Raw genomic sequence first — 287256 nt, 5'->3', positions numbered from 1 at the left:
TCACCGTCAGCTGGTGCTGCGAGTGCACTACCTGCTTCTGGAGGTGGAAGATGACACTGATGCGAGATATGCCCCTTCTTTCCGCATCTCCAGCAGTGCAGATCTTCGGTCTTGTCGCCCGACTTTGGGTTGAACTTGTGGAGGAATGGCTTCTCTCTTGTTCCTGCGTCTTTCTTGTCGTTGCTTCCTTCTTTTTCCAGTTGTCGCAGCGAGTCGAGTGTTGCTGCTCTGTCAACTAATTCTGTCACGGAGGAGTAGAGGTGAGAAGCAAGCGGGATTGACCACTTTGTATCCTTGATGTCGCCGATGATCATCGATATGCGTTCCTCGGGGGTCAGGGGATGTGGAGACTTCTCGAGGAGGGCATCCTTCTCGAAAATGTACTGGACCAGTGTCTCGTTCCTCCTTAGCGTCCTCTTTGCCTGTAGCTCGATGAAGTCCTTCATCGAAAGTCGTCGTCGAAATCGTTCAATGAGAACTCGTTTCCACTCTTCCCACTCGTGGTGGTGTTTTCCGTTCGTCTTTTGCCAGTTGGCTGCGAGGCCTGAGAGTCGAGACGTAGCGTTCAGGAGCGTCAGTGCGGGGGTCCATAACGCTTGAGCTGCGATCCGTTCCACATCTTGGGTCCATTGTTTAGCGACGTCTAACGGATCACCGGTAAATTTGGGGATCGCATTCGCGGTATCCGCCGTTGATGTAATTTGTACCGGCTGTCTTTGGCTTTCGGCCAGCTGTTGTACTGTTAGAGCGAGTTGAGCGACGATGTTCGTCAGACTTTGGATGTCCGTCGGTTTCATTTTTTTTTTTTTTGGCGGATACGTCGGCTAGGCTTAATGTGGTTGACGACGAGCAGAAAAGGTGTCACGTACTTGCAGTTTCACGAAGTCATCGGACGTCTTGGCGAGTGTTTGCGGGGTCGTTTGTCGAGTCTTCGATGTCCGGGCACTAAGTCCTTCTTGCGAGCGGGAGCTTGAAGGATTAGCGTTGCTGTCCGCCGTAACGGTTGCGGCGATTCTGGCGGGAAAATGCGCTTCGACGGCGGCTGGCGAAGATGCGACGATGTGGAGCGTTCGCTCACTTTGCGATGGCGACTTGCGTGATTTTCGGGAGGCGGGTTACTTCGGCGCTTCGTTGTTCTGGTTTTGTTGAGGTGCCTTACATTTTTTTCGCAGTTTTCGCCGAATTGTTTTGCGACGAACAAAGGCTCGCTATGTCGACTGCTCCATGTTGGGTATAACAACTATTTATTTATCAAAATGTACAGCAGGTGGCAGTAGTATAAATATTTGTTCTATGCAACGATAGATGGCGACACTTGCTCACAGTAGTGCTATTATGATAACATAAGTTAATACCTTCGGACACAGCTTCGCCTGCGTGGCTCACACGATCAAAGGCTTTTGACAAGTCAATTTGTGTCAAAGCAACTTGTGTGTTACTGTCAGAGGCACACTCAAGAACCGAGCGCGCAACGTGGATATTGGTTTGAATATTTCTTCCTTTTATACCACATGTTTGGTGCTCACCAATAAGGTCTTCGATTGCTAGCTGGAGTCTGTCATTCAATATTTTAGCAAAGATCTTGTAATCTACGTTGCGAAGTGATATTGGCCTATAATTTTCAACTTTTTTCCTCTGTTCCAAGTCTTCCGCCTTTGGTATTAGGACAGTATGGCAGTCGTAAAAGGATGGAGGAAGCGTCTTCCATTGGTAGGAGTCATGAAAAACGTCAAGTAACACTTGACTGAGTTTGTCTCGGTATTTCTTGTAAAACTCTCCGCTAAGCCCATCGGGTCCTGGTGTTTTGCCATTTTGTAGAGTCGATTGCGGCCTTGACTTCATCTAAAGTTATAGGACCTTCTATGGTATTTTTATTGTTTTCACTAAGTGCAGGCATCAATGATAACAAGTTATCTACATCCTTTGCATTGCCTGTGTGAATAGCCTTGCCAAAAATGCTTAAGTAGTAGTTTTCAAATGCTTTAACAATCAAGGTTGGCTCCTTGATAGTTATGCCTTCTTGATCTATTTCTAATATTTCTTTCGATAGGGCATATCGCCTCTCATCATCCAGGGATCGTTTGGTAGGTTGCTCGCCAAGCAAAAACTTTTTCGTGCGAGAACGTATGACAGCTCCACGATATCTTTCTGCCTCGAATTTTTGAAGCTGTGCTTTGGTGACATTGATATCGTCATTGTAAAAACCGGGATTGATGCTTTCCATCTCATGGAATAACGAAAGAGTTTTATAGAGTTCGCGCTGTTCCTGTTTGTTTTCGTAAGATATTGCTGTAGAGCGTTCAATTGCCAAGTTTTTTACCTCTTGCTTAAAACCGTCCCATATTGCAAAAATATGCATATTACTATTTTTAAGGCTTTCTGACAGAATTAATGAAACTCCTTTTGAAAACTTCTCATCCTTCAAAAGCTTCACATTAAGTTTCCATAGTTCCCATTTAGGCCGAAAAACACGGAGAGTTTTGGTTCCGAAGCTAACAGAAACTAAACAATGGTCAGAAAAGAACACCGGTTTAACGCTATAGTTCTTCATTAGATTAGATGCATCGCCTGACACATATATTCTATCAAGACAAGCGTGTGAAACACCTTGAAAGTGGGTGAAGCGTATTGATTGGTCTTTCCGACATGCCACATATACAAGGTTGCGCTCCTGGAGTATGTCAATGAGTAACGCAGAGCTTTTGTCATACCGTGTCTGCTGTAGCGCACGGGCTTCTGCGCTACAGACACAATTAAAATCTCCCATTAGTACAACTGTTTTGTCGGTGTTCAGAAAATGTGCTAGAAACTGGAAGTAAGAAGTCCTTCCATTCACCGTATTAGGAGCATATATACAAATAAAACGCCAGTTGATCTGTCTTAAAGAAAGGTCACATAAAATGAGACGCCCTTCCTGATCTCTGGTCAAGGAAACAGACGAATAGCCAAGCTTTTTACGAAGAAACAGAAAACAACCGGCAGAAAGGCCTACTGCCTGACTCACACATATTTCGAAGTCCTTCCGAAAAGGCTCTAAAGCCTCTGCCACGTCTCCATCTGATGACAATTTCGTTTCTTGTATTGCGGCTATGTCAACATGCTCGTGATTCAAGAGCCTTAGAAGTTGGTACTGTTTCCTTTTAGACCTTAAGCCCCTCACATTTAACGTTAAAAAATGCAAAGGCAGGGCGGATTTTATGAGGGGCATTAGCGTGAGCTAAAGCCCCTCATGACCATCTTCAAGCGTCTTATGGCTACTTTGTTTTCGATACGGCTGGTGTCTGGTTCCTACCTGTTTTCTATCTTTTCTCGATTTTGCGACAGCCCCTTCATCAGCTACAACAGTGTCAGACTGATAGCCGAGTCCTTCTGAAAGATCTTGCGGCTTCAGCGCGTCTGCATCCAACCCGATGGTCGTTGGTGCTACCTCAAAGGTGGTGGTGGTGTCGTCTCCACTTGCTGTAGCATCCTCCCCGACGACCGTGGTTGTGGACGAGTTGTCGTCATCATCGTCAGGTGGGGGGGGGGGGGGGGGGGGGGATGGTTCAGGGAGGAGTTCTGGATCGTTTTCCGTGGTTTGGGGGACGGTCAATGCTGCTGGTAGGTCACCTTCGGCTTGGCTCTTAAAAGCTTCTGCGGGTGGTGTGTGCCCGGAAGCATCGACAACCTCCGAGACATCCATCAGGAGCTCAGACCGTTCCTCTTCGTCCTGGGATATCGTTCCGCGAAGCTTGCTTGCATACGTTGTGACGCAGTCGTCTGCGGTGTGTCCGTAGCGTTTACATTCCGAGCAGCGCGGTGTTCTGCACTGTCGGCGGACGTGTCCTACCCTGTTGCACCTGAGGCACAAGGGTGGTCTTCCTGGAATAAGGATGAGCGATTGACATCCATACACTTTAAGTAGGAATGGAATTCTCTCCGTGGTGATTCCTTCATGCGGGGTGATGTTAACTTCCCTGTTGAGGGTGTCCATGTGCTCCATGCCGGGGCACCGCCACTTCTCTCGGCTGATGTTGCGGACTGTGCCGTAAGGCGCCAGAGCTTCGATGATACGCCTATCTGCGAGGTAGTCCGGAAGCCAAATAAGCTTGATCTTTAGGTCCCGGCTGTCTGGGTCAAGGAGAAGGCATTTCTCGCCTTTCACGACCAACTCACCACGACTGCAAAGCTTCTCTTTGGCGAGGGCGTTGACGCAGGTCACCATCCACACATGGCTCATCTGAAATTGTCCGGTGGCTTTGACATCTTTCAGGTCGATAACATCTTTGATGGCGTCTCGAAAGTCCGGGGCCGTGTATGGCCTAGCAGTCAGATCGGCGTGGAGAAATACAGAGTTGAGGACGATGTTGCCGGTTGGCTGACGTGGAAGTATGACCTTATATTCGTTAGAGACGACATCCGAAGACTTAGAAATAACTCGGCCAGTGGCCGATGCGGTGTTTCCACCAGAGAGCATTTTTCCACGGCCGTTCGCAACGGCGTCTTCTTCTTCCTCCTGCTATGCCTCCGCTTTGGAAACTCGATTTGACTATTCGGTTTATACGAGATGCTTCGGCTACAAATGCAGTTAAGTCGTCAGCGTGTTATGCAAAGCACTCGTACATCACTCGCCGTACTTCAGTTCTACTCACCTGCCATGTAGAGTACTTTCGCGTCGTAGAGCGATCCTTTTGTTCGCGCGTCACCGACCCAGTAGACCTGGTACACCTTGTCGTCTTCAACTACACCGCTAAAGTCCCTTACATCGTCGGAACTCACAACAGGCTGGGTCTTGTCGAGTAGAAATTCTACTAAAACATATGACATTGTAGAGCCCGGGCAGGATCGACAGGTTAAAGCAAGCGGGCAAACAAAACGAGTCTACAGCGATCGTTCATGAAAGCTCGGCGACGTCTCTATGGGCGAAGCGAAGTCGGCGAAGTGTCGTGTTCGGCGCTTCGGCGGGCTTCTGACCAAGGTTGTCGGTCCGCTGCGTGTCATATTTCTAACGTCAGCGGTTTTATGGGCTCACGTCCTGAAATCGTTTTCTCGTGCATAGATTACTTTTTGTATTCATAGATTTGACGAAATAGTGGTATCCGAACGAACTTTACGTCCTTTGACCGTACGTCTGTCTGCACGTCAAAGCTTTTTGACGTACAGTCAGAGACAATCGAGAGAGAGAGAGAGTAAACTTTATTGTGGGAATGGAGCTTTCCATATCCCAGCCCTAGTCCGGGCCTATGCGGTCGGGGCAGTCTCCGTCCCATCCAGCACATTGCGAATGTGGTGGACAAGGGGGGGCCACCACAGCCTCTGAAGTTCTGAAGGGGGAGAAGTCCATTCCTCCCAGCTGCTTGGCGTACGTTCAGGGGGTAGGTGAGAGAGAAATTGCTGTCGGCTTTGGTGGGATCCAATGCATTCCCAGAGTGTATGCTGGTTGGATGGGTATCCTCCGCAGTGAGGGCAGGAGGGGTAGCCTGGCATTTTGTGTATGTAGTGGATATAGTTTTGGGTGAGGATGGAATTTGTCTGTGCTCTACGAATAAGGGTTGCTTCTTCTCTTGTGTGAGTTCGTGAGGGTGATGGGAGGAGAGTGGAGGCCTTGCGTCTTTCCTTTAGAATTTGTTGCCTGGCTTTGTGAAGTATTTTTCTTTCTTGTTTGGGGTCGTATTCCTGATCACAGGGCCAGGCGAGAGGGCTATGCTGATTTGGTGCGCGGGTAAGCTGATGTGCTTGCATGTTTCCTCTTGATGCCTGGTGTCCTGGGACCCATTGAATTCTAATTTGGAGTAGTGGGTACTTGTGCATGTGATGTTGCAGCCGGTTCTGTATTGACGTGGGGAGTTTATTATTTAGAAACGCCCTGCATGCGTCCTGGCTGTCTGTTCTTATGATAATTTTATCGTTGTTTTTGGTGAATTCGGTGATGGCAGCAGATATGGCTAGTAGTTCAGCGAGCCTTGGGGATGGGATGTCTTGATATCTTCGCGTTAAGGTTTCCTCGATGTTCCATACAGCTATAAGGCCATGTCCTGCGTTGCAGCTTGCATCTGTATAGTATGTCTTGGTGCTAGTATCTTCTTCGTCCTTCTTCTCTAGGCGCTGGACTCTGTCGTTTCTTCTGTCTGCATTGCGTTTTGTATGCATATTCTTGGGGATTGGGTCTACATGGATCCTAGGTATTTGTTCCCATGGGGGAGTTTCCAGTGGGATAGGAGGAAGGTTTGTTGTTTCATAGTTTAGTTTTGTAAGTATTCTTCTGCCTTGAAGCGATGTTTCTAGTCTTTGTTTTTGTCCTAGTTTGTGCATATCAACTCTGTCGTCTAATGAATTGAAGAGCCCCGCATCTTTTATTTTGTAGGTGGCTGTAAAGCAGGGGACGCCCAATGCTAGCTTAGAGGCTTTGCGCAGAGTTGTTTCGAGTTTTTTCTGTTGTGTTTTGGTGAGGCTGATATATGGTAAGTGGTACATGACTCTAGAGTATATTAGTGCTTCTATGACTTTCCTTAATTCATGCTCTTTCATACCTCGCTTCTGTCTTGTGATCCTGCGAATCATGCCAAGAATTGGTTCTATTTGTGCTGAGTTTATTTAAGGTGATGTTATGTTTACCGTCTTCTTGTAGATAGTATCCTAGCACTTTTATGTGTTTTTTTCTTGGCAATGGTTCGTTTTTTATTGTTAAGCTTATCATTTCTATATATTCTGAGGTTCTAATTGCGGGGGATCGAATTATTACTACATATTCAGATTTCTCTGCAGAGCATGTAAGTCCGATGGAGGCCGCGTACCTTTGCACTGTGTCTATACCCCTTTGCATCGCTTCTTCTTGTTCTCCTGCAGATCCTTTAGTCGTCCAGAGGGTAATGTCGTCTGCGTATATGCTATGTTCGAGGTCATCTATGACGTTAAGTTGTTTCGGTAGGTTTTTCATTGCTATGTTGAAGAGGGATGGTGATAGAATGGATCCCTGGGGTGTCCCTCTGTCTATCGGGTGGCTGTCTGAGGTGTAGTCGTCCAGTCTTATTTTAACTGTTCGGTCAGAGAGAAAATTTTTCACGTAGTTGTACATCTTGTGTCCGGGGTTTATTTCTTTTAGGTTCTTCAATATAGCCGCGTGTGATATTTGGTCGAACGCCTTGCTCATGTCGATTCCCGCGACTATTCTAAGTTTTACCGTACTCGGGTGATCGAGTATTTGTTGTTTGATCCTGATTATCATATCTTGCGTGCTTACGTGTTTTCTAAATCCTATCATTGAGACAATCGATGTACAGTCAGAATCGCCACCAAGACATCCTGATGGCATTTCGCGGCGGCCGACTGCCACCAGGAAACCATCAGAAAGCCGACAAGCGGAGTCTGACTGGAGTTTGACTGTAGGTCAGAGTAACTTGTTGGCCAATCAGACATGCTTGACGTACAGTCAGGCACAGTCAGCGGTCCACTAGAAAACATTGACTGCCAAACAGCGTTACATTGGTGGATTTTTCCTTCGGGCACAATATGGCCAAGTGTCGTTACTCTGAAGCGTAGCTTATTTAGTGGCACTAGCCACTACCTTTTGACACCTGCCTCTTCCTCATTGTCCCGCTTGTGCCAGTAAATTAGCTACGGTTCAGAGTAACGACACTTGGCCATATTGTGGCTTAAAATCATGGTGGCCAGTTATCTGAAGCTTTATCAAACATCACAGGAAACGCTTTTCCGTCCCTCACAAATGTTTAAACAACCCGCGACAGAGAATTGCAATATTGCATCAGCTTCCTAGCACCGCATCTAATGCTGAGGAAGTCGTACTTTTGGATCATGATGATCGGATGTTGCGTTCGCTCTGAGCAAGACCCAAAATGGCGGCGCCCAAAACAATTTTGGGGAACGGAGTGCCGATACCTTAGAGCTCATTTAGTGACTCTAGGCATGAAGTGAACACAGGTTTATTCTCTTCTTCTTCGTCTTTATTGTTTATTGATTTCAATCATATCGAATAATGAACACATTATATCACGCTACGCTTGTGTAATTATTTGTATTAGATTTATTAACCTGACCCAGTACTTAAACCATTCATTTATCGATAGTAAATCTTCCAATATATTTTTAAATGTGAAGGTAAAAAGACACGGAGATTGATGATGATACAGACGCCAACGCCGCCCTCGGAAATTTTTTTAACATTAAAAATCAGCAGTTTGTCTGCCATCCGCCAAATAGCGCAACAAAACACCCAAACAGTTTTTAATTGTTTTTAAAATTAGCTAAGCTCTACACCTATTAAAAAACCAAAGCAAGATCATTCTGAGAATCTAATACATCGCAATGTATATCTATTCCAAACAATAAATGTTATTAGATGCCAATAAATCTGTTTGGTGTCCAAAAAATATATGCGTCAAAAACAAGAAAGTTTGAAGGGCTCCTGGAGCGTTATGACTTTGAAAATGAAAAAAAGCCATCGTCCACCTCTTGGGCAACCATTGTAGATCTAAATGGTATAAAAGATTTTATCGTAGTTTAATTATTTCCTCAGCGGCATTTGAAGTACCATGACTCGAAGCACAAAAAAGTGCTACGTTTGATATAAAATATCTAAACAAAAATATTTTACAAAACGTGAAATTTTTTTCTGCATATTACCAAATATAAGCACTACATCTGTAGCTAATTTCATTGTCCTAGCTCTTGTCATTAAAAAAATATTTGTGCTGAAAAATGTCAATTTTAGGGCAATATTCGGAGGGATGAAAAAAACAAAGTAGTGCAAATACCAAAAAAGGGTATCGTTACGTTCTGCTCCGACATCATCTTAACAAAACTGCTATATTGGAACCGTGTTATCTTTAATGGATCATTCATAAAACATGAACTAGCGGAGCAAGTTAGGGTCCGCGCCATCATATTCGCAACGCTACAAATGCGCATGAACAGTAAACACCAACACACACATAATATCAAATGAAAGAGGATTAAGTTGCTTTTCGAATGACATCAATCCCACAAAACAGTATTTAAAAGGAGATGAGTAATGACCTGCCAAAAAGTACCTAAACTGCCACATTCAGTGGGACCATGGCCTTAAAGGGGCCCTGCAATCATATTTAAGCAACTACCTTTTTTGCGGTTTCCACGTCTCTTGGGGTATGGGCAAGCCAGCGGGCACGGAGAGAGTAACTAAATATCAGTGCGTCATATTTTAACCGGGCGGCGCGGAAACCACCTCCACCGACGAGGGCGATCCGCGGTACCGAAAGCGCGCAAAATGTGACGTGTTTGGTCCTAGGCTTACTACTGGTCAGAGCCGCTAAAAGCTTTTTCGTAGTCGAAATACAAAATATAAGTGGCACGAACCGTTTCAGTTATTTATAAAAGAAGTATTGTTCAGTATTTTAGATCAGAAAAGAAACAAATGCAGTTTATAAAGTACGGAAAAAAGAAAAGACCCGTCGACATACCCGCCACCAAGCGGCGGAAAAAACTGCGCATACTAGAAAGAATTAGTGGGATGAGGCTACGACGAACGGCCAGCGTAGAAAAGCCCCGGACGTACGCGGCGGCGCTGCGGTCGTATACCGGCTCAACGATCCGACCGGTTCCGAGCGTTCCGAAGGCCTTCGGCGCGGGCCCTGCTGGCGATTTGGCCATTTGGCGGCACGGCAGCGCGAAGTGGCTCCCGTTCTGAACTGATCTTTAACCCGTGTTTGCTGTCGTTTGTGGCCAATGAAGTGTTATGCCGAAATAGTCTTTAATCGCGCAACAAATGCAATGCGAGCCGCCCCGGCCGCCCTCTTCATAGAGCCTATCCAACATATGCTTTAGTGGCGCCCTCTCGAGCCGTTGACCCGGAGTGCGGCAACCGTGAACGCTCGATGAGCTCACTACCCCTCCTCTAGTTCACGGCCACTCAAGCCAGGACCTACAACCACCATACTACAACCTACAACGCATCGAGTTATTATAATGTACGCTAGAGGCTCAAGTGGCGCTAGTGTGCTGACGCAAATTGAAGAAGACAGCAACAGCAACCAGTCGAAAATTGACTTCCGGTAATGCATTTCTATGGGAAAAAGTGAGTGCATTTTATCTCTGCGCTCGATCATAAGAGCAAATATCCCGAATAATTCGTACGTACTAGGTAGCTTGGAACATTTCTCAGTCAGGCCGACGAAAGAATTGGTCAGTTACGGTGTTTTTCTTTCGAATTCATCGCATTAAAGACGGTGCTAAAACAGCTTCGTACGGTAGTGTTGACGATTGGGCTAGTTGGTCATTCATATTAGCGGAAAACAAACAGCGCAAGGACAAGGACAGAGTAGAAGGCGGTAGACACACACAGCGCTGACTTACAACTGAGCTTTATTGGCACTGACAACATGTATAAATACACAATTTGCCCTGCCCAAAAGCCAAGAAAAGAAACACAAGAGGAGGACTACACGTGTTCCTAGAGTCATCTGCAGGCGCCGTTGCTCTCCGATCTGAGTAGAAAAATACACTCCTTTTCCGTCAAGGCAAGTGACGGGGCACTAACACACTCAGAGCCCGATTGTCCAATGGCGCGGGCTTCTATAATCTCACGTGTCAGTTTATCTTTTTGTTCACTGATGACCGTGCATCGTTCAAAAAACGGAGTACATCCGCAATCGCGGCAATGCACCCCAAGGTGCCCCGACACAACCTGAGACACATTATATCGATGCTCTCTTAAACGCTCATTAAGACAACGTCCCGTCTGCCCTATGTATCTCCGGCCACAGGACAGGGGAATAGAGTAGACAACACCCGCAACGCATGCAACAAACTGGCTTTGGTGTTTCTTGGCGCACACCTGTCTCTCTATTACATGAGAGTTCACTCTTTTGCACATCATAGATAGCTTGTCTGGAGCCGAAAAGACCACGTGAACACCAGCTCGGCGTCCCACTTTTTTCAGATTATGGGATATTTTGTGTAGGTACGGTAGTACTGTGATGTTCCTGTTTTTCCTGTTAACTTGTTCAGCATTCTCAATCCGTCTTCTCTTTAGTAGAGTTTCTGCGACTGCCGTTAAGAGGCGCAACGGGTAGCCCGCGGCCGTGAGCCTCGCTACTTGATTCTTAAAGCTATCCTTGACTAAGTGAAAGCATGATTTATTAAGGGCGTTTTTAAAGCAAATGTTGATGATTCCCCTTTTTACCAGTTTAGAGTGGGCAGACGAAAACGACAGGAGGGGTTTATTACTCCTTGGCTCATAAAGCCAGCAGGTGTGTGTGGGGAGACACTGCAGCCTAAGGTCTAAAAATCTTATGGAACCGTTTACTGGTAATTCATGCGTGATAACCAGTGGTTCCAAGCATTTACTAAAAGTGGCCAAAACCTCAGAAATTTCGCCAGCAAAGTGGTCTGAGTCACAGTCAACAAGCACTAAGTAGTCATCTACAAACCTAAAACCTTTTCGTTTCGTACCTTCGTACGTGTATTTATGTGCACTGTCGGACACTGTTAGCGCGAACGCGGCGTCGGCGATTTCCAGCATAGGGGATATATACATGCCAAACGAACGAAGGACATCTGGAAAATCAAGAGCGGCGGCAGGAACTACGCAGTAACACTGGATCAGTAACTCGCAGTGCATGTACGATCAAAATAAATTGAAGGCCACGTAATCTATTCCGATTTTAAATAAGTAAGTACTGCTTATTCTTTCTGCCCTGAGCAAAGCTGCTTGTTCTACGCTCAAAATATCACCCGAGAGCAAGTGCCCGATAAAAGCTGCCCGGCAGAGAAAACAGTACGAAGAGACACCTTTCATAGCCCACGGACTTTATTCTCTACGTTTTGAAGGTTTTTATCCGCTCATGCACGACGGGAGCATTTTCATATGGTGACAGGACTGGCATATTATGTATAGACAAGCGTCACCGGAATGCTGGCGAGCCTTGAACACACTCTATAATCGTTTCGATTGTCATTTTGCTTTGAATCGTCGCTTGCTTTTACACACCCACTGCGGAACACACGTTTGGGACTGAAATGTAGCGAAGTTAAATATCGTTCACTGATGCAGAAAAATGCGCTAACTAAAGCAATCACACTTTTACAGTGTTAATCAAGGTACATACTATTCGGTACGACCCAAATAACCAAAATGTTCCGTGTTATTTTCTGGCGAAGAGACAAACTGCAGGCGCATTTTCCCACAGGAATGCACCGGAGCACCGCAAAAGAAGACTGGTTGCTGTCTGCTTCAATTTGCGTCACGGAAGTCGCGTAGACACTAGCGCCAGTTGAACCTCTAGCGTACAAGAGAAGGAGGTTATTTTTTGCTTGTTTTTGTAATTCTAATTCGCCCATAACTTTTAAAATAAAGCGAAATTTGAGAAAAGAAAAGTTTGATTAAGTTACTACGTTCAGTGCGCTCATGTTCGGTGCAAATCTGGATCGCGCTTCCCCGCTTGTTCGCTGCAGCGCAAGTGAAGCCACCGGACTTCACTCGCTTGGGATACGATTTGCCGTTTTTGCTAGGCCTCATTCACACAGCCGTCGTTTCTCCCATCCCGTCACCGTCGCGAGGGGCGTTCCCGTCAGGGGAGAGGATTTTCGGCCAAGGTTTTCGACGGAAAGCTGTGCCGCGCCGGGTGCCGGGCGACGTAGGGAACTGCTCTACGGCACCGGCGTCCCGACATCCCGGCGGGTGACGGAGTCCCGCCCCCATCAAAAACCGACCAATCACAAAATAGAAAAGTTTCGCTAAGTTTGGAAGATTTTTCACCGTTCGGCTGCCAACAGTCAGCCAACGCTTGTGTTTGTTTGTTTTTGTTGTTCCTTTTCGGCGGGAATTGTTAATAGCAGACGGAAAAATGGCAGCCCTCAATGCCGAGCACGGTGATGCCGAGCGAGCCGAGCGACCTTTTGACGCCGAAGCACTCCTCGAGTTGGTGAGGGAACATAGATTTCTCTTTGATCATAGCCAACCTGATTTTAAAGACACACAGATGAAAGAAAATCGATGGAAGATAATCGAGGAGCAACTGGGAATGAAAGGTGAGCGACCCGAAGTCCGTGCGCGCGCAGTGGACTGAATGCTTATTTTCAGAGGGCACAGCGGCTACGAAATTCGCCAACCTAAAGGACCGCTGGCGGCGGCTGAAAAACAAGCTGGACGCCGCGAAGAAGTCTGGCGCGGGGGCGTCAGATGTTCCCAAGATTTCCTGGCGTTATTTCGCCATCATACACAGCATGATGGCGACCGAGCGGCTAGGAACGTGAGTACAATCGTTGGTCAAATATATCTTAACGAAGTCCTCCAGGTGGGGCACTGTTTGCGGCAAGTCGAGGCTTGATCATAATTTGCAGTCTACTGCAATTAGGGACATCAGGGCCCCTCCCAATAGAAGTGTAAAACTCGAGAATCTGCGCGTTACCTCGTATTACCTCGCGATGGAGTGAAACAGGTGCTTATCCTGGGCACAGGAAGCTGTATCGGTTGCAGGCCGTCTTAATTTAAAGCGAAATGAAAAGGCCACGTCGGTTACTATGTGTTGACATTGTGGCAACCTCTTGCTTTCATTCTTTTCAGTACAGCTTCCAATTTGATCCTGGAGCCTGCATCACCGGCTGACACGCAAGTGATATTCTGACCATAAATATGAGACGGAACAGAGAATTCTGCTATTGAATCCGAGAATGCGGTGTGATGTCAAACAAACTCGTTTTCAGGACCCCATCTCCACAAAGTGTTGAGGCCGAGACAGCCGGATGCTCCTTCTGGTAAACTTGGCTTGCTCATATACTACAGATAGCTTGCAGTGGCCTAATTTGGTCTTCCTTCTTGGTGGCGGAGCATAGCCCTTTACTGTAGTAATTCTACAAACAGGAAGCAAGCTTTGCAAGTGAGCAGAAACGAATGAGCCTAGCTTCCACTGCATTAGCGAGTCTTACATCAAGGAGGGCAAATATGATGTCACATGCTAGCTGTATATATATAACTAGGGTTTGGAGTCCTCTATATTTGCCGATAAATGGCCGCTGATTTTAATTTTTTGGATCGGTATAACCGGAAGGTGCCGGTTTTTATTTTGTATTCTGATCTATACAACTGCTGGGCACCTACCGTTTTGCAAACACTTGGGATTTCCACCTACTCTGGGTGACCTTATTGTAAGTGTTAGTCTTCAAAACAGCAAATAATGGTTTCTGAGGCAGTCCCTTATTTGGGCTCTCAATTAATTTTTTTATGTAGCTGGAATGAATGAAAGAGTGCTCATAAAATTGTAATTAAAGGACTCTGTGTCTAGTATGTGCTGTATTTCTGATGTTGTATCTTTGAGTGTTCTCTTATACCCCGCACCTGTTAAAGCCCCATACTTGGGGTGGACAGTATTCATAAATAATAAATAAATATATTTTTCAGGCACGACACCCTCGATCTGGACGGCAACCCTGACAGGTATAGACAAACAGCGATGTTCCAAATGCAGTAGTGTTGTCCGAACATACTTATTAGAGAGTTGGTGACACAAAAGAATGTTACACTGATAGACATTTCATTTATAGATGGATAGAAATGGATGGAAGTGGAGAATGATGTTGCTACTGCGCGCTTGAGGGATCGCACCGGCCTTCACCTCTTCTTCTCCTCCTCGACCTTCTTTTCTTCGGCTCCTTCGTCTTCGTAATAGTATCTTTGTATAATCATCTCATCGCGATTGGAAAGAGGAAGATGGGAGAAAGGGAGGGATGTGGGCGAGGGCTTAGATATCTACAGGTATTCCTAGGGAATACAAAGCTAATAAGGGGAGCCTAGTGTACGCTTGCAATCTGGGCAAGCAAGGCTGAGGTGAGTTCACTCATAGAACTTGAGTCTTGTGGAGCTGATTAATAGTTTAGTTTGGAGCAGTGAGAGCCCGGCACAGTCTCGCACGGTATGGGAACACAGTGCCTGGACCTCTAAATGCAGCGCAATTTATTGAGATGTAGATCTTTTACAGGCTCTATAATTAATGTATTTTCATAGTCATTTTAAATGCATGCCCCTAACGACATCATGAAGAGTGAAACATCTTGCCTTCTACAAAGTGGTACCACTATACTTCGTTTCACCTTATGGTGTACCGCAGCGAAGGCTAGAAGCGCGAGCCTATAGCGTTAACAGCTGCCCCTATTGCACGAGAGCTTGTGCCGCCGAGATGTGCCCTGGAGGAAGGAGCTCGCGCTTGTAGCCTTCTGCGCGGTACATCATAAGGTGAAACAGAGTATAGTATCTTGCTGCATTTTTCCATGTCTGAAAAAAGTGATCTTAAGAAGGGAGAACACATTGACAATATAGGGCCTACTGTGTTTCCTTTTATTAATGGGAAAGTTTTCTTTTCATCAGCATTGCATGTACAGAGGAAGTGGAGACAGAGGAGCCAGCTGTTGAGCTAGAGAGCCGCCCAGCTGAACCGCCGGCGCCTACAAAGCAGGCAGGAGGGAGACCTTCCGGCGGGCCGCCAAAACCAAAGAGGTACCGAGACCCTTTAGACGCTTTATAAAAAACATCATTCTATTCTGAATTTCTGCACTAAATCGCAGTGCGACCTATTGATAAACTGATTTTTGTGGGGCGTTTAAAGTGGTCCAAACTCTTGACGCATGTGGTATGTGAATTCAAACTGAAGTTGTTGCGCCACCTCTATAACATGCTCACCCTGTTGGCTCCTTTATGGTTTGAAATGTAACAATGCTGCATCGTGACCATATTACCATAACCATTTGCAATACAGCTGGCATGAACAAGCAATCTCCAGCTGTTAACAACCTTCGTACAGAAGTTAAAAATGATTATCAAAGCATCTACTTTGGTGGGAAGTTCCCATTTGAGGCATCAACACAACCAGTACAATTTTCTGCTTGTGAATATAGTGCTTGAGTGACATGTAAAGGCCGGTTCAAACCAAAAAGGATTTTCCTTGTTGTCTCTGTCCCTGTATCGGAGTAAGGACGATTCTGCAAGAAACCATGGCGTCGCTCTGGCGTTTGTCTTACTTTCGGCATAGGGAAAGGGACGAAATGTTTCCTTTTCGGTTTGAACACCTACACACAAAGGGACGAAATGTTTCCTTTTCGGTTTGAACACCTACACACAAAGGGACGATATGTGTTTTTTTTTTGTTTGAACACCTACACAGTAGGTGTTCCTTTTTGGTTTTAACACCTACTGTGTAGGTGTTGAAACGAAAAAAGACACATTTCGTCCCTTTCCCTATGGAGGAAGTGGGACAAACGCCGGAGTGACGTCACGGCGTCTCGCAGAATCGTCCTTATTCCGGTACGGGGATAGGGACAACAAGAAAAATCCTTTTTGGTTTCAACCAGCCTTAGAAGGGTGTCGAAGGTTGTGTATCATGAGACGGGAGTACATAAACTTTCACAAAGGACTGTGGCATATATATTGCTCAATTTTTCTTAGGAAGAAGACTGCCACACCACCATCTGATGACCTTGGTGAGGTTAAAGAAGCTTATATTGAAGCAATGCGGACAGTGGCACGGCCGAACCCTCCGCACAGGTGCAACTTGTTTTTTGATTTTGTTGCCGAGACCGCAAAGTCTCTCAGTGCTAAGGAACAAGATGAGCTGATGCATAAGTGCCACATAGCCCTTCTTGAAGTTCGGTATGAAGAAAACAATTAACTTCCGAGTGTTAAAGGGCCACTGCAGTGCAAAGAGACATTTTCTAAATATCCCAAATAGGACATGCATGTCGCATTATGCATTCTCCACCTGTTCACTTGTGGGTGCCCGCTGAAAATGGCCTTTATTTGGAGGGGAATGTCACACTGAAAGTAATAGTCTCTCTAACAATATATGTTGTTTGGGGGACTAGTACAACATACAACAAAAGTTTGTTAACCAACCTGCGAGGCATCTGCTGCCCTTCCAGCTAATGGAAGGCTGCCAAAAGGGCAGCCTCAGTGTCACATTCTTCTCAAATAGTGTCCACTTTTCAGCTGGTCAGGCAAACAGACAAAACAGATGCCAAATAAAATGAGTTCCGGGACATAAATCTATGTCTAATCAATTATTTTTCTGTGGAGACTGCATTCTGTGACACGGATGGCCAGGTTTACTTTACACTGGAGTCCACTCTCCAGACTAAACGGATGCTGAACTGAAATTTGGTTTGATAAGGCAAGGCAGGAGCGATAGGCGAGATGCTATAAACCCCGAAACATCACTCGTACAGCGATGTGTCCAGCGGATGGTCGTACCTTTCGAAACAAGAGGCACGATTGAAGGAGCCCCACGAGGCCGATGAACCATGTCACACCGCGATTCTCATTCCCGCTCTTCTTTGCATTCTCCCATCTTTATCATTGTTCATTATCAACTGTTCTGGGGGAAGCGCGACGTCACATTCTTCACTCAAATGCGCCCTTCTTTTCCAAAAGTACAGTCGTCCGCTCGAGATATTGCTGTATGAGTGATGTTTTGGGGCTTGTAGCATCCTGTTGAGCACTTCTGCTGCCTTATTTCGTGAAATCCAAATTTTGGTTCAGCATTCCTTTAATGTAACGGCAGTCTTTTCACCCTTTACCACATGATATTTTTTTATTTCTATAACAAATATTTCTTCATGTATGTGTCAGACCTATAGATCTTCCTTCATATATTTTTCGGACATTCCTTTGGGAGTGGGAGACTTTCTCCCAAATTACGTCTTTTTCTTTGTGTGGTAGAAACAATGCGTGCTAAAAATTGGCTTTCATAATGTGTGAGGTGCATTCAAGGGTTTGCAAACAAGTCTGAATTTCTAAATTAAGTCACATGCACAGAACTTGGTGCATATGTGATTACATTTGATTGTAAGCAAGCTTGAAACCAAAACCATGGGCTGCCCTCCGAAAACACAGTGGATAAATGGTGCCGTCATCCGCCATCATCGTTTCGAAGATGACATACGTGCAATATTTGCAGCCACACAAGGATCGGGTAAAAGTTGCTGCTGCTGTCATGTTTTATGCATACTTAATTGGTATCTGCCATGAATCACTGATGATGTGGTAAAGGGGTAACACAACAGGACAGACAGCTGTTTGTTCTGAACATGAGTGGGCTTTTGTGTTTGGTGTACTTTTTATGTTCGTACCTGTTTCATGATAATATGGCAAAGGGCAAAAGCCAAGGCCCCGTCGAGCCAATCTGAGCGAAGCATCTGGCGGCTCTGCACAGGTTAAGTGCACTGCCATGATGTGCTGTCACATGCTATGCTCCGGCAGGCCTGCTGGGAACCTACCTTTGGCCTTTCACCAAGTTACGCTGAAATTGAGTATAGTTCTGTGATACTGTTGTAGTCAAGATCAAGGATGTTGTCTTCCTTGACAATTTTCCATGAAGACTGTTTAATCTATATATTTTTGTGGGTCTGTGCAATGTCATGATGCTGCTACATGTTTATGCCTTTGGTATTCCAACAACAGCAAAGGCACAGCAATATATTATAGTCAAGATATGATCTACACTTTTTATTATGCAATCAGGTAGAAGGCATGGTTACACTTAACAAACAGAAGCAGCAAACTACACAAATAAAGTGTTAAGACCTCAAATTGTGTTTGAGTCAGTGTTTCCAACTCCAAAGCTTTGAACTTTGCAAATTTGAACGTCTATCATAACATATCTAAGACTGTATGACCAACCTCATGGCTACAGAGATAAAATTAATACACCTGTTCGGGAAGTATTCTGAAGAACGGTGCATGCAACGCTGATTGCACAGCAGTCACTGAAACTGAAAGGAAATCATAAAGTTATTACGAAAAAGGAATCACAAAGACAATGTTGCGCTTTTGTTGACAAGATACTAAAACGGGAAATACAGACACATTGGGAAATGTTTACCTGGAATAATAGACAGTTTCAGGAATTCAATGCCATCCAGCAGATTAGACAGCAGTGTAAATTTATACATGCTATCCGCTTCGTACAAAGTGCACTGCCCCGAGTGTGCCGTGGTTACGTCGAGGTTCAAATGAGTCACCGTGACATACATGTTATGTATGCTGTGTGTCAATTATTGAATTGGCTGCCATGCAGCATAGGAAGCACGTATGTAGCGGTGACTACCATTCAAATCTTGACATAAAATATCTAACATAAGGAAAACATATTAGGGGGGTTCTGGGCGACAAAGCTGTACGCACATTACCTTGAAACCTTTTTTAGTGCAAGGGCTTGTTGCAGAAAAGACCATCATCCATAACACAGCTAGGGACAAAAAAGTTAAACAGCTGAAGCTGAAGTGGATGGTGAAGCTGTTTTGGTTTTTTGTCCTGAACTTCTCCTGGGTGTGCTTCTATGGATATACTCTAATTGCCAGTCCACCTTTCCAGGCCCCATAAAATAATCTCTGAAGCTTGTGCGAACATGTTCTGCGACGCTGCATGGTTTGTTCGACCCCAACTGCGAAGCTTGAGAAAATATTGCTTCAGTGCCACTTTCTTTTCGCCATTCTCCGTTAAGGATGTCCCCATTCCCTGATTCGGAATCTACAAATTGGGGAGGACAGTACTTGTTTCGATCTTCGCTCTGGGTCATGAGAAAGTTGTGAAGGGCTATAGAGGCCAGGACATATCTGTTAACGTTTTCATTGTTCGCTTTGAACCGCCGCCTTAGGATGCGCCACCGGCTTGTGAGAATACCAAAAGCATTTTCAATTACGCGCCTTGCACGAGAAAGCCTGTAGTTGAATATTTTGTCTGCATCGGTTTTGATTGAACGCTTCGGGTATGGCCGTATCAGATAGGGCTTCAGAGGGAAAGCCTCATCCCCAAGAATGACATGGGGAGTAACATTTCCTCCTGGAAGCGCCACTGGTTCGGGAACCCCCAACTGGTTAGATTCTAGAGCACCAGAGAGCTGGCACCTCCTAAATACGCCACCGTCACTTTCCCCACCGCAGCGACCAACATCAACATACAGAAACTTGTAGCCCGAATCACACATAGCTAGCAGGATCTTGCTAAATCCTCCTTTGTAATTAAAGTTTTCAGACCCCGAGTTGCTCGGAGCATCCACTGTGACGTGCTTGCCGTCGATACTGCCTGAAAACAGAAAGGCGAGTGAAATTTGCCCTCAGCATGATGCAGCGAGGCTGATGTAGGAGAGTAGACCATAAGCTTTTTGCTGTGCCACTTGGCGACGAATGATGTTCATGCTGCGGTTTTGCCTGTGCAGACTGCAATGCTTTTACACACCTGGTAGCTGGCATGCACAGGAATACTGTAAGCTTTTCACACGGCCACTGGGGGAGGACAGATGTTCATGCTGGGGCTTTGTCTGTGCAGACAGCAATTCCTTTCTCACACGTCCTCAACTGGTTGCTGGCGTGCACCTCTTGGTTGATCTCTCGCATGCTTTGTGCAATATACCTTGGTTGGAATATGCTGAAGACATGCAGCACTCTGCTATTTCTTGGCCACTGCAACTTATTGGATGGCAAAGCATAATTAATTGCAAAATGTTAACAAACTGTGCCAGTAGCAGTATAAATACTGCAAAAGGTTGCACGAGTGCCCACTACATTTGCATTCAGAGCATGCATGCCATGTAAACATGCAGCAGAATGTTTTGGAGTATAGTCATATTGCATTAATATGGGCCCCGTTGATATGAACTCCCCGCAATATGGACGAAATTTTTGGCAACCGGTCTCTCGCCATGCAATACTGCCCCTATAATTTAGAAACCCGCAGTTCAGACTATGGACAGCTATTTTGGGGACGAAATAGGTTAATACAGGCATTTTGTCTCGTTATTATAAACACTGGCCCACGAAGCAAAAAAAAAAAAAGAAAAAGATTTGTGACTCACTATTGTCTGTTGTTCCTTGCCTGTCTCGTTATTTTTAATGCGGGTCCACAAACAACAGAAAAAAAAAAAGTTAACTGCAAAGGCCAGTATGGGTACCTGGAATTCACTATTGTCCCTTATTTGTTGACCGTCTCTTTATTTCTGATGCGGGTCCACAATCCCAACCGAGAAAAAGCTTAGTAAATCACAGAGGTTACAGTGTGTATGCGGAACTCATTATTGTCCCTTGACCGTCTTGAGATAAGACGTGGGCAACTAAAGGTGGTAGGGTTTTTTCCAGTTTTTAAGCCGAAAGGTATGTTGCCCCCTGCCGGGATGAGATCTGTGATCAGTCACATTCGTGGGCATAAAAGGCAAGGCCGTGCGCTTCTCTGGTCAGTCACATTATGGACGATTTTTTGGGGAAGCAAACACGTGCATATTAATGAGACATCACTGTACCACTTACCAATGCAATTTGGCATATTCCAACGTTGTAGGAAGCCCCTGGCAATTTCGTTCCATTCTGCGGGTGTTCTTGGGCATTTTACATACTCGTCCTTTAGGTTTTCCCAAATTGCCTGGGCCGTCTCCGAGATTATTTCAGATATGGTTGATCTCGCCACGTTAAATGCATAGGACAGGCTCCGCTGGCTATCACCGCTGGCGAGAAATCTGCAATAGGCCAACCATATAACCGTATTGGTTACTGCAACTAGCTAACTCAGTAGTGAGCAAGCCCTTTATTAGTGTGTAGTGTCACAGATTGTGTGTGAGCATTGAGGCAGAAAGAATGTGCATAGTTTCATGTACATGCTCACTGATCATAAATGTAACTCGCGCTGCTTTTTAAGAACCGGGAAGCCCAGTCACAAGTCCGACTCGTGCTTTGGTTTTGCGACCTGATAGCAGCACTGCTAGTGCTGCTCTGTCTCCTTTGTGCGGTTTGTTTTCATTGTAAGGATGTAAAAAGCAACGTGGCCTCAAAACACAGATACGCTAGAGATGATCCAGAAATACTGAGACTATAGCTCTAATGTCATAAGTCTTCTACTATCTCTGGCAACGAGTCATGCCGCCTTTCCTATGACAAGATGACAAACAGTGCAAGTGTGTTCCGGACAGCCACAATAAAATTGGCGGGTCTAAAACCTAATGTTTTTTTTTGTTTTTTTTTTTTCAATGATACTATATTGCGAAGAGTTGTTAAAAAATGACGGACAGCGCAAGGTGAGTTCCGGACCGTAACAGCAAAATTTGTGGTCCTCCAACCTCGTGAATTTTTCCAAACAAACTGTTTTGTGAAGAGTTGATATAAAATCGGTCAGATTAACACGAATCAGGATTAAGGCCAACAAACAACACATGGGGACTGAGAAAACATTACTAAACTGCTCAATCATCAAGGAGCATACTGGGGTTTTAGATACACGCACAGCACGTGCTGTAATCCGCAGTTGCTATGTTCCAGAGCAAGCATATCAAATGAATGGATTGTTCTACAAGCCTTTGCCGCCACCTTACTTTTGGTGTGTACTTCGAACTACACTCCCCGCAGGCTATTTTGTGTTTTTTTTTTTTTCTTCTTCTTCTTCTTCCTCCACGAAAATATATCTACCTTATCGTGATTTCCAGTCGAATTTTCGCTGGAATGCACTCTCTCCAGTTTGTGTCTTGCCTTTCGATTGAGCTTTCAACCAGGGTCAGGAGTCGATCAAAGGTTGACGGCAACATCCTCATGTAGCTGCAAATGTATGGCGATAAGGTTCGTACACCAAAGCTCAAGACACAGTACTTACTCAAAGAAATACTGCGGATCTGATTCTCGCAGCAAAGGAATCAGCGTTCCTGAGTGGCCGGACTTGCGATGCCGGCACATCTTCCGCATCCACACACTCCTCGGCCGCCTTGCCCTCCTCGCGCGCTCTGCTCTTCGTTTTCGGAATAGGTACATCAGCAGAAGTGTGCTGAGGAACACAAACGATGATCCGTGGTGTGCGTGGCTCGCCATGGCTCCTCGTTTGCGCGCGTTCGCGCGCCTCGATTGTAGATATCAACATAGGCCGGCGTTGGGTCGACCCGGTCGACGCAACGCTAAACGTTGCGTCGACCCAAAACGTCATATCCGGTTTTTTACAACGCATGGGTCGCAAAACTTTTACGTACTATATCGCTAATAAACTGTTTTAATGTCAATATATTATTAAGTCATCAAGAACCCATTAGTTGTTCAACAAAATAATATTTTTACTCTGATGTCATATCCGGCTTTAGATTAATTTAAAATACAAATGGGTCGCTTGTGTTATATACTTGCACTTGTTTGAAATTTGTTTTAATTATTATTTATTAGAATAGTAAGGCAAACCCATGCCATCCATGACATGGACCAAAAATCGCTGCCACCTCGCGCACCGGTTCAAGAGTACGCACACATGTTTACAAATGGCGGAACTGTGGTAAGTCAGCTGGCGGGGCTATTCGGTTATTTAGAGAATTTCATGTAGTTCTTTACAAATTAGTGTATCAGGGAGCCCATGTATGCATCTTGATGATGTAGCCTAGCCTGCATAACCTTCGCGATCCTAACTATCGCTGCTCACCAGAGCAGCACTGACCGCAGCGCGTCCTCCCCGCACACCGAAAACCGCTGAGCCACAAGCATGCAGGATTACGCTCGACGCTCACGCGATGCCAGAAAATCACTGAAGGTGGAAGCCTCGCCGGCCTCGCGCCGAAAGCAGTGTGTTCCCCATGCCTGCGAGCGAGCTTAGAAACACAAATACGAGAATATTGTCTTGAGCAGCGTTTACACTGCACGAGAGCGCTTGCACAGCAGGCCACCTCGGGGTGTAGAGGTTTTCGTTGCTTTGGCCTCTCCTTCCGTCGTCCTTGCATACCTCACGACGATAACAATGTCTTGCCTAAACCTACCAGTGGTATGATCTGGGGAGAACAGACACCTTTACCGAAGCCCAATTACACGAGTATCCCAGCGGTTTCTGGGAAGAAAAGGCAGGGGGACGATCCCCTGCCTCCTTATTTATGAGTGAGTGCCGAGTTACTTCTGTGTTATGTTTTTTTAAAGGGAGAATACGTAAGTGTAAAATGCTTGGTGTTGATTTTCCGAAGCAAATGTAGCTGTGATGGATGCCTCGGGAAGAACTAAAGATTAATTTGAACCACTTCACTTCGATTTTCTTTTCGCATGCCTGAAAGACCTCTATTACACAGTATGTAAAGCTACTGATAGACTAAGCTGCACATTTTGCCTCTTTAGTTCCCTATCTAATGATGCTGGCCTTGAAAGTGAACTTATGTAAGCATTGACAATGTTTTTATCTGTGTTGTACCCTGGAACCCAGCATGCTTACACTGAGCATACAAATAAAAAATAATAATTGGAACGGCAGCTATTATACTGTTGGCAACAACTGTAATCAGCCTTACTGTGATGAATCGTCAGCTGACAAAGAGGGTGTGTTTTCCAAAGTTCCTGCGACGCTAAGTGATTACTGGTGTATTTAGTTTAGTTGCAGGTGTGTTTATGGGGTATTAGAAAACAGTTTTTAGAGTAGCGATAGGATAGGCTTACTTGTTGGATCTTCTTCGTTGATGGTGTTGCATGCTAAAGGCAAGAGGCACACCATATTGGGGTTGGACCTCCAGGTTTATAGCCCTACTGTAAAGCATTTTTGGTCTTATACTAGTGGTTTTATGGGTAGAAAAAAGCAGTTTTTAAAGTAGCGATAAGATAGTCGGGTTAAAGCAGGCTTTTTAGGCAGGGTCGCGAGACCGAACTAGGGATGCCGCGAACTTTTTTCGAATCGAAGTTTCGATGATTGAATCAAGCGGTTCGAAAGGTTCGAAAGATTTCGATTTTTCGAATTGTCTATATCGTAAAATTCGACGGAGGTCGAATTTTCGAACTTGTTAAGCTAAGAAGTTCGACGCTTTTCGAACCGTCGAACTTATTACGCTAAAAAATTCGATCTTTTTCGAACTTTCGAACTTATTGCGCTGCAAGGTTTGATGCTTGTCGAACTTTCGAACTTGACTGACCAAAAAATTCGATAAATTTCGAACTTTCGAACTTATTTATCAAGAGAATTCGAAAAGTTTCGAACTTTCGAATTCTGAAAAGTCAGAAGTTCGACGAACTTCGAACTTTTAGGGTAAAAGTTCGACGTCCGTCGAACTTCGAAAGACCGGCGTACGGTTTCATTTGATTTCAAGTAGTGGGGTACATTCGTAATTTTTTTTTCTCGAACTTTTACACGCGGTGCTGCGCTCCTTACGAAAGAGAATGTCGTTTATTTCAATGTTCTGGCATGCTTAGGTTTAAAGAAATAAATCCCTGAAGGGGCGAGGAAGGACGACGGGTTTTTGACGATTTTTCGTTTGTGCCAGATTTGAAGCACGCTGCAGCCGGAGCTATTTATGGTAGATATGTTATACTTTTTTAAGAATGATCTATGTATAGCCTAGGTAAGTGCCGTCTTAAGATGTGATTATTGTTATTCAACGTGAGTTTCGAAGAAATGTCCAAACATGTATCTGCATGCAATTATAAACTAAACTTGATATTTATTTTCGTCTAAGTTGTTTGAGGTATCGCATTTAAATTAACACCACAGACAGTACATATCATTGCCATCTGCAGAATACAAAATAATATATTTATTGTTTTTTCACGTTAAGGAATAAATTAACTCATGGGAGAAGATTTCTAATAGTGCTCAAGTTCAGCACGTCATTAAAACTTTTTTTTTTTCGCTTCACGTTCCTGGGACGTGTTTCTTTTAGCCTTTACACATTTTGGTAAAAGAAACTTGTTTCGAAGTTCTAAACCTCTGAATATGCAAGAATAGAACACTTCCGACGAATTCTTGATAGTTTTTTTTTCTCCTGCTTTTTATTTCCGCATTTATTCTTTTTTTTTTTTTTTTTTTTTTTTTACTATCGGCACAGGTGTTTAGGTCGAAAAGACAGCTTTGAACTTCCGAACCACTAAGCATGTGACGAGCAGTGCCTTCTGACAACGAGTTTCTAACAATAACCATCTACGCAACCTTTTATACAGTGAAGAGCGACAGTAGCTATACATATGCATAAATAATTTCAGATTAAAATAAGCTCGACCACGCCCTCTTTCCCCGTATTGTTTTCTTTAACAGTCCGAAATACCTGCAAGGGAGAGAAAAAGGCTAAAGCCCCCCCCCCCCCCCCCCCCCCCCCCCCCCCGCTACCCTCTTTCCCCCCGTTTCTCCTCTTCCGACGCCACTTGTATGGTAGAACGCTCCTCGACCTCGAGTTGTGTCGGCTTTTGTGCTTTTTGCGAGGCGATTCCTCCGTCCCAGAAAATAAACCTCCAGGACAATTATAAACTTCACCGGATCGAATTACTACCAGCGTGCAAGGGGTGGCGAGGTAGTTTGCCAGGTCGCTTCAAGGTTTTTCTGAGCCTCAACCTCCTGCTCGCCCCTGGCCGTTTCGAACTGGATGAGTCTCGTAAAACAGTGTGTTCGTGTGATCACTACAGCGTGACGCAGGTTAAAGACCCCCCCCCCCCCCCCCCCCCCCCGGGGCTGGCGGTCACAATTCTGCACTGGCAAATATTCTAGCACGTCCGGGACACTCGTGGTCTCATTTAATTGCCTGACCAACTTCGCAGAATCTAGATATCACACTTTAACTTTTCTAAACTTGATTTTGTGGAAACCAGTGCGTCGTGAAAACGTTATTTGAAACTGAAACTGTGGAAAAACTTGAAAATCGGACTTCGAACTTTGAAAACTTAGATTAAAAAAAAATTCAAAATCTTCAGTTTTTTTGTTTTTTTTTTTAATTTAGCGTTAAAAGATAATCGAAACCGTCGAACTTTTCGAACTTTATGCAAAAAGAAATTCGAAATCTTCGAATTGTTCGAACTTCATGTCTATAAAAAATCGAAGCGTTCGAAGTTTTCGAATTTTTTTTACAAAGAATATCGAAATCTTCGAATTTATCGAACCTCAAGTAAAAAAAATATTCGAAATATTCAAATTCGAAATTTTAGAAACCGTGAAAGCTTCGAAATTTTCGAATTCGAAACTCCGCTGTGTTCAAAAGTTGCGAATTTTTCGAAATCGAACCTCGGTCGGTACGAAAATATCGAAATTTTTCGATATCGAACCTCAGTTCGCTTCGCAAATATCGAAACCTTTCGAAATCGAACCTAGGGTGGTTCGCGACATCCCTAGACCGAACCACCTGCACATTTGAAACTTTTGGCTGGCTAGTTGGTTGTGTGGACAGAGGCGTACGCAGGCTTTCTCGGGTTTGAGTTTTGGTGGGATATTTGTCGTGGGGTCGCGCTGTGTGTCGGTAGACAATGGTGAATACGCGACGGAAGAAGGATGCACAGCCTAAAGTAAAAGAAGGACCCGATGTAGAATGTGAGGAGCGTGGCCGTTGGTGCTGCATGATGGAGACGGAGTTCAAAACTATAGCAGAAGCCGAGGAGAGCAGCTTTACCTGCCGGAGTTGCGAGAAGGTAGAACTTGGTTTTAGGAGAAGGGAATGGGTGGATGCGGTTCAGGAGTTGAAGCGGGAGATAAAGGTAGAGCGGGAGAAGCGGGTACAGCCCGAGGCACAGGTGGGAAATTTGATTAAGAGGGCCGAAGCGGATGTGGAGGAGATGACCAGGAAACGGGGAAGTAAGGTAGAGAGCGTGGCGGGAGAGCTGAGGCGAGAGCGGGAACAGCGAGCCGAACTTGAGCGTCAGGTGGAGGAGCTTAGACAGGGGAAGAGTGGAAGGCGAAGTTGGAGGAGCATAAGAAGAAGTGTGAGGAAAAGGTGCAGCAACTGACAGGAATAGTTAATAAGAAAAAGGGGGAGGTGGCAGAGAAGATGGCGGTGGGGGCGGCAGACATAGGGGGCCAGTTAAATAGTGACGAGGTGTTTGACTGTGTAGGAAAGGAGCCTGCACGGCTGTATAGCGCTGCAGTACAGCAGGGTTCGAGGAAGGCAGCCGAAGTTGAGGCAGAGAAAGCACAGATAACTGGAGGGGATGAAGACAGCAAGTAGGGGGTTAAGAGTGTGCTTGTGGTATACTCCGTTTCAAACATCGCGTGCAACGCTGGGAAAGCTACTGAAGTAGTGCGCATGAAAAAACACACAAAATTGTGTTACTCCGCGAGATTCGTGGACGAGCGGTACAAGGCGCTGCTCTGGCGATGCCGGCGATGCCGACATCTCGGTGGCGGTGGTTCGAATCCACTTAGGGCGCAAAGGTTTTTTTTTTTTTTTTTTTTCCTCGACCGATTTTTTGTGCAAGATTGTGCGTATTGCGGGAGTGCATATTTCAATTCCTCTTTTCTTGTTGATTTTTATTTATAAGAAGGTAGACTAGGGGCTGGTGTTCCGCTCGAACTTGCGCCGGCCTCGTCAAAACGGAAGAACGGTCGAGATCCAGGGCGTCTCTATTTAAAGCCGTTTATTTACATGGTAGCGTGAAAATCAGAGAGTACCTTGAGAGTGGGGTGGACGGTCCTTTATATAACGAATATTGTGATTAGGGGACCGCACTGCCATTGTTCAGACGGCTTGGCATTCCCTCACGTGATGTGACTTCATGGAAGTTTCCTTCAGAGTCAGAATACTCGCCGGTGTATGAAAGAAGTCATCCAGACGGCAGTATCTCGGTGCTCTGGTGCCGGCGCCCACATGAACCGGGAGTGATTCACAATAGACGCGTACACAACACACGGCACTCGAGATCAGGATCTAGTGTTGTTTCCTTTTCGAGGAAAGCAGGGGCCTCGGAATACAGGCACGGGCGTGTGCGTCGTTTACTTAGCCGACCAAGGTTAAGGTGCCTCAGGCAGACGGAGCCGACCATGGTTACGGTCCCGCAGGCAGAAGAACCCAGACACTTCGGAATGCAATCACGGGCACCGCCTGCTGCAAGGTCCCGCAAGCAGACGGAGCCGTAGGCACGATTCATCACCGACACAGTTCCTTCTTGAGGCTTGTTTCACTTTGAAGCCATAAGGCCGATTTCAACACCAGAAATAACAGGTGGCAGTTCACAACACTGTCCGCGTGCTCGGAACTTTCACGTTGCGAGGTCTTCGCTTCGGGGACGCCACCTTGCCAGATACTCCGGTGTCGTTACTGACCGTCTCCAGGACCTCACGGACCGACGTCTCCGGGAAACACGTTCTTGAACTCGCGTACACGTTGGCGATCACCTGCTTGCACTTTTGCGAGATCTTCACACAACGAATCTTCGAAAATATCCGAGCAGGAAAGGAAAGCTTCCCGCGTAAGACGCTATCTTCACGAAACCGGCGAGGCAGGGGCAGCCGCACAACCCGAAAACCCGAAGCGAGTGCGAGTGCCGCACGAACGAAAACGGAAAATAATTTGGAGTAGTTTACATTATCTTTTCCTTTTTATTGAAAAAGAATTGGTGTTCCCTCGAAATCATAACGCCACTATTAGTTACTAGCTCCAAAAATGTACACTTTTCGACTTTTTTTTTTTTTTTTTTTTTCAGGGGCCGCACTATTTTGTGGAGCGAACGTAGTCGCGGTCGGCTGTGCAAACCGGCGCGCTAGCTTTGAGTACATTGCACGCTATGTTTGAAACGGAGTATACACGTTTGCAAGTCCGGTCTCAGGGCGCCGCCATCTTCCTCAGTGGGGTGCGCTCTCGGGAGCGGCCATAATCCGATTACGACGCCTTAGCAAGGCATCGTAATCGGATTATGACTGGTCCAAGCGCACCCCAGACAGGCAAGATGGCAGCGCCCTGAAGCCGGACTTGCAAACGTGTATAGGAGACTCAAACATAACAAGGGTTAGGGAGGGGCTGCTGGACAGGGTGAAAGGGGATGGGAGGGTAAATGTAGTGGCTCAGTCAGGAAAGTGCATGATAGACGCTATGGCCAAAGCGAAGGAGGAGGTGTGGGAAAACGGGGGGGAGAGAACCTAGTGGGTAGTACACGCAGGACTAAATGACGTGTTAAAGGGTCGGAGCCAGAACCTCGCCAGGCAGATAGAGTTGGGGTTACGTAAGCTGAGGGAGGTCTCCGAGACTGTGCATGTGCAAATATGCACCGTCCCAGAGGTCTGGGGACAGTCTTTGCAGATAGAGAAGCGGGTGGCGGAAGCTAACCGAGTGATAAGGGGGATGAGCCGACGATTTGGGTACGGAGTAATGGAAGTAAACAGGGTGGTGTACGAGGCTCGCTCCGACCCTTTTACATGGGGCATCCACTACAGAGGAATCACTGTGAGCACGGTAGGTGATAGGATTGGACGTCACATCATACATTTTTTGGGGTGTCCCAGATCCCCGAGGGTGACAGTGTGAATAAGGGCCAAAATGTAGAGGCAGGGGGGAGGGTTTCAGAGGGTGAAAGGAAGCCTCGCAGGACTAGGAAAAAGAAACAGCTTAACATAGGGTTCATAAACATGCAGGGGGGCAGGAACAGAATAAAATGGGAGGAGATTGAAAAGCAATTAGAGAGCGAAAACTTTGCAGTGTATGGATTAGCAGAAACATATCTGAGGGTTATGGAAGAACCACCATACATACCGGGATACCATTGGATGGGATACAACCGGGCCAATGGGGAATGCAAGGGAGGGGGATTAGGGGTGTTCGTTAAGGGTCAGGAATGGGAAAGAGAATGAGAGGGTTGAAGGGAACACATGTGGGTCAAAGGCAATATTGGGGGTTTGGACACAATCCTGGGTTTTGTTTATCTAAAAACAGGGAGTGATGCAGGGGAGGAAAATGCAGAACACTTGACATGTATATCAGGAGACGTTAAGGAAATCGGCACTAACAAGTTAATAATTATCTTGGGGGACATGAATGCACATATCAAAGACTTTGCTGGATATACAGATACAACAGGAAGGATGTTAGAGGAGTTCTGCCAAGCTTTTGATCTGGTATTGTTTAATGCTCAGGTAAAATGTGATGGAAAAATAACATGGGAAAGAAAGAACTCTCACTCGACTATTGACTACTGTTTAAAGGAGCACTGACACATCAACATTTTTTTTTATTCGAAACGATTGAAAACGATGCCGGGACATTACCCTCAAAATCTGAAATTTGGGAATGCAGTATTTATGAAGTAAAAAAACAATTACCAAATGCCGAATTCGAAGTTCCCGCGCGATTGGCGCCGGTGTCTTGACGTCAAATATTGCGGAGTCCTGAGAGTCCACTTTCTTTCACCACTCCCTGCTGTTGCCATGGCGACCCAAAACGAGGAGGAAAGGAGCGAGCGCCGGCGTTGCGGCGGACCCACTGGGCGGACCGGTTTTGAGCGGTGTCGCCTGTTTTCCGTTGGAGGATACAAATCCAGGAGACGGCACCGCAACAAACTCCCGATTTTTGGTATTTCAAAAAGAAGGGCCGTCGTGTGTTCGCAATTGCGTTAAAAAACATGTTTTAGGATTGCCGTCATTAAATGTTATAAAAATGTCGCCTACAAAGCTTCTAAATTTCATGATTCTTGACGTCACGAATCAAAAGAAGCGAGGAGGCGAGAGGTGGGAGAATGAAACGCCAAAAATAAAAAGGCGCGCGCGTGCGTAAGGAAATTTTTTTTTCGCGATGCGTTTTTTTTTTTTGCGTGTCTGTGACTGCAACTTGCATCGTTTTAGACAATAAAAATTAGTACGACCTTTGGGGTGTCAGTGCCCCTTTAATGTCGCATAAGATATACAACAGATTACGAGGCACGGAAACGGATGAGGAAGGCACAAAACGTCTGGGGAGCAACCATAAAAGAATCAAGATCAGATTTGGCACAGCAAAACCAGAAATGCAAAATCAGAAACAAGAGGGTAGGAATAACTTAATTGATAAACAACTACAGGAGGTATCTAAGTGAATCGAGAACATAGTATGCAAGCTACCGGAAAGAGAATGGACATATGAAGACTTAATTAGTGTTTTCAAAAGAGAGTGAGAGAAATATTGAATCAAACGAGGAGGAAGAAAACTAAAATGCAAGCTCAAAAGCTGGTGGGATAAAGAGGTTAAAGCAGCAATATCGAGACGCCAGGCGGCATCTAAAGAACACAGATGGGCAAAGAAAAAGGGGGCCACACTAGCCGAAGTAGCATCAAAATGGGAAGAATTTCAGGAAAGAAAGCGGGAGGCATCAGCATTAACACAGGCCAAAATTGGGAGGGCAGGGGTCCAGTGGATGATAGATAAACCAGAAGTATAGGAATGCGGCAAAAAGGTTCTGGGAACACATCAGTGCGCGGGGAAAAAAGACCGACAGGTACCAGCAGACTTTAACCACACAGGAGGGACAAAGGTAGAGGGGGAAGAGGCAAGACAATACATTAGACATACAATCGAAGCAGCATTTTCAGAGTTAGAATCAGATCAGGCCGTAGGGAATGGTAGTGTCTACACAACAGAAGAGGAGGATCATAGTGAAGAAGAGGAAATGGCCTCTGGGGAGTGGGAAAAGCAGAAGGAAAGGTTTCAGCTGGAACTGCGACAGGTCCAGACGGCATACCAATCAGATTGATAAAAGTTCTAGGCAAAACAAGCAAATTGAAACTAAGGCAGGTGATTGACCAGATACTTATGGGAGGGGAGGTACCCAGTGACTGGAAATTGAGCAGGATGAATTATTATATAAGGGCAAGGGAGACAAAGACAGTATCAAATCATACCGACCAATCACAGTAACTTCCGTAATATACAGGCTAGGTATGCAAATCGTAACAAGAAGAATGGGCAGAGAGAAATCAGATTCTAGGGGAGCTTCAAAACTGTTTCAGGAAAGATAGACGACTAGATGATAATTTATTCATAATCACTCAGTGCATAGAGATAGCAGTGACAAGTCAAAGGCCATTATGGGTAGCATTTTTAGACATCAAAGGGGCATATGACAATGTGAATCAGGAAAAACTTTGGAACCAACTGAAGGGATATGGACTAGAGGGAACCGTGGTTAAGTTTGTAGAACGGGGTGGTTATAACATGGGAAGCCGAAACTACAAGACCAGCAGCAATAAAAAGAGGTTTTAGACAAGGCTGTCCATTGTCTCCCCTGCTCTTTATGATATGCCTCAGTGAAATGGAAAAAAGTTTAGAACGGTGCAACCTAGGTTTTGACCTGACTTACATGGAGGAAGGACATGAAGTAAATCAAGTATTGCCAGGGTTAATGTATGCAGACAACATTGTACTCGTATCAGAAAGTCTTGAGATATTACAGGAACTGATTAGGATTTGCAGCAGGGAAGGGGAAATTTAGGACTAAAATTTAGTAGGGACAAGTCTGGTACAATAGTTTTCAACGACGAGAAGGGGGGCCCCTGGAGATACAGGACACATTGATAGATCACGTAGAAAAGTACAAATATCTGGGAGTATGGTTAAGTGAAGGAAGACGGTATCTAAAAGACCATGAAGATATTGTAATAAAGAAGGGGAAACAAGATTCTGCTATCATGAAACAGAGGGCACTATGGAACTATTATAGATATGAAGTCGTTAGGGGTGTATGGAAGGGAGTCATGGTGCCAGGACTGTCATTTGGGAATGCAGTATTGTGTATGAGGTCAGCAATCCAGGCACGCATAGAGATACAGCAAAGGAGTGTGGGCAGGTTGGCATTGGGGGCACATGGGAATACACCAAATGAGGGAATACAGGGGGATATGGGTTGGGCATCTTTCGAGAGTAGAGAAGCAATCAGTAAAGTAAAAATTTGAACAAAGACTAGCTGAAATTGAGGGTACACGGTGGGCAGCGAAAGTGTACAAGTATCTATATATGAAAAGTCTAAACACTAAGTGGACAAACCGAACCCGCAAGCTGAGATTTAAATATATTCAGCGAGATGGAGCTGATCAGAGCATATCAGTAGAAAAGGGAGTAAAGGAAACAGAGAGGTAATTGTGGGAAGAGAGAATGCAGGGGAAATCAGCTTTCGCAATATACAGGGCACAAAAACAAGAAATAAAGAAGGAACAGCTGTATAATAATTCAGTTGGGAGCTCTTTGTTGTTTGTAGCTAGAAGAGGGGTGCTACGAACGAAAACGTATAGGGCTAGATTTCAGCAAGTGGACACTCTGTGCGACGTATGCAACCACGAAAGGGAAACTATAGAACATGTAATTTTAAGGTGCACGGGGCTTCGTCCCACCCTCTTGGGGGGATGACTACGGATTTGGAGGGGGCACTGTGTTTTCCGGACATGGGTGGACGAATGGGTAGGGAAAGAATTGCGGTAACTAACAGGAGATTAGAAGATTGGTGGAAAAGATCTAAAGAAGGATAAAAAAATAGATAAAAATAAGCAATAAATTCATTTTATAAGGGGGGGGGGGGTCTGTTATAACAAAATTAATACAAAAAGAAAAAAAAGAAGGGATGACGAAATGTTAGGCTAGGTGGCGCAAGCTGCCACCCGTTACAAAGGGTATAGCCATTACCATCCATCCATCCAGGGAGGAACGTGGTTGTTTATTTCTTTATTCTGTATTACCCTGTCAAGGTATTACAGTTGGAAAAGTACAAGTTTGAAAAAACAAAGAAAATACTTCTTTTACCTGAACCAGGAGACTTGAAATGCAAATTTGCAGGAATAATTTTTTCGTGGCACCAAACAGACGATAACCACTGGGGGACCAGTCAGGCCATACACATGCACGACCAACTGTCCGACTGGGCCTACGACATGCCAGAAAGATAGTCAAACCTCGTCAGGCGCCAACCACTCGCTGCATCGTGTGCATTCACCCGAGTTTGTGATTGCCAGTGTCTGATCGGGTTCAGCAGTCTTTTTGGCACGTCAAACAACCAGTCGGATGTTGGGTCGTGTATGGTCTGGCCGGGACCCCAGTGTTTATGACATAAAATGTGGCATTTCGCAGTCATTAATATGCGGGAAGCAGCTGTCCAGGCGTAAATGTAAAACATTTCCCCTCAAAAAAAAAAAATCAATGCTTTTTTTTTTATATAGTAAAGGACTTTGGACAATTGATATGACTGCAATATGCAAAAGTTCGACAAATGACGAGAACAAAACTTTCAGCCTTTCCACTGTGGTGAAGGAGGAGGACCAGCGGAGCTGTACAATGGAAAGTAACGGCCGACTGCAAGTTGGCAAGCCAAAGTGGAAAGGCTGCCGCCATCTATGAGTGACGGCGGCTACCAGATACGTGGCCTACCGCCGTCGCTCATAGATGGCGGTAGGTGTCCGGAGTTCGGTGTCTTCATTTCTTTGTGGGGGACACGATCCTGGGGAAACTAGACGATAACAGCTCCGCTGTAAAAGTGGTTCCAGCAGGGCATAGAGAAGCTGCCACACAAGTGATGCAAGGGCATTCGGCTCCTGTGGGAGTCTGTCAAGGTGGACATGCATGCCTACATCTAGGTGACCGGTATCTGCATCAGAAAACAAAATGGTGAATCCAAATAGTATGCTTCTGGTAATTGGCTTTAGATCATGTGGCCACTTATTCTCTCTGCGAGTTGGGGTGAACGCTGCTCGTTTTTCTGAAACATTTTCCGCACCTGCCATTACATGAAGAGAAAAAAAGTTGGACTGGGCTTCGATTAAAAATATTAACCCGGTTGACACCCTTCATTCAATTAATTAATTGGTCTCGTTAATAACTCAAAACTACATATATATATATATATATATATATATTTTTTTTTGCCTTTGCTGAATATGTGACAAACGGTGCAATATACAATTTTAATTATAAATCAACGTCGATATGCAGTTCAGTACAGTTCAAAGACACTCACACTCGCAGATTATTACTTCAGCTGCATGAGGCAAGGAAGTTTGTTGATATTCTCTTTGATTATTCACAATAGTCTCTGCTGCGCTAAACGGGCACTCGCATGGCATTGAAGTGAACGGGACACGTGTAAACTTCTGCACTTGTCTGGATTTATAAGTCTCGCCTTTACAGTTTACTTTAGGTTAAAGTTTCACTGAAAATATGCCCTTCATAAAGGTGTACTCATCCACATCTGCATGGTGAAAACATTTAACCGGTTAAAAAAGGGAAATCTGACAATAATTCGCAGTTGGGGTGCAACTCTGTACACTGAAGCCACCTGAGCAGGTTTCATCATAGGCCAGCATGCTATCTCAATGTCACCAGGGCAGTAAGTAAACAGGAACTGAAGACAGACTCAGATATGCAAAAAAAAGAGTAGTCGAGAAGATTTTGACGAGCGTGTTGGAACAGATGTAACAGTAAGAAAGCACAAAACGAACAGAGGGAGGAAAACAGACCTGTACAAGCTTTCAGTTTGCAACAAGATATATTTGTTGCCAGCGAACTCTGCACCAACAAACGTCGGTGGGGAAGGGAGGAAGGAGCGAGAGGGAGAAGAAAAGGAAAGGGGGAGAAGGGTGCACGAGGGGAGAGAAGGAGAAGGGAAGATAGCATTTTTGCATACGGAACATTGTAAAATCGGTACACTGGTTTTACGAGGCAGAACATGTACTAATCTCTGCAATGGAAATAAAAATATTGCACCACAATATCATGACAACTGTGCAAAGCCAAAGTGACTGTTTATTTTGTCTTCTACGTCCACAGCCATTTTTTTTTTACTAAAGGGTCTTGACAACCGAGGTCTTCCTGCATCTTGCACATGTTCTCAGTACACTACAGCTTAAAATGCTGCAGTCTACCAACAAAAATTGTATTCATGCTACCAATCAATCATGGTTTTATTGCGTGTTTCCAGGCAACTCTTAGACCTAAATAGGGGTGCACTCACCCCATCCAATAAAAAAAAAAAACATTGTCACATCCTAATTAGCATCCATAAGACTTCTTTTTTTTTTACATTGGAAAAGGAGCAGAGAAGTCAAGGTATGTATTGTCACATTTATTATATGCCTGCTGAATCCTAGACAAAGGAGTTTCACAATGCAAATTACAAGAATGAAAAGGTGCCCTAAGCCTGGTTTGATATTAAGGAACATTGAATAAAATCTTACTACGGTAAAATACCGGGCAAGCGCCCACTCAAAATTTAGAGATAAACGCGAAAAAATGGGGGATGGGCGCTTGTCCGGTCATCAATTTTACATATAAATGTATGGTGCATATTTTTTTCTATCTTAGAAATTTGGATATGGGTGCTTTATATGGAACGGGCGGAAGCTCGGTATTCTATGGTAAGTAGAAATAAGAGAATTACAGCATTAACCAATTTGTAAAGAAACACCATATCACAAAGTAGTCACCCTATGGAAAGAGGCGAAAGTTTCCAAAAGATGTGAATAACCATAATAAAATTGTTGTCCAATATGGCAATCATACATAGGCCTGACAAATCGTCACTGGACATATTCCAACTTAAAGGGGCCCTGCAATCATATTTAAGTATCTACCTTTTTTGCGGTTGCCACGTCTCTTGGGGTTCAGACAAGCCAGCGGGCACGGAGATATTAGGGAGTTTTCGTAGACCGCGCTGCCCCTTCCGCTAAGCGTTCCGCAACGAAGAAGTTGCTACTGCGCCTGCGCGCCGATGGCCTTCACTGTGGAGTTCCCGCTATCGTAGCGGGTTGCGGAGGGCCTTGCGGGACGGTGAAAACGATCTACGAAAACCCCCTATTAACTAAATATCAGTGCGTCATATTTTAACCGGACGACGCAAAAACCTCCTCCATCTACGGGCGCGACCCGCAGTGCCGAAAGCGCTCGATATGTGACGACATCAAGACGTTTTTGGTTCTGGCCTTACTACTGGTCAGAGCTGCTAAAAGCTTTTTTACTAGTCGAAATACAAAATATAAGTGGTGCAGACCGTTTCAATTATTTATGAAAGTAGTTTTTGCTCAGTATTTTAGATCAGAAAAGAAACTAATGCAGTTTATAAAGTATGGAAACAAGAAATGACCCGTCGACATACCCACCACCCAGCGTTGGAAAAGGCGGCACATACTAGAAAGGGGTAGTGGGACGAGGCACCAACGAGCGGCGAGGGTAGAAACTTCCCGGATGTATGCGGCAGCGCTGCGGTCGCATGGGCTCGAAGATTTGACCGGGTGTGAGCGTTCCGTGGGCCTTCGGTGAGCAGGTGTGGCTTGCGGTTTGGCCGTTTGGTAGCGCGAAGTGGCTCCCGTCCTGAGCTGATCTTTACCCCGTGTTTGCTGTCATTTGTGGCCAATGGAGTGTCATGCTGAATTAGTGTTTAATCGCGCAGCAAATGCAATGCGAGCCGCCCTGGCCGCTCGCTTCATCCAGCCAATCCAGCATGTGCTTTAGTGGCGCCCTCTCGAGCCGTCGACACGGAGCGCAGCAGCCGTGCGCGCCCGCTAAGTTCACTACCCCTCCTCTAGTTCACGGCCACTCAAGCCAGGACTAAGGACGTCATGAAGGAGGTTATTTTTTGCATGTTTTTGTAATTTTAACTTGCCTATAACTTTTAAAATAAAGCAAAATTCGAGAAAAGTTTTATTAAGTAACTACGTTCAGTGCGCTCAGGTTCAGTGCAAATTAAAAACCAGTTAAAAAGTTGTTGCAGTGCCCCTTTAAGCATTTGACTTACACTTATTGAATTCAAAACAATTTATGCTAATTCTATCTTTGGCCAAACTAACAAGCAAAAAAGCTGAATTGTCGTGTGATGTGAAATTACGCCCAACAGACTTAGGGAATCATCGAAGATTTTTTCAATGTGAGCAATGAAAAACGGGCAGGAATTAGCGAACATTCTAAGATCACTTTTGCTGCAGGGGCCGCAAAAGCAGGGGTCACAAAAGGCCCCGCTGGGCCTTCTGTGGCCCCCGCCGCTTCCTGTTTGGGCTAACCCCTGGGCAAGCCCTAGTCTACTGTGCCTCGGCACGCTTCGCCTCTTGGCTGCTAACCATGGGTGCTGTTCCACTTTCTTAGGCATTGAGCCGTCTTAGCCTCAATCAAGACGTATGTGCTCGGTCATCTAAAATTGCTATACTACCTCCTTGATTTAGGAAGCTCTTTGACCAAGTCGCACCTGCCTCTCCGAGGCAGGTTTTTCTTTTTTGAATGTGGTAAGTTTTTTCGTTTATATTTTCACTCCAAACTTGCACCACCTATACTCCGTCTCACCTTATGTTGTACCCCAGAGAAGGCAAGAAGCGTGAGCTCACAGCGTTGGGAGCTGCTCTTAACGCACGAGAGCTTGTGCCGCCGAGATGTGCCCTAGAGCAAGGAGCTCGCGCTTGTAGCCTTTCCTGCGGTACATCATAAGGTGAAACAAAGGCCGTGTTCCAAAATTTACTCGATCTTACTCCAGGGTAAGGGTTTCGTACCCTTGGCGTTCTAAAACCTACCGGCGTCCAGCGTTTTTCAATCTGTGCTGTCACGTGATACGATCTGCCAGAGTAACTCGAATCCATTTTGGTAAGATTTGAAACAGCCCCAGTCTCGGTTTTTTTCTTCTTAAATTATGTCAAAGAAGTAAATGGTGAGCGACAAGGTTACCACAGATGACTTTTTGCCAAAGTCAAGTGGAAGAGAAGTACTGTTTTGCGATATTTTCTTATATTATTTATGATCAACATGCCACATCTGCTTTCGCAAATTTATATTTTTTTTCTTGAGCAACGTGACCTAGTGGTTTCATTCAGTAGCAATAAACCTAGTCATTACAATACACTGTTGCTGCGTTACACGTGATCATGATGAAGTGACTTAATGCCCCTCTGTAGCAAATCGCAGCACACAACGTTGGGAAACTTATTTTTTCGGACAGTCTAAAATAGGTTAGACGCATCGGGGTTTATACTGTACACTCAGACCATATTCTAACGGGCTGACTGCTACTATTTTAATTACCTTTTTCTCCTAAGCACTTTTCCGCTGCGGTGCTCTAAGTCGCACTTGTTAACATAGTCAAACCTGAGACACACAAGGAGGAAGGCGGCGCGTTAAAAGGACACGCACATATACACACACCGTCTCTGCCCTTCTGTGGACGTTACGAGCGGGGTGCAGCAAAGATCTGTGGGCAAAACCACGAGAAATAGGGTGTGCGAATAGTGGTTCAAAGCTCATAGTGCTGCGTAGTTCCTAACCTTCACAGTACGAAGGAAACACACGAGATACCAGTTCTGTTTGCCGTGTTGAAGCTATGAATTACGCTGCGCTATTCGGTGCTAACTTCACAAGTACTCGCGCCTCACGACGAAGTCTTCGAACGAGATGGTTGCTGCATGCCGGCAGCATTTTCAAATCATGATAGCGGTGATGAAACCGACCTGCCTGTCCCACAATGTCCCGCTCTCGCTGATCCCGCCGAGGCTGTGCTAGAGTGACATTGTAACACCGGTAAGCACCACTTTGAAACGTTGCATCGACTATCCCGCGACTCAGTTTCGGCCATCTTGAAATCGCTTCAAGCAACAAACACAACCAACGCCTCCTAGCAACGCATAGTTGCTTCAGACTACCGCTAGAGCTCAAGTGGGCGCTGGAAGTGTCAGCGTGCCACGCCCGCCACGCTATCAAGGCGAACGTAGCGGCGTAGCCAGCGTAGCTTCCCCAGGGTCAGGAAACCAAACAAATTAGTTGTTAGTTGTTTATAGTGGACGAGTTTAGCCTGCCAGAACATGGCGACATTGTAACCCACTGTAGATAAGCAATTTAGCCAGTGCAGTACGTTTGCTAGCCTGGGGTCTTTAACGTATACGTGCACCACGCAGTAGTGATACACGACCGCAAGCCGGTACGATGCTCATCCCTCTCGAAACGGGCAGGGGTGGGGATTGAACCAAGCATCCCTGGGTTCTGCAGCGCGAGCTTTCGTTCCACGTGCTTCGAGCTGGTGTGCGCTAGCCCACTCGGTCTGAGATCCCCCCTCCCCGGGGGCACACCATGCCCTGACCGTTCCCCGACTGCGCCAGCAAGGGAAAACAAAGGAACGGAAAAACACAAACCTTCAAACAAAGCTGTCAAAGCTACTTGCGCGAGCAAGTGACTGAGACGTGCAACAAACGTAGCAACACTCTACTTGCGCGAGCAAATAGAGTGTTGCTACGGCGCCTCCTTTGCACAAGAGCGCGTGCAAATAAGACGCAAGACGAAGCCACGTGGCCACATATACTTCTTGCAACAGTGCTATACTCTGTTTCATACTTAGCGTGCAACACTGTCAAAGCTACTAGAGCGAGCGCGTGGCTTCATCTATGGTTTTGTTTGCGCGAGAACACGTGCAAATGATCAACGAGGTCAAGCCCCATGCTCGCGCCAGTAGCTTTGAGAGCGTTGCACACTAAAGGCCTGTTCACACATGTAGCGGAGCGCTACAAGCGTAGCGCTGACCTCGCGCTAAGCGCGTGCTGACGGGAGCGTTCACCAGCTTTGTATCGCGCCGTCAATACTGTTGTTCATGGCAGACAATAAGCAGCAGACGACACGTGAGAAGCGCTACATTAGCGCTTCGCTGCATCTGTGAACCGGCCTTAAGTATGAAACAGAGTATAGCAGGGCGGGACTGCAGCGTCTCCTTTGAGCTACGTTGTCAAAGCTAGCTTAGCTTCAACAGTGCTCCAACTCCATCACAGATAGTTGCGCGAACGCATGCGAATGAAATGTAATAGACAAAGCCACGTGCTCTCGCAGCAGTGCGGGGCTGCTGCACATTGAAGCTACGCTAGCTTTGACAATATACCTCAAGAACAGATAACATAGAACCAAAAAGTTTATGCCACAAGTGTATGAGGCTAGTTCAGCCTGTCGAGTGACCCGATCAGCTCATCCGAATTATTTTGTTTACACAAGAAATCGCGCACAAAAGACACTTTTCAAAACCACACTCGCACCCGCGCTGATTTGTCAGCACTGGAGATGTTATCTACAAATTCACAACCCAGCAAACACGTGTTTGTTGCCTTGGTAAGCATGGACACGAACAGGGAGAATGGCACCACCTCAGCACGTGCATGTTCGCCGCGTTGGAAAGTGCAAAGTACCTGCCATGGGCGCGACGCTAAAATGGGGATGGCGCGTCCCTTGATCGCATACCGGGGCAACGAATACGCACATACTATAGTGTAAAGCTGCGCGTTGGGTGATACAGCGTGACAGCCCAATTCCGATTCAGGCAAGGACAGGTCCGCTGTACCGTATAAACGAAAGGATGCATCAGGAGAGGGTGCTGACGCTGAAGGTTTTAGTTTGCCTGTGACAGGTTAGCGGTACTATGAACATAGTATCTACAATATTATATACATTATAAATATAGAAATATTCTAAACAAATATATTACATGTGCATGCCAAACGGTGTGCGAACTGCAAGGAAAAGAAATGTGCACGGTGTATACAAAATGATAAAAAATTAGTGATCTGTTATCTAAATCTAAAGTTGTCAAAACTCAAAACAATTTGGGGCCAAAGGATTATGGTCACTATACTATACTCCGTCTCACAAATGTCTGCAGTAAAAACGGCACACGCGTGTGACCATAGCTCAGCAGAATCTCGTGCGTCAAAGACACTTCAAAACCACGCGCTCGTGATCGCAAAGATCAGCACTGCAGATCTTTTTGGGATTAAGTACAGGCTGTGTAGTCTGTAAATACATCTGACCGCCGCCGTCATGTACCTATATACATTACGTATTTTACTACAACACTGTAATGTACCAATTCTTTCATGATGAAGCACGTGCCAAATTACTCCAGCATCAAGTAGCATGGCAACGTATACGGTACACACGCTGGACGCACTCGCCTTATCAGTATAGGCAGTATAGGGTATTCACTGGACGCCATGTTTGAGGGCGATATCTAGAGCGCATGCTCAGAAAGAGCTCACATTAATAGGCTGATAAGACCGGCAGTCTTGATGGTGCGGAGTGCACGTATCAAAATAACCGTGGAAGCTCGCCGTCAGCACGCGCTCAGCAGTCGCGCACATAGCTGTGGCCGCCAGTGATTACTCCCCATAACACGTTCCAGGTAGTAAATAATCATAATAAAACGTTGATGAGTTCTTGTCCAAAGTGCCATTTGTATTAGGTTTCTGCTTTAGCTGAAGTGTGTGTGATTCGTCACGGCCTTGCATATCTTCACCTAATCTCAAATGTTTTATCGAAAAAAAAAAAAAAGAAAAAAAAAGTTGCTTTTACGCAAGACAGGGTAAGGGGTAGAATGGGAGGAGAGGGAGTGGAATTCGGGGCGCCTTGGCACGGCCCAAAAGTGGTGTATGGCCGTGTGAAAACCATATAAATGCATTCCATCAAAGTATAGCAAACAACAAATATTGTTTTCATTGGAGACTCCTGTTTTTCCCCGAAGAACTATTTAGACAATTTTCCTGTTTTGAAAAATGAGTCACGCAAGCGTAGTTTAAATTTTTGTTACAGACGAAAGCTTATGTAATACTGCAAGATCGATTATATTTACCGGAGAGGTGCACCTTTAGCCCATGGCCCCGCGTATAACCCGCAAAAAATTGTTGGCACTGCGTTGTGATATTGTGTAATATATATATACATATATATATATATATATATATATATATATATATATATATATATATATATATATATATGTCTATGTACGTGTGCTGCATTGTATAGTAGAATTTGTGCCAACTTCCGCACATAACAAAAGCAAATATTTCTTAATTGACTGAAATTCATGTCATCTTCACGTTTCTAGAAAGCGTGGAAGGGTTGTAAGTTCTCTTTAGACGCGTTGGTTTTCGGTTAAAATGAGTGCATACTGTTGACATAGAGCATGTCATACGCTACGAGTGATCCCAGTCAATCCAGCTGCGGCCCATCGTAAGGTCAAACGGAGTAGACTAATTTTGGGACGACGGACATGTCGCTTTGTTCAGCTAGCCGGCGATTGGACAAGAGTCAGAAATGGGCATATATATATATAAAGTTGATGCAGCCGTTAGCCACTCCGGTCTCAATAAGTTAAGGCCGCGCGGAGGGTAACAACAACATACCCTACAACTACAACAAAAAAATTATATACAAGATTACCTAAATAATTGGTGAATTTGGGCCTATCTTAAAAACACGGACGAGAAATATTTTCTAACTGGTTAGTTTAAATCGTTTGTTCTATATGAATGCATATTTCAGCTCGAAAAATATACGAGGGCCCTTTTTCGACACCCGAAGTATACTTAACAATTACCGCGATATCGGATGATTGATGCACTGAAAATAAAATCCGACATGAAATTTCAGTTTTTTGTGCCCTTTTTTCAGCGTTTGGATTCTGCAAGAATGATAAAGTTAGAAACAAAAGCGTCTTATGCATTATCCACACCAGCGATTACGTCGAGTCTGCATTATTTAAAACGAAGAAAAACGTTCCATGGTTCCCTTGGGCGTACTTTCCCCGTCGCGCCGGAGAGAAGCCCGACTACGCGGTGCACGGCCGCTGTATGGGAGCTTTCTGATTTTCCTAAATACTAAACTCACCAACTCATGCAAGAAACATAAAAAAAGAAAAAAAAAAAGAATTGCAGTTACACGCACTTTTTTTTTTTTTTTTTTTATTTAACAGCGGGATTGGGACAATAACGGAGGAGCCCCTCTCCCTGCTACTTTCCCGCAGTGCTTGCCTGCTAAGGGAGAAGCTCCCTTGTAATTATGCAGGCACGTAGGGTTGGCAATCGGGTCAGCTGAACACGAAGGAAATGACTGGACAAATGGACCGCTGTTTGTCCAGTTCTTTCCTTTGTGTCCCGTTTTTCCGTGTTCAGATGACCCGATTGCCAACAGTATGTACCAACTAAAACCCATAGCACGAGGGGTGTCCGGTTTTATTTTCCTCCCCGACTTAGGTCAGTGTTAATTTTATTAAGGGCGACAAGTGTGTAAAATCAGCGAAATATAATTACCTAATTAAGCAACGAAGTAGGAAACGGTGCAAAACTGCATAACTAAATTTGGAAAATGTTTTGATCGCTTTAGCCTTTGCACACTATCAAAGAGGCAGCATTGTGAGAACTTGTATCTTGCCTAGTATACTTGCCGATAGAGAAATAAAGGCTGAATTAACACTGGTGGAAAGAGATATTTAAAAAAAAAAAGGAAAAGTGCAATATTTGTATTAAATTTTTTTAAAACTCGATATTGAGTTGGCCATTTCACACCTTTTCTATTTTCATCCTTGTTTTCCTTTTAAGCACCTAATAGCCTTGGCATGTGCTATGAAGCCTAAGCTATATGTATTTTGATTTTTTTAAACATACATCTGCTAATAAAAGAAGCTGCAGGTACTCTAACCAACTGTGTTTATATAGCCCAACGTTTTGTGGCCTGCTTGTTCACGGGCAACTTATTTGGCTGGGAGTTTGTATTTCTACCCTCCTTGTCGCTGCCATTTAAATCATTCTCCTCGTTTTGTTGCACCCTAAAGCCCGTGGATATAACTGCTTGGGATGGTACCGATCGACCTGTTCTGGTTGTTCTTTGTATGCTGAATAAGCTACAACTATAAAAAGTTGTTTTTTCAGTTCCTCTCGAACCTGGAAAAAATTACTCTTGAGTCATGGCATATTCAGCATACAAAGGACCCGAACCTTCCCAAGCAGTTATATTCACGGGCTTCTAAGTGTCACAAAAAGAAGAGATTTAAAGGCAGCGACAAGGAGAAGAGAAAGACAAACTCCCAGCCAAATAAGTCACCCGTGAACAAGTAGGCCGCGATATGTTGGGCTAGTTGAACACAGCTAGTTAGCGTACCTGCAGCCAGGGCCGTACCCAGAAAAAAATTTCGGGGGGGGGGGGGGGGGGGGGGGGTTTCGGGGACAACGGCGGCCATTTTGAAAGTGTCTATTGTCTTATTTTCGCCTATGAATCATGTGCACCGGTGGTATATAATGGAGAGTTGCAGCAAACCGGAGAACCGGTCCCGGTTTGGTATCCGGTAGCCGACCGGCGCCACTGCGCGTGCGCAGAGGTGGAGATTAAAATCGGCTGGCTGCAAGTGCACCGACCAGGGCCGTACCCAGAAAAAAATTTCGGGGGGGGGGGGGGGGGGGGGTTTCGGGGACAACGGCGGCCATTTTGAAAGTGTCTATTGTCTTATTTTCGCCTATGAATCATGTGCACCGGTAGTATATAATGGAGAGTTGCAGCAAACCGGAGAACCGGTCCCGATTTGGTATCCGGTAGCCGACCGGCGCCACTGCGCGTGCGCAGAGGTGGAGATTAAAATCGGCTGGCTGCAAGTGCACCGACCAGGGCCGTACCCAGAAAAAATTTCGGGGGGGGTCAGAACCCCCTATCCCCCCCCCTGGTTACGGCCCTGCCTGCAGCTTTTTATTAATACTCACCTAGCCAGGCACAATTTTGCCAAAATGTTTACTTTTCAAACATACATCTGTTGAACATAACTATTGTTATTATACTGGAACATGAAAACCTTAGTCCTCCCAGTCCCATGAGACAAATAACTGAAGAATGTCGCCCTACAACATACTCACTTTGCGCGGGACGTAGCAGCCACTGTGCCAATTCCATGCGCAGAACAAAAGCCGCCGGGCAAAATTAGATTTTTCACAGCATATTCGTCCCATGGAGTTCAGCCCCTATGGGTCATAATGCATATGCAAGTAAAAAAGTTTCCTTGTAAATAAAAATAGGCTATCCCCCTTCGACTTAAAACTGACCTCCTAAATTCTCAGGTACACAAGGGAGTCGGAGGAGGTTCACAAAACAATACATGTAGTTTACAGGCGTGAGCCCTCACAATTTTCCAGGCCAGCGGCAGCTGCCAGACTGTCAAATTTTACTTTGGGAATAGTACATACTTTATGGCATGAAGGATCATAGATGGATGGATGGATGGGATCTTTCAAAGTAAATAATTCTCATTACCTACAAAAACAAAAATACTGTCACACCTTCAACAGTTTATTTACACAAACACACTGCACCATTCCAACTTTTATTCAAGTGGTGACTAGCAGGCAGGACCAATGCTTTGGTTCAGAGATGACGATGAACTGGGTGACAGAAACTTTGTGCTACAAGTCACAACTGAAGCAGCTTATTCAGAGTGGTGCCCAGGACGCCAATGGTGGGGTTCAAGCTGGGCTGCAAGACAAAAGAATTGTCACAGTACAAGCACCGTAACCATCAATTTTAGACCACGTGGAACAGACATACACCACTTCAGTGCACTAAGGAGTGTGTTACTACTTTTAAAAACAAGAACTCTTGGATAATGATCCCCTAAACAAAGCGAATCGACAGCAAGGAGCTTTACAAGTTAGTTTGAACATTCAACAAGTAATCAAAATTGTTGAGAGTAAAAACATTTGAATATAGGTCATCCTTAATTTTGAAGTGGAAGGAAAGGAAATTCTTACAAATATTTAACTCGTCGCATCATTTGTAACCCAGGTTTAAACTCATGTGTTGATCATGCTGGCAACGTCATCTTATGAACATTAAGAATAGCAACTGCATGCTTTCGTACCGAGCGAAAGCATTAAGTATTGCACAAAATAGCACATTAGTTCACATAAAAATAGTGCTCGAAGCATTTTTGATCATAATCACAAACCACTGTTGTAGATTTTTTTGTATTAGAAATGTCACTGAAAACCTGTACATTTTTGTTATAAATATTCACTCTACTATAAAAAGGTAAACTGGCACTGCAATTGACCCTTTAGCAGTGGTATGCCAGAGTAGTTTATAACATTACTAGTCAGGAAACAGTGCTTTTCACTAATACATTTTGCTTCACATATACTATCTTGCAGATATTAGACACAAAGGCGCACAAGCTGAAGTTGACACAAAAATAACGTAAAACTACCTCATGTAAAAAAAAAAAAAACATGGATTATTGACGTCTTTCACGATTGCAGCCAGTGCATTGATAGTAGGGGACATATAGATGTGTTTTTGGATTTCGCCAAGCATTTGATTGATTGTCCCATCATCTAGCTGTTATGTAAAATTGCAGGTATCATTAAAGGGGCCCTGCAATCATATTTAAGCATCTACCTTTTTTGCGGTTTCCACATCTCTTGGTGTTCGGGCAAGCCAGCGGGCATGGAGAGAATAACTAAATATCAATGCGTAATATTTTAACCGGACGACGTGGACACCTTCTCTACCTACAAAGGCGACCCGCGGTGCTGAAAGTGTTGTGTTTGGTCTTGGCCTTAATACTGTTCAGAGCCGCTAAAAGCTTCTTTTTAAAAGTGCAAGCTCATAGTGTTGGCAGCCACTCTTAATTAAGTCACGAGAGCTTGTGCCGCCGAGATGTGCTTCAGAGCAAAGAGCTCGTGCTTGTAGCCTTTCCTGCGGTACATCATAAGGTGAAACAGAGTATAGCGGTGAGCGTAGAAAGGTCTCGAATGTACCCGGCGCCGCTGCGGTCGAGGATCCGACCGGTTCCGAAGGCCTTCGGAGCAGGTTTGGAAGTATGGCGGCGTGAAGTGGCTGCTGTACTGAACTTATCTTTATCCCGTGTTTGCTGTCGTTCGTGGCCTATGAAGTGTCATACCAAATTAGTGTTTAATCTCGCAGCAAATGCAATGCGAGCCGCCCTGGCTGCCCGCTTCATACAGCCTATCCAGAACATGCTTTAGTGGTGTCCTCTCGAGCCGTTGACGCGGAGTGCAGCAGCAGTGAGCGCTCGCTGAGCTCACTACCTTTCCTCTAGTTCACGGCCACTCAAGCGACCAAGGACGTCATGAAGGAGGTGTTTTATTGCTTGTTTTTGTAATTTGAATTTGCCTATAACTTTTAGAATAAAGCGAGATTCAAATAAAAGAAAAGTTTCATTAAGTTACTACGTTCAGTGCGCTCAGGTTCGGTGCGAATTTAAAACTTTCAGCCTTTCCACTCTGATGAAGAAGGAAAGTCAGCGGCCGCCCATTACAAACTGCTGTATGAGGGGGAGGGGAGACCCCAGCAAAATGGAAGATTTCGGGGAGGGGGGAACCCAGGCCCCATGGGCCCCCTTCCCCCTGGCTACGTGCCTGGTGTATCACTACTGGGTGGTGCACGTTACCCCAAGCTAGCGGTTGTTCTGCACTCGCTAAATTGCTCATCTACAGCTGGGAGACTAGTCGCCCTTTGAGGCATACCAGGTTCTAGGCTGTATAAACATACACACAACCGAATTTCGGATCTTGATGATGCAAGTCCGTTCCCGGCTGAGCTGAGCCCTCCTCATTCAACGCTTGTTGTTATTGCTGTCGTTTCTTCCTTCTAAAGGCTATGGTTAGGGTTCCGCATTTTCTGTGTTTTTTTCTTCTCGAAATCGGGGGTATTTTATTTCGGGGTTTAATGTTTTCCTGCAGATTCCGTGGTTTTTGTTTAAATTGGTTATGACTACACCAATTCACATAAAAAACAGTGAATCTGTAAAGAAAATGGAACACCCCCCCCCCCCCCCCCCCCCCAAAAAAAAAAAAAAAAAAAATTCCCCCAATTTCTAGAAAAAACAACAACAACAACACCGAAAACGCAGAACCCCAGTTATGGAGTATCATTTCACATGCACGGAAATTCAGCAAAGCGATTATTATTAAGTTGGATGCTTCCATAATCTTACTGTTGTGGTTTGTATACGACAGCTGGTCCCATATATTTTTGGTATCTCACACAAACCATAGGTTTCATAAAGCATTGAATGTTGATTGGAGCTGTGGTTTGATTAAAAATTAATCCTACTGATCGCTACCGTTTAATACACAAATCAATTGATAAATTTGTCAGTCGATTTTTCACCGGTCATTATGCATGAAAGACAATAAAAACTACACCTTGTTTAGTATTTTTAGTATGTCAGAAATGGCATATTGCATTCCCATTTTAAACTTCACGTTGTGACGCCTACAGAAATATAAACATGGGAAGCCTTTTAATGTGCAGTAATTTTTAAGTTATTATTTAAACAGTATAATCACCCTCTATGACAATCACATGCATGCTGAAGTGGTTTACCGTGCAAGCCTGTGTCATAAAAGAAATAAAATGTCAGAAATATAGACCATTCCTTTTAGTGCTCTCTGGGCGGCACCACTTTGTTCGACAGCGGTGCCCTCTCCATACATCCGGAAAATTCAGCGGGTTTGGTGGGGTAAAACGAGAGAGGGCACGTACCCGACTCCACTAGCAGACGACAAATCGGGAGGTTGTTATTCTCCATCTTTGGGCTGTACCGGTGGGCTGTACAGAATATCGAACTCTCGCTCGTGGCTGCCGTTGTGGAGTGGTCCGCGTTGTTAGAATAGTTATGGCTGCTCCAAAATCAGCCTATAGCTCTCTGTTGTTCTATTTCAATAAGTGATCAACTAGCATATCTTTTTTTCCGTTACTTAAATAGCAGTTGAGTCAGCCGGCAGTACTACCCTCAGCTACTGCGTTTATTGCGGCACGAGAGCATGTTTCTATTTATTATTTCGGACCTCACTCATGGTCGCTAAAGGCCTACACCAGTACGAACTTTGAATAGTAAAAAAGGTACAGCCACCGGATTCACTTTTCGCCGTAGAGACGGGCAAATCTGACACAGTTTTCACTATTTCTTTTTATTTGCACGCAGGTAACGCAGTTGGACCCTGTTAGTCTTTTTATCTAGCATAGTATTACGTGAGATCTGGCATACCAAAATCTGCGCATCTGCGCTTGAAATTCCCAAAATGACGCGATTTTAAACAGAGTTTGTACGCCAGCCGGATGCTAGGTACAGCCCACTCGGCGGAGCAGATGACAGAGGGCGAGAGGGGGAGGGCATTTTTTTCTCTCTATTACCCTCTTTGCTATGACCCTAATGGAACGGTCTATAGACAAACACGCTGTTTACAAACAAGCCCGCCTTTGCCCACACCAGGTGTGGGCACTGCGCGTGCGCAGAAACCGAATTTGGGAGGAGTAAGGCGTTACGCATGCGCCGCCGACAGCGCCACCGCAGCTGCATGACGTCAGGGCCGCGTGTTGGTCTATAGAGTAGGCATTTTTCACTTTTTCATGACTTCCTTTAGCACAGTGGTCGGCAACCAGCGGCCGATCCGGCCCGCGAGGCAGTATCATGCGGCCCCTAGCCCCCCAGCGTCCGTCCCCCCCCCCCCCCCCCCCCCCCACACACACACACACAACGCGGTCAGCTAAAAAAGAAGAAAAAAAATATAAAGTTGTCTGATTCGCTGCCCGCCTTCACGAATGGCTGACGAGAGCCTTTACAATGTTTTGCGACTCGCAGTTAGTAGCTCGAATATGGATGTCCGTAGTTTGTCGAGCGCAGTTCAACACCAGAAGTCTCACTGAGAGGAGTCTCTAGGTTTTTGTGGAAACGTTGTATCTCATGTCGTGTGTCGTGAAATAAAGAAACTGTTCATTTTCGATTTATGTACGTCAACGTGAGTTCGTGCAAGTTTTTTCTTTAAATTTAAACTCCCCCCCCCCCCCCTTCCCATCCCCACTGCTTGCCGCCCGGCCCGTTCCACCTTAGCTTTACGGCGACTCGGCCCGCTGCGCCGAAAGCTTGCCGATCACTGCTTTAGCACAAGATTCCAATTAAACAGCAAAACAAAATATCACAATTAAAGCATCACTCGAATAATCTGAAGGTTAATCAATGTACTGCCCAGTCCCAATATGCGTTAGGTGAGGGCAGAGGGTGATCGCAAAGTCTCGCGAGTCCCTAGCCCTCATCAGTAAAAGACTGTCGCTGCGGCCGATGTCGGTGACGTCGTGGTGCGGGTCATTTGATGGAGTTGCAGTGTCTACTATGTTTAAATAGAAGATTATTCAGTCAGAAATTTATAATATTGGCTTTTTGACATCCACAACCCTCACCGAGAAAATTGAAGCGGGTGAACCCACACTACCGAGAAAAGCATCTAATAGCACGCACGCTACTGCCTTGCTTGGTTACACCCGTTTGTTCGTATCGCGGCAGATATATTAGAATAGTTTGTTTCACTTGCTTCAGTTGTCCTCCCAACGATCAGTGTCCGGATCGTTAACTAGAAGAGGCACTCTCTCCTTATCGCAACGTAGTAAAATTGTTCCGACTCCGAAAAGCTTACCCACACCAAGGCACAGAAAAGGGCAACAGGCTGCAGCAGAACTCAATAGCACGGTAATTTCTGATACAGCACTAGCTTCTCTTCATGCTAAATATTTATATTAATGAAAAAGCTCAAAATTGCAAAAACAAAAATGCATAGAACCTGCCATTTCACAGTCCACAGTACCCATAATATGTTATCCGGGTCACAATTAGTTATTTTGTTAAATTCCCACGCTCGTGAACCGATAGAACTATTTTAAAAGAAAGAAATTTTTAACATACATAGTGCAGTTTACCCAAAGACAGGCATCTGTCGTAGTGAGCCATGCTTCCCAACGTCTGCCTAGGGCAGACGACTCATCCACACACATGGTTATTTATACTTAAGCCGCACGCTGGTAAGACAATTCAATCTTTACTGACGCACCGAACGGTACCGCACCACTTTCCGCTAAAACTGTTTTCCCACCGATACTGTGCAACAAAATAAATGCAAGAATTTACACCGTTTCGCACGCGAACATGGAGAGCCTATGGGACAGCAATGCTTCCATCCCCGCTTTGATAATGATGATAGCACGACAGCAGCGCCACCTCTAGGTCGATCCCGAGGCCAATAGCTTACTACTGCATGTGAGCAGGCTCACGGGAGATCCTTGCTGCACAGGCTTCGAGCTGGATGTGCGTATACTTCCAAACGGCTTCACATGTACGACTGCAAGTCAGACCCATACTGTCCATCTTGCAGTGACCCTGAAGACACAGCGCACGCTCTTCTATGCCCAAGCCACGACCAGCATCGGAAGCTTCTGATTCAGCGGTATGCGACGGCTGGCCTCTCCCACTCCAATCTTGAAGACCTTCTAAATCCAAACGGGACTCAAGGAGTAGCCGAGAAGGCCTTTTGTGCTCTCCTAGCTTATCTGCGCGAAAGTGGACTTGCAAGCCGGCTCTAGCGTATTTACGCACTAATCAATTGTGCCAGATCTGATTCCTCCACAAAGTATGGATGCCCGTTTAAACGGGGCTATTCAGAGTCACGCTACTCGTCTGTCAGCTAACGATTCAACGCCCCGTTCAAACGCCTCAATCATTCTTTCTTTCTCTCCCTCTTTCCTCTCTATTCCTCCCATTCCCCCAAAGCTAGGCAGCGACTTGCCCCTGTACGGAGGCCCACATTTCTCCTAGCTCCCCCCCTTCCCGACACCCCGCAATAAACAAACAAACAAGCTCACGGGAGAAAGCTAGATGATTAAATGCATTTTAACGGAAAAATAAAACATTAAACATGTTTGCACGTTGCCGGTTTCCTAAAGACAATACTTGGCACGCTGCGAGGGAGCATGCTGTTCGGCGGGGGGATGGTTGGTTGCACGAGAATACTGACGTCCCTTGTTCGGCGCACTTCAAAGATGACTGCTTTGACACAAGCGGTCAAGCGAGAAGACTTCGACCGGGTAGCATTCCAACTATGTTTGTTTTCTCTCGTTTCCGTAAAGCCGACCCGCATGTAAACAATTTAGCGTGCGACGAGACGAGTGACGGAGATTTCTCACGGTTGCCCATTGCATCGCTCGGTTTTCGGGATTTCTAGAAAACGTTGCTCACCGTCTTGGTCGCTTCGCCGTCGCTTCCATGCGGTTTGCCTCGTCGTGTGACTGACGGAGCGACAGTGAAGCGGGTCGCCGTTGCTCGCCAAGGCGCTTACATGTGGTTTATACTCAATTAATTTACAAGCACACAACGTTGAACCATTGGTGCCTCGATTTTAAGTATAAACTGCATGCAAGCGATTTGGCGAGCAATGAGACAAGCGATGGTGACCCGCTTCGCTGTCGCTGAGTCAGTCGTGTGACGAGGCGAACCGCACGGAAAAGACGAAGCAAGCGACCAGGACGGTGAGCGACGTTTTCTAGAAACCCAAAAACCGAGTAACACGACAAGCGACCGTAAGAAATCTCCGTCGCTCGCCGCTGACTCTTGTCGTCGCCACCGCTCGTCTCGTCGCAAGCTAAATCGCTTACATGCTGGTCATCTTTACAGAAACAAGTGTGCACATGCAGCGGGAAGCACGACTGGATAGCCTTACTCCGTCAGTTGAAATTTGCATATGTCGCAATGGTGTAGACTGCCCTTTATTAGCGAGAAAAACGCCAGAACGGGATGAACTTATATGGTCTCTGAAATCATAATCTTTTATCGTCGATCCATTCGCTGTCCTATTCCATTTCATAAATACGAAAATACAAGAGCTGTGTTGAAATATAGATATCAAATGATTAAACAAAAGCCCGAAATATCGAAAAGACACACAATTTCAATGTCGAAAAGACACACAATTTCAACACGGAACGTGAAAGAACACGAAAACAAAGCTCCGGTAGTAGCCTGTGCAGCACACAACGCGGGGGAACGGTGAGAAACTGAAGGTCGGCTATGGCGGCAGGGTCACGTGACGTCAATATGCCGGCGCCCATGAAATGTCGCCTGAAAGGGTCTATAGCTATGCTTTTCTTGTCTTATAAAGCACCATTGTAACAATCGCGCAACTTTCTGAAGTGCTTTTCTAAAGTGCTGTTAATGTTATTGACCCACGACTAGTTAGCTCCACATACTGTGAACAACTTTATTTTTGCGGCCTCAATATTTCGTAAATTTGGAGAATATTTCATGCGCAGAACATTTTGCGAGGAGTGGTGAGCTATATATTCTTTACCATATATTGGTGGGATGCGTTTTTTGCAGAAATTTTTAAGTCAAGAAATTTGCGAACAATTAAGTTGTTTACAGCAGTCGGGTACGCTTATTTGCCTCCCAAGCCTTTGTAGGGCCTGACAAGTCAATCCCCTTCACCGTGCTATGGTGTACTAGAATCTAGTACATTATAACTAGGGTTCTGCGTTTTCGGTTTCTATTTTTCCAAAATTCGGCGTACTTTTTTCGGTGTTTATTTTAAAATTAAATTTTCGGTGTTTTTCGGCGTATATTTATGCCCACAAAAGTTTATCGGCTTTTTTCGGTGAATATAAAATAAACACCAACGGACACCGGATCGGATGATCCTTGTAGCTCTGATACTTGTGATCACTCAAAGAATAACGGCATAGGTACATTGAAAAAAAAAAAATGGACACTTTATTTAGCAAATGTGTGCAGCTCTAAAAGAAACAAGGAAAAACCTGAGAAGCACGAACAAATCAGATATAAAGCCTATGCCCGAAAAACATAGAACTTCACCTTCTGTACATCAGGATTACGTTATCTTATAATAGTACATTCAGATGTACGTTCCCAGGTTCTCCTCGTTGATCCGCAGTCTTTCTTTCCTGTTGCTATTCCCTGAGCTTCGAGAATGCCCTCTCAACACTAATACTGGACACTGGCAGGCTGAGAGGAAGCGCTGCCTGAGCCAAACTCGGTTAATCAACCAATTGTGACCGCCAAAAGAGAGACGGTGCGACTTTGTGAAGCTCAACACAGCATGCAGAGCTTGCATCAGGTCAGTCTTCCTTAAAACGAGTTTGAAAACACGCTCGTACATGGCAAAGTTATGGGGCATTTCGGACCTCACGTTCCGATCGATGATGCGCACATTAAACCAAAACGTCGTGATGGCATCCGTGTATCCCATACATTCGGACAAGTTTCAAAGGACACTGTTGTTCCACGTTTTCGCCACGGCTCTGCGGTACGACTGGAATGTCAAAGTGACATTTTCCGGTTAAAACTGAATTTTAGAAAATTGATTCGACATACTTTTATCGGTTTTAATAAAAAAATGCCGAACCTAAAAACTGACCTTTTTCGGTTAAAACCGAATTTCCGAAAATGGACTCGGCGTACTTTTATCGGTTTTTATCGGTTTAAACCGAAAACTCCGAACCCTAATTATAACCGTGCAAATTCACGCCGCTCTTCCATCAAGATTCAATTTCTCGGAAGAAAACCGAAAAAAAACTCGTCCCCTCCCCCGGCTGGTGCCGATGCCGTCATCTGAATGCAACACAGCGCTTTGGCATTGCCACTGGGAATCGCACAGAGCCCTTGCTTCAAGCAAAATGGCAGCCTTGTTCCCACCTAGTCTAGCAACACATGCATTTTGTACTCTCGAACCGGAAAACAGGAAAAGGTCCATTCTCTACAGTGCTTACTGGTAACACCCACATTTGCAAAATCGTCCACTGACAGTGAGAGTACTTCCCCTATTTCAACAACTATAGCATCAATGTGTATTTTTGCAACAGGTCTACATTCTGTTTCACATCACGTCTTACCGCAGCGGATGCTCCAAGCCGCCTCAGCCAACCCAGCTCTGCGAACGTAGCACTTGATATGCTCTACACGTCACCCTCTTCAAGGTCAAGTAAAGGCCTGGTCACACATACAGCGGAGCGTTAAGTTAGCGCTACGTGAGTGCTCCAAAGAGCGCTCATGTGGTGCTTCCTTGCGCGTGACTTAGTTCTACACTCTAAGAAAAAAGTTGGCCTCAAGGGACTAACGGCAGCATTTGGTCCTCTGAACTTCCAGTTGCTCCCCGTAAGGACCATCTGGTTCAAGCTAGGTACCGCGCGCAAAAGCTGGGGACTAACAGCGCTCGACTGGAACTAACCGATAGGCCTGCGCGAGCAAAAGCATCCATTAGTTCCCCTCAGACAGGGTGCATCTGTAGGATTTAGTCCCCGAAGGCAAACGGAATGTTCGCCAGGAGGACGAATCATATTTCGCTCGTCTTGGGGATCGGCGAGACTCTGCCCAGCACGGCTGAAAGTGATGACAAAACTCGGACGAAACTAGCGAATTTGTTTAATGTGCCACGAACGTTCAGACATTACATGGTAGAGCTTCGCGCGTAGTTCGAATGCGAGTTAACGAAAGTGTTGACTCTACTTCACCCAACCATCTCGTCAAAAATAATCTCTTGACATTTCACAAGTCCCATTCACTTAACTTGCCTTCGCGCAAAAAAAATGAGCATTAATCCAAACGCAACACCTCCGAATACTAGCACTTTTTTTTTCTTAAATGAAACTTAAGAGTTCGTAGAAGACGCGCTTTCAACACCGGAGTCTCGCAGTCAGAATAAATGGTCACTTCACTCGCTAAAACTGAGTTACTAAGAACAGGTCGGGCCTCGTCTCTGCGTCTCCCCGTAACTAACCTTTCTTGGTAGTCCAATGTTGAACTCAAAATCCGCACTGACACACTTGATGCACGGCACGTTCCACTTAAACAGCACATTCAGGGGCAGTATCCAGACGCCTTCATGCCATCGTCGTCGATGTTTCACATAACATTCCAGATGAACAACGGAGAACGAACCGCGCCCGGACGTCATTCATGACAACACCCTGCTAATACAAAACAAATGCGAAAAAAAAGGCCCCCGAGAAAATTGAAGAGAGAGAGAGAGGGAGAGAAAACAAAAAAAGAAAAGCGTGCTTGCTTGTACGTCACTTGACCGGCGTGTTGAAAATGGCGAACATAATCCCTGGAGAAGGCGAACCTTCGACCTTCTCCCGTCCTTCGGGCATTGGTGTCGTGTCACGTGTGTCGTGTGTAGTGAAAGGGGGAAGAGAGATTTTCGGGGAAAAGAGATTTCCCTTCCCCTTCCCAGCAACCCCCTCCCCCGCATTCCTCGCTCCCGCAGGGGGCAGGGCAGATGGGCCAGAGAGGGTCCGTCGGGCAATAGGGAAGGGGTCTTTGTTTGAAAAGAACCTGTTTTAGTATAGCCTTCGTCAGGACTTAGAAGCTGGTCGTCTCCGATCATTGTGAAATCCGGTTTGGAATCGCGGTGCTGCAACGCTGCACTTGATCTGTTCTGAAGTCACAAGACAAGGGAACTCGATTAAGGTATGTCAAAGTACTTCTGTTTATGGTATATTCACTAACTGCGGCGTCAGAAAGTGTTTTAGTTTGAGCGCGGTCTCTAGCTTCCAAAGCACGCGCCATGCTCTATTCTTTTTGGCACTATGGTTGCTTATTTTGTTACGCAGCACAGAGACCTGATATTCAATCGTATCGAGCAAAACTCCAGTTCTACCGATCGCTTATTTTTTGTGTTTTGCAGACCCTGGCAGGATCGTTTTACCATAAAGGCCTCTTTACATATGCAGCTGAGAGCTACAAGCATAGCGCTGACCTAGCGCTAAACGCGTGCTGACGGGAGCTTTCACCAGCTGTGTATCGCACCGTCAAAACTGTTGCTCATGGCAGACGAAAAGCAGCTCACGACACGTGAGCAGCTCTACTTCAGCGCTTCGCTGCGTGTGAGAACCGGCCTTAATGGAGACATTCATTCGGTTGTACAGACTTTCGCGTTGATGGCGGGAGCTCGTTCCGTCACTTTGAAGCATAGTTTGGGCACGCACACGCTGGGTCTGTAATTCGCAGCGAACGGTCTACTAAAAATATAATATTGCGCTGGTCTGCTGTCAACAGATCGCATGTTAGATGTGAACCATTGTAGCACTTTTGTAGCCTATTTGTTATTTTAATATGTGTGTGTTATATCTCATACTTTTGCTGAGCGATCGGGTATTTCATGCTGCCCCTGTTGCTAATAATCCAAATTCCTCGCAAACAGGCAAGAAGCTGCAGGTGCCCCAATAAACGGTGCTTGGACCACGACCGGTTTGAACAGCCGTCCCAGTGTTCAAGCCATCGTCGACGCAAGTGCACTCTTCGGAATCTGGCCTTATCGTGAAGTCTACCGCTCAGGAATTTTGACTTTAGTCATCCTTGAATGCGATGTGTATTTACGAGGCAATAAAGCTACGTTTAACCTGAACTGGACGATTTCGTTTTGGTGATTTGTGGCTGGGGACCAAATGCAAAGGATAAACCTTTAGTCCCAGGGGTCTAAATCCAACGGCGCAACGTTTAGACCCAGGGGTTCAAGTGCAAGGGCCTAACGGTTGGTCCTCGGGGTTCATTTGAAACGGTGTAACAGTTAGTCCTTGGGGTCGAAGTGCAAGGGCCTAACAGTTCGTCCTCGGGGTTCAATTGAAACGGTGTAACAATTGGTCCCAGGAGACCTAGTGCAAGGGCCTAACAGTTGGTCCTCGAGGTGCAATTGAAACGGTGTAACAGTTAGTCCTAACGGTGCTAGTGCGAAAGACTAATAAGGGGGGCGCAACTGTTACTCCCCTTACCGTTAGTCCCCGAGGGGACTAATGGTTGTGGCAACGCACTTGCTCCCTTCGGGGACTAAGTCGCGCTCCCTTTTTTCTTAGAGTGTAATATAGAGCGCAATCAGCGCTTTAGTAGCGCTTTAGTAGCGCTCCTTGTACGACCGTTATTGCTGCAGATTAGCACGTGTACTGATGTTCAGGTTCCTGTGGTTGGGTGTGCAACAGTACCATGACGGGCATGTGGGATGCTGAAATAGAAAGGCGACAAATGCCCTTACATACGCAATTAGTGCATATGTGTGTGGACGACTTAACGCCCAGAAGAGCCTTCTGAGTGCACGAAATCTTTCGCCACCGAGATATTGACGGGTATCCGGTGAACCTCGTTCCCAGGCCGAGGGACCGGGACACAGAGCTCTTTAGAAGGTGATTATTTTTTAACTGCGTGTCTCTGAAACCAGGATCACGCATGTTGAATAGAAAGTGATAAGGTCGTACCCAATCAATTAGTTGCTCAGAGTCCATGACTCTGAATCGCTTGCCCAACCCTTTGCCTGGAGAGCGGCTCTTTTACTTCCTCTTCTTTCAATGCCAAAGGAAAAATAACAACGGAATCGCCGTGCATGCGTTGCTTCGCAGCAGCAAGCACGGCACAAGGAGCGCACTTACACTGCGCTGCTTCCAGCGCTCATGAAGCGCTAACTGAGCGCTCCGCTGTATGTGTGGATCAGCCTTAACACTCACAGGGCCTTGGATTGGCTCCGATGGCTCGTAGGTGGTGTAAAGCCTTTCTATCCTGGGAAAAGCGGCACCATTCATTGTTGTGGAAATGCTCGAGACTTGTGCCGGGCACCACCTTCTGGGAAGAACATGGCGGCTGAAATTTAGCTCAGTGCTGCGCTGTGCTGCCATGATCTTCCCAAGGGCTGCACGTAGCACGTACCTCGTGCATCGGCGCACCTTGCGCTACTTTTGAAACATAAAGGGGCTTTAAGGTGGTGCAGTTGGCAACGGTTGCCCCGTGGCCGCTGTTGCAAGAGCAAACTGTGGTTCGAGCACAAAATTATGAAGGTAGGCTTGTTAGTCATTAGATTAAGGGCTTGGGGAAAGTGATCTATGTGACTTCGCCCATTACCTGGCCCACCCTTCTGTTGGGGCTTTCGTAGAGATGGCACAAAGAGTATGTTAAGCAAAATAGCTGTCAACATAAGAAAGATATAATAACAATGTCAGCATGCAGAGCATGTTATGGTCTTAACTGGACAAGAGGCTAAACCTATGAGCATACCACTGCAAATATTTCATGTTGATCTATATAGCACACAAACTGCCTCTGCTTGCCAAACGTTTACCCCTGCATCCTTATTTTCAGAACGAGGCTGGTGTGCTGCAGTAATCAAATGACAGATGAAGAAATAAACTTCACCATATCGACTGACCTCACTGAAGTGAGCGCCGCTATCCTTCAGCATCCCGCTCCACTCCCGGCTGTTCGATGAAACCATGGCCTGCCTTGTGGCTCCTGCAGAAAGTGTTGGTCTCCCGGTCATCCTTGTTCTTTCCCGCAGAACCTCGGCACGTCCACCGCGGGCTGCTCTGGCTCGGGAGGATGACCGTCAATCCAGCAGTCATGACGAACAGACGCTTAATCGCCGCAAAAAGAACGAATCGACTAAATCTCGACAGCCACGTCTGGTTTCAATAGGAAAATGCCGAAGGTCTTTCCACAAGAAACCCCAGTTGCCCCAGTCACGGAACCCCCAGATATCAAAGCACGTGGTACACCCAGTTTTGGGCTAAATACACAGGCAATCGGAATCTCGCGACAGAAATACATACGTAAAAAAATCAACAAGACACCAAGAAGGGCAAATCAACGCTCCGAAACGGGGATTCACGACAAATGGAGGTGGACTTGCGAAGGTTGCAGGAACACGAGGAGCCGAAAAGGGAAACAACGGTCAAAACGCGGGAAACGAAGGGATTCTCCCGCTTCTCATCAAATGTAACACGTGACATTGCATATAATAATTATCTCAGAGTGCATTTAATATATCTAATATAATTTCATTTCTACTAATTTAAAATTTATATAAATAAACTTAACAAAATAATTCACTCAATTTATATAGACACGTGACTTTTTCTTAATAGCCACTCAGAATTCTGGGTCTACCTAACGCTAGGCGTTGCGTAGACCGGGTCGACGCAGACACTGCCATCAACATAAACAAATCTGTCCTGTTGCCAGCCGTCACCATTGAAGTGTGCCAGATCCCTCAATTTACGAAAAAATAAACGTACGCACTAATGTTCAGGCACAATTATCTCTTTATTTTGTACTTTAAGTTGAATAAATAAGCGTATACACTGCCGTTTAACAGATTTAAAAGAACTATTAGAATAAAATGAACAGAATTCTCCCTGTCTCATAATTAGTCGTCGCAATCCGATCCAATCCAATCCTGCCGTCGCGGCCGTCGTCCGTCGTCGCTTTGCTTGCGCGGCCTGTCCGGACACGCTGCCGTCGCGTCCCCGCCCCGGCGTGCTCCCCTTGACGGTGACGGGACGGGAGAGGCGCCGGCTGTGTGAATGAGGCCTAGGGCCTCATTCACACAGCCGGCGCTGCGGTTTTCCAGCGTGCTGTGGACACGTTTTCTACTCGTTCGTCGTCATTCGCCGAAGAAGTTTTTTGAAGACTCTGTGTGTTGTTGAGACTTGCCGTTGTGAACACGTGGAAAATTTTACGAAAGTGCAGTGTCGCAGGAAAAAGGCACAACGCGTCGAAAGGAAGGGCTGGCGGCGTGTTCAAAGCTTCCTTGGCACGCCGAAGTGCCGTGTCTCTGTGCCTTCGCACGCTTGGATACCGACCAAGAACGGACGCCGTGTGTATGTGTCTAGCGAGTGCAATGTGCGGGAAGCTGTTCGTGCCTCTGGATCAGCGTCTTTTCCCCTCGCGGTTTAGCAACGAGCTTAATCCAGCGTCCACTAGCGACGGAAGATGGGGGGAAGGTACGTCTTTTTTTCGTCCTTAGACGATTTTTCACAATACCGTGCACAACAGCTCCTCATCACTGATCAGTGCTGGCTTATCAACCTACTTAATTGCACTTGACGTTTGAGCGCGGCTCGCCTAATTGTAATTGGTCAGCAGATTGCACACGACCATATCGGCCGCGCTTCAAAGATTTTCATTCTCGCCGTCTTGTACTTTTGCTTTCGAAAACCCCCCTGGCTCCACTCCCACGGAATCTATTAGAGTAGATTTGGGACATAGCCATGGTTAATATTGTACATAAGAACACGTACAGATCTCTCCCTTTTATTGATAGCAACTCACCGGAACAGCTGGACGATCCAGAACTCCGTGGCCGATATATATAAATGATCTAAAGGCTTCTACGCGCGACACACGTTCAGAACTTTGGCGCGGCGTCAATTCTCGACCGGTGTCCAAGCGTGTGAAGGCACAAAGATGCATCACTCGGCGTGCCAAGGAAGCTTTGATCACGCCGCGACACCGGCGACACTTGTTTTCGACGAGTTGTACCTTTTGATACGGCTTCACGCACATTGCACTCGCAAAACACATCCACACGGCGTCGATTCTTGGTCGGTATCCAAGCGTGCGAAGGCAAAGAGACACGGCACTTCGGCGTGCCAAGGAAGGTTTGAACACGCCGCCAGCCCTTCCTTTCGACGCGTTGTGCCTTTTTCCTGCGACACTGCACTTTCGTAAAATTTTCCACGTGTTCACAACGGCAAGTCTCAACAATACACAGAGTCTTCAAAAAACTTCTTCGGCGAATGACGACGAACGAGTAGAAAACGTGTCCACAGCACGCTGGAAAACCGCAGCAAAGGCTAGCAAAAACGGCAAATCGTATCCCAAGCGAGTGAAGTCCGGTGGCTTCACTTGCGAGAGCGGCAAGCGCGATCCAGCAATTGTCATTGAGATCAGTGGTGCAAATTAATTAAGCCTAGAAAAATGCAACCCAATCGAAAGCCATCCATCGGTTCGCTGGGTTCGCGCGCCGTTTTTGCTCCGAGGCCACCGAGGCGGCGAGGCTATCTCCGTACTGTTAAGTGGAGTTTTGCTAAGTACACTACACAGCATGGAAATGCAAGGTAATCATTCATATTCAATCATTTCTGTTCAATGCAATGCTATTTTTAATCATAGTTTAATACGTCCTAGAACTTATCGCCGTATTCTTAAGCGCTACTCGACTTGAGGGGACCTCCGCTCGAAACTCCACTCGACTTGAGAAATACTCCAAAATTTACTCGAGATCTGGAATCTGCGTTGGAGCTACCTTGAAGCGGCACTCGAGAGTTCAGTCATGGCGGACGACGCGTCGTTCGCGGATTTCGTTGACTTGGTCCTGCGCGTGGATGAGCTCCTTTATGACGGCCGAGACGACAACGAACCAGTCGACGTGCCTAGACGTGGTTGCAGGGACAGGCTCAACCCACTCGAACATTTCAACGACCGCGAATTCCTGAAGCGGTACCGCTTTGGCAAGTCGACCGTGGTAAGCCTCCTCGAGTCCCTGCCGCTGGCGGCGAGCGGTCTGCCGCTCTCTCCGATGCTGCAGCTCCTCATTGCTCTGAGGTTTTATGGAGCCGGAACTTTCCAACTGCGGGGGACCTTGGGAACGTCTCGCAACCGACGGTTTGCCGGGTCATCGAGCGAGTGTCGCGGGTCCTGGCTGCATCTCTCTTCCCCCGCCTGGTCCAATTCCCCGAGAGCGCAGCGGACTTCGATCAAAGGATGCTGGAGTTTTACCAGATCGGAAACTTCCCAGGCGTCAGTGGGTGCATTGACTGCACCCACGTCAAAATAAAGGGACCTGGCGGTCCCGATGGCGAGGTCTTCAGGAACCGGAAGGGGTTCTTCTCCATCAACGTGCAGGTAAGTTCACCAACAACGAAGGAATGAAGAAAAAAATAACGACACATTGAGGTGCGGTGTTGCATGTGAGAACTCTGAGGTATTTTGACCGATATGGACCAGAACTTGTGAACAAATCTGTATTCTTCAAGAGTAAAGCTATACGCGCTCCAAAGTGCACTTCGGACGGAAATGGCTCTACGTATTAAAACTTGTGTTTGGGCGAGTTAGTTCATACTGATTTAAAAGGTTAAAAAGCACAACAAAACAAAGACAATAACGACACAAAGACGACAGGACGAGTTAGCGCCCGTCCTGTCGTCTTTGTGTCCTTATTGTCCGTGTTTTGTTGCGCTTTTTAACCTTTTAAATCGTCTATACGCACTCCGCGCAGAGCTCATGCCGCTCGGGCCACCCTTTTCGAACGGCGCGTGTATCACTGGGGAGCTCGTTAACACAGCCCCCCGCCTGCGTTCACGCCGCTTTGCGGCGACAGTATGTGGCTGCTAACTACAAAACTTAACCAGTACACGCCGCTTCGCGGCGTCCAGCCGGCAACTCGAGCCCCGCTGTCCCCGATCACACCTTCGGAAAGGGAGTCCCATACCATTTAGTTCTGCGAAGTTTCGTCGACAACTATCGTGTTTTTTTTAGTGTTCATCGCAAGAAAGAAATGTCGTAAATATCGCCAAATGCCTCGACAAAACAAAATGTGCAAGAAAAAAAAAAAAAAAAAAAAGTAGGCCCACGGTGGATCGAATCTGCGTCCCCTTGTGTATAAAGTGGACACCTTAACCCCTATGCTATGCCATATCACTCAGAAAACACATTGTGGCCATTTGTTTTATACGAGTTTAGCGGAGTGCGTATAGCCATTTCCGTCCGAAGTGCACTCCGGAGTGCGTATAGCTTTACTCATTCTTCAAAACATTGTTGTTGTTTTTTTTTTTGGGGGGGGGGGGGGGGGGGGGTTATAGCGAGTTCGTTTTACGGCACTCGTGTCCATGCATGCCCACTCGCGGCGAAAAGCGAGTTCGTTTCGGTTGGCACTCCACGAGTGGTTGCACTCTCCAAGTTCGTTTCGGCGCTGGCACCCCACGCATGCATGCACTCGCTGCACCGAAAAAATCGAGAGTGTGCCAAAATGCAATCCCGTCATGCCTCGCTCCGGCGAGGATTGGGAGTAGGGAGCAGACGACGAGGGTTCGTCGTCTGCTCGATGTGTCGCAGAACCAAAAAGAAAAAAGAGTAGATTTTCTGATAGAAATCACGTCCCGTGGGCAATGGAATCAAACGCGAGCTTGAATTGTGAGCGTCTGCTATTCCATGAAGGAAGCAATTGACAAACCCTGCTTTATTTGGAGGTTTTAAGTCGCTCTGTTGCCGTACAAACGCTGATATATACCAGTGTGTAAAGAAATGCTCAGAACAAACGCATCAGCAGCCCCCGAGATGTTCATTACCATCCGTGTGCGGGTGAAAAATCGAACATTTCTCGACAAAACTCCCCCAGCAGAAACCTTTGACTGCCCAATAAGCGTTAGAGAAAGCTAAACAGAGTGACTTTACCCGAGGCTTGGGCAACATCATCATGTTTAACATTTACCTACGTCAGCTAACTTGCCCCATTATATTTTGTTCGAGAAAGCTCTCGTTCTGGACGCCCTCACCAAGGCTAATATCTGATCCACCTGTAATGACGATCGAAATCGAAAGCCCCACGAAAAGTTTTGCTGGATATTCCAACAGTCTAGTTTTAAGCCGTAGCCTTTCAGTATTTTACGCATAATACCATGCTCAAACGGATCAAGCTTCTGCTCGGACAGCATCATCAGTTTTCTTCAATGTAAATGGTTACAGAATCGAAAGATCGCAACCAGCTGCTTTGTAGACAGCTGGTTGCGGAAATTTACGCCGTCTGTAACTATCTCTACGAGAGCTGAGTGGTTTGAAGTCATCGCAAATATAAACTACAGGTTGCAGCGACCAACGTTTGTAGATAAACGTTGGTAGCGACTGCACTCTCCCACCCATCACTCCGAACAGAAAGGCACTAGTTTCGGTTTGAGGTCGGTACCTTCCCTACAACATAGATGGCGGCAGCATCAGTCTTCTGCACTCGGTGCGTTTGGCGAGTTCGTTTGAGTCCAGTTCTCCGTGCAACACTCTGCGAGTGCGATGCATTCTGGGAGAGAACTCGAACGGTGCCAGGGCGTGTGAAACAAACTCGCGATTAGTTTTGCACAATACTTCACCCTCAAATTTCCTTCTATGGTACTTTGCGAAAAAGCTTGGAATGAAGCTACCTTTAAGCTTATTTAGATCATGAAATTGCCATATTTCTCTAGCATGTTTTCTTTCAAAACCTTGCGCAGGCACTTCATATGCTAACCAAAGTAGAAATTTCATCTTGAGCACTTTTGTTTCCACGTGATGGCAACCCGCTCATCAGTGCTGTTTCTTTCTGTCCACAGGCGATCACAGGACCCCAGCTGCAATTTTTTTATTTTGTCGCTAGCTGGCCAGGCTCCGTGCCCGACAGTCGGATCTTCGACAACAGCCGTGCACGGGTCCTTTACGAGCACCGGCGTATTCCTGGCCTGCTCCTCGGGGATGCGGCCTATGCCTGCATGTCGTTTCTTCTGACCCCTCTCACCAGCCCAGGGGCAGCCAACAGCCCAGAGGGCAGGTATGTACTTGTCTGTTGGAAGAAATAATTGCAAAGCCCTAGTTGCAGTGTGCCGTTTGGCTACTACTATTTCTGCAATTCTCTTTCATAGCCAGATTTGTTTTACCATTGGGCTTTTGCATTGCAAATCAAATGGTGCTGTCCACTTACTGTGGACATATTCTTTTCAAGGGTGGTTAGGTTGTGGGTATATAAGGCATTGAGGAAATAAATGCAGTAGCTGAGTTTGAGACATTTTTTTTTCCTGTCTTTCTTTTTCGACGTAGTTTCCCTGATTTTGCCACAGTCTCGGGTTTTCTACATCATGATCAACATCCACCAGCTCGCCTGCGCACTCACAGTTTTTTTCATATAACATACCACGGTTTTGTCTCCTTTTCTCGAGAATGTTCGTTGCTAATCAAGGTTGGTCGGTGTCAGTTGCTCCTGTGTCGCTAGTTGCAGTACGGCCAAAGAGTTTGGTAATGTAGACTATAATGCAGAAAACACCCACCAAAATCACATTGTATGTTCAGCAGTAGACACTAACTAGTAATAGAAAATGCCAAAGATGTAGCTAGCACAGACGGGCCGTACTGTACAGGGTACCTGAACCACACCGATGAGTAGCGACGATTAAAAGCGAATGTGTAAAGCTCTCAATATTGAAGGACGTTATCTGGTTGCAGAGGAAAACTGTATATCCACAACCAACACCACCAATGCTCTTTCACGTAGGTACCAAGCAGCGCATCTCAAAACAAGAAACTCGGTGGAGCGGGCATTCGATGCGTTCAAGAGGCGCTTTCCGTGCCTAGATATGAGGCTGCAGTATAAGGGGGAAAGGTCAGCCACCGTAATCACTGCATGTGCTGCTCTGCATAACCTGGCTTGCCTACGGAAAGAGCCATGCCCACCCGCTCCACCTCCTCCACCAGTCCCTCGTCGACGCCAGAAGCCCCACATCTTGCCTTCCCCTCCCGAGCCAGCCGACACCGTCAACGGCTCGCGGACACGCACACGCATCATAGCGCGGTGTTTCCAGTGAGGGCATTTCTTTAGAAAATGACGATAGATCACAATCATCACATTTGCTATTTGATATTCAGTGTATTTTCTTAGTTCGATTTCATATTAGTTTTACTACCTGACTCGGGCAGCAGATGTTTACTTTTTGCGCAGGTTGTTTATTTCGGTAATAAATGAATGCTCCCATGTTTGAAATCGTATCTTGCTGTTGCAGTGAATATTATCACGTATGATGCATGCAATAGATCCTGGGTTATTAGAGAGGACGCTGTAATAGCTTAGCAGTTTCTCGGGGAAGCCCTCGACTATTTTGCGCTTCACACCTTCACTCTACTCGAAAACCGGTATGCAAAGCTCCCGCTGGCTGCTCACTCGTCGGGCGAGACAGGTTAGAAAAATGGCTTCCGGTTATTTGGGCTGCACGGCGTCGCCTGTTGCCGAACCAGCCAGGCCTTGTACCTTCAGGGCACCATGCCCGGTAGTTTTTGACGGGCTGCTGAGCCAATGTTTCAGAAAGCAGCTCTGCCTGGCGAAACATTCCAGAAATAGGGTAGTTGTGCTCCTGCTGGTGACCAAACATCTGAAACGGTTAAAGGAAAAATTTTAGCGCCAAGAATGTCGGAGGCCATGCCCCAAGTAGCAGTGTGGGGTGTCTAGCTACCAGGAAAGCTGGGAATTGCCAGGGGAATTTTAATTACCGGGAAAAATTGGGCAATTGTCAGGGATATTGTCAAAAACTAGCCCAGTCAGGGAGCCGGAAATGCCATCGAGTGCCCTGAGCAAAGACTTGAGGACTTGGGGGCAGAAAAATGGGCAATAAATTCTGCTTAGAGCGGAGCACGGGCTCTGCTCATCCGATGTAGAGTGTGCTACTTTATGCAAAGAGAAGGGCCGACACATCCAGTTCAAGTTTTGGACTGGATTGAGAGCACGACACTAGGCTAGATCTAGTTAGAGCTACTAGATTTAGTAGCAAATGGGAAAGCCGCACGCCCCAATCCAAGCTTGTGAGGGTAAAAGCGTTAAAAACAACGGACGAATAAAAGAAACGAACAACACAGAGCGCTCTGTGTTCTTTTCTTTTACTCGTCCGTTGTTTTTAGCGCTTTTGCCCTCACAAACATGGATCACCAACTAGCCCAAGTGCATACCCTTCTACCCAATCCAAGCCTTAAGTCGAATTTGTGTATCTGGCGGCCGTGTGGCCATGTTGCCATTCAGTTATTGACATGTGCGGTTGAGAGTCGTGTTTCATCGTATTTCCAGAAGTGGCCTCTTCACTGACAATGTCGGCGGCAAGAAAGTGCTTGTTTAGTCTGAACTGGATGAACCCGGATATTTCGGAATATGCAAGTTGGATTAAGCCCATGCAAAATTATCCTCACAGTGCTTATTGCTCAATGCCTTGTGTTGTAATGGTCTTATATACTTAACTGCCTCTATAGTGGTCAAGGATTTCACCTGAAATTGTAAGGGAAAACCTGAAAAAGTTGGGGAATTTCAAAATAATAATTTGCTAGACACCCTCACCTTGGAGAGTGAATGAGGTCCATCTGAACTCCATGACAGTTGTGGCGGACGTGATTGCTAATGACATTTAATACATGAAAATTTCATTAAACAACATGCAGCAATGATAGGAGTAAAATATGAATGACATGAATTGTAACGAAAGAAATGTGGCAAAATGTGAAACATCACAATATTGAGCACATTTTGTCCCTTTATTAAACAAAGTTGACTCAAACAATTGCAATTAGGCAAAAAGATAACAATTGGCACTTGTCTACACAAACTAGTTATTTAAGAATGTCAATACATAAAGAGATCAATTTGTACTATTCAGACATACAAAAATGAACACTCGCGATTGGCTTACAATCTAAATTATCAAAACGCTTCACAGAACGCTTTTCTCTTATTTTGCCCTCTTGGGTGAATAGTAAAATAAAAGAGGGACTCACTGAAACAACAAAATTGCCCTGCATGAAACAAACATTGATCTGAAAATAACCAAGGACTGTTTAACCATCAGAAAGTGTAAGCAGTCATACTACACTGGTTAAATTTCTCAAATGGATGGATGGATACTGGCTGTACCCTTTGTAACGGGCAGTAGCTTGGATCAAATTTACCCCCCTCAATATAAAAAAATAAAATTATTAAGATACCCACCTTGTTTTTCCCTCCACTTCCCTGCAACTATCGCCCGAGCTGGTATAGTAATTACCTAAAAAAACTTTGGGGGATTGGGCAAAAAAAAAAGGTTAACGGCCTTCTCGTGAGCCATGCTGCCATGCATTGCCAGAGCAAACTTATGCTACCCAGACACATTTTCTTTCTCTTTAATGCCAAGGATAATAAAACATTACGTACAGACACATTTCGTGGTAGTACATTCCAATTAGAAACAAAACACTCGTGCCTAAAAGCGGGTTCCACTTGTGGCTGGCAGCTGCTGCTCCTTTATCATCTTCTCGAGCTGTAGCAGCTCTAGTTCCAGCATATGTCGCTGATGTGCAAGTGGATGCCGAAGCATCTGCTGCACACGTTGCGCCTTTTTTCGTTGCTCCTCCTTCTGGAGGGCGACGACACGGGCCTCGCTCTCGGGAGCTCGCTCCAACGCCGGCCCTGCTTGTACGAGCCACACCTGGCGCCTCGGGACAAGGGCCAGTCGTGGCCCTTGCCGGTGTTGCAGCACTCGCAGCTCCAACGCTGCTTTCTTCTGGGAGTGACAAAGCACGCAAAGTGTGGTGGCTTCTGGGCACGAACAACACATTGGTGCCGCGAGCACTGGAGAAAGAGCGAGTGCATAGAAGAGGTACAAGCTGTCATATTTGGGCCTTTCGCAGAAATGTTCTAAGCTAGGTGTTGGCAAACTACAAAGCACGTGCGATGCTCTGCACTACTCCTAGAGTTGGTTTACAGTTGCATTATTATATACTTTTTGGTCCTCTGGATCACTTCTCATTTTAGTGATTTGACGAGAGGAGACTCGGACCCAATTCGCGTCTCCAGCTCGACGCTCGCCCTCCCGCGGCGGAAACGGGAAGCACTCTAGTGAGGGTCCCCCGATTCTCCTGCTCAGCGGGCGTGGCGGAACTGCTCACAATCATGGCTCGCAAAATGTTGTTTCCGAATGCAAACAACACTCCTCACAGTCCCAACCATACATGGGTAAATTACTTTCAAAATGTAATTTAATTACAATTACAATTACTTGGCTTCCAAAGTAGTTTAACTACAATTACAATTACTACTACGCGAAAGTAGTTCATTGCAATTACAAATTACTTTTTAAAAGTAATGCAATTACTTTACAATTACTTATTTCTGGGAGTTACCCACTTTGGGCCATATAACTGTAAACGAGTTATATGGCCGCTGTATAAATGCCACGCATTGTACTTTCCTTTTATGAAATTTGTTAAATAGATTATAGAACTTAATAGTTTGGAGTCATGAACTCCTGCATTCTTATATTCTCAAAAACTAAAAATAAATGGCGACAAAATTCACAGGTGCGATGTGAATCTCCTTAGAGCTCATGCAAACGGTATCCAAGTCAAACCAACAAAAAATAAACTTAAAATAATACAAGGAAACAAATATGCGGCAGTACGGTATCATAAAACTCACTTAAAAATACCTAATAAGAGAAACTTGTAAACGACGTCAAACATTTAAAGAATACGACAACCTACGAAAACATTTCAGCCACGATGATTCGCTGCCTCTCCCTGTCTGTGGACTTGTAACATGCCGGATGTGGGTAACCGTAGCACGCGAACTGTGGTCGCTTTCACAAAATTAGTTTCACAATAGCAGCAACTCTTTCGCCACGCGTCGATCACCAACACAAAATCGGTCTACCTGTTTGTAAAACCACTACTTTTTATAATTCATTCATCCCCAAAACAACAATCACGTGGAACCACCTTCCATCGTCAGTTGTGTCTGTAACAGATGCCACTATGTTTAAGCGTTGTTTAACCACTTTTCTAAGTTAAAATTTCTTATGTTCGTGTTTCTATTCTTCGGTTGTCATTTTGTTTTTTAGTGATTTTACTTTGTAACCCACTCCCCTCTGTAATGCCCTCGGGCCCTGAGGGTACAATAAATAAATAAATAAATAAACTCTATTGCCAGGGATTCTGGATTAATTCACTGCACGCTAACACCCAAAAAGCCCCTGATATAGATAATAAATTTAGGATTCTCATACAGCTAATCATTAGGATAGCAATGATTGTATCGATGTTATGCGTCTCGTAAAGAAGACCGATATGAATTTAGCATGGCAAGAACAACCTCGAAAACTTCATAATGCACTGTAAACGACTTTATTTGTGTGAATTTCGCGATTCGCCTCCAATTCGCGAAAAATAAGTCCCGCGAGCAATTCCGGAAAATGCAAACCCATTTGAATCTATAGTGCTACCCCACCGCGTCGCGAAAATTAGAATCCGCGAATTATTCCAGAACTGCGGCCTCTTGGACGCCTCAATTTCATGATTTACTTGAGCGTGTTTCAGCTGGAAGATATAGACGAGCCATTATTATTATTTTTTTTATAACTAAGTATTATTGAAAGTGACAAAAAAGTTGCTAACCTGCAAATGTTTCCGCAAATTGGAGGTCGCCTTTCGGTTTGTTGAATTTGTTTTCAGAGACGGTGCGGAGAGTTTTGCACCTCACGATTATATTTTTTACATTGCTGCTAATCTGTTTAAGGAATTTTTCGTAACAAGGCCCCGGCAGCCTTTCCTTTTCCATTGTAGATAAGACTGTTGCAGGTTCTCAATGCAAAGCAGCACTGCGCGCCTCGGAACGGCTCCACAGGCCAGGACGAGAGGACAACGCGTGGAGGGTCATGATAGAGGTGTAAAAACAAAGTGCAAATCAAACCCTCTATAAAAAAAAAAAAAAAAAGTTTTCAACGAACAACAACTGTAAAAACAAGCTCCCTACAGTCTAAAGCCGCAGTTTGTAAGTTTTGGAATCTCGTCCAATCAGGCTGACGAACGGTTGAAAGGGTTAGGTGGAGCGAACACTAAATAATGAAGATTTATACAAAAAGGCAGACGAGGATTGAGAGAAGGAAGAGCATTGTAGCAACAACAGTTGGAAGTAAGGCAGGGTGCGTCGTGTTAATGAGACCTGCTGCTTCTTTGCTTCTTCGCCTCGATGTTAGAGTAGCACGACTTACTGTTAGTGGTACCAGCATACGAGATAGAAGAGAAGGACGTAAAAAACTCATAAAGAGAATAATTTCATGAACAAAAAAGTCCCCAAACTTGACTGAAATATGTAAGTGAATATGCTAGCGGCAAAGACGCGTAAGGAGAGCCTCGAACCTCCCCGCCTCGACCGGATGATGTGATCGGAGCCAACCAGCTCGACTGCGACCCCCGATGCCCCCGTGTGGGAATGAGAAATAAGAAAGACCCCTAGAAACAGGAGCAACAGGAAGCGAACGAGACGAAGTGTCAGATTCAACTACGACAGGAACAAAAACGGATGCGAATGTAGCCCTCATTTATCAAATTATTTCTCAAATTCTTCATTAAATCGTTTTACAGTCTACAAAATCCTTCATTCCGTTCTATCCCAGCGTCTCTTTCCCATCCCTCATTTCCCTTTTTTTTTTTTTTTGAGCAGGTTGGGAGACACTCTCTCCCTTGTCGCTTTGGCAGTGCTGTCGTCTCCGTGGCCAGGGGGGAAAAGCGCCGCCGCCGCAAAATCTTGCGAAAGTAATTGTAATTGTGCCTGAAATTTAGCAATTACTGACACTAGAAAGTAATTAAATTACAATTACAATTCCTTTTAGCCAAAAGTAATTATTGCAATTACAAATTACCAGGAAAAGTAATTAAATTACAGTAATTTAATTACTGTAATTGAATTACTACCCAAGTATGGTCCCAACGTATAGTGCTGCAGCCGGTATGGGATTGTACCTTACTGGAGAGTTTTAGTATTGCGCATAGAAGCAAACGCAAGTGGTGTGCATTTGCATTAGAGTTGCGTGCCCCACGTTGTGCGTGCGCCTCATCGCCATGCGCCATCCAAGACCGCAATTTCGGGCTCCGCGCATGCGCAGTGTGGAACGCGCAAAGCTAATGCAAACACACAGGGCTTGAGTTTGCTCGTATACGCAATATTAAAACTTACTACTGTTTGACCGGCTTCCAACGCCAACGAAACGTGCTGCAGTGAGCAGACGTGCAAGCAGGTAGGCGTTCCTTCGAACTGGAAAGGCTGAGATTGGCAAAAAGATGGCGAGCAAATACAGAAGTAAATAAATGTAATGAAAAAACTAGTAATTAAAAAAAATCTTTTTTTTTTACTTTTGGGCATTTGGTTTGGAAGTATATTGGCGGCGACTTTGGAAGTTTCGCCGATTGTCAACAGTCACGACTTTGATAGCACAATATACTTTACCCACAGTTAATGTAATTTTGCATAGATTTCTCACATTACCTAGAATGTTTTAATTGATTTTAGACTATTTTTATTTTATTGGTAATTAAAATGCAGCAATTAGAACCAGTGATGATAATAGACCCTTTCCGAAATTCAGTCTGGCCACTTTGATCACTATCATCATCATCTGAAAAATGGCATATGCGCCATACCAATGGCGGCTTTCTATTTACTGATGAAGGAACATGTTGAAGATACTCCTAAGCTGAGGATTCGAGGCCTATACACTCTAGACGTTAGCACGTTGAGAAACCGGAATTGAATGCAAGCGCTGCGTAAGTGTTCATTTCTCTAATTCGAGCCCAGTGAACCTGTTAGTGGCACAAAATCGACTTCGAAACCCCTTGACTTATAGAACTTTATCAAGGCGTCTGTCTGGGTTGGCGCTTCGTTCCGACTGGTTGCATCATTGTAAGAATCGACACTGGAAGAGATTATCCAGAAAAACCTATATAGCGAAAAGTTTATTCTAGTCTGCCGTTGACATGCAAAAGTGACGATGCCCGATAAAATACTGCAGGCTACGGGTTAATTGCCGTCATTCGTATGGCAAAAGTTAAACCGCCATTTCAGCCACCAGATGGCACTGAATTTTGGAAAGGGAGTCTTCATTGTCATATTTCTTCGCACGTTTAAAATTAGACCATAAGCAACAAATTATATTAGAGCTTGAAGAATTACTTATTTAAATATGTGAATTTTAATCTTATTAATATTAATACAAACCGCGGCAATGTATGCCCCCAATTAACGCCAAGATCAAGAGAATACGCTATTTAACCATAATAGCCTTTCCAGAAAGGTATAATTCTGTTTTCTTTTTAGCATATGAAAAACTCTGACATACTTATCAAGATTGACAAACAGTCAAACACTGGATGTAATATGAAGTCCTACGCGTCACGCGGTGCTATAAAAACACACTCACACTTCAGCTGTCTGACTCGGATTCCATCTTTGAATTTCTTCTAGTGAGAACAGCGCTTATTAGTTTATTCGTTTGGTGGACATATTGTAAAAATTATAATTATTCTAGTTCTCGTGCTGGGATAATTGTCATTATTTTAAATGACAATTATCTGAGCGAGAAAAAAGCATCGAGAACGCACAGATATCAGCACTGATTTTTTCAACAACTACAAATATCAGCCTGAATAAAACAGTATGTCACAAAATAAAGTTTCCGCAAACAACTTTTCCAAGTAAATAATTACGATGCGAGACACATGTTGAGCCATGAAAGAATCCGAAATTACGACCTATATCAAGAAATTAAATCCAAAATAGGGGTAACTTTCGGTTTCGCTCCAGAATTAAAACGTGCATCCTTCCGTAAATAATACGCTAAACACCGTTCTTGTTTTCAGGTTAAAGGGGCCCTGCAATCATATTTAAGCGTCCACCTTTTTTGTGGTTTCCACGTCTCTTGGGGTTCGGGCAAGCCAGCGGGCACGGAGAGAGTAACTAAATATCAGTGCGTCATATATTAACCGGACGACGCGGAAACCTCCTCCATCGACGAGGGCGACCCGCGGTACCGAAAGCGCGCAAAATCTGACGTCTTTGGTCCTGGGCTTACTGCTGGTCAGAGCCGCTAAAAGCTTCTTTTTAGTCGAAATACAAAATATAAGTGGCGCAAACCGTTTCAATTATTTATAAAATTAGTGTTTGTTCAGTATTTTAGATAAAAAAAGAAACGAATGCAGTTCGTAAAGTACAGGAACAAGAAATGACCCGTCGACATATCCGCCACCAAGCAGTGGAAAAGGCGGCGCATAATAGAAAGGAGTAGTGGGATCAGGCGCCGACACGGAAAGGTCACGGATGTACGCGGCGGCGCTGCGGTCGTTTGGGCAGGAGGATCCGACCGGCTCCGAGCGTTCCGAAGGCCTTCGGCGAGAAGCTTTGTTTTGCGGTTTGGTCGTTTCGCGGTATGGCAGCGCAAAGCAGCTCCCATTCTGAACTGATCTTTACCCCGTGTTTGCTGTCGTTTGTGGCCAATGAAGTGTCATGCCGAATTAGTATTTAATCACGCAGCAAATGCAATGAGAGCCGCTCTGGCTGCCCGCTGCATACAGCCTATCCAGAACACGCTTCAATGGCGCCCTCTCGCGCCGTCGACCCAGAGTGCAGCAGCCGTGAGCGCTCGATAAGCTCACCACCCCTCTCCTAGTCCACGGCCACTCTCAAGCAAACAAAGACGTCATGACTCATGAGGGAGGTTATTTTTTGCTTGTTTTTGTAATTTGAATTTGCCTATAACTTTTGAAATAAAGGGAATTTCGAAAAAAGAAAAGTTTCACTAAGTTACTACGTTCAGTGCGCTCAGGTTCGGTGCAAATTAAAAATTAGTAAAAAAGGCATTGCAGAGCCCCTTTAAAGAGGTGACCTGCGCTCATAAAACATTAGCTTCCTCGTATTACCAGAAATAATTTATGTCGCTCAGTGAAGCCAGCACACTAGACAGGCTCAACAGCGGCACGCATATCTGACCCTCGCTAAACCCGCCGTCTTGGAAAATGAGTGGCGCCACCTATAGTTAGTTGGAGTCGCGAATAGCATGTTTTATCCGGTTGGTTAATGACGAACCTTGCCATATCAAACGACGTGACTGATAAAATAAAATTGCTATTTGATAAATAATGTGAAACCTCAAAGAAAGAGTAGCAACCAGCGTCCGCTGAGACGGCCGTTATGGCAATACACTTTGTCGTGAGACGGGCACGTAGCCAGGATTTGGTTTCAAGGAAGGTCCCAGCAAAATGGAATATTGTGCTGGGACCTCCTCTGGCTACATAGCCAGGGGGGGGGGGGGGGGGGGGGGAGGCACGTACAGGCACATAGCCAGGGCCCCCCCCCCCCCCCCCCCCCCCCCCCTGGCTACGTGCCTGTTGTGAGATTTGCACAAGTTTGTTGCTAACTCAAAGGGATCCTGCAGTCAAATCTTCGAGAAAACCAAGGAGGGTTTAATGAGCAGGAGGGGTCGTCCCTATGTCCAATGCACGGAGCAAGTGTAACGGAAGTAGGCGCAGCCACAAACTCTTCTCAATCAATGGGGAGCTTGTCAATGGGTGCCGCCATTGATTTTTGGGGCAAACAATCCTCCGTTACCATGGCATTTCCGTGGCAACCCGCTTTGTTTGCCCCAAAAATCAATGGCGGCGTCCGCTGAATCTGTGTCGAACAGGCCAGATTTGGAGCCCAACACTTGCCTGACCAGTAGGAAGTCGGCGTGTAATGGACGCTCTCGCCACCGCGCCTGGAGCGTCGTCAGTTGTCGTACGCACAAACCCTGCTTCCAGAGGGTGTTGGTTTCACTTTGCCGTGATGAGAATGCGAGTTCGCCTTGAAACATCTTTTGGTGCGCCGATCGAATTGAAAGCCAGCCGCAATAGCGAGCAGTCGAAGCAGACCGCAGGCACGGAGCAGACGTAGCCTAAGCCTAACGCAGTCGACCGAGCGGCAAGCAGACGCTGGGAGCTTGGTTAGGTTTAGTTTGGATGAGAGCACGTCGGTGCGCAAGGCAGTCTGGGATCGGGTTCTTTTTCCGGCATCGCTGGCCATGACATCATGCCGGGTTCTGCCCTATTTATACGTCCTGGGAGAACAATCTCTATGCCATTGGTTTTAAACCTGCCTTCGACAGAAAGTGTAAAACCTTTATGCTTCTCCTAACGAGTTACTGAATTTTAAACTAGCTGGAGCAGCTCTGCAAGAAACTATCATTTTCGTTGGCAACACTGACAATAGCGGAGGCTCTGAAGCCACGTAATGCGAAGGAAGTTCCTTCTATCTTTTCATTACCCGTACGAGCAGTGCGAGCGCCACGACATGGTTCGTCGTTGCTGTGTTAGGCCTGCTAGACGTTTTTCACGAATGGGTGGCGACTTATATTGCGCAGTTATCATTTTTCACACTTTCGCACGAGGTCTCCGGCGGCGAATGAAATCAGTTGTAGTAGTGTGTCGGGAGTACTGGATTTCCTCAAAGGGGTACACTCCCACCTGTACAGCGAGCATTTCAGGGGATGAAGCTACGACCTCAGATCGTGGCTTGCCGAAGAATATACCTTCAAAAACCTTTTTGAAAATTAAAATGTTCCTGACGGCGAGGTGCTGCACAATGCTTTCTGGATACTAGTTAACCACCAAGTTTCAGTTCCGACTGGCAGCTTCAGTTTATGGCATCCCGTCACAACCGAATGCACCGCTTGCATTTTCGATTCTGCTACTTTTCAAAAATTTAAGATGCCGTACATGTTGCCGACGAATGAAGGTGGGCTTGAGCACCTTTTTCCTGCTTCCAGGCACGATAAATTGTGTACGGAGGCAGGTATGATGGCTCTCGTCTCGGAGCACAAAGTTTGGAGGGGGGGGGGGGGGAAGGGGAAGGGAAGAGAAGGGGAAGAAAAAAAGCCACAATGGTGCATTTTGACAAAGTTCCGGCCCCCCAACGAACAACATTTGTGTCCAAAGAAACACAGAAAGGGGAGGACGTTCTCTAAAGGAAATAGCGGGCCCAGCTAAAAATACCCATTGGTTCCAATTGGCTTTTCCAATTGGTACCAATTGCCAAAACCAGTTAGGTTTTGGGACTCCCAATTGGAAGAATACCAATTGGTACCAATTGGAACGAAAACCATTTGGGTTTTGGGACTCCCAATTGGAAGAATACCAATTGGTACCAATTGGAATGAAAACCATTTGGGTTTTGGGACTCCCAATTGGAAGAATACCAATTGGTTCCAGTTGGAAGAATACCAATTGGAACGAAAACCATTTGGGTTTTGGGACTTCCAATTGGTAAGATACCAATTGGTATTTTTCCAATTGGAACCACTACCTGTTATGTTCCGAGACTTCTTTTTGGAAAGTATCCATCAATTCCCATCTGTATGTTTTCACATTTTATTATGCAAATATGCTCTTTGAAAACATTTGTTCTCCGGATGGTCTGCAGACACTGTAAATAGTCACAAACTGGATTTTAATCTATTAACATCTGAGCTGCATTCTTCTTGCTTGAAATTCTGAAATAAACAGAAGAACAAGGAGTACATAGCAGGAATGTCAATCAGTATGATGACATGGGTCAAGCATGAAAGCATAGAAATCAATGGAAGCTAGATAATAAGGCTTCAGTTAGTATGGCCTTCTGAATCATGATAGTGATCCAAGGCTTGTCGAAAATTTTAACAGGATAAACGGCTCACAAGTCTAACACGCCTGGCAGCAGAGAGTTGTGTGTTGTCCGTTCAATTCGTTAGCTTTCTGCCATCTTGAGTTTCTACATCAAAATTAGTCCCTTTTTACATACCTAGTGAGAGAAATTTACTATGTCGTTATCAGCTTAGAGGGGATCCAAAGCTTTGCAGTCCGTCAAAGTCGGGGATTTCACATGCAAACCAATGATGGGCATCTGGCAGTTCCAGCGGAAGTCTGAGGATTCATTTGGACCACCTTAGTATCTTCTGACATGCAACCAAAAGCTCGGTCACATGGAGCCTTCTTTGCAATAAGCATTAATCAAATTGCGGGAACCTCGGCCGGGATTCGGACCCGCCACCTGGGCATCCGTAGGCCGGCGCTTTGCCTTGGAGCCACAGAGGCAGCTTAAGGCTTTGCAGTGTGACCATTCTTTTCAACAATTTTGACTGTAAAGAACTAATCATTCTGTGAACACTGGATCTTGGAAAGGATACAATTGTCATTATTTGAATGTGTGAGGCTACACATGCCTTTGATTGCAATGTGAGCAGAGCTAGCTTTATTCTCACAGCTGTCCAAATTCAAAGGAATATTCGTGACGGCATGCTAGCTGCATTCTGCACAATGGAAGCATTCAATAATTTACAAATATTGCAAGCAACACGTGGCAATAAAAAGGGTGTTAAGAGCAACCTAAAGAAAAACAGCAAATATATGGAAGGCTCAATTACTAAATGAGGAAATAGTGAGACACTAGAAACTGTTTGCTACAAAGGAAAGCGTTTTACAATGCGATGTGTGCACCGCATGGCAAACTTTTTCCCTAGCGCGGACGTGCGGCAACAGTTCCAAACATAAAAGCAGGTAGAACAAGCAAAGTTGGCTATAAGAACACTTTAGCAAAGAAGGTTGACCGTGAAAATATTCAGAACTTGCTTCAGGAGTCAGGACAAAGAGAAAAATCGCGCTCACCACAGCTGCCACGGGACGGAGTTGGTGGTTAACCCCAGAGCCGTATATGTAGAGAGTTTGGCCATTCGTTGGGAAGTATAGGAGACAAATGAAGCGGCACCATTGGCCGAAAGCGGGCTGGGCGTGTTCCAGGGCGTCTTCAGAAATTCGAATGTGACCAACCAGAAGCCGGAAATAATACCCTGGCGGTGGTCGCGAGAAACAAACCTGATAACTGCATTGGAGTAACTCTCGATGGCTGAAAATATGGTACACGTGATGTTTCAATCACACTCATCTAAAATGATGGTGGAAGAGTGCGACTAGCGGAAAGACAGACATAATCCTTACGCCAAATGCCGAGCGCCGGGAATCTGCCGTCAGAGCGGTCACACTCTGTCCGCGCAAAACAGAGTTGAGCGGCGCATTCGTTTCTTACATCTTTCTGCATGATCATGATGAAACAGTGCACGTGCACCCTATTTTCAACCACAAAGAGTTACTACACTTCACTCTTACGCACTTATTAGACCTTCGATGATCGATCGGCTCAGAACTGTTTCTCGCTACCACCGCTAGGGGATTCTTTTCGGCTTCTGGTTGGTCGAGAGAGCATGCCAAGCCCTCTTTCCGAGTCTGCCGCACGCCCTGACTCTGCCCGCGCCTCCCATTGACCAAACTCTCTACATATACGGCTCTGGTTAACCCCACCTTGTTGCGGTTCCCCCAGGCTTTTCTTGGACACATTAATTAAAACCAGTGTTGCCAGATGGTCCCAATAAAAAACCGCCAAACGGCTGGGAGGTATAGCCCAAATATAGCCAAATCTATAAAATAAATATAGCCCAAAATAGCCAAGACTAAAAACAACGATTTTTGAGCCTTTTATTGACAATTTTTCATACGCGCAAAAAACAACACGTTAAATTCTCTTTTCCAACCCTCAGATGCGCCACTTTTTGTGTACATTAGGTCCCCTGATATATATATATATATAAACAAAAAGCTTAAGAAGGATGAAAAGTTTAGAAAACATACATGGATATTGTGAAGCCCGTTAGATACAATCATACAGTAAAAGAACAGAATGTAGAAGCAGAACAGTCGGAACTGGGAGTTTCAAACTAGCACCCCCTATATCTAAGGTATAGGGGGTGCTATACCTTAGACAATAACCCACCCGTCTATTTTTCTTTGTGTAGAATATGAGCGTCCCCCGTTCCGGTTCAAGCTATTTTTGATTTTGTTCCTTTTCTTAAAGTTGGCGATGCCTAAGAATTTTCGCAATGGGCACCAAAGCTGCGTTTGGAGAGTCCAGTCTACGTCCGGGTAGAAGACGCGCTACCGGACCTGTAAAAACAGTGCAATTTGTTTGTTTGATTTGCTTCACAGCGCTGTGGGGAGACCGCTTGAACTCTGCTAGCACTGCTTCTCTCCGCATTGTGAAAACCCCGAAGTTTGTAGAAGTTTGAAGCCATTCTCCTTCCTTTCTCTCCTCTCAACTCGCCAAAAGAGAAACAATGTTTTCTCCGAAACTGACTAGAAGTTCGAAAATTAACTAGTCGAACCTCAAAGTTCGACGTCGAACCTGAGGTTCGACAAGAGTTCGCCGCACCCTTAGAAATAGCCCAAAAATAGCCACATAGCCAAAGGCGAAATTTTGACGCCAACTAGAAAAAAATGTAGCCCAATTTGGCTATATATAGCCCAATCTGGCAACACTGATTAAAACAAGAAATGTCAAATGTTGGTAAACTTGATGAAAATATCACATTTTCACATCCTCCTACTCGCATCCCACACATGTGCTCCCAGAAAAACAAACACCTACTGGTGTCACTAGCGATGGGGCGTTCCAACTTTCAAACCGAAACTAAAAGTAAAACTAAAAACAAAAAGCACTGTTAAAACAAAAAGCCATCAGATTAATAATAAATAAATATATATATATATATATATACACGCAAAGAAAGGACAAAAAAAAAAAACGAATAATGAGGTGGCCAGTGACCTGATTTTTTTGTTGGCGTTCCCCACACCCTTGAAAAAAATTCCACATTTTATCAGTTTATTTTTGATTCAGAAGAGTAAGCTCCTAATCCTTCAGTGCAAAATTATTCTAGAGCTCCAATCTCCAAGAATCCAATTGGAATAACTGTCCCAATTGGTTGCTTATTACCAATTAAAAAAATGCATTCCAATTGAAATGGCCAATTGGTCATTTAATACCAATTGGAATATATATTTCCAATTGGAGTGAGCAATTGGAAAAATGCATTCCAATTGAAATGGCCAATTGGTCATTTAATACCAATTGGAATATATATTTCCAATTGGAGTGAGCAATTGGAAAAATGCATTCCGATTGGAATGGCCAATTGGTTGTTTAATACCAATTGGAAAATATATTGCCAATTGAAGGAACCAATTGGAAAAATGCATTCCAATTGGAATGGCCAAATGGTTGATTAATACCAACTGGAATATATATTTCCAATTGGAGTGTCCAATTGGGAGAATGTGTTCCAATTGGAATGGCTAATTGGTTGATTTATACCAACTGGTATATATATTTCCAAATGGTGTGACCAATTGGGAAAATGCATTCCAATTGGAGTGGCCAATTGGTTTTCTTCATACCAATTGGTTCCCACTGATACCAATTGGTACCAATTGAAATTCCAATTGGACTCAATGGGTATTTTTAACTGGGCTGCAACACAAAGAACAGCAATGACATCTGAACCTGTCCAGCACTGATGCCACATAACCGAAATTTGGTCATTTCAAGCCTGAAGTGCTTGGATTATTTTCTTGGCACGTCAAATCAACTAAAAACGAGCCATGACCTCACTGTGTGTGCCAGCCATTAATAAAATAAATCACCAAAAAAATTGCCCTTCCTGGTTCAGAAAATAAACTGCAGAAGGTTCCTCGTGTCAACACATCTCTTACCCAAATTTTAAACTGATTGCGAGAGAAATTTTTGCATACACCGAGATAAGCTGGAACGGAGATTGTGCCGGACAGTCAAAACGGCAGCCCCTAAGCCTTTCGGGCAAGCTTTGTGGCCACTGGAGATCCAGGTCTCAACAGGACGGTTACCAATGTTGCCAAAAATGCGAGCTGCCTTAACAATCATCTTTGCAAAGCTGTGGAAATTCATTGCCAGGAAGCTGATCTTTCAATCCGTGCAACTCGCGCATAGTAGCTGCTCAAAACTCAAAGTCATTTTCGAATAATATCCCGACAAAAGACAATGACGCACCTTGCGAATAGCATCGCAGAAAACTTGTTGCATCATGGTACAGCCTACTAGACCATATAATTGTGAATTAAATGGTCTGGTAGGCTGTACCGCTGCCACAAGAATGAGGGATGGGCTCATCGGCCAGCTTGTCCGTGGCCCACCTCCTGTAGCAGAAACAAAAAGACTTTGAAGCTGACAAGTGTGGAAAATGTGCAAGATGAACAATATAAGCCACGTCGCAAATCTTTAGAACACCTCTGCGACATAAAAAGGATATGAAAACTACCTGGGTACCTTTTTATGGGCAACCAAAGGTTGGTACATGGCACATTCATGCCGGCACTTGGACTCACTGCCACCAAGGCGTCTCCTGGCGAGATGACGATGCTTGCATAGAAAATCGGACATGTTAATCGTGAACACAATCGCAAAGTGGGCGACATTTCGTTTTAAGGTCACAACCGTGCATATGACGTGCTGTCACAAGATGAAAACCTGGACTAGTTAACACAGCCTTCAATTAAGAAAATATACGCGAGACAACTACTGTAGAAGCCGAGGTTAAAAAGAGCTAGGTGTGGTTCTATGTAGTGTACGCCTTGTACTACTGTTTTATTTGTGCGCTGCTTTTCCCGTTCATCTTTTCTTAACCATTTTTGCTCGGATGATCCGTCAGCCTGAATGGCAAAGTGCCGTTAATCTTGCCGCCCACAAAGACAGCAGGAGCGCACCTGTGGACACTGCGGGTAACGAGAGGTGCGGCTCAGTGGTGTTGCCAGGTCCCCATGGCGTGGGCAATAGGGGACAACGCTGGTCATGTATCACTACTGCGTGATGCACGTTGAAGATTCCAGGGTAGCGGTTGTACCGCAGTAACTAAATTTCTCATCTACAGCTGAAACACCAGACGCCCATTGAGGCTGACTAACTTCTGGGTGTATAAACATGCACAATGCTTTTTTTTATTGGTGGGCTTGGTTGATTTGGACAAGTTATGGGACATGCCATTTTTACAGCACCAGAAAGAGTCTAAATGTGCTGCATCAGGATCCCACACACACCAAAGGCTTTGGGACATGTCTCGCATTTGAAAGACCTCTCTCCTATGTGCAGTTGAATGTGCTGCATCAGATTCTCCCATTGACCAAATGCTCAAGACATTGTTTGCATTTGTATAGTGTCATCCGTGTTTCTTTAGCTTGTGGTGGGTAAGATGAAAGATCTGAATGAACGCTTTCGGACATTGTTCGCATTTGTAACGTCTCACTCCTGTATGTTTTTTCATATGGGAGGTCAGGTCCCCATGCATGCTAAAGGCTTAAGGACATTGCTCACATATGTAGTGTCTCTCACCTGTGTGCACTTGAATATGTCACATCAGGTTCTTGCTCTTACTACAGGCTTGGAAGCATTGCTTTTATATGTATTCCCATGTGGTAGGTCAGAGTCTAACTCAAACCAAAGGATTCGGGGCGTAGTTTGCATTTGTAAGGTCTCTCGCCCATATGCGTCTGCATGTGGCGGGTCAAGTTTCCACGCTTATTGGAGGCATAAGAACACTGCTCGCATTTGTAGAGCCCCTCGTGTGTGTGTGTCTGCATGTGGCGGGTCAAGTTTCCACGCTGATTGAAGGCATGGGAACACTGCTCGCATTTGTAGAGCCCCTTGTGTGTGTGTGTCTGCATGTGGCGGCCAAGAGAAGAGATCCGAGTAAATGCCTTGGGACAATGCGTGCATTTGTGAGGTCTCTCTCCCGTATGTGTTCGCATGTGGAAGGTCAGACTCTCACGTGTACGGAAGGATTGGTGGCATAGCTTGCATTCGTAAGGTCTCTCGCCCGTATGCATCCGCATGTGGCGGGTCAGGTTCCCACGCACACTAAAAAATTTGGGGCATAGTTCGCATTTGTAAGGTCTCTCGCCTGTGTGTGTTTGAATGTGAGTGATACAGTCTATGTTTTGGAAGAATGCCTCTGGACAGCTGGTGCACCCGAACGGCTTCTTCCAAGCGAGGGCAGGGGGGCATTTCTGGCTTTCGGAAGGTTCTTCACCTGTGTACGTTTGACTGCGATTGATCGCTTGACCATTTCCCCGGAATGCCGCTGGACACTGGGAACACTCTAACGTACGTCCTTTCTTGTTCGTGAATCTCGCTATGGCATGTCAAGTCTCCCATTTCGGAGGACTTTGGACACTGCTGGCACTCAAGTTGTTCATCACCACAGACAACCAGGTGCTTGAGGATTCCACGCTGATCACCAGTGAGATGAGTGCAGAAACAGCAGCTGAAGAAGATGTCTGTCGTGGTTTCTGGTAGGCAGCTGATCTTCTTCGAGCAGGTGCCTCCATCACCTGCGCAAATAGACATTTCCATGTGTACTATGAAAGACAAAGGAAAAACACAATTACAACAGAGGTGGCTATAAATGTCCCATACACATTTACACATTCATGAGTAGTTTGTGCAAATCTCCATCAGAAAACTGGTTCGACACATCTTGGTGCCGTAGCTTACTTCAGGGGCTCTAGATTTCTCCAGCTGTACCAGGCAGTGGCACTTTCTGTTGCAGCATTTTCCATAGCGTCCGGTATGTTCATGCAGCATGGGGCATGCAAAATAATGTTAAGGAACATTATTTTTCTTGTTCTTCCGTTCCTTCTTTCACTGACCATTTCTTATATTTTTATTTGTCTCTTTCTCTTTTAAATGTATGTACTTCTTCTTTGTCTTTCTCTCACAGTATTAAATGCCAGTTGTAAGTCGCACTCTATCCTGTCTCTACGTTCTTGCTCCCTTGTCTTTGCACTAATTTTACAAAAAGAAGATGAAGCTTGACATCCTTGAGGCAGTTATGAGACTGAAGTTTGGGCTCTGGCTGCAAGAAAAAAAAGCTTCCTGTACATGTGACATACCCATCCGACACCTTTGAAAATTGAACCTCCATTACTCTCTCACTATGGCAGCATAGATTCACAATTTGACTAGGGGTGTACAGAGCCTCATTATTTAACTCGTTATGACATGTCTTCTTTCAGAAACAGTAGCTACAAATTTGGTGCAAAATTAAATAAAAAGGCTATTTCTGAGTTGTGTTTTGGCCGCTTTAATCAACCGCCCAATGGCAACATTGAAAAGAGATCACAACACACTTCCGCCCAGCGACTCCCTTGCCGAGGGGAGGGGGGTGATATTTTTAGGGGTTTTTTGCCCAATCCCCAAAAAGTCATCCTGGCGATATCCCACACTGCCTGAAGGGCAAGAGAAATCATGTTTGTCGGTTTATACTTTGGCCATGTGGTGCAAGCTACTGTCTGTTACAAAGGGTACAGCCACAGTTGTACAGAGTTTGGCCATTCATTGGAAAGTATAGGAGGCGAATGAGGATGCGCCATTGGCCAAAAGCGGGCTGGGCGGGTTCCAAGGCATCTTCGCAGATTCGAACGTGGCCAGCCAGAAGTCGCGTATAATACCCTGGCAATGGCTGCGAGAAACAAAATTATTAAGTGCGTCGGAGAAACTCTCAGTGACTGAAAATATGGCACAGATGATCGTTCGATCGCGGTCATGCAAAATCAAAATCTAGGAGAACGATCGACGTGATGTGTATGCCAGGCACCGAGAGCCGGGAATATGCCGTCTGAGCCACGTCCGAGAAAAACAGTTTGAGCGGCACATTTGATCCTTACATCTTCTTGCATGATTATAATCGAAACATCATGTGCACTATGTTTTCAACCATAAAGTGCCGTTCACACACTTGCAACCGAGCACGACCGAGGGAGACAAGAGGCTTAAAAATTGGTCTAGTCTCTCTTGGTTGTACTCGGTTGAAAGTTTGCAAAGAGCGCTTAATAGTTACTAACTCTTACGCACTTATTAAAAGTGTTTCTCAATAACACCACTAGGGGATTCTTTTCGGCTTCTGGTTGGCCAAGAGAGCATGCCAAGCCACCTATCTGTGTCTGGTGCACGCCCTGGCTCTGCCAGCTCATCCCATTGACCAAACTCTCTATATACGGCTCTGGGTACAGCCAATAACATCCATCCATTCATATATTAATATAATAATTCATATATATAATAATAATAATATATAACATAATCCTTTGAATTTCCGTCCTATCTCCTTAACAAGCATCCCATGCAAAATACTTGAGCACGTAATATATTCCAATCTTATTAACTTTCTAGACTCGAACTCTTTTTCACCCAGCACAGCATGGTTTTCGAAAATTCTATTCATGTGAAACACAACTCTTAACTTTTACCCATGACCTACACGTCGTTCTCGACCGGGGTTCCGGGACAGATTGCATATTCCTTGACTTCTCCAAAGCCTTCGATAAAGTACCCCATGTACTCCTTCTCCATAAACTTCGTAACTTAAACATAGATAACAACATACTCAATTGGATAGAATCGTTTTTAACAAATCGTTTTCAATTTGTTTGCGCCAACGGAACTAACTCATCATTATCAAGTGTTAACTCTGGTGTTCCTCAAGGTTCTGTGCTCGGTCCACTACTATTTCTTAGTTATATTAACGATCTTCCTATGCATGTTTCCTCTTCCATCAGCCTGTACGCTGACGACTGTGTCATTTATAAAGAAATTATTAACGATTCTGACATTTCTGTTCTTCAAACTGATATAAACAACGTCACACAATGGTGCTCAGAATGGCATATGGAACTCAACACATCTAAATGTAGATCTATGAGAGTGTCCAGGCATAATAACACTTGTCCATCCTACAACATCATTAACTCCCCCCTACTTTCTGTTACTTCCTATAAATATCTTGGTGTGCATCTAACCAATGACCTTTCCCGGAATTTACATGTCGAATATGTCACTAATAGCGCTAATCGCTTACTAGGTTACCTAAAAAAAAAACATTTCGCTTACTCCTGTTTCATTAAAGCTTCTAATCTATAAGACTTTAGTCCGTACTAAACTGGGATATGCAGCCTCTATCTGGGACCCCGGTATCACCCTTTCATCCGCTGTTGAGTCCATACAAAACAGTTCCGCTCGTTTCATTCTCTCGAACTATCATCGCACATCCAGCGTCACATCTATGAAAGCATCCCTTTCCTTGCCTAACCTCTCTCTTCGCAGGAAAATATCCCGGCTTTGTCTTTTTCAGAAGATTTTTCACTCTAATCCAATACTTCGTCAAACATTATTCTTAGAACCATCTTACATTTCGCTACGAACGAATCACCATCTAAAAGTGGGCGTCCCCCAGTGTAACACCTCATCTTTCAATGCCTCCTTTCTCCCTCAGACCTCAATAGATTGGAATCGCCTTCCTGCACTCATAGTCTCGATAACTGATGCTACTGATTTTAAAATTGCCATTACTAATTTTTTTGATGTTCAATAACTTTTGTTTTATGCCTTGCCTTATGTATCGTTATACTCATATGTTTCCGTTCAAAAAAAACCCCCACTCCTCTCTGTAATGCCTTCGGGCCCTGAGAGAACAATAAATGAAATGAAATTAAATATATAGTTCACATGAACGTCACAGCTGGGACTTATGGGATATGTCAGCGCCATTACCAAGTACTGGCATGGTTTTGGGATCGGCGCCGGCAACGTTGGCCGCTACTGCGTTGGCTGCGTCGCTACGGCGCTTGTGGGCACACGGTGCATGTTTTTTATTCTAATGTGCGGTCGTGCTCGCAGTGGCGCAGTCATGCCGATGTTCGGCTGCCAAAGCAGAAGCAAATCCTCTGCACAGCAGAGTAACACAGAGCCAAATGTAGGGCTGCACCGTTTCATAATGCAACAATGTGAGCGTACAAAGCTGCTCTTTGAGAAACGCCGAAGCCTCTGGCTTGCTCGCGAACAGAGGAAGTGTCCGTATCTGCGGCCGTCACTTCATTACCGGTGAGAAATAAGTTGCTCAACCGTACGTGGATTGCTGGAAGCTTCTGTTCACACACTGTGTGCATTGCCATAGCGGCAGAGGCAGTGTTTGGTGTCTGGTAGTGTCACTCTGCAGGGATGTGCTTTTACCTTTCTCGCAGCGTTTCTGTAATTGTGTAGTGTTTTTAGCATATGTGTGTCGATGGTGCAACGGTGGCGCCGAGTTTACCCAGCTAAGATGCTGCAAATTTTAATGCGGCAAGTACGGGCACATCTCTTCGTTTAGGGGCAGACCTGTGGCTCCTTGGCTTTCATAAAGGCACTTGTTTTATAGCCTGTCAATCCACTTCGCTCAGCACAACGATACGCTTCAATGGGAGCCGCATCGCTGTCAGGCTCTTCACCTATCCACTCCTGAAATAGTTATGGGCATCAAGGCCCTTAAAGGCCTTCATCTGTTAAAGCAAAACATAAAAAAAATGTAGGTAAAACAGCGCAGTACGACAAAGACTAGAAGGAAGGAACAAACAGGACGGGACGGGCGCTGACTCGCAAAGACCCCTTTCGGAATAGAGCGCCACCTGTTGCACGCAACTGCAACTAGGTCCGCCGCCATCACGCAGGGGTCCCGCCAGAACCGCCTGCATCTTACCGCCTACAACGGTGCTGCTTACACGTTGAGTCCCAGTCTGCACGCGCCGCTTCAATATGGCATCGCATTGCGGCGTACCTTTGTGTACGCAGGATGGATACGTTGACGGAGACGGAAAAAAATCTACGTGTCAGACAAGTTCTAACGTGTTCAAAAAGAAAAACCGAGCCCTCGTGTTGTTTACAAAACTTTCGCGGGTTAGACAAGAAAACGCTCTTATCATCCGTAAGCGGAAGCATCGCGAACGATTATATGTTGTAGTAGTGTGGCCGTCTGTCGAGTCCCGTCTAACTAGAGAGGTACGGCCGCGGTTCAGTGCGCGGCTCGCATGCGCGAGCGGCTCCTTCCTTCAGTGCTTCTTCACTGAAACCGAGGCCGTTTTAGGTACTTGTTCGGCGTGTAGATGCATGATTACTTCTTCCGCAAGTTCGTTTTCTTTACTCACGCCGGTAAAGAGTTTTCCAGAAAACAGATGTCGGGTGGAGTGGGTGTACAGACTAAATGCAGTGTACACCGAATCTGAAGATTACTCGAACCCGCCTTGAGATCGTGGGAACTTTTGGAGTGGTGGCCTGAACAGAGTGCCAAGGCCGTACCGCTAGACGTTTAGGGACGTTACGCTATTAATCAGTTTGGAAATTGGTGAGAATGCAGCCAAAGAGTTGGTGTTTAGAGCATGTTCAACCATTGTTATTCTGTTCAACGGTTTTTATTCCTGAACACATTGTATGTTGTTCTTGGGTCTTCCTCTTGCTTCGGTAGCAGGAACCCTTGATGAAGAAACTTCCTGCATTGAATGGGATAAAAAAAGAAATTACACACCGGTTTTACACTCAGACAGCTGTGCATATTTTCTGTGCAAATAAAGATCAGTTCCAGCACACTTTTTCTTTTTTTTTTCTTTTTTTTTGCAATGTCGCATTTTAAGTGGGTTCAAACAAACGTGGTACATTTACAAACGCCGTGAAATAAACCCAATACATCAGTGGTCCTGGAAAGTCTACTCTGTAGCTTTGTGAGCAGTGCCATAAACCGCTTAACTTATTTGTCTTTAAAAGGTTACCGAGGAAGGAATTTAAAATGCTGCCTGCCACCCACCCGTACAACCTTTTCTGCTGTTCTGTACGATCTGCGATTGCGATTTCTTGAACACTCAAGGTTGTGACTCGTGAGGCACCTTTTGCAGTTCCTTGTACGCGGTCGTAAGTTGATTGGAGGGGTACGAAAAACGAAACGAGCGAGTTCTCGGCTGTCACCGAGCGACGAGCTCACGACGGGGGCAGCGTACCGGGTCGTTCGGAGTGGTCACGCTAAAAGCTCGATCACTATGATTAACTCTATTAAAATTATGGAATGCTACTAAAAAAATCACTACAAAACAAGAAAGAACTTGCCTGTTCCGTGAGTAGTTAGCCCTTATCGATGCGGGGACCACGTATGCTTCGACGAAGAACTTGTAGCTTTTTTCCATGCACCGGTTTGTGCCTGACCGGCTCTTGTAGAACTGCTCCACCTCTCTGTCACTTATATGTGGCAGTATCGATAGATCATTAGACCAACATGTGATCGGGAAAACACCCGCACAAGCCATAGCTCAAAACGCTACGGCGGCTACGCTATGGTGTACTCTGCACGCCGACCGACCGACCGGTCAAACAAGTCGAACCCTGCGTAATGGCGGCGATCACCCAATGTTGCTAGATGTTTTACTATTCCGGCTAAATTTTTTGCAGTGTTCCCGAAATTCCGAAAGGGGTCTATTACAGAAAACATAAAAAGTAAACACGCAAGGCAGCCATCTACACATGTGCCAACCCTTCTGCCACGTCACTTAAAGGGCCCCTGAAAAGAAGAAAAAAGTTTTTCAAAAACAGTCTGGTTGAGACACGCGTGTCAAAAAATGAATTTTACGCGAAAAAAAAAATTTTTTAGAGCAATATTGACTGCGCCAGACGCAATTTAGTCGGCAGTCACCTCCTTTCCACTTTTCTCTCTCTCGGCATCTCGGGCGCGTGGAGGAGAGGTAGTCCCCGCCTCTTCGTAGTGGATCGGCTTGGCTGCTTTCCTGGCTTGGCTGCGCCCCGCACGAGAGCCATTGCTACTTCCTGGCCGTGTTCCAAAATTGACTCGATCTTACCCCAGGGTGAGGGTTTTGTACTCTTGGCGTTCTAAAACCTACCCGCGTACAGCGTTTTTCAATCTGTGCTGTCACGTGATACGATCCGCCGGAGAAACTCGGATCCATTTGGAGATTTGGAACACAGCCCCTGGCCGGCTGTCTGGCAGTGTCTGCCAGTCGAACGACATACCGCGTCGTATCGTGCACGTACCGTGGTCGTACACACAGTACATAGTCGTCGTGGTGGACCCCGACCTGAAGCGTCGGTTGCTTCAACGCTGCCAGCAGCTGGGCCTTCGTCCGTACGAGGACACGCCTCGCCAGCCGGAAGGCGTCCGCTCCGATCGCCGCGAGGCACCCGCTTCGCCGCGGCGAAGCGGGTGCCTCGACGAGTTCGTTCGAGCCGCACGATCCTTCAAGCCGCCGCGAGAACACGCAGTGGTAACTGAATTTTTTTTTTTTATTAAACGTTGAGTGCGGTGCCGCGTGCCTCACTAAACTCTTTACGGGAACCACGGGAACCGACATCTAAACAAACATTGGCACTGGCGCGCGCCAGAAAACAAACAAAAGATGAGGTAAACGGGACACACGAATCGCGCAAAGAAGAGCAGAAAAACAGAAACCTGTCACCCCGCGCCACTTCCTAAGTACTTACTATGACTGACTAACTAACACAAGCAACAAGCCCTCTTCAGAACGCGAAACGCGAAGACGGCGACCACGACAGAAAACAAAATGGCGAAGCTTTTGTTTGTTGTTTTGTTGTGGTATCCGAACGGAAGTTACGATTTTGTAAAACGTTTGTAAACAATTGCGACATTCATTCGATGGATTGTTTCTTAAACCTAAAAATATGTAATTCGAAAGGCGATTTAAAAAAATCACGAAGATTTTAAAACCAACATCTAAGCTGTCACTCATTCTATTGGCCAATGAGAAGCTGAGTTGAATGACCATCGCTACCAATGAGAAGCCGAGCTGAATGACCATGGAATTTGCGCGCAAAACTTCAAATAAATCTCTCGCCGTCAATATTGCTCTAAAAAAATTTTTTTTTCGCGTAAAATTCATTTTTTGACACGCGTGTTCCAACCAGACTGTTTAAAAAAAAACTTTTTTTTTCTTTTCAGGGGCCCTTTAAGGCACCGGTCATTCACGTGCCGCGTGCTACCCCCCCCCCCCCCCCCCCCCCACACACACACACACCCTTTTTTTTTCATTGTCGAAGTCAAAAACAACATCTCTTTCACAGATAGCGTCACCGACGGCTCGCTGATGCACTGCACCCCGCTTCTCAGTACCTGGCAATGGCGGCCGGCGGGCGGGAGTAGGAAAAGCGACGTCACGTGAGAACTATTAGCCCCTTCCCCTAGCAAATAGCGAGCACTTGGCGCGCGCTCACCGAGCGGATTCTTGTTCCGCTCGCGAGATGCGAGCAATCACCCCGTATGCCGCTTGTAGATCTCTGGAGTCGGCGGGGCACTCGCCGAGCGGCTCCAACTGATCCGTGGGAAAGTGGCAGAGCACATTGTGGGGATTCCTTTCGTCTCCCTTCCCCGATGGCCGTGATAACGGCTGGTCGAAACGCTCAGCCGCATTCGCCGTGAGCTCCGACCTGTTCGTGAGGCGGAGGGCCGCCTGGCTTGGGGGGCCCTCCTCTCACTCTCTCTCGGGGGGACCGATTTCTGTTCCGCTGCTCGGATGCGGAATCACTGCTGACAGGCGAGGAGGCTTTCGCCTCGACTGTTCCCGCTTTCGGGAGGGGACTTGTCCGGCGATTTGCGAAAGAGATAAGACGTGTGTCGGCGACTTCTCCGATGCTTCCCCAGTCTTGGCTCTCCGGAACCCCGCGTCTGGCCAGGTAAGGACCTTTTCTTACCTTGCCGGCGCGGGGGGCATTTTGGATGGAGACATTGTAGTTCATTTTAAGAGTGTTCTAATAAATGCTCTTGGACTTTGTCCTTACTTTGGTATGTGTGTCTTCTCTTCCGCTATATTCGAGAGAGTGAGACAAGGTAGTCGATCATTGGCACCGACGGAGATAATATATCGAACCGGCCCGCGGTAGTGTAGCCCTAAACGTCGTCTATATTGCCGCGGAGATGTGAGGACCGCGCTACTAGGTTTTACGTCTCCTTTGAAATCGCCGCCGCTGTTGAGACAACCCTTTGGTTACTCTATCGGTACCTGTGTTGGTAGCTAGCAAAATCCCACAGCGTCGAGCGGTCCAGAGTAGTTCTCAGCAGGGCCGTACCCAGAAAAAAATTTCGGGGGGGGGGGGGGGGGGGGGGGTTTCGGGAACAACGGCGGCCATTTTGAAAGTGTCTATTGTCTTATTTTCGCCTATGAATCATGTGCATCGGTGGCATATAATGGAGAGTTACAGCAAACCGGAGAACCGGTCCCGGTTCGGTACCCGGTAGCCGACCGGCGCCACTGCGCGTCCGCAGAGGTGGAGATTAAAATCGGCTGGCTGCAAGTGCACCGACCAGGGCCGTACCCAGAAAAAAATTTCGGGGGGGGTCAGAACCCCCTAACCCCCCCCCCCCCCCCCCCCCCGCCCCCCCCACCCCCCCTGGTTACGGCCCTGGTTCTCAGCACAGCCTTTTTTGGAGGAGTATGATCTGTAGTCACTCGCAGCATTTCAGTTTCATTATGAATGTTCCTGCGGGGGAGGGAAAAAGTTTTGTGGCATTTTTGTTTTGATCGCTGGTTGGCTCTCTTGCTGTGCTTGCTTTCGTTCCTCTCGTCATGACTGACTTGCCTGAGCATACTGCGGCGATAACATCGTTTCAGTTAATTTCAGGAGGTCTAATAAAACGCAGTGACAGTGAAATCAGCGACAGCGACGGAGATACCAGCTTAGCTCCAGCTCAAGTGATGACGACGCAGCCGGTCTTGGCGAAGTGTTTGCCGAGTCGTTCGCCTTGCCAGCGAAAAAGGTCCAAGATATTGCGTTACGTCGAAGACGTTGTGCGCACCTATTCGGATGAAGACCTAGGTATGTCGTTTACTCTTTGTGTGGTCTCTGTAATGTAATTGGAATAATTAGAAGGCAATACGCCAAATACTCCGCAGATGGAAGTCGCCTTTGGAGATGACGATCGCTTTACGGCATACATGTTTGGTATTGCTTAACTGCATCCTACGGCTCGTACAAGTACAATCGTCCTCAATATGAGCGTAAACGCGCCGCCGTCGACCGATTGGTACTGCCAGCTCCAGCTAGCGGCGCTTCCACGAGTCACTGCGAGAATAAGCGCCTGCGCAGAAAGGCCGGATGGGCTGTTGCGATAGCGTGTATCACTCCCGTTCTGGAATCTTAAAACCGCCCGCGGCCCATCTGTTTTGTTTTATGGATAGTTGGAAGCGCTGGTTGTAATAAGCAATCGGCCACGGATTGCGCTTTTTAAACGACAAATCCTGCTGTGTAGCTTGCGCGTGTCGACATAGTCGATAGTCACTCTTGATGGTATAAAACAAATCTGTTTCACAAGGAAGTAGGAATCGGGGGCGTTATGATTGGGTCTTGAAGTTGGTATCAGTGAAGACGTTTTATCTATACTTCGTTTCACCTTAAATGCAGACGCAGCCAATGCTACGAGCTAATCGGACCAATCAGACAGCGTCAAAAGCGCGCCATCATGCTTGTTCGTCTGAAAAATACATGCGCGCCTCCTTAGAAAAAAAAAAATTAGTTCCGCGTTAACGAAAAGATAGCGCACGAAGCGAGATCAGAAAAACGGAGCGCGCGTGGAGGGTCGCATCTACACTGACCCGTTCAATTTTTATAAATATATAAAGCAGCACTCACTACCTTATCCAAAATGACATGCAAAAGGGGGTGGCGTGCGTTCTCGTAACAGCCCATCCGGCCTTTCTGCGCAGGCGCTTATTCTCGCAGTGACTCGTGGAAGCGCCGCCAGCTGGAGCTGGCAGTACCAATCGGTCGTAGGGAGGCTGTAGTGAGGGTGGGCGCAACTCAAAACCTGGAGAGCGTTTGCAATTTAATGGCGGCGCCTGAGGGAGAGGATTCGAGAAAGGGTATGCTCCAGTGTTGCCTGCACGAGAGCAGGCGCCCGCTCTGTTGCAACCCTGTTGCTCCATGCGCCTTTCCTCCTCTCGCCTCCCATTGCAAGCAACGTGCGCCTTGGCGCAGCCTCTCTCGCTTCCTTCTCGCTCCGAGAATTGCAAACGTCGAGCGGAGAAAGCAAAGTTGCCAGACAAGCAGCAACGTCCAAGATGGCGGAATTTACCATTGTTCGCGTTAAAAAAATACTTGACCTATCGCAACAAAACTGGTGGCTATGGAAACGTAATCATTTATACTTTGTGTAAATTATTCAAGCACCTTAATGGGCTTTTATGACCCGAGTTAGGAAAGAAAACGACCCTTTGCCGCATAGACTCCCAGCAAAATTTAGCAATTAAATGGCGTCCATGTCCCGTGATCGCCGATCTAGCAGTTGCACCCACCCTCACTTGAGCCTCCCTAGGCCACCTCACGGGTGCGTGTCGCCATCTACTGGTTGAACTAACGCCTTGTTCAAGATGGCTGCCGTGGGACCGCACTTGGACCGCAGCCTTAATAGGTAGCACGAACGAATAAAGTTTGGTTTTTATACAAAGATAATCAAGGGCCCGCTATATGGCGCAAAACCCCGCCTACTTCAAGGAATCGTTGTTGATACCACAGTGGTTGATACTTTGCGCTACCATCCAGTTGTTATTGGCAGAATAGAAATCGGCATGAACCCCATGAACGGCATGAACCCTTTACTTGAACTGTGTTTGGCCATTTGGCGGTCATCGGGCGTCGTTCATGACTTGGTTTCCTTCAAATTTTGCTTCGAAACGTCCTAAATTTCTGATTTCCGGCGCTTTCATAATGACTGCATGAGCAACCGGCGACCTCACCACAGCTCGCTTGTTGGTGAGGGTATGCCAATGGGTCCTGCCGAGCCCGTCATCGAGCAAGGTAAGACGGATTGCTTTAACGCTTACAAGTTTTTATATTTGTTTGTGCTTCGAGTACTTAGTGTTCAACGTTTTAATAACGTTAACAGTATTTTAGAGGTGATGTAGAGAAAATTTTGTGCACGTTTTTTTTTTTTTTTGCATCCATGGTGCTTGTGGGCCTCGATCCCGCGTGCAACGGACGAGTATATACGGCTGTCTGTTTCACAGCAGCGTGTGAACGAGATAGTTGGGAGCCTAAAAGGAACCGAGAAAGCGGCTCATGACACGCAGCGCGTTGTAATTTCACTCCAGGTTATTACTGATCAACGGATGGTTTTTGCATTTGACTGTCAGATCGAGCGCGCGCTAGCGGTCGTCGAGCAGTTGACTTCCGTGAACGATCGGTGACGTGATCCGTCCCAGTGGCACGCGCTGCAAAGCAAATCGAGCGTCCCAGCGCCACCACTTTCAGAGCGTCTGCCCTCGCTTTTTAACAGTTTCGGTTCCCAGTGCTATCTTGCTGAAAACATGAAGTTCTGATCGAAACTTCATGCCTTCAGCAATAATTTGGATTGTTTACTACTTGATTAACAATGACCCCGACGTTAAGACACATTTTTTTCTTTTTTTTGTAGTTATATAAACCCGATAGAAGACAACTAGAAGTACTGTCGTCCTCAATATGAGCGTGAACACGCCGCCGTCGACCGATTAGGGAGGCTCAAGTGAGGGTGGGTGCAACTGCTAGATCGGCGATCACGGGACATGGACGCCATTTAATTACTAAATTTTGCTGGGAGTCTATGGGGCAAAGGGTCGTTTTGTTTCCTAACTCGGGTCATAAAAGCCCATTAAGGTGCTTGAATAATTTACACAAGGTATAAATGATTACTTTTCTATAGCCACCAGTTTTGTTGCGATAGGTTAAGTATTTTTTTAACGCGAAAAATGGTAAATTCCGCCATCTTGGACGTTGCTGCTTGTCTGGCAACTTTGCTTTCTCCGCTCGAGGAAGCGAGAGAGGCTGTGCCAAGGCGCTCGTTGCTTGCAATGGGAGGCGAGAGGAGGAAAGGCGCATGGAGCAACAGAGTTGCAACAGAGCGGGCGCTTGCTCTCGTGCAGGCAACACTGGCGCATATCCTTTTTCGAATCCTCTCCCTTAGGCGCCGCCATTAAATTGCAAACGCTTTCCAGGTTTTGAGTTGCGCCCACCCTCACTACAGCCTCCCTAATAGGGGTGTCGCGAACCTTTGTCGAACCAGACTTTTTGGTCGAACTTTCGGGGTTCTACTGAGTCGAACCGGTTCGACGAACCTTCGAACTTTTCACCAGATTCGACCGGTTCGACTTTGTGGACAGTGTGGCCAGCCCTTGATACAAGCATGTCTAGGTTTGGAGAATTTTTTTTTTTATGCAAAGGGTTATTTGATTTTGTGAACAGCTGCAATTAAAAGAAACTAATTCTAATCACTGAAGAGGTTAATAACTTAATTTTTAGTGCTGTATTAACTAAAATATCCAATCAGCGCTGCACTTAATTCATCTCTTAGCCATTACTATCCAATCCGAAGCCAACTGGCTAGCCTGTCGCGCATGCGCACACAAGTCGAACCTCAATACAAGGTTCGTCGGACTTTCCACTAAAAGTTCGAAAAAGTCGAACCTGGTCGAACTCAACCGCGGCCGGTTCGCGACACCCCTACTCCCTAAGGTGGCCAGGTTGGGCTATAAATAGCCAAATTGGGCTAGTTTTATTTGCAGTTGGCGGGAAAAATGGTAGTTGGCTATTTGGCTAGTATTGGGCTATTTCTAACCTGTGCATTGGGCTATTTCTGACCTGTGCACTGAGCAATTTCTGACCTGTGCTGGAACCAAAATACCTGAAAGCACTTGGGTTTATAGGTTAGAAGAATGTATTTTTAAAGTAAGTTACGTGAACATTTGGCGCTTCAAGTTTGCGACAGTAAACAAATTCGTCTTCTTTTTGCGCGTCTTGTGGAATTGTTTACCTCCGAAATGCGAGCATGTGCTGTTATTCCTCCATCTCAACAAGTGACGGTGCGATTCCTTGTTAACAGCACCTGTTCTGCGCATTCGTTAGGTTGTCTGAATTCTGCATAGTTCTCCCTTGACGTCATTCTAGTCACCAAGTATGGTGGCTATAGAGCCGTATATGTAGAGAGTTCGGCCATTCGTTGGGGAAGTATAGGAGACAAATAAGGAGGCGCCATTGGCCGAAAGCGGGCTGGGCGTGTTCCAGGGCGTCTTCAGAAATTCGAATGTGACCAATCAGAAGCCAGAAATAATGGCCTGGCGGTGGCCGCGAGAAACAAACCTGATAACTGCATCGGAGTGACTCTCGGTGAGTGAAAATATGGTACACGTGATGTTTCAATCACGCTCATCCAAAATAACGGTGGAAGAGTGCGACTAGCGGAACGATTGACATGATCCTTGCGCCAGGCGCCGAGGGCCGGGAATCTGCCGTCCGAGCGGTCAAACACTGTCCGAGCAAAACAGAGTTGAGCGGCGCATTCGTTTCTTACATCTTTCTTCGTGATCGTGATCAGAACAACACGTGAACCATATTTTCAAACACAAAGAGTTACTACACTTCACTGTTACGCGCTTATTAAAACCATATACGAACATATACCTTTGATCAGAACTGTTTCTCGCTAAATGACTAAATGGAACAGCGCGGAACACAGGACAGAAAGAACAGGACAACACGAGCGCTGACTTACAACTGACTGTTTAATGAGAAGCGAAGAAAGAAGAAGAAATAAGAAGCGAAGGAAGAAGAAGAAATAAACTGAAAATAAGGATTAAAACAAAAACATTAAACAGTCAGTTGTAAGTCAGCGCTCGTGTTGTCCTGTTCTTTCTGTCCTGTGTTCCGCGCTGTTCCATTTAGTCATGAACCAACTAGCCCATCAAAGCACACTGCTCATGTTTCTCGCTACCACCGCTAGGGGATTCATTTCGGTTTCTTGTTGGTCAAAAGAGCATGCCAAGCCCCCTTTCCTAGTCTGGCGCACGCTCTGGCTCTGCCCGTACCTCCTAGGGTGCCTTCATGTGCGCTTTGCTTAGGGTGGAGACATCTGGCCATTTTGTCTCACACTTTTATTTTTATTTTTTGTTCAGAAGCGCGTAAAAGAACGTGTCCCTGCACGCGCTCGTGGCGCTGACTATGGTGGCTACCAGGGTTGTAAAAGTTACTTCAAAAATGTACCTAAGATACAGTTACAGTTACTCATACGAAAATGTACCTAGGTGCGTATCTAGCTACTCGCTTAAAAATGTACCTAGGTACAGGTACAGTTACTTCAAAGGTACATTTTACTTTCACGTCGAGTATTTTTCTCAAATTTGTCACATTAATATTGGAAGTAAATCCTTTGGTATACTGGGATGTACACCAAAACAAGTTTGATAAACGTGCTTTATTGGTGTCAATGGGAGAAATAAGGCAAAACGCCCTCACCAGAGCATTCGAAGACTTTGTCTTTTTCACTTGAGTGCTCAATTTGACCTCAGAATCAGGACTTCTTCGAAATGTTCATCCGACATCTTCGATCGCAGTTTGGTAGCAATTGTTCCTCCTAAGCTAAAAACGCGCTCCAGCGCCGCACTGCTTGGAAGCCCCGTGTTGAATTTTAAGAACACGCTTTTCAGAAGCGGCATGTGCTTGAGACAGTCGAGACTTCTTGTCGGAGAAAGTTCGGTGTACTGTACAAACTACTGTTCCCATGGAGCAGATGAGGACGATGTTTGGAAGTTAATGAAGTGCTTACAGTCTTCTTCATCCTCACCACTTTGTTCGCCTGACGACGCTTTTTCTATAGTTGATGTTCGCATAAGTTCGTTCTTTAGATAATCCCAGGCCCGCTTCCATTTCACTTCGTTGTCTATCCACGCAACGTTAAATTTTGGATGGCATACGGCAGATATTATCAAATGTTTTTCTTCCTCCATACCTGCAAACCTCTTATTGATCGCCGTGATTAAGCTCTCGACCACCGGGCGGCAGTATACCTCAAGTTCTCCGTCAGCAATGCGGACATTTTTTGTGAAGTGAAGCCACTGTAGGCAGGAGATATGTCATAAACATGCTGTTTTTGCGCAAGTTATAACTTGTGCGAGAGGTGTAAACACCTGAACATACTCATCAATAAAGTCAATGTCTGACTTCGTGAATCGCGAAATTTTAAAATTCTCACAAACTTCCTTCAACTTTCCCTCACTGTGAACAAGCATTCCGTGAAGCGATTTGAGGCAATCGTATGTAGAGTTTCACCGCGTGAGGACAGGCGTGGGCAAATATCCTTCACAGCTTGAAGAGATGGCGTCAGCAACCACATTAGACCTCGCTTGCTTCTTCCATAATGCCGAGCACTTGCTGAAAGGATTGGAGTTGAGTCCTCACGTGCCTTACTCTCACGCTCCAATTGGCTCACCGAGGACACAGCTTCCACTGTTTACGACGTCCTGCTCAAACTCGCTTGTTGACGTGGCTTGCCCTTCAGCGCCATCACTGGCACCGAAGCCATTGGCGGGCCCAGAAGACGTCGGCGGCATGGAGAAACGAAGAGTCGAGTGTACACGCACCTAACCATCGCAACGCAACGACGAGCGAAAGTCTTCAAGCTTTCACGTTTTTTCTTTCGTTTTTAGGAAGGCAGAGAATATTTTAACGGCGAGCGCGTTTGCGAGCTCGGGTCACAGAAAATCTGTCGGATGTCGGTGGCGTCGGTGGCGTGACGGGAAATTCCTGAATGGTCGATAGGGTCGTGACGTCACAGCCACATGACTTCGCGCGGGAATTTCAAACAACCCACAACGCTCATATGAAACGTGACGTCATGCGTGGAATGAAGGTGGTTAAATACATACGAATTAATGGTCGCCGCATGTTTCAAATGATCCCACTTGATAAACTAATTCATTTGCCTTAAAGAAAATTTTGAAGAATTTACGCAGGATCGCACTCACGACACTTCGGTTGCGAGCCAGACATGCTACCGACTAGGCAACGGAGGGCTTGGGAATGGCACTGCGATCCTGCCGTCATTAGAGAGCCTCGATGTCTGTCTGTGTCAGGGTAAAGGCATTATCGCATCGAGTGTTGTTAGCGCGTGCCGAGCAAACACACAAATAAACCTTGCGGGGTAAAATGGCATCAAAGCACTGGCAAAAGCTCCTCGATCGCGCCGGGAGTGTTGTATCATAAGAACTAGGTCGTTGTGTGACTCAAGAGCATGAGAAGCGATTGAGAAGGCCATGCGAACGGGGCCCGATAACCCTGTCGCGTTCAACTCTTAAAGGCGAAGGTTAATCGTCCTCCCATTATTTTTTCTTTACAAACATTTTCAGTTTTGTAAAGTGCAAAATTTGAGTTTGATTTATTGCGTGGAAACACTACGTGAAGTTAAAATGCTTGACGACTGTAAGTATAATTTATTTTCAGTTATATGTTATATTGTATTTTCTACGATTTTGACGAAGTGAATAGAAAAGTACCTGTAAAAAGTAACTTCACTTAGTTACAAGTTACTGGAAAATGTACCTAAGATACAGATACAGATACTGAGAAATTAAAGTACCTAGGTTTGTACCTAAGGTACAACAAAAGTACCTAGATACCGATTTACAGTTACTTGTACCTAGGTACTTTACAACCCTGGTGGCTACCATACGCTGACTGTGCTACGGCAACATTTTGTTTTCTTCAATTTCTTTGTATTTTACCCGTGAGCGGGTGCTGTCGGCATCGGGTACTACAAAGGGTGGCATCACCCTAAACAGAATGACATTGAGGCACCTAGAGCCACTAAATGAGCTGCGCTTAGAGTATCGGCACTCCGTTCCTCGGCATTGTTGTGGGCGCCGCCATTTTGGCTCGTATGCAGAGCAGACGCAACGGCCGATCCTCATGATTCAAAAGTGTGACTTCCTCAGCATTAGATTCTGTGTTAGGAAGCTCATGTAATATTGCTTTCCTCTGTCGCGAACTGTTTAAACATTTGTGGAGGGCGGAAAAGCGTTTCCCGTGATTTCAGATAAAGCTTCAGATAACTGGCAACCATGATTTTAAGACACAATATGGCCAAGTGTCGTTACTCTGAAGCGTAGCTTATTTAGTGGCACTAGAGGCACCGTAGTACCTCCCATTGATCAAACTCTCTCAATACACGGCTCTGGGTGGCTAGAGAACTCTCTAGCCACCCTAGTGTAAGTACAGTGGCTAGTGTAAGCGTCCCAATCACTGTCATGCGCTTGTACGAGCGTTTCGGGAAGTTCGCCGAACGTGCAAGGGACGCCATTTCTGGGGCATTTGATGGATAAAAATGTATTATGTGTCTTTTCTGCTCAAAATAAACGTTTCAAATGATAAGTTTTTTTGGGCTATTTTTGGGCTATTTTTTTGGATCCACATTTGGCTATTTTTTGGCTATATCTCGTAGACGTTTGGCGGGTTGGAGTTCAAACACCTGGCAACCCTGCCGAAACATTGGTTTACAGTGGGATGGCTCGAGCACCAACACGTTCCCCTCGTAACCTTGCTCGCGCCGCTGCCAGCTGTGCTCAGCCAGCTCAGCTAGCTCAAGTAGCGTGGCCCAGCAAACGGATGTATGCGAGCATGTCAGGCTGGGTATAAATTGTTCTCTGATATAGGGAGATGCGGTTCGGCGGTTGTAACGGGCTTTCGCAATAAATCTTACCAAGAAGGAATCAAATGGTGATTGACGTGTCAATATTCTATCAATGAAAATTTCTTCTGCAGGAATGCACGCTCAGTAGACTTAATCTTCCAAGACACCAGTGGAAGCGGACGTCAAGTAAACTGCTTCGCGGTATACGGTACTTACCTCACCATTTTAATGACGACTAAAATAACGTCAAGAAATATTGTGTTTCACGGGGTCCGGAAGATGTTGTAAAGGTTGTTACATTATAGATTCCAGAAACTTTCTGGAAAGACTCCAAGTCTTCCTTGAGTCCAACGCCATCATGAACAGTAACTGAAAACGATCCACTATTCAGTCGGTGGGTAGCGAAACGTATCCGCATCTGCGGAGTCATGGTCGATGCGTACTCTAAGTGGCTGGAGGTATACACGATGCCTGCCACGACGTCCTTACACGTCATTGACGTTCTATGGTCTCTTTTACCTACCGAAAATACTTTTCTCTGGTAACGCGCCAAATCTTGCTTCAAATAAAATAAACAAGTTTTTGAAGAAAAAAAAATACCGGCATCAGGCATCATATTAGTGCACCAGACCATCCTGCAACTAACGGGCAAAAAGAACAGATGGTGTGCGAAACGAAAAAAATGCCCTTTTGAAGCTTACGGAAGAAGCAGTTCCGTGAAGAATCGCCAGGTTCTTGTTCCAGCAGCACGCGACGGTCTCATATTACACGGCAAAAACACCCGCCGAAGCAATATTCGGCGGACGAAGAGCCACACCCCTCGATCTAATGATACTATGGCCTACGAACGAAGATCGCGAGATTCCCAGATCGGGAGTAATGGCAGTTTGTTCGATCGGACAAGTCGTCTACGTGAGGAATTTCAGCGGACGTCCGGCCTTTCATGTAAAACTTCAGTAGAAAAGGCTCTATGTTGTTTGACCAGAGGGTGTCATCTCTCTGAATACGTTGGATATCAATGCCCTCGAGTGTAAGTATAACTAAATCACAAAACTCTCTTTGTGTATTGTGTAACGGCCCTTGTATTTGATAGTAGAAGCTATGTTGGTGATTTGGATCTTTCACACCAGGCTCCTTTTTCTTATTTTTCGCCTCATACTCCTTTGCGGTTTCAGCAGGCTTCAAGAATCTTTTGGAACGGGAACACTTCACGTCAACGAGGCCATTTGTTCCAAGTAGTCAATCAGGGAATGCTGCTAGAAATCCGTCCCTCATATTAACGAATAAGCCGCACTTCTGCACAGTGCAGTTTTCCTGTTCCACGTACAGTTGTAAAGCAGCATCCTCATTGATTCTGCCATATTCTGTTGTGGGAGAAGAAAGTCTTTGGGTACACGATACTTGAAACAAGTCTGGCACTGTATACGTTGTGGTTCGACACCAACTAATGTCGTCGTCCTTATAGAGCCTCATCATTTAATCATTACCTCGTCACCTCATATTGCTCTTCATCAACAGTAAGTACAATAGGCTACCGCCATATTACAATCCAAGAATTGAAAAATTGAGTCGTTCAGTCCTTCAACAAATTTATTGTTTATATAATGTTATTACGTTACATTACCTCGAGACGATCGACGTGCATCGTCGATCTTCAAATACTTATACCTGTATACAAATTAGACTCACAATAGGGGGGGGGGGGGGGGGGGGGGGGGGGGTCGGTGACCGAGTGCATGGTCTAACGCACACCAGCTCGGAGCACTTGGAGCGAAAGCTCGAGCTGCAGAACCCACCCGCCCCTGTCCGTTTCGATCTGGAAGAGCATCGTACAGGAGTGCGGTCGTGTATCACTACTGCGTGGTGCACGTTGAAGACCCCAGGTTTGCGGTTGTACCGCACTGGCTAAATTGCTCATCTACAGCTGAGACACCAGACGCCCACTAAGGCAGACTAACTTCCGGCTGTATAAACATACACACAACAATTTGCAATTAGACGCATAATAACAAAGAACACAGCGTGCCGCCTCTTTTCCTTCGATGCGGGGAGGATCGGTGGCCGAGTGGTCTAGCGAACACCAGCTTGGAGCAGGTGGAGCGAAAGCTCTCGCTGCAGAACCCAGGGATCCTGGGTTCGAGCCCCACCCCTGCCCGTTTCGATCTGGATGAGCATCGTACCGGCGTGCGGTCGTGTATCACTACTGCGTGATGCACGTTAAAGATCCCAGGCTAGCGGCTGTACCGCACTGGCTAAATTTCTCATCTACAGCTGGGAGACTCGTCGCCCCTGCGAGGCAGACCAAGTTCTAAGCTGTATAAACACACACACAACCCAATTAATTAATTATTATTCTTTGGATGCCTTTTTTAAACCAGCGAAAGCTCGCGCGTTCTCTCATTTGAGACGGTTAGAACGGTCGCAGATAAAACTCGCGTTTCTCCTACCCTGCCGCTTCCTCTTCTCATTATGTGTATTTGGTTATAACTAAATAAGCTATAATAATGGTGTATTATTCATATTTACTTTCAGTTTCAGTCAGGGAAAAGGAGTTTCGCGGGAATTAGAGCCAATAAATGAGCTGCGCTTAGAGTGTCGGCACTCTCTTCTCCGACAGTGTTGTGAACGCCGCCATTTTTGTGCTTGTGCAGAGCAGAGCCGTTTATACAGAGAGAGTTTGGCCAATGGGCGGAGCTTTTTGCCCGCTAGAACCAGCGGACTGCGCGATAACACAAAATGGCTTTACTTCTTTTTCTTCTTTATTCCTGAGAAATCGCATAGAGTTCCTATGAGTCAGAGCCCCAAAATGGCGGACGGAAGTAGCCATCTCCCGGTTGTCAGACTACGCTGCTCTGGTTGCCAGGCTGTTAAAATCTTCTTAAGAAGGCCAAACTCTCTGAGTATAAATGGCTCTGGTGCAGAGCAGGCGCAACTGCCGATCGTCATGATCCAAAAGTGCAACATCCTCAGCATTAGATTCGGTGTTAGGAAGCTCATGTAATGTTGCTTTGCTTTGTCGCAAACTGTTTAAAGTGGAGGACGGAAAAGCGTTTTTTTTTTTTTTTTTTGTTGTGATTTCAGATAAAGCTTCAAATAACTGGCAACCATGATTTTAAGCCACAATATGGCCAAGTGTCTCTACTCTGAAGCGTAGCTTATTTAATGACACTATTCATGCTCTTGTTCAAGAGGCTTGTAATACCTGGAGGGGCCATGACGTAAGCCGCTTCCTCATTGTTCCCGCTTGTGCAAGTAAATTAGCTGCGGTTCAGAGTAACGACACTTGGCCATATTGTGGCTTAAAATCATGGTTGCCAGTTATCTGAAGCTTTATCTAAAATCACAGGAAACGCTTTTCCGTCCCCCACAAACGTTTAAACAACCCGCGACAGAGCATTGCAATATTGCATCAGCTTCCTAGCACCGCATCTAATGCTGAGGAAGTCGTACTTTTGGATCATGACGATCGGCAGTTGCGTTTGCTTTGAACAAGACCCAAAATGGCGGCGCCCAAAACAATTTTGGGGAACGGAGTGCCGATACTTTAAAGCTCATTTAGTGACTCTAGGCATGAAGTGAGCTCAGGTGTATTCTTTTCCTCTTCGTCTTTATTGTTTATTGATTTCAATCATATCTAATAATCAACACATTATATCACGCTACGCTTGTGTAATTATTTGTCTTAAATTTATTAACCTGACCCAGTACTTAAACCATTCATTTATCGATAGTACATCTTCCAATATATTTTTTTTAAATGTGAAGATAAAAGCAGAGCCATTTATACTGGGTAAAAGCACACGGAGATTGATGATGATACAGACGCCAACGCCGCCCTCGGAAATTGTTTGAACATTAGAAATCAGCAGTTTGTCTGCGATCCGCCAGGTAGCGCAACAAAACACCCAAACAGTTTTTAATTGTTTATAAGGTTAGCTAAGCTCTACACCTATTAAAAACCAAAGCAAGATCATTGTGAAAATTTAATACATCGCAATGTATATCTATTCCAAACAATAAATGTTATTAGATGCCAATAAATATGTTTGATGTCCAAAAAAGATATGCGTCAAAAACAAGAAAGTTTGAAGGGCTCCTGGAGCGTTATGACTTTGAAAATGAAAAAAAGCCATCGTCCACCTCTTGGGCAACCATTGTAGCTCTAAATGTTATGAAAGATTTTACCATAGTTTAATTATTTCCTCAGCGGCATTTGAAGTACCATGACTCGAAGCACAAAAAAGTGCTACGTTTGATATAAAATATCTAAACAAAAAATTTTGCACAACGTTAAATTTTTTTTTTGTATATTAGCAATTATAAGCACTACATCTGTAGCTAATTTCATTGCCCTAGCGCTTGTCATTAAAAACATTTGTGATGAAAAATGTCCATTTTAGGGCAATATTTGGAGGGATGAAAAAAACAAAGTAGTGCAAATACCAAAAAAGTGTATCGTTAAATTCTGCTCCGACATCATCTTAACAAAACTGCTATATTGGAACCGTGTTATCTTTAATGGATCGTTCATAAAACATGAACTAGCGAAGCAAGTGAGGGTCCGCGCCATCATATTCGCAACGCTACAAATTCGCATGAACAGTAAAAACCAGCACAGACATAATATCAAAGGAAAGAGGATTGCATTGCCTTTCGAATGACATCAATCCCACAAAACAGTGTTTAAAAGGAGATGAGTAATGACCTGCCAAAAAGTACCTAAACTGCCACATTCAGTGGGACCGTGGCCAATGATACGAGTTTTTTTGGGTTTTTTTCGCGACAGATTGTTTTATTTGTTGTGCATAGAACAAACAAAGCGAAACCAAAACCAGCAGACCAGCGCGATGTCATGTGACGTTGTCAAGATTTCAAGACAAGAAAGTGCAACGATAAAGATCCCTGAAGAAGGGGGGCAGGGGGGACAAAGGACAAGCACAAAACTGGTTCACGCCCGAAAAAAATCCGCCTGGTCCTGGTACCGAACCAGGGACCTCTCCATTTTCAGCCAGAGCGCTCTACCAACACACACGAACATAAGGGGGGCAAAAAATGTATTTTTGGTATTAATCAATATCAGTACTCTTTTTTGTTATTAAAGCATGAAATGCTATTCGACGAAACCCCCAATCCAGAAATGAGCGCCAAAATTTCGTTGTAGTATCCCTTTAAAGGGATACTACAACGAAATCTCGGCGCTCATTTTTTGGTCTATATGTGTTCAAAAAAGCAGTATCACATGGAGCATACCAATATCTTGTTAAAAAAGTCTCGAAAAGGAATTTTAAAACGAATTAAACGATTAGCAAAGAGCACCTGGTGGATGTCGCTAACGCCTCGTTTGTAATGCTCGTCTAGGAACCTTGACAGCTAGTGACGGAGGCTGTCTCGTCTCCGGCCACGACGAGAGAAGAGGGGAAGGAGGAACTCCCCTCTTCCCGAGAATCCCTTTTGTCTGTCGCAGAAGTCGCTATTGTCCCCCTAGAAGATTATAGAAGATTAACCCGTCACTCAAAATTCGTACAAAAGCAGCCACTTCGGTGGCTGGAACGACTAGGCCATCCTCTCGACGTCAGCCTCGCCGTAGCTTTGCTCGTCTTGAGACGACCTACGTCACGATTGCGTTGGATGTCACGTGCTCTAAGCTGGGCCTTCTCCGAGCGCTTGCCAGAGTGGGCCGTTTATAACGAAAAATACAGCCACCAGGATCAAAATAAAAACGTGCGATTGTCATTTACGGATATTGTGGATCATATTCAACCTATTTTTGAACACGACGGGAATATTTTAAATTTCGTTGAAGTATCCCTTTAAGGTGTCGCCCCGGACAGGCGAAGGTTGCGGGTTCAATCCCCGCTCCTGGCCCAATTTTTCGCCAGCTCTCTTTCCCTTTCCCTAACTTTAATGCAATAAATTCAGTAATCACCTTCTTCCTCTTCGTTCACAATGTTACTACGGCTGCACTTGTCAATCTTCACTCATATATATATATATATATATAAGTGTTGACCCAACTCATATTTAACTGAGTTTAAATTTGCTTGAGAAGCATTTTGAACCTCTACATAGACCCATTCAAAGGGATATTGAACGGATATTTCGAGCTCACAAAACAAGGCTGGACGGATAGGCGGGACGCTGCAAAACCGAATAACATTCCTCATGCAGCGATACCTCTAACGGATCGCCGTATTTGTGGAAAAGTGCGCGATTGAACCCGGCCGACGAGGCCGACGAGACAATCCCGTCCCGATTTTCATTCCCTCTCCTCCTCGCTACGTCCCGTCAAGCTGGTGAACTGAAGCGAGGAGGAGAGAAACGAGGCCGCTTCCCCTCATTCTCAAATTTTCCCGGAGGACAATGACGACATAGACCTCGCTTGATCGCAAAAGTACGGCCATCGGTTTGAGATATCGATGTGTTTTGAAGTTCGTAGTGTCTCGTTCAACGCCTCTGCGGCCTTATTTTGCGAAATCCAAATTTCATTTCAGTGTTCCTTTAAAGAAGGATGGCTTAAAAGCATGAGCGTCGGCAGGATTTTGTCTTGGGAGGGACAAACTGACAGCCCTTTTAGGGCGTGTGCACTCAATGGGAAAGGGGTGGTCCCACGATAAAATACGAAAGAGCTAAATACAGCTTGCAAGATACACATATTTTTTTATGAAACAATTATTTTAAAAAGTACAATGAATCAGTAATTTCAACGTAAAAATTTTTTTATAGATATGTACAGGCACAGTAAAATAAAAGGTCTAGCTATGTCGCGGCAAAACAACAAAACAGCCCACTTAGTTTAAAATGCTCTCAGAGATTGAAAAGCACAAAGATTTTATAGACAAGTATTTGCATCATAAATGTACCGTACACAATAAAATAGCAAGACAGTGCACGCAAGTCACACGCACTGTCTTGCGTGTGACTTGCAAGTCACAGCAATGAACAATACCTTTTTATTTCCATATTCAACAATATTTGACGTATAACGTTTTTAAAAGCTACCCCAAGTTGGCCTCTGCTCAAATTTACAACTCTAATTTTCTGCACAAAATTGTCTTCGCTCGTAATATTAATTCGAAGTATTTTCCGGGTTGTGGTCCGTGGGAGACATCTGAAAGCTGCGTTAGCTGTGTTGGAAAGCTAGCACGGCGGGTGTCACAGGTTCGGAAAATTAACAATAAAATATCCAAATGATCCCCATGCAAACAAAATTTATAATTTTGTTTGGACCGCTGACCGGACGATAGGTCCACGCCTTGGTGGACGGACTCACTGTGAGGGGCGAGGAACGAGACGGACACGTTGCGTTACAATAACGAAAACAATTTACTTGACTCACGTTCAAGACAACGCACACACCAAACGTAAAACAAAATAATAATCACACGTCACTCTGCCCTTCTCGCGCGCGGCGCTTTTACCCATAATGAAATTCAAGTAAAAAAAAAAAAATTCACACCACTTTTCTTAGCGCACAGGCGCTACTCACATATAAAAGAAACAATCGGCACAGCAACGCTTCAACGGCGTTGTCCAAACTAGACACGAACAAAGGAACAAAAAAAAAATGGTATAACAAAATAATAGCTCTAAATTGTACGATACATTTTTACAAGGGTGAGTGATGCGAACCTGGCTCCGGAGAGTGGTGTGGGTGACGCGGGTCTGTTGCGACGCTGGTCGAAACGGGGAAGTCTGTGCGTGCTTGGATGCTCCGTGCGATGCTCCTCGGCACCACACTCATCCACGAGCACACACACTTGGGGGCCCGCAGAGCCGCTCCGAGCTCTTCCCGCGTTCCGCCTTCCGCCGCACCCGCTCCCAACTTTCGCGACGCGTCCACCCACCGGTCCAGTCTCCGCATACACTGCCTTGACTCGGAATCAAGCCGAGGTCCTCACTTTCCCGAATTCCAGCAACAGACACCCACTCCCCCTTGCCCAAAAAAAAATAATTGTTTCTCTGCAGTGGCAACAACAAAATACATATAGAAAAAAACACACGTCACACTGGCAAGCCGAGCCTACCCCAGCGAACCATAAAGCGCACCGCCACTCGGACATCTGGAAACCATTCCCAACATTCCGGGAAGCCGAGGGACCCATCGCTACCAACTAAAAACCTCGCGAGAAACGTCCTCGGGACGAGGGGGGCCAGGGGGCCATAAAACAGAAAACGGACGGTGCCCGAACCCCGCCGCTCAACGCGCGGGGCAAGGGTGCGTCCCACGACCGGATGCGTTCCCTCGCGAAAACTTCGAAAAAAGATTTAAAAAATAGTCCAATTCTGTGACAGCGGGGCTACCGCCGGAGGGTTAGTAACTTTCCGTATTTCCTCGACGCGGGTTTCCTTAGCTTGCCATGCTCGCTCTCTCTCATTTCAGAACTGGAGTAAAATTTTAGCCCGCTGGTTCTTATTTTTTTATTGGTTGTTATATATCTGATCAAACGCAGCTTTGCATGAATTATACTCCCACAGTTAAAGACGAGCTTGACATACCTGTGAGAGTCGAGTTGAGGTCAAAGCCAATGACCAGCTGGCTCCGTAAAGCCGGAGGATGATCAGGAGTGACGGAAACAGCAGCTGCATCGATAGATTCCGGGTCATGACACAGCTCTGAGGTCACATGCTTCTTTGTTGCACAAGATGGATTGTCATTATCACTGTCAGCTTTCCGTTTAAAAAAGCTTCTGATGACAATTTTCACTCCTGACCCATATGAGCCCACGGTTATATAAAAAAAGTGGAATTCGGTGCGGAATCTGGCCCTTTCAAGCACCTATGCCAGGAAGAGAGAGCCAGCAACAGCTGAGTATGCGACCCTGTCACAGATATATTCGAGTGTCAGGCGTGTGAACACGGTGGTGGTGTCAACGAGGACGGTCCTCTCCCGCCTGAGTTCTGGCCCGGGAGAGTATCGCTGTTGACATGCTGCGAACAGAGTTTCGCAGAACTGCATTGTCCAAAAGAGGACGCCTGGCCCCGATTTTGACCCCCCTCTTCTCCTTTCCCATGGCCGCAACGTACGGGCAAAGGAGAAGAAAAACCCAAAGGCACATATACGAAACAGAGCACTGTCGTGAGCAGTGGCGTGGACAGGGGGTTGGTTTGGGGGGAGCTAACCCCCCCCCCCAAAAAAAAAAATGCCAAAGCTAGCCTCCCCCCCCCTTCTTCCCCCCGGGACCCGCGAAGGAGGAGCGCGGACTATCTCCAACTCGTAGCTACCCCGATTTGTTCTGCTGGGCTTTTTGGAAGAATCCCGCTCTGTGTAGAAGACGCTCTGTTTTCGGGTCATTTTACTGACTTTCACCCGAATGCTTAAGACTCCTCACAGCACAGGACTGCAATGTTCCTCCCTATGTTTTTTTCTTTCTTTTTTTTTGCCATCTGGGCGCGGTTGATCGCAACTGACCGAGGGGAGACCTTATTTTTTTGTGTGTTTATTGCTGAAGGATCCAAGGTAACAATAGTGCGTGGATTTTATTTTTAGGGTTGCTTTCGGTTTCTCCGTTTGCTAGAAAAGCTATTTCGCGACGTCATTCGATCCCCCGCACCCGAGAGAGCTGGGGAAGGGAGGGGGGAGGCAAGTGCCCCTTTTGCACCCCCCTGCCGACGCCCATGCTTGAAAGTTAAAATGTATAACTTGGAAGTTGGATGTTATCTTGAAAGTACTACACTGCAAGGCGCACCTAAAAGCGAACACGACACCGGTGCTCTTTCAGATTGTAACCTTTTCAACGTAGAAGAAGAAATTGTTCACTGAAAGATGACACAAACTCAGTCTACTTTGCACGGTAGGCGGAGGTGTGCCGCCCGGCCCGTGGCTGGACCTTCCAATGAAGCCCGGCCCGGTCCAGCAAGACAGCCGGAGCAAAAAGAAACGCCGCCGAAGCGCGCACCAACCGCCAAAAGTAAAATACCATGAATAGAAACTGAGAAAACTTCTATTGTAATGCGCGTCCTCTCGATGTATTATTCAGTGGAAATTGTAATGACCAGCATTTCTATATTAGTACCCTGGTTTATATCGTGGTCACTACGTATGTTAAAAGTCCCTCGCGTTCCCATGTATACTCTGCTGTGTCTATTACGTATTGTCAGCATTAGTTCTATCATCGGCTTTAGTGTTCTGTGTGAAAGTTGCCGAAGCTGCTACGCGCTTTGATTTATGCCTGGTCGGTTTTCTGGCTCCCAATCATTGTGTAAGTTCATAATTACCTAAATATTAATTTTTAAAATGAAGTACAAAATGCCCCCCTCTAAAAAAGTTTCTTTTTTTATTAACAAAAAAAAAGAACAAATTCTTTTTACCGAACGTTTAATCCCCGCCCAAATGTAGCGGTGTGAACCAGATGCCAAAGTTTCAGAACTAATAAGCGTTCTTTTATTCCAAACTTCTCAAGGATTTTCTGAAATGTTCGATGGGAAAATGGCGGCTGATGGACCCAGTCAAATGCATGGAGCTGAATGGCGCCGGTTCCCGAAACCGGGCTCCATTTTCCCGAGGAAACTTTGCATTTTAACTCTTGACGGAGATAACGGTATCTTCGCAAACTATGGCATCTGGCTTCGACCGCTGGCGCTACAGCATGGCCGGATAATGAGCCTTCGCCGATACGTTGGTCATTTTTGCGGCAAAAAACACCTTTTTTTTTTTTAACCTTCAGCTGATTTTTATTTCTTTTTTTGCTCTAACTTCTAATTCTGCATATATATGTTCACCCGAGATAATGTATTTAGCTTGTTTCTCATTTATATTTGCCTATATATTTTCCGGCCCTCGAGATAGCGACAGATCCCCGCTCCGGCCCCTTAGCCAAAAAGTAGAAAAACCCCTGACTGATCTTTTTTTTAATGATATAAACAGTGCGCATGCATAAGCTTTGACTGCGTTGTCTCAGAAATAAACTTTTAAATAAAAAATAAAAAAAGTAGAAACGTCATTTGGATTGTTGCACTCGCTGTCGCGCTCGGTTCTCGTATTCGGTATGCGTTGTCAGCATAGAAGCAATTGGTTATGTAATGCCGGCATTTTTTTGCAGAATCTATGGAAGTACGAAATCTGCCAGTAACTTCGGACGTCACTACGCGCACTTCTGATCTACCCAACGCTGCTGTTCTCCGGGAGGACGAGCCCAGCTTCGAGCCACTCCGTTCAAAGAAAGCGTCTTTCCGCCGAGAGCGCTTTTTCTGCCAAGGAAGGGCTTGACGAGGGCTGCTGTGCGGGACCCCGACCGAACTCCCCTTTCGTCCGAAGATGGAGCTCAAGGGAAGTTAGAAACCGACCCCGCCAATCCAACGCTTCCAAATCGTGCCTCGGCGCTCCCTCGGGTTGCCGCCGTTGCCGCGCCGGACTGGTACGCTTTCGGCGCAGGGCTATTTCGTAGTGTCCGCTGCGGTCTATCTGGGAGTGCAACCGAGGCCGTTATCCGTCGCCCTCGCCCTCCTTCTGAGGGGAACGAGGGGCGGCACTCCTCTCGCCGGGGGCTTCCAGGCGCCGCTCTGCTCCAGACATCACTCCACGTTGTTCTCCCGTCAGCGGCGGTACCTCTTCGGGATCCTGCGGCCCCTGCAGGGAGCCCGACACAGCCACACCCACGTAAGTACCGCTGCTTCCCCCTCCCGCTCCCTTCATGCGAGAAGTCTGCGAGCTTAGTCGGCTACCCCGAACAAGAATTATGGTGCATCTCTGTCGCTGACAATGATGTTCCAGGACCTTTCATTTGGGTCGAATATCGCTACGAATTTTTATGAGGTTTGACTAAATTCGAGAGAGAAGAATCCGATACTAAGAGAAAAAGACGTAACACGCCACCTTCTTTTTTTAAATATTATTTTTACTTTTTTTTTTTTTAATTTAGGGACCGTACTGGCTTGTTTCAAGATAGCTTCGACTACACTGAACGCGTTGGCAGTTCGACATGTGCAGCTTTCCCTGTTCAAGGGCTCAGAAATGGTCTAGCATGTTGTTTCATCCAATATCTTACAAACTCCATAAAGTCACATTTCATAATCTCTGCGCCACCAGCACAGAGAAAGAACTGCGGAGCTCATCTTTTGGAGCATCGATATTTAGGCAAACGACACAGCTTTTCAGCAGTAACAGCAACTTATTCCCACCCTGCGTCATACCATGACCCGAAGAGTTTGTACTCGAGTCAACTGGATTATGAGCGCAAGCGAGGCTGGTCGCGACGAATCATGCGGCTCTTCATTTTTTTGTTAGATTGCCCCTCACCTATGATTTGTCCAAACTGATGGCCTCGATGCGAATGCTGATGCCGTCCACCGACGCTGTTCCCCAACAGGCATGGGACGCCACGCGACGGCGGCCGCTCTGCTGGCCGCCTTCCTGGCCACCGCGTGCAGAGCCCAGATCTTGAACCCTCCGTACTTCAACCTGGCCGAAGGCCGCACCATCTGGGCCACCGCCACGTGCGGTGACTCTGCGTCGCCCGAGCTCTACTGCAAGCTAGTCGGAGCCAACTTGGACAAGCAGGATAACCCCCACATCAACCTGATCCAGGGACAGGTGTGCGACCACTGCGACGGCACGGACCCTCGACGAGCCCATCCGCCCGAGAACGCCATCGACGGCTCCGAGCACTGGTGGCAGAGCCCGCCGCTTTCCCGAGGAACCCGATTCAACGAAGTCAACCTCACCATAGACCTCGGACAGGCGAGTGCCTCTCGATGCTTTCCTATCTGCGTGTGGCGGGAGCGGCTATTTTGGAGCGCCCCCGCCCAGCCAGATGGCTCTCGTGGAGGCGGATGAGCCATGGGCCCGCCGTCGCGCCCATGCTTGGCCTGGATGTTCCTGGGGCTGTCGGTAGGGGTACCAGTTTTGGGAAGTGAGGGGAGACTCTAGAATCTTCGGAATGAGAAAGAGGATTCCTTTCTCGAGTTAGTTTTGCTGCTTTGGCTCAAGATTATAACTCTACGACGTCTGTAGCTACGCAGCCTTCCACCATTGATTTATAAATACCGCCCAACACATCCAGTAGTTGTCTGTGTTTTTCATCAGCGAGTTTCCCAGTGGCAGGTGCGACGCTATAAACGAAGGTTATTTGTAAACACCGATCAGGGTATACGTTTCTTCTGTTACTCGTTTTTTAGAATAAATGGTAAATCTCAAGGTTTCGGTTAATGGCATGCATTAACCGAACGGTTAATGGCATACCTTAACCGTTCGCACCATCTTTTGCATACAGCGGCATTCATTTTATTTCGATGAAATCGACGTTTATCGGTATTTACATTCGAAAACGAAAGAATATGTCCAGAAAGATCTTCAAGTCCTCATGATCTCACATGTACGAATGTCAGGAATACAAGAAAGTAGACGCCCATTTTTCGGTTAAATACACAAAGTTATTCTTACAATCAGGATGTGCACACGAGCTACAGAGCCTATTCCACATGCACCGGAGCATGCTTTTTTCATGGAGTTAAGAGCATGCGTAAGCTTAGTCTAGGGCAGGGGTGGCCGGATGGACATACGCAGAGGGTGATGAGAAACGTTTGAAGAGAACAGTCCCAATAAAGCGTGGCAGTTTTTTTTTTTTTTATTCCTTTCATGTTGGTTGTTTGCCCCAGTGAATTCCACTGATAAAGCGCTTGGTCATTACAAGTGTTTTCATTGTTCGTCCCGATCGTGAGACTCGGACTTTGTACTTCAACTCGTCTTACGTCATTTTAGTCATGAGCAGATTAGTTAAGTGTCTTACCGTCAGGGTCGCACGCTTTTTCGATTTTACCACCGACATTGCTGAGAAGAGTGCCTTACAGCAGCACGCACGTTAATCCGAATATCGACAGAAGAAGCAATTGCTAGGGCGGCACACGGCAGCTAAAACGCAAGGTACATTTTAAGAGCACCACAGCTTGGCGACCACTGGTCTAGAGTTAATTGAAACGCTTTTCTTTTTAAATATGTTATACTTGATTTTGTTACTTTTAATTAGAACCCTCGTCAAGCTTTGCAGCCTCTGCCTCTCATCCAAACGTACCCACACACATACAGACACACAAAATGCTACTCTATACTCAGCGTTAATTATTTTGTGCCGCGTTGTCAAGGCTAGCATAACTTCCACAATGCTGCAGCCGGGGCTGCCAAACGGAGCCTTTCTCGCGCAAGTAGCTTTGAAAACGTTGAAGCGCTGCTGAAGCTACCCTAGCCTCGGCTGCGTAGCGCATAATCCACCGCTTTGACGAGACATCAAAGACCTGGGCGTTGCACTAAAGCATCGCGCACGTGCTACAGGCGCGTCCACTCCGACACCACACGAAGAAACCGTCCCGTCACGACGACAGCTCTGGATGTCTTTCACGTGGAGTCGCAGACCACCGCGGAGAGAAGGAAACCCAGAGCGGCCTAAAAGAAGGGCCGCCGGGTGTGCTGCTTCTCGATGTCTCTCCCTCCGGCCCTTCGTGTCTGCGTGTACGTTAGGACTTGGGAGGCGGCGTGGTCGAGGGAACTAGCCCCCCTTCCGAGAAGGGCTCCCCGCCGCCGCCTTGCTGCGACGCCCCTAGCTTGCGTTTGGCGCCCCCCCTTTTTCTTTCTCTTCTTTTTTTTTCTTCTTTCCGGCAACGTAATGCGTCCGAGTAACCATCTTTCCTCCTCCTCCCCAGTCGTCAGAAAGAAAAAAAAGCGAGAGTTTTTGGTGATTTAGCGTTTGGGATGAACCCGAGGCAGCCTTACGTTTTTTCTTAGCCGGCTGTAAAGTGGATTATAATAGAACGCGTTCGTTCGATCAGCCGTGTGTGAAAATCCTCGTAGTTCAAGGTCACTTGGTGGCAAAAATGCTGTAATTGTTCGAGTTCTTTTTTCTTACATTTTATGCGTTAACTTTTCATCCAACGTGCATGTGTAGTCATAGGCGTAGACTACAGGGGGGGGGGGGGGGGGGGGGGGGAAGCATCGGGGCTCGTTCCCCCCCCCCCCCCCTCGCCCCCGGGCCATGATCCTTACCGAGACGCTGTTTACGTGCCATGTAACGAGCTTCTAGTAGTGGCATCATGTAAACAAAATAACGCCTACGTTGCCTTTATTGACAAAATGCATGGGAAATGGAATCCCAGCGTGCTTTCGTTAGCTTCAATCTCCAGTTCTGGCGAGAAGGTAACGCGGCATAAATCACTTCTACGTCCGCCTGGTCTGCTTCCACAGCAGCCTGCCATTTTGCGATGTCCCACTCACCAGAACAAAAACGGTCTGTTCATCGTCGTGGTACCGGCGATGAACACACGGCTACGCTTGCACGGTGATTGACATACAGCGATGGACACATGGCGATATACACGCGCTGTAAAATGTACCCCCTAAAATAAACTGCTGATAATTGCCGGTGTAAAAAAAAATTTCGCGGCAAAGCACCCCCTCGGAGAGCTTCTCAGCCTGTCCTCCCCCTCCCCCCCCCCCCCGGGAAAATGGAAAGTCTACGCCGCTGTGTGTGGTCACAGCAAAAACAATGGTTGTCACGTTTACCGCTCAATTACGGTAAATACAGTTCAAAGAATATTTTGGGTACTCTGACTGCAGTCATCCTTTTTGCTTTCTTTTATTTATTTATTATTTTTTTTTTTTTGAGGGAGGGGCCATAACACGCCGCATTTTACGGCGTGTTATTTTATCGGCTATTTTACAGAGCCGCTCACACAACACTACATGCTGCTCGTTATAGACGAATTACACAGGCGGGACGTTTCTTTTTTTTTTTTTTTTTAAGTTTTCAAACTGGATTTCTGCCCTTCAGTTCGGGGGGCACGGTATTTACATATTAACACCGACAGCTGATTCAATTCAAAGTAGATCTGTTCGCTTCATAATTACTCTCATTGCACTGCCGGTGAAACATCTATGAAATTTAGTTTGAACCCGCGTCACCTTTTTCTTGCGTGAAAAGCTGATGCCTCGCTTCTACATATCGCCACATCTCGATCACCAGCACGAAATTCATTTGACGCAGGTCGTGCCATCTCGCTGTAAGCACCCTTCAGAAATGAAGGGTGTTCTCGCTTCGCAATAGCACCCTTTTCCACTCCCTTTTTGCACCCTTTAAAAATGAGGGGCATTCCACACAACATCCGCTTATTTTACGATTAAAAGGGGGCGTCACTCGAAATAAAGGCGTTGAAAGGGTGTAGCCACGTAGGTATGTCTCTTTATATTCTCGAGGGTGTAAAATTTCCCAGTGTATGGGATCTAGGAACGCCTTCTGCTCGCTACTGATCGGTGCAAGAGTCAGTGATATATGTCTATATAGAAAGGGAGTTGGGCAGCTAGCTTTGCAGTGAGGATTTGACGCCCCATGTGAAGTGTGAAAGGCGTTTGAAACTAAAAAAAGGGAATACAGCACGTAGTCGGATCATAACCTGGCGTAGGTTCCAGAATTTAGCGTGATGCGAAAGAGGGGATACGTTTTTTATACTTCTTTTAATTTTTTCTACGTTATTGCTTTTGATTAATGTTTCAAACAAATTCACAGTTGATTATATTGACCACCTGTGAGTGCCAGTTGATCATGTTAACCACTTGTGTGTTCCAGAAAATTGACATCTCGTGTGTCATTCATTAAAAGGCGAATCAGGGGGGCGATAGTCGTGCTTTGAAAATGCGGCTTCCTAAGCTTTCGGTACAAATAGTCAGCAAGTCCAAAAGATCTCATTTCCTTTTTATGTCACGGTCCGGACCATCCTAGCAGTTCTGGAGATCGGATAAGCCTCTCCCGAGATTTGAGATGAAGCTTCAGGCACTGGCAACAATGATTTTAGGCAACAAGATTACTAAAAAGTGTCTTTACTGTCGTTACCATGAAACGTATTCATTTGTGGCTCCAGACACACAAAAAAAGAAAAAAAAAAGTTGAGAGATTTTTTTTAGGTTTGCGCGTTGGGGGCAGCAGCTGTCCCACAGGGCTCGGGGGTAACGGGAGCCCCGTGTCCTTGAGGCACGGCTCAGTCAGACATCCTGGGAAGCCGAGACCGCGCCTGCCTCGGAATCGGACACCGCTCTTCCCTGACAGGCCGCGTCGCCTCTTCTCCGCGCTGCTCCGAAGCGGCGTCTCGGCCGATAAAACTGAATGACCCGGAGAGGCTGCAGATTCGCCCGGTCTCTGTCCGATAAGATGGCGCTCTCGGGCACTTCTCGCCGTCGAGAGATACGGCCAGGAGAAAGCCGGTCGGCACGGGCGAGGCGCGGCTGCTGCGGCACTGCCCCTGTGGAGAGTCCCCTTTCAACTCGAAGTGCTCAAATTGTCTCGAGATACGGAGATATGGAGACGCTTATCTCCATCGCCGGAGGGGAATTGGGCCGGTGCAGTTCGCAGGGGCAGCGCTGTACGATTCCTCCAGTTATGGGCAGAAAAACTGGGGGTCGGGGCCATATATGGCCGAACTTTTGCCGAATCGAAATTCGGGGCCGAATTTTGGGATTCGGCCCATCATTAGAGATCACATCATCACGAGGAAACTTTTCAAAAGATTTGGCAAAGATTCCGCAAAAATACATTGTTACCAGACTTTATAATGATGTTTAGTTTTTTTTTCCGGCGCAAAAAAGTTTTTTTGTTTTTTCTTCTTCTTAACTGAAATGCAACATGTAATCCGTATTGACACAGTTAATACTCAATAAGGGGATATTCTACAAGATGATTGTATCGGCGTAGTTTTTGTGTGTTTACTGGCAATTTTAGTGACTGCTTGCAGAAGTGGCATGACAGCGAGGTTGGGCAGTAGCGGGCGCAGTCACGAATCACGCTCAGTGATTTCTTTTGTTTTTCTGAAAAAAGAGCGTCTATATTTTTTTTTGTGTGATATATATATATGGGTGATTTCAGATAAGATCGACCAAAGGGTGGCTGGTCGACATTTTTAAATCAACTGATGTTTTTATATGACATTGTCTAGTGTCTGGTATAAACGAATCCACACTTAGTTTTGACCAGAAAAAAAATTTGGAGACAAGAAAAATCGTAAGGCAGGGAGAGGTCGCGCACTGATGGAGGGGGAAAGTTTGAAAGTGAATAATTTAAACAATAAAATTAGGAAACTTTTAAAACTTTTTACAAACAAACTATGGGTACAACTTGCTTGTAATATAAAGTAATAATATTTATTAAAAATTTATTTAGTTTTCTAAAAATTGCCAAACATGCCTGCTCGAACGACAAATGGCAAACTTTGGAAATCTGTATCTCATGAAATAATTTAATCATTATGATATAATTTGCAGATATTATTCTACTAATATATAGCTAATATTTAGAAAATAACTAAGGTATCTGTGTGATACAATAGTTAGGATATATTTAGTCAAACATGGAAAAAAAATCAAACAAAGAAAAATTCCGATGCGAATAAAAAAAAAACACCACCCTCGATTTTTTTTTTAAATTTAGGTAACCTGTTATACTCTATTTCGGCATTCATTTCCATTAAAAACATGTTGCATCATTTTATTGAGAAAGAAGATACAACTCCCCAAAGTAGGGTCCTTTTTCAAAGCCTACACTTAGCAGTGTCCTATACAAGAAGTGACTCTGAGTTCCAGTTTCATGAAACTTGCACAAATCTTTTATATACATTTATTCAGATGAGGTCATTGATAAAAAGAGCGATCGGTCACACAGTAAAAGGGAGGAGAAACTGCATACAGCATTTTACATAAGCGTACAAAGTGGTATCATATCAGAGACCAATGATTTCAGAAAAGATGATGCAGTGTGAAGTTGTACCTTCCGGTATATTTTACATCTAGAGTAAAATAAATAACTTTACTTCCACACACAAAAACAAAGATATAATAGTAAGATATTTAGGTTGGCTGTGTATTTCCGATTACAAACAATTTCAGGTGACGGATGCCATAGTGCCTAACTGGAGCAGCTTCGATGCTCTCGGTGTATGAATGAATCGTGGCAAGCCGATATATTTTATCCTGCTCGAGGATAACATTTTGGGATTTTTTTTTATAGTTATCAGATAAAAATTATTAGTAACCACCAACAAAAACAGTAGGTTAAATACCCCGTGAAGAAAAATGTGATAAACAAGATGTCCCTGCATGCATTCAAAATGAGCAGTCCTTGGGAAATCGAATTCGGCACTTTACGCTAAGGTTTTCCTCGCTGTACCCATTTAATAAAGTTGCTTCCAAGCAGATCCGACTGTCCGTGCTACATATACGTCACAGGTCCCTTCTGTTGATGACTTGCTGAGCCGCCACGCGTGCCAAGACTGAATGCCAGGGAAGGCGCGCACCGTCAGCCACTCTTCTTTTTTTTTTGTTCACGATACCGAACAACCTCATTTTCGTCCAGATATACAAGATGCACGCCTTTCAGTTTCTTTGATAGAACGCTCACCATTGTCCTGGCCGTCTGAATTGCGCTTACTGAACGTTCTCTCAGGTTGTTCAGCGTGGCCTGGTGCTTCACGAGTCCGCCAACTCCGTCACATGCATTTTTCCCATGTCCAGATGCAGAAAATAACCACTGGGCTTGTGGGCAATCGTCCTTTGCAAATTGGTGAAGCTGGTAGCGATTCTTGAAATGACTGGCGGCGCCGTCACTTACGTACGTCACGTAGGAGTATACCGCAACGTTGTCTTCAACCCACTCCTTCACTTTTTCTAGAGCCAAGCAAGCGTGAGCGGCGTCGTGACACAGGTCCTCACTGGTGATGGCAAAGCTGTTTGTAGATTTTCTTGTCGTCACTACACATGTAAATATCGAAACTTGTTTTTTTTTTTTTTTCCAGTGATATGCTTGCACTTCGTCAGGAAGCACGATGGTCCAGTTTTCGGCAAAGTCAAAATGAAAGACAATGCTCCCGCGTTGCATGCACTGTTTTTCATCGTAGATCGCTTTACCTTGCGTTTGCCGGATATGGTTGTGAAGTACCCAACTTCCAACCGTCACTTGGATGACTTTTAGGAAAGTCTCAGGTTCCAAAGTTTTTTTCACAAGGTCGCCGGACTCCCATGTTGCAAGCACAATATCTTCATCCTCCGGGATATCAAGTTCCTGGAGTGTAAGAAACTGGCCTTTTGGGCAGTGATCACAGTCTCCTTGAAGGCACAGTTCTGTTGCTGGGTCGCACAGAAATGCCGAGTTCATTTCACCAGTGTTGAATGTTGAGCCTGTAACGTTCTCTAGAGCGGCAATACAAAGATAATAATTGACGCAGCGCACACAAACGCACACTTCCTGGTGTGGAATACATTGGACCCATCTAGGGCGCAACGAATAAAATTTCGTTAGCCCAACGCCAGAATCGGGATGCTTGTCTTTGTATATACGGAAGGCCTCTCGTATTGAGCGTGTCATAAAGCGCTTTGGCATGAACGTTTTCTCTCCGTTGAGCATGACAGAGATGACGTCCTTCTGGTTGGGACTTTGGCGCGAACATTGTAGCTCGTCTTTCGTGAAGTACTCTAGGGCAGCAGACAGGTTCTCAGGGCTCACCTTGCACCTCGTGTAAGGATCCGGCTCATACCACACGCCATGCTTTTCCTTGAGTTTTCGGGATTTACTGATGAGGTACATTGAGGCCTGTGGAATCATCTTTTGAACCTCATTCTTCGTCAGTGTTGACGGCAGGAGTGTAAGCAGTTGACAACGTTCCCGGAGAGAGGTGGCGGTTTCAAAGGCCTGCCGAAAGTTGTCCACCCACTCAGTGCATGTGGAGCATGTTGGTTCGGACGACCCCGATGGTGCGTCCCTGTTGTACGCAATACGTAGCCTTGAGCGTATATTCTTGACAGCAACCTGCTCCAGTTCTGTCTGCTTTCTCTTGACATAGGCAGGCCTGTCCCGACTTCTTACGACGCTTGGTTGTCTCAGCGGTGACACATCTGTAGGTAGTATGCTGCGATTTAGATCTTCAATTGCTTCTTCAGCTGGCACAAATATGTCAGGGCACTGCTCTGAGCTTCGCATCGAGATCTCCTTAGTGATGTGCATGAAGCAATGGTAGCACAGGTAGTCCGTCGCACTCACTTTGGTGGAACAGTCAGGCGGAAGAATTTGCTTCAACGAGTTTAGGTCCAACTCGCCAACACTTCGAAAATTCCGCTGCTTTGGTATAGTCTTTTTGTGTTTGCAAAAGTAATCTGCACAAAACACTCGTTCGGAGCTCCAGGACGTCTTCATAATGTATACATAAATAATAGAAATTAAACCCCAACTGATGGCATATAATTGCCAAGTGAAAGAACTACTGGGTGCACAAGTGACAAGTCCGAGGCTGAGGAGCTCACTCACTGCAAACGTACATTTGAAAAGAGAGGTCACAACTGAGGCTGTCGGTAAAGCTTGATCCACGTCAAAGGAAGAAAGAGGGAAAGTCTCCAGACAAAAAATTGTGGTCAGCGGCCTTCGAAAAAGACTTTCCGGAATCGCACTGTCGTCCCTCCACGCGCTGATATGAAAGCACCCGAGCTTCTACCACGTGGTTCATGACACAGCCTGAGCCATGTCGGCGACCGGTTCGCGAGGGGTTGGCGGTGGGGTTAGGTTGATGGTCACTCGGATTAGCCCTTGCTGTACTGAGCTACCGCCTGCAGTGCCTTATCGCCGGCTGGTGTCAACAACGAGAACACACACACCCTGTCTACACCAAAACTACAAGCGTTCACCGCACACGCGTCGCCGCCGCTTTTAAGCTTTTGTGAAATTGCTTTCTTTTGCCGCGGAGAACCGCCTTATCTTAACTACGCGCCTGAAATCCTTCCAGGCGGGCGTACACAATATCAAGCGTTTCGAGAAATGCCCGTGAAGTAGAACTATGGGAAAATTCGGAGCCCGCGATGTCGATATCGTCGCCGTTGTGTTAGTACGCCGTCGCGTACTGCAGTCCCCCGTTGGGGGAGGGGGGGGGGGGGGCGGTCTTACTACGATAACATGGCGACAGCGTTTACACTCTATGTATTTACGCGAGGCTCGAGTATTTGGGGATAATGCTGCCGGTTGGTGTGCCCCTTTGTGCCTGATATTATCGCCCGTGACGCCAGCGAGTGAGATGGCGACAGGCATGACTGCTCAGTAAACAGGCGTCGGCGGCCATGTTTTGCTGGTTGAAGCGAACCCCCTTGTCCTTGACAGCGAGCGGGGAAATGCGAAAAAAAGATTGTATCGGCCGTTTTGCCAGAACTAGCGACGAGTGTCGTCTGCGGTTTCTGGCAACTATTTTGCCATAATCGTGAGCTTAGCGAGGAAATGATTTTTGCTAGCCACAGAACACTACCACGCAGAAAGGGAATGCTTGAACATGTTTTTGTTCTGGATATATATCAGGGATATATATGAGAGAGAGAGAGAGAGATGAAGGTAGAGCGGAAGAGGGAATAGCATATAGTGTCGCAGGAGAATAAAGTAAACAAAGTTCCTAGTGGCCGATGGCTGCATGATCTTTTCTCGGATCACTAGTCCGTAATATGATACCTCTTTGTACACAGTAGTTTCTCCTTAATTTAAGTGTGTGAACGATTTCTTTAGTTATCATTGGCCTTTTCTGAATAAAAATATATAAAAGATGTGTGTTGGTTTCATGAAACTGGAACTCAGAGTCAGTTCTTGTATAAAACACTGCTAAGTGTAGGCTTTGAAAAAGGACCCTACTTTGGGGAGTTGTATCTTCTTTCTCAATAAAATGATGCAACATGTTTTTAATGGAAATGAATGCCGAAATAGAGTATAACAGGTTACCTAAATTTTAAAAAAATCGAGGGTGGTGTTTTTTTTTTATTCGCATCGGAATTTTTCTTTGTTTGATTTTTTTCCATGTTTGACTAAATATATCCTAACTATTGTATTACACAGATACCTTAGTTATTTTTTAAATATTAGCTATATATTAGTAGAATAATATCTGCAAATTATATCATAATGATTAAATTATTTCATGAGATACAGATTTCTTAGAAATAATGGAAACAGCGCGCAAACGACAAGGACGGGAGGAAAAGGAGTACACAGGACGAGCGCTGAACACTACTTGCTACTTGCATATATATATATATATATATATGCAAGTAGGTAAGACGACATTATAACTACTATTTATTATTCGTCGCTCCAATCTTTGTAAAAATCCCCAAACATGCCTCCGCGAACATCTGTGACCTAAATTGGGGATTTTTTTTAGTCAACTATGTTCAGTTGTTTTTCAAATAATACCACTTGTAGAATTTTTGATTGCCTTCCAGAATATGTAAAGTTTGTGTCTTAATCTTGTACGAGTACTGAGGAATAAGTTATGAAACAGAAAAGGTTTTCACTTTTCGCTTAATTTCAGCACGCTGTATATAAAAAAAAAACAAAAAAAACATGTTTTTGATTTTTTTTTTTTTTTTTGCGTCGCGTTCTTTTTACACCCTTCTTTTAGCCAGAATACATTCCGTTAGAGGTATTTCCCTTGATTTTGAGTTTTAAGCCTCTAACTATGCTAAAAAAGAGCAAATGCCAATGGTGGCTTTTGACGATTTTCGTGTGTGGCGTTTTTGAACCACTCTCAATCTCAAAGTATGTAAAAAAGAGAGCCTCTATTTTTTTGTGATATATTCAAGTTGGTAAAACGACATTATAACTACTCTTTATTGTTCGTCGATCCAATTTTTGTAAAAATCCCCAAACATGCCTCCGCGAAATTTATCGGAAGATTAGAGATCTCAAAGTTTCCAATCTTCCGATATATTTTGGTGGGCAACGCTAACTTATAAATGACATTTTTTTTTTCTAAATAAAAGTACTTTTAATGATATTGAGTCATTTTGTTGCTGGCAATAATCCCTGGAGAAGGGGAACAAGGGATACTAAGGACACACAAAAATCTCCAAACACAGCTATACTTCGTGTCACTAGTTGCGTGCAGTACAGGCGAAGGCAACACCAGGCGAGGCACTCGGAGCTGGGAAAGAAGAGGGAAACCTCCTCTCCTCTCTAGCGTTCCTCGTGCTCTCTCCTTTGAACCCTCGCCCTCCTCTCCCGCCCCGCCCCGCCTTCCTAGTGTTCGACCTTTCTCTCTTCACCTGGCGTTGCCTTCTTCTGCGCTGCACACAACTAGTGACACGGAGTGTAGGTCACTGGTGCGCGACCGAACAAATCTGGCTGGTCCTGGTATCGAACCAGGGACCTCCCCATCGCCAGTGGAGCGCGCTACCAACTGAGCCAACCGGGAGTTAGACGTCAGTAGAGCGAAGAGGTTTTATCAGCTGCCACCATTCTAACACCAACGTGCAACAACCCATCGGCACAATGTCAAAGACAGAACGGGATGATATGTGGTACAGTGCTCTTAATTTCTACAAATGTTCTTATATAACACATTCCACATCCAGGAAGCAGTGTTCAGCGTGGAGCCTAAAGATGTGTGCATGTTCAGATAATATTTAAAGCCCTGTGAGAAGAATTCAACTTTGTCGGTAAACACGATGGCAACACATTTTCTGGGATGGATCGTTTGGTAGCGAGCGCTCGCGTCTCAGAACCCAGATATACTGGAGTCGATCCCCACCCCTGCCCGTTTTGATATGCACTGCGCTCGTGTACCACTACTGCGTGATGCACGCGTTAAATACCCTACGCTAGCAGTGCACGGCATTGATGAACTACTTGCCACTGTCTAAACGCAAACACAACACAATTTTTTTTTCCGTGGCGCTTTCACATTTGCTATTCAGTGTTTATTGTTGCTTGTGATTTTAATGATTTCTGCTTTTCGTGTATGCTGAGCAATTGTGAACCGCTAACAGGGCCACGCCAGGCAAAGTATATCGTCAGGCAGAGCCATCTATCCATCCACTTTACCGTGTTATTTTTTTTTTCTTTCCCTTCCTGTTGTGTGTGGATATATGTGAGTGAACTGAAGGGTTTTTATTCCGACATGCGGGGCATCATGTAACTCGTTAACCTCGTCCTTGACGCATCGAACGAGGAGGGCGGGTGTGACGTTAATTTTTTAGGGAGGGTAGACGCGATGATGATGTGTTCTTACTTCCGGCTAGACAGGGGCCCACTTGCTGCCTCCTTGAGAGAACCAGCGGGCGGAAACCGGCAATTTGCGCCAATTAGCGAGCTCTCCGCTCATGTCTCTCAAGGCAGACCGAATTTCTCTTCAGCGTTCACTCACAGACTTGGTGAGTCGAACGAATCAAACCCAATTTAAGTAAACCGCAAAAATTAGTTTTGCACGCAACAACTCCGCAATGTACCCCGTTGGTGAAACGCGGTGTTACATTTGATTTGTGAAGGAAAAATTTAGCTTCGCCGAATGTTAGACTTAAAATTGATACATTTTCTACCATGGAAGAAAGCCTTTCTCATATCAAATAAAAAGGTAAAAACAAAAGACGTTTGAGTTTTCGGCAAGTCTGTTGATCTAATTGTTTAACAGGAACGGAGCCGGAGGAGGAGGAGGAATAAACGTCTTTATTTGCCTGCAGAGCTAGGTCAAGCCTAGCCGGTGCGGCCCTTGGGAATGGAATAGAGCCTTTTGAAAAGTGCGCGCCATCACTGCTGCGCCAATTATATCGGAGTGCCCCATTGCTTGATCAGGTAATGAATCACGCGCTTGAGAGCTAGTGACAAATGCGCGTGCACGATTGGCTGTCACTTTCCCCCTACTCTCTTTTCACGCTACACACACACTATCACGCGCTTCGTGCCCAAGAAATGGCTCTCGCCAAAGTTGCTTTAGGGCACGGCTTTAGGGGGAAGTTTGATCGCCCGCTTTGCCCAGACCAGGGCACCGCGCAGAAACCGAATTCGGGAGGAGTGGGGCGTCTGTGCATACGCAGTACCGACAGCAGCGCCACCGCAGTAACCCGACGTCAGTGAGTTGATTGTTCGGGCTGTTTTTATAGCGCTTAGTTCCATTTGTGTCCAAAGCTCTAGCTTTCTCCGGTAGTAGCTCAAACACGGTGTAAGAGATACCTCTGACACCGTGAGGCGAGCGACATGCAGAGAAGTGAAAGCCAAAGCAGATTTGCACCACTCTACATTGCCACGGCCGCTGGATCTGAAAGAAGATCCAGTGGCAGTTCGCGCTGCGCGACACTGTTAGCGCCGTTAGCGCGAACAAGCGATCGTTAGTATTTCCTTTCTCTCTCCTAAAATCGAATTGGAATCCTGGTGTGTTGGAAAGCGTTTACCCGTGGTATCACTGTAAGCAGTAAAAGTTAGTTAATGCTCAAAACAATACCGCGTGCAAATAAAATGAAGAAAAAAATTGAAAAAAAAAAAAGTGCTGATGTGTTCGTGCCAACGTTACTAAAACACTCAGTTGGGAAACTCCCATAGCTTTCAAAAAGTGGCCCCAAACTGTCTCCGAGCGCCGAGCTAATAGGGAGTTTTCGTAGATCGTTTTTGCCGTCCCGCAAGGCCCTCCGCAACCCGCTACGATAGCGGGAACTCCACAGTCAAGGCTATCGGCGCGCAGGCGCAGTATCAACTTCTTCGTAGCGGAACGCTTAGCGGAGGAGGCAGCGCGGTCTACGAAAACTCCCTAATGACGAACACAACACCACCAAGAACTGATACAGCGGTAGGAATTACAGAGTGTGCCATTCCCGATTCCCTGGCGGACGCGCCGCGTTGAACTACCCAATTTAAAATGCACCTAGGGCGGGACGTGCTACCTGAAAGGCCCGCTGAGGCATGGTTGTATAAAAACAATATTAATTGTGCCGCAAAACTCTGCAAACTAAAGATTTTAAAAACATAACGCGCCCCTCTTTTGGTACTAAACTCTAATAAATTTCATACAAAAAGAGTCTTTTTCGTTTGTTTTTACGCAAAAACAGGCTTTCAAAAAGCTCAAGGTGACCACAGTACAGACAAATGATAAAGAGTGGCGCTGTTGTCGCATTTAGCTTAAAGCCCCTTGATAAAGGCCTTTTTTACAAGTACCGCCAACCATTGTTGTGGAAACGCGCGAGACACGTGCCGCGAGCGCGTGCTCCGCCGCCATTCGCTTCCAAGGCCCGCTCATTTCAGTGCTGCACCGCCATTTGCTTCCAAGGGCCGCTCGAGACATGGGCCTCGTGCGCTCGCGCATTTGACGCTACTTGCAAGAGACGTAAACACGTCTAGGGGCTTTAATTTAGCTCGGTCTCGGTGGACGCCAGCGGCCCAGGTTTCGACGGCGAGTTTCCCAACTGAGTGTTTTAGTAACGTTGGTTCGTGCTAGCACGCGCAGTGTCACAGCCGCTGGATCTCTTCCTTCGAGGTGCTTCGAAGAGCCGTGACAAAGTTTTGAAACCGAAACTAAACCCGCACACTGTGGCTGTCTTTCGAAAGAAGCCCAGCTTAGGTTTTGCAAATAAAGGAACCATATTGCCATTAACACATTCATATTCTAAATTAACACGTTCCACGTCAATGGCTGTGTTCCAAATCTTACCCTAATGGATCCGAGTTACTCCGGCGGATCGTGTCACGTGACAGCACAGATTGAAAAACGCTGGACGCGAGTAGGTTTCAGAATGCCAAGGGTACAAAACCCTTACCCTGGAGTATGATCAAGTAAATTTTGGAACACGGCCAATATCTACAGACATGTAGTATTTAACATTTCAATAGACCCCTAAAAATAATTCCCGCTATAAAGCACGAAATCTCGGTCAACCTGTTCACCAACTCTGTGTTTTTCCGAACGGCCATTTTGCTCGCAGACGATTTGCGGTTTTGCAAGCGTTGCAGAGGCTAACGGCAGGGTGCTGTAGATATGTTTTTTTACTCGTTAGTCATCATTCGCCGAAGAAGTTGTTTTAAAACCCTGTGTAACCGTTGAGACTTGCCGTTGTGAACACGTTAAAAATTTCACAAAAGCGCAGTGCTGCAGAAAAAAGGTACAACTCGTCGAAAGCAGGTTTCGCCGGTCTAGCGGTGGGATCAAAGCTTCTTTGGCACGCCGAAGTGCTGCATCTCTGTGCCTTCGCACGCTTGGATACCAATCAAGAAATGACGCCGTGTGGTTGTGTTTTGCGAGTGCAATGTGTGTGAAGCCGTATGTACATCTGGGCAGCGTTTTACCAAATACGATTTGGTTTTACTTTTACTTTGTAACTTGCGGCACTCGCGGTTCACAACGGGCTTGATCAATACCACCTAGAACACAAGGCCTGCGCGTTTCCTCCTCTAAACGTCATCACTAGTAGATCCCCTCAGCGCCCCCTAGCTAGCCCGGATGAGCAACGTCGTCTGCTACATCGTCTGCTCCATCGCCTGCTTCAGTGGTTTGTGTAACAGATAATGAAACAGATGCTCACGCCGAGTGTCTCTTGCAAATAGCATACGATGAAGTTAGACGTTCACGTGGAGCGTCAAATGCATGAGTGAAATTGCCTTACTGCTGCGCGAAGAGCTGAAAAGCCCTTCGTTGGACGCTGGACGCTGACACTGGACGCCATTTTCGGGTAGCTGCTTCGAAGCGTTCTACCGCAGAACGAGCGCGCGCGCTAGAAATGCGCGTCTCAAAGCCAGGAGCGCGTACTAGCTCGCGCTCCTGGCCGAGGGAGCGTTCGCGCGCACGTCGCAAATGCACTGGAAGCTCGCTATCAGCTCGCGCTCAGCAGTCACGCACACAGCTGCGGTCGCAAGTGAATGCGACGTAGTTGCGACGCGGCTCCTACTCTCGTCAAGCTTCGGGGTGTTTGCCGCTTGGGGCGGGTCGGGGACCTACTAACGAAACGTCATGCGCAGGCCTTGTCTTCTAGGTGGCATTGGCTTGATCCTGTGTCCAGTGGCGACGGAAGAGGAGGGGAAGGAAGGGAGGGGAAGGGAATGGCATCAGCGGCGCGGTTTTTGTTTTGTTTAAGTGGAAGCTCCTCCCACCCCTTTCCACTTCAGCGGAGCGAACGGTGGAAAGGAAGTCGGCTCCTCTCCCGCGTCAGCTTTACTAAAGTGGAAAGAGGTGGGAGGAGCTTCCACTCCGTTCTTATGGCAATCAAATCAGTTAAATCTTTACTTTTGTTGTGGCCTTTTCCTGCTGCACTGTGCTTTCATAAAAACATTCACGAGTTCTCAACGGCAAGTCTTAAGCCTTACACGGTGTTCTAAAAATCTTCTTCGACAAATCACGACGAACGAGTATAAAATGTGTCTTCAGCACGCTGCCGCCAGCCTCTGTAACGCTAGCAGAACCGCTAATCGTCTACGAGCAAGATGGCCGTCCGGTGGCTTCACTCGCTGGAGCGGGAAGCGCGATCCATCAATTGTCATTGAGATGAGCGGGAACACTGACTGATCTCTGAGCGGGAAGCTGGCGGGAAGCGCAACGGGGAAGCGAGATCAATGTTCTGCACGGACTGCTTTGTTGATCTGATGACGAACAGCAAGTTCCAAGTGTTGAGAAGTATGAGCAGCGCAAGTGCCAACACGAAAAACGGCGATACGAAGGTTCGGACCCGTCGTTCCCTCGAGCTTTGAGAACGGTTGGGTTTGGTAACGTACGACGTGTGCGAGAGGGATCGGGCGGTGCGTTGGCGGTGCACACACCGAGCCGTCACCCACTTTCGCCACTGAAAATGGGTGTCGTCGAAAGGGCACAAACTGGTAAGCTTACGAAGTGTTTCGTCGACTCCTGCGCTCTACTCGGTCCTTCGGAAACGTATCACACACAGCGTCCCACTTTCGCTTCGAAATGGCACTTTTGGCGGTTCGCGAAAACAGTGGGTTACCTTTTTACATAACGTGTAAGTGCGCTAAAAACAGATACTTTCCGAAAAAAGAAAATTAAAAGAAAAATGCGGTTGTAGACAGTATTTTTATACTCGTCTGAGGTGTCGTCTGCTGCATCGACCGCGCGGTCACGTGGGGAAAAACGGCAACACGTGGCTTCCGGAGTCTGACATCACACTCCTCCGGGCTGATAGGTCGGTTTCGGTTCGACCCTGATTATTTGCAACAAATAGCGCAGCAGTGCAGATATACTTCATGCTTCTAAACTGCTATCTTAAATTTTTTTTTTTTTTTTAAATTGTGATTTGGGATGGTGTTTTTGTATTACATCATGATGGAGGGAAAATGTTTACAGTTGAAGAGAATGTAACTTTCTCTTCAACTGTTAAAAAAAAAAAAAAATCATTTGCCCCAGTTTTGGATTAAAATAATCATGGTAAACTTCCACCAGCTCGCCTGCGTACTGACCGTAATTTCATTGTATCAAACTCAACTTCTTTTAAACCAAGATGACTTCCTCTTAGAATGATTTCATAATTGTGAAGTGAAAAGAGTCACAAAACATTAATAATTGTAATAGATCACCCACAGTAATCCACGCAAGTGATTCCGGAAAGGTTTGAATCGAATCACGAACCACAGAATTAATAGAAAATGAACCCCCTAACTATGTTTGGTCATTTCAAGTTTTTCGAGGGTTTCTATAAGCCTTTTTGCACTAGATGGGAGTAAGCGAGGCTTGGGATAGAAAAATTTTATCGGCCCCTCCCGCAGCTAACCCAGTTTGAGTTAACGATTTTCTTGAGCCCACTTAGGGTTTGGGAAAACATGAAGTAACAGTAAATTCTGTACTGGGAGTAGACTAGAAAGTTTCTGTTATGAAATATATGCCCTCAAAGTAAAAGTAGCCTCACCACAATTTTTTTCGACGCGCTCTCATTCCAACCATACATACCTTCACTGAAATGGAAAGTATACATGAAAAAAGAAATGAGTGTGTTACTTTCCAGATGAGCAACCTTTTGTTCAAGGACCTTCTGGCAATCCATCTCAAACCTGATTTGAGAAATGAACCTGCGAGTTGATACGTACCGAGTCAAGTAGTAGAAGTCTCAATTAAAGGGGCAGTGCAACGATTTTCAGACTTTGGCCAATTAACTGCGGAAATTAATCTGCGTCACCTACGGAACGAAAAACCGAAAGCCGCATTTTTTTGCAAGCGCTTGTTCTTATTTTAAAAAAGTGAAACAAATCAAAGGTCGAAGTGCCTCTCAACTTTCCACGCCGACTTTCGAGTGACGTCTCTGGGGGTTCCTGTGGTTTCCCCTTGGGCCCTCTCTTCAGAGACCCCAGCCGCTTCCTCCGCAATTGCCGACTTTCAAAGGATTAGCCTCGTCGAAGGTCGCGGCGAGCGATGGACACAAAGGACGGTTCGCCACGGGGCTGACGGCGAGTGTACCAGCGGAGGGGTACAGGGTTTGTTGACTTCCGCGTATCCCCCAGAGATGCCGTCATTTTAGTTCCCGTAGCCGCCACCGGCGGCTGCAGATCGGCAAATAATTCGTTTTTTGCCTAGCAGTTACGCAGCAGAATAGCCGTTTTTTGGAAAAAGGTGACGCGTTTTGGTCACTTGGGCTTATATAAACAATATAAAAAATGCAAACTGGCAATTTTGTCAACATTAAAACCGTTGCACTGCCCCTTTAAGTTTAGTGAAGGTATATGTTCCTGAAATGTTCTTGGAGCGAAATATAGTTGCTGGTGTCTGAGCTTGGATGGGTGGTGGAAGATGGTCAGGGAAAAACTACCACTAGAAAAGGTATGCTCGGAGTGTCCACTCCGTGACTTTCTTGTGGGTGCCGCCATCTTGGTGCTCCGTGCAGAGCGGGCACAAGTGACGATCGTTCCGTTTAGAAAATGCTTGAGTTCTAGAAAAAGGTGTCGGCCAGCTTGGGCAACATCGTCTTGCTCCATCGTGGTTCGTTCTAACATTTCTGAAGGACAGACAACCACTTCCTGCGGTTTTAGACAGAGCTTCAGGTAACTGACGACAATGACTCTAAGCGCCCAGATTGCTGAAGTGTCATTACTTCGAAGCATAGCTTGTTTAGTGGCTTAAGGTATGTCCACGGAGGTCAACTGACCGGACGTCTTGGGTGCAGGAGTTCCACGTGGCCTACGTGTTTATCAAGATGGCCAACTCTCCCCGGCCCGGCGTGTGGGTGCTGGAACGGTCGACGGACGAGGGCAAGACCTACCAGGCGTGGCAGTACTTTGCGGACAGCTACGCCGACTGCGACACCTACTTCGGCCCGGAGGTGGAGCACGGCATCAGCAGGGACGACTCGGTCATCTGCGAGACCAAGTTCTCCAAGGTGGTCCCCCTGGAAGGCGGAGAGGTCAGTGCCGGGCGTACAGGTCGAGGATGGCCGCTAAGGGAAAGGGGGAAAAGCCTCTGAATTGCTTGGAAAAGCAGAACCAAGGAAAGCCTGCTGAGGAATAGAAGAGGGCTTACACGATGCCGCATGTGAGACAAAGGAATCTCGGTGGCCTGGGACCAGGCGGGCACACAGAGTGAGAAAAGTGATGTTTCCACGTGTTGGAGATTAGAGATGAAAACTGATGTATTCTTGAGAGTCCCACAATTAGGCGGAGGGGTATGGGGACTCGACAATTGCTGCAATGGGCTGATGACGCTGATGATAGAGTGGCACCATCTAGTAACGGTAGCAGACAACACGACCCATGAATGCCATCTGATGTTACAATGCCATACTATGCTGGAAGCGGGCCTTGCATTCATGCATCGAGACTTCTTTTGCACCGGCTTGCTGCTAACAAAAGCACCGGGTGTTTGGAAGAGAATAGAACCGTGCTGTATGCACTGCAAAAATAAGGTGCAGATCGTCTCAATCCTCGCATAACTATAGCATTGGTGGTTCAGACCATCGGATGCCAAAGTTTCGGAACTTAACATTACCCAATCAAAAAGTTATCAGCGATTTTTGGAGGTTTGAAGATGCAAAAACAGAGCACAATCTCTGAGGCGCCTGCCATTAATCTCCACGTATTTGTGTGCTTTTTTTGATTGCCATTCTCTTATTGAAAATGTCTAAAACTTGCTCATAATTCTTTAGTTAGATAATGATAAGTTTTGAAAATCTGGCATCTGGTTTCAACCACTAGGGCTACATTTGGGTGGAGGCTGAGCATATAACAATGCATGGTTTATTTTTGCAGCGAAAAAAACAAGGTTCTGTGTTCTCCAAAATACCCAGTATTTTTTAAATTTTTATTATGGCCATTGTTTGAACATTGTTTTTGGTGCATAAATGTAGCTTTCTCACTTTGACAACCTACTGTAGAATACCGAGCAAGCACCCATCTAAAAGTTAGAGATAATTAAAAGAATGGGGATTTGCACCCTGTTAGGTTTGAGAGCAGAAAAGCAGAAGTGGCACATGGTACGATCGGCCCTTGTTGAATCCAAAAGAACACGGTATGGGGCTCTGGTGTAGCCCCTAATTTTTAAAGCAGCCTCCCTGCTCTCATGAAGCATGCTTCGTGCCGGCGCATCAAGTTTCACTGCCTTGCTTCAGTTTCTCGAGAAGCAGCTGACACGGAGGAACATCTCGTATGTGAAAGTAGCCGGCCAAACAGAATAGCGCAAAATAGGCACACAAAAGAATTGATACACTCACAGCGCCGGACTAGCAACCGTTTAATGCCGCCTTCTTTTTTCTTTCTGCTAGAGCGTTTCTTCCTAATTGCTGGTCCAAAGGAAGGCACTCCAATGTGCAGATGGTGATCTCGCTGCTGAACGGGCGTCCCAGCGCCAACAACTTCACCTACTCTCCCGTGCTGCAAGAGTGGACCAAGGCCACCAACGTCCGCCTGCGCCTGCTGCGCACCAAGACCCTGCTCGGCCACCTCATGTCCGTCGAAAGGCAGGACCCCACGGTCACCCGACGGGTACGTCTGCCCGCTTGACTCTTTTGCCAGCAGGATCATTTCCGTGAAGAAGTTCTTTTCCTGCTTGAGTGCTGGTGTGAGCGAGGCATTTCGTTGGTCTTTTTAAAACAGATGTCAACAGGTATTTCTTAATGTAGGCTGCATTATATGGCTGGCGCCTAACCGATTCCAGTTTCACACTCCAGTTACAAAAAAAGAAAACGTCAGTGACAGTCCAATGCCAATACAGCGTTCCTCTCCTCGTGGATTGGACACGAGTGCCAGCCAAACATCTTGCTCTAATAGATCCGAGTTACTCCCACGGATCACATCACACGATTAAACATGGAGCGACACGAGCAATGCCCTCTACTCCTAGCACGCTCTAAACGAACAAGCTTTGGGATTCTAGTGTTTTCTTGTTGGTGCGCTTTCTGTATGGGCCTGTTCACGAGGAAGCCGCAGTGTACTCTTTCATCTTCTTCGTGCCTGGAGTTATGAAGACGGAGTTGCCACAGCACTGGAAGCAGCGGTGCTGTAGTCTCGTCTAGCTTGACTCTGCATCACGTTCTGTGTTACCACAGTCTTTGCCGCAATAGCGGGGGGAAAGGGTCAATTTTTTTTATTAATGGTGTACTGAAGCACACATTGCAAACAGTTGAAAACATTTAAAGCGACTACAAAACTGAAACTGGTAACGTGGAATCGAATGGCCCTTATCTCCTGCACGTAATTGTATCCTCGTGTCACATGGATTCCTTCTATCACGTCTCAGGGTTCCTAAACCGCAATTAACTGCAGCTTTTTGTTTACCACATTTGAAGTTTTGAATTTAACCTCTTGTAAGCTGGGCCAAAACAGATTGCCTGCCACCAAGAGGTAATAATTTTTTCCTTATTTGTTTCGTTGAGAGATTAAGTCAACGGGGAAATGGAATGTGGCCTTTCTACATGCAATTTCTGCCAAGAGAAATTAAAGAAACAAACATGGCATGTAAATGAAATTTGATGTCTGCTTCAGATTGATGAAGTGCTAATTCTGAGAGCTGGTTAGCCGAAGGGAAAAGGAACTTCAAGGTGCCTTTCAAGAAACATAATCAATTTGCCACTCATCGGATTATACAGAACTGATTCTCTCTTATGGAATTATTTCCTTATAAGCTCTTTTTAATTCAGTTGCATTCTTACTGAAGCAAACTTTTATTTAGCCTCAAAAAATGAAGCGGACCACTGTTGAAGAGAGTTGGCGAGCTGCCAAACCCCTGTGCCATGAGCTCTGCCAGCCACACTACACAACTTTAAAAGAAAGCAAAAAACAAAGCAAAAATTAACTGCAACTTTGGTCATTCTTCCAGATGCGTTTAAACATGGTAGCTTAGGGTGGGTGGTGCTCTTAGCTTGGGTGGTGCCTAGGGTGGGACGACTTAGTCTTTCAGTGCCTGAAGTGGATGGTGCAGCATTCATAATTCTGTATACGACAGTTTAATTAATAGATCAAAATAAAACTGAAAATTTTTTCTTCCGTTTGTGCAGCGTGCTATGCTGCTTCACAGTAATCCTCTTGCGCTAGCGCTACAACATAGGATTTCGGTAATGGACCATGGCAGGTGGTGCATTTTGTCCAGACTTCCCTCAACTATGTAAAGGGACCCGGCCCTTCTAGTGTCAAAACGGGTTGCGTCCGCATGGGCAAAGCCTATTTCATGATTACTGAGCTGCAGCGGAGCTTCTTGTCGATACATGCTTCGATCGGTTCGCGCAAGGCGCATTTCAACTTGTCTCACAGTCTCGTGAAGTGTTGCAGATGGCGCATTACTCGATTTTGTCCCGTCACGAGTATACCAAGTAACCCTTTCGCATTCCATGCAACCGAGTATTCCACTGACCTAGATCTTGCTGTCCTGCAGTACTTCTACAGCATCAAGGACATAAACATTGGCGGCCGGTGCGTGTGCAACGGGCACGCAGACACTTGCGACATCACGGACCCCAACAACCCGTCCAAGCTGAACTGCAGCTGCCAGCACCACACCTGCGGGCCCCAGTGCGAGCAGTGCTGTCCGGGATACCAGCAGAACAAGTGGCAGCGCGCCAGCATCGACAACCCAAACGTCTGTGAACGTACGTCTGTAACTCTGGTTGCAGCAAACTTTTTCCGGAGCTTTCGCTTTAAAAAGGCATTTAATACATAGCACACATGCCGCCGGCTCTTAGCACTCCTGTGTCCATGTCACGTAGCCTCAATGATAGTGTCACACTGCACACATCACTGTGTTCACACAATGTCATCGGCGTTTTAAAGGTTCACTGTGATATCATTGTGTTAACACCATGATGACGTCGTGGTGTTCTTGTGACGTCAGCGTGACGGATGTCACGCTGACGTCACATTGCGTAATGTAACCAATGCGTCACGTGACATAGTGACGTCACGTGACGCCGATGTTATACCTAACTGATGCCCAACCATAAGTCGCATCGTCATCGCATCATGTGGTCATCTGAAGTAATGTCATGTCCCAGCATGACATTACAGACTATCTATGAATGCTATGCACTTAGAGTGCCTTTGGTCCAAAGAGACACCCGATTTATTATAATTAATTAGTTAGCATGGTCTGTCGCAGGGGTTCATAAACTTTTGGTTCTGGAAGAATCCTTATGTGCCTTGAATGGCAGCCAAGAAACTCCACCTGATCTGCAGACATTGATGCATTAAAACAGTGAGAAGCCTACAGAATCTTTAGACACTAATGTGCTTTCTAAAGAGTGTTCGTCTCATGGTTGGGCATCAGTGAGTGACTAGGCTCTGGCAAAACAGTGTAAACTCACATTAATTCAAACTCCAGGAAGCCATGAATTTTGTCTGAATTATCAGAAAAAATCTAGATATGATGCAAGGTAAAATTACAATTGGTTTTATGGTTGTCAACACTTACAAAGAAGGAATTTGATGATTTCCTCCACACAGGCCTCCTAATCACAAGCAGCCACAAAAGAAAGAAACCAATAAATAAGCGTGACAAGGGACGACATAGGCACATCTTCGACCTGAAATATGAGGGATGCGTCTATAATTTAATTTAGTTACAGCTTTCTGCTTTGGACATTTGAAGTGGGTTGGATCTATTCGACTGGAGCAATATTGCACGCAGTGACAGTGCGGAATCACCCTGTTGGTTTGCTTTCCCGACAGCCTGCAACTGCTTCGGCCACTCGAACGATTGCTACTACGATGAGAAGGTGGACGAACGGCAGGAGAGCCTGAATGTGCACGGCATCTACGACGGCGGCGGCGTCTGCCGCAACTGCCAGCACAACACGGAGGGCGTCAACTGCCACAAGTGTCGGCCGGGATTCTACCGGCCCTTCAACAAGCTCCTGAATGCCACCGACGTCTGCCAGCGTGAGTGGGCCACAGGCTTTTTGGTACCCCAATGATTCTCTGCAGATTTAGTGGCCGACCGGGAAAAGGGCAAGATAGTGCTTAATCTTGGGAAATACCTTTCTCAGGGACAGGGACGGTTGAGGAAACTTGAAGGATCCCCTCAGGGTACACTGAGGAACAAACGCCTGGGTTCCTAGGAACTCGACTTTAGAATTTATGCGGTAGGGAATGTTTGGGCATGCTCACGCGTCGATGGATTGGCTGCATCAGTGGAGTGGATTGGGTGTAGTAATTCATCACGTGCATCCCGTGTGTCAATGCACGCAGGTGGTGTGTTGGATGGCCATTGGAGTACATAGAGTGACGCATGCAAATGTTAAGGGCAACTCTACTCTGTTCCTTCTCCACCCTCCTATTAGATCAATTATTCCGTCTCCACTTGTGCCACCCCGTGCCTTGCCAGAAATGCACGTGGAATTTGAGTAGGCTTCTTTTTGAATGCGATTCTTCATTAGCAATAAGGCGTTTAATATGGACAGGCTTTGTTTCTGGAAGAGCTCAATGTATTTACGAGTACAGTCGTGCCTCGTTAATATGGGTAATCTGCTACATGGACAGAATTTTTGAAGACTAACTGGGTGAAGGCTCACATTTTTGTCTCGACTTAATATTACGGACGTGTTTGGGGCCCCTTGGGGAAAGCGAAAGGGTTGAAGCGGGAATCCGGGTCCTCTGCAGCGTGTCGCTGCGACCTGACCTTCTCGTCGGGCAACTGCATGGAGGGCTCCGGCCAGTGCGAGTGCCGGCCGGAGTTTCTGCCGCCCAGCTGCGACCAGTGCAACGCGGGCTACTACGGCTACCCCCAGTGCCGCCCCTGCGACTGCCACGCCAACGGCACGCAAGGACGGGTCTGCCAGGTGAACGGCGGACAGTGCCCCTGCAGGCGCTACTACGAGGGCAAGAACTGCGACCGCTGCTCCCCCGGCTACTACGGATTCCCGGACTGCAGACGTGAGTGCCCGAACCGTCACGAGTCGCTAAGTGATAACGGCCCCACTACACAATGTGAGAAATGCGTGCTGCGGTTGGCAACCCGGCCCCACGGGGTCTGTCGTCCGGGTGTTACGTACAGACGTTTGTTTGGTTGCAAGAGTGGACTCCAGCTCCCATTTATTCACACGCCACGAAACATTTGAAATATATCGCAAATGCTACATTCAACACAAACTATGTATGCCTCACAATTATGTACAAGTAGGCCTAAACCTCGTGGCCGCCCAGGATCTGGTTTTCCAAACACTTGCGGGCAGGTCGGCCCAGTCCAATGGCGAGAGAGGCTTCCCCTTCTCCTCTCACCGTTCCTCTCGTGTCCGACGGGCGCGGAGCCTTGTCGGGGCCTTGCCAAGGGGTGCCGAAGTGCCATCTGTTGGCCAGGAGGAGAAACGGAGGTCGCGAGTCCACTTGGATCTCCCGATCTGCCCCGTCGTGAAGCGATAACTTGATTGCATCTGGGGTGGGGTGGCTACACCCCGCCCCAAAGGTCTAAGCCAGAAAGACTGGTGTTTTCGTGAGATCACGGGATGCCGTAACCGTAAGGTTTAATGTTGGTTCCATTGACTGGCATTAAGTGATCAGCAAATCGGCTTGCGACCCTGATTGCAAGCATTGGGCCTGCGCCGCATCGGGTGGGGCGCACTCTGATGGGCCGATCAGGTAGTCAGTGGAACTGATAACAAAGTTTACCTTGTGCTAAGGGCTACCCTCGGAGTAGAGGCACTCCATCCCCCGATTTTGTTGGGGGTGCCTCCATTTTAATTCTTAGTACAGCGTGTTCCCCCCCTCCCCCCCCTCCCCCCCCCCCCTCCCCCCCTTCCCCCCCCCCCCCCCCAAAAAAAAAAATTTACAGTGTTTATTTTTTTACAAAATTAAACTGTGCATTGCCGAACGCCCATTCTCTGCCCAAATGGTAGTGCTAGCGGTTCAAAGCAAATGCCAAAGCTTCAGAACGAACCATTATCTCTGTCCAAATTTATTAGTGATTTTCGGAAAATTTCAGTGGGAAAATCGGTCTTGTCTTTGGCCGTTTTCGGTAACTGGCATCATACAGCTCTATGTAATATGAGAGCTCCGTCAACCGCCATTTTCGCATTATAAATTTCAGAAAATCGCTTATAACTTTTGAATAAAATTGGCGATTTTTATGATCAAACAGTGTGAATTCTTGAACTTTAGATATGATGGTAGAAAGCTCAGGCAATGCTGTTTTTTTTTTTGTTTTTTTTTTTGCAAACTGTTTTTACTTTTATTGAGGACGAAAAACAGTTCCTCGCGATTTCAGATGCGGATAACTGGCAGCAATGACTTCTAGTACCAAGACAACCCAAAGTTCTGTTACTCTGAGGCATAGCTTGTTTGGTGGCTTTACCTCGAGTCACTGAAGGAAGCTGTTTCCTTTAGGCTTAATAATGCGTTAGTCAGTTGCACATTGACAGAGGAAGACCTTTTTCTAGGGAAGTCCAGCTTTTGTGGGAAAAACATCTGATATATATATTTATCTTTGCTAGTCTTTAATGTCTGGAGTTTCTACTGTTGAGATGGGCATTCAGATCGCACTTTCTTGTTTTCAGGAAATGCGAAATGAGTAAGGTGGATAAGGTGATAACATGACAGTTGACCAAGAAAGGAGAAAAGACTTGAGACTTTCTCGGACACAGCTGCTTGCCATCTTTATGTGACTAAACCTGAGACGCAGGAGGAGGAAGACACGTAAAGAGGACACACACGGACTGTCCTCGTGCATGTCCTATTTGTGGGTCTTCTTCCTCCTCTTGTATCTATGTATAGCCGTGTTAACTAGTCACTCATTCCTCTATCAGTTTTTGCTATCTTTGCATCTTCTATGCTGCATGCATCCTAGCCCATGCTTTATTTCTTGGCTATACCAGAATGAATGGCACCAGCGGGAGAATGGTGGCCGAGTGAGTGTGTTAACGTGCCGCACCTTGGTGTGCGTGGAGGAATCCTAGGTTCACTCCCCAGCCCTGCCTGTTCGATTGCACCGAGCATCGTACCGTTATGCATTCGTGTACGGTAATCCCTCGTTAGCTCGAACTCGGCTATCTCGAAATATCGGTTAAGTCGGAAGATTTCCTAGCCATAAAATGAACTCACATAGGCACAATCCATTTACTCATTGCTTATCTCAAAAAGGTTTCAGACCCACCTTGGATATCTCAAAATCCTGACAACAAATATTACAAAAAAAAAAAGAAAAACAGGCAGAGCACAGCAAATAATGACCTGGTGGCCTAAACATTGGTTCTTGAAGGAAACCCACAAACACACAAAAAAGAAAAAAATTGTGCATCATCGCACGTGTGCAACAACGCACAAAGAAAAAGAAAAAGAAAGTCTGTGTCATGAGTGCGGCAACGTGCGCAGGTGCAGCAAAGGCACTTCGCGGAGCAACATGTGCCTCAAGGACATTTGTTGTCTCACTTTCTTTTAATACGAAAGCATTAACCGGGTCTCATGGAGTGAACTGACATCATCAGCTTTGAAACCACGCCAAACGGCATCTTAAATCCTTTCTCCGAGTGAAGCCAACTCCCAGCTGTGAAACCACGCGAAAAGCTAGCCAGCGGCACCAAAATTCTCCAATCCCAAAAGAGTGAAATAAAGCTGATGGATTTTCGGCTTCAATCCCATTGGCTGGCGTGCGTCGACGAGGCTCCCATTGGCCACTGCACGTCAGTTTCAACGACCGCTCGCGCGGCGCTGCGTGTCCGTTAGCGTAGCGTTAACACGGAACGTCCAAGGTCAGCGCGCCCAGGTGAGCGCGTGCTGACCCGCAATGAAAAGTATGCAGCAGACGAAACAAGGGAGCGGACGAGCCGCTTGCATGCTTTGGCATTCGCAACTCATAAGAAGTGATTAGGTATACTTTGAGCCTTTTTCTTTCCCTAATATGGCTTGGTGGTTGGTGCCCCTGTTTCTGTCTCCCTCGCACTCAGCGTTATCTTCCAGCTTTATCCTTTCAATCTTTTTTTTTTTATTCTTTCAATTTTTTTTTGCATTTTGTTTCTTAGTTTTGCTGTCTCTTCTTATTGATTTTTAATATTAATTTTGTTGCATTTTGTTTTGTTCTCCCCACCGCACCTGCACCTGCCGCATGTGTTAGCGCCAAGTCAATTGGCGCGGTTGTCGGAAGGGTTCCATTTGCACAATGCACGATCAGTGTAATGAAAATTCCGTACCTCGCTTATCTCGAAACTGCTCTACTCTCGAATTTCTTTCTAGTTTTTATGACTTCGAGTTAATGAGAACTTGCTGTATAACCACCGCGTAATGCACCAAAAAGACCCCAGATTAGCGGCAGTACTGGCTTAATTTATTAGAAACACCAAATGCCTGTCGGGGCTCACTAACTTCCCCCCGTTTAGTATACAGTCGAGTTCACTTATAACGATATCCAAGTGCCAAGAAAATACCTTCGTTATAACCGATAATTGTTATAAGCGGGTTGAGGAAAAAAAGACAAAAGAGAGATCAAAACATTTTATTTGCAGGCAAGTAAGGTTGTGCAAGTGCAACTACTTGTTTGCAGAAAAGCCATAGTCTGTCAGCTTTGATTGCTTCACGCGAAGCTGGCGCACATCTTTTTCTAGAGCATCTAGGTGCTCCACGTAGCTTAGCGGGAGGTCCTTCGCGAAAACAAAGTCCCTGAGGGACTGTATTATCCGCTGGGCCTCCTGCGATGACAGTACCTGGGTAGGCTCCTCAACCACGTCGTCGGAGTCGTCGGTCTCACCGTTGTCAGCAGCATGTACACGCGCGACGATCGCCTCATCACTGAGGCACTCGGACGTTTCCACAACATCGTCTGCATGAAGGAAGTCGTCCAGACCCGATCTTGCGTAGAATGCGCCACAGACAGATCGGCCACGACGCCCCGTCCGCAGTGAAACGTAAAACGAAGTCGGAGAGAGATAATCTAAGCAGCGAGCACACAACAGTCGAGTGAGCGAGCGAGTGGCGCCAGTGCGCCGAGTGCGCGAGTGGCGCGACCGGGTGCGCGGACGAGGCCAAAGCGGCGTCTCCGGGAGGGGAGTTCGGAAGGAAAGCTGCTCCTCCTCTCGCTTCCTTCCTAGCAAGCGGCGCAGTCGACTCGTTTTCTGAGGGGTGGAAGGGATGCGTGTCGCGGGGCACAGCATGCTGCGGAGAGCCGGCGGTGGCTGGCATTTTCGGCGCACGCTGTAACCAGAATCAATCGCTATATCCGATATCGCAGCCCTGGAGCATCGTAATAAGCGGTTTATTTTACCATTGAAAGCATATAAAAGTGGACGGTGCTATCGTTGTTCATCGTTATAACCGATATATTGTTGTAAACGGTATCGTTATAAGTGGACTCGACTGTACCCTCATGATTTAATATCACTGAACACTTCAGTTAGTTTTGATATGGGGCCTGGAACGGGCCTCCGACTGGTGCGTTTACCGCGTCCTGGAATGTGGTTCCCCAATTCTCGTGTAATGTGGTGGTAGAAGTGCCATGTTGTTGCCGGCTGTGGGCTTTGCCGTGGTGTGGGAGCGGAGGGTGGGGCAGCAGAATCCTCTTCCGCTGCAGTTCACTCTGCAGCAAGACGGTCCACGCAAACAAAAACGGACTTGAGATGGGACGCGATGACGACAATGGTCCTCGCATCCTGTCCCCTTTCCCGCCTGCATTAAATACTCCTTCTTTCCCAGAACCATAACAGAATGGAACAACCTACCTCATCACCTATTTATATCTGACAATGTTTTGGAGTCGATTGAGCATTTGTTTGATGTGTAACTCTTTGCATAGTGTTTCATTTTCCTGTTCCCCACTACCGCCACCCCTCCCAACTTTGTTGTGAGCTATTACATATGCTTTATTTAAATTTTTGCATAATTTTCCCCTGTTCCCCTCTCCCATTTTACGGATTACCTGGTGTTGCACTTTTTTGACTCCACTTTTGTAACCCCCAATCCTGCTTGGGCCGCAATTGGCCTGCAGTATTCCTAAATAAATAAATAAATAATAAATTTCTAGGACTAACAGCTGGGATAGCAACGCAGCATGATGGTATGCCAGTTCCTGCGATGCTGTCAGTTGCCGGTTCGGTACCGCTTTTGATGCATGGGTGGAATGGGACGCTAAACGCGCCAGTCAAACACTTGTTCCAGGCACTGTAGCTTCAGTCAACAAAGGGACTCGAGTGTTCCATGGGTTCTTTATTTGGCGGTTGTCCTTTTGCAGCCTGTGACTGCCACCCGTCGGCGTCCCTAGGCGCTTCGTGCGACGCGGAGAGCGGGCAGTGCACCTGCCGGAACAGCTACGGCGGCCGTCAGTGCCTCCACTGCCAAGTGGGCTTCTACGACTACCCCACCTGCAAACGTGAGTCTGCTCATTTTTGCTTTATGTTGTCTCGGTCGATCGAATGGTTGCCCGATTGACGTACAAGTCGGTCGATTGAATGCTTCATCAAGTGAACGCAGAAGTAACGACGAACAAAGTTGAGGAAATGGATGTATTGCTTGGTGCGTCGATAAATCATTGTCGTAAATGAGCAATCGTCAGTTTGTCACTTACTGTATTTACTCGAAAATAGGTCGACCCCTATTTATTGAGCCCACCGAGAATAAAAAAAAATAATTCAAATATAGGTCGACCTTTCTTTTTTTTTAAGGAACAGGAGAAAGTTAGGGCAAAAGAAACAAACCTTTATTTACAGCACTCTCAGCTAAATCACAGGGCGATGTCAAAAAAGCTTCGTCAGCTTGGTAGACATCCTCGCAAATTGGCAACAATACCTCACTGACACCGTTGTAAAATAAATGACAACAAGAAGAAACGAAAGAAGGTGGAGACGGGCGAGCGACGAAAGATCAAACACAAAGACACGAGCAACGCTGCGAGCCCCTTGAGCAACACGCGACCCGCCGAAAAAAAAACAAACTAAAATACCTCCGGTGGTTTTTTTGTTTTTTTTTGTTTGCGCGTTTGCGAGGGAGAGAGGAATGGAGCGCATAGAAGGGCAAAGTGCATGGCGCATCGCTTTCCTCTCCCTCGCCTTCCCCCTTGCCCAGCGAGGGGAACGCTACAGGCGTGATGGCGAAACTCGATGCCCGAGGAATGTGCGCGAGAGCCGTAGCGGGCGGTCACGGACTGTCGGCTGCTGCTGTTCGGTTCTTTTTGTGCATCAAAAGCTTTTTGAAACAACAAGCCGCACGGCTCTACCGCGACAACGGCTAGGTGATTGATAGCTCCATACCCTCGGTAGGGTTTCAAATTTTGCTTGCGAATTAGGTCGAAATTCTTCGGTCACGATTATAGGTCGACCCTTAATTTTTGACAACATTTCCGAAAAAAAAAAAGGTCGACCTATATTCGAATAAATACGGTAGGTCCTATCCACGCAGTTCAAAATGATTTCTGGGAGTGTGGTGGATTCGTTCGACATACGTGCGTCGGCCTACGGTGGTGTGGAAAACTGTAACGCGGTGCAGAAAATCGCGGGGCACTGTAGCTCCCCGGTTGAAAATCGACCTGCAGTTGGATGATGGAACTGGATGGAACAGCAAAGACCAGTTTCGTTATCCAGCTGCTGGTGGGCCGACTTTCGCCTGGGCCAGCATACGCTTTCAGATACGCTGCACTCGTAAATCGAACATGACAACGTGCATCGAGTGCAGCTGGTGCGGGAGGCGTAGGTATAGATTGAACGAACCTAGTAAACTTTTAAAAAATGGCGTGTCCTGACAATGGTGCGTGCCCGGTGTCCGTACAGTGTGTTCGTGCGACCCGACGGGCACTACGGAGGAGGTGTGCAGCAACCAGACGGGCCAGTGCCTATGCAAGCCCCAGTACGGGGGCCCACGCTGCGACCAATGTGCCCCGGGATTCTACAACTTCCCCAACTGCATTCGTGAGTACCTCCTGTGCTCCTGTGACTTTGCTCTTCTTTTGGAATGATTGTTGACTGCTTTTATTTTGGTGCTTCATGGTGAAAGCTCTTAAATAGTGTAAGTTGAAAAAGCTATCCAGGACAGACACAAAAATCCAACAAAAACACGCAGGAAAGCTTTGTTTATTGAACGGAGCAATATGGGCGCTTTTATTCATTTGTGGAAACTGTGAGTGTACAGTCATGCAGAAACTAAATAGCTCCAAACAAGTGTGTGTTCTCCCCTTTCAATCAGACCATGCTGAGAAGATGCGTATGATAACAGCGGTTTCTTTGCGTTGATGGGCTCCCCCCTTGTCTGTTTCACATGGACGAGTCCAGATGTCAGCACTAGTATGAAGGAAAACCGGCAGGAAAGCGCTCCTCAGAAAAGAAACGCTCGTTCGCTCGGAGCAATTTAGTTTCTGCACGACTGTAGATTAGTCACATCTGCAATCTTTTGCACAAATCTTATTGCACAATCTTGTAGCCTGTTGAAATACAGGATCTGCGGAAAAGCTCTACCTTCTGCATGCACTCGACAACTTCGGCCCCCATCGAGCACGTGGGCTTGATGAGGGCCGAAAAAATGGATGTCACTTTACCTAAACACCAATCCAGCTTCTCCGCTGAATTTAGCGGGGAAAGTCAACGTCACTTGACCTGACACCTCATGACCTACAAAAAAATTCAGTTTCCATGCTAAATTTCGCAGGGAAATATACGCCATATGTCACACAAACTCCCTCTCCCCATTTTTCTCCTCCCCTCTCCTCCTTCTCTCTTCTCCTTTCTATTTCCATCTCTTCCCCCTTCTCCTAGGGTGCTCTCCCTTCCCCTCCCTCTGCCCCCCCCCCCTCCTTGGCCATGTGACACCAATTCAGTGTCCCTGTTTTCCCTTCTTTCCCTCTCCCAGTGCCCCTCCTTGCAGTCCTACAGTGCTCCCTCCCCACTTCAGGTTACATGACACACAAATTCTGTTTCCCCAAAAGTGATAAAAATATAGGTTCTTCACTGTTGCAACAACTGTTCAATCTCTCCCAAACAGTTGAAACAATCTCTCCTAAATACTCAATTTCATGCATTTTGGGTTAGGTTTCCGTGTTTTCAGATAAAACCAAAAAACTCGGAGAAGTAACCGCCAGTGAAGTTTTCGTCACTTCGGATTTATATTCGATAAACCCAAAATTTCAGTGTCCCAATGTAAAGAAAAAAAGTATCCTACAATTAAGTTTGATCAGTGCACTGGTTCAATGCTGCTGAGAAAATGCCATCTCGGTTTTCTTTCAAATCTAGGATCATTGACAAAAGTTGTCGCACCGTTCATCTCAGCCAAAGGCTCATTCATAACAATGGATCATTGTGCTCCCAAGTCACGACAAAAGTCACTCTTCCGGTTTCCAGTTTGGACCATATTATCTGGGCTTCTTAGAGGAAGGAGGGTTGTGTTTTTGTAGGAGTGAAATCTACGAACCATAGAGATTTCATGGGAAGCTGAAAGGCAGTTGAAGCATCTATATTTACACCCTTTATCACTCCACCCCGCACAGCCACGGGTAAGGTGACGGAATACGGTGGAATGAAAACAAGCTTTCCAGTGACTACCTCGAAGAATTTAATAATTATAAGGTATCGACGTTTATTAAGGCAACATTGTTTGCACGCTTTGTCTTGGGGCAGGTTAGTATTGCCAATAGCTAGGGTGCCAATGCCAAATCCATCGAAAGAAATATTATTTGATACAAGTGCATTCTCTTGAACCTAGCACAAGTATAGACCCCTATATTATTTATTTTTATTTTTACGTTCAAAAATAAAAGAAACATAATAAAATTAAACTCCGAATTTTGGAGAATTGGGGATCTAACAAAAATAAACTCCGATAAACTCGGACTTTTTGGCAAAAAGTAAACTCCGAAAAACACCCTCATAATTTGAGAAAAATAAACTTTGGAAACACGGAACCCCGATTATAGTAATTTAAAGCTAAAGGTCATTGGCAATTTTTTTTTTGCTATTCCTACCAGCAACTTGCTGCCTTAACACTTTGTTCCAGAGGCAATGTTTGGGCCGAGAAGACTGTGGTGCCTCGCAGTGTTGTGAGCAGCGCAGGGTAGCGCAGTGCACAGATTTTGCTTGCTCGTGTCGACGGTGGTCACACTGTAGCAAGGCCACGGGAGAGAGTGCCAGCAGTGGTCCGTGCTTTATTTGTGCAGCCTGTGAATGCGACAGCAAGGGCTCCCTGGGCAATTCGTGCGACAACGCGGGCAAGTGCCACTGCCTGGCCAGCTTCACGGGCCTGCGATGCGACCAGTGTGCCCCGGGCTACTACAGCTACCCAGACTGCAACCGTGAGTGCTTCTCTGCGATACATATAAGGGTGTAGGGGGGGCTTGAAATGGATTTTGCAAATCATTCTTTGTCGGCCTTGCATTCACATTCAAATTTTGTGAAAACTGAGGTCTTCAGTCTTCTCGCTCTAAATATTACGGACAAACTTCTCCAGCCAAGAGCTTAAGACCCCGGATTTTCTTCACCCTCTACGTAAAGCATTTGATCATCTTTGGCACAATTTAGATATCTTTCGAGCTGTCTCGCTGGAAAAGCATAAAGGTGAAAAGCGGTGCCTAAGAACTAATTGAAAACTTTCGTATAGGTGCCATTCCAAGGATAGGTGGGTTTGACAGGCTATGCCAACCTTTCACGAATGTTTTAGCCCTTTGATGCATAAAAACTATATTCTTTTGTCAGCCCCCGTAAGATTTTTTTTTTAGGGTGTTATATCACACTGGAAAGACAACTTTGAGCTCCACTGAAATAATCTACTGCAACGCTACGTAGTTCAGTTTAAATGTGACGCTTGCGAAAATGTTGCTTGTTTGCTAAAACTTGACCATCTGTGCCAGGCCCCGTACGTGAAAAATTGCCTGGATGGTTGAACCGGTGTTTTGCAGCACTGGTCTTTATTCAGCATTATGCGGGACATTGTGAACAGACCAGATTGCTCAGCCTGAAGATTGAATGTGTAATAACTTGCGGTTTTGCAATTTGTGATTGATTACGTAAATGAAGAAAAGTGGCTTTCTTTTCAAAAATACAGTGAGTGTGCAAGTGAGCTGGTGGATGTTGGTTGTGTTGAAAATTACCCGGGACTGTGGTGAAAGATGGGAAACCTAAAGGTTGGGTGAACTCTGTAACAAAGAATGGTACTGTGAGGTCGGTTATCAAGTGCTAGATTCGTGGCTGTATAGGAATTGGAGGAAATAAATGCAGTAGCTAAGTTTGAGACATTCCTTTTCTTGTGTCGCACAGTCTCATGTAATTTTAATCTTGACTTCCTAATTTTTGGTTTAGGCAATTTTGTCCTTCAACATTTCTGCACCGTCTGAGCTCACACTAGTGAGAAGTTGGCACGAAGGTCCTCTGATGCTTCAAATCTCATGAGAACTGCTGCGCCCTGGAGTGAATGACCCTCAGTGTGTCCCCTGCAGCCTGCGGCTGCGACTCGTACGGATCCGTGGGACTGTCGTGTGGGAGCGACGGCACCTGCTTCTGCAAGCCCAGCTTCGACGGAGAGAAGTGCGACCGCTGCAAGAAGGGCTTCTACAACTATCCCCTCTGCGAAGGTATCCACACTGTCAACACATAGAAAATTGTCTCGGTTGTGCTTCTCTCGTAGCATCATAATCTGCTTCGCCTCTGTTTGTTGTCATCTTTTTATGTATCTCATTGGTCTGATATAGCCGTGTACATGGCTGAGGGGGAACGCTACTTCATACCTAGGGTTTGGAGTTTTCGGTTAAAACCGATAAAAAACGATAAAAGTATGCCGAATCCATTTTCTGAAATTCGGTTTTAACCCTTTCGCTTCCGCGGCATCCACACCCGTTCCCGCGAGCTGTACCGCGCAATTTTCCCCCAAGCGGACTGCCGTGTGCGGCGTCGCAAAGAAAGCTCTGTAACTTCTGCCATATAACTCGCGGGTGAACACTTTTTACTTTATTTTGTTCGGGAATGATTTCCGGAAGCGATTCACTCAGAGTACCTTGCGGGTGTGGAAGGTCTTGAAGCAGACGGGCATGTGAAGTGCCACTTCACATTTCTCGCACTCCCAGCGGCTCTCGCTCTTCTTCCCCTGGGCCTTACATATATGACATTGTCTGGATGGATTCTGCTTGATCGCATTCGGCGGGATCTGGCGAGGGAAGTGAGCCCACTCGCAGGCCTCTAGCCGCATCGGTGAGGGACCAACGGGCGGTTTGCCTCGTCGCCGGTATCCCGGCAACACGGCCTCTTCGATCAGTTGTTCCGCCAGGTCCACTTTCCAGTCCGTATAGCTCATTCGCTTGCCTGTAATCTTGGCGGAGAGGATGTAGCTGTTATAAACAGCGATGTCCATGATGTAAAAAAATATCTTCTTGTAGCCCTTTGCGTACCTTCGCATTATAGGAAAGGAAGCCAACTGTTGGTCTTCCCGATCCACACCTCCCATTCCTCGGTTGTAGTCCTGGACAACCTGGGGCTTCAAAACAGGCAGGTCACTCTGGCGCTGTTTCTTGCCAGTGTCAGTCACATTGGCAGTGGTGTGACACGTTGAGAGCAGGTTGACAGGCTTCTTGTCCTGCCATGTCAGGGCCATCACGCCGTGCGAGAAGAAGGTCTTGCACTCGCCTTTTTTCAGCTTGATATTTTTTACCTCCTTGGGCATGTTCTTGCGGTGCACCCTAACAGTACCCACCGCGTTTGATCCAGCTTGGTGTATGTGAAGGAACAGGAGTGTGGTGAGGAGTACCAATTATCCATATAGACTGTGTGGCCGTCTGCGAGACGATCGCCGACAAGGTTGATGACGACGGCCTCACTGCACAACATTCCGATGGTAGCAGGGGTTTGCTCACTTTTTCCTGTGTAGACAGAGAACTTCAGACAGTAGCCACTGCCAGATTCACATAGCTTGTAGAATTTCACCCCAAACCGTGCTCGTTTTGAGGGGTTGAACTGGACGTATGAGAGCCAACCACGAAATTTCATCAAACTTTCATCGACAGTGAGACCTTCTTCTGGAGAGTAGGCACTGCCAATGGACTTGATGATGTAGTCCAGTACAGGCCGTAGCTTCCTCAGCTTGTCATCACTTGCTGGAAGGTTGTTGTCGGAAAGATGTAGATATCGGGAGAGTGCCCAGAAACGTTGCCTGGGCATCACCGTCCCGAAAAATGGTGTGCTGATGACACTTCTCTTTGACCAATATGCCTGGATACTGCTCTTCTTTACTTGGCTCATTAGCACACAGAGCGCAAAGTAGGCTTTCATCTCCGCCGGTGTCGTGTCATGCCATGTAGGGTCCGGCTTGGAAGACTGCTTTTCCTTTGCATAAGCGTTGGTGTGCCTTGCAATCATGTCCCAAAAATCGTCTTCGAGGAGAGCGTTGAAGATGCCCAAAGGACTGGGGCTTTCACCCACTTTCAGTCGGATAGCTCGCTTGACACCTGGGTTTCCACTAAAGGACAGTTTGACGACGTTCTCTGAACTGTCTTCTTCCTCCCACTGCCAATCTTCACGTCTAGGCTTCTTTGACGGTGGTGGGGAGGAAATAGAGGTGTCTTGTGATACACACACGTCGCCTTCACAGTCACTGCCGCTCTCACCGTCACTCTCGTCGTCGCTACTTTCTTGGTCCGATACATCTTCTAGATCGTCGCCACAGTCACTTTCATCATCACTCTCGAACACCAGCTCGAGGATTTCCTCACATGTGAGCGCTCTCTTCTTTCGCGGCGCCATGCTTCCGATTCCGACACGGCGAAAGAATCGACAGAAAAAACAAAGCTGCGAACTTTTTCTTTTTTTATACAACCAAAGCTCAAAAATAGTGGACAACTATGTCCATCTGGTGTGAAAAAGACAAAACAACAAGAAATCAGTGTGCAGGGAAGCAATGAACTGAATTAAAACATTCTGGCGGGCTAGTTGGTTACACATAATTAAATTACAAATAGCGCTAGGACGAGGACAGACGAAGAAGTGGACAGGACAGGCGCTAACTCACAACTGACGGTTTTATATACAACGTTAAAGAAGAAGGTGAAGGAAGTGTCTGGTGTTGAAAAAAAGAAGAAAAAACCGTGGGAGACAAATTGAGAATACAAATATTGGATAAAAATTAATAGAAAAAAGTTAATAGAAAAAAAGGTGATCGTCCAAAGGCCGCCGATCAGTGCCTCGTACAGCTTATTTACCTTTTTACATCCAACAGGCACCACAGCCAAAGCTATACCGGCGCGAGTCTATGCGCTCGCGCCGGTATAGCTTTGGCTGTGGTGCCTGTTGGATGTAAAAAGGTAAATAAGCTGTACGAGGCACTGATCGGCGGCCTTTGGACGATCACCTTTTTTTCTATTAACTTTTTTTCTATTAATTTTTATCCAATATTTGTATTCTCAATTTGTCTCCCACGGTTTTTTCTTCTTTTTTTCAACACCAGACACTTCCTTCACCTTCTTCTTTAACGTTGTATATAAAACCGTCAGTTGTGAGTTAGCGCCTGTCCTGTCCACTTCTTCGTCTGTCCTCGTCCTAGCGCTATTTGTAATTTAATTATGCAGGGAAGCGCCATCTATTGCTGCTTTTTAAAAACAATGCGTTTTTAGGAGGACGGCGATTCGCCGGCTTCTCGCACTTTGGCCTTGGCAGAAGCGGCCGGCGGATCGCCGGCTTTGGAAGCGAATGGGTTAACCGGAAAAGGTCAGTTTTTTTAGGGCCGCGTCGAGGTGGATGGGGGGAGGGGTGGGGGGGGGAGAGGGCATTGCAGGGTTCAACATTGTGTGACGTCTTCTAGATTGCCCTCTTCCAAGGTTCAATATTCAACAAAAGAGGTCTTGGATTGGCCTTCACGGGACATCTGTGTCCTTTCTGTGATCGGGCTTAGTGTGTCAAAGTCTTGGTCCCCCAAAAAATGTTTGGATGTGGGCTAGTATAATGTTTTATCGCTTCATACAGTTCAGGGGACATCCAGGAAAGCCGTTAATACCTTTCTTAACACCCTCTCTCAAACTTCCCTGTGGTTGAGAACATAAATAAAATGGATTTGTTTTGCCATTCCGCTGGTCACTGTACGGTCATCACCTCAGACGGTCACGTCGTCAGAATGGGAAGGAGAAAGAAGCGCGCGGAAGATTATGCCCGCAAATTTCGCGATTTTGAGGTGTATCCTGACGGAAGTTGTAGCGAAGACCAATTATGTATATGTGCCGTTATTCTTTGAGTGATCACAAATATCACAGCTACAAGGATCATCTGATCTGGTGTCCGATGGTGTTTTTTTTTATATTCACCGAAAAAAAAAAGGTAAACTTTCATATTCACCGAAAAAAAACGAAAATTAAATTTTAAAATAGACACCGAAAAAAGTATGCCGAATTTTGAAAAAATAAAAACCGTAAACGCGGAACCCTATTCATACTTGTAATGATTTGTGTTTACTTTTACCCCCAATGTTAAAACGCTCGAACATTCTAGGCCGAATGTTTGAGATCCCGAGGGTAATAGATAAGGGGCCCAGCACGGCCTTGCCGACTCCCTCTCGCTCCAGCCAGCTGTCACGCCGACACCTCGATGCTCGCTTCTGCTTTTTCGGCAATCTTTTTTTTTTGTTTTATTTTGCTTCTGGCGCAAGTTTGCGGATAAATCCTTTATTTTCGGTTTGACGCTTGTCTATCCTTTTTCATCCGTGACAATATCATGTGCTCAAACTCAGTCCATTACTATAACGGACAAATTGGCATAAGGTTTTCACATTCTTGCTATGTATCACGACTGACTTGAACTTGCTTATTGGCATCACTGTAATTGACATTAACACTTTTTTGTTAATTCCACGAGCGAAAGGTTTTCGAAAATGCAGTTTTTGTAGTTCTCTAGCTCTTGTTTGTTATCTTTATATTGACGTATTCAACAAAAATACACAAAAAACGCATTATTCGTTGTGATGGTGAGAGTGAATGACAGAATGGAGTTCGGACCACGCGCTGTCTCTACATAAAAAAGAGGTGTTGCGGTACGTCTTTTCTTAAAGGAATCTAATTTTTACGGCAGTCATTTTTATCTGTAATGTTGAAAGAGCTTTTATATATCTCTGCTTGTCAAGACCAGTGTTTCAGCGATAAATATTTTGAGCAAATTTAAGACGAAAAACCTAAATATTGCCATTTGGGCTTACGTTCACACTCTGTCGTACCTAGTCACCCATTGCGAGCTTCCCAATACAAACTTCAAAGCCGAATCTTGAATTTTTCATTGTATACTTTTTCTGCATTACTAGCTCAGTTTTGTATGAACATAGCGTGTACACTGTGCGACACTGTTAGTGCGAATACACCATCGGCACTTTTTTTGCTTTTCACTTCAATCACATACCGGCGGCCACTATATTTTGCCGTTAGGTGAGGGCCCCAGACGAGTCCTTTCCACCACACTAGTAATTTGTATCATGCTCTTTCGATTCTAAAAGACAAGAAAAACTGCCAATTCTTTGTTTTCTCTAACAGTATCTTGCAGTGTACATTAAGCTATTTTACGTAACAGTTTGTCAATGTTTTTGCCCCTTCAATCTGTAAGGCATCCCACGGATGTTTTTGAGAATTACTAAGCTTGTTGTCTGCGAGGGTGTCTCAAGGGGAAGGGGGCGTGGCTTCCCGCAGGCTGCAACTGCAACCCGGCGGGGATTCTGGCGACGTTTGGCGGCTGCGGCAGCCTGACGAGTGGGGAGCTGTGCGAGTGCAAGGAGCGAGTCACGGGACGCATCTGCGACCAGTGCCGCCCGCTCTACTGGAACCTCAAGCCGAGCGACCCGCAGGGTTGCGAGGGTGAGGCTCGGGTGTAGTCTGGCATAGAGACACCGTATACACTTTTGGCGTCGAGGTCAAAAGCTTCTGGAGGCGACATGACACCACCCTTGGTCCCCTTCGGGGCCCCGGCGGTGACCAGAACAGCTGTTGGCGCCAAGTCATTTCTCCTTTTCGTACAACGGCGTCTCTTGGTTTTGGTCATTGTTGAGGGCATATCCCTCCACACTTCTGGCTTCACCTCTCGTGGCCTCATGTCGCGTCCAGGAGCTTTCTGCCGCCATAGTTTTTGGAGTGTCGCATCTCTCCTCCCTTTGCCGACAATTGTTTTGTTTGTGTTTTGTTGCGGTTGGCAGTGCAGTCGCCATATTGGGTTTCGAGAATTCGGTTCAAATGGCAGCAGCTCGCCATTCCGCTGAAGGCATGTCTCATTAATGTTAGCGTCTTTGAATCTGCACGTGGAATTGTCTACTTAGCCATTCTTATCTTTATTGATCTCTGAAAAAGAACTCGTCCTTCCTTCCTTTGTCTTGTTCTCAAAAATGACTTTTCAATACTGCCACCACTGCCTAAATTTGGCGTCATGAGTGATGGCATCTGGTGGAGGCAGTGCAAACTCTGTGCACTCATGTGCCTGGCTTTTTCTTTTGTCTAAAACAGCATCATTTTGTTTTTTAGACAAAAGAGGAAAACAGTGTTTGTAACTTCCGCTGTCAGAAATCGGTAAAGAATGGTTGAGGCACCAGGACCACCTGTCATGACGTTCCTTAGGGTCAATGCAAGGAGGTCAGCCTGAACATTAGACAAATGCAAAGAGAGAAAACAAACATACAGACCTCTCTGTGTTTGTCTAATGTTCAAGCTGACTTCCTTGTATTGACAAGTACCAATTAGCTCAACCTAAGCCTGTTATTCAAGCCTTAGGTGTCGGGTATCGGTTAAAGAAAAGCATAAAGAACCCAATTCTGCTTGCTCGCATTTGAGGGGAGGAGATGCACTTGGTCAGGTTGTGGTTTTCTTGGCAGCATTATGAAACCATCCAAAATCTGTGCAGCACCCCCATGCTCTTAAAGTTAATCTTGCCTTTTGTTAGAGACTGCACTAGAAGAATGGGGACAAAGTGAAGCACAAGTTCTCAAAACTTTCTGACCTTGAGGAACCTTTATCTGGCTCGACTGAAGACCAAGGAACCCCTCCTCATGCAATAAAGCAGCACAAAAGCCCACAGGCCTTCTAAACAATCATGCACTTACTAGATAGTGCTTGGCTCATAGCTAAGCATCAATCAATGGCTCAAATCTGCCTACTTAATCTGGAAAGGCACTTTACTTTGGGACAAGTGCGGTCGAGGAAATTGGGGAGCTTGAGAGTGCTCTGGGGAACCCTCGAGGGTGCTCTGGAGAACCCTTGGGGGTGCTCCAAGGAACTCTTAAGGGTGCTCTTGAGAACCCTCGAGAGTGCTCTGGAGAACCCTTGGGGGTGCTCCAAGGAACTCTTAAGGGTGCTCTTGGGAACCCTCGTGAGTGCTCTGGAGAACCCTTGGGGGTGCTCCAAGGAACTCTTAAGGGTGCTCTTGGGTACCCTCGAGAGTGCTCTGGAGAACCCTTGGGGGTGCTCCAAGGAACTCTTAAGGGTGCTCTTGGGAACCCTCGAGAGTGCTCTGGAGGACCCTTGGGGGTGCTCCAAGGAACTCTTAAGGGTGCTCTTGGGAACCCTCGAGAGTGCTCTGGAGAACCCTTGGGGGTGCTCCAAGGAACTCTTAAGGGTGTTCTTGGGAACCCTCGAGAGTGCTCTGGAGAACCCTTGGGGGTGCTCCAAGGAACTCTTAAGGGTGCTCTTGGGAACCCTCGAGAGTGCTCTGGAGAACCCTTGGGGGTGCTCCAAGGAACTCTTAAGGGTGTTCTTGGGAACCCTCGAGAGTGCTCTGGAGAACCCTTGGGGGTGCTCCAAGGAACTCTTAAGGGTGCTCTTGGGAACCCTCGAGAGTGCTCTGGAGAACCCTTGGGGGTGCTCCAAGGAACTCTTAAGGGTGCTCTTGGGAACCCTCGAGAGTGCTCTGGAGAACCCTTGGGGGTGCTCCAAGGAACTCTTAAGGGTGCTCTTGGGAACCCTCTAGAGTGCTCCGGAGAACCCTTGGGGGTGCTCCAAGGAACTCTTAAGGGTGCTCTTGGGAACCCTCGAGAGTGCTCTGGAGAACCCTTGGGGGTGCTCCAAGGAACTCTTAAGGGTGTTCTTGGGAACCCTCGAGAGTGCTCTGGAGAACCCTTGGGGGTGCTCCAAGGAACTCTTAAGGGTGCTCTTGGGAACCCTCGAGAGTGCTCTGGAGAACCCTTGGGGGTGCTCCAAGGAACTCTTAAGGGTGCTCTTGGGAACCCTCGAGAGTGCTCTGGAGAACCCTTGGGGGTGCTCCAAGGAACCCTTGAGGCTGCTTCTGGAACCCTTAAGGGTGCTCTGGGGAACCCTGTTTGAGAACCCACGCTTTAAGGTACAATGCCTCAAAACCGGAGCGCTCGAGGTGGTTTGCTAACGCCGCCGTTCCCTCCCCTTGCGCAGACTGCGAGTGCCACTCCCCGGGCACCCTGGGGGGGCTGCGGGTGTGCGACGGCCAGAGCGGCCAGTGCCTGTGCAAGCCCAACGTGGGCCAGCGCCAGTGCACAGAGTGCCTCGACGGGACCTTCCACCTCCAGGACCAGGACCTGCTCGGCTGCCAGGGTGGGTCTTGGCCTCTGGGCCTTGGCATTTTACTCCCGTCTTCTGTAGATAGGCATCCAGGGCAGCGGGGTGCTTTCGGTCGCTGACCGGACGGCAACCTTCTTTTCCTCACTGCTTGTCTCATACTGTACTTTCTTTTGTAGTTATCCTCTCTCTATTTCACTGACTGTGCAGGTATTTGCTCGCGAACTTTTTATTGCTTGTTTATTTATTGCAATACCCTCGGGGCCGAAAGGGCATTACAGAAGGTAGTGGGCAACTGAACACAGTAAAAAGACATACATATGAATTGAACGCAATTACGGGATTTCAAAAGTTATTATTAATGGTAGTTTTAAACAAATCTAACGATGGTATTGATATTATAGATGCAGGCAGGTGGTTCCACTCTGATGATGTTCTAGGTTGGAAGGAATCGTTATAGGCTGAGGCCTGACAGTGAGGAATGCCAACTTTGAACTGATGGTCGAGGAAGAGTGTTTCTTTTAGGAGAGGATTAGTATGATATATTTTGTAGAGAAGACATAGAAACCTATGGCACAATAAAAGAAGAGGTAAAGAGAGGTTAATTTTCATGAATGAAACACTGGGTGTTTGATGATAGTTGGTTATTATAATATGAGCACTGCAATTTTGAAGTGACTCCAGGTTAGCTGCGAGGGTGGTCTAAACAGGACACCAGATTGCAGCAGCATAGTCTAATTTCGAGCAAACAAGATATTTGAGCACAAAAAGCTTCAGGGAGACGGGGGCTAAAGGAAAGCGCTATGTCAAAGCACAAAGCTCTGCCCAGAGGATATACTAATGGGTGTGCAAAAGGAGCATTGTCTGCTAGTTGTAGCAATGACTGCCTTGTTTTTCCTGCGACTGCCAGAGATCCACCAGTTCTTTACAAAGCTGAACTTGGCCTCTGAAACAAATGTACACGCCTAATCATGCTGACAAAAACCTGTGTTCACAGAATGTGCTGCAGAAACCACACTTCCATGTGTGGTTTGTGCTAGATCTTTAAATCCTTTAATCTCTCTTTTTTTTTTAACCTTTTGTGATGGTAGGTGCTAGCCACCATAAAGGATGCTATCTGCTGGGGAAAAGTCGGCTGTACACAATTATTTATCCTCACTGTTTTTTGCACCTCCTTTCATATGTGGTAGGAGGCATTTTAGTTGACTTGTTCGCTGTATTTTATTTTTGTGAATTTGGTGGCAATTTGTGTTAGAGGGCAGCTCCACTCAATTCAGAAAATTTCAAAATTATGAGTGATTTCACATTTAAAAGCACCAATAAAAGCCACTACGTCATTTGCTTCTCAAGAAATGGGATATATTTTGTGAAATCTTACTTTAAACATGAGCAGACACCGAAACCAAAACTTTGGCTCCGTCAGGCAACATTGGCTTCCGGCCGCCCAAAATATAGCTGTTGCGTGGTACGTGCGGTCACATAATCTTCTACGCAATAATGGGCGGGATCGGGGTAAGTAACTGTAGGGCGGGTGTGTGCAAGGTGCAAGTGTCGTCTGCACTGCAGTCTTCACCACGTTTTGGTGTCTACGATATCTTACAAGGTCTGCATAACTGCGGCATCAGTCTGTGCACGTAGTGTGTACAAAACTCGCGAGAGTCAATAATTGCGGCTGGCGAGGCGATGATGACGACGGTTGAGACGTGTCAGACGGCGGTAACAGCAGGACGGCTGGACGGCTCTCCCAAGGCTGAGAAGCGGGCTGCGCAGGCGTGTTTAGCCAATCACCTGGATACCGCCGAGCACCGAGAAGAGACGCTGGTGACGTCCCCCATTACGCTTGCCGGGGGAAGTAAAAACAAACAAAAAGTAGACTTTGTTTCAGCTTAAGTCCTGATGCAGCCAACGCTACAAGCTTGAGCATGTGGCCCCGAACGGTACTCGCACTGCTTGAGCGTGCGTGCTTGGCAGGAACGCTGAAAGCCTGCCAAGACTTCAGCTTAAACAAAGTATTGCAATATTGATGACGTTTAACTCAATGTCGGCTACGACTGCGCTGTCAACAGTGCCTCAATACGCCCGTTAGAGTCGCCCAATTTTGGCAACTTGGCACTTTCCAAAGTCAGCCAGACCGTTTAAGAAACATTTAGAGAGAACTTGGTCGTAATATTTTACGTGTGGCCTTCGTAGAGAATACTGAAGAGGACTGCATTGTTTTTTCAAAACTGAAGCGGAGTTGTCGTTTAAGCATAGGCATAAGTAATAGTTTGGCAACACTGTGCCGCTCCTTTTGTGTTGCGCAGACTGCCAGTGCGACGTGGGCGGAGCGGTGGGCAGCTCGTGCGACGCCCGGAGCGGCCAGTGCCAGTGCCGGCCCCGCATCACGGGGCGCCGTTGCTCGGAGCCCCTGCAGGCGCACTTCTTCCCCACGCTGCACCAGCACAAGTACGAGGTGGAGGACGGACACACCCCCAGCGGGGTCAACGCCCGCTTTGACTTCGACAGCGGCCTCTTCCCGGGCTTCTCCTGGAAGGGCTACGCCATCTTCTCCAACATTCAGGTGAGAGACAAAAATACTCTACTCGCTACAGTGCAATCCACTTATACCGATACCACATAAAACAATGTACTGCTTATAATGATCAGTTTCTAGGGTTTCTAGCTCAGATACAGTGCTAACCTTTTAAAACGATTGAATTTTCAGGTTTTTTAATTATCGTTATAAGTGGATTGCACTGTACGTTGTACAGTCATGTGTCGTTAATACGAACCCCATTAAAATGGATGCCCCCTTTATATAGGCAAGGGATGAATTGGGTAAATATACATTTTTTTGTCTCGTTATAATGAACAACTCGCAATGTTTTGGGGAACGGAGGCGTCCCTATGGACGAGACAGCACTGTTCTACCATATAACCTTACAATCTGTTACGGGAGAGTCTGTGTAAGAAAAGACACAAAAATGTGCTGGATTATGGAACTGGTCTTAGCTGGATCCGGCTGGGACCAGTTTCATAATGCAGCTGCGGGTGAACTGTTAATATATAATTATAGCAAGAGTGACATTGCAGTGATTCATCACATGATATGGTGTGTTGCATCACATGACGCTTCGCATGACGACGTTGTTTGGAGCACCACGCAACACGACATGCAATGTCTTGTTATTATGTCGCCTGACATGTGTGGTCTCAGATGCCTCCAGCTGAAAATCAGACAATCTGAATGGATCCAGCTAAGACTGGTTGCCTAATCCAGCTGAAAGTGGACTGCATGGTTTTCACCTGGGACGGGACCAGCACCTGGGAGCTCTCAACAGCGGTGTTCATCTTAATGTGGGCATTACCCCGATCCTTTAGCACAGTTTTCTCTCGCAGGTATGCGCAAATCACCAAACTTTAGCACTGAAGTTGGTACCGTATTTGAATCTCTGAGAACTAGGAAACTGTCCATTTGCTTGTTGGGTCTGACTGAGTCTTACTCTATACTTGAAATGGAACGGGCCCAAGACCAGGGTGTAAGGTAGACAGGTGGGGAAACGAGAGTCAAATGAGCGACCGGATTGTGTCCCCCTCGGTTTTCTCTTTTTCTGTGGCGCCATCTATGTGGAGCACCGCAAACTCTCACTCCGGGTGGGCGACCGGTGGCGACCAGCTAAACTGACGGAGATGGTTTCTCGTGGATTTTCAATGGGGGACTGTCGTGCTCTCGGTTTATTTTGCGCACTCTCCCGTAGAGTTGCACGCAAATCCGATTCCGACTTTTTTTCCTCTCGCCGCAGCACCATCTGTCGCAAATCGGGGGTACCCGCAAGCAGACAAGTACACAATCCGGTCACGGCGCTGCGGTAGGCTTCTATGGGCCGTTTCCCCACCTGTCTATCTTACACCCTGCCCAAGACTAAGATCGCTTTCCACGTACCTTGCCCTATTTGCACTGCTTAGAGGGCATCTACATCAGTATACAAAGACACAATTCTTGACAGTATAATGCAGGGACTAATTCTAATGCTATCATTTATTGAGCATATAGGGAGTATTCACTGGTGGCTATATCCGTGTGCGCTGCTGCTGAGCGCGTGCTGATTGCGAGCTTCCACAGTCCTTTTGCAACGTGCATTCCGGCCCATGAAGAGTGCCGGTCTTAGCAGCCTATTGATGTGAGCTCGTTCGGAGCATGCGCTCTAAACAGCACCCACAAATGTGGCGTCCAGTGAATACTCCCTATAGGTATATCATGAATTATCGCCAGACCCGCATAATTGTTAGGAGTCTTCTTCTATCGACCTTTTTGGCCCATTGTCAATCCTCCCACACAGTCCTTTCTTATACTGCCAGATGCATTTCTTCTTTGATTTGTCTGTTTTCTTTCTAAGGTTTTTGTTTTATTGTCACGGTAGCAACCTTCACTTGTCTTGCAATGTGCCGTGCATGGTCCAGATGACCCGGAGGCTTTTAGAAGATTGGAAATATAAAGATGATTATTATCGTTATAATTATAACGAGTGGGTGATCCATTTATCGAGAAACCCAGTTGTTCTCATGCACTACGCAGTTTGTTCTGGCTCATTAAAAGAAACGCTAGAGTCCTTTCCCTAACTGTTGTCGTGCCAATGCCTTCCTGACCCGCAGAAGGAGATCCTGATTGACCTGCACATCCAGAAGCCTGGGCTGTACCAGGTGATAGCGCGCTACGTGAGCCTCAACGGCGACAATGTCTACTGCAACATCAGCTTCACTCCGGACACGTACGGAGGTCAGTGCCGCTTCTCGTGGACGGGCTACCCGACCGGCGTCCTTATACGAACCATTTTCTGAGGCTGCACGTTCGATTGTACCCAAAACTATCCATTTACTGCGGCGAAATTTCTTCACCGTGGTAACTGACAGGATGAGGACGACGGGGAGGAGTTTCGGTTGCCCCGCCTCCAGCGCAAGCTTCTTAGCTTCTACGACGCTTTGTCGTTTCGCGAGGCTCCCAAAGCAGGGCGAAAGGCTACTAGGGCGTGCCAGAGTCCGGGCGCTCGAAAGAAAAGCGCTGCTGTCCTCACGTTGTCAGTCACTAGAGTCAGGATTTGCTTGAAATGCAGCAGACTAGCAGTGCTTTATGTTTGGACAGACGTGAAAAGTACGCGGACTCTCTGTAGCAACTAGAGATGACTATCGATCAATTGTGAGGGTGTGTCATCAGCAGGATCGAATGCCTTTTCACAGTGATAACGGGCAAGCTCTTGCAATGTTTTGGATTTATTGGCAGAAACACCCCTTGAAGAAATTTTGAGCGTCACACTCCAAAATAGCCGAAAGGGCTGTTGGTGGTGATAATAGTCTACCCTTCTCACGGCTAATATGTAGCATGTAACAAGTGTACATCTGTTCGCCCTTTTTCTCATTGGCAACAAACTCGGTGGCGCCATCCATGGGGTAGCTCTGGAACACTTCCAATTCGCCTATATTCTCTCATTTTTTATGCGTCATTCTTTCACCGTAAGAGCGAACTACGTCTTACAATGCTATGAGAGACCTTTTTCCGAAAATAGTGTGTAAATACAATCTTGCAAATGCTACAAAACTTGCCATCTAGTGTTTAATTTGCGCACTGGCGCCACCACATTGCAACTCATGCAAGAAAAAGTGAATATATGTTCGCTGTGCATATAAAGTGGTACAGTAGATGTTTGAAGTTAGTTAGAGTAGAACCTTTGCTCTCAAAGCTACCAGTGCTAGTTGCCATTCTTCTGCATTCTTTTGCAGTACTCGAGCTTGATCAGAGATTTGGGAACGCTTCGTTTTTTCTGCTAAATTTACTATCTAGATGAACGATTAGCGTACCCTTTGATCACGAAATGCTGTCGCCTAGCATTTCGTGCGTATGTCGGCCCATAAATCAGTCGATCCCACTTTAAATTATGCTGCACTTTAATAGCGGTACCTTATTTATTTCACTGTACAGGACACCACATGGTCTTAGTGTTGGAACAGGTATAAAAGAAATTTATAAAACAGACGCCACAATTGTCTGTTTCTTGGAGGAACACTGTCAAGCCTCACGAGTCAAACAAACTATTTTCGGAAACTTCAGGAGATTCTGGTATGAAAATATATGAGCACATGCTCAGCTGAGTGCAGGCACTCCCTCAACCAAGGAAGCTAGATCCTGCAGGCTCCATTGAGCTGCAGTAATCTACATTGCACTCTCCCAAAGTCCCTTTTATGCCTATTGTGGCTCATCTTTTTGCCCCCAAGTTTGTTCTGAGACGCTTCCTCCCTCTCCTTTCTGATGTTGCATTGTTTCATCCTGGAAATACTTGAACCCTATCTCATCTCCCTCCGGGTGGCGCCAAACTTTATTTCTAAAGTTGTGGACTGGCACCCAAATTTTTCCCAGTACTTGTTCATGGAGGCTCCTGTCACTATGAGCAAGGGGGGGGGGAAGGAGATGGGAGCGAGGCATGGCAAATCATAAGCACGTTCATCGGTAGTTTAGAGAGAAAGAACGAGAAAGAGAGCGACAGAGAAGCGGAGAAGGAAAGCAGACGATCAATTAGACATGTTCGTTTTGCCACAAAGAGTTTGAGCTGTTCGAGTGCTTGTCAATTACAGTCAAACCCACCTATAATGAACGCGACAGTTCCGTGAAAAGTGGTAGTTTTATCAGTAGTTTGTTATATCTGGACTTACCTTTAAAACGTCATAAATGATATACCGTATTTACCCGAAAATAGGTCGACCACGAAAATAGGTCGACCCCTATTTATTGAGCCCACCGAGAATAAAAAAAAATAATTCAAATATAGGTCGACCTTTCTTTTCTTATTTTTTTTAAGGAACAGGGGAAAGTTAGGGCAAAAGAAACAAACCTTTACAGCACTCTCAGCTAAATCACAGGGCGATGTCAAAAACTTATTCATCGTCAGAACTTCCGGACATATCGTCGTCCGAAGCTTCGTCAGCTTGGTAGACATCCTCACAAATTGGCAACAATACCTCACTGACACCGTTGGAAAATGACGACAAGAAGAAACGAAAGAAGGTGGAGACGGGCGAGCAACGAAAGACCAAATACAAAGACATGAGCAACGCTGCGAGCCCCGTGAGCAACACGCGACCCGCCGAAAAAAACAAACTAAAGTACCTCCGGGTTTTTTTTTTTTTTTTTTTCGTGCGCGTTTGTGAAGGGGAGGAATGGAGCGCATAGGAGGGCAAAGTGCATGGCGCATCGCGTTCCTCTCTCTCCCCTTCCCCCTTGCCCAGCGAAGGGAACGCTACAGGCATGATGGCGAAACCCGACGCCGAGGCAATGTGCGCGAGAGCCGTAGCCGGCGGTGGACACGGGCTGTCGGCTGCTGCTGTTCGGTTGTTTTTGTGCATCAAAAGCTTTTTGAAATAAGAAGCCGCGCGGCTCTACCGCCACGCCGGCTAGGTATCCTCTGTAGGGTTTCAAATTTTGGTCGCGAATTAGGTCGAAATTTTTTGGTCACGATTATAGGTCGACCCTTAATTTTTGACAACATTTCCGAAAAAAAAAAGGTCGACCTATATTTGAATAAATACGGTAGTTGGTATATGTAATATCACTCTGCCAGCTTTTTATTTAAAGGAACTGTTTGCAAGATTCTGACGCGCCCCCAATTCTAACGTGCAGGCAGATTCAGCTTTCAAAAAATCAAAAGGTAAATTGCTGCCAATTCTTCCGTGTAAGTAAAATAATGAAGATTGACCCGATACCTCATAGAACAGATTTTATGAAACGCACGCCAACACAAAAATAAATGCCGTGCAGTAGTCCGACGATGGTTCTTCACTGTCCACAGAGGTAATTAATACTTGCTTTGGTCTAAAGCGTTTCAAGTGCCACGCTTCCTGCGCATGCGCGAGTGCGCGGCTGTCGCCTCTGGCAGGGTCGTCTTTTAAAGAACATTTTGCGAGCTCGTCGGGTGGCTGGGATTGCGAGGCCATGAAGTGCTGCTCCGTTATTTTTTTCCGCCAGCGTGATGCCCTTTCATTTAAATAAAGCCTAAAAGTTTTTTTGTTTTTTTTTCCTTTTTTTTTTTTTTTATCTTAAATTGACGGACACGAGTCCGCGCGAGAGAATGTGCGCGATATGGATGCCGAAATGGGCGGACATAAACACTGTCACTATGGTGATGGGGCTAGCCACTTTACACCGAGCATTGAGTTTTCAGACTGTGCGAACCGGGGAGTATTTTTACTTTTGTAGTTTTGTTTCCTTCCCTGCTGCTCGGCCGTGGAAATGACCTTGAGCGTGGCCGGAATACACGGGACCGTTCCCTCTGGGTTATTATATTACCTCTGTGCTGCGAACCCCCTGCAGCCCTCTAGAATGAGCGACCTTCCCACGTGGCACCCCTTTCAGAGAGCAAGCAGACGGAAACGCTGGTGCTGCCCCCGAGCCGAGAGCCCCGCTTCCAGGGGGTGGTGGGGCAGGACGGGGTCACTGCCCTCCCCTTCGTGCTGAACCCCGGCCGATGGACCCTTTCCATCAAGGCCCCCCGGCCCGTCTTCCTGGTACGTAGCGGATGCGTGGTCCCTGCCTGCCCGGGACGCGTCTTTGGCCGGTGTACTTAGCATCCTGTCCCTCCCACGCAGTGAAGTGGTCCCGAAGTGGCTACAGAGTATGTCGCGGGAGCTGGCATGTCACGTTGTCGGACGTTGCAATCCTGGCAGTTGGTCGTAGAAGTTTTGCAAAAAGAGGCAAGCGAGCGAGGGTGGCGTCGTCGTCGTGGCATGCCAACTCCTGGCTGCTCAAGCGTCTGTGGATTGTCAAGCTCGTGTGCGACTTGCTGTAGAACTCCACGGCTGCGACACCGCCGGGGGTCACGGCAGGCGATGGCGCGCCACTTCTGCGATGTCCTCAGTCAGAAATTGAGAGAGGACGTGTGAGGATGCAGTAATTACACCAGTCGGAGACACGTTCCGCCACCATACCCACGGGGAGGAAGGCTGCGCGTCGGCCTGCCGCCTTGGTGGTCTTGAGGCAAAGCACCGGCCTACGGATCCCCAAGTGGCAGGTCCGAATCTCGGCCGAGGTCCCTGCAATTTGATGGAGGCTTATTGCTGGGAGCCAACATTTCGGTTGCGTGTAAAAAGGTCCCCGGGCAGTTGAACTCGATCCTCGGTTATTTAGTACGCTTAGGCGTACCGAATGCCCTTCATTGGTTTGGCACGTAAAACCTACAACTTTGATTTGATTCGCTGGGTCGGCCCCCTGGAACGTGGGAGTGAGTGTGGCCCCGCATTCCCAGGACTACATGGTGCTGCTGCCCGAGGCCTTCTACGAGGCGACGCTGCTGCAGGAGCGGGTGCGCCACCCGTGCCTGCGGGGGGGCAACATGGCGGGCCCTTGCCGCCAACTGCGCTACCCGGCCCTGCCGGACACGGCCGTGCCGGTGGCCGCCGCCCAGGGAGCGGACGGACAGGGTGCCCCCGTGCGGATTCTCGACGACGCGGACGTCCTGGAGGTACGAGAGCTCGGCTCGGGCCGTGGCTTGAAAAGCTTTCTTGTGGATATCTCCAACTCGTGTGCTTTGTCTGAGAACCTTGTGGCAGCACTTAAAATGACGCTTACAATGTAGGTAGGCGTCAATAGTAGGTAGAAAGTAGGTAGACCTCAATGTATCTACCGGCCCTGGGCCGGTTTGCTGATCAAGGTGGGTATCGCTCTCGACGGGTTAACCACCCGGAAGAGGAATTTTGAAGTCACTACGCGGGGACAAGAAACCAGGGTATCTAGCGCATAGGTGTACGGCTGCCGTAATTTCCTTCCCTCTTTGAATACTAAAGTTTGATTCCAAGCACAAACACAGGAACGAACTCGATTATGGCCGCCAGTGAAGGTTTCGGTGTCCACGGTCTTCCAGAATCGATTCGACAAACGGCGTCGACCCACACCCTCCTCAACTCTGAGTTTTTGAGGAACCGGTGAAAACACAAGCTTGGGTTGCGCAGCAGGTTGTTTGCACAACCCACAGCTTGGCAAGGAGTGCTCGGCATTGTGCAACGATGCCAGTCCCTTGGGCTCCTCGCACTTCGGCAGCACGACCCGATTGAGCGAGCAGGGAGTCGAGAATCTTTGTGCACGGTCGCTGAGGAGCACTTACAATCAACAACCACTAAAGCGTAACATAACGAGCAGAAATCTTAGGCTGGGACAGCTGAAAACAAAGCAGAAAAGCATGGTAAGGAAAGTGGCAATACGAACAAGTAACCTGCTTGAGTGCGGACGTGACGACGGGGCCCAAGGTTTCTTGGGCCCCGACGCCAACTCGCCGAATGCCCGAGGATAAGCTGGTGGTAACATCTTTAATATGGGTTTTAGAGTGGATCACACTTTCTTATTAGTGTAATATTTTGGCAGTGCTCGTATTTAGTCTCCGTGAATCGATACCAGTCACTTATTTTAGTTCGACAACTAATTCGAGTTACCCTTTAAGGGAAGACATGGGTCTTTGGCACTAAAAACTCCCTAAAATATCATAGTTTTGGAAATTACTATTTTAAAAATGCAGCTATTTTTTTTTGTGATCTACCACTTTTTTCATTTTTTAGACCAGTATTTGAGCCATGATATAATTTTATAGTACCGCTGCGGGCTGAATTTGCATTGAAGTTCGTACTAAAACAATGCTTTCTTAAGAGGGATTTACCGGCAATTTATTTGTAGTCTCTTCCTTCTAGATGGTGCTAAACTTTTCCGGAACAAACGACCTGCTCCCAGTTGGGTATGCAGCTCAGTGTTGGCTTGGGACACAAGTTGTTGACCGTCGATTTAGGCGAGCTGTAGATATTGTTCGCGGAACATGAGCCAGTGATGTAGAACTGGCTCCGAAGTTAGAACCACGTTTCAACCATTTGAATGCACCTATTTCACGTGAACGCCACATTTGTCGATTGCGTTGTGCATTGGTTGTATACGCTGGTTGTCTTCATTTACAGACAACCTCTGTACTGTCACAAGTTATGGAGTCGCCAGCACAACCGGCACCTTGATTGCATGTACCGGGCTCGTGTGGTGACAACAAATAGGAGGCAGTGCGTTGCGATGGAGTTTAGCAGCGAGAATTTCGCTGTTAAACTTCGCTTCGTGCAATCCATTCTTTAGACGTGGATAAATGATGACTATCGTTTGATCATGTACAAATTGCAATCGTAGGCAGAGAAGGACTTTTGACCGGTACAGTTTTCAATGTTCGTACTTATGCATGCATTACTCGCTTTCTGTTGCAACGAACATGCACATGCTAGGCCATGAAGATCGCGAGCTGAGCTGTGTGGTGTTCAATAGCCGAGTAGTTTGTAAACAAAGGGCTTAAAGCCGGTGCAGTGCTCAATATTCGTGCGCATGGTGGGTGCTTTGCTCGCTTTCCGAATCAATGAATAAGCGTGTGCTCGGCGGAAAAGATAGCATGCCGGCTGTGATTTTGTAAACATCGGAACGGTATATAAGCATCTGTCAGCGTCTGCTTTTGCACGCTATATGGAGCACAAAAATTTAACGAAAAAGAGAACACATCCTTAGCTTCTTATATCAAAATGATAACAATGCTTTCCTTTTGGCTTTTTATAAAAATGCATATAAATGTATATACATACGCAGTTATCCCGTGTTGTAGCTGTGTATGCTTCCATCACTGTTCCGTTCGCAGCAATATAACCTAGTTTGGACACAGTATAGCCTACAAAGCAGTTCTTTTTTGCGTCATAAGACCCGTGATCCCCATCATTGTGGCGGTCGTCCCCAGGAGCTGCACAGCGGGCCCATGGCTCACCTGGACGAAGACCACGGGTCCCTGCGGCTGGACCTGCGAGTGCCCAGGGCCGGGCCGCACGCCCTGGTCTTCTTCTACCACTCGCTGGACAATGACGGCTCTGTGGCCGCAGACCTGGTGCTGTCGGGCGCCGACCGGCTGGCCACGGGCAGGGCAAACTTCCACCACTGCAACTACAACCTGCTCTGCCGACAGGTGCGCTGCACGGGCTGCTTTGCTTCCGCCACGCTCTGCACACTGCTCAGATGTTGTGTCCATCCCACCCATTCCATGGCTTGGTTCTGGTGCCGAGTAAAAATGGTGCCATCGTTTTTGCGAGATTCGTTTAGATATTTTGTGCCCTTTCAGCCTGTTCTTTCGCCGGGAGATCATCCTCTCATCTTGTTCGATTGATTACACAGTTTTATTTCTAGCACTGGCCTGTTACACAAGTTCCAATACAACACCTGTCTCTCAGGTCACATGTCATACTAAAAGAATGTGATGTGTAACCTAGCATAAAACGCTTCATCATCAGGTTGCTTTGTTTGGAGGCTAACCTGCGGAGTTGATGGCCTTTCTTAGGGCTAATATGTCGTGTGCATAATTCATTCCTTCAACATTGAATGACTACAATTACTTGCCTGCATCACTTGTATCAGTTGTTGACTACACACTTTTGTCGTACAGCTATTGCTAACTATCAGTTCCTTATTGTTTAAAAATTGTACAAGGCCTCTCCGAAAAAAACTTTACACTCTTTTTAGTTACGAAAATTACCTATACACTCCGTGCGGGAACTATAGGGGGCGCTTTGAAAAACGCAAGCAGGGCCGCTAGCGGAGGAGCTGGCGTTCGACTGTGAGACGCGTTCAGCAGCCTGCGGCGCCTTTTCGCATGCCAAGCTGTGGCGGCGGAAGCGCACACAGACGAAACTTTTGCTTTTTGAGCTGATAAGTTGAGGGTGACGTTGCATGAGTGCTGGGGCAAAAGGGCATTTAGCTGTTCTCCACTTCTTATATATTGAGTTTGAGTCGTAATTAGGGGTAATTTCTCTAGTTGCGGCCGAAAAAGAAGTTGGAGTAATTTTCCGAAAAACAAAGAGGGCCGCCACCTTAATTGATCCGAGTGGGAAATTTATTTCGCTCGTCACTGTAAACCTAGGACTGCTGCAAAGATGATATTTGGAGGCGAGTGAGATGTTCACTAAGTTTGTGCACGAAGAGTGCCAAGTTTCTTTAAGACAGCAGGTGTGAAAGTTATGTTTTTAACGAATAAAGAAATAAAGCTGTACGGGATATCTAATATTGGTCCCTAAATGTTGTGTTATAGCGGGCTGTGCAAAGTGCAGATTTGGGCACACAGGTGCTTGGACTTGACAGTAACATAACACAGATCTTATTATACAAAAAAAAAAAAAAAAAGGTGGCATAGGGAAATTAGGTGAAAATTTGGTTTGGGCGGCGTAACTCAAAGGGAACCGGTTTTTGATCATGAAAAGGCTGTGAAGAGAGTACGACTGGTCGGGGGAGGTGGAGACTTTAGAGGTAGGAAGGGACTAGTGGACTGTACTTCCAATTGAAACAACTTTACGAAAGGTGGTTCCAAAGCCGAGAAAACAAAGTTGTCGGCCAACACACGGTTTGGCCGCCAAGGGCTTTTGCGGTCAGCTGTTGTGTAATAACCTGCTGTGCGAGGTGCTGATTTTCGGTGCACAGGTACTTTGACATGACCGTCACTTGGCACAACACTTATTATAACAAAAAGAGTTTTCATAGCGAAACCAGGTGGAAATTTAGTTTGGGCGGCGTAACTAAATGGGAACTGGCTTTGACCGTCAAAGGCTGTCAGGTAATACCACTCATCGTGGGAGGTGCACACTTTACAGGTAGGAAGGGACCAGTGGACGGTACTTCCAGTTCGAACCACTTTGCGATAGGTGGCTCTAAAGCCGAGAAAAAAAATTTGTTGTCTACAGAAGTCGGGGTGTCAGCGTTTGCACATCCAAAATGAGGCTGGTCAAGAAGGAAAGCACACCACATAAACTTCCATACTCAAACGTCGATTCTCCACTGATTCAGAGTTTTATTGTTGTTTCCTTTAGATTTATATTTGTCACTTTTTGTACCGTTCGAATCTTTCTTCATGAGATACAGATAGCGTACCATACTTGTCCGGAAATATCATCGACACGTACGATGGGGACGAAACTTCTTTGGAGGGCATTCCTCCAACGAAATTGGAACCGCATACCTGCGAGTGTGGGTTCGTCCCATCGGCGCTGACACATGTAGGCGTTACTGGTACAAAAACAAACGCAGAGCGCAAAGCGGCAGTGTAGAATATGTCAGCCGTGCCGACACAGTGGCAGACATGATCGGGAGACCAGATTTCTCACGTCGTACGGCACGGCTCCATCGTTGTCGCTGTCCCACAAAACATCGGCGAGGTGAAAAACTGTGAAACTGTCTCCACGAGATACGACGCATAACTATTGAAGCACTTAATGACGCAGCACAGCTTCATGCTGTGAAACCAGCGCTACCTCACCACTCCGACTTCAATGCGTACCAACGTACGTGGCGTGGTTTCGGTTTCGTTTTCTCTGGGGTTCTCGCTGCCTACCTTCGGTACCGGCCGCGCAGCGGCGCGCCAGTCGCGTCGCACGGAGTGTATACATTGTCAAACACTCAATTTCTACCCAGATGTGGTCTGGGTGGTCTGAACCAGATGACAAAGTTTCGGAACGAACCATGATATTAAACAAAAGTTTCCAGCAATTTTTTAGAAACTTTCAATGGTAAAGTGGTAGCCAACAACACCCACGAATGCATGGGCCCGAATGGTCAAAACTACAGAGAATGTTCCCCATTTTCCCATTGAAAGTTTCAGAAAATCACTTATAACTTTGGCATAAGACAATGGTTAGTTCTGGAACCTTGGCGTCTGGTCCGAATCGCTAGCGCTACATTTGGGCAGAGATTGTGCATCCAGCGATGCATACTTTATTTTTGCGATGAAACCCTGAAACTTTTTCGGGGGCCCCGCTATGTATGTGCTTTTTTATTCCCCGTTCCCCACTGTAATGCCTACGAGCCCCGAGAGTAAAATAAATGAGTAAATATCCTTAGGAGAGAACGGAACAGAGACTCTGGGGACCTGTACTTACGTCCCTGTGGCTCGGTGCATATTGCCGCAAAGCATCGCTGTGCAAAAAAATTTGCACATAACGTACCTTGTTATTAACCCTTTGACGGTTGAGTTTTTTACCCAGAAAATGTTCTCGAGTGGTAGGGATTTTGTTTCTAAGGGAATAGCATAAAGGAAGGGTCAGAGCAACACGTCACGATCCCCCAAGGAAGCTTCGGCCCCCCAATTAGCAGGTGGAAGTGGGAAATTGTTTTATTAGTTTTAAAATGACTTTTCTTGCATTTACAAAGGAAATGTTTCCCAGGTGCTGATGCGACGTGGTATACACCTAAGCAATAAAAGGAGCCCTAAAATTTCGTTTCTATACCCCTTTAAGCAAAATAAGAAACAATGTACAAAACAACTAGGATGGAAGAAAAGTTCAGTGCTTGCCCTGTGTTCGTCTCTCCCATCCTCGTTGTTTTGTGTGCTGTTTCCTATTTTTGTGGTGTATCTCAAATCTAGGCATTTCTGAATAGTGTTCTTGCGAGTTTAGGGTGTCTTTAATGGCCAGCCTGGTAAAAAGTTTGTTCCTGACATGCATGTCCTATTTAGGCACTTAAAGTTAAGTTACGCTCTTAAAGTTAAGTTACGCGAACTTGATCGTGCTGACAAAGACGGGAGTACAGAATGTCTTGCGAATGATGTGTTTGTGATGTGATGGTGGGTGACATTGAGGATTCTCAAGAGGTCGTGAAGTGATGGTGATCGACTGGTAAACCCCAAAGAGGTCATAATATGTTGGTGAGGGACTTTGTGAACTCTGAAGAGTTTGTGTGATGGTGAGCGACTTTGTGAACTTTGGAGGGTTCACGGTATGATAGTGTGTGATTTCTTTAACTCTGCATGATGAAAAGTTTGTAATGTGATGGTGAGTGACTTTGTTCTCTTCAAAGAGCTCATAATTTGATGCTGAGTGATTTCGTGAGGCCAGTAGTGATGTGTTGGGGATGAGTTTTTGGTGTGGATGAATCCTGCGATATTTTGTCATCATGCGAAGGAGTCTGAGAGCCTCCATATTTGGTAGAGGGACAGCGATTGAGCAGGCTCCAAAACGCCACCCCTTGGTTGCATGCAGGTGGTGCTGGACCACTCCGGTCGCGTGTTGGAGCTGGAGCTGCGTGGGAATGAAGAGCCCCTGCAGGTCACCCTGGACCTCTCGGTACCTTCCGGGGAGCTTGCCCTGGAGCGCCTGGTGGCCGTGCCCTTGGACCAGTGGCACACGGACTACCTTCTGCCCCAGGAGGAGTGCATCCGCAGGGCGGGCGGGGAGTGCCAGCCCACACCCTTCCCCTCTTTCTCTCCCGCCTCCAAGGTACTTGGTTGGTATAGGATGAGATCACTAAAAGGACGACAAACAGCACGGAGTGCTCCATGGCGTTTGTCATCCATTTTACTTGTCGGTTGTCTCTTTAGCAGTTTTATCATTTAATCGCCAACTAGCCTAGGTACATTCCCCTCTACGGTACTTTGTTAGTTTATTTTTATTTGGATACTTTGGAACTCTTTTCATACCTGGTGTTCAGTGAAGTGTTTTTTTCTTAAAGGGAAGATGGGGCACTTCTACATTTGAGAAAAAACGCTTGAATTGCGTTCATTTGGCCTTTAGAATAACAGATATCAAAATTAGATTTCAATGCGACGCGCCGGAGAGCCATACGAGCAATTTTAAAATAGGACTGAAGCCCCGCCTCCCTAGCCTTGGGCAGCCAAAAGAGCCGTCGATGACGTCACAGACAGCGACTGTCTTTCGCGTTTTTCTCGCGTTTAACAATACTTACGCAGAAAATGGTTTGGGTATTCGGGTTCACGGGGTAAAAATACACTAGAATTCACTTCTAACTCATTTTTTCCAAGAAGCTCCGTAGCTTCCCTTTAAATTACTCGGTATAGTATTTTCTGTGTAGAAATCTGTGGCTTGAGGGTGCTGGTAAACTATACTACACAGTTCGTTTCACTTTATGTGTCAGCAAAGTGGACGCTGCAAGCACAAACATGTAACCTCAAGTGAGGTTTGCACTGCTTGGCAGCACATGCCTAGCATGAATGCCGAAGGACCAGAGCTTGCTTTTGTAGCTTCTGCTATGCCAGTACCATCACTGATGCACCTCGTGGGATCTCACGGGTGGAGGGTACATCTTTGCAGTCAAAAGATGTTGCATGATGTCTCGAATGTCGCAGACATTCGTGATCTCGAGACGTCGCGTGACGTACATCTGTGATCATGTGACGTGACCACACGACTTGTGAACTGACGCCTTGCCCGAAGGTGTTTGGCCGGAGACTAGGTAATTGTTACTAATGCACTACAATACAAATTTGTTTGGAGGGCATTAAACATGATGCTATGGCATCAAGTTGTGGTGTCACGTAGCGCCATGATGCCACGTGACATATTCACGTGGCACTGTCATGTTGGTCAATGTGGCGAAGTGACCTGGCATTGTGTCACGCATGCCGCAGCATCGTGTCAGCTTGTAGTGTCGTGCGAGATTATGACGTCGTGCAACGTGGTCATGCCACGTTGGGTCACCTGCAGTGTCATGTGACACTGTGACATCATGTTACATCATGCTACAGTTGTGCTGATATGTCCTATCTTGCAGTATGTGCCGGTGAATGGACGGATAAATTTCTGAGATCAGTTACTTCCGTTATAACATAGAATTCCACGAGTTAAAAAATTCCACTCCATCCTGCATCTTTCTTACTCTATATGTAGGATTTTTGTTTTTCAGCATATGATATGAAAAGCAGTGCTCTGCCTACCTGTTTCGTGTAGCCAGAGTGACGTAGTCATGTGGTCAGCATGTTGGAGCCCGTGCCGAGCCCTTTGGGCGCCACCGACAGAGCTGTTGCCCGTTGCGCAGGTTGAGTTTGAGAGTGGCGCGGAACCGGCAGTGGAGCTTCCGCCGACGCTGATGGACAACTCGACGGTGCTGGTGCTGGTGGACGAACGGAACCCCTCCGTGCACGTGGAGGGAAACGTATCTGAGCCGGGCCGCTACGTCCTGGTGGTGCACTACTACCAGGTGGGACGCAAGGGGGCTTCAGAAGCCGAGAGACATCGTAACAAAAGAAAAAGTTGGCATTTCCCAGAGGCACTCTAACTGCGTAGCCTTTATGGAAATTCTTCACGTTGCTCCTTTTGCGAGCAGAGAAAAAGGGCTATGGAAGGGCACACTGCGAAGGTTTTCTGAATGTATAAAGCAGTCAGAATGTCACTGGACACTGTACCATCTAGTGAGTAAGGGATAACCTATTAACAATTTTTGTTTTTGTTGAAGAAAAAGGCAAACGTGGGGAGAGTACCGTATTTACTCGCACAATGAACGCACTCGCGTAATGAACGCACCCCCCAAGTCGGCTCTCAAAATTTCGACTTTTTTTTTCACTCGCGTAATAAACGCACCCCCAACTCGGACGTCAAACATTTGACCCCCTCCCCCCATGCGTGCGAAATGAACGCACTTTTCTATCCTGGTGCAGCGAGGTCGCGAATGCATGGGCAGCGTGGGCGAACGAAACGCCTTGCGAAAGGCGTTAAAAAAATTCGCAAAGATCCAACGGAAGCAAGAAAAAAAAACATGGAGAGGAGCTTTTTCTTCTTTTTTTTTTTTTTGCACAGCGCAGTCTGGACTTTGGGTTCGTGCGCCGCCGCGTGCAAGGAAGTAAGAAAGAAAAGCGGAGAAGCGCTCTAAGCGAACGAAACAGCTTGCGAAAGGCGGCAAAAAGAAAAGAAAAGCCACGGAACTAAGAGAAAACAAAAAGGAGCTTTTTTTCTTTTTTTTGCATAGCGCAGTTTCGTTACGGGGGGTCGCGCGCCGCGCGCAAGGAGGCAAGAAAGAGGAGTGGAGAAGCCCTCTAAGCAAATAAAACAGCTTGCGAAAGGCGGCAAAAAAAAAAAAGACCCACGGAACTGAGAAAAAAACAAAAGAAAGAGAACCTTTTTTCTTTTTTTTTTTTTGCACAGCGCAGTTTGGTAAGGGGGGTCACGCGCCCCGCGCAAGGAGATAAAAAAGATAAGCGGAGAGCCCTCGCCTAAGCAACGCCTAAGCAAACAAAAAAGCTTGCGAAAGGCGGCAAAAAAAAAACAAAAAAAAACACCCAAGACATAAAAGAAAGTTCTTTTTTTTTTCACAGCTTGGTTTGGTTACGGTGTCGGGCGCCGCGCGCAAAGAGATAAGAAGTTACTTCGATTTTTTTAGGATAAAAGGTCCGTTCATTATGCGAGTAAATACGGAAGCAGAAATTTTACTTCGCGTAATGAACGCCCCCCCCTAACTTTGCATCGATTTTTCGGAAAAAAAGTGCGTTCATTCTGCGAGTAAATACGGTACTAACAAATTTCAAAATTTTATTAAAAGAATGTAATTGATTTATACTTGAGGACTTGCAGTAGCGTTTAAGAAGTGTGACCCTGGGAATCTGTGTTTTTAGTAATTGGACATAATCTTTTGAGGAGGTATGTAGCTCTAGAACTAATTGCCGCATAGGAGTGCCCCCTGTCTCTCTTCGTCGGTCATGCGTGATGATGATTGCAGAACTCCCAGCATTTTAGAAGCAGTAGACTATCGGAGGCGCATCTTTATCAATAAATATAACGGAATGTATACTGCATTATTTTATGAGGAAGAGGAACAATGTTGGGAGAACTTGGAAGTGCAGTAGCAGGGAGTGAAAGAATCCACTAAACTATAAAGGGCTAGTCTTCCACGCTGGCTTCGTTGTTTTTGTTGTACTTCATTTTTTTTTCTTATGCACCGCCGTAGTAAAAGAATGAAGTGCCTTGACATCTTGCACTTGGAAAACAAGGCCCACATGTTACGTCCTCGTTAGTGGCTTCCCGACTCGCCACAAGCGGCACGCACGTCAAAGATCAACGAGGCAGATGTGCCGACCTTGGCGTCGCCTCGCACCGTTGTCTTGTTTTGTGCGAGGTGCTGCAAGGCACACTTGTGGCGACGCAGACGCGAGCTAGGCAGCGTTGCGTGGATCCGCCAGGATGACGCTAGATAAGAGAAGTCATTCTTGTCTGCAGTAACTGACGAAACGAGAACAGCAGGGATGTCCTTCGGCTGCCCGCCTTCAATAATCCTCCAGCATCTCCCGAGCCTCGAGCATGCACGCACAGCCAAATCATCACCTTCGTCATCATTGCACGACAAACCATGGGAAAAGGAAACGAGAGTGCGCATCAGAGAGAGACGCCCTGCCGTTCTCGTGGCATCAGCGTCTCAAAACGGCTTTGCCTCTTTGCCCTCTCGTTCAGGTGCGTTTTGCGTGAGAAAGCGTAATTTTTCCGGGCAATTTCAGCCGGACCACCCTGCCTTTGAGCTGGACGGAGTGGTGCAGAGTGGGGACAGCAACCAGGAAGCCCGCCTGCCCCTGGCCCACTGCCCCTGGGCGGCGGGCTGCCGGGCCGTGCTCGCCAATGCGCAGGGCGGTTCCCCCGCCTTCCCGCTCCTCGACAACTTCACCCTCACCCTCGGCGATCCGGGCCGCAAGTCCGCCTGGCTGGTGCGTACCCCCTCTTTTCCCCTCTCTCTTTCTTCCCTATTAGCCCTCAGTAAACTTTTTTTCCCAGTGTAAGCACCTTTTGAGTAGATCCCAGCATTCCTGTGGTGCGCAAGTATGTGCAAACACTCCTCGGGATGCGCATCATTGTTTGCAAAGTCTTCAGGCTTCTGAACTACTGCGTGAAACCCCTCGTCCCAAGAGCAGGAGAGGTTCCTTGCCTATCGGCACACAGGGGTCGACTCTCAAGGTTGGAAAGTTTAAAAAGTCTCGAGCTGGGCCAGCGAGGCTGTGGTGCCGAATTTCCTCTTGCCTACTGGAGACCCTTATGGGGCACATATTGGATACGACCGCTATCTCAGCGCTCGGCTGGGACTCGTGTGTTCACTGATTGAAGGCGGGTTTTAGCCAAACGCTAAGGCAGCACTTGTGCCCACTCTGTGCCCTGCGTTGACCTCCGGTTAATAATGTAGAAAATCCAGCACTATGGCCTTGCCAGGGTCTATTCACATGGCAGCATTTAACTATGTTATGTCGACTGTGTTCCCAACCTTACTCGATTGAATCTAACTTCCCCTCTATAGGTTATGTCACGTGATAACGTAGAAGTAGCAAAGCTGGACATCGGCCGATTTTCTAATGCCAAGGTAGAAACCCTTGACACTGGAGTAATATTGTCGTGGATGGGAAAGGCTCAACCAGAGTAAAACTGAAAATAAAGGTTTAATCGGAGAACTTGTGCCAGAAACGAAAGAAAAAATGAGTGTCAATAAAGCAGCAGCGAGCATCGAAAGCTGCAGCAGCGAGCATCTTGGTGTCGACGTGACAGGTGGCGTGTGCGAGTCGGCAAGGCCATGCTGGGCTCCTTATATCTTCTACACTGGAGTAGTAGATAAGTATAGGATAAGAGTCAGTCTCCCGTGTACTTGGTGCTCGAACACTAGAATGTTCGAGCATTGAACACTTGGGAGACTGACTCGGCAAAGTAATTTTGGCTTCCTTATCTTTTACACTCGGGGTAAGAGTAAACACAAATCTTCTAGAAGTACGGAAAAGTGTTCCCTCCCGACCGCGCACGCGACGGTATCGAGTAAATTTTGGCACACGTCCCAAGGGATATGACCCGGTTGCAAGGAACAGAGTCTTAGCTAAGGCTGTGCAAAAGAAAGCCTGCCAAGCCTGGTGCATGTGAACACTTCGGGCTCGACTTCACGTGTCACTCCGCTCGTGTGCCATACTGGCAGACAACTTTCTGTGGCTACGCGGTCGAAGCTACGGGTGCCCGGGTGCTCACGCACCTTGAGTGTCGATGAAAGCTGTGCGTGCGCACTCTTCACTTCTCCCGAATCGCCACAGAAAGCTTTCCGCGACCGTAGCTTTGACGGTACTCTTTTTTGCGCGGTTTTGGAGTGCAGCTGTTAGGTGCCCGTTTCCGGCTTGAGCAGCGTCGCCGTTGGCATAACCGCGAAATCACGTGACCCCCTTGAGGTCACGTGACCTCGACGGCATCACATGACCCCCATGAGATCACGTGACCCGGGTGACGTCACGTGACCCCCCTGAGGTCACCTGACCCCCGTGAGGTCACGTGACCCCGGTGACATAACATGACCCTTGTGACCTCACGTGACTCCCAAGAGGTCACGTGACCCCTGTGAGGTAACCCCCGTAAGTTCACAAGAGTCACGTGACCTCATAATTACGCCGACGGCGACGTCTTTCAGAGGAAGGAGTAGCTGGCAGGATGAGGAGGTGAGGAGGAGGGAGGAACGGTATACACTCCCCTCAGTACCCTTCCCTCCTCCTCAAGAGCTGCGCTCTAATTCGGTGTTACAGGGGGTTGTAAGAGACTTTCATTTTTTGTTAAGGGTTTGTTTCTAGAGAACCGGCTCTCGAGTTGCAAGTATACTTCCCTGCTTCGCATGCTGCGGTCTGATCTAGTCCTCGGGTTAGTTTTTAAGCACTGTGCGAAACAGAGATGTCACGGTGACTCGCAGTCGTACCTCGATGCAAGTCCTCGCGATAGAATCAAACCTAGTGAAACGGTACAGTGTGAATGTGTCTTTATATAAGGGGCATTGAGTGAGCGTGCTCGCACATAAAGTGGAAGAGCGTGCATTAGGTGTGAGGGAAAAGAATGAATGAGCACATACTTTGGAGGAAACTGGTGTGCAAAATGGTGGGGTCAAAGCTCAGGTGTGCAACCGCAAAAGATGCTGGCCTGGTGTTCCACTCGCCGGAGCGCTAGCTTGGGCAGGACTTTCTTTCAGAGACTCCATACACGACAGTGTTGGTGCCTTTGAAGTAGAAAAAGCATACCAAGCACAGCTTGAAGCAACGTGGAATATATTTTATGTTACCACTCACACTCTTTGCTGCAGTAGTGCGGGAAAGGGACCAGTTTTTTGCACCCTCTCTGCCCCTTGCGCAACCCCTGCCCCGACCGTGCGCCTTCCCCACCCCAGGACCACGTGATGCTGATCCGAGAGGACCAGTTTGACGAGTCCCTGCTGGGGCCCTTGCCGTTGGACAAGGCGGTGGACTTCATCAAGCAGTGTGGACAGAACAGCTTCCACATGACAGCCAACACCAGCGGTGAGGAGGCCAAGGACGGCTGTAGCACGACCAGCATTCTTGTCTGAGGAACCGGGAAAATATTCAGAATATGCAGACACTTTCTTCTGGAAGAGAGTGCCTGCATGTCTGCTGTAAGAGACCGATCGTATTAGGAAGCAATCGTGAACTAGCCGGCTCCTCACGGTAACAAAAAACAAACAGCTTTTAAAATATTGGTGGTTGTTGTTTCAATGATATATTTTTCAAAGAATGTTTTTTCGCTCAGTTTAGGTGTCTGGTGTGTTAATAGAGATACGTAACAGGTTTAAAATGCTCACTCATTTTATAAATGTGTGTAAAGGCCACTCTTTTTAAAAAAATATTTTGAGGCCAATTTTTAAGTGCGGCCTTACACGGATGAAAACAAAATGGTTTTGGATGCGCATAAAAAAACAAATGTAGTTGTGATTGGATACATCGGTCTTGAGCGCCTTTATTTTGGCCTTTATCGTTGAAACCGGCAGTATTCTCGGCGCTCAGGTCTGACTGATGTCAGCTGTGGCCAGAGCTGCTCTTTTCAGCCATTCAGCAAGTGCCTGAGAAAACATGATTACACTTTAAGACAAGGACAGTGTCTGTTTTTCCTCTGTCCTTCTCTTAAAGCACAGTCATGTTTTCTCGCGTACAATATCAACTCGCCCAACAATTACCACTTGTCAGTATGTGCATTTTCGGGGTTCGTGTTGGCCATTTATTCAGTAGAATTTTGCCTCGACGTACGTTTCTATGCCGACGTCGAATGGTTGCAGCATAGCAGCGAGCCTGCCCCGGATTGCATGCTTTGTCCATTGCTCTAGGCAGATCTGGTGGACTCCGTCTTTGCGACCCGTTGCACGTCTGCTGCACTCCAGGGCCTGAGTGACAGTTCGAAAGTATACTTGCCCACTGCTCTCAGGCTGTGGGGCCGCACAAACCTACTTAGCAGAACGAAACATTCACGAAACCTAACGGCGACGTTCGTAAATCTGCATGCCCAATTTCACGGAAACTATTGTCACATGGACAGAAGGCGATCGCAGATGATACAAAAACCATAAAAAGTACAACTTTTCGAAACTTTACTCTCGTAATCTTTCTTATCTGCACTTCAAAACACAGTGAAAAGCTGGAGCAGGGGGACAAAGATGGCGGGATAAAGACGATGGAGATGCGAAGCGCGCACCACACTGCGGAAGAGGTTGGCGCGCCTCGAAAAAAAAAGGGGGGGGGGGGGGGGGGGGAGGCACTCCTAATACATGTGCAGTTTTTTAATATTTTTTAAAATAATTTGGTGGTGGTGCAGCAGCCATTACACGGGTACAACCCATACACGCAGTTATACAATGTTTTCGTAATAAAGTTAACTTCCCTGTCCATGATGCATTTCCGGTGGATATTGAGCTCCTCGTGGGATGGTACTGATTTCACTTTTTGCGGCGTGAATTAAGATCTTTGTATGCACAATTAGGACGAGTTATTTGTGATTTTATCAAGAATAAATTTCATATACAAAAAGCATAACTTTTTTTGTCAACCAAATTTTGTAAGAACTTACCTTTTTCTTGAAATACCAAATAGTCTCCAAAAAGAAAATTTTTTTTTGTTGCATGTTTTGCTTTAGTAAAAAGCGCATTTCCGTTAACCTTTGCTGTGTTTCTCAAGAAAGCCCACTAGCAGACGAAAATATCCTATTGCGCCAGCGCCACTGCACTGAATCAAACTCTGCTTCGGTTACCCTTTTGTTGTGCAATTTCCATGAGGGGTACCACAACTGGGCACTGCCATGTACATATCCAGTGCTTACCCCACGCTCCTACTCCCACCTGTAGCCATTGACAAGACAAGAACAACAGGGCATCTCCTTTAGATGCTCTGTTCAAGCATGCACGTGCAAGCTGCACGTGCATGCTTGAACCTTGCAAGCTGCTGAAGTGTTTTAAGAGGTAGGAAGTTTGCACTGAAGACAGGACAACTATAGGACCTCTCTGTCGTTTTGTCAGGGACTGTAGTTATCCGTGTCAGCCGCTTCTCTAAGTAAAACTCGCCCTATTACATATTTCTTCTGCATTTCTGCCCTCGGTCCATCCCCCAGTTTTTCGAGGTTATCTGCAAATTTTGGGTAGGTGCTTGCAATATTAAACTGGGCTCTCCCTTGACCCGCAGAGCTGTGCAAGGAGGCCGTATTTTCGCTGACCTCCGAATACAACAACGGCGCCCTGCCCTGCCAGTGCAACATCGACGGGTCGCTGTCCTTTGAGTGCGAGCGCTTTGGGGGCCAGTGCGCCTGCAAGGAGAACGTGATTGGCCGCACGTGTTCGCAGTGCCGCACGGGCTACTTCGGGTTTCCTTCGTGCCGGCCGTGCGACTGCCCCAACACGGCGGTGTGCCACCCCATCACGGGCCAGTGCATCTGCCCGCCCCGAGTGATGGGGGACAAGTGCGACACCTGCATGCCCCTCACCTTCGGATATACCCGCATCGTGGGTTGCGAGGTGGGCCTCCTTCCTCACTTCCCCCCGTGCTCCTGCTTTCAAAGTGCATGAGAGTCACTCTGAATGACTCTGTTGCAACAAGGTCACTCTGCACGACCTGCTAGAGTCACTTCTGAGAGGTTAGGAGAGTCACTCAAATTGACTCTGTTGCAACAAGGTCAATCTGTAGGACCTGCTAGTCACTTTTGAAAGGTTAAGAGAGTTACTGAATATGACTGTTGGAATAAGGTGACTCTGCAGGACCTGCTAAAGTCACCTTTTTAAGGCTAAGAGAGTTACTCAATTTGACCCTGTGTAACAAGGTGACTCTGCAGGACCTGCTAGAGTCACCTCTGAAAGGTTATTAGAGTTACTTAATATGACTCTCTTACAACAAGGTCACTCTGCAGGACTTGCTAGAGTCACTTCTGAAAGGTCAATAAAGTTGATATGACTTGCAACAAGGTCACTCCGCAGGACCTGCTAGACTCACTTCTGAAAGGTCAAGAGAGTTACTTAATATGACTGTTACAACAAAGTCACTCTGCAGGACCTGCTAGAGTCACTTCTGAAAGGTTAAGAGAGTTACTCAATATGAATCTGTTGCAACAAGGTCACTCCGCAGGACTTGCTAGAGTTGTCTCTGAAAGGGTGTAGGATTCACTCTGTGACTGTTGTGACAAAGTAACTCTGCTGGACGTGCTAGAGTCACCTCCGAAAGGGCAAGAGTTACTCTGTATGATCTTGTTGCAACAAGGTGACTCTGCAGAAATCAATCCAATCTTTATCGTCCTCTCTTGACACACTGTCCAACCTCGAAAACCCCAACACTCCACAACAGGCGCAGCAATATGCGGTACTCAAGGTCTTGTGACATCCAGTTGGTTCTGAATTGACTGGGATGGCTTGATGGCATCTGTTGTGGTCCATCTTAGGCTGAGATGAAGTACAGATCATGAAAACAGTTTCTCAATTGATTACACAACCTTAACAAATTTACATTCATTTCATAAACAAGTGCTGCATCACAAATGAGCTCAGTCACCTTTATATGCGACCAGAGGTAAGGTGGGCTTCTATCACAAGCTACTAGAATACTGGCGTTAGTAATATGCAACGCACAAAAACCTGAGCCTGAGCCACTCGCCGAGGTAGGGTGAGCAGCAGATGTTACATATGGCAGTTCGTCGATGGCTGTGCCAGGGTCACTGTTGTGACAATCAAATTTTTTTATTGGGACAAATGACAAAGCCATTGGCATAGTTTACACATATTCTGCCATTTTGTTTTCACAATGGGGTCCCTCTGTACTCTGAGCGAGGACACGCAGCTGCTCTAGGCATGTTGTTTTGGGTGGGACCTTGACTGAGTTGCTGTGTACACTCTTGCAGGAGTGCAACTGCCACCCCCAGGGTGTGCAGGGGAACAACCTCCAGTGTGACCTGCAGAGCGGCCAGTGCAAGTAAGTTGCCCGAGTGCAGCCCGAGTGCACCTTGAGTGCAACCCGAGTGCACTCCAACTGCCGTGGTTATGAGGATGCCTCCCCCCTTAGGTGCAAGACGAGCATCGTAGGACGCACTTGCGACGAGTGCAAGTGGGGTTACTGGGACTTCCCACGCTGCCGCCTCTGCAACTGTGACCTGCGTGGAACCGTCGAGGACATCTGCAACCAGGACACGGCCGAATGCTTCTGCAAGGTGGGCAGCTTCTGTTGATCACTGCCTCATGGCCACTGCGCCGTCTAGAAGATCTCTTCGTATATATGACTTTTCCAGGTCTCCTTAGCATCTGGATTACTTTGGATGTTTCCGCAACAGGGCAGAGGAACACGTGTGTACATGGGCTAAAGTTTGAGAAGGCCGCACCACTGCACAGGTGTTTGCCCAACTGATGAAACAGCCTTTGAAGTCATACTTGTGCACTCATGTTGTGGGAAACACTTTGTTATCAGAGAAAGGTTGTGAATGCAAAGGCTAAGTTGTAAGCTGGGCATGGGTGATGGAAATCGAGTGAAAAATTTGTTTCTTATGTTGAACATTAACGTCTTGGGTAAGAGCTCTAAAGATATATGTGCTCTTCCTGGTAAGGCATTAAATTGAAACTTGCTGTGCGGATCTACTTTGCTAAATTGCGAGAAATAATGTGCCCTTTGATGAAATCAAGATAAGAGGAGGACACTATGACATTATATCGCAAATGTTTTAAGTCGACGTTCGTTGCAGCTCTGTTTATGGAATCACAATTTCATAGATGACCAAATTAGGGTGGAGCTATTTTATTGCCCTTCACAATGAGCTGTCTATCGTGTAATCACAGTGAAGTAAGATATACTGTGAAAGTTCATATAGATTTGACACGATAAATCAAGATTGAGAGGAGGGAAACAAACTGCGGCTTATTTTTAATCCGTGCTCAATCTTTCGGGTCTCAGCATGTGATACTTCCGTAATTACTGCGTCCACTGTGTTCTAGTAAATCACAGCTGCAAATCAACCATGTTGTGCGCTCTTTCTCAAACAACCTGATTGGTCTAGCAAGTACTGCTGCAAGCAGTAGAAAGATAGCTCTCGTATGGGTGGCCTGTAAGGAGGATCATGTCTTGAGTGAACCAGCAGAAATAAGTGAAATGAGGGGATGCTACGACCTCCGCTCTTTCATGCAGGAAAATGTTGAAGGGGATTCGTGCGACGTCTGCAAGCCGGGCACCTTCTTCCTGGAGGAGAGCAACCCTGTGGGCTGCACCAAGTGCTTCTGCTTCGGCACCACGGACCGCTGCAACAGCGCACTCATATTCCGCAGCCAGGTGGGTGTGGCTGCCGTGAAGAAAAGGCCTTGGGAGCGGGTTTTGGATTTCTATAGACCAGAGGTTCTCAAACTCGTCGATTTCGAGGAACCCCTGTCTAGCTTGACTGAAAGCTGAGGCACCCCTCTTACAGGGTGTCTACCAGCCTGAAAAACAGGGAAAACGAGGAAATTTATAGGGAGATTGGCAAGTCTGGAAACGTTGAGAAAAAGTCGGGGAATTTTCGCTCGAGTTGACGCCGGTCAGGAAAATCAGTCTCTTCCTTCTCTGGGCGACAGCAAACGATGTGTGTGGAGTGTGTGTGGCACGCGTTGCATGCGATGCGGCTCAGCCGGCGTGCGAACGGACATCTGCTGGGAAACGAGTATTGGAAGAACCCGAATTACCTTGTCTGGAAACGCATGCACCAAGACAAACTTCTCTCCTTGTTCTTGCACCAATACGTTAGCTGTGTGCTTTATTTAAAATGGGACATTTATTGAGCAATAAATATGAAAGAATAGACAGGCAGGGCAATGGGATCCGGTGTTGGCCCTTGAGTATACCAGTGTTTTTACAGAGAAAGTGTTATGCGCTAGGATCTGAGAAAAAACGTGTTCGCGGATGTTGACAGAAAACTCTCCATTGGTCGTGGCAAGTATAAATAAATAAAAATAAAAAGATGGCGCAACCAGCGTGAGTCAGCCTTCCTTGGCATTATTAGATAGTTATCATCTAATGTTATCATCTCTGGCCTTCGTCTTCGAGGTCGTCCTAGAGGTCGCACGTCTGGGGGTACATGCAGCCTGCAGTTTCTGGGAGGCAGGCTTGTGTTGGGATGGGTTGGGATGGGTTATGTTAGGCTAGGCGTCGTCCTTGAGGTCGTCGTGGAAGTCGTCCTTGACATCGCCCTATACGTCGTGCTTGAGGTCGTCCTAGAAGTCGTCCTCGAGGTCGTCCTAGAAGTCATCCTCGAGGTCATCCTAGAAGTCATCCTTGAGGTCGTCTAAGAGGTCGTCTTCTAGGCATTGTCCTCGAGGTCATCCTAGAAGTCGTCCTTGGGGTCGTCCTAGACATTGTCCTTGAGGTAGTCCTAGAAGTCATCTATGAGGTCGTCCTAGGCATCGTCCTCTAGACATTGTCCTCGAGGTCATCCTAGAAGTCGTCCTTGAGGTTGTCCTAGACGTTGTCTTTGAGGTCGTCCTTGAGGTCGCCCTAGACGGCGTCCTCTAGTCATTGTCCTAGATGTCGTAAAAATTACAGCTTCACTCGTCCTCCATCTTCACCTGAAGTGGAAGGGCTCTACAATTTTTTTAGACAAAAAGTACACTTCATACACGTCCTGTTCTCTTAGTGGTTGGTCATGAAATTTCGACAATATAGTCGGGAAAACCTGGAACATTCAAGGAATTTGATACCATTGTTTTAGTACACACTGAGTAGAAAAGTTTCGGCAGAGCGGACTCCGCATTGATGCAATAAATTAGTGCAAATGCCTGCAGACCTTGTAAACAATACATACGAGGGGTGATCAAAAAGTTCTGGGACTGATTTTGTAGCGTAGAAAGTGAGGGCGGTACCATGATGCGCGCGCAGCAGCCAAAGTAAAGAACCTTAGTGTTTCATTCATTATACCAAAGGGCGGCGCTCTGTGAGCATTTGGAGCTGCGCTACACTAGTTTGTTTGACCACATGCACGAGCATGATGGCAATCTTTCCACGCACTTCAAACCAATGCGAGAACGAACATCAATTTTACGTCAAGCTCAGCAAACATAAAGCAGACGTCTAAAATGATTTAGAAGGCTTATGTAACAAAAAAGTGAGGTGTGCGAGGTGTTTTGAGTGGCACTTGCGCCTCAAGAATGGCAGAACGTCACCGAAGTCAAGGAGAGGTTGGATAAAGTCGCCCTACCGCTCTTCGTCTTCCAGCGATGTTCTGCCGTTTCTGAAGTGCGAGTGCCACTTAAAATAAAAAACTTCGCAAAATTCACTTCTTTTTTACACAAGCCTGCTGAATCATATCAAAGGTCTCTGCTTTATATTTGTCGAGTTTGATGCAAAATTGATGTTAGCTCTCGCTCTGGTTTGTAGTCTATAGTAAAAGCAAATACCGTGGAAGCCAATACTGGCAACTCCCGCAGAAAACGGGCGAAAAGTGATTGCAGCGCCCCTGGAGAGCTCGGAGTGTCCGCTAGCAGACAAATTCTCCAAAATGCATTGGTTTTGCCGATCTCCGTGCGAGGTGAGCAACGAAAAAAACTTGTCACGGACATTCGCTGCTTTGAAAGTTAAAAAATGGGTGCCAGCTTATGAGTGAAGGACATTCTCTTCGCGTGGGAAAGATGTTACAGCTTTCTGGGTGCAATTTCGGAGTTCTCCAGAAGAAAACATTCTGTCACAACTTATGTAAGCCAAGCAAAACACGAATGTATGCCTTCGCGCTGTTTCGTGAAAAAGGGCAATGTACAAACATTTCAGAACATAGCTTCGTTTCAACTTTATTGTTCTTACCAGTCAATTCGTTTTGTTGTTGCAATTCTCATTTCTCGTGAATGTACTTGCTTATAACCGTTTCGTCGAACAGGTGAGCTGGCTAATCCCGTTAAGATCGTCTCCGGATGAAGAAGCAGAAGTCAATTTCGAACCACGTACGTTACGGCGATGTCAGTATGCTCCGAAAGAAGTCGTTGTGCATATGCAAATCTGACGCGATTATAGATTAACAAAAGCGGAGTTACGAAAAAAGCAGACTTCTAGCCCTTGCAAAGAAAGAAGGGGAGAGCGTCGTAGCCCCGCGAAAAAAGGTGATTTCAGTCACGTTATTTACAGTGCACAAATTCCGATTGTTAGCGCGGGGACGACCAACAACTTCTGCTTCGCTGCTTCTTTACTTCTACGATAAAGGCCGACACCCGTTGAACCGGCCGTCTCCACTCTTTCCATTTTTGAGTCTTCTTTCTTTTATATTTTTGAGGCGACGCCACTCTGCCGCGTTATTTCTTACTCCTGCTTATATGTTGCTGTGTATATTTTTTGTTTTCTTTTCGCTCTTTTTTTTTACCCGACGTGTAAACCATCACGTATCTTGCTTTGTTTGGCTTAGTTTTTACTCCCTTTCCTTCGCTTTGGCGCTTACTACCCCCGGTTCGTCTGCTACGCTAGGCCCGGGCATTTTGAGAGCCGTCTGCAACTTTGCTGCTGTTCTTGTTGTTTTCTTTCACTGTCGTCTCCGATAACCTCCTATTTTCGCCTTCAATTGAGTTTCTAATCCAAAATCGTTATATGTGCTTTTTGATATTTATTAAATATATTAAGAAGTGTAAGCTCGTTACCCATTTTTATTCGAATTTTATTTGTGTACTCCGGCCGGCACGTCTGCTACGGGTCATCGTTTGTTGATCAACCGGCCGCATTCGAGCATACACCAGAGCATACTTAGAGATGGCAGGCATGCTTTGTGCTGCCTACCATTGCAAGAACATGTTTGTGCGATGTGGTGGAAAATCTTTCTTCTGCTTCCTACGTCAACCTACGGACACCTAAGTCAACAGGTACTTGAATGTACTTTTAAACTGCTTCGTCAAGCGACGGAACGAACAACCCGCCAAAGTCACTGGAAAAAGAAATTCGAAAGCAAAAAAAGGTTACTCACTGCTAGCACATATAGAAGATTGCTGCCTGCGACCAAAACATTTCTGCGACTCTTTTTTACCGAGCAGTGTGATCTGCACTACGTTATTTATTTCCCCTGCTTTGTTTTTAGGTCATACCTACGCCGCGAAAGCAGATAAACAAACGTACAACAAGCAGCTGAAAAAAAAAGGGACGCTTCCTTCTTTTTTTATTAGTTTCGTCTGTTTCCGTTTTGTTTGTTGTTAACTCAACACCGGTGGCGACCACCAGCTATTCATTTGCTGCTTTCCATTTTTCTTTCTTTTTTTCTATAAGCGCCGCAACGATCGTCGTCGTTGAAATAGTTTTTTGCTAGCTTCTTTGTTTTATTCGCCGTTGTTCGCTTCTCTTTCCCGTTTCTTTTTATTTTCATCGGGAATGGCTACACCGTCTTTTCTGCAAAGTTCGGTAAGTGTTTGCACGGTCATTTTTATCCTTACTTTTTGTTTAGTTTTTATGCTCTAGCCGCTCGTGCGCTTGCTCTGGTAATATTAACACGTCGTTTTTGCATGTTTTAATGATTACGACGTCGTTCGAGTAGCTAAACGCCTTTTTTCCGCTTCCCAGACGCGTTTCAAACGCGTGTGATCCCCTGGGAGGCGTTTGAGACCGCTAAATAAACTGCTCTATCTTCGTTTATGCGCGCGTTGTTATTCGATTGTCGTTGCAGTTGCGATCAGTGGATTCCGCTTTGCAAGCGGACTGACCGTAATAAATTGTTTCTGCTGTTAGGGTGACGAAACGGGGCTCGTAAAGCTCGAGGACGTCGCGGAGCCTGTACTTTTCCATTGCGGCGACTGTTTCCGTAGACTCCGAGTCCGCTAGAGGCGCCACTGTCACGATCGCCGCCGCTCCTATGGGTTTTCGGAGGAGTTTCCAGTATTGGCGAAGCTATATCGTATTTGGTAAAAGCGCCATTATGCCCGTGCACGTGGTCACGAGAACTCATGAAACGCAGCTCCCAATGTTCCCAGAGCGGCGCCCTTTGGTATAACGAGACTTGAAGGTCCCTTCCTTTGACTGCTGAGTGCGCATCACTGTGCTGCCCTCTCTTTTTACGCTACAAAGTCAGTCCCGGAACTTTCTGATCACACCTCGTACTAGGGACTTTCTGGCTCATAGTTATTCATCAATGAATGGCTCAGAACTGTCAGCATTATGCTTAATCTGGAAAAGCACTTTACTTAGGGGCAGGGATGGTCGAGGGAATTTGAGGGCTCGGGGAACCCAATTGAGAGAACTTTGGACATTTCCAATTATCACCTTTTGTGCACAGTCATCTTCATCCACTGGGCTATGGATTGCATTCTAAGCACGCGTAGTGGCTCTCTTCCGCAGAAGGTCAGATGCCACGGGTGTGTCCACGACCCAGTGACTCTGCATTTTTCACCAGGGTAAAGGTAAACGTGCAAGCTCGGCGTTGGCTCTTTTGTGCCACGTTGTCAAAGGTAGTGTAACCTCCGCAGTGCTTTAATGCTGACGGAGCGTCGGAGACGGGCACACATGGCGCAGCGAAACGAAGCCAGATGCTCTCGCAGCGGCATAGAGCTGCGGCACTGTGGAAACGAGGGTCAAAAAGAGTATTCAGGGGTTTGCCCAGGAATTGAAATGAATGTCTAATTTTTAAGGGGGTTGGGGGGGGAGGCATTGAGAATAGAGGAGTCGTGATTTAAGGGGGTACCTTCAGAGAAACAAGTGTCGGTCGCAGTTTTGATAGTAGTTTAAGATGATATTCTACTCAATATTCACTTCGACACGAACTATGACGTTCATATTTTTCAAAGTGTCGGTCGCAGTTTGTTATCCCTTTTGAGTGCACTTCTTACCAAGCACGGGTGCACTGTGGTGAAGCAACACCCGCAAAAGCATCGGCTCAAGAATTCCTCGACACGAAGCACGAGGGAAGAAAGGCCAGAATCAGTAATTGGAAAGGCTTTTTTGTACGAACTGGGGGGCAGGAATAAGCCACAATGGGTGTAAAAACAATGTTTCGAACGCCCACTCTTGGCTGTCGTAGCTTAGTGGAGCCAACTGGATCTGGCGTCGGCGTTCCATGGAATGTCCGCGCTCGCTCTTCCCACGCCCGCGCAACCTCGCACCGAAATGCACTCAAACTGGGAATTCAGAAAAGGGTGAATTGCGGACGACCGACCGAGCCTAATGTAAACTTGCTTGGGTTTGCTTGTGGAGGGTTTGTTTTGCAACAATGACAGATGCCCGCACAACTGGTTGGCCCCGCAGGTTCTGGAGATGGACGGCTGGTCGCCCGTTGTGTTGGGTGTGGTGGGTGAGCTCACCCTGGAAGAGCTGGACGGGGGCGTGTCCTCTTCCCCCAGCTCGGTGCAGGCCACGGCCCCTTCGGACCTGCCCGTGGGCTCCCACTTCTACCTGGCCGCACCCTCCCCCTATCTGGGCAACAAGGTGCCTCTCCTGGAATTGATACTGGGGGGGGGGGGAGGGGGGGGAGGGAGGGAGGGAGGGAGGGAGGGAGGGAGGGAGGGAGGGAGGGAGGGAGGGAGGGAGGAGGAGCACTGACATTGGTGGTCCCGAAAGATATAATGAAAGAGAGAGAAGTAACATAGCAGCAGACGAAGAAGAAAGATGGTAGGTTAGGTGTGTTTGTTTTGCCGCAGTGAGTCGAAGTTAAAGTTATTCATTTTTATACAGTGTGCAATGCCGACGTTTTCCTGCAAAGTAGGCTAAAAAAGATTGAGGTACAGACTTTACAGGTGATATTTTCCCGCTTTGGCAGCGATACGGGTCCGTCGGTACCACTGATGTCTGCGTCTATGCCCTGCCATTTCGAAGTGGCCGGAATGCGTAGCACCTTTTCGTCTTGACTCCTCTATTAACTCTATGGCTTTTACCGATTGTTGCTAGAACGGCGTTTTGGTGCCTTGGGAGACAGCATTACTGCAGCATAATCAAAGCCAACGGAGTTATTTGAGCCGAGAGGTTTGACATTCAAACGTTTGACCGTCTGTAGATCGTAATTGCAGTCAGATGTTGTAATCACTAGTACTTTGTTTGGCTGTTGACTTTTTTGCTTTATGATTCGCTCCCGGTATGAATTCCTACCAAGGCGCTTGGAAGTGCAAACGACCGCTCATGTTGGTTTGAAAGTATTCAAAAATTGTCGCAATATTTTAATTGGAAGAGGCAAAGAATAAGAAAGAAGGAGAATGTAGGATCTTTTGCAGATGAGGGGATCCATCTTTTATCTGTTTTTTGCCCCCTCAAGGTTCTATCAAAGATTCTAAAGCGCTCCGTTTCTTGAGGGTCAATCGTGATCAATTGATGTTGCGCACGAATGGCATCGGCGATCCGCCCAACTGCGTTTCCTCGCCGACTCGTTGGTGCTCCTCGCTGACGCGTGCCTCCCTCCCAGGTGACCTCGTACGGAGGGACGCTGGCCTACAGCCTTGTGGCCACCGCGGACAACCTGGTGGACTTTGGAAGCGTGATTGGACCCGACGTGGTCCTCAGGGTAAGCGGCACTCAAACAGTTGCCTCATCCGTTGCTGGACGCGAACGACCTCTACGCAGGGCAACAACCTGACCCTGGTGCACGAACACGTGGAGCAACCCGCCGCCGGTGTCCCCCTGGAAGTCCACCTACGATTGGTCGAGGTGAGGCCCTTTCGCCACGGTCGCTGCGCATGGAACGCGTTTCCGACCGATGGGGTTACCGCGTCCTAAGAAGTGGTCTTTCGATGTCCGCCCGACGACAACGCAAAAGTGCCGTGCTGTCAAATGCAAAGATGCGTTTGAGGTATCGTTCTGCGGAGCCTTAGATGCCTCCGACTGCTAAGGAAAACGGCGCCGAAATAGCGTAAGGACCGAGGCAAGTGGGACTAGACAAGGCTCACTCTCATCTGAGGTTTATCTGAAAACACAAGTGGCCTTCCTTCGTGCATGACTGACTGGTTCGTTTACCGTATCCTCAAGCGTGGTCCCTTGATTTTGGCCTGATGACATTATTAATGCATTAGCATTACTGCCTACCTGACAGCAAAAAGCTGACACCATTTGTCTGTGGACAAAATGGAGCAAAAGGGAAGCACACCACATAGAGAGGAGGAGAGCAGGGAAGAACAAAGGTGAAAGAGAGTTGACGTCACGGTCAGAAGCCAATGCACACGCGGCGGGGCAAGGTGAGAAGGAGGTGACGTCACGGTGCGTAAGCCAATGCGCGTGAAGGAAACCGGCGAAGAGCGGGAGCAGCGTCAGGCAACTGGTGCCGCTGCTAAGCATGCAAGGCGGGCAAGAACGAGGCAAAGGAGCAGAAGTAGCGCCCAGGTCGGCTGTCCGAAATGCGGCGCAAGAGGCGGCAAGCCAACACAGGTCTGCGTGCAGTGGAAGCTGAAAATAATTAAAAGGGAGACCCATTGGTGGATCCTTAGGGAATGCGTTGGCATGACCCTTGGGAAACACCACACAGGTGGTGTTTCCCTTTGGGAAACGCTCACACTGACCCCGTACAAAGCCAAGAGGCAGCAAAAACTAAGAAAAAACAAAAGAAAAAGCCAAAAGAAAAAAATTAAGGGGTCAGCAATAGCATTTCTCGAAGGGAAACGTGTGTGGCATTTCCCAAGGGTCATGCTAACGCATTCCCCAGGATCCGACGGATCTTCCTTTAAGTTTTTAAGTGTCTCGTCGTTGTCTGCCATGACAACGACAGCAGTGGAGCCAGACACAGCAGATGCCTGCCCTGCTGTAGGTTGCTCTCGAGCTTGACAGTGCCCGGAAACTTGAGCAGCCACACGTTGAAATGCCGCTATGACGGTGACGCTTGCCATCGCCTCGTCTTCTTTTTTGTCAGAGCTTCTGGGACCAACCTCCAGGATTGCAACATCCAATGGCATGACGCGCCGGCTTGTGTCACACAATTTGTTGCCACCTTGGGACCACTTTCATCTATGGGCACTACGGGACGCCATACAGGCCGGTTGAATATGCGTTACAGGCACCATATTAACGTGATGGCGTTTACGAGCTTGTGCCATGACAAATCCGGTGTTGGTGTCACCAAAAAATTTCATAATGTAACGCGCACAGCCACGTGTGTCATACATGACGTCACACATGGCTGCGCCTGTTGCATTATGAGATTTACCCTCTAAATATGGCGGTAAAATTTTTCCACCCAATTTAGCGGAAAATTTTCTCGCCAAATTCAGCGGAAAATTTTCCCGCCATATTTGGCTGGTAGATACGGTCATGATGTCACAGCCACGTGTGACATCACGTGACACGTGACTCTACCGCCTAGATCACATACACACGCGTGCACAGCTTGGCAATGAGCAAGCGTTTATATGAGAAGGCTTTGCGAACGGGACCCGATAACACTGTCGCGTTTCACTCTTAAAGATGAAGCTTAAGCGTCCCCCAAGTTTTTTTGTCACTGCAAGTAGGGAGCATGACTGGATGGATGAGAGAGCGCACAGTTGAACACTTCTGACCGGGTGGCGGCAAGCGCCACCTATCGAGTGTGGCGCAAACTGCTGCACTGTCTCAAGTGGGTGCTGAGAGTGGGCTTCTTTGCCTGCAGGGCGAGTTCCGTCAGCTGAGTGGCAGGAAGGTGACCCGGGAGCAACTGATGATGGCTTTGGTGAACCTGGATGGGCTGTACATACGAGGCTCCTACTTCCAGCCCAGTCTTGACGTCAGGTACGTTTTCAGTCAGGAGTGGTTCCTACCTGTTGTCATTTAGTCCTCTTTCATATTTGTCTGTCTTTTTGTTGGCTTTATTGTATTTTTTACTAATTATATTATGCTTCCTATATTCTTATCCAGAGTTTCTTTCTGCATTTTATTTTGTATTATCTACAGTTCGTTTGCTGTATTTTATTTGACATTGTCTATATTTGTTTTCTGTGTTCCATGATCTGTATTTGTTTTGTGGTATTATTTTTCATGATCTTTGGTTTCCCTTCCATCTGCAGGCTGAGCAATGTTGCCTTGGACACGGCACTGACATCGTATGTCCCGAATGCTGCACAAGCTCTGACTGTAGAACAGTGCCACTGTCCGCCCAACTACAAGGGCACCTCCTGCGAGGTAAGAGTTGCTTTGAAGTTCTGAAGCTTTCGAAGCTTGGAAGAAGAAGCATTTTTTTAACTAACTTGGGGTAAAAGAAAAGCCACACTGTTCACAAAAGGGACACTGGGGGAACTCAGTCCAGCTCACTGCAGCTCAATGGAGCCAACAGGATCTAGCGTCTTCGCTCGACGGTGCCCATATTCGCTTGAGCACATGCTAGTATATTTCCATACCAATACCTCCTGAACCGGAAATTGTTAAAAATAGTCCTTTAGAGTAGTCTTGCGTTTACCCGGCTTGACTACCCTCTTCCAGGAGTGCGCCGCTGGCTACTACCGGTCTGCAACTGGCCCTTACCTCGGCTTCTGCGTGCCCTGCCAGTGCAACGGCCATGCCGACACGTGCGACGTTGTCACGGGGAAGTGCCACGTGAGTCCCTCCTCTAGCTCGTGCGGTTTGACAGAACTCGAGTTTGCCACAAGATGCTGACGCAGCTGGTTGCTGTCTTTTCAGAGCTGCCAAGACAACACCTTTGGCGACCACTGCGAGCAGTGCCTACCCGGTTACCACGGGGATGCCACCAGGGGGAACCACGACGACTGCCTCATCTGTGCCTGCCCGATCCCGTTGCCCTCCAACAAGTGAGTTCCAGTGACAGGAAATCGAAGACGACTGCTTGACACCCGCTTCTTTTTATTTCTTTTCCAGCTTCGCCGACAGCTGCGAAGTGTCTCCGAGCGGACAAGAGATTAGCTGCAACTGTAAGAAGGGCTACTACGGACCTCGCTGCGACGTGTAAGCTCGACCTGTCTTGTTTTAACCTGTTAATGGGCCGAGGCATCTCGGAGTGTGTTGGAACAACTGCAAACTCGAGCAAAACTTTGGATGGACAAAACTGATGACCTATTGGTCTGTTGATACCTTCTATTGGCATAGGCTCATTGGCTGCTTCGGTCTATCAATGTATCATTCTGCACGTATTTGGTCTTTTGACATACGAGTCCCATGCATAGACGCACGACTGACGTCGCACCACTGCCATGACGCTGCTACGGGCGCAGATACTTTATGCGTGAATCTGGTTTCTGTGCACACGCAGTGCTCACACATGGCGTTGGCAAACACGGACTTGTTTGTAAACACCCTGATGTTGGTCTATAGGCATTTTACCGAGAGTTTCACGAGAGATTCAGTTTCTCCTGGATATGTGCATTTTTTGAGCCTTAATTATTTTTCTTTCATGCATGCACGCTCTTTGTTGCACAGTCACAAAGCAGGCTCACAGAGTTTTGGCTAAATGAAAAAAACGGTCTTCCATGCAGCTGTGATGCGGGCTACTTTGGCGAGCCCGACGTGATTGGCAGCAGCTGCAAGCCGTGCGAGTGCAGCGGCAACATTGACCCGGCCAACCCGGCCTCTTGTGACTCGGTGACGGGGGAGTGCGTGCTGTGCCTCAACAACACGTCCGGACCCGCCTGCGAACTGTGCGCTCCGGGATTCTACGGCGACGCCATCTCGGTCAAGGACTGTCGCAGTAAGCGCCTGCCTGCTCCAACTGACAGTCCAACTAGGGAATGGAAACATCTTAAATTAAGATGCTTCCATTCGCTAGGGTGTGAGAATGAAACCTTTGTGCACTGTTACTGTGCAGATATTGTAAAGGATAGCGTATTTGCAGGTTTAGTATCTTACAAAGTGTTCTGTAATAGTGGCATCATCATTGGGTGAGAAGTTGCGGGACTCATGACGCAGGGGGTAATTTTTAGAGGTATCACCATTTAAAAAGAAAGAACCTGCGTTGGGGTTCTTTTATCTTAGAAACTAGGTTGCTCGAAATGTCTGTTGCAGTACATCGTAACGCCCATTGTGGTACATTGTAACATGAAATGTTGTAAAGGGATTACATACGCAGGCATTTACTCGCAACATTGCACTCGATCGTTTATTGTGTAAGAGGGCCCCGTAGCTTTGAAGCAGCTGCATCCATTGCCGGCAGTGTAACGGGAGCCTGCGTGCTTTCTCTCGCAGAGTGCTCCTGCAACCAGTGCGGCATGCACTCCTGCAATCCCCTCCAGGGCACCTGCAACTGCCACTCCAACGTGGAAGGGAGCCTCTGCGACCGTTGCGCAGTAAGCTGCCGTAGTTGACCGCTCATCACCGCAATATCGCTGTGTCATCCTGCACCCTCTGGCAGTATGAGTGGTATACGCTGTCTCGTGGTGGCCTCCCATTTGGCCGAGTGAAAACTGTAGTTTCATTGGAAGCATACAAATAACATTTTATCTTTTGATGGAAAAACAGCTTGGGAGTGACTAGGATTGTAGAAATTTTCAAATAATAGTTTCGATTAATACACTATTCAATATTTGCTTCCAGGTGACTGTGATATTAATATTTCTTCAGTGTTGATGACGGCGGGTCAATCCCGAGTACTGTGCTTCTTGCCGAGCACTGGTGCTCCGTGGAGAAGCAGCACCCGCAGAAGGTAGCTCCGTGGGTGCTGTTTCTCCGGAGCGTACCGGTGCTTGGTAAGAAACCTGCTCAATGGGACTATGCTGCCGCGATCAGCGCTTGGAAAAGTAAATATTGGAGTTGCGTGAGCTTTGTGAACGTTATCATCTATGTAGCGGTAAAATGAAAAGAATTAGACTGTGCTTATTATGCAGGAGCATATATTAGAGGGCAACCTGCGTTTATCATTAGTGACTGCCTTTTCGTTGTACATAAAATACGAGATTGAAGAAAAGATTTTTTTTATGCACAAAGATGTAGTATAAATCCCCTCGATTACCGTAAAATACCGATCAAGCAGGTACTCAAAATTTGGAGATAATCGCGAAAAAATAGGGGATGGGCGCATGTGATGTCATCAATTTTACATGTAGGGTGGTTCAAGTCACCAGGCTTGATCTAAAATGGACCGTAAAAATCGACTCCTGCACGTAGCCATGTAAACTTTTCGTCAAAGGTGTATTTCACAGGTCGGTTTTTTCTTGTAAAATTACAAAAGCGTAGCTCTCTTTCTGTAAAAATTAAGGCCAAGAACCTTGCCAGGGTCTAAGGCAGGCAGCAACGCAGATGACAGAGTTCCGGTAGCGGGGTGTGTTTGACATTCGTATTGATAGATGGCGCTCCCTCCTGATTGCGACGGCTCGCGACCACCGTGGTTTATTAAAATGAATATAATCTTTTTGAAGTGTACCTTCGGTTAAAAAATAAATGCAAACAATAAAAGCAAAACTTAAGTAAAGAAACGCGTCTGCATAACGGTGGCGCTTTTTCTGCCAACGGATTTCGTCTGCTATCTTTCGCTGGTCGGCTGCACCTTTAGGCGCTGCTCTCCGACGCCATCTATCAATACGAACGCAAAACACACCATGCTACTGGACTTGGTCGTCTGGGTCGCCGTCCGCCATAGACCCTGGCAGGTTTCTTGGCCCAATTTTTTTACTAAAAGAGAACTACACTTTGTAATTTTACAAGAAAAAACCGACCTGTGAAACACATACACCTTTGACGAAAAGTTTACATGGCTACATGCAGGCGTTGATTTATATGGCCCATTTTAGGTCGAGCCTGGTCACTTGAACCACCCTTATATATATGTCCTGTGCATATTTTTTCAGATATTTTAAATTTTGAGGGTAGGCGCTTAGTGCGGAATGGGTGGATGCACAGTATTCTACGGTAGGTATATCGGGGTATCTCTAAAAGTTTAAAACCTTAGGCATTAAACTTTCTGAGGCCGCAGTCCATAAATATAGTTATATATGAATTTAGCTTAGAAATGGACTTCTAAGTAAAAGCTTGGGAACACCCTTATGAGTTCAGCAGGATTTTTGTTTAAGCATGGTGCAGTAGTGAAAGGCTCAGAGAAACTCTTCCATATTCGATTAGAAAATATTCGGCCAAAATCATTATCCGCATCAAATTCGCTTTGAACTCAAAATCCCCTCGTGCCTAGAGTAAACCCATGGAATCGGTATGATGCAAATGAGAAACAGATGTCTTGTGTCATCGTCAACGAGCATATGTATTGGTGCCGTGGCATACTCGTGTCGGAGTGCTTTCCCTAGTGGAGTAATTTTCGAGCTTATCAGCTTCTCATCTTATGACCATAACCTCTCTGTTTGTGGACCATTTTAAAAAATTCAAGCGCCAAAAGATTTATCTCGTCGAACTGCATGTGTTAAAAAAAATGTGCTTCAAAAAACTACTTTCTTTTTACAGCGGAGCTGTTAAGGGCTAGTTTCCCCAGCATCGTGTTCGTCAGCAAACAAATGATGACACGAAACTCTGGACAGCTACCGCCATCTGTGAGTGACGGTGGCAACTAGACAACTGGCTTGCCGGTTGTCTGGTTGCTACCGCCGCTCATAGATGGCGGCAACGTTTCCAGCCTTTTTACTTTGGTTTTCACCAGAGTGGAAAGGCTGAATTTCTGTAGGCGTCGTCTAAGAAGTCGTCCAAGAAGTTGTCCTTGAGGTCGTCTGACCATAGTACAGCTTTGCTGGTCTTCCTTCTTCACCAGAGTGGAAAGGCTGAAAGTTTTTTATGTAACATTTGTTGAGAGCTGAAAAGTTTCTGTTTAAGTGCTTTAAGAATGGTCAGTCGTGGCTTGATGGGACGTATTTTAGGCCTTTGTTGGCTGCTGAAGATGCTCTCGAGTTGACCGACCGGGTTCTTTCTATTGCACCTCATTTCTGGGTTTCGGCACCAGATGAAAGGACTTCTGGTCGTTATTTTAATCGGCAGTAAACTTTTGCGTGTCATTTCTGCAGTGAAGGAAGGATGTCAGCCAGTTGAAATGGTCGAAGCTCATGCTGCTGGTTTTGTTCCCAGTGGCTCTTTCCTCATTGCTGTTTTGCCTAGAAGTTCTAAAGTACCGGCGTGTTCTTCTTGGCCCGCGTTTTAAGGATGCTCAACATTTTGGGCGGACAAACCGCCCTTGGGCTTGCGGTGAGTGAGTGGGCGTGTGTCTGGCCGTGCAGCCCAACCACTGGGGGTTCTCGGAGTGCCGAGGCTGCCGCTCGTGCGACTGCAGCCTGGCCTCTCGGTCCAAGCAGTGTGACCTGGAGACGGGACAGTGCCCCTGCCAGCCGGGGGCCGGAGGGCCGCGCTGCGACGTCTGCGAGCCGGGCTACTGGCGCTATTCGGCCGACGGATGCATCTGTGAGTGGCTCTTTCGCGAGCGCCCACAATACCGGCGCATCTTCAATCGTGGCGTTCATTGCGCCTTTATTTCTGGTTTCCCGATATTCGCCTCGTGATGCCGCCTCACGTGTTCGTCGTGTCCTTGTTTTTGGCTTTTCAATCCTCGTTTTTGGCTTTTCAATTTCCGCCTCGTGATGTCGCGTTTAGTTGCTGACTGTGATTTAAGCAGGGGTGAAGCGGCAGTTATGGTGGACGTCTGTTTTGCTGTAGGGTCAGTCGACGGAGACTCCGGCAGCCAGGAGTTGAAAGGCTGTGACAGTGGCGACCCGTTCGTAGCTTCGCCTTCTTTGCTCGCACTTTTGAGACCAACAGCGAGAATTGCGACTACTGGCGGACCCTGCCACTGCCTCCTGGGTTGTAATTTGTTGCCGCTTTCGTACCACTTTGTATGCTCGTGCAGTATAGGACATTAAACGCACCTGTTGGAAACTTTTTTCAGTTACTGTAGTGACAAGTTATTTATGGGTGCCTGTAATAGTATTAGAGGAACGCAACTATGAGGGCGTAACTATTGAGAAAAATTGTTTGTGGCCAGTGATTGAACTTTGATTTTGTGCAAAAACCACCTGTGGAGAATTCACTGTTTGGCGCTTCCCCCACTTTTTTTTTCCTCAGTCATGTATGATAACGATGAGGGTGCAGACCTTGTTATATTGTTGGATACTGTAAAGAACTTTATCTTTGCGAGCTCAATATTTTAGTCATTTTTGGAGGCACAAAGTTTTGTGATTTGGAGTGAAATGTTATGGGAAAGGGGCAAATATTACCCCTTTCCCCATGGGGTGATATATTCACGTAAAAGATGTTTTTCGAAATTGTTCAAGTTGCGAAATTGGCAAAAATGAGGTCCTCAAGAAAATCAAGTAATGTGTAGCGTTGAATGCCGAATAGTGACTGCGAGGGATTGTCGTTTGGCTCTAAAAAACAAGGTCAGATGGGTAGAGAGAGCAAGCTGGAGCAAAAAAGGCAGTTAGAGAATGGATTTCGTCGAAGCCAGTCGCCCTGGCTTTCGTTAAACGATCTCACCATCACCAACAAAGTCGTCGGCCCAGGGGAGCGCTTCAATTCTCAATATGTATCTTAGAAGTAATAGGCTGCCTGAGTCAGATACATATTCATTAATAAATATATAAAATCCATAACGCACAATTTTATACCACTGAAATGCAGAAAAACATGTCAATTTAGATAAACTTTCAACAAAAAGGTTCAGGGGACTGAAATGACCCCAAGGACTTCTTGAGTCTGACATCACATTCTTCTCTGTCCTTGTCCTCTGGTTTTGGTTCGAGCTTGCTTTTTATAGAAACTCTATAGAAAAAACATATTTGGGGTAGTGTCCTGGCATCATATTTCAGTGCTTTGCATGGAAAAGTAATTTTTATGGTTCGTCGGAGGGCGTTTCATGTGGCAGATGCTCTCCGAATGTCGTCCAACAATGTGCCTCGTGTTTCAGCGTGCAACTGTGCGGCCAAGTTTTCGGCGGGTGCCGTGTGCAACCAGCAGACGGGCCAGTGCCAGTGCCTGCCCGGCGTGGAAGGGGACAAGTGTGACCGGTGCCCCTACCGATGGGTCTTCGTGGAGCGCGAGGGCTGCAAGGGTGGGCTTCTATTCACCAGCCATGACAGGCTCAAATAGGGCGCCTTAAATGCGTGGTCACATTGTGAGGGTTTTGTGAATGTATGAAGGGTTCGCAATGTCATGTGATGTCATGGTGTGACGTGGTATCACCTTGTCACGTGACGTCAGGCTTCCTAATATATGCACTACTGTTGACAATGTTCTCTAGGCTTGTGCACTGCTTTGTTGTACCACTGCCTCTAGTGGGAGGGGTTTTCTTTGCTGACAGTCAAGAGAGAGGGGGGGTCTGTCACAAAGTTTCAGAATCCTTGAACACAGAAAAGAAAGACGCGTCGTGTTATGTTGCAGAATGACCTCATGTCATCGTCCTAAGACAGATGCCTGCAGATGAATGCACCCTATAGATTCAGAGAATAAGTGCCAGAAAAAAGGAAGCAAAAGGAGTAGGTGTCCTTCTGTGACAGAACACGTAAATGTTGCAACCAATCGTATAAATCAAAAGGTTAAAAAGATTTTTTTAAGGTTTGTCATAGGCTGACAACCTCTCTGGGTGGCACATATAATTCAGCTGCTTTATTTTAATGATTAAAAAGCATGAGAGGACAACGGACACAGAAGGAGACACAGACACAGCGATAAGCGTTGTGTCTGTGTCTCCTTCTGTGTCCGTTGTCCTGTCGCGCTTTTTAACCTTTAGGAATCACCAACAAGCCCAACTTTCTACTCTCGTCTGCTTTAGTTTTATTGCGCACATCACGTGTGGTAAAGGAACCGATGCGCATTACAGCCAGTAGAATTGAAGAAGCAGTTAAAATATTTAGACTGAACTATGCGTGGTGCGATGGATGGCCGAGTGTGTTATTGCATACCGGCTCGTAGCATGAGGAGCGAATGCTCGTGCTGCAGACCCCAGGGATCCCGGGCTCAGTCTCCACCGCTACCCATTTCTATCTTTACAAACATCGTACCGACGTGCGGTCGTCTGTCACCATTGCGCAGTGCACGCTAAAGACCCCAGGTTGGCAGTTGTACTGCACTGGATAAATTTCTCAGCTACAGTTCTAAGAAATCTGAAAAGTCTACATTCCAGTCGTTCTCATTTACGGAGCGAGCTTGGCAAATGATGAGGCTGGATATATGTTAAGACTTAAAAAGCATTGTGCGCTGCGCGACTGGGCATGACGTTTCATCGCACTTACTGTCTCAGCAAAGACAGTTCTTTAAGCCTAAACATAGAGTCTAAGCTGGTTATAACAGACTTTGATTTTGACCGAGATTTCGGTCTGTTGTAAGAGGAGTATGTTGTATCAGATATGAAGTTGAGTCAATGGCATGTAAAGGAAAACCAACCGAACTTCATAGGTCGGTATGTTATATCCAAATGTTTGTTGTAACGAGCTTAGACTGTATTTACAGCCTTGTCATTTACCGAGCTCTCTTTATGGATTGCAGCGATTGACTCACCCAAGTGTTTTGCAGGAAAGTAGGGACCAGATGTACATTGGGGCTGTCTTCACTTCTTGCCGTCTAAATGTGCACACAGCACAATTCACCGATGTGCGTTGCTTACGGACGCAGAGTGTGGCGAGTGCGTGCACGCCCTGCTGGACGACACGGACAGCCTGGAGCAGATGATCGACAACATCGGGGACGAGATGCGTGACATCTCCTCCACTTACCTGGCCAACCAGCGGCTGCAGCTCGTCAACCAGACTGCGCACGACCTGAAAGTGGGTCCCTCGTCTTTCTTTCAATTTATGGGATGTACTTGTATTTCCCCAAAGAACTTTAGTCACCAAAATTGGCGGCATGTTTGGTCAACCTCCCAATCGCATTTAAATGCTGTAGCTTTAAAGGTTAGGCGGTGCTTATAGTTTGGATGGTGCCTGGGGCAGGGTTTCTTATGGAAACGAATTGCATCACACCATTGTCTCTTTCTGACACTGAGCGTGCTTCCCTTCAGCACCCCCCGGATGCAAAGCCTTTGCACTGAATTTTCTGGGTCACCTAGAGAAGTGAAGCACGCTTTCTCGCTCTTTCCACCCCTCTGCTCTTCGTGCCACCTTACACCACCTGCTTCTGCTCCTCCCGTTTTTGCGTGCTGGGCTTGTAGCTCGGTCAGCACCGCACTCGGCTTCCACGCCGGTGGCGGGTTCAATCTCTGGCACCGGTCGCCGCTCTTTTTCGGAATCGTCTAGTGGTTAGAAACTGACCTACCTACACATTTTGTGCTTGGGCAGCTCCTGAGGTTGGCTGGCCCTATAACGCTAACGCCTTAAAAGTGCAGCTCCTTGCGGAGCATCAATTATTTTCTTCTTTATGTAGCAAATTAAAATATATCTTGGTGGCATTTAGATTAGCTGTAAATTATTTTATCAATTAAGACATACAAATTCCAAAGGCCAAGAGCATTGTTTCCTTCTCCCACAATCAAATCTTGTAAGAACTACCTCGCACTACGTATGAACCGTGAGCAAAGCTTACTTTTTTCTTGAGTTATTGAGAGCAATGTTATTAGGTGCACTCAGGTGTGGAAGTTTGCGTAGGCGCTCTGGACCAGTTTCATGTAACATACCGTAAAATACCGAGCAAGTGTCATGCAAAGTTAAAGATAGCAAGTGGTGGTTTGGGCTGGTAGGTCTGTCGTGTACGAGAAAGCGGCACCTAATAAACGTAAGGAAAAAAAATAGACAGAAACAGTACAGAGTGCTCCTGTTTTGTCTATCATTGCCCTGGCATTTATTTGGCACTGTTTTCTTGTACGGGAGATCATTTAAAAATATGGGGATGAGTGCTTGTTCGGTTTGAAAGCAGAAAAGCAGAAGGGCTACGTGGTAGGGCAGGTTTTTGTTTGATCCGATTGAACAGTACAGTGTAGACCGCATATAACGTATTTCGCGACTCCCGCGACATACGCGGGAGTCGCGAAAATCCGCACTATAAGCGGTACCGCGTTATAACCGAAACATCAATTTTTCGGGCCAAAATACATGCCATAAGACAACTTACCTTTGTAAAATAATTTATTTTATGTTAGATGAAAAATAAAGCTTAGTTTGAGGAAAGTCTTTATTTCACCAGACTAGTACACTTGTCTCTCAAGTGTGTCACACATTTTGAAAGAAATGAGCGGCTTTTGCCTGGCGCAGCCTTTTAACGGCGTCGCGGGTTGCGGACGGACGTTGCGAGTGTTCAGGATTGCTAAACCTAATCACTTTTCTCCGGAGATGAAAACGCGTGAAAATTCGCATCCTTCATACGGTACGCGCCCGTAATACCTTGAACTTGAGCACACACATGAAATGCGCCATATAAGAAATCCGGGCGATGTTCGAGGACACAGAAAGCACCACTGTAGTCGAAGTAAACAAACACGACGACACTGGCGTTTCTAGCGTCTTGAGAGCGCCGCCACGACATCGCCGCTCGAGTAGGTGGATCTTCCCTTCTAGTACGTGCTGGGCTATCATAGCGACACACAACGAAAATTCAGTCAAAGATAGCGCTTTTACGCGGAACGATGAGATGAACGCCGTCTACGACGACGATCACAACGTTGATCACAACCAGCAGCCGGCCCGCGACCGGCATGCATGCAACGCGCGCGAACACTTCTCCTCGACCTGCGATTGGTCTGTCGTTGCGGTTGTTGGTTTCTAACGCAGCGGAGGGACGCACGCACGTGAACGACACGTGCGTGCGTCCCTCCGTCGCTAGGGCAACTGAAACCTCTCTCTTCGCTTCTCCCGCTTCTTCGAGCAACCTCCTTGCCCCACGAGTGCCGCTTGCGCAACGCTTGCGGCTCGCGCCGTCAGCTCAGTTATCTAGTGTCGCACAGGGAAGCGTGCTCGCTGCTCCGGTCGTCGGCGGGCTGTGCCAGAAACCGCACTATAACCGGTATTTCCCTTCGCGCGCCTGCGTTTTAAGCGATATGTAATTACATGGAGTTCTATGGGAGGCGAACCGGTGGTTTAAAAAAACCGCGTTATACCCGGTCCTGCACTATAAGCGGTTACGTTGTATGTGGTCTATACTGTATAGGAGATATATAGGGGTCTGGCAAAACCCTAATTTTCAAAGCAGACATGGCACTCTCGTCAAGCCTGCTCTACTGCATAGCGCTGTCTTCTTGAAGAGGCATCCAGTGTGGTGAAGCACTTCAGTTAGCTCGGTGGGCTCAGAAGTTTGTTGGGATGGACGCTTCATATTTTCTCGGCTTATATTTGAAATGTTTCTGTAGTAAGGGGTGGGCACTTATTGAGACATGGGTGCATACTCGGTTTTGAATGCGAAAGCATTAACTGTCTCATGAAGCGAGCCGACGTCATCACCTTTGAAGCCACGCAAACGGCTCTTAAATGCTCTCCAAGTCAAGCTAGCTCCCATTCGCCGGTTAGCCATGGCACCTTTTACGCCGTTTCGATCCCATTGGCTAGCGCACGTCGACCAGGCTCCCATTCGCCGGACACGCAGCGCCAGGTCAGCGCCAGCCGGCGCGCCAACACGCGTAGAGCAAGAATGATGCACATGCTTTCGCATTCACAACTCATAAGAAGTGCTTAGGTGTACCTCAGTTTTTTTTCTTGGTATTTCAGGCTTCAAATCTCACCGGATTTCATGGTGGACACCTATGCTCTGTGTATTATTGGTCACAAAGGCAGTGTTTTCCAGCTCGCTCAAATTTCCTTCTTTTGTAATCGACTGCGTCTGATGGAGCAGCTGATGAGATAAAAGAGCTTCGGGTGGTACTCAGTTTTTATACATACCACTTTTTATTATGGCTAAGACGAGCCGGCGCTCGAGAAGTCGGCTTGTTGAATGAAATGGCTCCGGCATATGCTGCCGATCTAGTTCTCAAGGGGGAAAAAACGGAGTACTGTTGGGTTTAAAGGGATACTTCAACAATATTTGAAAGATTCCCGTTGTGTTCAAAAATAGGTTGAATATGATTCACAATATCCGTAAATGACAATCGCACGTTTGTATATTGATTCTGGTGGCTGTATTTTTCGTTATAAACGGCCCACTCTGGCAAGCGCTCAGAGAAGGCCCAGCGGAGACCACGTGACATCCAACGCAATCGTGACGTAGGTCGTCTCAAGACGAGCAAAGCTACGGCGAGGCTGACGTCGAGAGGATGGCCTGGTCGTTCCAGCCACCGAAGCGGCTGCTTTTGTACGAATTTTGAGTGACGGCTTAATCTTCTATAATCTTGTAGGGGGACAATAACGACTACTGCGGCACACAAAAGGCATTCTCGGGAAGAGGGGAGTTCCTCCTTCCCCTCTTCTCTCGTCGTGGCCGGAGGCGAGACAACCTCCGTCACTAGCTGTCAAGGTTCCTAGACGGACATTACAAGCGAGGTGTTAGCGACATCCATCAGGTGCTCATTGCTAATCGTTTAATTAGTTTTAAAATTTCTTTTCGAGCCTTTTTTACAAGATATTGGTATGTTCGATGTGATGCTGCTCCTTTGAACACATATAGACCAAAAAATGAGCGCCGAAATTTTGTTGTAGTACCCCTTTAAGCGACCCAAATACAGCCCCAATTCTTCAGTTCTGTCATTGATCGAGCTAATAAACAATTCCTTACATGCAAACGAGCAGGGAAAATAATGGAAAATGTTCCCAGCTTTATATTTGTATATATATAAATTTTATTATGCTCACAATGGTATGGTCCCTTTGAATATATTATCTGAAATGGGCTCATACTTCCCAAGTACCATGTTGAGGCCGGACTTCATGGAGCAAATACGGTGAAATAACACTCAAACAAACTTCGAGGGACCTCAAAAAAAAGTTTGCTAAAGTGGGAATTCACTTAATTGGATGCAGTGGACACAGTGCTGTTTTGCTGGGCAAGTTTACAAAATTTTCTTCAGCTGTTTGTTGGAGTGGTGTTTCACCGTATGCCGCAAACAATCAATGAACTTTACCCGACGGCGCGTTCGCTTTGTGCAAAGTCTAACAACTGCCGTTGCGATGCCACGTGCAGAGCAAACGTTGGTGCACCGAATTTGTCGCCTCTTTTTCTCGACAGAGTACTCTCCGTGCTTTGCGAGACTATGAGAAAATAAAATAAGACGCTCTTTCCCTCGACAGGAGCAGCTGATGAGCTTCAGCGGAAAGCCCGCCTCCCTGGACGTGAGCCCCCTGGCACAGAACGTCAGCGATCTGGAAGCACTGGCCTCGACAGTGCGCAAGGACGTGAGTCATTCTCTCGCCTTCATTACTATGGTGCCTGGAAAGCTTCTCCGTCCACCCACTCACATCATGAAGTGTTGTCGCCTCCCACGATCCACACAAAAGCGGAGGTAGATGCGGTAGGCTGCTCTCTGGCTTGACTCTCCACAAAAGCTTCGGCGGCCATTAGTTGCGATGCGTTCGCTCCTAGTTTTTTGCCAGACCTTGTGGTTCTCCTTTGGGCCACTGCCTTTGGGAGTACCACGTTCGCGGTGAGACGCTCTACCACGAAGCGAGTTCGTACTCGCGTGGCATGCTGCTCTTTGAGCGCAATCAGACACCAGTCACGTTGGTGACGGTGATAAACTCTGTTTATTAACAACGAAACAAATAAGAAAACAGCGGCTATCAGCTGGTGAACGCCGTTGGTGTGGAAATCGCCCACGGCCGAACAATCGTTCACAAAGATACAAAGGACGAGGTAAATGCTCACCGGTGCGCCGGGCGGTTCCCCGTTGTCGCCACCGCCGAATCCCAGGAAGAAGAGAGAGAGAGATCTTGCTGTTCACTGGTTTTAAGATAACGGCGGGGCGAAGTGGCTAATCAAGGAGCGACACGTCGATCTCCTTTCTGCGGGGGTTCATTACGAAAATCGCCCCCAGGGGGGAAAGGAGGAAGCCACTCAGTGATAAGCAGTGCCCCCTCTCGCTACGTCAGCGCGGCCGCCACGGCGCGCCAAAACGCTGACGCGACAGAATGTTCAGGGATCACGATCCCCACAACCTTCTTCGACAAACTGTCAGGATCGCGACGTCCGACAGCACGACATGATGGCTTCTGCAACGCCAGTTGCCACTCGGAGCCGCTTTTGATGCATTGCCAGTATGGGATGCCAAACTCACCGGTCAGAGACGCGTTTCGGGTGCACAACGCCTGGAACACGCCTTTGACTGGTGTGTTTACTGCACTACACTCTCTGTGTGTTGCAAGTGGCTGTGATGTGGCCTCAGATTAAGTCGCAGAAGACGGTCTGTCATGCTGTTGGATGTCGCGATTGTGACGGTTAATGGTAGAAATGCCGGCAAAAAAGGCGATTGGAAACAACGGTCCCCGCCGTCCCAGTGTCCCATTTCGGGTCTGCTTCGGTTTCCATCGACCGTCTGGCTGCTAAACGAGCTGCAGCGGAACAGGCATCTGCGGCTCATGCCGCTGCTCCGCCACCGCCGGGATCACGCCGGCGCGACAGACGTGCAACGTGATCGGGTGGAAATGGAGGAATCGGCAAACCGAGACGTCGTAAATCACGCCACGCGTAACGGGTGCTGTACCTCTGGGGAGGGCGCGCAACCACCGACGATTTCTGCTCTTTTTCGTGCAGGCTTCGAGCCTGGCGCTCTCGGCTACGGCGAACAACCACACGGCGTACAAGACCAGGCTGGAAGCCGACCGGGAAGAGCTCAACGTGGAGAAGACGGTCCAGGAGATGCGAGGTACCGTTTTGTGCGTTTTAATTTAAAGCTCGGCTGCTTCCGTCGAAGTAGTTGACGACGTGTCACGACGGCCGACGAACGAGGAAGCCAGCGTGGATGAGGGTAGAAAGGAAAGCGGCTGGTGAGATTTAAGGGTCAGCCAGGTGTCTTTTTAATCTTGACAACTGCTTCCTTCTTTCCCTCGTTGGATTTGTGTCTTCCTCACTAGACCCACTGAGTAAGCTACGCTTGGCCTATCGGCACTGTATTCCCCCGATTGTCTTGCGGGCATTGCCATTTTGTTGCCTGTGCAGAGCGGGTGCAATGGGCGGCCATTACGATTTGAAAATGCGGCTTTTCGCACTTTAGATACGGCGTATTTCCTGCAATTTCAGATAATGTGTGTCGTAAGTAGGGCTCAATGTTTTCGATGACGACTGAAACATTGTGAAAAACTGGGCAATTGTGTTGCATGTTAAACGTGTGGCATCTATGCTCTCTTTTTGTGCGTTAGTTTTTGTGAGCTGGCTTAATGCGTGGCATGTGCACTCGATTCCTGGCGCTGACCCGGGTTTTCAAAAGGTGTGACAGGGTGTCCAGTTGACATCTGCCAGACGCAGAGTGGGCGCCCTGCAGGGCTTTTCTTCCAAATAGCAGCTCTACTTACGCCGACGTGTTGTGACATGCTGGAAAAACGCCCACTTAATAAATCTCAATGGTCTGGGTGCGATTTTCACTAAGTGCAAACGCACTTTTACTGCCGATGGCCTTTTCCCCCCCGCTCAAAACGAATCAGTGTCAAGCCTTACAGCCACACTTTGATCCAGGCTTTACTTTTGGGCTTCACGAAATGCAGAGCTCCTAGCCAAAGAATGTTTTGCTCTAAAAATTGGAGGAAACACCAAAGAAACCCTAATTGGAGCTGTCCTTGGATGAGAGAATTCCAGTAAGCTTTGGAGAAAGAAGAGCCTTATGTACAGCTTTATTCTGTACTGACCCGGGACCATACCTCGGCAAACCTCACTCATGAGGGCCCTCACTCCCCCTTACTCACCCTCATCTTCACAGGTGAGGTGAGGGTGAGTGAGTTTCTGAACCAGGAAAATTCATGAGTGTGAGGGTGAGTGAGGGCCGTGAGGGCGGTGAGGGCGGTGAGGGCTGTGAGGGCCGTGAGGGCTGTGAGGCGGTGAGGGCCGTGAGGGCGGTGAGGGCCGTGAGGGCCGTGAGGGCGGTGAGGGCGGTGAGGGTCGTGAGGGCCGTGAGGGCGGTGAGGGCCATGAGTGCGTGAGGGGCGTGAGGGCGGTGAGTGGCGTGAGGGCCATGAGTGCGTGAGTGGTGTGAGGGCGGTGAGTGCTTGAGGGGTGTGAGGGCCATGAGTGCGCGAGGGCAGTGAGTGGCATGAGAGGCGTGAGGGCCGTGAGGGCAGTGAGTCCGTGAGGCCCCCTTCAGATCGAGCATCTTTCTCAACAATTTTGGTGTTAATGGCGGGTTGTTCTCTAGCTTTTCCTAGATCGACACGAATTGCTGAGATCGGGTCCGGCTCGCAATAAGCAAGCAACTCGGAGCAATTCGAATACGTTTGAAGCGGCTTCATCCAATCAGGGACACAAAATTTTCACGTGATACCTCGTGCCGGTGATGATGACACCGAAAGACTTGGTTCTGGTATGAAATCGATCGTTTTTTTTTAAATAAACTGTTTCAGAAAGGTGCATTAGTATTCTTAACGAGGTTTAAATGCATCAAAACACGTTTATAACGCGTAATTCTGTCTAAACAGTGCAAGAAAAATAAAATTTTTATGATGACGATGGCAAATTGCAGCAATTGGTTGCTGCGTGTGATTGCGGGCGGCCCGTGTTGCTGGTGTTGCGACGTAAAGTTTCTGGGCGAAATTGCCCCATCTGAAGCTGGCCTGAGTGGCGTGAGGGCCATCAGTGCGTGAGGGGCGTGAGGGGTGTGAGGGGCGTGAGGGCGGTGAGTGGCGTGAGGGCGGTGAGTGGCGTGAGGGCCGTGAGGGCGGTGAGGGCGGTGAGTGGCGTGAGGGCTATGAGTGCGTGAGGGCCGTGAGGGCGGTGAGGACCGTGAGGGCCGTGAGGGCGGTGAGTGGCGTGAGGGCGGTGAGTGGCGTGAGGGCCATGAGTGAGTGAGGGGCGTGAGGGCCGTGAGGGGCGTGAGGGCCGTGAGGGCGGTGAGTGCGTGAGGGCCGTGAGGTTCAGTGAGGGCGAGTGAAGGGCTGAAGGTGAGTGTGACTGTGAGGGTGAGGGTGAGTGAGGGGCTGAAGGTGAGTGTAGCTGTGAGGGTGAGGGTGAGTGAGGAGCTTAGGCGAGTGTGGCTGTGAAGGTGAGGGTGAGTGAGGGCGACCTAAAATGCCGACCTCTGCCCGGGACAGCCCCCCGAACTGACCCTCATTGCAGCTGCTTTCGTCAAGAACTGTGCCATGCCAGTTTTCTCCTTTCATCTTCTCATCGGTACTAGGATGTTTTACAAGTATTTGCATCACGCGTTTGTTTCGTCGAGGAGCGAGGAATTCGACGTCCATGTCTTATTTTTTTAACTTAAGCACCCATAAGTGCAGATTTTTTGCCTGACATCCAAAATTTACTATGAAAAACACTGAATCCAAGAAGAAAAATAAACCCAGAAAAAACAGCCCCAAACTAAGAAAAATAAACCCCCAAAAGTGTGAAGCATAGCTCTTCTAGCTGCTCCATTCTGCCTCACATTGACTCTTGGCCTCGTCTCTTTAGACATTCTGAGCAGCCTGACGGCCTTCTCCGAGGGCCTGGGCTCGACTTCTACCGCCAACGTGGAGCCGCTGCTCGACGAAGCCACCCGCATCGTGGAGCTTCTCAATGCCACCGAGTTCATGAGGCCCTTCGCCGAAGCAGAGGAAGAGCTGGCGCAGGCCAGAGAAGGTGGGTGTTTCGTTCACTTCTCCGCTGCCGCGATGGATCGATCCATTGCTTCGGTTCTAATGGCACTAAGGTTTCCTCCGTCGGCCAACCGGACACGCGCTTCGAAAACCGCGCCGGCGATTTCAGATGGCTCCAAATCTACTGCAAAGATGTGGCACCTGCTATTTTTGTCGTCTTAGCATGTGGTAGACAATTGGCCGAGTTAAAAATTGGCTGTCTCTTTAGTAGCCCTGTGCGAAGAGTGAATCTTGAGTTGGAAGCCATTTCGAAGCGAATGGCGATTTTGACCGAATATTTTTAAATCGAATAGTTTCTCGAAGCCTTCCACTACCGTGTGCCATGCGTTTAAAGAAAACTCCAGCTCAACTCATGCAGGTTGTTCCTAACCTTCCACTTGTCCACATCTAAGCTCGGTTAATTTTATTATAGCTATGTTTATTAACTATGTCATGTAAACGACAAAATTGTCACAGCTATCCTAATCGAGGGGTGTTATAAGTCGGCTTGCTATATGCAAATATTATTTTTCCAAGTTCCAATTTGGCAACAAAAAAGGCTTCTTATGAGTTGTGAATGCGAAAGTATGAATGTCGTTCTTGCACACGTCCTCGTGAAGTTGCCACGCCTCGCTGACACCGGCCGTGCCGCAGTGGCACAGAATCAGCTGCAGGAATCGGCCGGCATGCTCCGGCAGCCGTGCCGCCACCCGAGCGCGCCAGCCGATTCCATTTATTAGTGCGCTGGAGATGCGGGCAGGCAGCGCCATGGATTGGTGCTAATTGAAACTGACGCGCGGCGGCCTCATTTATTGGCCGTTTTGTGTGGCGTTTTATGCGGCTTCAAAGCTGGGATGCCTCAAATCGTGGCTTCACGAATTTATCTGCCATTTCGCACGGCTGATGACATCGGCTCGCTCCATGGGACAATCAATGCTTCCGCACTAAAAAAAAAAAACGTTCAGCCTTTCCACTTTAGTAAAGAAGGAAGAGCAGCGGAGCTGTAGCTTCTGTTCTCGGTGATGTCTTTCCAGGCGAGCAATCTGCTCTTCTATTCCAAGGGAATCTGAGCCATTCGACGCGGTGGAATTTTGGGTGATAGCGGCTTCGCAGCAATTGCGAAACCATTCACGCTGTTGCGCACATCGCCGCTCGTTCCACTCCCACTTTTCTTCCTCCGAAAAAAAGGTTGCTGCCATCTACGAGCGACGGCGGCAAGCAGTTGTGTGGTTGCCGCCATCGCTCATAGATGGCAGCAGGTGTCCAGAGTTCGGTGTCATCATTTCTTTGCTGGTGGACACGATCCTGGGGAAACTAGCCCTTAACAGGTCCGCTGTAAAAGCGAGAATATCGCAGCTCATCTCGAAGCAGATATTGAGTAGTGTATTGTTAATTACAACTATTAGAATATTTGTTCAATAGCAGTCTTTGGCATTTACCTAAGGCGTTGTAGCATTTAGAAGCCCCTTTTTTGCTCCCGTCCGTCTAAAACCAGTCTGTCTTGGACGTTATCGCCATACTAAATGGGTTATATATGTAAACTGGCACTTGAACTGCCGGGCGGCCACTAAGAGCAACTGACTTTGTGTCACTACTGGGTCCAACACTCTCCTTTTGGCAGCCGAGTCCCTCGCTGCTCTTTTTTCACCAAGCTGCACCTGCCGTTGTCGCTCCTGCAGGATTTTGGTGATATACAAAGGCTGCAAGCAAAAGCTTTCATATTGCTTTTGGTCTGCTTTTCTTCTGTTGAGCATTTACCGAGAGAAGTCCTCAGTCCAAGAACAGATGGGCGACTGATCGCTCTTCTCCATCGAGGCTACATCCACGGCGCCAACACGAAGAAAGGGTGACCTTAATAATGCTATCTAGTATTTAAAGAGGAAAATAAAATTGCAATAAAATTTCAGACAGACAATAGGCCAGTGTAAACTGTGATGTCACGTATGCTGCTGCAACCTAGCCTTAATATTATCATTGCAGATTTGTTGAAGTGATGGCTTTTAGGGCCAAAGCTCCTTAGGGTCTAGCCTTGTCCGTCCGGTGTCCGTGCTCACATCGATCTTGCTGGTGCTCGTGCTCGTGAGCTCACGTGCTCACATGCTCGTGTAAAAAAAAAAAAAAAAATGAAAAAAAAAAAAAAAAAGTTTGCGCAGTGGACAGGATTCGAACCTGTGCGGGGAGACCCCAATGGATTTCTAGTCCATTGCCTTAACCACTCGGCCACGACTGCGGGACGAGTAGGGGGCTCTGAGATCTGGTAGTAGCTTAAGAGCTGGGGGTGTCATGGATGAAAGGTTGCATGTAGCCGCTCAACGTCTATACAGGAAAGGGCGCTGCGGTCAAATGCGTATATAATTGCGTTAAACTTTGCATGCATTGGCTCAACGTTAATAGACGAGAGGGCGCTGCGGTCAAATGCTCAAATGCGTATATAACCACGTTCCATACTACACATTCTCTTTCTGACCTGGATGAAAAGGAACGAAATGCTCGGCATGCTGCGGCTCAGCATCTGCGCAGACAAGCACCACCAGAGCTTTACCCCAATCAACATTATTCACCACGTGGAGATGCAGTCAATTTTTTTTTACCCTCCTTTTAGCTCTTCCTTTTGTTTTTATAGAAGGATGAGTGGCCTTGGCCCTGGCTAATCCTCCTTGTAATAAGTCGCCGAGTGCTCGACATCCGTGCCTCTCTACTCTCTGCTGAAGGTGCCCACTGCGTGCCGTTGCAGGCCTGGAGCGTGCGCAGAACTTCTCGCTGCCGGCGGTGCAGAACGACGCAACCCTGGAGGACCTGCGGCAGACGATGGCGGAGGAGCTGGAGGGGCGCCTCTACGAGCTGGCCAACCACACCCAGAGGGTCGAGGACATGGTGCGGGAGGTGGCCCACCTGCAGAACACGGCTAACAGCTCCCCGTTCAGGGTGAGTGCATCTGCCATCCTGAGCCAGAGGCTCTGCTCCATGCTAACGTGCAGTGCACCATATTAAAAATCACGTTGCTCCGAGAGCAGTTGCCCTCCACAGACCTCTCTTTCTCATGTTGGCATTGATCATGGTAACAAGGTCCCTTGTAGTCGGCGCCCATGGTTCCCAACCTTCCGCTTGTCCACTTCTAAGCTCGGTTAATTTTGATATAACTATATTTATTAACTGGGGCATGTAAATGACATATTTGTCGCAGCTATCCTAATTGAGGGGCTTAATAAACCAGCTTGCTGTATGCAAATGTTTTTTTTTTCTATATCATATTTGACAAAAAACACGGAAATCATAAGTTACTCCACTGTGTGAAGGTGCATGACCTGCGAAGCTGTTGAGCACACAAAACAGACCCGCCCTAAGGAGCTGGAGGAAACTAGACATGCACAACAGGACCACCCCTCCGGGAGGCAGGAAGGAAAGGAAACTAGGCAGGCAAGAGCTGAGAACGACGACTAAGAGGGGGGAATCAATGGCCGAGTGGGCTACAGTGCACACCCAGCTCGACGCGCGTAGAGCGAAAGCTCGCGCTGCAGAAGCCAGGGTTCGAGCCCCACCCCTGCCCGTTTCGATCTGGATGAGCATCGTACCGGTATGTGGTCGTGTATCACTACTGCGTGATGCACGTTAAAGACCCAGGCTAGCAGTCGTACTGTACTGGCAAAATTGCTCATCTACAGTGTAAACTAGTGTCGCCCCCCCCTTGCAGAGCGACCTTACGCTGTATAAACACTAAACATCCAATTTGGCTTTTTGACTTTGACGACAAATAGAGGGCAGTGCGAGCGTAAACATGGCCGACGCTGGTCGCACAGTGGCAAATCTTCGAGAAACTTTTATTATCTACCTGGGAGTCTACTGATCTTGAAAATGGTGCCTATTGATAACTTATCTACATAATAGACCTATTGCTAAATTACCCAAGCATCGAGGAGAATGCAGGGAATGGTGTTCCACGCGTTGCATGTGCTGGCGTCTGTAGCAATAACTGTTCTAAAGTAAAAGCCTAAACAAATGGCATCTTGCATGCACGTTTGTCAACGCTGAGGCATTCTGCTACAGATCTAGTGAAGAAAAACGTTTGGTATTACATTATTTTTCAAACGATAGTTTTCTCAAACAAAGTCAGTGTGTTCCTGATAAAAACGACTATAATTTATTTGACAATTCATGTATGCAGATGAAACTTTGCACTGCATTCTGCCTCACAACTGCCAGTATATACTGTAAATTTAATTCATAATAAGCAAAAGGTTCAAAAGTTAACTCTTTTGGGTAGTGTCCCCCCTTAAGGGGGGATACGGCCTCGAAATTCCGATTTTTTTCGAAAAAATACGTTTTTAAAAAAAGTTTATTTTCGGTTCATTAACTTTCGAAGCATAGTGTCAAGAAGTTTCATTTAGAAATATGCAGGATTTATTTCACAAAAAAATATTTTCAGCCCGGTCGCGAGCACGCGCGATGCCCCGCTGAGCGAGGCCACGGCAAAATGCGGCGTTTTCAAACTAAGCCTACTCCGCGCTCGTTCGACGCGGGCGAATCATTTTACCCTCGTTGGAAGCGCCATTTCTTCTAGTTTTTGCCGTGAAAAGCTTTCTGCGTTAGAGGGTTTTTGTGGTCTGGGAGAGCCCAAACATCGAAGCAGAAAAAACAGAAAAAAGACGCTCCTAATATGCTACGCTTGATCTCATTGGTTGAAAACCGAAACAGGCCTCGCGATTGGCCGCGGTGGTGACGTCACAGTTCGTTTTTTCGGTTTGTTCGCTTTCGTCAGCTAGCTCCGCTCCTGATCGTATCGCTACTCCGCCGCTCCGGCCGCTCTTTCGTTTTACCTTTGTTTGCGTTGGTTTTTCTACCGAGGAATGCCTGCCACGAAAGCGAGCACTCGCAGTAGCTTTGGCCGAGGTTCACGATCTCGAAAACGAAGAGGCTTGACAAGAGGACGCCCCCGAAAAGGTGCCGACCCGCTGACACTGCCGTCACCATCCCTGTCGTCGCGAGCTTCGAGTTTGTCTGGCTCAACTAGCCCTCACGCGTCGGAGTCTATAGCTTCAACGTCAAATGCTGAGGATGTTCCGGTCTCTGTGGAGTGCCTGCTGACAACGTTCGAGAGAAAGCTCGAACTGCTCAAGTGCGAAGAGGACGACGCGGAGATGGCGGACGCTCCCACTGAAGAGCCTCTGGATGGTTATCGCCTAATTAATGTGTCGGCCGTGCAAGGACTAATCGACGCTCTACTGTGTCCCAAGTGCCATGGAGGGGAGCTCAGCTTGCAAGAAAGAGGAACTGGTGCCGATCTTCTGTTTGTTGTTCGATGCTCGTCCTGCGGAGACATCGTCGCGGCACCGCACTCGCCACCGATTGGCAAGTCGCGACAGAACGAACTCGTGATGCGACTTGGAGTCGTCGGGAGAGACTGCGGAATTAGCTTTACGAAGCTCTCGAATCTCTTTGGGGGACTAAATGCTCCGCCCCCAATGCACGTGAAGTCCTATCAGAAGGTTGCGGGAAAAGTGCACGATGCCGCGATGCTGGCGGCGACCCAAGTAATGGAGGAGGCTGCGCGAGCTGTCAGAAAAGCGCAGGCAACGGAGGGCACGAGCGCCGAGAGCGATCTTCTGGATGTGTGCATCAGCTACGACGGAACGTGGCACAAACGTGGACACACGTCACAGTTCGGAGTCGGTGTCGCAATTGAGCTAGAGACCGGCTTTGTGATCGACTTCGCAGTGCAAAGCAAGTACTGTCATGGGTGCCAGCTGGGCCCCAAGGAAGGTACCGAAGGCTTCGAGGAGTGGGCTGACACGCATCGGAAGACCTGCCAAAAGAACTATGAGGGTTCATCAAATGCAATGGAGGTACAAGCTGCAGCAACCATCTTCAGTCGGTCTGTCGAGAGGCATAACATGCAATATGTCACCGTCCTGTGCGACGGCGACAGCAAGGCGTTTACGCACGTAGCTGGTCTCGAACTGTACGACAAAGAAATACACAAAGAAGACTGTGTGAACCATGTGGCCAAGCGAATGTATGCAGGAATGGAAAAGCTCAAGAAGACTAAAAAAGGGCTCGGCGGAAAAGGAAAACTCACTAATGTGGTGATGAAGAAGCTGACAAGCTACTATGCGTGCGCTATAAAGGACAACGCTCCCGACGTCCCCAAGATGCAGAAAGCTGTCTTCGCCAGCCTCCTGCATAGCTATTCCACAGACCAGGAGCCCCGTCACAATGCCTGTCCACAGAGCGAGGATTCATGGTGTCACTATAACCGCCACAAGGCTCTGGAAGCAGCAGGCAAGCCTTCAGCACCACGACCCCACCGACCAGCCTTCCCGAAGGATGTCGCCAAGGAGATTGTTCCGATCTACAACAGGCTGACGCAGCGGGAATGGCTCATTCGATGCTCCCGCATGAAAACGCAGAATGCAAACGAGAGCTTCAATGCCCTCATCTGGAAGCGCTGTCCCAAAACAGAATTTGCCTCGCTGCAAACTGTGGAGACGGCTGTTGCTTTAGCCGTGCTTGAGTTTAATCTTGGTCCTAGAGGTTTTGAAAGGGTACTCAAGGAGATGAACATTGCTCCTGGAAGCCACCAGGCGAAGCATGCCTCCAAGGCAACTCTGGGCAAGATTTCCAAGGCGAAGGTCAGGGCACTCGACACGTCGAAGATGGCCCACAAGCGACGCAAGCTGGAAGCTATTGTCCGGGAACAGCGCAGCCTGGACGGCGAGGGTGCCACCTATGCTCCAGGAGGATTCTAAGCTCCTGGGACCCATCGAAAATAAAGAAACCTCAAGTTGAAACTTCAAATGCATTTTTCTCAGTTTCACTTTTTGGCACGAATTGTCACCTTAGGAAATGTATCATTTGACACTTTCAATATGGAAAGACTTTCTTTAGAGTCCTCCTGGGCTGGAATTTTGTGGGGAACAAGATAAGGTACTTTTTATTTTAAAAAACTCACTCCTTCATTATAAAAACAAAGTATTTCTGAAACACAAAAAATTTTAAAATTATTGTTTCTGTTGTTAGGTGTGTTTTTTCCCTTAGAATTGCAGCTTTTATAATTGATTTTTACCTTAACTTGCAGCATGTGCATTGTACTTCACATTAAAGCAAGAATTTCTTAAATTCCAGTTATATTTTTTCATTGATACATTTCCTAACGAGGTCCCTTTAAATCTGGAATTTGAGGAAATTAGTATGTCAGAAAATTGGTCTATAATGCTGAAACTTGGCAGGTTATCCTTTCTCACAGTGTTCAATTTACCCTGCAAATTTCAATTGATTTGAATAAAGGGTTAAAAAGTTGACCCTCCCAGGCCATATCCCCCCTTAATGTAACCAGTAATATAATGTGATTTTTGTTTTGTTTTGTATTTTGCAATTTTTTCTAGCTGCATTGTTACTTGTTGTGTAGTGCACTTTCAAACCTTCTTATCTATTTATTTATTCAACATGCCCCTAAGGCTCTCCAAGGGAGGATATTATGTAGGGTACTATATAGAATATATTGTATTCACGTCTAACCGGACATTTTGTTTGCTTCTATGTTCACCCACTGTGCAATGCCTCACCTCTCTCTTGGATTCAGTCATTCTATAACGCCATTGCTCCACCCCACCTTGATATATCTGCAGCTGTTCAATGTACCGTCGCCATTTGGATAATCTTACATTTGTCTCTTAACCTTATGTGTGTTTAGGATTTTTTGCTTGTTTGCTGGATTTATTGTTTGTGTTGGTGCACCAAGGGGAAGACCGATCTGGTTGTTTTTGGGCACCCAAAATAGAGAATATTATTATTATAAAGTAACAAATATCTAAACATAATGGCAAAACAAGAAAAATGTACAAAAACAAGTTAAAAGGATTAGTAAGATAGGTAAGACAAGTGAAACACAATTGAGATAAATTGTATGTTATTGTCACTCTACAATGAGTTCATGGAATTTTGTTACCTCGTCTTTGGTGGCTCTGTGTGCTGGCGGATTATTCCAATAGAATATTCTTTGTGGCTTGGTTCAGGGGATCATTGCCCAAAGCGAGGAGCTCAAGTTGCAGTCCGAGGCACTTCAGAAGGAGGCCAGGGAACTCCTTCGGGCCTGCCAGGACTACTACCCGGACGCAGAAAACGCCTATGAGGTGAGCACCCATGCTACCTTACTGAAAGCGATGACCTTTCACAAGGAGTGTTGGGAAATGCGCTCAGAATCTTACATAATATGCTTGCTAGTGGAGTAAACTTAAATCTTTCTTACTACAGGAAAAGAGGCTGTTATGGGGTGATCTCAAGGAAAAATTGTTTAGCTGCAAATATCCCTACTAGGTATAATTCTGTACAAAGCATACCAAAATGTAGCTAAAGGAATTCTCTTTTTAAAAACGAAAATGTCATTAAGATATTATGTAGCACAAAAAATGTAATGTCAAATTTTGTGTAACCAATGCAGAAGTTATTTTAATTTGATGTACCTTGCAAAGTATTAGGAGTAAAAAAAATTAAAACATATATTTTGTAGCTTACTCTTCTAGAAACAAGTCCTGCGAATTTGAAAAGTTTCCATGCAAAACCTCTTGTTCTGCAGCCCTTGTGACGACCGTACCATTCCTTAAAGCCCCACCCAACTCGTTCCATGCTACTCCGTAGCCTGATGCCGAGGTCAGGACCGGGCCGCTTTTTCAGAGAAAACTCCACTCGTTTTCCTGCTGACAGCATAAAACCAATTGTACGTAAGGTTGACGCCCTGCAGGTGAAAAATAAAGCGTTTCGAACACACCCAGTGTGTCCACAGAAGCTCACGGAGGCAAGAAATGCCTTCAGCGAGCTAACACGAAACGTACCGACAGGCACCTGTGGATAATTCCTGCTGGTTCGACCCACTGCCACAATTGAAACTAAGATCCAATGAATGAAAGTCATCTTCTGACTCACTGCTGCCACTTTTATCCAGAAAACTAATTGCATATGCACCGGAATCACGAGACAGGTGATGTTGCTGAGGGGCGTCGGCGTGCAGCGAAGACGCTGTGCCTGTACGATCACTCACGATCCTGGAACTTTAAAGTCACGCAAAATAACGCCCCCTCGCAGAAGAGAAAAAAAAAAATGAAACGGAAACTTAAAGCAGAGTTCCTTCTTAATATCCCAGATGGCATTGCATGTCTCAAAATGGCGCTGAACATCACCGCGAAGCGACGAGGTGCATTCAGTGTCACTACTGCCCCTGCCAGAATAGTGTGCCCGTCGGTTTCGTGAAGTATAATGCGGGCGAATATGGAATGCACCTTTGACGATGCAACGCACCTCCAGATTATGACCGCCCCGGCCCGTTTTGCCCCCAGGGCCTGCGTGAGAACTCTGCCCGTCTGCGAGACATGGTGGACCAACTGCAGACGTTCCTGGAGAAGCTGAGCCCTGCGACGGAGAAGGCCGTGCCCTACGTGCGGGAGGCGGAGATCCACTCGCACAAGCTCCAGCAGCAGGCCAGGGAGTGCCAGACGTGAGTCCCTTGCGTCGGGAGGGCACGGACAAAGGCGGGAGCACGGTGTAGGAAGGCTCTTTAGGTGTGGAGACTCCTCTCCTCGCCCCGTCGGAACGGCGAACACATCATCTCCCCTCCTTTCCTATGTTTTCTCCGCCTGCCCCTAGAGGGCGCCAAAACGTTCAGGCCATCCAGTCGCCGGCCCTCTGCCGAAACGTGGGCCAAGTCACCCATTGCTTCCGCCCCCTCTAAATGTTTCCAAATTTTTTTTTTTTTTTTGCAATGGTGAAAAGAGCATAAAAGAAATGTAAAAAACCAAAGATCCGAACTTGGAAATGGCCAAACATTTGAATGAACACGCCGACTGCTCTCCAGCCTGGGGAAACGTGAACATTTTAGAAAGGAAAAACAATGACATGAAAATATTAGTAAAAGAGACAATCAGGATAAAGACGTCTGCCGAATGCATCAGTCACATGCTCAGTTGTTGTTCTTCTCCGAATTGAGGGCGACTAGTATAGGATTGTCTTGCATGCGGTAGACGCAGACACAACAGACTGCCCATCTGTTCAGGGTCGGATTCTGTCTGGCGTTCTCGTGGAATGCAGACACCTTTGTGGAAGGCAGACGCTTCTCTGGTTTCAGTCGAACGTGCAAAAGGGTTCGGATCGCATGAGAATGCAACAGGACTTCAAAGGAAAAAACCGAGATGCAAAGAAGCAGTCTCGAGAGAAGAAGGAAGAGTCCCGACTGTGCGACTCGTAATGTGGAAAAGAACTCCAAAAGCAACTATAAAGTATGTCATACATTAAACAATGTTTGAACAGCATCTCTTTTTACAGCAATTTTTTTTTATTTCTTTTGAAGTTTGTGATTGTATTATTATTATACTTATATCAGAAGTGCCATTAATACAACCGGTTTGCTTTCCTTGACGAGTGTGGTTACTATAAACTTTTGTTGCAATCTGCTACATGCCAACGTAAGTGTACTAACAAAGTGAACCTTTCAAAGAAAGCTGCTTTCATTAAACTCTGCGTGCAAAATGTGTAACTTCGTGCCAATTCGGCCAGCAGTTCAATTTAGCAGGACTCAAAGGCTGCCTTAATATGTAAAAGAATAATCACATTAGCTGCCCCGCATGTTGAAAAAAAAATTTTTTTTTATTAGTCCAGTTGAATTAACAGTAATTTGCGAACCCAATATATATATTTTTTTAGAAAAGTCACGCGAACGGAGCTTAAAACAATTCAGTTTATTATCCGCTAACAGGGTTTGTGTTAAACATTCTTTATTTTTGTGCATTCTTTTTTTTTTCTTTCGGTCACACTCAAGTTATCGTTTACCTGCGGTGCAATTAGAGTTTATTCATTTTACAAACGCTTACCGACGTTAGTGTAAGCTAGGCTAGAAATTATCTACAGCAGAGGGATATTTCTTTTTCACTCGTAGACCGCCGCGTCGGCTGGTATTAGGGAGTTACTCTTGTTTGTCCGCCTGCCATTTTTCGGGTTATGAAAACTTCAGTGTGCTGAGAGAGATGATAGTGGCCCCACCTACATACCACATCGTACGCGAACCCGTAGCCACCGAAAGCAAGCTGTACGCCGAGCAGGCAGCTAGCACAAGTAGCCCGGTTCGCTGCCGGATGGCCTGAAACTTACGGCGCCATCTAGGGGTGGCTCCGTGAAGTGAAGCGCGCAGGGTGTCATTATCTGGTCGCGGCGGAGAGCAGAGTCTCTACACCTAAAGAACCTTCTTACACCGGGGGCGGGAGCTAGAGTGTTGTGACAGCAGTGCATGACCACTTCATTACTGTGATACATTCAAACCCGTATATATAGAATTCAAAGGGAAGCGTAAAATATTTTGATATAATGACAATTTGATATATGAAGACACATTAACTTAAGCTCCAGTTTCCGTGCATCTCTACTAATGCGGGAAAAAATATAGGAAGATACAGTGTGTGATAGCAGTATACCGTAAAATTCCGAGAGATGCCCCACCATCGAAAAATAGCCCTCCCCCTACTTTTGGCTTGATTTCCTATATTTTATTAAACACCAAAAGATAGCCCAGTCTAGTACAAGTAGTGTTGGGATCAATGATGGCCTTGGCGTAAATGCGGCTGGTTAGCTATGGCGAGGTATAAGCGAACGTTGCTGACTGGGGAAGTACAGTCATCTTTGCTTTGTTGTCCCTTCCACCATAAGAAAGCTTGGAAGGGACACAACCTAAATACAGTGTAGACCGCATATAACGTATGTCGCGGGAGTCGCGAAAGTCCGCACTATAAGCGGTACCGCGCTATAACCAAAACATCAATTTTTCAGGCCAAAATACATGCCATGAGACAACTTACCTTTGTAAAAGAATTTATTTTATGCTAGATGAAAAATAAAGCTTACTTTGAAGAGAGTCTTTATTTCACCAGACTAGTACACTTTTCTCTCAAGTGTGTCACACATTTTGAAAGAAATGAGCGGTTTTTGCCTGGCGCAGCCTTTTAACGGCGTCGCGGGTTGCGGACGAACGTAGCGAGCGTTCAGGATTGCTAACCCTAATTACTTTTCTCCGGAGATGAAAATGCGTGAAAATTCGCATCCTTCATACGGTACGCGCCAGTAATACCTTGAACTTGAGCACACGCATGAAATGCGCCAAATAAGGAATCCGGGCGATGTTCGAGGACACAAATGCTTAGAAATCACCACTGTAGTCGAAGTAAACAAACACGACGACACGGGCGTTTCTGCCGTCTTGAGAGCGCCGCCACGACATCGTCGCACGATTAGGAGGATCTTCCCATCTAGTACATGCTGGGTTATCATAGCGACACACAACGAAAATTCACAGTCAAGGATAGCGCTTTTACGCGATGAGATGAACGCCGTCAACATTGACGATCACAACCGACGCCATGTTCGCGGGTAGAAGCAGCTGCGCGACCGGCATGCAACGCGCGCGAACACTTCCCCTCGACCTGCGATTGGTCTGCCCTTGCGGTTGTTTGTTTCCAACGCAGCGGAGGGACGCACGGTGGACGCACGCACGTGAACGATACGTGCGTGCGTCCCTCCGTCGTTATGGCAACTGAAGTTTCTCTCTTCGCTTCCCCCACTTCCTCCAGCAACCTCCTTGCTCCGCGTGTGCCGCTTGCGGCCTTGCGGCTCGTCTCGCGCCGTCAGCGCCGTCATCTGGTGTCACACAGGGAAGCGTGCTCGCCGCTCCGGTCGTCGGCGCGGTCGGCGGGCTGTGCCAGAAACCGCACTATAACCGGTATTTCCCTTCGCGCGCCTGCATTTTAAGCGGTATGCAATTACATGGAGTTCTATGGGAGGCGAACCGGTGGTTTAAAAAAACCGCGTTATACCCGGTCCTGCACTATAAGCGGTTACGTTGTAAGTGGTCTATACACTCCGTGCGGGAACTATAGGGGGCGCTTTGAAAAACGCGCGCAGCGCCGCTAGCGGACGAGCTGGCGTTCGACCGCGAGGCGCGTTCAGCAGCCTGCGGCGCCTTTTCGCATGCCAAGCTGTGGCGGCGGAAGCGCGCACGGACGAAACTTTTGCTTTTTGAGCCGATACATTGAGGGTGACGTTGCATGAGTGCTGGGGCATACCTAAGAAAGACATTTAGTTGTTCTCCACTTCTTATATATGGGTTTGAGTCGTTATTAGGGGTAATTTCTCTAGTTCCGGTCAAAAAAGGAGTTGGAGCGATTTTCCAAAAAGCAAGACGGCCGCCACGATAATTGCTCTGAGTGGGAAATTTATTTCGCTCGTCGCTGTAAACGTAGGACTGCTGGAACGATGATATTGGAGGCGAGTGAGATGTTCACTAAGTTTGTGCACGAAGTGTGCCAAGTTTCATTTAGACAGCAGGTGTGAAAGTTATGTTTCTAACGAATAAAGAAATAAAGCTGTGCGGTATATCCAATATTGGACCCCAAATGTTGTGTTATAGCGGGCTGCGCAAAGTGCAGATTTGAGCACACAGGTGCTTGGACCTGACAGTAACATGACACAGCACTTATTATACAAAAAAAGGTGCCATAGGGAAACCAGGTGAAAATTTGATTTGCGCGGCGTAACTCAATGGGAACCGGTTTTGACCATGAAAAGGCTGTCAAGAGAATACCACTGATCGGGGGAGGTGGAGACTTTAGAGGTAGGAAGGGACTAGTGGACTGTACTTCCAATCGAAACAACGTTACGAAAGGTGGTTCCAAAGCCGAGAAAACAAAGTTGTCGGCAAACACACGGTTTGGCCGCCAAGGGCTTTTGCGGTCAGCTGTTGTGCGAGGTGCTGATTTTCGGCGCACAGGTACTTTGACATGACCGTCACTTGGCACAGCACTTATTATAACAAAAATAGTTGGCATAGCGAAACCAGGTGGAAATTTGGTTTGGGCGGCGTAACTAAATGGGAACTGGCTTTTACCGTCAAAGGCTGTCAAGATAATACCACTCGTGGGAGGTGCACACTTTACAGGTAGGAATGGACCAGTGGACGGTACTTCCAGTTCGAACCACTTTGCGATAGGTGGCTCTAAAGCCGAGAAAAAAAAATTGTTGTCTACAGAACTCGGGGTGTCAGCGTTTCCACATCCAGAAGGAGGCTGATCAAGCAAGGAAGCACACCACATAAACTTCCATACTGAAACGCCGATTCTCCAGTGATTCCGAGTTTTATTGTTGTTTTCTTTAGATTTATATTTGTCACTTTTTTTACCGTTCGAATCTTTCTTCATGAAGTACAGAATGCGTGTCATACTTGTCCGGAAATATCATCGACACGTACGATGGGGACGAAACTTGTTTGGAGGGCGTTCCTCCAACGAAATTGGCACAGCATACCCGCGAGTGTGGGATGGCATTTCAGTTCGTCCCATCGGCGCTTACACATGTAGGCGTTACTGGTATGAAAGCAAACGCAGGGCGCAAAGTGGCAGCGTAGAATATGTCAGCCGTGCCGACACAGTGGCAGACATGATCGGGACACCAAATTTCTCGCGTCGTACGGCACGGCTCCATCGTTGTCGCTGCCCCACAAAACATCGGCGAAGTGAGAAACTGTGAAACTTTGTCTCCACGAGATACGACGCATAACTATTGAAGCACTTAATGACGAAGCACAGGCAGCACTTCATGCCGTGAACCCAGCGCAACCGCACCACTCCGTCTTCAATGCGTACCAACGTACGCGGCGTAGTTTCGGTTTCGTTTTCTCTGGAGTTCTCACTGCCCACCTTCGGTACCGGCCGCGCGGCGGCGCGCCAGTCGCGTCGCACGGAGTGTATACTGTATAGCAATTTTTTCAAACTTTTCTCGATCGTACTCCGAAAGTTGGCCCACTCCTATATTTTCACCCGCTCTCAATGTTAGGTGGGCTATCTCTCGGAATTTACGGTAGTTATCTCATTTTATTTTTGGCATGTCCTAACCCCTTAAAAAATGTGTTCAGAAGACATTTTTTTAATAAAAAATGAGAAACATTATATTTGGATTTATTAACTTCAAATGCACGGTTTCAGCAAGTTTCATTTATAATCATGTAGGATTTATTTCCCCAAAAGTTTTTGACCATGCCAGTGGCTTGCTGAGCAAGCAGGCAGTGAAGTTTTACTTTTTTTAGCTGGGACTACCCTGTGCATGTTCAACAGAGCCAAAAACATGTTAACCCTCGTTAGAAGTGGCATTTATTCTACTCTTCTCCTCGGGAAGCTTTTTACAATCGAAGAGCGTCAGCGCCCGAGGAAACCTTATACATCCAAACAGGAAAAATGTGGCAAACATGATTTTAGCGAGCTGATTGGTTGTCATCCAAAACAAGGCTTTCAGTTCACCCCGTCCAGTGACACTGTATTGCGTCATCTTCATCCGCGAGCTTTTGACAGCACCATTCACTTCAGGCCACTAAGTGTGCAGCCTGCTTAGAACCTTTAACGCGAGCAACACAAATATTGGAGAATTTCTCTTCTGGTTATAGTTGGCCAATTCATGGGCAGACATCTGAATTGTATTTGGCCGATGGTGTTTTGCTGTTATTACCGAACATTCTGGTGGACGTCCGAATGTTTTTATGCGTGGCTTCGTGTGGGAGACGACGAGGGTACCTACTGAACGAGTACTGCTTTGCAGAATCCTGAACTCCACGCAGCAGACGTCTTCTTCGGCCCTGGCCTACGACGAGATTGCCAAGATCATCGACGAGGCTCAGAACATCTCGGAGGCAGCCCTTGCTACGTCGAACGAAGCCCACGACAATGTAAGTTCTATTCGAATGTACTTGCATGTGCTCCTTCTCCAAAGCACACTCCTTGTAGAACAGCTGAAACCTTTATTCTTTTACTTTCGTGTTCCAGAGGTAGGACTTTTTATGAGGCTTAACTTTGTGTAGTTCAGTATAGGTGCGCTGTACTGTTCAACTATGAAAGCTATAAAATATATATACCGTAATATCCCGAGTCAACGCCCACCCCCCCCCCACCGCCTGAAATTCTCAAAAATTGTGGGGTGGGCCATGACTCGGGTACCGAGCTCAAAAAGTTTCAAAAAAGTTTAAAAATGCGATTTTTTTTGGTCTGTCTATAGCGAAGCTAGACAGGAGATTAACTGAACTCAAATCTCGGGTTGGTATCTTACTTGCGACTCATTTTGCTGTCGAGCAAAATCCACTGCTTCGCGGGGGGCTCGTTTCCGCCTCCTCGGAGCAAGCGCAATTCGAAGCCACGACCGCTGCAGCCTTCGGTCTAACGTGAACGGAAAAAAAAAGAAAGAAGAGAATCATTGAAAAAAAGAAAAAGAAAAGAAAAATCGCAAGAAGCCACAGTGACCGAGCAAAGGTGACGAAAGCCGAAAGGAAAGCGGGTCCCGCTTCCTTTTCGACTTCGGAACCAAGCAAACCGGCAGCCTTTAACCGACGCCTAAAATGAACCCAGTACAAAAGCAAAAATAAGATGACAAAAGCGAAAACCATAAAAAGGCTCTCTCCGCGGGCGCGACCGTTGCCGCGGAAAGCGCGCGCACGCACAAACTCAATAACCTTCGAGTTTGTGCGTGCGCGCGCGCGGCTCCGGGACAACTTTTTGTGGCAGTACAACCGGAGCTGTGGGCACCGACGCGGAGCACAGCCATTGGTTGTTCTCAGAACGCAGCCACCGGTTACGCTCTGCGCCGGCGCCCGATTGGCGTGTGGGGGGACAGACGGAGAGTGGAAATCAGACCTCAAAACCGAAGCTTAAATAGGGTGCGGGCCGGATGAATAACTCGGTACTGCAAATGCAAGTTGTTTAGAAACGAAACAAAGCTGCCTTTTATTCTCATTCGTCTCTCTTTGTCGCGAACTCCAATCGACTTTGCACACGGCGGTCGCGGCATTCGCAAAGAATGCCTGCGTGTTTGCCCCCTTTGCGGTTTACCGATGGGCGTTTTTCATCTTTTGGGCGAACACGTACTTTCAGTTAGGAACAAAAGGAAGCGGTGTTCTATAAACGTACTCCGACTTCGCGCGGAGTGGTCGCGACGTTCTCCAAGAATGCCAAGTCGGCCGGAGTAGATTTTGGGCAAAGAAAATCAAATCGAAACGAGGCTTTTTGTTCTGAACCACTTGTATTCGCAGTATTGAGTTAGTCATCCGATCCGCGTCCTATTTAAGTTGCGGTTTCGCGGCCTGACTTATCTTTTCGGTGAAAACGGACTTTCAGTTATGAACAGAAAAAGAACATAAAGCGGCATTCCGTTTTCTCTTTCTCTCCCTCCTACGATCTTTTTTCATCCTATGATCCGCGCGTCCAGGCGCTATATTGCAAACGGACCTTCTGGCCTTTTATATTTATTTATTTTTCTGAAAAGGGGGGGGGGGGGTGCGGGCAGGAGAGAAAGGATCGGAAACGTGTCTGCTTTTGTTTGCCAGATAAATATAGGTTCGCTTTCTTATCCTTATTGTGTTTCTTCTGCACAGGCATCCTCCGATTTTGGAGGTCGTGAAAATGCAGGAGGGCGCCCTTTCTTTTCTTTTTTTTTTTCTGTTTGCCATTTGTGGGGCTTGGAATTGACGTTTCTCAGGTCTGGGCGATGACTCGGTGCTTCTTTTACGAGATCGATTGCCCGAAACTGGGTGGGCGTTGACTCGGTGCTTTTTACGAAATCGATATTTCACCTAAAACAAGGGGTAGGCGATGACTCGGGGGTGGGCGATGACTCGGGGGTGGGCGATGACTCGGGGGTGGGCGATGACTCGGGGGTGGACGATGACTCGGGGGTGGGCGATGACTCGGGTGTGGGCGATGACTCGGGGGGTGGGCGATGACTCGGGGGTGGACGATGACTCGGGGGTGGGCGATGACTCGGGTGTGGGCGATGACTCGGGGGTGGGCGATGACTCGGGGGGTGGGCGACGACTCGGGGGGGTGGGCGACGACTCGGGGGGGTGGGCGACGACTCGGGGGGTGGGCGACGACTCGGGGGGTGGGCGACGACTCGGGGGGTGGGCGACGACTCGGGGGGTGGGCGACGACTCGGGGGGGTGGGCGACGACTCGGGGGGGTGGGCGACGACTCGGGGGGTGGGCGACGACTCGGGGGTGGGCGACGACTCGGGGGGTGGGCGACGACTCGGGGGGGTGGGCGACGACTCGGGGGGTGGGCGACGACTCGGGGGGTGGGCGACGACTCGGGGGGTGGGCGACGACTCGGGGGGTGGGCGACGACTCGGGGGGTGGGCGACGACTCGGGGGGTGGGCGACGACTCGGGGGGTGGGCGACGACTCGGGGGGTGGGCGACGACTCGGGGGGTGGGCGACGACTCGGGGGGTGGGCGACGACTCGGGGGGTGGGCGACGACTCGGGGGGTGGGCGACGACTCGGGGGGTGGGCGACGACTCGGGGGGTGGGCGACGACTCGGGGGGTGGGCGACGACTCGGGGGGGTGGGCGACGACTCGGGGGGTGGGCGACGACTCGGGGGGTGGGCGACGACTCGGGGGGGTGGGCGACGACTCGGGGGGGTGGGCGACGACTCGGGGGGTGGGCGACGACTCGGGGGGTGGGCGACGACTCGGGGGGGTGGGCGACGACTCGGGGGGTGGGCGACGACTCGGGGGGGTGGGCGACGACTCGGGGGGGTGGGCGACGACTCGGGGGGGTGGGCGACGACTCGGGGGGGTGGGCGACGACTCGGGGGGGTGGGCGACGACTCGGGGGGGTGGGCGACGACTCGGGGGGGTGGGCGACGACTCGGGGGGGTGGGCGACGACTCGGGGGGGTGGGCGACGACTCGGGGGGGTGGGCGACGACTCGGGGGGTGGGCGACGACTCGGGGGGGTGGGCGACGACTCGGGGGGTGGGCGACGACTCGGGGGGTGGGCGACGACTCGGGGGGGTGGGCGACGACTCGGGGGGGTGGGCGACGACTCGGGGGGGTGGGCGACGACTCGGGGGGTGGGCGACGACTCGGGGGGTGGGCGACGACTCGGGGGGGTGGGCGACGACTCGGGGGGGTGGGCGACGACTCGGGGGGGTGGGCGACGACTCGGGGGGGTGGGCGACGACTCGGGGGGTGGGCGACGACTCGGGGGGTGGGCGACGACTCGGGGGGTGGGCGACGACTCGGGGGGTGGGCGACGACTCGGGGGGTGGGCGACGACTCGGGGGGTGGGCGACGACTCGGGGGGTGGGCGACGACTCGGGGGGGTGGGCGACGACTCGGGGGGGTGGGCGACGACTCGGGGGGGGTGGGCGACGACTCGGGGGGGTGGGCGACGACTCGGGGGGATGGGCGACGACTCGGGGGGGTGGGCGACGACTCGGGGGGGGTGGGCGACGACTCGGGGGGGTGGGCGACGACTCGGGGGGGGTGGGCGACGACTCGGGGGGGGTGGGCGACGACTCGGGGGGGTGGGCGACGACTCGGGGGGTGGGCGACGACTCGGGGGGGTGGGCGACGACTCGGGGGGTGGGCGACGACTCGGGATATTACGGTACATACTTTTATCACGTAGAGTGGAAAGTGAATAAAAAACGGTGAGTGCATAGGTGAGCTTCTACATCATAAAAGTGAATACTTTTATTCTTTTTTTTGTTTTAACATATTGTGCCCCTAAATACGCCTCCAAAGGAGTACAATCATTCTGCAGATAAGGATGAATTCGAAAGTCACGCAAAAATGAACAGTTGTAATAAAGGCTGTTCTATTTGCCTATCAACATACCTAGGGTTGTCTGAATTCCAATACCTCCTAATATGAATTCAATACCGCTACAGTTAAAACTCATTGTTATAAAAAAACTACTCTTTTAATAAATTCTAATTCCCCCACAGATTCCCATAGGGCATCATGCTCTTATGAACTCGAAATAACAAAATTAGTTTGATTGTTAACCCGATGCGTTCCTAGAAAAATTGGTGCAAAAAGGGATAATTTCAAATGTATTTTAATTTAGAATGCCTCGAAAATAATTGCCAGGCAACAATAAGATAGCACAACCCTAGTTTCATTTTTACGGAAAAACAAACTCGGCGCTCTGGGCTTTTAGTCAGTTATACCAGACGGCGCCAGCTGTTCCATGGCATTGCATGGCGTTAACGTTGCAAGCGACACACGGCACCGCCAGAGTTCGCAAGTTGTTCGGTTTCAGTTCGGTTACGTTCCGCAATTTCGTGTTGGTTCGCCCACCCATTAGGCCTAACGACTGGCGCAATAGATGTGAATGACAGGACATCGACAACACGAGAATGGCAAAGAGGTTTTCAGTCGTCGCACCTCCAGTGTGAGCTTTCTACTTAACGCCTGCACGTCTCGTGATCTTGGGGCGCGGGTGCACAGCCAGAGTATCATGGAATACGAGTCTTGCACACTGGACGTTTACGCCGGTGATGTAAAGCACTCGCGTGATGCGACTAGATCGCAGCGCAAGAAAATCAGATGATCACACTGGCGTGCGCGATGAGCGAGTCGCCGGAGTCGCTTCTGGAAAACTGTCGCTCCGAACACCGCTGATTGGTTCAGCCACTCTGCAACTAGATCGCATCGCAAAAAGTCGGGTCAGCTAGTGACTGCTCGAATCGTGTAGTTTTTTTTTCCGCGATGGTCGCTTTTGCGCGAAAGTTATCGCGCAACTAGATCGCATCGCCGGTGTGAAACGCACCTTTAGGCATCGAAAAGAGACAAGGATGCCATGCGCTTGTCCTATCAGTGATAAGGTTGATAGCTGGGATAGTTGGTAATTGTTGTACATAATGGAATAAAAAAGTGCAAAAGATACAAAAAGGAAGAAACGAACCGGACTCTTCCTTTTTTTATCTTTTGCGCCGTTTTATTCCATTCCTATCAGTGACTTCTGCATCATCGCGAAATGAATCCCCCCAAAAAAGTGCTCACCGTCAAAGAAAATGCGGAAATTATTTGGGCTTGTATTGAAAAGGGCACTTTTTTGGCGTCTCCGGGGGCGTATGTGGACTTCGACGTGACTCCCGGCTGGCTCTCGCAGCCTGCCGAGTTTTAAGGCTTCCTTCATGCACTGGTGGTACCATAATCCGGGTCATCTTCACAGACCAAACTTGTACGCGCATCAGTCACATTTTTGCTGCATTTGCAGTTTGAGAATGCGGTATCGTTATAGCTCTCTGGATGCTGTCACGTTAAAACTACCATAAAATCCCGTAAGGGTGCCTTCCCCCGAGAGATCGCCCATACTGCTTTTCTAGTTAAATAAAATATCCGTATATCTCCCACCTCGGCGGGATTCGCATGAACCGCGCGATCTGCGGTATTAGTATGTGTGACAAGCGAGTTCGCAGCAGGTTCTCAGTTGCGCACGTAAGGTCGGTTCCCATGACACGCGAGTTGTTCCCGCGTGTAATATGAATAGTGAAATGCGAATCTACCGCGCCTGTGATCTATGGTTTCCGTTCCCGTGACATGCGAGTTCCCGGCGGGTACGCGTGTTCTTGCACTGTGATACACGAATCTGGTGCATCCGCTATCTGTGGTATCTTTTCCCATGACACAGGAGTTTGTAGCGAATTCTTGCGTGTTTATCGCATCGTGAAACACGAATTTGTTGTGTACGTACGCGATATCACTTCCCTTGTCACGTGGTTTGTAGCAAGTGCCCCGGGGTTTATCACTAATTGTTTTGTAAGGGTTTCTTGTCCTACCCCAAAGATAACCCACCCTTTGCTTTTCAACATTTATTTCTTTATACAGAGTGAGCATTATTACGGGATTTGGTTTATCTAATAATGCCCACAGGAATACAAATTTTTCATTTAACGAAGTTTACGATTTTACAAAGTAATTTGTGGCTCCCGTCAGCTTTGTTAGATGGTGTTTTAACTGTAGTGCAAAAAACTGAATTTAGATGCTTTATCAAATGCACAATCGCAAAGAACCTATATGCACTCACTCCTTCATGCAAACGACCGATGTGTGGTGATGGCAATCCTCATTGTTGGCTGGAAATTAGTGAACATAGTTTTCACTGTGTGCTTAGTGGGTGTTGTACCCTCGCTGCAATGCTGCGTATTGATCTTTTGTCATTCATCTGAATTCTTGGGCTTAAATTGTTTGTCCATGGCTCACAAATTAAAAAGTGTACAAAGAGCTCTCCTTAGATCCAACGTGAATCAAACAAGATTCAGATATGAACCGAATATCAAATCTTGAATATGATTTGGTATTATGAATGCCAAGCACTTGTACGCCCTTACTGAACTATTTTTTTTGTGAGTTGCCTGTCCTTTACTTTGCTCGCTTTTGTACGCATTGCTTCGAAGCTTTAGCTGACCTTTGCCCTGTTCTGTTCCGTCGACAGTCTGACGGGGTGATAGAAAATGCGGACAACTCGAAGGAGCGGAGCCTGCAGCTGAAGGACGAGGCAGTGCAGCTGGAAGAGCGGGTCGAGCTCGGTGAGTCCCCCGGGGCTCCTCCCACGTCCGGGCAAGGGCTGAGCGATGTGTCCCACTTGCAGAGATGAAGGGCAGGGTGACCGAAGCGCAAGATAGACTGGCCGCCATCGAGCTCCACAACAAGATGAACGCCAAGGATCTGGCCGACGTCAATAAGGACCTGGACAATTTGCAGACGGGTACGTCCCTTCGTTGACAGTCCTGGGATGTCCACAAGGCTGTAACGCAACATTTCCCAAACTTGGGAATTCTGCAAATTTTACGAGGGTGTCTAGTGACCGGAAAAACCGGGAATTGTCACGGAGATTTTAATTACCGGGAAAAATCGGGGAATTGTCAGGGATATTGTCAAAAAGCGAGCCCAGTCAGGGAGCCGGAAATGCCACTGAGTGCCCTGAGCAAAGACTCGAGGACTTGGGGGCAGAGAAATGGGCAATAAATTCTGCTTAGAGCGGAGCGCGGGCTCTGCTCACCCGATGTAGAGTGTGCTACCCGACGTAAAGGGAACAGCCGACAAATCCAGTCCAAGCCTTGGATTGAGGGTGCAACACTAGACTAGATCCAGTTAGAGCTACCAGATTTAGTAACAAATGGGCAAGCCGCAGACCCCATTAAACCGAAAGTATCTGAAAGTGTTCATCTGGTGGCCATGCTGCCATTCGGTTATTGACGGGTGTGGCCGAGCATTGTGTTTTCATAGTGTCTCCGGAATTGGCCTCTTGACTGACGATGTCGGCGGCAAGAAAGTGCTCGTTTCATCCGGAGTGGATGAACCCGAACATTTTGGAATGTGCAAGTTGGATTAAGCCCGTGCAGAATGATCCTCACAATGCTCAATGCTCAATGCCTTGTGTTGTAACGGTCTTGTACATTTATCCACCTCTACAATGGTCAGGGAATTTCACCTGAAATTGACTGGGGAAACCTGGAAAAGTCAGGGAATTTCAACATATTAATTTGCTAGTTTATGTTAAGCACCCAATTTGACCAGACAAGCGCCCATGTCTAGATTAAACCACTTTTCAGTGGAAGAGGGGTGGGCACTTCTCCCGTATTTTATGGTACTTAACCGTTGCATTTGGACCCCTACATATCATTACATGTGGCATTGAAGGTGACTGAAAGATGCTCACCGAACTGCCCATTTCGTGGAACCTTGGGAATCGACTGTGTCGATCATGGCACCATGGTGCACGCGGTGGGCTTTTGAAGGCTGGCCGTCTGCTCTTACGTGCGTGTGCATGCTAACGTGTGCGGGCTGCAACGTGCAGGCGAAGTGCAGCAGGCGCTGCGCAAGAGTGTTGCCGAGGCCCAGGCTGCGGCCACCCGTGTGGAGGAGGCGTCGTCCCGGGTGCAAGACATCCTGGAGCGTCTGCCGGGCTCCAACACCCACGCCCAGGAGGTGTCCTCGGACAACCTGGGTTACAAGCAGGCCATCGTGGCTGCCTCCAGCTACAGTGAGTGTTTGCCGCTCGAGTTTTGGGGTTTTGCTCGCATTAAAGAAGGATGCTTTGGTGCCGGGATTTCTAATCTTTTTAGTATCGAGGAACCTCTATTTGCCAAGACCGATAGCCGAGGGACTTGTCCCGGTCGGTCTTGGCGCTGATGCTATAAAGTGGTTCAGGAGCCTACAGAGCCCGCAAACAATAATGAACATATAATAGCGAGTGTTTGGCACATAGCATCAGTGTGTGCGGCTGAAATAGTGCTTAAAACTGGGAAAACGCTGCTTAGGGACAGGCAAGGTCGAGGAAATATGGAAGGGAAGCCCTGAGGGTACTCCGGGAGCCCAGGGATTTCCCAGAGTACCTGCAAGGGCTCCTTAGCTGCTCCCAGCACGCTCGCTCCTGGGATGTAGTAGGGCCTTGATGAGGCACTGACGATGCCTGCGAAGGCGCAGGTTTTCCCGGAGTTGTTGTGCGGTGAAGGTAGGGTGTAAAGTTGACGTTCAGCGGTGAGGGGAGAGGGGGACGCATAACGTTCCCTCTTTGCGCAGTCAATCAGAATGCCCAACTTCTCCTCTCACGCCATGAGGGGAGAAACAAAGGGTTTTTCCATCTGTGCTGCGACGACAGACACCAACGAAATCACTATGGAGTGTCACCCGTACAGCGCTTTAAATTAAACGTTAAATGAGGTGAACTTGTGCCCAGATAATAAAACAGAAAGTGTCGAGCATCCTGCGTCGGCGACGAAAAGGCGATTGTCCCAAAGCAGTGTGTTACCGCTGCTTCTGTACGCGTGGTACGTTCAGGACTGTTCCGAACCAGACCGCTCGACGACAGTTGATAATTTTCGGAACTTTCCGGAAGAGTACCGATTAATAAAATGAAGATACAGGCCCAGTGTGGTTTGCACTGCATTCCTCCACGTGGCAGCCGCCTACGTTCCAACTCTGCCACACGTGAGGCAGCATGTGACGCAAGGCGTCTGATTGGCTGCGTATGCACGCGCAGTCGACCGGGCCCTCTCTCCGGACCAAGACCTCGGTCGGCAGGCCAACCGTCTGGTGCAGAGGCACAAGGCCATGCGAGCGACGGCAGACGACGTGCGCGCCCGGATCGAGGAACTGCGCCGGAAGGTGGCCCTTGCAAGGGACGAGGCCAACAGGGTATGGCCCCTTTCGTTGCCCTTTACCTCCGAGCTTGGTGGGTGGAATTCTAAGCAATTCTTGGCAACTGGAATTCTAAGCCCAGAACTAGCTCGGTTGTGTGTCTCGCAAGAAGAGATCAGCAGAATGTAAAAGCACGTCTACATTTTATGTGGTGCAATTTGTACACTCACATGCGTTTATGATGACCGCTTCTACTGTGGTCTTACCCATTTACTCAAAAAACCTGTAGGCGCAAACCCAGATGGACACGAAGAAGAAGAGACGGACAAGTCCTTGCCCGTTTCCCCTTCTTTATGGCTCTCTGTTTATAGCCCAAGAACGAGTCTCGTTAAAAATAGCCATTGACCGGAGTAAAGCCAAGTCGTGACCGGTTTTGAGGGCTATATAACAAACTACTTCTTAACCCTTGAATGCCACGCCTCTGGCACGTTTCCGTGTGGTTTCAGTTTCACCTTTTTCTCTACCCTGTCAACTGGGCTGTCATTTCTTTCTCTGCATAGCAGCATGTATGTGCAAGTGGTGAAAACAATGTTTTATCTTGCGATGTTACTTTCTGATGGCACATAATTCTTTCTTCTTTTTTTTTAGATGATTCTGTTTTAATTTGCTCCTTCGTTGTTACAAAATGGCGAATCTTTAACCTCACGCTTTATGGCAGACACTGATATCAAGAAATGACTAATGAACTCGGAATTCGATGACTGTGAAAACAAGGAAGTTTCACTTTCGAATAAACAAAGGTCGGGTAAGGCTGCTCAGAAGGGTGACCTCGGGGTGTGAGGTCGAAGTGCCATTGCATAGTATTGTTTGTCGAAAAGCACTGTACAAGAAATTTGTCGTAGACTGGAGGCGTGCAGACATCACTTAACTTTCTGCCCATAAAATAGTGCGTCTTTTCTAAATCAATATTCTTCACAGTGCACACTACAGCGTTATCGAGGCAAAAACTTGCGTTCGACGCACGGGAAAAAAATCCGGCACTCGAAGGGTTAACGAGAAAAACAGAATGTCAAAGTTTTTACCCCTTCACACGTTACATTCTATGGACGACTCCAGGGATCAGTAAGGTTGAAGTCGAACCCTACTGGCAGCAGCTTGGAGAGGTTTGGCGCTCGAGGACGTGACAAAGGGCGCTTGACGGGCGCGCAGGTGAAGGTAGGCATGGAGTTTGACGGGCAGCAGTGGCTGCGCCTCAAGAACCCGGAGAACCTGCAGGAGGCGGCCACCTACACCCGCCTCTCGCTCTACCTCAAGACCGGAGAGCCCGAGGGGACCGTGGCCTACCTCGGCAACGGACGAGGAGCGCCCGGCCGAGCCAAGCGCGCCCGGGAGGTATGCCGTCGATTTGGGGCGGGGCTGCGGTTCCTTGGGACCCGTCTGCAGCTCCCGGATTGGGCCTCTCATTTTGTGTTCTGTATTGGACAATCTGTGTTCAAAGCACGTAATGTGTGTTCTACATACGTAACGTGTAGCTTGTGTTTCACAATACGTAATATGTGACCTGTGTTTCAGAACACATACTTTAGATTCCCTTAAGGGGAGACATGGGTCTTTGGAGCTAAAAAAATTTCTAAAATCAGTTTTTTGGGGAAAGTGCCGTTTTTAAAATCTACGTGCTATTTTTCTTTTATCTGCCAAGTCTCTTATTTTGAAAATTGATATTTGAGCCATAATATCACTTTATAATATCTATGTGGGCTAAAATTACGCTGAAGCTGATGCTGAAACAACTTTCTCAAAACATAAATTATGCACTCTTTACAAAATTTCAGGAGGGATACCTTAGCATTTAGGGAAGACAGAAATGTAACTTTAATATAGCTTAATAATATTCAAACACATTTTTCTCTTTTTGTAATTTTGGGCCCTTTTCACAGTTTCTGCACAATAATTTCTGTTCTTAATATTGTCCTATCACAACTAAATTTGCCATGCGTATGCTTTAGGATATGTAGAATGCAACTACTATACAAGTTTGGTGAGAATGTATATTATTATATTTATAAAGTGTGTGCAAAAACATGGTATTGTCGAGCATGTGCATTGCATCCAGAACATAACAAAATAAGCTATATCAAAACTTACACCAGATTTATAAGAAGGAGATCAAGCACTATAAACTATGCAAATTTCATTCATTTATCGTAAATAATAAAAAAAAGTTTTTCCCTGCTGCGTCCCTCTTTAAACCCACATTCTGTAACCCACATCTCATAGCTTGTATTCTGCAATGCACATTCCGTAGATCATGTTCCGTAAACTGTTTTTGTAACACCTTTTCTGCACGTTGTTTTCCACAATTATTTTTTCGTGATGCTTTCCGTAACCAGCTTTCCCTAACCAAAATTTTGTAGTCTGCATTCTGTACACCAAATTTCGTAATTTGGATCTTATATACATGGCACACATGCTCTTCTGAGTCTGTGGGAGAAGAGTTTGAGAAACCTTTCAGCTGGGATTCTCAAACTCTTTGATCTTGAGAAATGCCAAAGAACTGCGACAGTGGCAGAGTGCCTCTTTTGCATGTCCGGCCTCCACCATGCCTTCCATCATGCTTTGGCTGCCTTCCACCGTTCTTTGACAGTGCATGCACGTTGGAGGCTAACAAGATGCCACAGTGCTATCAAAACTAGTCAGGTCATGCTGGAGATGGGACAGCTGAAGGCATGTTGTTCTCTTTTTGTCAGTGGCCATCAATGTTCTTGAGCACTCTCTGACTTATGACACTGATTACCCTTGTCAGGATGACTTCATGGCCCTACTGCTGAAAGGTGGCAACCCCGTGCTCGTCATCAACCTGGGTGATGGCACCGAGGAGATCCGACACGATCGCTACGTGGCCGACAATCAATGGCACCAGATTATCATCGACAGGTAAGTGTTCCAGGCTGTGTGCTTCAGGCAGTAACTGTATATGTAAATAATTTTCCCTCGACTCGCTGTACTCTTCGTCACCTCAAGAAGCAAAATCAAACTGGTGTTGGTCGTTAATTTTGATAAGTCCGGAAAGTGCAGAATGTATCGAGCGTGTGATTTGCCATACTTGGTCGGGGGACCCTCGGATTGTTTTGGATGTGTTGCTTGCATGACACTAACATGCTTATTCAGGAGTGGAGTTTGTGAGGAGTGTGCTTTAACGAAGTTCCCCAGGCCTCTGCTTCTCCTGAGGGTATGTCATAGCAGCTCGAATTCTTCGTCCTCTTAGATTGCGAGCTAACTGAAGATTGCGAGGTAACTGAAGTAACTTACATAAGCTTAACGTCCAGGTGGTCTACATATCTCGTGGAGACAATGGCACACTTCCATCTTGAAATTTCGCTGGACAGCGTGTCAATGAACTTTCGCCAGATGTCTCTCTGCACGGAGGCAGCATTCTTCAGCTTTATACATACTGGTCTTTATCTGGACTCGAACAAGCCGGCGATCAAAACGTCGACCTTTTGGCATCCAAAATGGTCGCAGTAGATAGCACTGGAGCGTTTCAGAAAGACGAAAGAGCAGAGCAACTGTAAGTTTACTTGGCCTGAATATGTCCCAGTCACACTTACCAAGTCCTTTCGCCACTCGCTGTGCTTCAACATTCCACCAGCTCCAAAAACGATGCTGATAACTAAGTGTCTGCGTGTAAACAAACAGCGAAAGTATCGAACGCTGTTCACCATTACGGTGGAATGCAGCTTACCGGGAGGAAAAAGGCGTTTAGTGAAGCCGCCCTAAACGCAACTTCTGCTCCTCATTGTGGACATGATGAGTCGCGCCATCCCCACCGAGGTACAGCAGTTAGCATCTCGACCACTGGGCTCGAGCCGGTTCAACGCATGTTTTCTCGTGATGTACATGAGCAACCAACTTGCCCGAACCTCCGTTCTAACGAGTGTTTTCTGGACGGCGTGCAGGACTGGCAAGACGGTGAACCTGGAGGTGCGCACGGAGGGTGAGCCCGAGAGCATCAAGACCAAGTACCTCCAGGGCACCCAGAGCGTCTTCAACCTGGACCAGTCTTCGTCCAAGTTCTACCTGGGAGGGCTGCCTCCAGACGAACAGGTCTGGCGGCACTCCTTGGCTTGAACGTTTTCGTTGTCATCTCCATCTTTTAGTTAAACCTCGAGGACCCATGAGACCATTATTATTAAGATCAGTGGCAGAGTGTGTTAGCGCAACACAGCATGGAGCATGCGGAGCAAAAGCTCGTGCTGTAGAAGTCAGGGATCCTGGGTTCGTTCCCCACCCCTGTCCATCGATCTTAATCTGGATGCGCATCGTACCGACATGCGGTCATGTTTCACCACTGCCCGACGCACTTTAAAAGCCTCAGGCTAGCAGCCATACTGAGAGGAACTCATAGCCCAACAAAAAACAGGAAGCCATAGCCCATTAGCTGACCTTGCCAGTGTTGGATAAAGTACATCTAAAAGGTACTTCAGGTACAAAGTAAATGAGACTAACTGTACTTTAAGTAAAGTAGTAAGTACACTGGGTGCTATGTACTTGAAGTGAAGTACTATAAATACAATGTAGTTTCAAAGTAAATTACAAGTATTTTGATACAATTTTTCATGATGTCCTTTAGTTCCCCTATACACGTTTGCAAGTCCGGCTTCAGGGCACTGCCATCTTGCTCGCTGGGGTGTGTTGGACGCGTCCTAATCCAATTACAAAGCCTTGCTAAGGAGTCATAATCGGTTTATGGCTGCGCCCAAGCGCACCGCACTGGGCAAGATGGCGGCACCCTGAGACCTGAGACTTGCAAACGTGTATACAGTGATTTTTTAACCGGTATGCATTGCCCAGGGGTAATCAGGATACATGAACGATTTTCAAAAACAGCGGCGAATATTTGATAAAGTCAAGTGGCCACAGAGCAGTTATTTTCAAGAATTTAGCTACATTCAGAAGTCCCTCTTCTGAATTTGGCGCCGCTTGCACTGGACTTTTGCACCCAAGGGTGTTAAATATATATCAGGAGAGAGCATGACGTCGGTGAGTGTGCAAGCGAGCTGGTGATAATTAGTCATAATGTGATACCTGAGAGTGGGGTGCAGAAAAATTGAGGAACTTTCAAGTCGAAGGAAAAGACAAAAAAGAATGTCTCAAAACATTGTGACGTTCTCCTCTGTTGTATTTTTCTTCTACTTGAAACTTTAATTGTTCTACACCACAGTTTCAGGTGCTAGACTATGATTAATTTTGCTCTCATAATATTTTGAACTTCCTCACCTGCGCTGAACCACCGATAAGTAGCAAGTGTTCAAAAAGCTACGGGAAAGCCGCCCCCAGAACAAGCGGAGCGATGCTTCGTTTGCTGAGAGTGGAATATCCCTCCCAGTATTTCTTCGGAGTTGACAAAGCATCATTTTGTGATACAAATTCTACGAAACCAAATTTGGGGAATGTACTTAAGTCGAGAAATGTACTTTCCTTGGAAAGTACCAGAAAAAAGTACTTTAAGTAAGATACAAGTACATACTCAGAGAATGTACTTCAAGTAACGTACAAGTTTCCTAAATCTACTTGAAGTAGTGCTTTAAGTACAATGTACTTAAAGTGCTTCCCAACACTGGTTTCAACGCCAAAGAAGAAACAAGGGCAAGATTTACGATAAGGAAAGAGGGACATTGAAGACAAACAGACAAGGCAGGCAAAAACCTGTCTTGTCTGTTTGTCTTCAATGTCCCTCTTTCCTTATTGTGAATTAGAAACCAACACGCTCAATACAAGGACAACATGAGTGGCAATGGCGATGGAAAAAGTGATTTCCTAGCGGTGCCATCGTTTCCTTCCCGCAATGACTGCGTTTTTACGTACACATGCCGCCGGATTTCGCCCTGAAGGAGCACCAACAGCTACTGCTGTAAAAAAAGTAGAAAAAAAAGGGGGCATAGAGACAGCAGAATTATAGTTCGCGGTGTTCGACGTCATTCATAGCCACTTTGGGACCACTTTTTGTGCACGGGTGGGACAGGATGCCAAACACACTGGTCGGAGACTCAATCCAGGCGCCATACAACGGGCAGACATCATGGACGAGCCCTGGCCCATCCTGAGAGGATTCCGTGCGCAGGTGGAGCTTGGCGACTGGGTCCCCTTTGTGGGCTTCCTGGAGGAGCTGGAGTTTGGGGGCCTGCCCCTGGGGCTGTGGAACTTCCTGGAGAAGGGCGGGGAGCTGATGGGCTGCGCCGAACGGGATGTCCTGGCACAGGTGCCGGGAGGGAGCGGCCTGCGCTTTGACGGGACGGGCTACGCCATCCTGTCCAAGGAGCGCAGGGACTTCAGCAGTGGCATCAGCATCAGCATGCAGTTCCGCACCTTCGCCAAGGAGGGCCTGCTCTTTCTCATACACAACGGGGTGAGCCTCATCAGCCTCTGTTTCTCGATGCGCTGCTTTCCTCTGTTTCACCTTTTCATGGACCACGGTGGATGCTACGAGCCGTTCCAGCCAATCCAATGCTATGAATTTATTGCGGGACAACGTGTCCCGCACATCGCTGCTCTCCAATTGAGGGCATGGAATTAACATTAGATCTGTAACTTGACAAGCTGTACAAAAGGGCAGCATTCGAAAACGGTCCTTCTCTGTTGCCTGTACATGAGCAGTTATGGGCGGGTATTGGAGAAGGACCACTTTCAAACGATGCCCTTTTTGTGAAAACTTCAGCACAAAGTTTATACTCACCTTAAAAGCCACAATATAATCACTTTCTACTGCAGACAATATGAATCCAATGTTTCACCAGTTCCATCACTTCTCTCTATATGGGCTAGGCTGGTAGCCTAGCAAGCACCGTCGAGCAAATGTGCCGCAGAAAGGTGCCAGGCATTTCAGGAAGCTTGACGACAAACTTGGATCTAGCAATGTTGGGCTGGAATGGCTCGTAGCTTCGTCTGCGGTTCATTACATGAGACGAAGTGGACCTAGTCCATGCACTGTCATACCAAGAGGTGCCAAAATGCCGGAGTTGATTCAGATGCGGCGATTCGGTGAGCAAGTTTGTCTGCTCCTTATGCGACGGTATAGTGGCATCGCGAAAGGATGCAATGTACTCAAACGTGGTGTCGTTTGCTAGTTGTAGCAAAGGCTGCCCCGCCTTTTCTATGGCTGTCAGAAGTCCGCCAGTTCCTTACAAAGGAGGTCTTGGCCCCTTGAGAAAGGGGAAACGAAATTGTTTGAAGGGTACATTGTTTTCGCAGACTAACAATTACCGGACTCGCTACAACAAACGAAGAACTTGCGGCCAACATAATGTTTGCTACTCACCCAAGAAAATGGCATCCGTGGGAATGGAGATTTGTTGCACACGTGATCACTTTGCCTCTTCCTTTTTTTTGGCGCTTGCTCATTCGCAGAGAGATGCGTTTTGGTCAACTCGTTCACCTTATTGTTGTCCAGTTGATTGTCGGTGCAGCTGACATGTATTTACACCCATGTCCAGGCCACCTTTCACATTGTCTGACCATGTTTCATATTGCCTAACCATGTCCGTAATGTCTTTCACATTACAGACATGGTTAGGCATGAGTACCAATTGCTGTACTACTTGACGGCAGGTGCACCGATGTATTGCGCTGGTCGATGAGTGGTGGACAAGCCTCAGACTACCAGGGGGCGATTTTAACCGCATGTCTTTTTTTTTGTTTTCTTCTGTTTCTTTGGGCTTGGTCCCACACTTTTCTGACATTGGCCCCGAGTCTTTATTTTCTGGTTTTGCACCTCTCAATCATGATGTTATTCGTGATGCTGTCATTTACGGGCTCAGTACCAGCTGGGGCTTGCAATATAATGTATCTGTGTCTCCTCATGTAATCATAAAAATGAAACCCAAGTTGTGACACTATGCCTAGCAGATAGAAAATTCTCTTGTGTCGCAAAATTGCAGCTGTGTAAACATTTGACATATTAAAACTTGCATCAGTAGCGCCTCTGTTATCGGGTACTAAGGTACACTGTGCAACACTGTTAGCACGAACCCAACTCCGGCACTTTTTCACAGTTTACTTCAAAGGGGTACTGGCGAGCACAAAGAATTACCACTTAGGTTAGCTCCCCAACTGAGCACTTTTCACCGCTATGGTAGTTTTTATGACAGTAATTCAATAATTAGACAAGAACAGAAAAAAATGGCCATGGCTTGTTTGCGCTTACAGTGTTGCAGAGCGTACATGCATGACCAAGCTTTCCAAAGGGTGAGAACAGTGGACACGAGTCAATCATGAGAGGAGCACGCACAACACCGTATGTGTGCCCCTCTCTTTCGTGGTCGTCTGCCGTGTGCACTGTTCTTGCCATTTGAAAGCGTTCCACCACCCAACCTAGGCTTCAGTCTTACGTTGCATAACTGTCGCAAGGTTAGAGTACCAGCTGTTTTGCCAACTGTAGCACTATGTTAGAGATTTTGTCGTGAAATTCTTGTCCTTCGTGCAGCCCAAGTTTATGGCACTGGAGCTACGCGATGGCCATGTAGTGTACAAGTTTGACCTGGGCAGCGGCACGACCGAGCTGAGATCGGACGCTGCCTACAACGATGGCATGTGGCACCAGCTGAGGGCGGCACAACTGCAGATGGATGCCGACCTGACGGTGAGGGCGGCTACGGGAACCTCTCGTAAACGCGGCTGTCGGGTATTCATTCTCTAGCCCAAGTACTGCCTCTACTTAAGATGTAGTGGCTTTAGGTTGCCACAAAGGCTAAGACTTCGAAAATCCAGAAATTATATTAAGGGGGACACTACTCTTTAAGGTAAGCAAAAATACACATAAAAAGCCCCTATTTTTAAATTGTGTTTTGGTTTACAGGCAAATTTCATTTTGTCCATTTGTATTTTCGAGAAATAAGTCTAGTTTATTGTTACGCATTATGAAAGAGGACGAATATGGGTCGGGGACTGTTTCTTGTTGTTATTTCACAAAATTTTCACACTCCTATTTTATGGAGGCTATGTCTCTAGTTGTATTTAACCAATCTTTGGTACACATACATCTGAATCATCCAATAAGGGGCATAAATATGTTAAATATGACGTAGGTATTCCTTTAGATGCCTCTAAAGGCTGAAGTAAAGTAGACAGTTGGGCGAGTTGGTAGTTATTGAACATAGTGACAGTTGCGCACACAGGGACAAGGACAGAGAAGAGGAACACGTAGAACACGTGCGCTTGTCTGTCGTCTATGTGTTCCTCTTCTCTGTCCTTGTCCCTGTGTGCGCAACTGTCACTATGTCCTCTAAAGGCCAGTTTGCGCATTGAGTGCAACACTAAATCAACATTAAGAACAGCAGTCATACAGCGCCGACTCGAATGGAACTTAGCACTCACGCATGAGCGCTGTCTCGGTCATTAATATAGCAGAAAGTCGGTGCTCCATCAGCAAGATCAGCGCCATTCCCGGTGCTGACTAATAGCACTGAGGTAGTGCTGGGGCGTTTGTGTAGGCTGGCGCCCTAACAACTCGTGTAAAATAAGTTCTCTAGACCTCCTGTTTACCAAGTTATGTTTATTATATGCTGTCCTGTATGGTGCCACTTTTGCAAAACAAACGTGCGAACAACAATGCATGAGCGTTCTCATCCTTGTTGTTGAGAAGGCACGGATGATGATGATCATGATCATGCCAAACTCTCCACAACCTTCTTTCATTTTCTCTATTGCTTATGTAGCACAGGCGAATCAAAGACCTCCTTGGTTGGTTTGCCAACGATTTCAAGCACACACTCGCAGTGTGCTTGAAACCCAGCGTGTGCAAAAACTAAAGTGGGCTGATCAGGCCAGCGAGTAGGGCATACTTAGATGCACGTGCCGGTGCTTCCGAAAGGATGGTCTCCTTCGCCTCCTTGGCTCACTTCTGACGGGTTCAGCAAGTTGGCGAGTGTCACGGTTGTCAGGGTTTGAGAATCGCCGATCTACGGCCTATACCAGTGTCGCCGTACGACAGTGGACCGACCTCATTCTGTCGAAACGTTAAACTTGCATTTGCCTTCCTCCAAGGGCAGTTCTGGGGTATGCATGTTTCTGCATTTGATGCAACCTTATTTTGGCAAACTCGGACTTGAGCTGAAGCTTGCCCGGGAAGAAGAGCAGTGCCTGCACGAGGGCCGTGTTCACGCCGTGACGCCTGCAGGTTGGCGGCAACGACTCGGTGACCGGCAGAGCCAGGGGTCAGGAGGAGGGCCTCGACTCGACGGACGACATCTTTGTGGGCGGACACCCCAGCTTCCACGGTCACGAGTGAGCCTGAGCATTTAAGGAGGGGGCACCTTTAGGGCTGGCTTCTAAGTCTGGAGCGGGAGTTCTCAAACTTTTCAACTTCGAAGAACCCTTGTCTACCTCGAATGGCAGCTGAGGAACCCCTGTCAGCCTCGGCATTGATGCAGTAAAACAGTGCAGAAAAACAGCGCAGAAGCCTGTAGATGCTTTACAGCAGCTTTTCATGGGTGCTGCCATCTTGGTATCACGCGACCCTTCTGCGATACCTGGCTTCTATTTACTCGCCCAGGCAATCATGCATTTTCTGCTGGAGCATTACTTTCGTGTCTTTTTTAATCTACATCGAATTTGCCTAATATTTTATGTGCTTCCAGTTAATAATTTAAGTTAATATTTGGACCTATCCAGTGCTTTTTTTTTATTTATCGAATGAAATTGAACTTTGGGTGGCGTCGACTAGGCTCAACAACACAAGAACCGGTGCACTGCGGGGAAGAACGGCCTGCAATGCTGTCTTTTGCGAATGTTGCTTCTCTGCAGTGCACTGGGGCTCAAAAAGAAGCGGGCTCAACAGGGCCAATATCCAAGTTTGAATTATCACGAGCCTACTGTTGCGCTTAAACTGAATGAAGGCTTTACTCTGGAGTAGGGACTGTTGAGCAAATTTGAGTGCCCAAGGAACTGCTAAGGGTACTCTGGGTAATTCCTAGGTTCGTACGAACCCAGTTTGAGAACCGATTATCTAGTCCGGGGGTCCCCAAATGTTTTGGCTAAGGGACTGGTTTAGGGATCTGTCGCAGTCTCAAGGGCCGGAAAAAGAAGAGTAATTACAAGAGGACAAAATTAATAAATATAAGTAGATAAGCATTTCAGCTGAGAAATTTTTTTTTAGAGTAAGTAGTAAAAAAAAAAGAACCCTAAGGTGGATGAATGCATATACTTGGAGACTTCGATTTGAAATTTAATAATTAGCTAATTATGACTCGACACAAAAAGTTTTGACCGAGGAAATTCGCAAGGTGTTAAATCAAAGCGCATGGGAAATTTAGCAAATTTACCCAGTGCAAAAGGCTAATGAGAATAATAAAACTGGTGCTGATAATATGCAGTGTTGTGCCAAAGGACACTAAGCACAATGTGCACGATGCAAGGGAATTTGACATAGTTGCTGAGACTCGAAGCAGGGGACTAAGAATGGTGACACTGGTGATGGCAATGTTCATAGAATATTACGGCCAGAGGACCCGCGTTACGATGCACTTTCTATTATTCTTTCTGCTACGTGCTGTTTCTTTATGCGCACTTCGGGTCTGCTGGAAGTGGGCCCAATATCTGAAAGGATAGAAGGAAAATATATGATTATGGCCAGCTGTTTTTGTACAAGTCACTTTGTCCCTTGTTGGGAATTAAACCAACAAACTCTCTCTCATTAGTCTGGTGCTCCGCTACCGAAGCGGCATGGCAATGCTTTACTTCAGCTGCTATATATGTACTCGCGTCGCTGGAAAACGTGAAGGCAAGGGAGAAGATCGGCTACAAAGACCTCAAAGACTAGCTTGAGTATAGAAAAAAAGGGGAAAATAAAAGCTTCTCGATACTTTTCTCAAAGTTGATTTGCTCAGAATGCGTCGTGTGTATTCGTACTGTGTGGCTGCGTATTCGTGCTGATTTCCGAATCGCGATCATCGTAATGTTTCTTCGTGCAGGTAAAAAAAAAGTAATTGTAAAACAAGTGCACAGAATGGCGCACTACTACTGGTACAGCTGGCTTAATTCGTAGCAGACTGAGGTGTTTCCGATATCGCTACTGTTTCGGCTTTGTGAGCGAGAGAATCCTTTAGTTCGGATTATAAGTCCAACCCCCTCCCCCCCGCAGCTTCTGATTCTCAAAAATGTAATAATGGGTCGAACTACAATCATGTAAATACGGTAGTGCGGGTTTGGAACATAGGTATGCATGAATGGATGGCTCGGACTTTGAAGAATGGTGCTTAAACTGGGGAACAGCTTACTTGAAGACAGGAAGGACTGAGGAATTTGGGGAACCCTCGAGGCTACACTGAGGCACCCAGTTTGAGAACCCGTGCTGCAGAAGCTATGTGCGAGCAGCGATGTAACGACAGTGGCAGCCGATGCGACTTCAGTTCGAGCCAAGGTGGAAGCGCTGACTCGGACGACCTCCCTCTTCGTAACAGGGAGGTGACGCGGGTGAACTTCGAGGGCTGCATTCAGGACCTTGAACTGGACACCCGGCTGCTGGACCTGCACAAGACCAAGGAAGCCCTGGCAGTTACTTCGGGGTGCCCCGCCATCGTGAGTGCGCCCATCACCACCTCTGGCACTGTCTTGTGCCAGAGGTGGTGATTTTCCATTTTCAAAAACTAAAAACAATAAAAAAAACTAGATCCCATTTGCATATGCAATCTAATCTAGTTTTCTATACGAATGCACGCACACGCTGCATACGTATTCTCAAATCGAGTCCTTTGACGAGCGAGTTGCCAGTGCAGTGTCTGGAACACATCTTCGACTGGTGCGTTTAGCACATCCTTCTTTCTGGTCCCTCAGTTTCCACCCGACGACGTCACGTCGTGTCGTCATGGCATGACGTCATGACGACATGCTGAAACTTTTATGCAGTGTCAAGCTCTCCAGCCTAACACTGCATGGAGACACTTGCATTCACTCCCGCTTTTTACCGCAACTGCTACGACCAACCACGAGGATCGCGACATTCGACAGCGTGACTCGTCGGCTCATAGGACGTAATTGGTTGCCGCTTCGCATCCACTTCCGACGTGCGCGCGACGTACAACGATAAACAGGGTGTTCGAAGATGCGATTGGGCACCACGGCAGGACAAGGTGTTAACGAAACTATGGTGCCCAAAACGCGTCCTCAATCAGACTGTTTAGCATCCTGTACCCTCCGTGCATCGAAAGTACTCCCGAAATGGCAACAAATCGTGCCCTGGGAGCTGACGCGTCGTGCTGTCGGTATTCGCAGTCTCGGCAGTTGGTCGTAAGGAGTACCATTGGAGCAGACGAGTGAATGTGGCGAGTCTTGCCATTGTCCCACATCCCGATTCCTGGCTGCTGATGCCTTCGTGAGCTGTCAGAATCTGCGTTCGCCATATCTACCTCGGCTACTGCGTCGCCACCAGGGTTGCAGCAGGCAACAGAATGGCATAAGTGTGTTTTCACCAATTGGACATCGAGGTACCACGAATGAGGATGCGGTAGACAAACCAGTTGGGGACATGTTTCGGGCACCAGGATGGGACTACTGTCTACGAGTCGGCGCCATAAAGCTGACGATACTCGTACAGTGTTACCAGTGCACTACAGTATCATCGTCGGTTGCATTACGCTGACCTCGCAGGTGGCTCGGCTGGTGTCCTTCTCGTCCCCCGGCTACCTGGCCATGCCGTTCCTGGACCTGTCCGAGGACAGCCAGCTGACCTTCAAGTTCCGCACCCAGCGTCCGGATGGCCTCATCTTCTACGCGTCCTCCCAGGACCACTCGAGCTTCCTGGCGGTGGGGCTCAGGGGGGGCCGCCTCTTCCTGCAGGCGCGCCCCGGCGGGGAGGTGCACACCGAGGCCAGCTACGACGACGGCCGCTGGCACTACGTCACGGCCAGCTTCTACTCGACGCGCCTCAGGCTGGACGTCGACGACGGGCTCGTGGTAAGGGCGGGGGCGGCCTCGTTTCTCTGCAAATGCCAGTGTCCGGGGTTCTCAAACTGTTGCCGAGGTGCTTAATGTCTGTTTGGCTTTTTACGGCGATGGCCATCGTGGCCTGAGGGCAGTGAGCGAGCAATGCTTCGGTAGCTGCTAGTCGGCGCAGCGGACGATCAAGATGGGCAACTTTGGGATGGCCTGACCATCGAACGATTGGAAACTTATCGGCAAATTCCACTCAATTATTTTTTTACTCGGTAAAGCTGCCGCAAGTTGTTCTTAACCGAGGGTTGTTTGATTTTATATATTTTTTTCTCGGAATGTTCCGCAGTGTTCTTGTGCACTTTCAAGGCAGCTGTCGCTTTTTTGGGGGCTCTTGCTTTTACCAAATTACTGCTTATATTGGAATATTTTTGCCGTCCCATTGACTTCGTTAGGATTAGCGAAACCGACAAGTCTCATTGCCCGCAAGTGTTTGGACCTTTCAAAGTCGATTGAATTGGACTCGCCAGCATCACAGCCATGCTGCAGTTTGACATCACCAAAACAAGTGGAGGAGATTCCTTCTGCAGTAGAATCTCGTGGATACAATCACGGTTCATCCGAATTTTGGGATGACGCGAATTTGTCAAAATCCCCGGCCAAAGTCCCTTAAGACTAATGTATTACGTTTTGGGTGGTTCATCGGGCCACGGTGGATCATACGAACAATGATCGACAACGTTTACACACCTTTTAGGGCGGCATCACTCGGCTCAAACAACCGCAGTCACCGTTTTTGCGTTATTTCTTTGCCGTTCTTTCTACATACGCGTTGCAATCATAATAACCGCGGCTGCGTTCCAAAACTCAAAAACATACCCACGTTCATTGTTGCTGCACTATCTGTTGTCACGTGATTTGAATTCGGTATGCTGGAGTAACTCGCACTTACCTACTCCAGGGTTGCTGCTTTATTTTTATTGTCGCATGATAACTGGTCTTAGCAACTCTCAGTCACTCGAGTGAACACCAGAGATGACATTCGAAATCGGCGTTGATGATGTGAACATCAACAAGCAAGCATCCTTTGTTTGCACACACATGTGCACGTCTGTAGAGCTCCGTGCGATTTTCACCGACGAATTTTCGGGAGGATATCCCTGATCCTGCCTCGTCTGTCCAGCGTGAGTTGCGACTTGATTTACTGTGTCTCGCAAGAGAAAATCGCTGTCCTTCAAAGAGAAGCTGGAAGTTCTGAGGAAAGTGGACGAGGACCCTAAAAGAAAACACGAGGATTCGGTAAAGGAGTTTTGGAACGTTTTTAGGTACACGTTCCAAAACTGTCCCCTGGGTGATATTGAAGAAAAGAAGACTCAGAAGAACATTACTGACTTCTTTGGCCGGGAGTGTGACGAATAAACGGCAAGTAGCCCCCGCTTTGCTTTCATGTACGTATAGCTCTTGTTTTTTGTTCATACGAATATTTTCCGCGATCCTGCAAGATTCGTATCATCGAGATTCTACTGTACATCGTACAGTCTAAGCTCATTATAACATAGCTGGTTACAACAGATATTTGGATATAACATACCGATTTGTGAGGTTCGGTTGGTTTTCCTCTATGCACCATTGACTCAACTTCATAGCTGCATACAACATACTCCTCTTACAACAGACCAAAATCTTGGTCAAAATCGAGGTCTGTTATAACGAGCTTGGACTGTATTTTGTGACTCGGAGACAGGCGACGACTGGACTATCTTCGAACTGAAGATTCTACTTTCGGAACACAGTGAGGAGAAGAGAGAACCGATTGGCAACTGCAGTCAACGTCGGTCCCTTGACGAACATTACTTTGTGCGTGTTTTGGCTGTGCAAAGTCTGCTGAGCGCCTCGTTGTGTCCCACCTGCTCGCAAAACGGAATCGAGCTGGCGGAAGATGGAATTGGAGCGAATCTGAAGTTCATTGTCATTTGTGGCTGTTGTGGGGAGATCGCGAAGGCACCGCGTTTGTGGGAATGATTTTGAAGCAAAAACTTACGGCTTGCCTCTGCATCTTCGTTTGGGACAGTGGTATTAGCTTAACAAAGCGAACCAACTTTTAGGGGCGAAGCTACTTAGGGTCTAGCTTTGTCCGGCGTCCTTGCTCACATCGATTGCCATCCTATCTGTCTTCCTAAAAAAAGAAAAATGTTTGTGCAGTCGACAGGATTCGAACCTGTGCGGGGAGACCCCAATGGATTTGTAGTCCATCGCCTTAACCACTCGGCCACGACTGCGGGACGAGTAGGGGGCTCTGAGATTTGGTAGTAACTCAAGAGCTGGGGATGTCATGGATGAAACGTTGCATGTAGCCGTTCAACATCTATACAGGAGAGGGCGCTGCGGTCAAATGCGTATATAATCGCGTTAAACTTTGCATGCATTGGCTCAATGTTTATAGAGGAGAGGGCGCTGCGGTCAAATGCTCAAATGCGTATATAACCACGTTCCATACCACACATTCTCTTTCTGACATGGATGAAAACGAATGAAAAGCTCGGCATGCTGCGGCTCAGTGTCTACGCGGACAGCAAGCTGCTCCGGAGACCAGGGCGCGAGGAGCTGCTGCAAAGCATCAAAAACGCCAAGCGGACCCAGATTTGAGAGCTCGGAAGCACCATCAGCACTACCTATAAACAAAATCAGTATCATCAGTATCACCAGAGCTTCGTCCCAATCAACATCATTCACCACGTGGAGATGCGGTCATCTCTTTTGGAGGCATTAATGCGCCGCAGTGCTGCTGTTGCATTTGCAGACGTACCACAAGCTGCAATAAGCGTGCATGATGCGTAGATGCAAGCGACGCGACGAAGGACGCCACGAAGGTTGTGAGGAAGGTGCCGAGGGAGGAGGCTCAAGATGAAGTACAGGACGTTGGAGGGGATGTTCTTGACATCTGTGTGAGTTACGGCAGCGCATGACAGAAGTGCAGCCACACGTCACACTTTGGGGTTAGTGCAGTCATCGAGCTCGAGACTGGCTTGGTAGTTGAATTCTCAATTAATTACTGCCATGGTTGTATCTTTGGTCGAGACATAAATTCAGATGGATACTAAGCTTGGATGGAGTCGCACAAGGGAGCCTGCCAGAAGAACTTTGAAGGCTCGTCCAATGCAATGGAAGTGGAGGCTGCTGGTGCCATCTTCAGCCGCTCAGTGGAGCCGTGCAAGATGCAGTATGTGACTGTGCTGAGCAACGGCTATAGTAAGGCTTTTAACCATGTTGCAGAAGGAATGCTGTCAATTACGTGGCAAAGTGAATGTACGCAGGGATGGGGAAGTTAAAGAAGACTAAGAAGGAGCTTGGTGGAAAAGGCAAGCTGACAATTGTGTAAAGAGGCTAACAAGCTTCTATGCAACTGCCTCAAAGAACGACGCTCTGGACATGGCAAAAATGTGGAAGGGGATGTTTGCAAGCTTGCTCCACTCCTACTTAACTGATGCCACGCCCTGACACCAGGCATGTCCTCGAGGCAAAGACTCCTGGGGTCACTTCAATCGTGACAAAGCTCCGGTAGTGGCAGGCAAGTCAAATGCAACACGTGCACCACACTAGTCATGATGTCATGACATCGCTCTGGTCACAATAAAAGATGCAGTGCAAAGTTTCAGCTCTGCACATCGATTGTGAAGAAATTCGCTGCATCTTTCATTAGGGCCAAATCCCCATTGTTTAGTCAATTTATTATTGGAAAAATAATGCAATGTCCAACCTTTTTTTTTGCTCAATACTTCATTATGAGTAGCTCTTCAGAGTGCTTATCATCAAGGCACTGATGGTATTTGCTCATGGTACAGCGTAGACCGCATATAACGTACGTCGCGGGAGTCGCGAAAATCCGCACTATAAGCGGTACCGCGTTATAGCCAAAACATCAATTTTTCAGGCCAAAATACATGCCATGAGACAACTTACCTTTGTAAAACAAATTTATTTTATATTAGATGAAAAATGAAGCTTAGTTTTAAGAAAGTCTTTATTTCACCGGACTAGTACACTTCTCTCTCACGTGTGTCACACATTTTGAAAGAAACGAGCGACTTTTGCCTGGCGCAGCCTTTAACGGCGTCGCGGGCTGTGGACGGACGTTGCTATAGCATTCTCCGGTGATGAAAACGCGTGAAAATTCGCATCCTTTATACGGAATGCGCCAGTAATACCTTCAAATTTAGAGCACAGGCATGAAATGCTCCAAATAAGAAATCCGGGCGATGTTCGAAAACACAAATGCAGGAGTCACCGCTGTAGTCGAAGTAAACGAACACGACGACACTGGCGTTTCTGCCGTCTTGAGAGTGCCTCCACGACATCGCCGCACGAGTAGGTGGATCTTCCCTTCTAGTACGTGCTGGGTTATCATAGTGACACACAGCGAAAATTCAGTCAAGGATAGCGCTTTTACGCGGAACGAACCACGTTGTCTACGTCGACGATCACAACCGACGCCATGTTTGCGGATAGAAGTAACTGGGCCGCGACTGGCATGCAACGCGCACGAACACTTCTCCTCAACCTGCGATTGGCCTGTCGTTGTGGTTGCGGAGGGACGCACGTATGTGAACGACATGTGCGTGCGTCCCTCCGTCGCTATGGCAACTGAAGCCTGTCTGTTTGTTTTTCACCGCTTCTTCGAGCACCCTCCTTGCCTCGCGAGTGCCGCGTGTTGTTGCGGCTCGCACCGTTATCTAGTGTCGCACAGGGAAGTGTGCTCTCTGCGTCGGTCAGTCGGCGCGGTCGCCGGGCTGTTCCGAAAACTGCACTATAACCGGTATTTCCCTTCGCGCCTGCATTTTAAGCGGTATGTAATTATATGGAGTTCAATGGGAGGCAAACCGGTGGTTTAAATAAGCCACGTTATACCCGGTCCTGCACTATAAGCGGTTACGTTGTAAGTGGTCTAAGTGGTAAGTGGAAAGAACAAGCATGTCCACCGCCGTCGACAAACATAAATTTGTGTTAAAACTAATAAATACCGCCTTGATTGGAAGGAACGTTCTGGAGGATTGAGACGTTTTTCCTGGGGTCATCAAGGTATCTAAAGTCTTTCGCCCTCACATAGGGCTTTCCTGATCTCGCTAAAGACGAGGAATCACGGTTTTAGAAGCTGCAGAAGCTGTGGAGGCGGTCTGCCCAAAATGAGCCCTGTTCCGCCTCGTTTCCTGTTTGGAACAGTACGATTTTCGGTTTTGCTAGTAGCTCGAAACACAAAAATGTGTCGCAAACTGTCGTCCTAAGGGCTCCTGAGTTACCCAGGAAGGGTGAGAAGAGAGAAAGAGATTGGACAATGGAGACAAACCCTTGGAATCTACAGGAAAAACGACTTGTTTTTCAATTTCAGTGACTTTTATGTACAATAAGCGAAAGGACCCCCTTCCCCCCTCTTAGAAGATGTTATATGGCAGTTTTATGTCATAAATCCCGACACCCTCACACCGGTACACTTTTGACTACAAATGCTACGAGATGCCTAAGCGGATGCCGATGTATTGTGATACAATTGAGACATCATTAAGCTATTTCGCTGCTGAGATACAAATTGATTTCTCGTATGTTTCTCGAACCAGAGATATGGATACTTAAAAGTATCTCCAAGATACTACCGCAATAAATTTCTATCGCGATGCTCTCCTACCCTGGTTGTGGCTAATGAAAATAGGTAAAGAGTGGATACACATAAAGGTGGCTGTTACTACCTGCAATAAGAGCTATAGCTGCGACTTCTTTGCACGCTGTAGTGAAAAGCTGCGAATTATTTTCGCGTGCCTACCGACGTTGACGGTCGTGATGTGCCGCTCTCCACTCCCCTTCGTCATCTGCTCTTCCGTCTCCCCTTTGCAGGTGCAGCGCAGCACGCAGGAGCGGGTGTACGTGCTCACCTCGAGCGCCCTGTACTTCGGGGGCCTGCCTGCGTCGCAGCAGCCCAGCGAGCCCCTGCCGCCGGCCTTTGTGGGCTGCCTGGGGGACGCCACGGTGCGGGGCACCCTGCAGAACTTTGCGGCGGCCACCGAGCACAGCAACGCCGTTCTGGCCTCCTGCCCCGCCAGCTACGACGAGGACTTGTCCACCGAGGAGACCCCACACATCTCCACGGGTAAGGAAGGAGTCAGAACTTCTAGGGCCTGTAGGATAGCCGAGGATCCCCTCCCTGTTTAGGCACTGACGTACTAAAGCAGTTCGAGAGCCTACGGAGCTATTAATACTACAGATTGGGCGAGTTGGTAAGGCATCATTATGAACCGGCACTCAGGTACGAAGCTAGCGACAATAATGTGCGCACTAGGGATTGTCTAGCTCGTACACGTGCGTTGATGAGGGATTTGGATCTTCTCAAATAGCACTCAAACTGGGAAAACACTTTGCTCAGGGGACGGTTGAGAAAACATAGAGGCTCGGGGACCCACGAGGGTACTTCAGGGAATACCCGTGCTCCTAGCAACCCGGTTGGAGAACCCGCGAAATAATCTATGTTCTGGAGCATGGGTTATCAAACTGTGTTCCAAGCATGGGTGTACGCAGAACTTTTGTAAGAGGGGGCAAACCTATTTTTTTTAAGGGCAAGAATGGGAAGGGGGAATGATCTCTTTTAATTCTTTAGGCGGTAGCAACTCTGGATTACACCACGGAGCAAAACCTTTGCTGTGGTATGCCACGATTCGTCAAATGCGGACCCTTATGTGTTTAGTAGTATAAGAGTCCTCTGGTAGTAATAATTTTGCTTTTGTCGATGAAAGTAAGAGTATCATAAGACTGTCAACCTTGGCGGTGTCAATTATACAAATGCGATGACCTAGAGCTTCTGTCGTGTTTGTTACACACATCATTGAGCTTGTTCACATCTGATGGTCCTGGTCGTTCTGTCATGAGTACCGGCCATAAGAGGGTGTCATCGTAACGACTTGCCGCCGATACACCGGAATCCCGGAAGGGCTGCTGCCCCCCACGCAGCCCCCTCCTGATGCCCCACTGTCACTTTTCCTGATCTATCACGAAAATCACAACATGCCACATACATGATGTTGCAAAAATGCGTGTGCACCCATGTGCGTGAAATGTTTCCCATTGACTCGCAACCTTTGCTAGTGCTTCCATCTACCATTGGAGTGCGCTCCTATAGCTGTTATTCAGATGGCAGCATCAGTGCCGAAAATTTCGGATACCACCTCGTAGATAGCCCAGCGAAATTTGAACATCCTTTTCTCCACCTGTCTGAAGTTCTGTTTTTTTTCATTGTTACAAGTTAATAGTGGCAAGATGAGTGTTGATTTACACATTTAATTTTCTTAGTCAATATCAATCGTAACTACTTTGGTACTTCAAATGTGTTTTTTTTGGAATCCCAGTGCATAACCGAGCCCCTGCTGATGGCAGGCTAACATAATTATAGAAAAAATCGTAAGGGTGCAGGCGAGCTGGTGAATATTAACCATGTTGAATTAACCCGAGACTGGGACGTCTCAGGTTCATTCAAGACGTCGTCCTGTCTATTTTCTGTCCCTTCTATGTTTTGATGTTGCTTCTCTACCCCAGTCTCAGGTTAATTCAACATGGTTAACATAATTACTCCACGAGCGGAGTAACCAGGCCCCTATACTCCGTCCACCCCTAAGCTGACACTGCAGTGGAAGCTATGAGCGCGTTGGACCAGTCATGTGTCTATCCTTCGCCACGTGATCACGCTCGCCTCTTCCTCGTAAGGAGAGCTGGGTCAGGTGACAAAAGGGAAGTGGTTGATTGGTCCGCAGTCTCAGCTTAGGAATGATAGGAGTATAATTGAAGGCAGACTAGCATAATTAGTCCATGAGGAGAGTAACCCGAGCCCCTGCTAAAGGCAGACTAACATAATTACTCTGGAATAATTATGTCTGCCTGCAGAAGGCAGACATAATTATTCCATAAGGGTAGTAACCTGAGCCCCTGCTGATGGCAGGCTAACATGATTACTTTCTGAGGGGAGTAAACTGAGACCCTGCTAAAGCAGATTTCAAGGATTATTTTGCGAGGGAGTAACGCGAGTCCTCTCTGATGGCAGACTAACATTATTCTGCAAGGGGTATAATCCTGGCTCCTGCTGAAGGCTGACTAACATAATTACTCCATGAGGGAATCAGTTCAAGCCCCTGTTCAGGCAGACTAACGTAATTACTGTGCAAGGAGAGTGACCCAAGAAGTATAATTACTTTGCGAGAACAGCAACCCAAGCCCTTATGGAAGGCCGACTAACATGATTACTCCATGAGGGGATTTACCAAAGCCCCTGCTGAGGGCAAACTAACATAATTACCCCACTACAGGAGTAACTTGAGCCCCTGCTGAAAGCAGACCAACACGATCACTCTGCGAGGGGACTAAGCAGAGCCCCTGCTGAAGGCAGGCTGACATGAATACTCTGCAAAGAGAGTAAACTCAGCCCCAACTGAAGGCAGACTAACATGATTACTTTGAGGGGAGTAACATGAGCCCCTGCTAAGGCAAACTAACATGATTATGCTACAAGGGTAGTAACCTGATCCCCCACTAAAGGCAGACTAACATGAATACTCCCCAAGGGAAGTAACCTGAGCCCCTCTTAAAGGCAGATTAAGATAATTAATCTATGAGGGAATTAACCCGAGCCCTTCCTGAAGGCAGAATAACGTAATTATTCTGCAAGGGGAGTAACCCGAGCCCCTGCCGAAGACAGACTAACATGATTACTCTATGAGGGAGTAACCCGAGTCCTCCCACCCCCAGGCTCTTCGGACAGCACTCCCCTGCCGGGCTGTGCGCTACCCCTGGAGCCAGCTCGGGACATAGACGTGGGCCCCAACAGCGGCCTGCGCTTCGGCAACAGCCCGGAGAGTCGGCAGGAGTTCCGCATGCCCACGGACTTTGCCAACTCGCTGCTGGAGCAGTCCACCGTGTCTCTCGAGTTCCGTACCCGCCACGAGGACGGCATACTCTTTTATGTGGGCAACACCAACCAGGTCGACTTTATCTCCATCTTCATGAAGCAGGGCAGGGTGAGTCTGCGCTTTTCTCTGTCTGCACCAAGTCTGCCGGAGTACTCGTTTTGAAGCATTCTAGAGGGGCACAAATGACTATATACCAAGATTTCTCAAGGAAGGGTGTTCTTGGTTACAGTCGAGCCCACTTATAACGAACTTGATCGCCACGCGGCATTTGTTCGTTGTATCCAAAGTTCGTAGTAAGTGGACCACCTATAATACAGGCAAAAAGAGCAAGCGAGAAGAAAGTTAACTTTATTTTTGAAAAAAGTCCATGATGCAAGTCTGCTTCTTCAAAGCTGATCGCATCACTGCCGTTTCTAATTTTTCCAGCGCGGTAATATGTTCATCACCAAGACCTCTGCTGCACACGAGTTCCTTAAGCGACGCGATGTAACCGATCGCGGTTGAAGCGTTCACAGCAACCGGCGGTAGAGCAGCATCCTCGTCATCGTCCTCGTCGGTCTCTGGGCAGTCGGGAAGGGCTCGCACTTCACGCACAATAGCTTCGTCAGTGCACGGCTCCGCGATGTCGGCGTCGTCATCAGCAGAAACGAAATCGTCCCAGGCAACGTCAGGTCCGGCCAGCTGCGTGTCAACGACGCGTTGCCACAAGTCCTCGTGCGACCGGCCTTCCTGTGGGTGATCTATGGCGTCCTCGGTGCCTGGGCCCATAAAACCCGCCTTGCGGAAGCAATTTGCTATGCACTCCGCGGTGAGTTCCATCCACGCCGCCTTCAACATCTCCACGGCGGCAAGCAAGCTGATGCGAACCGGCATGGCGGCATCTGGCCGATCAATTGCGATCAACAAGCGTTGGATGACGCGCCGCCGGTAGCACACCTTGAACGCATGAATAATGCCCATATCCAGGGGCTGAATTTTGCAGGTTGCATTGGGAGGCAAGAAGAGTACTGTCACCGCACTCAAGGAAAGCTGCACATGGTGCGCCGCACAGTTATCTAGCACGAGCAGGACCTTCCTGTTTTTTCGTGCCATGTCGCGGTCAAACTCGACAAGCCACTCGGCGAATAAGTCGCGGCTCATCCAGGCTTTCGTATTGTTCCTGTAGCGTACGGGCACGTAGCTTCCAAAGCATCGCGGCTTACGTGACTTGCCAATAACAAAAGGTAGCCGCCGGTCACTGCCGTCCATATTGGCACAGAGAAGAACGGTTATCCGCAACTTGCTGTTCTTACCTCCCGCGCACTTGTCGCCTTTCAAGGCATGCGTTTTAGATGGCAACATCTGATAAAACAACGCAGTCTCGTCGGCATTGTAAACGTCCCGTGGAGCATAGCTCGCAATTGTTGGGAGGTTGTCGAAAAGCCATGCATCGACGTCCTCGTTGTTCACAGACGCGGCCTCGCCGACGACCGCCTTGAAAACTATTCCGTGGCGAGCCTTAAACCGGTGGAGCCATCCATTGCCTGGGCTGAAATCGGGAAAGTCCAAAAGGAAGGCGAAGTCTTTAGCCTTGGAGAGCATCAGCGGTCCACTGATCGGAACGTTGCGAGACCGGGCGTCAGCGAACCACTTCAGCAGTGCGTCCTCAACGTCCGCGTAGGTCGCCTTCCGAAGGCGCTTTCTTGTCGGGTTGGCATTCACGGTAGCACCAAGAATCTTTTCCTTGTCCTTAGCAATGGTCGAAATGGTCGATTTCGACAGTCCGTACTTCTTGACCAAATCGCCGTTTTTTGCACCTTGAGCAAGTTCATTAACAATGGCCATCTTCGTTGCAATGTCGACTGCTTTCCTTTTAGCACCTGAAGAGGTCGGCATACAGTCCGCCATCGCACCAGGCGCAAGTCAAGCCCTTGGACTCGCGCGTTGAGGCAACCTTCAAATCCCCGATCTGGGAAGAGCACGAATGCGGCAACGATGTCAACGCAGTGCCATCGCACAGAAAGAATCGACGGCTCAATATCCGCGGTCCGGGGTGGCAACGGAGCAGCAGCAAATGGAGAACCGGTTTGGGCCGGTAAAGCGGGTAGAGCAGGCGCCGAACTTTCCGGATTGTTCGACGCAGATCACGTGGATGCATCCCGACGACGCGGGCGGCGCCACTTTCTTTCGTCACCGCGCGCGCGCGCTTTTTCGTTTTCACTTTTCAACGCGCGCTTTTTCTTTTTTTTCTTTATTTTCTCCGCAAAGGAGCGTCCGGGGGACGCTCTGTGGGCGAAGTTCGTCTGCCGCGGGTTCGCAGTCGAGCGAAACCGCGCCAAGCACCGCCGGCTCGGTCAACTACGGGGGCCCGACAGCTTCGCGTTCGCTCTAACCGAGTGGTGAGGCCGCAACAGTTCGTTCTATGTGAGACACTGTGCCATTGCCCCAATGTATATTTTGACGGTAGCACCACCCTTGTTCGTACTAAGCGAGCGTTCGTTATATCTGCGGCCGTTATAAGTGGGCTCGACTGTATTAGGATACTTCAATGTACCACCTCAGTATACCACCTTCGTCGCAAAATCAATCTTTGGCTCGTCGAAGAACGCAATAATGCTCAAAGAGAAGTCAGGAAACTCAATATGCAGCATGTTTCGAGCTGCCTTGGGTGCTTATATATGGGCGTTTCTGGGCTCAGTACTGACTGGCTGAAAGTGAGTGTGGTGCATATGCGGCCAAATGCAACGTTGAAGCGCGGTATCAAATTGATCGACTCCGATTGGCCTATGCTTATTCATTCATATTGAATCACTAGTACCGATTTATTTACCTGCATTTATCAATATTTGTTAGCCATGCTAGATTGACTCCCTCACTGACTGAAAACGGGCGTGACGCCTGTGCAGCTGAACGTGATGTTCAACTGCGGCACGGGGTCCGGGCTGCTGACGACCACCGAGACTTACAACCTGGGCGAGTGGCACTCGCTGGAGTTCAGCCGGCGTGGCCAGGTGGGGCTGCTGTACGTGGACAATGCCACGGCCGTCCAGGGCAGCTCCCAGGGCACCACCAGCTCCATCAACGTCCGGGCGCCCATTTACTTCGGTGGCCTGCCTCGCAACCTCTCCTCCCAGGTCAAGGCCAACTTCAGGGTGAGTGGCCGTGCACGCATCTCCCAGGTCCCATAGATGTCTTTCAACTGCCTGTGGGACATAAATGAGGCATTAGGACAGGGGTTCTTAACCACCAATGTTTTGAAAACCCCTTTTGGTTCCGCAGTAGTGACGGGGGACCCTGTTCACCGGGGGAGAGCGAGGTTATTGGACGATTACAATGACAAAAGAGTAAACAAAAAAACTAAATGCACGCAAATTATGGTAACTTCAAAGCTTCAAAATGAAGGATAATCAACCATATTCACTCGGCACAGATAATTTGGCCTATTTAGCTTTGTAAGATGACCTGCATCAATAAAAAAACAACTAAGCACTTCTTATGAGTTGTGAATGCAAAAGCAGGAATGTCGTTCTTTGCGCCGCGGCCACTTCTGATCCCCTCGGCACCAAGGCCGTATGTGATCCTCTCGGCGCCTCGGCCGTTTCTGCTCCGGCACGGGCCAGCAGCGCCATGGGGCGGCGCTAATTGAAACTGACGCACATCGGCTTCATATCATTGCCGTTTTGCGTGGCTTTTTGCGTGGTTTCAAAGCTGGGATGCCTCAGATTGCGGCTTTGGGGATTTATCTGCCATTTGGCGCGGCTGATGACGTCGGCTCGCTCCATGAAACCAGTTAATGCTTTCGCATTAAAAAAGTTTTGTTGCTCGGCTTGAATGACGATTGAGGACTTTGGGGACCCCGAGAAGGCTTTCAGAAACCGCAAAGGGGGTGCTACCTCTATTTGAGAACCACCGCATTAGTACATTCTTAGGTCATCCTTAGAATCGTGTGCTGCCAGGTGTCGTGTGTCTGCCTGAGGCAGTTTGGTTAACTGCCAGGGCCTGATGCAATATCGGTGGGCAGTTTTAGAAGAGTATAATTCTGAAGCACGTGATTGGTAGGTTTACATTGGTTTTATGTAATTAAAAATTGCAATCTGTATCTTTTTTTTTTTAGTTTGAAAAAGGTTGCATTATTAAAGTGTAACAAGAATATTAAGCTGCCATTTCATTCTAAATTGAGAATCTTTTTTAAATTGGTTATAAAAACGTTTACATCCTAGGAATTGCCCAAATTTGTTGCACGATTTCGAGAGATTTTTTTTTTTCTCTAGATGCAGCGTGCAAAGAAAGTCTGCAGAAACCACGAATCCTGAAGTTGTATTGTCTGCTGTTAATCCTAGGCCATGATGCCACGGTCGTCCTTGGATTGTCAGGGTGATTACATGAACACGTGACAGACTCTTTCTGCTCCACTCCCACACATGACCCCCCCCAGTGTAAGCCAATCAGCGAACCATTTTATTCAGTCATGAAAGCACTGCCTAATGAATCTGGCTCCACAGCCTATTTTTCTAGTCTTGGCTCATTGACTGTCTAAGTCATATATGAAGAAGCTTATCTTCCTTCATCAAGAGCTGGTCCATATGCGGAGCACAAGTTTGTGTGCTTCTTTTCTTGCACAGGGATTGCGATGATATCAGAACTCCGAGCTATTACTGGCTGATCGAGAAAATAGTGGGTAGGCCTCGAGGCATCTAGCATTGAGGTCTACCCACTATCCCTTCAATCAAAGCCAATCAGAGATCAGCGTCGATCTGACGTCAACCCAACTCTCGCGCAAGAAGCAGACGACTTGCTCTCTGCATTGCTTGGGCGGTTTCATTATGTGCCCTAGTCACCAAATGATAGGCTTAGGTTTACTTCATTGTTCATGTATGGAATACAAGAATGCTTGTCAGTGGACAGCTTGAAAGTAGGGGTGTGCGAATATCAAAATCTTTCAAAGCGAATTGAATCGAACAGTGAAGGTTACAAATCAAATCAAATATAATATTTTCGGATATGTATGGCTTTGAATATGAATATGTTTGAATACAATTTTTTCTACTTGATGTCAATTCAACGAGAATACTCATCAAAACGCAACTGGAATTACTTTTTTTCAAGAAACATATTTACGAAGTGTCAACTTTATTGTAGTAGAACAGTTTCACCCGGACTGATAAAAAAAACATAAAATAAAATATCAGTCAGTAAAACACCATCCAAGGAGTGGAGTTAGAGAATGTAGACGAAAGTACACAGGTGGAGGCGGATCAGCAAGCCGCAACACAGTCGAAGATTGTGTCGTGGACGAATGCCTTCACGTAAACGTAAACAAAACTACACAAGCGGTGGCTTTGCGCAATCTCTTTCCGTCTGCAATAATTCTGTTGAGAGGGGGCGCCACAAACAAGCTATTAACTAAAAATACGGCTATTTTTCGGCTGAGGGAGCAAGCTTCTCACTTTTATTAGTGAAAACAGGTAGAAATATATAACATAAGGACTCCTGAAAAACTGATGAACCAGAAAATTGTGCGGAATATAACACGAGCGGCTAGATCCATCACTGCGACGACGGTAACCACTGTATATCACTGATAGCCGATGTCGGCCGTAAATCTATATCCATATCTGAATCCATAGCACCTAAGCTAGTGTAGTGATCTCCTTCGTGACGATGCACGTGCCGTTGCAAATCGTAGTCCTTCATCAAATCTATCGCAGCAATGGCTCCGGTCATGCTTGCACTACGACCACTTTGCCAACTCCGCAATTCAGACATTGCGGCAAGCGAAGACCACGTGGAAATGACTTTCCACTTTCCAATGCTTCATACAAGAAAAGGCACTTAGGTTGGCTTTTTGGGTTTGCCAAGCTTGAAACGATAGTGCGCAGTCCAAAAACAAACTGGGAATGCAACCGCGTGTTGGAACTAATCAGGGAGTTGCACGTTATTCGTGGTTTTCAAATATTCGAAGAACTCAAATACTTTGCACAGTAAAAGTGTGAATTGAATCAGGTAGCAAGCACTATTCGTGAAGTATTGGAAGTTGAGATTATTCGCACACCTTTACTTGAAAGACATTCATTGACAAGTTTCATCAGTGGGCAACCTATAAGCCCACGAATGGCCTGCAGATGAAAAAGAGGGAATCTCTCCTCTTGCCCAGTGTCCTCTGGCATTCATTGGGGATTATTGGTCCCTCATACTTCATAGCACAAAAAAGGACTGCTCCCCTCTCTCACTGATAATAGAAAAAAAAGAAAGGGAAAGAATTTCAGCCTTACTGGAAATTAAGCCAAATCTAGTCAGTCTTTGACGTTGCCTCAATAACCTGGGGAGATTGTCTGATTATCTGGTGTTGATGACAGGAAGACATATAGGTTAGCCTACTCCGCACTGGGGTTAAGGATGAGGAATGACAGGACACAATGAAATTATTATGATGGTGATGAAGACATGCTGATGCTAGATCTCACACACTTTCTCTCTCACGAAAATAAAATAAAAACCCTAAAGATATGTTGAGAGTAGACCAAATCGAGGGTCCCCCAATGAGTATACGACGTCCACTTGGCACCCATTAAAAAAGATTAGGTTTGTGTAATTTTAAAAATTTTTCAATAGTAGTTTCAAGTAATACGCTATTCACTTCAATATGAACTGAAATATTAACATTTTTCTAAACGATCGCTGCGGGTCAGTCCCGTTGAGCACTGGCGCACTGCAGAGAAGCGGCACCTGCGAAAGTGACCTCTGTGGGTGTTACTTCTTCGCGGTGCACTGGTGCACAGAAAGAAGCGTGCTCAATGGGGCTATCCTGCCACGGTCAACACTTAAAAAAGTCTGCATATCGAGTCGCGGGCTTGGGAGGAAAGCACACTTTCAAAGTAGGATGGATCATGTGCATGCTTGGTGTATTTAAAAAGAAACAAACTGTGAATGTTTATTACAGTTATTACACTACAGTAAAGTTGTCAAAATTAAAGTGTGGCTACTATGCAAGAGTATGTTAGGTAGAAATGTCCTGTCGACCTGTGTTCATCATCCATGATTGCATTTTTTTTTCTCAAGTTCGAGATCGAACAAAATATATTTGCATATAGCAAATATCTTTTCTTCTCTATTAGCTATAGCTGGGCATTTAAATAGGCATACTTTTATGTCAAATGCATCATTCACTTGCTATCCTATGTAGACATTGAACTTTGCGAGGCAATGCTCCACGAATATAGTCGGACTAAAGTCACTTTAGTTTAGAAATGGACAAGTGGAAGCTCGGGAACAACCTTCACGAGTTCAGCCGCTATTTTGTTTAAGTATGGCGCAAGTAGTGTAAGGCTCAAAGAAACCATATTTGGTCTTTAATTCAAAAATATTTTGCCATAACCACTCTTCACTTTGAAATCAAAGTCCAATATTTGCACATGCCTAGAGACTACCATAGGCCCCTCAAGGGGCTTCCCTCCTCTAACGTTCACAAATGCAAAGAGAGAAAAGGAAAGGTATTCAGCCGTGCCGAAGGACGCTCTGCTGGCCATCCTCGAATCGAGCCGTCCTCCGCAGGGAGTGACCGGCTCGTTCCCGGGCTGCATGCGCAAGCTGGAGGTGCAGGACCGGCTCCTGGTGCGCCCCAAGGTCAGCGTCGGGGTGACCGGCTGCTCCCAGAAGGTGGAGAGCGGCACCTTCTTCGGCAACAACGGCAGCCACCTCGTGCTCTGTGAGTGACGCCCAGCAGGCACCTTTCAGTTGACGCCACTAGGGCGACTGAATGAGGGCGGTGGTCCAGTTGCACCATTCGATAAATTCTTGCTAGCCCGTGCCTTGCTGCGCCCAAAGGGAAAACTGGTCCCAACATTGCCAAAGCGAACAAATCTACCAACAAATGGGTTTTTGGAAGAGTTTTCATTTCGTCTGGCAAATGTGGGATTCCGGTGGGGTTTGCCCATCACAATCCAATCCAGGTTGCCGGCTCCGTGGCATTCTTTCGCAGGTTTTCCACCAATTTTACAGACATAGCGTAGTTTTAACAGTTTTAGTTGCATTTCGGGGTACAGTACTGAAGATAAGCAAGCACGAGTAATTTATTTTTTCTGCGTGCTCATGTTTAGAAGCGCGACACTGTTTTATAGGAATGTGCTTGCGCGTGGTTCCCATTTTGTTAGCATGCTTGGTCGGGACTGCTTGGTTTTGAATTGGAGCCTTTTGTCACGTCAGATGATGTGAATCCTCGATTGTACTACTCTTTAAACTGTCTATACATTAGGGAAAACCCTGAATATTTTATTGAGTATGTGCTTGTTTCACGTGAGAAGACTTTGTATAGTGCCAATTTAGCTCTCTATCTCTATCTCAAAACCCTGGCCCTGTGGAGATGCTCCGTCCGGCTCGCAGATGGTTACGGTCTTTCCAGTGACGCCCGGCCTGCAGCCCACTGCTGCAAATGCAAAAATAAGGGTGCATAAAAAAAGCAAAAGCAAAAAAAAAAAAAAAAAAAAGATGGCGTTGCGACGTGCTTTACAAGCGCAAGCGAAGGTATAGAAAAAAGAATGAGAAAATCTGCATCAAAACGTGGATTCTCTTGCCATAGAATTTGTTGTGCATTGTCATCAACAGCATCACTATATTCATAGTTCCCTGTTTTATGTCTGTGTAACTATGATTTGTGCCATAACTCTCGCTTATTCTCATCATCAGATCTAGCATTCTGTCTTCTACCCTGCGTTAATTTATGCACTTTGATTTATGCCTGGTGAGTTGTCTGGGTAACAATTTTTTAGTAATGCCATAATTTAGCTATATATTGCATTTAAAAATAAAGTACATATGTAATCAACCACGTTACATTTTTTTTAGTTTTGCTCTATTTCTTTAATTTTTGTATTTAGGCTTATTTAGTATTTTCTCATTTATGTAATCCTAACTATTTTCTGACCCTAGAGAGTGCAACAGGTCCCCAATGTGGCCCCTTAGCCAAAACGTAGATGCCTAATCTAGAGTTTGATTGGTACTCTACATCGATTTCTCAATGGTGATTGGCGGCGTGCCCGAACTACAAGGGGCACTTCTCTAACTATCATCATCATCGTTTGTGACGTCACGGGTAAGGCAGATGGGGACAGATCGCGCAGATCTTGGATCCCTCGGCTCGTCAGCTCGCTTAAACATTGCTAGAACCCTCAGTTGGGAAATTCACCATTGAAACCTGGGCCGCTGGGTCCACCGAGACCGAGCTAAATACGAGAACAGCGCCACTCTTTTTCATTGTCTTTTCTGTGGTCACCTTGAGCTTTTAAAAGCATGTTTTTGCGTAAAAACCAATGGAAAAAACTCTTTTTGTAGTAAGTTTTATTGCAGTTAAGTACAAAATAAGGAACGCGTGATGTTTTTTTCTAAAATTTTTAGTCTGCAAGGTTTTGCAGCACAATTAATATTGCTTTTATACAACCATGCCTCAGCGGTGATTTCAGGTAGCGCGTCCCGACCTAGGTGCATCTTAACCTCAATGGTAATTCGCGGCGCGTCTGCTTAGGAGATGGGGGTGGCACCCCTGCAACCTCTTCCACTGTATCTGTTTCGGCGCCAAAATGGAAGTCACGTGCAGTTCCTCGAGTGGCCGCTGCGGGAGAAATGGCGGCGTTGTGTTCGCCATTAGCTCGGTTCTGAAGGACAGATCGGGGCCACTTTAGCAGAGCAGTCTCTAGAACCACTCAGTTTCCCAACTGAGTGGTTCTAGTAACGTTGGCTCGCTTCATGCGCTGTTTGGGTAACGCGCGGCAAAGCCTCTTTCAGGCATTGTGTTTATTTGATGGAATAATATTTGTAGTAGGACATTTTACCAAAGCTCAAAACTGTAACACGTGTTGTCGTGCTGACAAATACTTTTGGTGCTGAGGTGTCCAAGCGCTGGGGCGCTGGTGTGCTGTTCTCTACCCCAGTACAAAAAGCTGGTTGATGAAAATAGAATATCCAGAGCTTACCCCACTACTCTACCACAGCAAATAGGGTGTATTTTTTATTGTAATTCGGACAGAATAAAACTTGAGAAGGAATGTTTCATCAAATTGAAAATAGGAAAGCGAAATTCGAGAACCTCTCGCGTGTGTTGTAAACGCTTCAGTGAAAGCGACTCCGTGTATCCTGTTGGTTCCAATCTGTTTTCTGAGTGCTGGTCTCTTATTAGTTTCAAGTTGGTGGAATATTATATTAGATCTCAGTTTTGGGGAAATTCAACTACTGCGCTATCGGTTGATACCCACTGTAGAAGATAAGTTCTTTAGAAGAAAAGGGTTCGTTACTGCAGTTTGAAAACGCTCATCATCGGGGGTCATGGTTATTATTTGGCTGAGGTGACTCACATTACAAAAGTGATAGAAATAAATTAATAATAGTGAACAACTTTCGTATAAGAGGATGGAATATGTCCTTTGCGAGCGGTTGATGTGTGCCGAAATGTAAAGTCTCGTTATAACCCCATTTGACGTTGCAACTCATATCAACAGATGCTAGGAGCCACTCGAGCCAGTTTATAGCTCAGGATGTGTCACGCGACCTTTCGGCTGGGTGGAGCGATGCGAGGTAGTATACAAAGTCACGCAGCACGTGCGGAACGCTGGAGTGGCTAACGACCTGTAGCATTTGTCGCAGTACGTCCAGAGGTGAAACGAGGAATGGTAACCCGTCGCGAAACTTGCCGAGTGCCTCGTCAGTTGGCGCTCGCAGCAGCCCGCTGACGGAGTCTTTCTCCCCGTTGCAGACGACTCTTACAACGTGGGCAAGGAGATGACGGTCGAGCTGGACATCAAGCCCCGGCGGACGTCGGGGGTACTCTTTGCGGTGCACTCCAACAACCAGAAGGACTTCGTGCTGCTGCAGATGGTCGACGGCAACGTCAAGTTCAGCGTCGACAACGGTGCCGGCATCATCGCCGTCACCGTCAGCGCCGGCAACCTCTGCGACGGCCAGTGGCACACCGTCAAAGGCAAGGACGCTCCGCACTTGGACCGACGGAGATTCTCGTCTCGTGTTTTTAACGTTACTTGTAGTTAGTCGGTCGCCCAGAGTTGCCGACTGGATGAGAAGGGCGGGGCCTCTCTTTCGGATGGCCCGCCTCCAGCACAGGCCCATTGCCTCCTGTCGTACTTCGACTGCGCACACTCCCTCGAGGCTCGGGAGGCGTCGTGAATGCTAGGAAGCTCATGCTGGAGGCGGGACAACCGAAACTCCTCCCCGCTGTTTTCATTTTGCCAGCGACTATAGGCTTTTTTCGTTGGTTGCCACGATCGAGTGCGGGCCAACGGGAACGAAACGTGCGAGTCTCTTCGAAGGCATGGTCTCTGGGCAACCTTTTGCAGCCTCGCAACGAATTATGCGGATGATGCGGACAACAGCTGCTCAAGATTGCATGGGCCTTGTTGAAAAACTAACAATGAACACCACTTGCATGAGACATTTAGTCTGGAGCTAAAAGAAGACGAGGGGGATGGGGAATCGCGAGCGAACGAGCAGTCGGATAAACCGTTTAACACAAGCCTGTTATTCTTTCTCGACCTCAATGTCCTCAATGAGTACCTAGTGAAAGAGCACCTCAAAGCGCAAGAGGCCTCTTGTACTCCCAGGGCCCTAATCCAAGCGCTCGGCAAAAATGTCGGCGCAAGATTCGGCGGCCGTGATCGGCCAACGCCGCATTCTGCCTCGGTGCCAACCAGTCATAGCCACCGAATTTCTTGCCGACTTTTTTGCGAATTCTCCAGATTAGGGCCCTTGGTGGCTCCTTTTCTGCGACAATGAACGACGAATGTTGCCAGGTTGTTCAGAGAGCCATGAAATAGGCTGCCATCCAATTCCGAGGGAGCGCCCACCCAAGGTTCGAGAGCGCACGTGCAAAAGGGGCACGAGGTAGGGTGGGCTGTAGCACTTGGGACTGGTGCTCGCACATCGAGCTTCGTCGAATCGCACCGGCGTTCTCGGAGAAGCGGGCGATGCGTAAGAGCTTCTCGGTTAACCAGGCATGCTCAGAAGTCCAGGTTGGATGCTCGATATGTCCTTCGCTCAGTTTTCTGACGTCTTAGAAGTAGCGCGTGGGCACTTATTGTTACATGGGCACACGCTCGGTATTTTGTGGCTCTGAACAATACACATTTGCGCAGTTAAAGAGAAAAGAACACCCTGCAGAACAAACATGCGCCTTGGCCGCCCGAACCCGTAGTGAACCGTAGTGTTCCCGATATCCCAGTGATTTTGTCTTTGTTGCCGATGGAATGCTTAGGTTCAAGTTGCAAGTCGACCCGCTGCTCAAATTTAACAAGCTAAAAATGGATTGACCTGCAATTGGATAAATATGGTAGAGTCGAAGAAAGTTGTGCTGAGGTGTCCTCCCCACGTCCTTGCAGCCGTGAAGAACAAGAATGTGCTGTCCCTGGCGGTGGGCAGCGCCAGCAACCTGGCCATTGGGCGTGGGGGCGTCACCGCCACGGACACGGCCAACCCGCTCTACGTCGGGGGCGTTCCCGACCCGGGCCAGACGCGGGCGGTCGAGAGCTCCGACCAGTTTGTGGGCTGCGTGCGCTACCTGCAGATCAACTCCAAGCTGCAGAACCTGGCCGACAGCCGCGTGCACGGGGACGTCCACCTCAACTCCTGCCCCACCATCTAAGGCGGCTTGCGTCTGCTTGCATGGGGCGGGAACTCTGCTCAACTTTGTGTCTCCAATTTTATACTGGCATGTCTATCATCCAGTAAAATTTTTGTAAAAAGAAAAAAAAAAAAAAATTTACAGTGAAGAAGTCGATTTTCTGTCAGTATCTTTGAGCTTTGAAATAAACGTTCGAGCTTTGAAAGAAATGTTTTAGCTTACAAGACAGTCGTGACCCAACCTAGCCACTTTGGCATTTTTGTCGATACTTTAAATTACCACCCTTACCCAAGTTTAGACTTCCAAACAACTTCTTATATTCGTATGTTTTCTATGCAGTACAATTTATGTAAGAGGGAGGCGGTTTGACAAAAAAAAAATCATTCTAGTTTTCAGTACTTCTGTCGTATCAGTATCTCCAATTCTCCACAGAGCATTACGAGCTTGCCGTAACTTTTGTTAGCGCTTTACTGTCTGTACGCATCCTATGCATTGGATGCCTACTTCATCTTACTTTATTTTTACTTGGTTCCCTAATTCCCAAATTACCGTGCAAACTTTTCAGGTGCCAGGGATATGAGCGAAAAGTATTTTTAAAGGTGCCATGTTTACTTGGGAATTTATTTTTGTCTTCTACCCTACATTTCTGGATTTAAAGGGATTCGAGCCTTTCTTCTCCATGCTGGAATCTCCGCTCGCAAAAAGCAAGCTGCGTCGCCGCATTGTTACTGCGTCATTCAGCATCAGGTTTCAATTCCACGCATGTTGAGAACACTCTTCAGGAGTCCTGTCTTGCAAAACAAATAGTGCAGTTCTTAGTGGCACATATCTCGTGGACAGAACAGCAAACCCCTCATTTTTCCAAAGTTGAGCAGTGTTTCCCCTTAATTCTACGCTATAATCATAATAATTAAGAATCATTGGCATTGAAGCATTTCTAATAAAGAAATCGGATACTACTTGCTTTTCCATAATTGCTGCTTTGTGGCCTGCACACCAACTGGATACTATACAACTCGACGGATCCAAGAGAAATGTGGGTCAATTTATTTTTCAGGACCACAAGAAGCCGGGATATGAGATATCCCATAGCAACATAGCTCTACCAACAATGTAGAGTGGATCTGAATGTGCGATAAGCTCAGTTTAGTTGCTCTCTTGGAATGAAGATATGACATTATTATCATTATTATTTCTCTACATGGATATCGGAGACAGATGTTCCTCTACATTGCTGCTGCTCCAAGCCTTGCAACACTATTTCAGCATAATTTTTCAAACACTGCTTCTCCACATGCATCAGAACACATGACTCAAGTTGGCATGCGAGTCATCTCTTCCTCAAATGGGCACTTTTGTAAGACATAAACCACTCAATCGGTGACTTAAAGGGACATGGGGTTGGAAAAAATCAAATTATTTTTCGAAATTGACGATTTTTTTTGCTGGTTTTATTATCCTTGGACGTCTTACTTTTAGGAGATAAAATCGTACCAATATTCACACCCGAAGTTAGGGAACAAACCGTGTCTTACCATAGTCTCCTTTATACTGGAATGCCTGCTCAACTGCGTGGCACGCCAACCTTTGGCGACATCGGGGCTAGTTTCAAGGCGTGCTGCTATGAGGCGCCACCAGCCCTGGATGGAGCAGACAATGGCACGACCATAGCGCGTAACGCTACACTGCCAGGTTCAAAAAAAAATTCACGATGTGTTTAAAATTTGCCTTATTCGTGCAAAAGTGCAATAACACTATCAAATGCTCAACTGTAATGGGAGTATCCCAGACCCGATTCGAAGCAATTTATCTTGTCTCTGCCCTTCAGACATGGAACAGAAACATGTCTTGGTAGAAATCACTCGTGTGCACACTATATCCACGTGAGAATAAAATGCCAAATAAGCCTTGAAACGGCAGCTGATCTTGGTCTCTTGGCGAAATGTCGGCTGCTGGTCGAGGTTTGCATAAAGTGCCCTTCTCAGATACTCGCTGGAGAATAAAAAAAGAAAAGTGCATAGGACGAGAAGAGGAAAACAAGACAAGTGTTCCTCCTGTCCTCGTCTTTTGCGGTATTTTTTATTGTATAGTGTTCAACAACCAGCCTATAAGAGGATTTTGATGCCTTTTCATCCATTTTCGGCTAACAAATTACTCAGTTTGATACATTCTGCAATCATTGAGAGGTCGGAAGAACTGTCTGTTCATGCCATAACTTTACTTTCAGAAAAAATGCAAACGCAGGCTCTGAGTCTATTGGCAGCTTGAGGACCTTTCGTGACAGAGGTTTTGACGAGAATGCTTTGGCCAGGTCATTCTTGTCTATCACAGACAAGTTTGTAAGGAGAGGTCTGAAAACCTTTGTGCAGACAAGCTGCAGGAGCTGCGTGGCGCTCGGTGTTGAGTTCACACTTCAACACCCAACAGTCTACAAGAACAGGAATGGCGTTCTCAGCTGTTTCATGCAACTGTCTTGCCAGCAGTCTTCTCTTGTTAAGGATAGCCTCATTGTCGAGGATGGCCTCAACCCTCAATAAGTGATGCTGTCAAGAAGACAGCATCACGCAGGCCTTGTTTTCCTTGGCCCGTCATGAAGCTAGTCAAGCCGTCAAGCCACGCCACACCGAGCCGGCCACCCCGGGCTGGTGGCGCCGCCTCATGGAGACACGTGGCAAAGTAGCGTGAGGGAGAAGGAAAGAGCGGATGCTGATTTCGTTGCCTTTGAACAGGCGTTCCAGTATAAAGGTGGAGAACGGTACTTGCGATGTTGAGAAGACCGCGTCGTCCTCCCCTTGTATAGGGGCCCACTTTCTTAATATCAAGCGAGCATCAACAGCCGGGACGGCCAGCGCCGTGTCGCGGAGGCGTAAGGCCATAGGGAGAGATTAGCGCGTGCGCACAGAGCCCTTTCTTGTGGGAGTGTCGTCTGCAAGGCTATTTCGTTGATCTCATAGAGCCCCTGCTCCGTAGCAAAGGGGGGCAGGGCGCTTGCAATGTCGAAGTCCATCGCCAATAAGCCCCGCCTCTTGGAAGGCGTTCGTTATCCTATTGACGTTAGCCTGTGTAACCCTGACTGTTGCTATATCCCAGGGGTGGCCAGGCTGACCCGGGCTAAGAGCCGCAAACAAAACCACGAAACTTCCAAGAGCCGCGGGGGGGGGGGGCAAGCTTTTGACTTGAGCAATAAATGAACCTTGAACTACTTCCAATATATCCGACTCAAAAGCAGTCCAACTGTGCGTAAGGTAGCAATAGTAGAAGACTACCAAACCGCAACCTATCTTTCAATTTAAAACGCGTTTCATTTATCTTTTGGAGGAAGTGCTTGTGTGACCGGGAGGGAAGCGGGGGAGTGTGTGTTTGTGTTGGGGGGGGGGGGGGAAGGGTTAGGGGAGGGAGCCGCGAGCCGCACTTTAACACGCGAAGAGCCGCAACTTGGCCACCCCTGCTATATCCCTTTGAGTCATGCCGCCCATCGACATTCTCGCAGCACGTTGCCGTGTTTCTATGGACACTCGAGAAGGCATAAAAATGCGTGCGCCCCCGCTGGTCAAAGAAAAGTGTGACTATTCGGCTACATAAGCAAGATGACGACAGCAACAACGCAGTTGATAATACAAAACATTAAGCGGAAACCCTGTCTATATTCCGTCTCACTTTGTGTTGCACCGAAGCCCTTCTCATCGCTAAAAGTGTGTCACGTGCCCTTCCCGTTGGGTACAACTGCATGGGGAAGCACGATGTCGCGTGGCAGGGTAAAGCAGTGCATTCGTTTTGATGGCTCGTAGCATTGTCTGCGGTATATAGTTTAAAGCATCGTTGCATTCAGTTTACCTCGTCGCCGTATTTTTCATTTCAGAGCGCAGCTCTTGGGCGCCTGTTTACAACTTGAGCGGCGTAGCCATCGGCGTAACTGCACGGTGCATGATGGGTAAATTTCCCCGCTAAATTTAGCGGAAAGTTTTCCCTGCTAAATTTGGCAGAAAAATTTCCCCGCTAAATTTAGTGGAAAATTTTCCCCGTTAAATTTGCCGGAAAAAATTGCCCGCTAAATTTGGCGGAAAAAGTTTCCAGCTAGATTTAGCGGAAAAATTCCCCATTAGATTTAGCAGAAAAATTTCCCCGCTAAATTTAGTGGAAAATTTTCTTTGCCAAATTTAGCAGAAAAATTTCCCCGCTAGATTTAGCGGAAAAAATTCAATGCTAAATTTAGCGGAAAAAATTCCCCGTTAAATTTAGCGGAAAATTTTTCCCTAAATGGGGGACGAGCAGGAAAGGAGGAGGGGCATAGCCCCTACTCCATACCTTTCCCTTGTCCTCACCAAAAGCTGCGCTCTAATTCGGCGTTACAGGGAGTTGTAAACAGCTTTCATTTTTTTGTTGGTGTTCACAAATATAAATACAAACATGAAATGAAAAAAATAATTAAATTAAACTCCAGATGACGCACGGTTTATGCCACGTCTGAGCAGTATCATGAACACAAGCAAATCTAGGAGGCGACATCACATCACACCGGACTCCGATTTTTGGTATTGGTACATAAAAAATATGTTTTACGATTGCCATTATTAAATGTTATAGAAAGATCGCCTAAAAAGTGTCTAAATTTCATGATTTTTGACGTCACGAATCAAAAGAAGCGAGGAGGTGAGGAGCGGAGAGAAAAGCGCCAAAAAAGGAGTTTTAGAATAGTGCACGCTAAAGCTTTCCGTACGCAAAGAATAGCGTCGTCGCCACTGCGCATGCTCCAAACTCAAATCAGGTTTTGCGCTTTGCGTGCGCAATTTTAGCGTGCGCTATTTCTCTGAAATAGCGTGCGTACGCAAAAAGTCTTTGCGCTCAAGGAGGTTAGAAGTACTAGGAGGGGGCACGTTGCAATATTGGTGAAGCCTAGTCATAAAAAGTTTAAACGATTTTGTGCCCAGCGTGACCGCAGATCTGTCTGGCGATTGGTGCGCGTGAGATGGATGGCTGATTGTAGAAGGACTCCTTGCAGGCTTGCGCGCGCTCTGTCCGGTAGGTTTTATCAGATCGAAGGGTAGACTGTGGTGTATTCTAGTACCCCATAGCTAGACGAAGGCTAGCTACGGTCACGTGATGTGGTCACGTTGGCATGGTAAGTGAGGAGAGTAAGGAGGAAAATGAGAAAGAGGCGAGGCGTCGAGGGAGCATGGCTTGTGAAGGCTACGCGGCGGACGTCATGCCCTCTCCTACCCTTCTATCCTCCTTGTTTGCGCTTCTCAAAAGAGGATTCATGATGATAACTTGGCTAAAGCCAAGACGAGCAGAGTTGAAAAAAAATGGCGGCTTCCAGGATTATGTCGGCGGCCGCTTTGGCGGCGTCGTGAGTGCGACGTCAGCGGCATCCTCGCGACTGCGATTTTCAGTATGGGACGACATTGTACTCGGTTCGGCAACGATCCCCGGCAACTTAATGCTTGCGATGCGCGAACATTTCTCGGCGAAGGTACGCCGTGCGAAGGTCAGTACACGAGACCTCTCTTGCCGAGGCGACTTAAGTGGACACGACCGGTCAACCGCAGGCGTCGCATTCTCATGTTTAAACAAATCTAAAATGCTACTCTGGACCAAAAAACTGGCTTTATTTTCTGAAGTTACAGCATTTCCTGTGTGAAATAAAAATTGTTCCTGTATCTTGGTGGCGTCGCAAGCGCGAGATGCTTGGGCTCTCTTGCGTCGCATGCGCTAATACAAGCCCTAAATTTAGCGCTAGCGTGCGCTAATATTGCGCACGTTATTCTAAAACTCCATAATAAAAAGGCATGCGCGCGTAGGGAAATAATTTTTGCGATGCGGTATTTTTTGCGTTTTATGACTACAACTTGCATCGTTTTAGACAATAAAAATAATACGATCGACCTTTGGGGTGTCAGTGCCGTGCAACAGTCTCAGTGCTTTGCTTAAATAATTTGGGAGTTGATGTCTCGACTTCTCTGTAGTAAAGAACAAAAAACCGCTTTTGCGTGCATGTCCTAGTTTTTATAAGACAAAGATTGAGGTTTTCGCAAAGAGGTTATAAGTACTAGGAGGGGGCACGTTGCAATATTGGTGAAGCCTAGTCATAAAAAGTTTAAACAATGTTGTGGCCAACGTGACCGTAGTGACATGTAAGGTACGTAGACGAATGGTTGACTGTAGAAGGATTTCTTGCAGGCTTGCGCGCGCTCCGTCAGGTAGCTTTTACCAGATCGAAGGCGAGACAAAGGCTAGCTACGGTCACGTGATATGGTCACGTTGGCCTAAGTGAGGAGAGTAAGGAGGAAAATGATAGAGGCGAGGCGTCAAGGGAGCATGCCTTGTGCAGGCTACGCGGCTGACGTCATGTCCCCTCCTAACCTTCTATCAAATACTTTGCTTCTATCCTCCTTGGGCTTTCGGCACCTCTCAACTCCTTCACCATCTTCCGAGTCACGTGCGCTGTGACGTCAATGGGGGTCGCGCGGGATTCCGGTGAAGCTTTCTCTCTAGAGCCATGAGTGAGCAGCGAGAACTCCTCCGCTCGCGACCGCATGACCACGCGCTGGCGGGCGCAGCCAACACCAACTGGCTTAGTGCAGTACCTGAAGGAATGGGCCTCCTGCGCTGCCCAGAGGGTGCTGCGAATAAGACTTGTTAGTACTTGTTTTGGGTAGTACAAATTTTAGCGTCTCAAACTGTCATGCATGCAGAAGCGTGCCTGCTCTGGTGCGGAGCGCGAGATCACGATGAAAATGCAAAGACAGAACAAAAATTCGAACGCCGTCAAAGCTAAGACGCTGAGAGCGTGAGCCAAGAGATGCCGTTTCACACGTTCCAAAGTAGATATCAAAAAGAAAAAAAAAATTAAAGTGTCGCGACACAGGTGTTGTGACGTCACCACCCAGAGGTAAGAGACGCGTGCCCTAGCGGTGGTGTCATGAATTTGGCACTTTCGATCATGGCCTCCGAGATCCCGAAGCGCGCGCGCGAAGGCTTCTCCGGCCGTCCCATTCGTCTCGCTCCCCAGCAGAAGAGTGTAATTGCGTTAACTCCGTCACTCGCCGCGAGGCGGCGCTCCCAACCCAGTCATGGGTTGGGAGCCATGGGAGTCATGGGAGTCATGGGTTGGGAGTCATGGGTTGGGAGCGCCGCCTCGCGGCGCTCCCAACCCATGCCAGTAGCGAAAACCAACCCAGTAGCGCAACCGCTACCAACCCAGTAGCGAAAAATCGGCAGTCATGATTTTTAACGAGGATGAAGTTGAGAGGCTGAAGATACAGAATATTACAGTTGAGAGAGCTAGTAAATACAAGTATCTAGGAGTATGGATATGTGATGGTGCAGAATATCTCAGAGACCATGAAAAGTATATAATAGGTAAGGGCAACAGAAATGCAGCTGTAATGAAAAATAGAGCACTTTGGAATTACAACAGGTATGAGGTGGTGAGAGAGATTTGGAAAGGGGTCATGGTGCCTGGCTTGACTTTTGGAAACGCAGTGCTATGCATGAAATCCGAAGTGCATGCGAAACTAGAAATAAAACAGCGCGGAGTAGGTAGACTGGCTTTGGGGGCGCATTGCAAAACGCCAAACCAGGGAGTACAAGGAGACATGGGATGGGCATCATTTGAGAGCAGGGAAGCGGTGAGCAAGGTAGAATTTGAGGATAGGTTGAGGCTAATGGATGGGGAGCAATGGGCACGAAAGGTTTTCAGCTATTTATACATGAGGAGTGTAGACACAAAGTGGAGACAGCGCACTAGGAAATTAAGAGGAAAGTTTTTGGGCTATAGCGAAGATACGGAAGAGCAAGTCTCAGTTAAGAAGAAAGTTAAGGCCACAGAAAGGGATCGGTGGCTAGAGGGAATGCAGACAAAGACTGCTCTGGAAAGCTATAGATTAAACAAAAGAGTTATTGCCAAAGAAAGCATTTATGACAATTCTAGGGGAAGCTCATTGCTGTTTGAGGCAAGAACGGGTGTTCTGCGAACCAGAACATACAGAGTGAAGTACCAGGAAATGGATACAGTGTGCATTGCTTGTGGAGAGGAGGACGAGACGGCTGAGCACTTGATACTCTACTGTAAAGGGCTTCACCCTATGCCTACCGAAGACAACATAGATTTAATAAAGTCATTGGGTTTTAGAGACAGCGAAGGGAGAGTGGATTTCAAGACTGTAGAGATTACCAAGCAAAGATTAAGTGAATGGTGGCAGAAATCGAGAGAAAACTAGGTATTTTCTTATTCACTGATGGCAAGGGGGTTTCATAGCCTCACTTTCTTTGCACTGCGGAGTGAATATAGATTTCACATTTAAATATTCTAAGCTTAAATGGTAAAACAAAATGGCTAGGTGGCGTAAGCTACCGCCCGATCCAAAGGGCTCAGCCGTATTCATCCATCCATCCATCCATGGACAGCATGGCGCGAGGCTGAAGAGTTCAAGAAAAAGTCTTGTTACGTCGAGTTACTGCAACTTATACTTACACATTTTTTTGTATTGTGGTAGAACGGTGAACAGCTGCTCTAGGGACGCAGATAAAAAATTTGTTATGCTTATTTAATTATTTAATTTGAGATATTCATCTGGACATGTTGCGGCTAGCGCTTCAAACGCGCCTTTTGGTATATTTGATTGCAATCTGTAGGGACCGGGCCGGGTACGAGCCTTGTATTCACATCTACAAGGGGGGCGAAAGCAAGCCAAACCGACCATTACTTTTTTTTTTTAACGGCTTGTTCTTTGGAATTATTTTCGGGGGTTGGGAGAGGAACCACAATGGTGGATAAGCAGATGCTGAAGCATGTGTGTGTGGGTATATGTTTTTGTATAGTTCGGTGTGTGCAGCGAATGCTCTTCCAGAGGACTAGCGGCACGGCGTGTCTTTTTGTCCCCGGCGGCGCCGCCACCATCATACAATCGCTTCTCACCACAAACACGCACATACACACGCCTAAACGTGTGCACCCTCGCCGGCGTAAACCATCTGTACGCACGAGTGCTTGCATCCCCAATAGGGGTGAAGAGGTTCCCCGGAGGGGTACTTTTCCTTAACAAATTCTCGCAGACAACCGCAAGCGACGACGACATTGCTGTTTTCTTTTTTTTTTTTTTTTTTTTACGTTTGTGCGCAGCGAAAGTGGCTAATTTAGAACTTTGCCCGTCTTTTGTCCAAACCAGTCGCGATGTGTCCCTTCCTTTCCAAGTGTGACACGTGGTTTTGTTTACTTCTACTTGTCATTTTTGTTTTTCTGTTCTTTCCGCGCGTGTTTGGTCGCAGAACAGGAAGATCGGGCGACTTTTCTTAACAAGCTGCCCACGCCTGCAGATTGGTCGAATAATAATATCAGCAAAAATAACATGCTTACAGTATTTACTATTGGGTATCCTAATCAACCTATGTGTTGCAGTTGTAAGCGAGCTGCCATGCCGCGCAATTTGTGAGCTATTCATACTGGGCTAAAATAAAGCGCAGCGTGCTATTGAAAGTTAGCTTCGGGTCGGGCTGCGCCGGCTATCGGAAATGGATAGCGGATAAACCAGAGTTCTTTTTCTTGAGATCCCATTGTTTGTTTGCATATCTATTAAGTTATATCACAAAGTGCATTACGGGTTACGGTGGTCTGTGCTACATGTGCCAAAAACTAGATGTTTACAAGATAACGCTCCACCTTTTCAATGATACGGTGTTTGTGGAGAATAACATAGAGGACGAAAACAGGACGACACGTTTCGTCCTCTATGTTATTCTCCACAAACACCGTAACTTAACCAGCACGCTCCATTTCCACGAGTTTTCAATGAGTACCTACAATTATCACGAAGTTCATAAAAAAATGTCCAAATCACTGCGAGGTGGTTGTACCTCACCGCCAAAGGTTTTTCCCAAACCCGGGGTCACGCTGCTCGTACATCATACAAAAGACAGTCTGCGAACAGACTCACACTCGAGTCACCACGAGATCTGAGCTTCGAATGCCGCAAGGCAACGAGTTCAATTAGACAGTTAGCACGCAGCATTTGAACCACGGATATCGTGGCGACTGATATCTGCAGACTGTCTTTTGTATAACGTATGAGCAGTGTGACCTCGGCTTAAAGGTACTTCTAGTAGAAGCAAACACCGCAATACGACCCGCAAAAATTGCGGAATAAATATTAAATAAATTAAAGGAAGGACAACACAAACTTAGCTATACAGTATCAAACCTCGTGAGGCTCAAAAAGCTACGCCAAATAACGTGGGAAGGTAAAAAAAAAAAAAAAAAATATATATATATATATATTGCAGCATGAATATTTTTATTTAGGGAAGTACTAATTTTTTTTTATATACGGAGCTTTTCTTTTTTTAGTTTTATACGTGCCACAGATTGCAATCAAATATATCAAAAGGCGCGCTTGTAGCGCTAGTCTCAACATTTCCAGATGAATATCTCAAATTAAATAATTAAATAAGCATCACAAATTTTCTATCTACGTCCCCGGAGCAGCTGTTCATCGTTCTACCACAATACACAAACATTTTTAAGTATAAGTTGCAGTAACTCGACGTGACAAGACTTTTTCTTGAACTCTTCAGCCTCGCGCCATGCTGTTGATGACTGGGTTGGGAGCGCCTCCCGCGGAGAAACGCCGCCTCCTTCTCTTTTTTCAATTACGCCCTCTCCGTACGAATGGGACGGCCGGAGAAGCGTTCGCGTGCTTCGGGATCTCGGAGGCCATGTTTCGATTCTCTTGCAACGTTGACTTTGGCCGATTTCTGGCGTCCAAAGTTGTTTTTTCGCTCTTTAGCACCACATAGAATTCAAAAAGCTCGACCAACGTGCCATAAGTAGGACTATGCTCAATCAGGTGAGCTTGTCCAAAATGAGGGCGCTATAGTTTGTTCAAAGCTTCAGCGCAGGAGGCCTATTGGGCAGGGTAGAGGGGGCCCCTCGCTCGGCACTCGGGGCGGGGCCGTGGGGGGGGGGGGGGGGGTCTCGCTCGGGTAGCCCTTTCTCCCTCGTAGGGTGCAAAAGACCCCCCAGAAAAGAAACATTTTTCAGTTATTTTGTGTGTTTGTTGCTGGCGTATCAAAGAGCCGCTTTGGTCGCAAATCACTTTGACCTGGGACAGTTGCCACACATCACCAGCGCGTCCGAAGCACTAGTGGGATCAATTTCCGGTCGGCTTCTTCAAAGGCTTTTTCCTCTACAGGGTCATTTAAGCTTTTCCAGCGCCCCAGTCTTTCTTCTATATCAGTGCTTAGAGTATTGCACATTCGTGGAAAGTCG

The 287256-nt window shown here is 47.1% G+C and overlaps 7 protein-coding genes, 2 long non-coding RNA genes, 1 other non-coding gene and 1 pseudogene across 12 annotated transcripts; 4 read left to right on the top strand and 7 right to left on the bottom strand.

Annotated features, from left to right (window-relative positions):
- Positions 1–3217: 3217 nt before the first annotated feature.
- LOC115316116 lies at positions 3218–4495 on the bottom strand. The gene has a single exon (XM_040213726.3). The coding sequence runs from the start codon at positions 4454–4456 to the stop codon at positions 3218–3220; it is 1239 nt and encodes a 412-aa protein (XP_040069660.1). The 5' UTR covers positions 4457–4495.
- Positions 4496–12796: 8301 nt separating this feature from the next.
- LOC115316868 lies at positions 12797–16631 on the top strand. The gene is made up of 5 exons (XM_040213710.1): positions 12797–13002; positions 13055–13223; positions 13538–13582; positions 15335–15463; positions 16409–16631. The coding sequence occupies exons 1-5, from the start codon at positions 12819–12821 to the stop codon at positions 16629–16631; spliced, it is 750 nt and encodes a 249-aa protein (XP_040069644.1). The 5' UTR covers positions 12797–12818.
- Positions 16632–20035: 3404 nt separating this feature from the next.
- On the bottom strand, positions 20036–22756 carry LOC115316121 (protein ANTAGONIST OF LIKE HETEROCHROMATIN PROTEIN 1-like). Of its 2 annotated transcripts, none has more exons than XM_040213724.3 (4): positions 22589–22756; positions 22408–22533; positions 21259–21464; positions 20036–20424 (listed from the first exon to the last, which is right to left on the bottom strand). In XM_040213724.3, exons 1-4 carry the CDS (start codon positions 22741–22743, stop codon positions 20405–20407), a joined length of 507 nt encoding a protein of 168 aa, XP_040069658.3. In that variant the 5' UTR covers positions 22744–22756; the 3' UTR covers positions 20036–20404. The 2 variants fall into 2 exon arrangements, with proteins under 2 accessions (XP_040069658.3, XP_040069659.3); XM_040213725.3 differs by having other exon boundaries at positions 20036–20418.
- A 23939-nt stretch (positions 22757–46695) lies between these two features.
- LOC115316194 lies at positions 46696–60760 on the bottom strand. Its single transcript, XR_003917842.3, has 2 exons — positions 60380–60760; positions 46696–46865 (listed from the first exon to the last, which is right to left on the bottom strand). It is a non-coding gene; the product is annotated as an uncharacterized LOC115316194 (long non-coding RNA).
- On the top strand, positions 57506–58597 carry LOC121833511. The gene is made up of 2 exons (XR_006076739.1): positions 57506–57660; positions 58394–58597. It is a non-coding gene; the product is annotated as an uncharacterized LOC121833511 (long non-coding RNA).
- Positions 60761–62829: 2069 nt separating the features above from the next.
- Positions 62830–67710, top strand: LOC115316128 (putative nuclease HARBI1). The gene is made up of 4 exons (XM_029975433.4): positions 62830–63068; positions 63400–63855; positions 66309–66523; positions 67241–67710. Exons 2-4 carry the CDS (start codon positions 63715–63717, stop codon positions 67548–67550), a joined length of 666 nt encoding a protein of 221 aa, XP_029831293.2. The 5' UTR covers positions 62830–63068; positions 63400–63714; the 3' UTR covers positions 67551–67710.
- Positions 67711–84871: 17161 nt separating this feature from the next.
- On the bottom strand, positions 84872–112406 carry LOC115316153 (annotated as a pseudogene).
- A 2579-nt stretch (positions 112407–114985) lies between these two features.
- On the top strand, positions 114986–276952 carry LOC8050777 (laminin subunit alpha). 2 transcript variants are annotated; one of them, XM_029975546.4, is made up of 64 exons: positions 114986–115287; positions 115997–116367; positions 135532–135768; positions 137171–137341; positions 139227–139440; positions 140516–140725; positions 141446–141718; positions 146994–147131; positions 148525–148662; positions 150897–151031; positions 152172–152306; positions 157380–157544; positions 160077–160235; positions 162503–162759; positions 164832–164955; positions 168577–168728; positions 169466–169681; positions 171962–172183; positions 176235–176471; positions 178027–178188; positions 180473–180676; positions 183139–183268; positions 185432–185760; positions 187131–187201; positions 187292–187436; positions 188402–188542; positions 194438–194617; positions 195585–195683; positions 195743–195826; positions 197751–197869; positions 198145–198259; positions 198557–198670; positions 198755–198882; positions 198950–199036; positions 199564–199775; positions 200270–200370; positions 203233–203413; positions 204912–205055; positions 206615–206766; positions 211144–211248; positions 212603–212714; positions 215444–215611; positions 218342–218532; positions 223617–223733; positions 224934–225091; positions 231220–231346; positions 237892–237985; positions 238048–238164; positions 239257–239442; positions 240442–240596; positions 241749–241931; positions 243343–243473; positions 244496–244643; positions 246661–246945; positions 249019–249174; positions 250711–250817; positions 252992–253109; positions 254178–254483; positions 260343–260595; positions 263235–263503; positions 266281–266526; positions 270926–271079; positions 274116–274340; positions 275752–276952. In XM_029975546.4, exons 2-64 carry the CDS (start codon positions 115999–116001, stop codon positions 276012–276014), a joined length of 10824 nt encoding a protein of 3607 aa, XP_029831406.2. In that variant the 5' UTR covers positions 114986–115287; positions 115997–115998; the 3' UTR covers positions 276015–276952. The 2 variants fall into 2 exon arrangements, with proteins under 2 accessions (XP_029831406.2, XP_029831413.2); XM_029975553.4 differs by lacking the exons at positions 164832–164955; positions 168577–168728.
- LOC121833510 (piggyBac transposable element-derived protein 4-like) lies at positions 152542–154475 on the bottom strand. The gene has a single exon (XM_042286861.1). It carries the CDS (start codon positions 153386–153388, stop codon positions 152717–152719), a length of 672 nt encoding a protein of 223 aa, XP_042142795.1. The 5' UTR covers positions 153389–154475; the 3' UTR covers positions 152542–152716.
- Trnac-aca lies at positions 256657–256738 on the bottom strand. The gene has a single exon. It is a non-coding gene; the product is annotated as a tRNA-Cys (tRNA).
- Positions 263723–265893, bottom strand: LOC115323032 (tigger transposable element-derived protein 6). Its single transcript, XM_040206286.3, has one exon. It carries the CDS (start codon positions 265280–265282, stop codon positions 263744–263746), a length of 1539 nt encoding a protein of 512 aa, XP_040062220.1. The 5' UTR covers positions 265283–265893; the 3' UTR covers positions 263723–263743.
- Positions 276953–287256: the final 10304 nt, after the last annotated feature.

This window comes from Ixodes scapularis, unplaced genomic scaffold (genome assembly GCF_016920785.2).
Source record: "Ixodes scapularis isolate PalLabHiFi unplaced genomic scaffold, ASM1692078v2 PGA_scaffold8__174_contigs__length_109621045, whole genome shotgun sequence".
Lineage (NCBI taxonomy): Eukaryota > Metazoa > Arthropoda > Arachnida > Ixodida > Ixodidae > Ixodes > Ixodes scapularis.
Note: the sequence above shows the minus strand (reverse complement) of the source record. Positions and strands in the feature narration are given on the sequence as shown.

Bases quoted from the DNA above. Each gene is read 5' to 3' on its own strand.
- LOC115316116 (XM_040213726.3), bottom strand. From the start codon at position 4,456: ATGCTCTCTGGTGGAAACACCGCATCGGCCACTGGCCGAGTTATTTCT.
- LOC115316868 (XM_040213710.1), top strand. From the start codon at position 12,819: ATGGCAGCCCTCAATGCCGAGCACGGTGATGCCGAGCGAGCCGAGCGA. The intron at 13,224-13,537 runs GTGAGTACAATC...CATTCTTTTCAG, and splicing joins GCGACCGAGCGGCTAGGAAC to TACAGCTTCCAATTTGATCC. The intron at 13,583-15,334 runs GCAAGTGATATT...TCTTTTCATCAG, and splicing joins CCTGCATCACCGGCTGACAC to CATTGCATGTACAGAGGAAG.
- LOC115316121 (XM_040213724.3), bottom strand. From the start codon at position 22,743: ATGTACCTATTCCGAAAACGAAGAGCAGAGCGCGCGAGGAGGGCAAGG. The intron at 22,534-22,588 runs GTAAGTACTGTG...ATACATTTGCAG, and splicing joins GATCCGCAGTATTTCTTTGA to CTACATGAGGATGTTGCCGT. The intron at 21,465-22,407 runs GTAGATATATTT...GGCCTATTGCAG, and splicing joins CGACTGGAAATCACGATAAG to ATTTCTCGCCAGCGGTGATA.
- LOC115316128 (XM_029975433.4), top strand. From the start codon at position 63,715: ATGCTGGAGTTTTACCAGATCGGAAACTTCCCAGGCGTCAGTGGGTGC. The intron at 63,856-66,308 runs GTAAGTTCACCA...TTCTGTCCACAG, and splicing joins TCTTCTCCATCAACGTGCAG to GCGATCACAGGACCCCAGCT. The intron at 66,524-67,240 runs GTATGTACTTGT...TCTTTCACGTAG, and splicing joins GCCAACAGCCCAGAGGGCAG to GTACCAAGCAGCGCATCTCA.
- LOC8050777 (XM_029975546.4), top strand. From the start codon at position 115,999: ATGGGACGCCACGCGACGGCGGCCGCTCTGCTGGCCGCCTTCCTGGCC. The intron at 141,719-146,993 runs GTGAGTGCCCGA...GTCCTTTTGCAG, and splicing joins CGGATTCCCGGACTGCAGAC to CCTGTGACTGCCACCCGTCG. The intron at 250,818-252,991 runs GTGAGCCTGAGC...TCTTCGTAACAG, and splicing joins CCCAGCTTCCACGGTCACGA to GGAGGTGACGCGGGTGAACT.
- LOC121833510 (XM_042286861.1), bottom strand. From the start codon at position 153,388: ATGCCCAAGGAGGTAAAAAATATCAAGCTGAAAAAAGGCGAGTGCAAG.
- LOC115323032 (XM_040206286.3), bottom strand. From the start codon at position 265,282: ATGGCGGACTGTATGCCGACCTCTTCAGGTGCTAAAAGGAAAGCAGTC.